Below are 288,358 nucleotides of genomic sequence, written 5' to 3'. Positions count from 1 at the left end.
GGAAGTGAATTTTCCCCATTCCCCCAAAAGCAGAAGATGCATAAAAGATATGAATAAAGAAAGGATTGGGCACTCAGGGAATGCTTATATATTGGGCCCTGAGTTCTGTGCTACAGCCCAATATCCACCTGTGGTGTTTCGTCCTTCCATTTCTGTATGGTTGGGAGTTTCTGGATTGGCAAGACAAGTGATTCCATCCTGAAGATCTGTTAAAAAGATAAACAATCAGTAGTTACTATTGTCCTGTGAAATACTACAGTAAAATATAATATTTGTAATTTAATTGAACACAGATTATTTACTTTATTTTATTGTGATAAAGTTTTAAAATTAGTTGTTAAACTATTTTCACTTAATTATTTGAATTTGCAAAAATCAAAACTTTGTGATCCTTCCCTACACAAACCATCTACTGATAAAGATTATGTTAAAAGGTTGTGAAGAAGAAATTAGGATTTGAGTTTGTTTGTGATGACATCTTCAGCTTTTTGTACTTTTGTTAAATCAGGCTTTTAAAATTGTTTCAGCATGTGAACTTGGAAAATTATTTATTTATTTTTTTTGTGTTGAGTTTTGGAATAGGAGTCATGGGTTACTGTATCCAGTAAGCGTCCTTAGGCCTGACACCTGATCACCCCAGGGGAAGGGGTTACATGAATAGGATAAGGAGCCTATTGGAATCTTCGATATCCAGTATCAAGATTGACGGCGAAACAACTAGTAGCTCAGTGTTCCAAATTCAGAAGAAGGAACTGCTGTCACGGCTAGAGATTGATGAGGTACAACACAACGCCAGGATGGCAGGTCAGAGAGGTGATATCATCATCAACCCCACCAAGATTGGGTAGAAAACACCCAAGTGCAATGGAAGATGGAGCGTTGAGTGAGAGAATAACTGACCTGAAAGATGGCATCATGGTGAAGCTTAAAACCTGCAACCTCTGTAGCCAATTAATAAGATTATGTAAAGTGCCCTCTGAGGATCTACTAGATGTGATGTGAATGCAGCACTGGGTTGATTACCGAGACTAACTAGCTGACCATAGCAGCAGTGATCAGTGAGTGATCAGCCACAAGGAGCAGTACCCTCCATGGAGAAGGAGACTAGACTACAGAAAGGTGCAATGAAGAAGGTGCCTAACAAGTACAGGAAGCTGTGAAACTGCCGAGCAAAGAGGTATACCAGAAAAATAGAAGGCAGGAGAATAAACCAGTTGTTCTCCACAGAACATCTAAGGTGTACTTTATTTCACCATGTAATATGAGAAAAACGCCACCAAGGCTGGAGACATAGCAATACTGGAAGAGCGTATGTGATAAGTGCTCAACACATAACTGCAATGCTCATGAGCACTGCCGTTACTATACCCGAGCATGGTCCAGTAACCATCACATTGGTAGACATCCAAGAAAGGTTCTGCAGCATAAAGAACTGGACATCACTAGGCCTCAACATGATTCACACCTACTGGCTGAAGAATCTGACTGCACTTCATGAGTGTCTGGAATGGCTAACTGAAGGCCGGACAGTCTTGATCCCCAAGGATCCGCCAGAACCTGCCTCAGAACCACATGGAAGCTCTGTTCAGGCATCATAGCGGCTAAGATGAACAGGTACATTGCTCAAAAAGACCTTGTGTTTCTGCTTCCTACCTCAGGCAGCAGAAACACAAGAACGAAGAGGCACAAGGAGAAGAACCATCATGAAAGGACAGACCGCTGCATGGTATGGAACACCAGCAGATAGAAGAAGTCAAAGCAGCTTAAACTGATTAATATACCCTGCTGCTACTTAACTAACCAGATTAATAAGCCAGAGGTTTAATTAACTTGATGCTATACTCTAATTAAAAGTTTTTTGAGCAGTGTAAATTATTCTGAGTTTATCTTTTTAAACTGGAGGAAAAACAACAGCAATCTGAAAAATAATTTCTAAAACAGGGATGAAATGAACACACCATAACTAGCACATAGCAGTTGTGAAACTCATTTCTGACAGGTTTATATTAATTTATATCATGTTATCTTGTACTTTTAATGTACTGCATGCTCATTGGAAGTGGTGTATGCTGTGGTTCACTGTTGACCTATTTTCAACCTTGAACAAATAAAATGAAAAAAGACTTAAGCAGTTAGTGGTTAAAAATGAACAAAGCTTAAGCATTAATTCCTAAGAAAAGAAAAGAAAGACAAGTAACACTGAATATTAGAGATGAGAATTTACTCACTCAGGAGGATGAAGCAGATCAAAATGTGATAGACTTTCATCTTGAGCCACTGATGGGTTAATGTTGCTTCTTTTCTTTTTTACTTGTAAACCAGGAACTTCTCACTTCTCGTTCTTATGTCCCCTCCTCCTGACTCCTCCCTCTCCTTGGGGTTTTACCAACTGCACAGTCAAAGAATAACTATGTATGAATTCACGGTTTTCTGTTCAAGTTAGTTATCAAAATTTAAATATTCTTTGGTTTTCTTCATTTAGTCTCTACTGAAAACAGGCTGTTTGGGTTTTTATTACATTACAAAATATTAATTTATCATCTGGCAGTACTGTAGATTCAACTTATCAAACAGTGAAAACACTTCTTGTACATTTTCTGGCCAAAACAGCCGTGATTAAAAGATATAACAAGCTGTAGACAGGCACAAAAAGAAATATGAAAATGAAAATGAAAATGATATGAAAAGTGGCAGGTTAGCCTTCTTAGACTGTGAGATTTCCATCAGTAATGGAGGACATCTAAAAGCTGATGTGTACCGTAAACCTATGCATACGGATCAATATTTAAGGTTTGACTCTCATCAACCACTGAAGCATAAACTGAGTGTCATCAGGACGCTACAACATAGAGCGAACACCATCCCCACAGACACAGCGGCCAGGGAAGCAGAAGAACATCACATCGAGAAGGCCCTGAGTAAATGTGGTTATCCCAGCTGGATATTTGTCAAAGCTGGGAAGGCCCCAAAAGAAAGCTCCAGCCGATCCAGGAGAGAAGGACAACCGCTGCCCAAGCGAAAACCTGTAGTGATCCCATATGTGTCAGGAGTATCGGAAAAGTTGAGACACATTTTTTCGAAACACTGCGTCTCTGTGGCTTTTAAACCCCAAAACACGCTGCGCCAAAAATTGGTCCACCCCAAGGATCGGGTCCCCCAACACAAACAGAGTAACATAGTGTACACTGTTAAGTGCCAGGAGGGTTGCCAGGATTTATACATCGGGGAAACCAAACAACCTCTGGCAAAGTGGATGGCACAACACAGAAGAGCTACTTCGGCAGGCCAGGACTCTGCAGTCTATTTACACCTACAGGCCAGTGGACACTCTTTCAATGATGAGGATGTAACATCCTGGACAGGGAGGAACACTGGTGTGAGCGCGGAGTCAAGGAGGCCATTAACGTGAAAAGGGAAAGACCATCTCTGAATCGAGGAGGGGGCCTAAGGGTACATCTGTCACCATCTTACAATGCTGTGATTGCAGCCATTCCCCAACTCTCTGTGAATGGTACTCATGGCCATTGATCAGTGGCGTTTGATCAATGAGCCTTGAACAGTGTTTGTTGATCATTGGTCATGAGAATTTGCATATTAATGATCAAGAAACTGACCTCCCAGTCCATTGTTCCTTCAGTGGTGCTAGTTTTAGTCATTATGGAAATTAACTGTTTATAAGATTGGGGAAACCTGCAGTCAGCTGAGACTGATGAAGTCACTTGGATGAATGACGAAATGTTTCTCCCACTGAAAACGCTACGTCCAGATGAACAGAACCAACTTTTGTGGATCTACTTACCTTGATGATTGAGCATGCATCAAGAAATGTTTTGCACCATTGTTTCAAGTTTATAATAAGCCAAAAGCCAACTTTTGTGGGTTTCAGACTTGACAAGATGAGAACCTAGAAGGCTGAGGTGCAAGAGTGGAGTGTAAGGAACAACTTGTTCCTCAACACAAAGAAAATCATGGAGGTCATCACAGACTTCAAGAGAAACAAAATTGCCGCCAATCATATGGAACTGCACATGATTATTTGCAGCTAGCAGGTTGTTAATGCTATCCATCAAGTCTAAAAACCGCATGTTAATACGTGGAGATCCTGAAGGCTACTCCAAAAATGATCAAATTATCAGATAATTCTCATTATCAGTTCTCTTCCAAACCCCAGCTGTCTATTGTAAGTTTTGAGTATTTACTAAAATAAAAATAAAAGCGTTCTAATATCTCACTTGTTGTGATCACATTGTAGAATGATCACACTGCATTCTCGGGAAGTCCAGACTCCCGTGTGAACTTACGAAGACCGGACTAGTATGGACTCGCGTACTTGAGTATTTAGAAACGGCCTATCAGTCTGCAGTCTATGATCTATCCTCAGCTAAAGCCAGCTAACAATGTTAGCGTGGTGGCGAGTAGCCTACATTAATAGTAATAAAAATCACACATCAATAGGTACATCGAAGATAGTGAAGTTTCGCCCACCCCATTCTTCTTATGAAGTGGTGTTGGAATTTCCAAGTAAGAAATGCATTCCTGCGCATGCACTACTGGCTCTGTTTTGCTGGCTCTGGGTCTATTGTGTAAATGACACCACCAACATTAACAGGACACTTATATTAGAGCCTCATATTGTGTGTTCTGTTTGGGTTTCCAGCAATCAGAATCAGAGAAACTGTATTAATCCCATTTGAAAAAAAAAAAGACCACAGGTCAGACTCAAACCCAGCCCAGCCACTCTCAGCCAGCGCAATATGACTCCATGCTGAGTTGAGGGCTGAATATCATCTATTTAAATGGTAACTGTAACAGAATACAGTTACTCATATTTTGCATTTTAAATACGTAATGCTGGTACATGTATTCCGTTACTCCCCAACACTGCTGGTCAGAAAACTCAGTTGCAGTAGTGAGGAAGGCCCAACAGCATCTCCGCTTCCTGAGAGTTCTCAGGAAGAACAAACTGGAGCACTGTAAGAAGTAATCTATAGAATTTACCCTATAAATCTGAGGTAACAATTTGCATTGACTTTTTTCGGTAGATTTAATTCCATATATTGTGTATAAAATAGCTTCAATAAAAAGCTATGAAATACTTAATTAAATTGGGTACAATTTACCCCATATTAATGTATCTATTCAACAGCTACTTACTCATTGAAATTAGGTAAAATTATCTCTTGTTTGCTAGTTGGTAATAACTGATAATTACTAATAAAAATGTAATTATTATTAATTGATAAACATTACCTATTGGGGGGCGCTAGCAAGCACGATGGAGTGAACATGCTTTCTTATGAGCTGCTGTACATTCCAGCTTAAATTGCATCAAAAATAGGCAAGTAAGTTACCAATCTGCTCTGAAAGACAATTTTAAACTTTTAAACACGGATACAAATCCAAGAAAGTCGCTTTTATGGCTGCAAATCTGCGGAGATACAAATACGAGGCTTCGTCGACAGCTAAGACCAGTGCAGCCGCGGGTAAAAGTTGTGACAACACCGCTAGCCAAACACCAAAGTCGGCACCGATAGCTAAAATGGATGTGGCAGACCTCAAGACAGATATTCTTACCTCCTTGCGACAAGATATCGCTACCATCATCCAGCAGGAAGTCAAGACTGCTCTGGCTGACAGCTCTGACTCGTTTAAAAGGGATATCCAAGATGTGAAGGCAGAAATCAATAGCAACACTACCACTATTGGAGCCGAGCTGGACCAGGTGAAAGCTAACGTGAAATCTGTCAAAGCGGGTCTGTCGAATTGGTCTAACAAAATGGTGGCTGTACAAGAGATGATGGAGTCCCTCACAAAAGAGGTGAAAGCCCTTAAACACAAATGTGAAGACCTTGAGGGACGGATGAGAAGGGGAAACATCCGGATTATTGGTGTGACTGAAACCCAGGGATCCAGCTCTCCGGCGGCGGTCTCTGCGCTCCTCAAAGAGGTGTTTCAGCTTGACAGAGAAGTCCGCGTGGAAAGATCTCATTGTAGCCTGACTCAGCGGAGACCCGGGGACACGCTATCATTGCTAAATTAAACAGCGAACGAGACGTGGCGGACATCCTCAGGAGAGCGCACAGAGTAAAACTACACTTCAAAGGAAACCCAATCGCCATATTCCCCAACTACACGGCCAACGTAACGAAAGCCAGGGGGGCTTTCTCTGACGTGAGGAAGATACTCCACGATAGACCGGGAGTCTGCATTGGCATCCATTACCCTGCTAGATTCCGTGTCACTTACAACAACGTTGAAAAGGAGTTTGGATGCTGCCAAAGCCATGGATTATGTCAAGGAAAACATACTTTCTCCAGTAGATGGTGAACTATGACTGTCTTATCCTCTGATCCAAGGTGGAAGGTAACTCGGAGTTCTCTGTGTCAGTAAGCTTCATCACTGTGCCTGGTTGTAATTAAGTCGTGCAGGGCCTGAGTTCCAATATTGTTTTAGCAGACAGCACTGAGATTTGTTGGTTGCACTGAGACTGCTCGCCCAGCAATTTTCCCCGAACTTCAGTTCATCATTCCATATGAAGACATCTAAACTTGAGTTAGCTGCACTCGGGGTCCTTTTGACTTTCTGTCCTGCTGTTGCTATCCCTGTTCATGTCCCTTGTTCTCCCAGGGATCATTTGATGGGTAAAAAAGATGTACGAAGTGGTTTATATGTTAGTTTCTGGTTTGTTGGTTTGATGGTTCTTTTTGTATTGCCCTACGGTAAGCAAAACCTTGGGTCATTGTGGAGTTCAGAATTATTTGTGCCTCTCAGATATCTCTCAAACTTAACCCTAAACAGTCAAGATAGATTTAAAGTCACAAGTTATAATGTTCAAGGCCTCCACAGCCCTAGCAAAAGGAAAAAAATACTAGGCTAGCTAAAAAGTCTCAATTGTCATATAGCTTTTTTGCAGGAGACGCATTTATCTGATGTTGAGCATGACAAGCTAAAAAGGTCGTGGGCACAACAAGTGTTTTATTCATCCCACAAATCTGGCAGGAAAAGAGGTGTGGCTATCCTAGTACACAAACAGATAAATTTCACCCCACTCACTACATATAGAGACCCAGATGGCAAGGCATACATTAGAGGTCGCATAATATCATTTGCAAATGCCAGGAAAAAAAAAAAGAGAGGCCAGGTGGTGTGAATTGGAGGCCAAAATAAAACACCTAGAGCAACAACACAAAAAAGCACAAACAACCAATTTGCTTTCCGATCTTAAAGTGTTGCGTAGTGAGCTTAATAGTTTAATAAACAAAAAAATTAAGGGCAATTTAAGATTCATTAAACAAAAGTACTATGAACAGGGTAGTAGGGCTAGCAGATTGCTGGCAATAAGACTCAGAAAACAGCAATCTTATAATATGGATCAAAAGTTGACGTTGGATCAAACCCTAATTACTAAACCAAATCAAATTGCAAATTGCTTCGCCAATTTTTTCGAGTCACTATATAAAAACTCAGATACACGTAAAGATGACAATACACTATCTGATTTCTTAGAAAAGATCAATTTAAAAACACTGCCAGAATCTGGAGCAAAGGAGTTAGACGAACCAATTCGAGAACAAGAAATTTTACAGGTGATTTCAAACCTTAAAACATAAAAAAGTCCTGGCCCTGATGGTTTTATTAACAAATTTTTTAAAAAACTTTTTTTTTAAAAAGTCGCCCCCTTATTACTAAAAGCTTACCACTGCGCTCTGGAGACTGGGACTATGGCGCCCTCCTGGAATGATGCTACAATTGTCATAATCCATAAAGAGGGCAAGGACCCCACAAATTGTCAATCATACAGGCCAATCTCATTACTCAATACTGATTTGCGCATTCTCACCACGATCTTAGCCAAAAGTGTTAGTAAAATTATTACACAAGTTATAAATCCAGATCAAACGGGGTTCATTGCAGGAAGGCACTATGGGGACAATGTTCGTAGACTATTGAACTTAATGTCTTTGTACAAGACCAAACAAAAAGATGCAATGATTCTGTCTCTTGATGCGCAAAAAGCATTCGACAGAGTTTCCTGGCAGTACTTGGGCCATACACTTGAAACATTTAAATTTGGGCCAAACTTCATTAAATGGATACAGATTATTTACTCTAACCCAATGGCGGCTGTACAGGCAAATGGAACAATGTCAGCCAGATTATCACTAGAACGTGGGTGTAGACAGAGATGCCCACTGTCGCCCCTGCTGTTCGATATAAGTATTGAGCCTCTGGCACAGTTGATTAGAGATGAACATCAAATTAAGGGCCTTAATTAATGGAGAACAGCATAAATTGTCCATCTATGCAGATGACGTACTTATATACATTTCAAATCCTGCAGTTAGTGTACCTCATTTAAAAGAAATTATTAGCAAATATGGTTACCTCTCTGGTTACAAAGTTAATATTGACAAAACATTGGCAATGGATATAGGAGGAAACATTTCACAAACATTCAAGGAGCAATGTGGTTTTAAATGGCCAAACAAAGGTATCAAGTATTTAGGAATTCAAATTCCTCACTCATTATCAGACTTGTTTAAAGTAAATTATGAAGTTATAGTTGCAAAAATAAAAAAAAGACTTAGAGAGATGGACAGTCCTGCCTCTGTCTTTCTTGGGTCGGATCAAGAGTATAGGTATGAATGTATTACCAAGTCTTCTATACCTTTTTCAAATGCTGCCTATAAACGTTCCCAACTCTACATTTGATAATTTAGGCAAGGCAAGGCAAGGCAAGTTTATTTGTATAGCACAATTCAACAACAAGGTGATTCAAAGTGCTTTACAGAGACATTAGAAACAAAAACAAATAAAAAGCATGATTTAAAATTGATTAAAACAAGCAAACAAACAAACTAATTAACAAACAAACAAACAAAACAGTATATAAAATCAAAACAGATAAAATCAGAACAGTAGATAAAATCAGTAGTTAAATGTAAGTTTTGAAATTTAAGCTAAAAAGTGCGGATTTGGTGCTTTATTCAAATGCAGCTGAGAACAGGTGAGTCTTCAACCTGGATTTAAATAAACTGAGTGTTTCAGCTGACCTGAGGCTTTCTGGGAGCTTGTTCCAGATATAAGGAGCATAAAAGCTGAATGCAGCTTCTCCGTGTCTGGTTCTGACTCTGGGAACTGATAAAAGACCGGATCCAGATGACCTGAGGGATCTGGAAGGTTCATACTGGGTCAGGAGGTCACTGATGTATTTTGGTCCTAAACCATTCAGAGCTTTATAGACCAGCATCAGGACTTTAAAGTCTATCCTCTGACGGACAGGCAGCCAGTGTAAAGACCTCAGAGCTGGACTGATGTGGTCCACTTTTTTGGTCTTAGTGAGGACTCGAGCAGCAGAGTTCTGAATGAGCTGTAGTTGTCTGACTGATTTTTTAGGTAGACCTGTAAAGATGCTGTTACAGTAATCAAGCCTGCTAAAGATGAATGCATGGACTAGTTTTTCCAGGTCCTGTTGGGACATCAGATCTTTTATCCTTGAAATATTCTTGAGGTGATAGTAAGCTGATTTTGTTATTGTCTTAATGTGTTTTTCTAAGTTTAGGTCTGCATCCATCACTACACCCAAATTTCTTGCCTGGTTTGTGGTTTTTAGGTGTATAGATTGAAGTTCTCTGGTGACCTGTAATCGTTTTTCTTTGGCGCCAAAGACTATTACCTCAGTTTTGTTTTTGTTTAGCTGGAGAAAATTGTGGCACAACCAGTCATTAATTTCCTCAATGCATTTGCCAAGAGCCTGTACAGGGCCTTGGTCTCCTGGTGACATTGTGATATATATTTGTGTGTCATCTGCATAGCTGTGATAGTTTATTTTGTTGTTCTTTATAATCTGTGCCAGTGGGAGCATGTAAATGTTAAACAGAAAGGGTCCCAAGATGGAACCTTGGGGAACTCCACATGTGATACTTGTCTGCTCAGATGTGACGTTACCTATTGATACAAAGTATTTCCTGTTTTCTAAGTATGTTTTGAACCAGTTTAGCACAGTTCCTGAGAGACCTGCCCAGTTCTCCAGTCGTTTGAGTAATATGTTGTGGTCAACTGTATCAAATGCTGCACTGAGATCCAGTAAAACTAAGACTGACATTTTTCCACTGTCTGTATTCAGACATATGTCATTAAACACTTTGGTCAGAGCGGTTTCAGTGCTGTGGTTCTGTCTAAAACCTGACTGGAAGGCATCATAGCAGTTATTGTGTTTTAAGAAGTAATTGAGCTGTTGAGAAACTGCTTTTTCAATGATCTTACTTAAAAATGGGAGATTTGAGATCGGCCTGTAGTTGTTCATTTGTGTCTTGTCAAGATTGTCCTTTTCAGTATAAGTTTTATTACAGCAGTTTTTAGTGATTCTGGAAACACACCTGACATTAAAGAAAAGTTGACGATCTGTAACAGGTCTGACTCCAAAGTCTTTGAGACCTGTTGGCAGGACATCTAAACAGCAAGAGGAGGAGTTCAGTTGACCTAAGATGTCCTCCAGGTCTTTGCTGTTAATAGGGTGAAACTGTTTCTTGGTGTTTAAACAGTTTTTCGGTGGACACAGTACATATTCTGGATCTGCTGTTGATGTACCAATTGCTTGTCTAATCTTTTGGATTTTTTCTGTGAAGAATTTGGCAAAGTCATTGCAGGCCATGGTTGAATGAAGTTCAGCTGCCACTGACACAGGAGGGTTTGTTAGCCTGTCAACTGTAGAAAATAAGACCCGAGCATTATGGCTGTTTTTGGTGATGATGTCAGAGAAGTAGGACCTCCTTGCACTCCTCAGTTGTAAATTATAATTGTGAAGTTTCTCTTTATAGATGTCATAATGAACCTGGAGGTTTGTTTTTCTCCATCTGCGCTCAGCTTTCCTACACTCTCTTTTTTCATTTTTTACTAGTGTGGAGTTTCTCCATGGAGAATTTTTCCTTCCAGAGATAACCTTCACCTTAATGGGAGCAATAGTGTCCATTACATTTAACATGTTAGCATTGAAGCTATTGACGAGCTCATTGACTGAACCTCTGGACAGGTCAGGTGTTAATGGGAAGACCTGGTTAAAGATCTCACTACTGTGTTCAGTTATACACCGTTTTGTGATCACTGCTGTTGATATATTTGTGTGGGCTGAGATTTTACTTTCAAAGAAAACACAGTAATGATCAGACAGGCCCACATCAGACACAGTAACCTTTGAAATGCTCAGGCCCTTGGAGATCAGTAGGTCAAGAGTGTGTCCTCTATTATGTGTGGCCTCTGTTACATGCTGAGTCAGCCCAAAGTTGCCCAGAGTGTTACTCAGGTCTTTAGTCCCTTTGTCCTGAGGGTTGTCCACATGGATGTTAAAATCCCCAACAATAATTACACAGTCGAAATCAACACAGATCACAGACAGCAGTTCACTGAGGTCATTAAAAAAAGTCTGTGCAGTATTTGGGAGGCCTGTAAACATTAAGAAACACAACTTTGGATGGGGCCTTCAGCTGTAAAGCCACATATTCAAAAGACTGAAAACTTCCAGGAGATAGCTGCTTACATTGAAATGATTCATTAAATAAGACAGCAACCCCTCCTCCTCTCCTGCTCACCCTGGCCTCACTGATAAAACTGTAGTTAGGAGGGGTCGTCTCGATGAGAACAGCTCCACTGTTACTTTGGTCCAACCAAGTTTCAGTTAAAAACATAAAATCAAGGCTGTGCTCAGTGATTAAATCATTAATTAAAAATGTTTTCCCAGCTAAAGATCTAACGTTTAATGAAGCCAACTTAAGTGTTTTAGAGGTATTACTTGCCCCCTTGTGTTTGGGAGCAGTCTGTGGCACACAAGGTATGTTTACTATTTTTAAAGATCTTTTAGAATGCAGCTCTCTGTGTTTTGACCAGGCCACATGTCTCCTTCTGTCACCTAAAAGTACAGAAATTTTAAAACCTTCTAGTACACAGGGTCCCAGCTTCTCCTGGGAAAAGTCACCACTGCCATAATCGTCGCAGCCCGGACCCTCCACACATCACAGATCAGACTGCGGAGACAGGGCATGAAGGTGGTAAGGAGGAACTAAGGGGGACGAGGCTGGGCAATGTGACTTCAATTGCTCTGTTGAGGGTGGGGCTTGATGGCGAACCTTTGGCTGCTCTGGTGGGGGGTTTATGGGGGACAAAAAGGGATTGGGCCGGGGAGTAGATCTGAGCCCAGCATTGACCCGCTCCATCATCCCCTCAGTAGATAAACTTTTTTCCAAATTTATATGGCAAGGCAAACGCCCAAGGATCAAGTTTCAAACATTAATATTGTCAAAACTGCTGGGGGGATTGGCTGTTCCAAATCTGAAATATTATTTCTGGGCAGCTCAGATGAGACCTCTGACTCTATGGATGCGGGATCTGTCTGAAACTCAGTGGTTAAACATTGAGAAGACAATATGCGAAAGATCATTGGAATCCCTGCTTTTTTCTAACATTTCAATTAAAAATTTGCATATGGGGGAATGGACAATGGTCACACTAAAGATTTGGCGTAAAATCAAACAATCATTTGGTCTTCCAAAAGAAATTTCAATTTTATCAAGCTTCTCCTCCCTGCAGGGTATTTCTCCTATTGTGGAAGACTCTGGCTTCAAAACATGGTCAAATAATGGGCTTCAAAAACTTTGTCATGTTGTGAGGAATGGGCACCTGAGTTCATTTGAACAGTTGAGAGGTCAGTTTCAGCTTCCTTCCTCTGACTTTTTTTAGATTTCTGCAGCTAAGAAGTTTTTTGACAAAACATAAAGAATTGAGGAAATATTTCTAAAAATATGTCAAAGTAATTCCTCCCCAAAATTGATCAGCAATTTTTATAACGCATTTACAAGTTTCAATACAAGTGCAACTTTGAATATTAAGGCAAGGTGGGAAGCTGAGACTGACACTCAAATCAAACAATATGTGGATTGATAAAGTAAGAGAGATTTACCAGATGGAGGAAATAACATATGCTCTGCGGATTCAGAGAGAATTGTTCACTGAGCGTTGGCGACCCATACATGCTTTACTGTTTCAATAATTTAGCATAGGTTTTGTTTGTTTTGTTCATTTATGGCTACTAAGATTGTGACATCTTATTTAAAATTACATGAAGCTTTGTTGTGTGTGTGTGTGTGTGTGTGTGTGTGTGTTTGTTTTGTTTTGCTTCCTAGTATTGTTTTGTGTTTCCTTATTGCAGTTTTTATTTCAATCTGTATTTCTGCATTGCTGCTCCTGTAACTGTCCTGCTTGTGAACATTGACAAGTACAAGTTGCAATGTTGTAAATTATAATAAAAACTGAGTTTAAAAAAAAACATTACCTATTCATATAAGTTAAAATGTACCCCCCAAAAAAGATATGCAGATGGTTCATCATCTCAATGTTTTTATTCCATTAAAACACAGAATAAAGTGCAACACAACAGCTTCAAGCAAGATTTCAAGTAATGAACCTGTTTTATAACTTCTAAACTAACAACTTTAAAAGTTGTTTCAATAATGTTGGACAATAACACATCCCTTTTTTTCAAGATGGGCTTTGAGATCAGTGTAATCAAAGCAGAACTGGAAGACATCAAATGTGAAAATCAGTCTTTATATGATCAGCTGGAAAAGATGAGGAAGCAAATGGAACAGAGAAGCAAAAGAGGAGTTTCTCCTAATGCAGACAACACTTTCAAAGGCCACTTACTCTATTTTAAAAGCCAAAAGCACATACAGAAACTCTGCAAGGTTGTTTCTGTGCATGTATGTTATCAAATATCTGGATAGGTAGAACAGAACACTAACACCAACATTCTATAGTTTCTGTGCTTGCTGTCAGAAGAAATATTACAGCTCCATCAAGCTATGTCTGGACAAAAGATTCTCTTGGAACAAGAGGGGAAATGTGTGTGCATTGCATAAGCTTATTTTTGAGGCCATGGACCTTTTTCAGTAGCTTCACTCCGTCAAGTTCCAAAACAAGTTTTTGAAAAGTGCCAAATGTGTTCTTCAGCTCCTTCGGATATTCGAGTTGAGGGCATATATCAGTCCCATCAGCAGTACACATGCCTTTGTTCAGCTTCCACATCCTTCCATCACTTGGTTTCCCTCAATCACAATGAACACATGTGATGGATCCTCCTCAGCCATGATGTTGTGGATCACGATCACCTTCATCATATTGTCTGAGTAATCCTCACATTCCTACGTGTTTAAAAGAAAGAAAAAAAACGGGACAGGCAAAAAAAATAAAATAAAAAAATAAAGCAAAAAAAGCATACACATGTTTTATTTTATTTAAGATACTTTTTCAATATATTTCAGTTTATCTGAAGAGGGGAGTGGACAGAAGATGAATGGAGAAGGGGAGGAGAGGGGATAGGAGAGGACAGGAGAGAAGAACATTAGGATCCCTTGAGTTAATAAGTAATCTGTTATCAATATGACATACAGTGGCTTGCAAAAGTATTTGTGGCCTTTTCCACATTTTGTCAGATTACAGACACAAACATGAATCTATTTTATTGGAATTCCACGTGAAAGACCAACACAAAGTGGTGTACACGTGAGAAGTGGAACGAAAATCATTATGATTCCAAACATTTTTTACAAATAAATATCTGAAAAGTGGGGTGTGCGTAATTATTCAGCCCTCTGAGTCAATACTTTGTAGAACCACCTTTTGCTGCAATTACAACTGCCAGTCTTTTAGGGTCTGTCTCTACCAGCTTTGCACATCTACGGACTGAAATCTTTGCCCATTCTTCTTTGCAAAACAGCTCCAGCTCAGTCAGATTAGATGGACAGCGTTTGTGAACAACAGTTTTCAGATCTTGCCACAGATTCTCGATTGGATTTAGATCTGGACTTTGACTGGGCCATTCTAACACATGGATATGTTTTGTTTTAAACCATTCCATTGTTGCCCTGGCTTTATGTTTAGGGTCGTTGTCCTGCTGGAAGGTGAACCTCCGCCCCAGTCTCAAGTCTTTTGCAGACTCCAAGAGGTTTTCTTCCAAGATTGCCCTGTATTTGGCTCCATCCATCTTCCCATCAACTCTGACCAGCTTCCCTGTCCCTGCTGAAGAGAAGCACCCCCAGAGCATGATGCTGCCACCACCATATTTGACAGTGGGGATGGTGTGTTCAGAGTGATGTGCGGTGTTAGTTTTCCGCCACACATAGCGTTTTGCTTTGTGACCAAAAAGTTCCATTTTGGTCTCATCTGACCAGAGCACCTTCTTCCACATGTTTGCTGTGTCCCCCACATGGCTTGTGGCAAACTGCAAACAGGACTTCTTATGGTTTTCTGTTAACAATGGCTTTCTTCTTGCCACTCTTCCATAAAGGCCAACTTTGTTCAGTGCACGACTAATAGTTGTCCTATGTCACCATGGGCCTCTTGGCTGCATTTCTGATCAGCGCTCTCCTTGTTCGGCCTGTGAGTTTAGGAGGACGGCCTTGTCTTGGTAGGTTTACAGTTGTGCCATACTCCTTCCATTTCTGAATGATCGCTTGAACAGTGCTCCGTGGGATGTTCTAGGCTTGGGAAATCTTTTTGTAGCCTCAGCCTGCTTTAAATTTCTCAATAACTTTATCTCTGACCTGTCTGGTGTATTCTTTGGACTTCATGGTGTTGCTGCTCCCAATTTTCTCTTAGACAACCTCGAGGCCGTCACAGAGCAGCTGTATTTGTACTGACATTAGATTACACGCAGGTGCACTCTATTTAGTCATTAGCACTCATCAAGTAATGTCTATGGGCAACTGACTGCACTCAGACCAAAGGGGGCTGAATAATTACGCACATCCCACTTTTCAGTTATTTATTTGTAAAAACATGTTTGGAATCATGTATGATTTTCGTTCCACTTCTCACGTGTGCACCACTTTGTGTTGGTCTTTCACGTGGAATTCCAATAAAATTGATTCATGTTTGTGGCTGTACTGTGGCAAAATGTGGAAAAGTTCAAGGGGGCCGAATACTTTTGCAAGCCACCGTACCTGGCAGTCATGAAAAAGATCATCTTCTACAAAGAACTAGGTTTAATACACACCACCCCCCGAAGGGGCCCGAGCAAGCCCCAGGCTCCAGGCCCTGACAAGCAGCCACCAGGAGTGAGCCGGTGTGTACCTGGACGCCCATCCCCAGACGCAAAGAACCAACACACCGATGTCTGGGGGTGTCTGCCACTGGCAGGGGGAGTGGTGGGGGAGATAGTCCTCCATAACTTGGAGGGCCTGAGATTTCCCTAGAGAGGTGGCGTCTGATACCCGACCTGACATATAGACACAAACAAACAGGCACACACAGATACAAACATCCATTCCCACCCTCATGCTCTCATATGCAATTACTCAGCACTCACCCAACGTGGAGACAGACATAAAGAGACACTGTACACACAATCACACTCCCCAAGCATACTCTATACCCCAGGTCTGGGGTAGACTGCCCCAACTCTGCAGCAGCAGGGAGGCCCCACATTCCAGACCCCGATCGGACGGCCAACTCCTCCTCCCAGCCCCCCTGCTCCAACAGGCAACAGAGAACGGGGGGGTGTGAAGACTCCATAAAGTTTTAGCATGAATGTCTCCACCAAACTGTGGTGATGTGTCTGAACTCTTCAATGATCTAAGAAGTAAGGGGACAAAAAAAATGAAATTCTAAATGACAGACCAGATCTCATAGTTATAACATGAATGTTTTTTGGTGGGGAGGAAAAATTATCAGACATACTCACCTGAGCCTCAGTGAATAATGCTGGCCACCTTTCTTTTAACTCAACCACAGAGGGGCAGAGGCTGACCACTTCAACTCTTCGGATAGAGAACGTTTTATTCATTTTATCTGCAATTATCTTTGCATTGTTTTTCTTGTTATTTCATAAATTAATTCAAGCCTCTCTTTCTCCAGTGTCTCTTGGGTTTCTCCAGTAGGATGCGGAGGGAGATAATTAACCTCTGATGGCACTGCATCAGCTGGATGCTTTCTTTTTAAGGCGTTAATTTCAATTTCTGGGTAAGAAAATTTTCAAGATCTTAGCTTGGCATCGTAATTGTGCATCTTGTTTTTCATGCGCTGCTGCCAGCCATATAAGCTGGCAAATGATCCTAGCTCCTTAAGACACGGAAACTTTGAAACCAAGGCTTCTGTCAGGGGGCGGAGAAAGAGCGGACTCGGCAGCGGAGCTCCTTGCAGGTAAACAGTGTGGTTTATTTACAAAGTGGTGAAAACAGTGAACAGCTGATCCAGGTACAATGAAAGGTGAGTGGGTGGTTTTCACCTCTTCTTTTCATCCGTGCCCAAGTAGAGAATAAACACCCCGTCTTCTCCAATAACCCTCGTCCCAGGTGGTGATTAGCCCTCGAAATTCCTCTCCTCTCTCCTCGCGGTCCCTGGTGACAAACAAACAGAGCACAACGATGACGAGGCAGTTCCTGAAGGAGAGGCTTAATTCACACATCAGCAGCTACACTACCGAGCTTTGCTAATACTCCAGCGCTGACTGAAGGTCGATTGCTCTGTTAAATAGTCCAGCTAAGATGGCGGATGATTAGCAGCAGGTGCGAAGGCTTCAGTACAGGGACGCTCCCAGGAGCGTGCACTCCCAACGGACGTAAACAAACACAGAGAGAGGGGAGAGGGAGTGAGAACACAACATCACGGGCAGGCCGACCGGTGAGGACCGTCGGACCTTGACAGCTTCAGCCACTGAGAGGATCTGCTGATTGGTTGGGTAAGCAGTGTACGAAAAAAAATTTTACTTTTGCAAGGTCTTGCATTATTGCTGATTTAACACTGGCATCCATGAAAGGTCTTCCAGTGTCGTGATATGAGTTGTTTGCCTCAGCGAGGATTAGTTGTATGTTTCGGGAATACTTCGGTACTTGAAATGGCACTGGCCATGCAGCAGGGCAACATGAATCAGGGAGAATGATGGTGTCACTGGAACTTGCCGATGTGCAGTCGGACACCTGTGAGGATGCATCATGATCGGCAGGGCAAATGTCCGTTTCAGTAGTACTTGCAGGATGGGTGCTCACTGAAGTCGAAGAGCTCAATGTAGACAATGGTCCTGATTCACATACTGGTTGTAAGTCAAGGGTGATTATTGGCTCTTTAAGGATCACTTTAACAGTGGCCTTGTCATACAAGTCAGCAGTTGAGATGACACTGAAAAACTGATGTCAAAGTCTTTGTCTTGGTAATTATGGAAACAAGATCTTCCACTGTATTAGGAATTCCTGTTGGAAGTGTCAACTTTTGAATGCTGTGTTCTTCTAAAATGACTCTTAACTGGACTGCCATTGTTGTTTGGTTTGTGTTTCCTCAGCTGTAGAGACAGAGAAAGAAAAGAAATTGAGACAGGTTATTAATATTTGATAATAATTGATAAGCTTACTTGCATATATTTTCTTCATTATTCTTCTGCCAGAGAAATAAAAGCAGAGATTTAGTTCAGTAGAATTTTGAATAAATAATTTTTGATTGTCATTTTAAGAAGAGGTAGATAATGGAAGAAGAATAGAGGAGAGTTAAGTATGCATCACATGTTTTCATTTTCTTTTTCAATGTTATATGTATTGTGCCTGTTAAATAAACATTACAATAAACAAATAAGACAGGATGCCTGCCCATATAGTTGTTGGTAAAATAATAGTTTTTTTCAGTAATTTCAATAAGTGCACAAACATTTGATATAACAGAAATAATCAACCCATTACACTTACTCTGATGTGCAAATGAAGTGCTTAAGGGACACCATACAGCCATCTGCTGTATTGTATGCAGCCATGGGGTATGTTTCTTTCAGTTCAGAATGTTTAAGGATTTCTGTCTCTCCTGTGGGCACTACTTTGAAACTCCTCAGGTGTTCACAGTACCAGCCTCTAAGCAACTTCAGAACAAAGACAGGAGTTCTGTGCACAATGATTATTTGATGGATTTCTGCAAAGTCAGGTAGGCATCCTGTTGAGCCAAACGGCAGCATCATTCCTTGCAAAGAACTTCCTTGCAAAGGACTCCTTAATGCTGTCTTTTAGAACATTGACTGCCACTTGAGTCTTCTGGGACACTGACAGATTCTAAATATCTGTAACGGTGTTCTGAGATCTTACTTTGCATGTATCCTATTGTGTGATCTGTGTGGAGAGGAGCCATGACAAGCTCAACAACATCTTTCAGGGTCATCAAAACCTCCCAAGCAGGCTCATCTTCTGGTACTTTACTACCAATCATGATTGGTATCATTCTCAACAAACACCAGTTTTCGTGTGCGTTACCTCCTACACTTTTTTGTGCTGTGAAATTTGGGGCAATGGGTTGTGGACAGTTTGTTTTGTCACTCCGTTTGTAAGGAAAGCAATGGATGGAATGGTTGAGTTGCTCAAGAGATATGTATTTCTTCCTGATTAACACATCAAGGCAGAGTGATATTTCCACAGGTACAATCCCTTCAAGCAAATCATGCAAAGCGTCTGGGGGATAACCTGATGCATGAAAATGACCGAGTCTGTCTAAGTTTGGACACTGTCTTTTAACTCCACAGTGGTGAGCTTCTGCAGGATCAGACAGTGCTGCTTTGACATGCATGGCATAGTTGGACCTAGTCCATACAGGAAACAGTCCTTCTCCTACTTCATGCTCCTGGATCTGTGACCTTTCTCCAATGCAAAAGCAACAGAAATGTGAAGCTGAAAAGCTTTCAACAAACCCGCCTATTGAGTGAGCGCCAAGATTGTCAACGACTACAGCAAGTACAGTGCCCTTGACCACTTTGCCCAGACTTGAAACAAAAATACCATTATCTTCAAAGGACTTCAAATCTTTGAGCAGTGGGTCCAAAACTTTTGCATAGCCAAACTGGTTGACATCATTTGCCTTGAATAAAATGGTTAAGTAAATGGAAGTCAGTGTAGATCTCAATGTGGCAGGTATGTCTGCAAACACCTAATACACAGCTGAGACTTTATGCTTCTTGCGGGATGTTCCCAGAGGGTTGCATATCTCAAAGTCATCTATATAAAGGATGAGTGGGAGTTTAAGTTTGTCTTTACATAAACACCTGTTTTCTCTTAGTAAAGATCCATCATTAAATGATTTGTATTCAGAAGAGACATCGGATGGCTTTTGTTTTGTAATATTGTGTTTTGAATGGGTCTGTTGTTCACAAGTTGAGATAATGATGGGAGGATTAGTATATACTGAAATGTTTTATTATCTGTACTATCAAGTATATAATCAACAGGTTCAGTCAATGAGAGATGCTCCTTTCTAAATTCTTCTCTCCTGAATTGACTGCTTAAAGGCCCTTCCACTCTTAAAGCAGCATAGACGGGGCTTAGCCGGCAAAGGTCTTTGACCAGTTCTGAAATCACTGAGTCTTCCAATGTACAGCCATGTTTTCTCAAAGTGTTCAGAATTATCTCTTTAATGACAGGACCAGATGCAGATGCTGTAAAGAAATGAAGTTCTCTACTAGTTCATCAATGCATGAAATGGAGACATTGAAAATGCTCTCCATTTTCAGGAGGAGTAGCCCCACTTTCTTAGTAATAATTTTGTTTAAGTCCTCGTCCTCCTCAAGGACTAAGCCACATTCGTTTTCATCGTCAACAATATCATATTCTTCGTCCGGGTTCTTTTGGTATTGATGAAGAACATTAGTCTTGAAATCTTCCATGGAATGTGGGTTGTCTTTTGTTGGAATGTTGTATATTTGTTAACCTTATAATCACAATCCTCAAAAACACATGGCACAGTTTCAAACTTTTTTAGATGGCTACCAAGATGTTCAAAAAACGGCCTCTCATTGTCAAAAGAGCATGAATTACAGACAATGCATGTGAACGAAAGGCTGGGATGACTGTGAATGATGCCTTGACAAATGCAAGTGCAAGGGCAATCTGCATGAAGGCAGGGTATGGAGTGGACTCGACCAAAATGCCCATGTATTATCCTGATGTTTCAGCAGGTCTAATCTTTTTGTGGTTGTGAAGTTGCACAACTTGCATTTCCAGTTCATTTTCCCATAACTGAGGACTTTGGTTAAGATTAACCACATTTTTAAGGTCAATGTGATTTATTTCATTTGGAAACATGCATACCTGTAAAGGATACGCCGGGGGTGGGGACATGGGTGGGTGTGTCAGCCCTAGAACTGGTAACAGAGTCATCTATCAGTGAGTCTCTGCTTGTAAAGGACACACGTGAGGACCTGAAAAAGAAGGCAAATAGTGAGTGTCCACATACACAGATTCTTCCTGCAACAAAAATAAGAAAATACATTACACAAAAGAAATTATCAGACATGTACCTGGGAAAACAAATATATAAGGGATAATGTCTAGTTTAGAGGTTGTTATCTTCATGTTAACCTCATGAACAACCTCATAAACAAGAGTTATGCTTTACAGGGCTCAGACTCGCGGTGCCACAGACACAAGAGCTGTGACACCGGGTCCAAGGTTCTGATCATGCAGGTTTAGTTTTAAACCCTGCTGTGGAATCGAGCCTCCACTCCCCCTGTGAGAACTAACAAGTTACAAGTTATTTATCTAACCTCAGAATTTCTCTGTTCTCTCTTTAATGAAGGTAGAAATTAAACATAAGGTGAATATTCTTATGCAGTTTTTCTTCGCTCCTCTTATCTGAGCAGTCTGTCTGTCTGTTATACTTAACAAGGGTCTGTTATGCAGAAATAACAGATTGTGTACTTACCTCACTAAAATAAAGGCATTGCAATTGCACAGATTAATATTCATGGTTCATGGAATTAGCTTCATAGATCATATTCATAGATGTAATATGCTTCATAGAACATGCCGTATTTCCCCAAATTATATCCCAGGCATATAATATGCAAAATTAATTTGGACCCCAGGTGTTTAAAAGAACCAGGTGGCTATATGTGGCCTGCCGAATAATTGGGAAGTTCGATTATGAAAACAATTATTAAGCACTGACGTTCTAACACTATCCAATATAATATAAAATCAATTCAAAAATCTTTTTACTTGATCCCACAATTCCAAAAAAAAAACTTAGGTGCAGCAACAGTGGGTGTTTTCACACATACTAGTGGGATACAGTAGTACTTTGTTTTATTTTTTAACATCTGCCATTTCAATATTTTAGAAAAAGTTAGCATTGACTAGTTTTTAAACTTAAAACAAGCAGCCCCAAGGAACCATTTCTTGATGGTTCTTTGGGGCACCTTTAAAGGTTCTTCAATGTACCACTGAAAGAAATGGTTCTTCAAAGAACCATTGTTTGAAAGATTCTTTGTGGCACTAAAAAACGTTCTTCTATGGCATCAGTCTAAAAGAACCACTTTTGGTTCCAGTTGGCACCTTTATTTTTCTGAGTGTGTGTGTGTCTTTTTAAGTAGTTTTAAACCTTCTGAACCAGAAAAAGTAACGTAAAAGTTAAATAAAAGAAGAACATTTTTAACCATTAACAATCAAACTGGACAAAGCAAGCCTCACCAGACAGCTACAGTCGAAATCGGATGTACAAGATGGCGTTAGGCTCTGCAAGGACATTCGATTTCTAAGTTTGCAATGATTGGAATGATGTATTTGAATGCATCTTAATGATGTATTGTATAGGGAAAAATGTACAGTTACCGCTGCTCCCGCCCTGCGTTACAGTCCGGGGGGGCAGCAGCTATCTCCTGCTCTGACATCAGCTCGGGGTGACTGCTGCGTGAGAACTACCTGCTGCCTGTAAGTGTTTTTGCACGGGCAAGCTGCCCACGGCAGCACCCCCTGCTTTTTGACAGTAAGAGCGATACGTGCTTTCACGCAACAAAGTCGTCATAAGTCTCCAATAACACCAGAAAAAGTCGCCAGATTTGTCGCTAGTCGCTTTTTGGAAAAAAAAGTCGCTAACGGAGTCTGAAAACTCGCTAAAGTGGCAACACTGGTTCCCTGGATTAATCTGATGGGAGTTGCACGTTTCACAAGGTACTGAATTAAGTTATTTTTTGCTCTTTGAGTGAAGAACTTCCAGTTTGGAGATCTTATTGGATTTTATGTTTCTCGAGCGTCAATACAGGCCTGCAACGTAGGGTGTATTTCTGCCGGCTTAAGGTTTAGTTTTGGACAGTAATTCTTTCTGTAACTAATGGTTTACGCTGTATGTGGAAATTCCTGGTATAGCTGGTAAATTGCTGTGTGTTTTGTTTGGGTTTGCCTGAATATTGAAACCTGCCATTTTATTATTTTAGTGTTTTAATTTTTGGGGTAAATTAAAGAAGAGTTACCATGGTCTACTTTACATTGTGTATGGCATGATTTACTGCACTGTTAGACACTGGTGTTCATTTTAGCGTATAGTGCTACTTTTAAGAGGTAAGCTTCATTGATTCCAAATGATAGAAATTAATTTAAGAATATAGTACGAAAGTACACTGTGAAAAGAACCCAGAGTCAACTTATTTAAGAGTATTGTGTAAATAAGGGCTACATGAAGTTAAAATTTTCAATGTAGAAAAACGTTTTCTTCCCACGCAGAGCGTACAGCGGACGCTCATGTTTTTGTCACTCTTTATGGACTGAAAATTAAAGTAATGTGATTACGTCCTCACTTTAAACGCTGCATGGTCGTACGCTCTCCTGCACTCCATATTATCCATTGTTGATCAACACACGTCTGTTGCTGCCACGGGTATTGCACGTGCTCACGTCATTGTCATGAGACACTCTCACAAACAAAATCAGGATGGTTTAATAAAGCAGTAATGCAGCGTGCTTACGGGAAAGTAACAGTAATCTTATTACTTTTTTGCAATAGTAATCTCTTACATCACTCGTTACTTGAAAAAAGTAATCAGATTACAGTAATGCGTTACTTGTAACGCTTTACTGCCCACCTCTGGTCATCAGGCTACTCAATACCCACAATACACTCTAAGTACTCACATGCTGAACCTTGGTCCTTGTGCAATATATACCTTAAATGTAGATTAGATCATGGTCTCTGTGGCATTTAAATCAATCCTACATTTAAAGAGACTAAAGAGTTGTCATACAGGATTATCTGGGAAAACAAACTACCAGTGAGATGTTGTAAAAAGCTGATGACACAGTTGTCAGTAACAGAAGTTGAGTTTTGAAGTGATCGAAGTATATAGAGAGCATATATGCGTAAAAGGGAACTGTTTGGTTTTACAAGTATCTAGAGAAATTTTGTTTGCCATTTCTCATAAGAAATTTGTCACATTTGAGCCCATTGATCACACTATAGAGGACACATACTGATACGGGTACTATCAGTATCTGTGCCTTGAGGCGACTTTTGTTGTGATTTGGCGCTATATAAATAAAATTGAATTGAATTGAATTATTTCTGGCAATAATAATGATTAACATGAGGGGGGATCCCACTGGTGATGCAGAAGTCTGAAAAACACACAAAAACACACGTATCAAATATAATACACTAGGCCGGGGGTGTCCAGCCCCAGGCCTCAAGGGCCGGCGTTCTGTAGGTTTTACATGTGTATTTGATCCAACACAGCTGATTTAAATGGTTAAATTACCTCCTCAACATGTCTTGAACTTCTCCAGAGGCCTGGTAATGAACTAATCGTTTGATTCGGATGTGTTGACCCAGTGTGAGATCTAAAACCTGCAGGACACTGTCCCTTGAGGCCTGGAGTTGGACACCCCTGCACTAGGCATTAAGGCATTAAACTCTCCTCTTCTTTTATGCACCAGTGAAAAAAGTATTTTATATGAGATGAAATCGTCACTACTGGATTTCAAGCTGACCACAGCAGCCAGGTTCAGAGAAGCGCTGATTTACACAGAAACAGACAAACAATATCATCATTAATGCATTTCTTGTTCCTTTTTTTGTTTTTGCTTTCAGTTTAAACAACTACAGAAAAGTATCTGGCTCTTTGACTACTCAGTACTTTACTTTGAAATGTGTGGTGCGCTCTTTTATTATGATTTTATTTATTTATTTGTTATAACTGAAAACAATGTTGATGAAAGCATTGTGTTGGGGAATATTTAAAAAAAAACAAATGGAAATCTTAAAGGCACTAAAGCCTGCAAGGAACTTAAAGGGACAAAAAAAACAGATGATAATTCTTATAATGATAATGTGATGATAGTTATTATTACCAGTGTTTCAGGAGAGGAAACATTGCCCACTCTGTTGGACAAGAGGAAATGAATAACCTGAATAGACAAACACCAAATGCTAACAAAGTTGAGTTGTGAAAGAATCAAAACTCAAAATAATTTGTAATCTGAGCTCCCATAGATTTCCTTTGTGTACAAAGTTTTCAACAACTGAATTCAACAAAATGTCAGCAGATGTTTTCACAGGTATCTCAGAGTTCCATTTCCTACACTAACAGTATAATATGTATTGTCTTTATACTAGAGAATACAATAAAGATTGAATTGAGTGAATGAATCTAGGCATCATCCGCTCAAATGCAAATTCATCTCTGCTACACTTGATGTAACAAAACACTGACCATGAGCAGCACAGCCACTGTGCACCAGTCCAATACAATCCTGTATGTGAATCCTACTGTGAATTCACCACAGTACTGTAAGCTGACCTCTTTACCCTGCACAAAATTAGCATTTTCATGCAACGCCTTAACCACACAACATTAGTATACTTGGTTTGTTTTTACAATGCAATGTTTCAAAACATGAAAATACATAATTTATCAAAACACATCATATACAGATCCAATATGTGATTAAAAGCGATGATTTCGCATTTAACTAAATCTGCAATTTATCAAGTCTCATTGAGCAGCACTTATCTAAATATAACCTCTCTTCTTCCTCTCCTGCCTTTCTTGCATCTTTATCTCTGACTAAAGTTATCTGGTAATCAGTTATTTCCCCTGTGAAATACAGTAGCTATAACTCTAGCAAGCAACACACTGTGCAACAAATGCACACAAAAAGTTTATGTGTTTGCTGATGTTTGTTGAGCTATGTTGTATTTGAAAATATCCGACAGTTAAAAAAAATATTACTTCCTTTATGCTCACTCTTCTTCTGTTGCTGCATACAGAACTACAGCTGCTACAAGTTATGGAGATCTGCACTCGTTGCAGTGTTGTGCCAAGCCTTCCCACTTTAACCCCCTGAGTATAAAAGCTATTAATGATACCATTTAAGCTAAAATAACAAGTCTGTTTGAAAATGTAAGGAATAGAAAGTACAGAGTTTTCTTAAATATGTAAAGAGTAAAAGGAAAATAAATACTTCACAAAAGATACCTGTTACTGTGGGAACTGATGAAGTTCCCACAGTAACAGAAGTATGTACTTTGTTACTTCCTGCATGTATTCCTTTTTTATCATCGTGTCATATTTTCCCATGGGACCCAGCAGTAGTCAAAGTCATTCTAGAAGCAAGTATTGCAACTTGGCCGCTGCAGGTGCATGAAAAAGAAAAACAGTTTAGACTTTTGAGAAGGTCTGAGTTTGTTCTTACGTTGGATTCCTCTTTTTAAAAGCAGAATTATTATTCATTGAGGTATTGGGTCAGGTATAATTTCTAAATGCTAAAAAATATGTACTTTCAGGAAACGGGGATCAGTTTCTAGAATCAGGTACTTCACATGTGTCAGGTGAAGGCTCAGATCTTTCTGAACCATCTATGGAGGCAACATAAGGCACTAAAAGATCTTTCACAGGTTTTAGTCAGGCAACCTGAATGATACTTTTCAGTTAAAGGAACATTAGAGTCCAGTAGGTTGTACATACTGAACGTGTCTTGAACAACACCAGACTCTCCCATACAGTTCAGTTTCCACCAATCATCACTTAGTCTTCCTCTTTAAAGTCAGTGTGGTAATGCAGTGTTGAAAAATGTGGCTCAGACAAGAAGTGGCCTGATGCTTGACTGCATGTCTGAATTCCATTAACCAGTTCCTTTTTCACCAGAAAAACAACACTAAAGTTCATAGAAAATCCTCTGATTTAGAAGAACTACAGACCTCACTAGTTATAGTTGAAGTTGACTAAGTAAAAAATTTGTCCATCCAATTCCTCAGTCTACAAATGATTTAAACTGATCCAGTTTTAGATCATTTGAAAATGATCCAAAACACACGGCCAAGGCAACAAAGACTGGCCCAATGATTGGATCAAGAACAAGATCTTGGAGTAGCCTAGTCAGTCTCTAGACCTTAATCCCATAGAAAATCTGTGGAGGGAGCTGCAGGTTTGAGTCGCCAAACATCAGCCCCAAAACATTAATGACTTGGAGAGGATCTGCAAAGAGGAGTGGGACAAAATGCCCCCTGAGATGTGTGCAAAACGTGTGGCCAACTACAACACGTCTTGTAGTTGGCCACAGTAGTCTCTGTGATTCCCAACAAAGGTCTTGACACCAAGTACTAAAGCACGTTTTGAACAGGGATCAAATACTTATTTCATTCATGAAAATGCAATTCATAACTTTTTTGAAATACATTTTTTTGTTATGGTTTCATCTCTCACTCTTCAAATAAACCTACCATTGAAATTATAGACTGATCATTTCTTTGTTGGTGAGCAAACTTACAAAATCAGCAAAGGTTCAAATAATTTTTTTCCTGACTACCTGAGAAGGCAGATGAGCGAATACTTCTGATAATATAGTGTGCTTGCGGAGGTATGGAAATGCCTAGGAGAGAGGGCAATGGACTTGTTGACCAGACTGTCACTCTTCAGCATTTTTTAAACAGAGTGCCAGATGAGTGGTGGATTTTCTAAACAGAGTTCCGGAGGAATGGTGTCCTAACAAATGGAACCAGTTGTCACCATTGCTGATGATGTCCAAAGCTGTATGAGTTGTAGCATGAAGCTGATGTGGTAAAAGTCTTGACATCCAGCCTTGCCAAAAAGGTGTTGAAAATGATCAGTGCAAAAACAGAGCTTTTTCCTATTTGCTAGAAAGCAGATCATCTTTATTTTTGTGTAATAAAGACAAGATAGACAAATATTTCCAATCACGACTATCAAAGTGATCAAGCACACACTTTACATGAAACTGCAAAAACACCCACAAAAAACTTAACCAGTAATAGCTTAGTTCTCCAGATATTCTTGACATGTTGGCTTTAATATTGTGCTCTTAGAAGTGAATACTTGAGACACAGCATGCCCAAAATGGAAGCAGAGCATTAGCATTAACGATGAACTAGTTAGCTCATTGTTTAGTTACAGGATACAACACCATTATCAAAAATGTCCTTGGTTGTTCGAAGTGAACTCACCACCAATGGGATAAGTACGATTACAGATGTTTAACCTCACAAAAAAGATGGTTCACAAAATTCACAAAGCACTCAATATCCTCTCTCATGTTCTCCAACAACAACAGGGCCGAGTCTAGGCCACAGATTTCTTCGTCTGTCTGTGCTGTCTTTCTTTTTTGAAGCAAGTTGATGAACGTTCAGACACTAATCCAAACGTTAATACAGTGAGCTGAAAGACATTAAAGGCTAAGTGGACTAAAATAAAGTACATAAAAAGCATTCTTTACTAATATAAAACAGATTAGTGCAGATTTGAGAGAACAGGCATTGGGTGTTTGCGGCGGTGTGGGGTTGGTACGTGCCATGGGTCACATTTCAGTGTTTAATACTGAAGTGAAATATCGTTTTATTCTATTCCATTAGATGTGCTAAAATCTGCATTTTCAAACTTAAATTAATTGCTCACAGGTTTATAACTTCAGAGTTAATTTGCATTCTTAATGTTTATTAACAATGTATTAATGTATTTTTTGTATTGTATTGTTATCAAACTGCATGCTTGAGGGAATATTTCAAACTGAACGCAAGCACAAAACATCAAATCCATTAAACAAGTACCAAAGGGTAATGATTAGTATAGTAAAAAAAAATCCAATAACACTGAGAACTGAGAAATTGACAGAATTAAACAATTATTTATTCACTGAAGAAGATGATGAAGCACAAGGTGTGACAGATTTTCAAAGCGAGGCTCTGATGGGATAATGCTTTTGCTCTTCTTCACTTGCAAGCCAGAAACTTCTCACTTCTCTTAATGATGAGGTCCTCCCTTCATTACACGTTTACACGGCTCCCCTCTGCTTTAAGCTGTGTTTCCACTAACATACTGTACTGTAATTTTTATTGTCAGGCTTTTTGTTTAAATTTTGTCTAATAACGTATATTTTGGTTGTCAAAGCTGGACATTTAAGGTTTATTAAAACAAAATTCTTAATATATTGACTGGCAGTACTGCAGTTTTTTCAGTTCAAATAGAACATTACCATCTCTTTTTCTGCCTGTCCCATTTGGTTTTTTAGCCGTCAGAATTGATGTCTGAAAGCCAACAAAGATATTCTACGGATTTACTTTGCCAAGTGGCAAACGGCCTTGCCGTTTTGTTCCATTTGATTGACCTTTGTTGTTATTATTTATTTTATTTTATATTCAGTTGTTACAGACGGGACAGACATGGCTGGGGGATAGGAAAGGGAGAAAGAAAGATGAAGTAACAGAAAAACAGAGGGGAAGGGGGACAGTGAGAAAGGACACATAAAAAGAAATCTCCCGGATCACCTGTTGAGAAAAAAAAAAAGAACAACAAAGTGAGAACAAGCAAAAAAGGAGAGCAACATAATAAACATAGCACCATCACATTAATGTAGCTAACAGTAAATTACAGTAAAAACTAAATATTGAATGTTGTTGTGCAGCACGCAGGACCGACAGTGCATTGAGGTAGCAGCCAAGAAAGGTGTAAGCTGTGTCCCAAAACGTAGGCTGCATCCTTCGGAGGCCGCATTTGAAGGCCAATTACGTCACAGCCACGCGACGAAGGCTGTCCCAATTCGTCGACTCCTTAAAATGCGGCCGACAAATGCATTCTTCATTTCCCCGAATTTGAAGGATGGGTCAGGTGTGTCCTTCGTGGCACACCATATCCCAGAATTTATAGCGCGGCCCAGCCAATTCCAGTTTCCAAGAACGGTGGCCGCTGCCAAGTTTTAATATCACTCTTATTAATCTTTCTGGGTCACAAAATAAACTTTTAATATATTTTCAAGCGAGAAAGTAGCTGTGTAAACTTCAAATATCTGCTTGATTTATCAAGACATCACATATTTGCAAAAGTGCTCCGACATTTTCGGAGATGTCTGTTACCCACCCGCTCGATAGCTAGCCGGGGTGTTCAATGGTCACTCGAGCCAGCGAGAGCAGCGGACTCCCGGCTTCATCGTTTTCAGACCCCCGCTGTCTTTTGCTACTCAGGTTAAACATGATATATAAGTCACTCGGATATCTTAAAAATGTAATTGTTTGGCTTTTTTCTGTGTTTTATTTGTTCCGGAGTAAATCAGTTTTGCTGAGATCAAAGTTATTAGATTAGATTAGATTAAAAAAAAAAGTTCCATTTATTGTTTGTCTTTTGCACTGAATGGAACTGGAACCTCATTGTCTCGTCTTTCTATATACTGTTCTGCATATAGCAGAGATGACAATAAAGTTGGACTTTGACTATTAGATGGCACATACCACTGCAGCACAGCACCTATAACACCTTAACAATTGTTCTAATAGAATATTATGGTGAACAGTTTCGAAAGCTGCACTTAAGATCTAGCAGGACATGCACAGAGATGAGTCCACTGTCAGAGGCCACAGAAAGAACTTCACTAAAGCTGTTTGTGTACTGTGATGAGCTTTGAAATCTGACTGAAACTCTTCAAATAAGCCATTCTTCTACAGATGATCTGTTAGCTGTTTGACTAATACAATTCTCTGAGCTGGACAGAGCCATAGAAGTTCCTTAACCCATCCTGCTGATGGAGGAACAGGATGAGCAATGTCAGAGCCTTAAAAAATTAACTCCAACAGCCACTGGTGTGAATGTCTCTAATTAAACAATCAGAAATGGACTTCACGAGGGTGGTCTGAGGGTCCAGTGTCCTCTCGTGGGCCCTGTGTTCTGTGGAACCTGATTAGCATTTACAGTACTTGGAACGTCCATTAGTAACCTCCTGTGCTTTCTAACTATGAGAGCAGGTTCACCCTGGTCACATGTGACAAATGTAAAAGGATCTGAAGAAGGAATGGACATGTACCTGTAACATCATTCGAAATGACCTGTTTGGTGGTGGGTCAGTGATGGTCTGAGGAGGCCTATCCATGGAGGAAAGCACATAACACCACCCTGTCTGCCATTAGATATCAGGATGCTTTGGTCCACATCTGGGAGGACATTCTATAGGACAGCGGTCTCCAACCTTTTTTGCGCCACGGACCGGTTTATGCCGAAAATATTTTCATGGACCGGCCTTTAAGGTGTCGCGGATAAATACAACAAAATAAAACTAGTACCGGTACCGAAAAAAAGAAAATTTATTCATAACACACGTGAAAAGACCCAGGAAAACAGAGTTAACGATAAAAACGATAACAAAATAACGCTGAAAACCGATAAAAACCCTGAAAACTATACATTTCACACCTGAGCCTCAACTCTCGCGGCCCGGTACCAAACGACTCACGGACCGGTACCGGTCCGAGGCCCGGGGGTTGGGGACCGCTGCTATAGGACATCATTCATTGTCTCATTAAAAGCATGCCCTGACATACAGTTATGCATACGAGCCGATGGGGGCCATAAAAACTGCTACAATTTGTAATGCTGCAAAGAAATTTCAGCAGAATGGACTAACCTGCCAAATATTTTTTTTTATATATTCATTCAGTTTTGCTTTTTATTTCTGGGTTTCATTTCCATGAAATGGTGTGGCAACATTTTATTCCTAACACATTTCCCAATCCACAACAGTATAGATATTCAGCATTTTTTTTTCCCGTTGAGCTCTGGTGTGTGTATGTTCCAGTAAAGAACTACATTTCAGGAAATGAAAGAATTATGACTAGAAAAGAAAATGATACTTTGGCAGGTTGTGGTTTGCAGCTCAGCTGCAGGACAGAGGTGGAGCAGTGGGTTCCGGGTTTGGTGTCAGGGGAGTCTGACCCTGATCTGATGACTTAACTGTGTATGGCATGTAGCAGAGGCAGGCAGCTGAAAAGCTGCTGCAACTGTCAATAAAATATCAATAAAAAAAACAAACATTATAAAAAATACAATTAAATACAAAATGATAATCATAAGTTACAATCATTTACGTAAATCACATATTTACTAGATTAAATCATGTTAAAGTCCTAGAATATAATGTATGTTTTTCTGATAGGTCCCTGATAATTCAGTACTTCTATCTATTACTTACTATACTTTGACCTATTATGGATTTTACTTAAAAAGACATATTCATATATGTAGTTCTAGACCTTTCTTTCCCCTTATTCTTCTCTAAAAAATAAAAATCCTTCTTCAACAGATGTGCCATTCATGCCATTCATTCTGTGTTGTTGTTGTTGGTGAAGGTGTTGGTGGTAGTGATGTTGGTGTTGTTTATATTGTTGGTGGTGTTGCTGTTGTTGCTGGTGGTGTTGTCATGGTAATTTTTGTTGTGGAGGCCGATGAGAAAAATGTAAAAGTTGGCAAAGGTCGCACGGTGGATTTCAGTTTTGAACTCACTGAAGCTGCGAAGAATGACAGTCAGAGTCATAACACTACTACTAATAGTCATAACAATACTGTTCAAATCTGCATGTGACAAACAATTTGAGGTTTTGTGGTGTTTTGCTAAGAATGAAAGTTTTTTTTTTCTGTCTAAACCTAACAGGTAATCTACTTAAAAGATTGTCAGTGAGAAGCAAAGATTTCTTCACAGATTTATAGACATGAATACAATTCTTAACCTTTTAGAGTTCTGCTCAACCAATTGGTAGAGTACATTTTCAGGCCCTATATGTAACTGAGGCTTTCACTGAAATTGTTTTAATGACTTACTGTTCAGTGTAATCATTTACCGTCATTCCTTACTGTGAAGCACTTTGGTGTACCCCCTGGTTTTAAACGTGCTGTATAAATTGTATTGTATTGTATTGCATTGTATTGTATCTACAACCATTTATATGGTTACAAAAATCTACCACAAATTCCAATTCAGAATTCTTTCAGTGCCGTGTCTCTTTCTGCTATCAGGACCTAACATGGCAGTGATTGTTGGAAATCACAGTCTGTCATTCACCAGTACAACATAGCCCGCCTCTGCAAACCAGCCCAACTAGCACATGTTGCACAATAAACTCTGAACATCATGACATTATTATCTTTTAATTTGTTTTCAAAGACATTTCTCAGTTTGAAAGAAACCTTAATATAAAGCATGTGTGGTCAAGTTGAAAAGAATCTAAATTAATTCAGAGCAATACATTAAATTGCCAGAGCATCAAATGTCACTTGCTGAGCTTTTGTTACCTTTGACGATCTCTCATCTTCCCACCTGTGTGTCTTTTTTCTGATATATTTTGCCTTTAAGAGTAAAGTTATTACTTTTTTTGGACCTTTAGCTAGCACAAAGATGGTCTATGGTCCAAACCACACAGAAAGAAGTTGTGTGTGGTGTTTGTTAACCTATTGGAAACATTGCATTTGAAATCACCTGGCATATCAAAAAAAGTTAGTGAGCACCCTCTTGTGGTGCCATGCACACAAATAAATCATGATGACATTTGTTTCTTACTAAGTTTCTTCTGCCTGGAAGCATCTGGGTGCCTGCAGCTCAGGATGTAGAGCAATAATCAAATATCTAATAATTGGGAGTTTGGTGGTTCAATTCCCAGCTTCTTCAGTCATGCTGACTACATGCTGAAGTATCTTTGGGCAAGTTACTGAGCCTTAAGTTGCTCCTGATGCAGTCAGTGGAGTGTGAATGTTACATAGAGCACTAAGATGCAGACAAATGTGTTTTTAGTTACTTTTAGAATAAAACAAATTTTATTTCCTTTGTTGTTGACTTGATTTAGTTACATATTTTTTTATTTGGTCCTTCCTATAACTCCATAGATAAATTATAAGTTTATAATACAAGTTTATAAGTTCATTTCCTTTCCTTTGATTTTATTCAATTTTTTGAACATCATAGTCCCAAATAATAATTATATTACTATATTTTACATTAGCTGGTTCATTCGTGAGCAGTTATCACAACAACTTAACCATTTTAACTCATATTTTTCCTTTTAGCTTTATTCCTTAGTATATCTTTCCTATCCATCTCATTCATCATGTCATTAGAGTTGTTTTAAAGCATGCATGAGCTAGCACACACAGACAATATGTAATTTAGATTTGATATCTCTGTGACTGTAGCGTAGGTTTCGTTCCGGTCCCTGGATTGATGCTGTGGTACGTCAAATCTTCATTTGTGAACACGGCAGAGCACTTCGCGTAGAGTGCACCTAAGAAAAGAATACATATTTAAGAAGAAATGGTAGAATACATGAAACGCAGATCGGTAATGATAAGGCAAAGCAAAAGATGATGACATGGATCAGTCATTACACAACTGGATTCATTTCATTCCACTGGCTCCTCAACAATTGCAAAAACAGTCCAATTACTGCTCTGATCAAAAGATAGCATTTATGAAAAAAAAATTGTTATGATTAGCTGTACCTAATAAACTGGATCCAGAGTGTGTGTACATTACCAGCAAATATGAGTATCATAATTACCTGGGTGACAGAGATCCATCAGAAAAGCATAGCAACTAACAGAAAAGGGAAAGTTAACTTGGTATCACTCTACTGTGTTTATATAGAAAGGTTTGAATAGCTTGATTCTTTATATATATATATATATCAGTATCAACATGTATCAACATATATGCTTAGTCCTGAACCGTCCAACATATTATTGACATAAAATCTGAACAATCTTTGAAATCCTTAATCCCATAAATTAAAAATAGTTTTTTTTTATATAAATTTGAATCCAAATTTATTGTAAAATACAAATTTAAAAGACTTTTCCCTCTCCAATACACTTTTCTCCTCTACAGGCAGCTCCACAATTCTTTCATAGGGGCAGCCATATGGGGGCCACCAAATACAGAATTTCCAGTTGTATTATGCTGTTGTCAAATACAGGTAACTTGAAAAATATGGCAAAAATGAGAGAAAGAAAAGAATTATATAATAATAATGGATTGCATTTATATAGCACTTTTCAGGACCCCTCAAAGCACTTTACAATTCCACTATTCATTCACTCTCACATTCATATACTGGTGAAGGTAAGCTACAGTTGTAGCCACAGCTGCCCTGGGGCAGACTGACAGAGGCGAGGCTGCCATATCGCGCCATCGGCCCCTCTGGCCATCACCAGCAGGCGGTAGGTGAAGTGTCTTGCCCAAGGACACAATGACCGAGACTGTCTGAGCAGGGGCTCGAACCGGCAACCTTCCGATTACAAGACGGACTGCCAACTCTTGAGCCACGATCGCTGTCAACTTAATTTCCTGCTATTAAAGTCGATATCACTGAAAATGGGTAAATATGAAAACCAAATAAGATTTTGAAATCTATAATAATTTGCTTTAAATAACGATTTAATGTTTCAACTCATTGTAGGGTGTTTTTGTCTCTCCTGTGCTCATTTAACTTATTACCATCACAGGACAGTTTTGGCAGGAAGGCCAGCAAATTTTGAGGTGGTGGCCGGTGCCACCTTGGTGCACCCTGTTTACAGTTAAAGAAGAAACTTTTATAGCTTTAACCGTCAACAGTTTATTGGGAAAAATTATTTCACAACTTTCATCTTTGTGTCTGAGAACTGAAAAATTACTATTCCCATTTTTACCTGATTCACTATAAAGAACTGAACTGAAAGATCACGCCACTTACACTGTTTTAAGTTCTAAGTGGTGATGCTTTAGTCATCTGAGCTTTCAACTCCATCTGGCTGGGGACATGTGGCAGTGGTGTAAACTGAAGACATTTCCACAGGAGGTGGAAATGTCTCCTCTCTGATCTCTTCATACAGCTGGTTGTCCTGAAGGAGGAGAAGAAACCACCTGACTGATACAAACTAAGCAATAATGAAAGTCATGTCTCATACTTCCTAAAACTTACATCTATGATGCTGGAGTACACATTTTCTACTGGAGGTCCTGAAAACATAAAGTTCAGAAAATAAACATCTTGCATGAGGAAACCTTGCAGTAAGTAGAACCTGAGGAAGCAAACTCTGTAAAATATGAGGAACTAAATCTGAAGAACTAAAATAAGTTCAGGTCAGTGACATAAATATCTAAATGACTAGTAACTATTAACTATATAGTAACTACAAGTAATTACTGCTGTAACCAGTCACTGTTCTTAGTTATAAATGAACATCTGGTGCTTTGGTTACATACAGGGAAGAATACATTGAACTTTAAAGGTACATTTGGTGTGACTGATAAGCACCACCTGATTTAATTGATGCAAAACAGTCTATGTAACATCTGTGCAGATGTATATGTGTGTGTGTGTGTGTGTGTGTGTGTGTGTGTGTGTTATGGAAGACAAGTTTGACTTCTGTGTACACAATTAAAAAGAAAATTATAGCTTCATAGATGAATAGTATCTTTTTAAAAAGTGTTCTTTAAAGTCTTACACTAAACACTTGGTACATACAAATCTGTCCCACTGAAAGTTATTTTTGTAAACAGTCTCCATAAAGTATATTTCTAGATTTTACTGCAAAAACTAGGTTTTAGGTTGAGGATAGTCTCTAAAACAGGATAATGCATCAATAAAGTCCTTTAAAAATATTACAAAATGCTTTAAAATTCATTTTTTGTACGCTCACTTATGGGTTTAGTGGCTCTCCTCTTGCAGAAAATCAGCAAAGCTGCTGATAAGAAGGCGATCAGGACAATTACAACCAGACCCGTGTATAGCAGCAGATCTACATGAGTTGAACAGAACAGACTTAGTTTATTTAGTTTAAATACAGCATGTGGCCATGAGCCAGTTCATTTAGCCACAGTGTTATGTGAATTCATGTGCTTGCATGTTCACAGTAAGCAGGTATTTTCCTTATTCATTCAGCACCAACACATACAACAGCTCATTAGGTAGAGAAGTGTTCACTTAATATTACTTAAAGCATAGTTGCTCCTACATGTCCACCTTAAGATGAAAACTATAAAGATATGATTTTTTTGGTTTTAGGCATGATTATCTACTGCTGTGCTTCCTCATTTTAATTAAAGTATTCATTAATACCTACAGTTCAAATGAGGCTTTTTGCGTGCTATAACTGCTGTACTCACAATTGTAAAAATAGAAAGATTAGAAGATTAGAAGTACTGCACTTTTTCTACTTGTATGTTATTTCAATTTAATGTATTCTTACTTCTAACACAATTATTCCTTTGTGGGTATGTGACACATTCTAATAAACTCATGCATAATTTAAATAGACCCATCTACATACATGCAAATATAAATGTACCTGAACTTGCAGGTTGGGTGGGAAAGTGTTGGAAAGCTTCAGTGGAGGATGATGTAGCAGTGGAGTTTGAACTCTCTGGTGTCATCTTCATTGTTGGTGTGGAGGCTGATGGGACAAATATTTATGTTGAAAAAGGTTTCAGAATTAAATTTAGCGTTGAAACACTTGAAGCTATCAATAATGAATAATGCAGCTAGTTAACTGACAGGTTCACTGGAGGTTCATTAGTATTCTTTTAGTGAAACAAGTACAAGAAAGTAATAGTTTGGGCTTCACAGCAGAACTGATAAAACTGCATTTTTACAGTTGATATAATATACAAAGGTTATTTGAATAAGGTGTCAGTAAGTATTTGGACAGGTATGAACAAACATTTTCATGACATTCAGTAGAAACTCACCTTCTTTGACAGAAATCTGAAATTCATAGTTTGAATCAAAAAAATCTACACCCATTCTGCCCAAAGAGCACCTGTACACTCCCGAGTCAGACGCTTCCAGCTTTGTGATGCTCGCATACATAATTGTCTTAGTTCCTAGAAATCTTCCTTCTTTATATTCAATGCTGTATCTGCCTCGTTGAGCTGTGTCCTCTGTTGTTTCAATGAGAATTTTTCCTTGTTCACATTTTTCCTTACAGAAGAGCCTCAAGCTTCCAGACAAAGAAAATGAACAGCCAACTGTGATGTTTCCTCCCTCCCTTTCTGCATGGATGGGAATTTCTGGAGTAGCAAGATCAGCGTTTCCATCCTGAAGTGCTTCTGAAAATGCAAACAATCAGTAATTACTACATGCCCAAAATAATTTAAAACACCTTTATAAATTAAATTGAAGACCAAAAATTATTTAAGCAGATCGAACATTTTCAGTTTCAGTTAAATTCACTACATTTTTATTGATTTTGAATTTGCAAACACAACTCCATGATTCTTCCTGACATCAACACAAACCATCGGCTGATGAAAACTCAGAACCTTACTTAAAAAAAGCTTGAAAGCCGGACTTTTTTGTGTTTCTGATTAAATTTTCTTTTGCTTTCTTTGCATGTAAAATGGAGGTTGTGGATTTGTTGTTTAACATCTGAAGATTTCCGTTAACACATTCATGTTGTGCTTTTTAAAACAATGGAAACAACTCTAAGATTATTTTTTTAATATCCTGTGTATTTGCTAAAAGTAAGTCTGACGCAACACCAGTCTGCACTTCTAACTCTTTATACCAGAAAAGGCAACGAAAAATTTAAAAAAAAAGAAAAACATTTGGGTAATTCAACAAAGATGAAACTATGATTAGAAGGCCAATGTCTAATGAGAGATCTATTGTGAAACTAAAAATATATCTATAAAAAAATATTTTTGTGCTAAGAACTTATTTTCTCCATACATTTATATTTTTAAGCATTTAAATTGTGTTGTTGGTGAGCTATGTGTGGAAGTGACCTTTTCCCAACTCTTAACCACGTGTTTAACCACAGAAACCAATAACTTGTAAGCGAGAGGTGACAATAATGAGCAAAACAGAATACACCATTTAAACTGTTCAGCAAGTTGCAAAATGAATTCGTTAACACCACATAGAAATAAAATAAAAATAAAAGTGATAAAACAAGTTAAATAAGAAAATTTACTCACGAATGAAGATGAAACAGACCAAACTGTGACACAGTTTCATATCGAGGCTGTGATGAGTAACTGCTTCCTCTCTTCCTTCTTTACTTACAAAAAAGGAACATTCCACTTCCTGTTTTGCAAGAATGATTTAGTCCAATTTTATGAACAGGTTTCATTAACTACAGACAAAAATTAAATCCTTTGTTTTGAATGTAAAACAAACCAGAACTAGTGTAAGTAAAAGTGCATTTCAGTGCATGATTCAGCTGTTGCAATGTTTGTTCTGTCATTGCTCCTCATTGGTTTTGTTTCAGTCCTGATTTTAGCTGATATTTGTGCAAAATTGTGAGGTTAACCACAAACAGTGATGTTGTCTTTTGTAACAAAACCATGATAATTTACTACTCACACTGGGTTTTTACCGCTCAGAAATTTGACACCGGAAGAAACCTTAAGTTGAATCTAAAGGTTAACTATGTTGGCACATTAGAAAAAGTGTGTGTAGGTTTGGTGGCAGAGAAAGTCAACGAGGTTACACACAGATGAACAAGGAAGGAGAGGTGGCAGTTTAAACTGTCACATGAGAGATGACCTACAATACTGAGACACAGAGACTAGAATGATTTCAGAGTCTGCCAAGTTGTCCAGGTGAAGTTTAAGATGAGCATGTGCAGTTTCTAATGTCTCTAAACTAGGAACCATCTTAACAACTTCCCCAAACACTATTCAGCTGAATTACAGTCAAAATCTTGTCTTGTGTGTTCTTTTGCAAGAACATGAGATTGTACGCTGTGCTTAACACTCGCAGGTAAGTACTCATGACTGCATGCGCCTTTGTTCTGCTAGGAGATCTTACCTGTCATGAGCAAACCAGTCTTCCATACTTGCCTGTTTTTTTTTTAGCATGCTTTTCTTTTTGTACTTTCACTTCGTGTTGGACCAAGTCCCGTGTTCCTGCACACTGCACAAAAACATATATTAGTGTCACACATTGTGAATACCCACAGTGGCATTGAAGTCAAGCACTTGTGGTTGCAACATGCCTTAGGTTGTCCCAAGGTTGTGCAGGTGGATCTTACCTGTGATGGTTTCACCAGCTTCCATACTTGCCTCTGAATGAAAGGTATTTGAGTTCTCATCATGCACCTCCTCACTGCCAGTCAGAGCCAGCCTCTTGCCAACTTTAAAAATTTCCTTACTTTTAGGCCTTGAAAATGTAATAAGTGATTTATTCAGCTTTTTTGGTCTCAACTGTGCCAAACATGCTGCGTAGCAGGTTATGTTCCAGATTAGAAATCCACAGATATTAAATCGTCACGTACTGACTGATTAGATCATTGGAAAAAGCATCTCCATTCCTGGAAGATCCCTCAGGCCTCTGTGTGTGGACAGCAGGAGGGTGTAAAGTTTTCCGGTGGGAAAATATGGTTAGGAGTAAGGTGGAAATCATAGACATTAATGTCTAATAAGGGAAATGTGCTGGACAATAGACGCTAGTAGACAATTGTGTCTATTTTCTACCACTTTCCCATGATTATCAGTAAGAAATATATAGTCTTCGAGGAAACTTTATTTTTTCCTGTTGGTTCCAAATATTTTGTTTGTTCTCTAAGCACAAATACATGACACTAAAACAGAGCACTTGTTTGTACTTGCTAAACTTACATCCAGTTTGCATGTAGACAAATTTTTAATTTTGTTATTTATTCTTTACTTACTCTCAAACTATTAAACACCACCGAGGATTCAGATGAGAGAATAAAGTAGTGCTACATTTACATCTAGTCTACATCTAGTAGATCTTCAGAGAGTACTTCAAGTAATCTTGGTAACCTTGCAGTAGCTTGGTTTCAAGCTTCACCGTGATCCCATCTTGCAGGTCAGTTCCTCTCACACTCAAAGCTCCTTCTTCCATCACACTTGGGGCTTGTTACCCGATTTTGGGTGGGGGTGGTTATATTGTTAATGGACTGGTTCATATATAGCGCCTTTTTACTCTTCTGGAGCACTCAAAGCTCTTTATGCAACATGCCACATTCACCCATTCACACTCAGTCACACTTGCACTTTTTTAAGTGCTCACTAACTGTTCTTCTAAAAAATGTAGCTTGATCTCTGATCCTTTAAAGAAAGTTCAATTCACCTTCATTATTAGCTTCAAGGGTCTCTTTCCTTCCTATAATTTTATTCTGGCCTTTTAAAGTTCTGTCTCGCTTTCTCATTGTCTTCCATTAGATTTGCCTGAGTTTAAAAAGGAGGCCTTGTGGGTTTTGGTGTTGCCCGTATTTCTGTTTCTCGTTTGTAAAAAGAAGACAGACATCTCTGATCGTAAGTTACCTTCCAACCTTATCTGTGTGATTAAGATTACAGTATCTCACAAAAGTGAGTACACCCCATACATTTTTGTAAATATTTTATTATACCTTTTCATGGGACAACATTGAAGAAATGACACTTTGATACAATGTTAAGTAGTCAGTGTAGAGCTTGTGTAACAGTGTAAATTTGATGTCACCTTAAAATACCTCAACATACAGCCATTAATGTCTAAACTGCTGGCAACAAAAGTGAGTACACCCCCAAGTGAAAATGCTACTAGTTGGACCATCAGACTGGATGCTAGGTATTGAAGATTCCATAGGTCCCACTTCCTCTTCATTTAACCCCTTCTGCTGGGGTTACTTGATGGTAGCACTCCAACAGCGCCCTGTTCTCTTCTATTGGCGACTTGTGCCATCTTGTTCCAGTAGCCCACTTCTTATCGGTGTGTCCCAATTCCTCAATACCTGACCTGGACCTTGTTAATCTGGGCAACGTCTGAGTTGGAATGGCTTCAGTTTTCTGTCTCTTGCTCATATCCAAGACTTGGTTAGCATGGGGGGTCTAGCATGTTTTTCTGCCAATCTCTGGTTCAACCTAGTTCAAATTTCTCTGTTGGTGCTTTATTTTACAGTATTAATGCTGAAAATATGATATTTCAAGTTTCATGATAGACCCAAATACAATATTGCATTTTATATTTGATTTCAGTTAAATTTTAATGGTGTTTTAAAACTTTGAAATCCTTAAACTTACTACTATGCAGTTTATTATGTTGCCAGAGTCGCTGAAGACCAGTGTTGGGCAAGTTACTTTGAAAAAGTAATTAATTATAGTTACTAGTTACTTCTTCAAAAAAGTAACTGAGTTAGTAACTGAGTTACAATATTCTAAAAGTAATTAATTACTTGAAAAGTAACTATTGCGTTACTTTAAAAAAATGTTTAACCCTCTGGGGTCCAGGGTATAATTTGCCATTTTTAACTACTTTTGATTTTCCCTCCAATTTCACCTTTAAAAATTATTTATTTGCCTTGTTTGGTATCTTCCTTTTCAGCGCAACCTTGCGTGTCTGAATATACAGTTATGTTTTCATTTTGACATACTGTATTAACACAATTGATCTAAAATCAGACAAAAAAACATAAAATCAGAGTAGAAAAAGTTATATTTTTTACTGTAACAACCACAAACATGTTTATTGAATCATATTTCATAACTTTAAATGCAAATACAAATTGTCGATTTTAAAATCATATGCACAAGTTTTGCAAACAACAAAGTTATTTGCATCCATTTACCTTTTACCCTTTTTTTTAAATAACCATTTCAAACTATTTACAGAACAATCAGATGTTCTGCATTCAATAAGATGCCACACAAATTATTTGTGCCACTCCAAAAACATAATTTCTGTCCACTATAAAGGAGAACATCACAGCCTGATACCTACAGGTCTGACAGCAGCAGGTGTATCACTCCTGTTTCTACCTGGAGACAGCAGTCGCCTCATTGTTTTGACACACAACACAAAACTATCCACAACACTACACACTAACTACACAAGACAACACATTAACTACACACTCCAAACACGTTAAACGTCACAAATCTCTCACATCTCAAAACTTGCTCTCTCTCTTTTTCTGCTCTTTCTCTCTCTCTCTCTCTCTCACTCCTAAAACTTCGCAGGTTTTTTTTTTTTTTGGGGGGGAGGGTTTGCTCATAAGCAGAGAGTTCTTGCTAGCGCTGTCCTTAGACAGTAAACGTGACTAAACTATTCAGGAAAAAATGCCGCCTATATATTGTTTATCATGACTCTGGTTTTACGTGGCCTATCAACACAATTTAAAACTGGTATATATCACCTTGTTGCTTTGTCTTTAAGTGGTCATGTGATTGGCTTACCACGACTACTTTATTCTTCCTCAGTCATGCGATTGTTTTGACCCCTTAGCTCCAGGTGTCGTGCTAGAAAGTGACTGTGATTACTAAGGGTGCAACAATACTCGTATCGATATTGAACAGTTCAATACAGTGCTTTCGGTTCAGTACCCATATGTATCGAGCAATACACAATTTTTTATTTATTTTATCAACTTTTCTTCTGACGATGCTGTCTGTGTTGAGCGCTCAGTGGATCTGCGTTCGACTACTCCGCCTAGGCTGCACTGTCGAGTGCAGATCCACTGAGCGCAGCACAAGCTAGCAAGACAGAAGTTAAGCTCGTTGCAACATGGCAACTGCCTCAACGCTACCCGAAATGGAACCTCCCCCACCCTCATTCAGATCTGGCGTTTGGAACTATCTTGGTTTTCATGTGAAGCATGACCCTGATGGTAAGCGGGTCATGGACAAAAGTAAAACAGTATGTTGGATGGGCCACGCAATGCTCAATTGGTGGGAACTAGTGCGTTAGCGCAGTTAGCTCGTTAACGTGTTGACACCGTCCAGCCCCACGCACGGAGCGAGGTAACTTGTTAACGGAGATTTTCCGCGTTATGGCGTTAACGTCATTTTAACAAGATTAACGCTGACAGCACTAGTGGGAACACAACGAATATGACTGCACATTTACTCCGACATCATGCTAGTGCGAAGACAAGTGGAAGCAGACAAAAACAACAAGCACGCATGCTACAAACTTTACCCGAGTCATTTAGACAGCTGTTAGCACATGATTCTCTTTATGGGGACCTGATATGTTTAATATGCTGCTGAGAATATAGCCCAGAAGAAGCGTATAGTATAGCTTTTATTTTGGAAAGAGCCATTTCTCTGTAATAAACTCTCTTTCCCAAAGATGAGTGATTTCTTGATCAGATAGATTTATTTATTTATTTTTATTATTTTGTTGTTTCAGCAACATTAAATTTAAAAACTGTACTTTTGAATTAAAATATATATTTATAATTTTAATAGATGACAAAATTAAAAGGCATGAACATTTTTTGTATCGAAAAAATATTGAACCGTGACACCAAAGTATCGAACCGAACCAAACCGTGAATTTTGTGTATCGTTGCACCCCTAGTGATTACCGTCCGCGGGAGCGTGCACAGCTGCTTAAAGCTGTAGTGTCCAGATTACTGCTGAAGACAAACAAATTGCTGTTCATCAATACTTTGAAACATAAGAGTTCAGTTTGAAAGCATACAATACAATATTTGTGAGTACTGTTGTATCACCACCAGGTGGTGCTTTTAGGTTAACTGAGGATTTTGTACATTACAAGAAAAAAAAAGAAACTCACTGGCACATTCAAATCTTTATATTTTTTTTCATTAAAGGAAAGAAAAAGGATGAGTTTGAAGTCACAATCCATAGTATGAGTTTTTGTCTCTCTGGTTGCAAAGTCAACCTATATGGTATAAAATCCATATTCAGATGTGGACAGTATCATTTGTGTTGTTGTATATGTATGAGTGAAGAGTAAATTTGATCCAGGTCCCTGCTGGCTGGATCAAGGCTCTGATAGATCGGATCGTCTGGTGTCGGGACTGGAGAACAATTCTCATAAAGTGTAACCTAGGGGAAAAATATACAGATTTGATAAAACTGTGACACATTAAAACAGAAACTGATGACATGCCTTAGCTTTAAGTAATTGAGGAAAATTGCAGAATTCACCACCATCCTCCCAGACATTTTCACCAGCACGATGCATCCGGACCTCACCACCATCATCTGCATGTTGGTAAAATACTTAGCTAACTAGACATAGAGAGTTAGACTCCATCCCCGATTTTTTCCATGTCACTCTGCACCACTGCTCCTCGAAACCGAGCCCACTGCCTTACTTCCTGTAGAAACCAAACAGCCAGCCCATAAATGCACGGCACAACAAAGACAAGCCACCTCGACAGGACAAGACTCAGCTGTACATCTGCATCTAAAGACAAACGGTCTGATTTTCAAGGATGACAATGTTCACATTTTGGTCCAAGAAGACAGATGGTTTGAAAGAGCAGTGAAAGAGACCATTTATGTCCATCATCACTGATCACAGATGAACCATTATTAAACAGAGGGGGTGGCTTACGACATCAATTGTCAGTCTTGAGATCCCTTCCCAGGCACCTCAACCTCTACTCACATCTCGCATCACCTCAATAAATCCCATGATAAGCTGAGGCAACATCACACAGTGGTTTCACCCCAAACCTCTGGTGGTATTGACCCATGCTTTTTTCACACAGGCAAAAAACACCCTACATGGTGACATCCGATCTGCTGCAAAGATCATTGGCTTCTCACTACCCACAAAGGATGACATTACCACATCCCACTCCCTCAGTAGAGCCAGGAACATCATAAAGAATCCCTCACACACTAGCCATAATCAGTCCTAGCTGCTGGCATCAGGCAGGCACAACAGGACTGCTAAAAAATCCGCATCCAGACTCAGAGATACTTTATTCTCAGTTCCAAAATCATAAACTCTTGTATGCAGTAACAGTCACTGAGTCACAGAGACAATACAATCAATCTTGATTTAAAAAGAAATGTGATTTGTGATTCCTTTCATCTATAACATATTGCCGCTGTTGTAGTTTGCAAAGAAGACCCGGATTTGTCTGTAACAAGTAGTGAAACCTGAAATATGTGTGATGCACACTGGAAACTGAGATCTTCACATTCAAAGCACAAGTTTCACCTTACAGCTACTCCCAGCATGTTTCAAAAGGCACATCAGCAAACAAACAAAAAGAAAAATGAAATTGTATTAAAAGATTCATAATTGTTAACACAACACAAAGCTATCTGATACACCATTAATTTAAAAAAATCTGATTACTGCAACTTTAATTAAAGGTGAAGTAGGGATTTGATACCAAATCAGAAATAAAGCTCTTCTAAAAACAAAAGAAGAAGAAGAAGAAATGAAGATGGCTCGCCTCAGTCTGGTTGTGGTCGGGGTTTCTCCGTCTGTTCAGACCTATAGAAAAAACATCAGTTAAATATAACTTCACAGTCATGAGGACAGTAGAAAGAGCATCACTTCCTTTGAGGTGACAGTGCTGACCACTGCACTACTGGGCCACCTGACTATTTGAAGGAGTTACAGTATCTCACAAAAGTGAGTACAGCCCATACATTTTTGTAAATATTTTGTTATATCTTTTCATGGGACAACACTGAAGATATGACACTTTGATACAATGTAAAGTAGTCAGTCTACAGCTTGTATAACAGTGTAAATTTGAATTGTGCCCAAATAGCCCTTTTCCTTCCCTGATGTCATGTGACTCATTAGCGTTACAAGGTCTCAGGTTTAAATGGGGAACAGGTGTGTTGAATTTGGTGTTATTGCTCTCACACATTCTGATATCATCATGGCAAAGTATTCTCTAAGGATCTGAGGCTACTCTACATAAAGATGGCCTAGGCCAGCGGTCCCTGACCTTTTTTGATAAATACAACAAAATAAAATGATACGACCAAGATAATAACTGTGGTACTTTGTAAATATATATAATAAACACAAATTCACTGTGTAATTGTGTAACTTTATTAGCAGCGTCCTCTTGAAATGCACCAACAACTTAGTTATAGTTATAGTTGATTTATTTATATAGCACATTTAATTACAACAGGAGCGTTGACCAAAGTGCTGTACAAGAATACATTAATAAATAATAAAATAACTTAGAGTATTGATGGCAAAACACCAAATATGAATTAACAAATAACTCTCATGCTGTATTAAAGGCCAGTAAATAAAAATGCGTTTTAAGATAAGATTTAAAAAGATTGACAGTATGAGCCTGTCTGATGTGTAGGGGTAAATTATTCCACAGCTTAGGCGCTACGACTGCAAATGCTCGATCGCCTCTATGAACCAGCCTCGACCTTGGTAAAAGTAAAAGATCACTTGATCTAAGAGATCTAAGGGAGGTATAAGTTTGCAGGAGTTCAGATAAATACCCGGGAGCCTGTCCATTCAGGGCTTTGTAAGTCAACAATGAAATTTTAAAATTAACTCTGAAGTGGACAGGGAGCCAATGAAGAGAGGCAAGCACCGGGGAAATGTGTTCACATCTTTTAGTACGTGTCAGAAGATGAGCTGCAGCATTCTTGTCTAACTGCAGCCTTGCCAGGCAGGTCTGGCTAACTCCAGCATATAAGGAGTTACAATAGTCCAGCTGGGATATAATAAAAGCATGAATCGCCCGTTCAAATTTTTTAAATGATAAAAATGATCTCACCTTAGATAAAAGCCTCAGTTTGAAGAAAGACCGCTGTACGATTGAGCTAATCTGTTTTTCAAAGGTGAAATTGCTGTCAAATATAACCCCTAAATTTTTGGCATGCGATTTGACAGAAGGCTCAAGACTGTGCAGGTTAAAATTAGAGGTGCAGGGATTGCCGCTTGGTCCAAAAAGTATCACTTCGGTTTTGTTCTCATTGAAGTTAAGGAAGTTAGAGGCCATCCACATTGAGAGTAGCATCCTCCTCTCTGCCCCTTAAAGCAATCTGGTTACTATGGTAACACATAAATATTTCTTTCAAAATTAGACACACAACTACAACACGGGAAAAGACCCAGGGAAACCGAGTTAACAGTAAAAGCCCTGAAAAACATAAATTTCATACCCTAGCCTCAACTTTTGCGGCCCAGTACCGGTCCATGCTATATGTCCAATGCTATAAAAATATACCCAACACCCTAAAACTGAGCTGCAGCACAGAGGCCAAGACCATACAGCCGTTTAACAGGACAGGTTCCACTCGGAACAAACCTCGCCATGGTCGAATATGGTCTGATGAGACCAAGATAAACCTATTTGGTTCAGATGGTGTATAGGATGTGTGGTGGTAACCAGGTGAGGAGTACAAAGCCAGATGTGTCTTGCTTCCAGTCAAGCATGGTGGTGGGATGTCATTGCTGCATGAGTGCTGCTGACATTGGGGAGCTACAGTTAATTGAGGGAACCATGAATGCCAGTATGTACTCTGACATACTGAAGCAGAGCACAATCCCTCTCCCTTCAGAAACTGGGCCACAGGACAGTATTCCAACATGATAACGACCCCAAACACACCTTCAAAAAGACCAGTGCTTTGCTTAATAAACCGAGGGTAAAGGTACTTGACTGGCCAAGCATGTCTCCAGACTATTGAGCACCTGTGGGGCATCCTCAAATGGAAGGTGGAGGAGCGCAAGGTCTCTAACATCCACCTGCCCCATGATGTCATCATGGAGGAGTGGAAGAGCTCTAGTGAACTCCATACCCAACAGAGTTAAGACAGTGTTGGCAAATAGTGGCGGCCACACAAAATATTGAAACGTTGGGCACAGTTTGGACATTTTCCCTTAGGGCTGTACTCACTTTTGTTGCCAGCAGTTTAGAAATTAATGGCTGTATGTTGAGGTATTTTAAGGTGATATCAAATTTACACTGTTACACAAGCTCTACACTGACTACTTAACATTGTATCAAAGTGCCATGTCTTCAATGTTGTCCCATGAAAAGGTATAATAAAATATTTACAAAAATGTATGGGGTGTACTCACTTTTGTGAGATACTGTATTCTTAATCACACAGATAAGGTTGGAACGTAACTTACGATCAGAGATGTCTGTCTTCTTTTTACAAACGAGAAACAGAAATACGGGCAACACCAAAACCCACAAGGCCTCCTTTTTAAACTCAGGCAAATCTAATGGAAGACAATGAGAAAGCGAGACAGAACTTTAAAAGGCCAGAATAACATTATAGGAAGGAAAGAGACCCTTGAAGCTCAGACTACCATGTAGAATAATGAAGGTGAATTAAACTTTCTTTAAAGGATCAGAGAAATCAAGCTACATTTTTTAGACAAAACTCACCTGTGACGACAATATGAAAATTACAGCACGACTCCAGATTCCCCGATTTGTTCAAAGTGCAGTTGTACATGCCTGAGTCTGAGTTTTTCAGCTGTGTGATGCTCAGATACAGAAAATCTTCATTGTGAATGCTGTATCTCTCCCTCTGAGCCATGTCATTAGTTGTTTGAAAGAGAATAATTGTGTCACCATTTTTCTTGCAGAACAGTTTCTTTTGTCCAGGAGAAGAACATTTGCATCTGATTGTGATGGACCCTCCTTCTGTTGCCGTAAGAATGGGAAAACCAGTGTTTCCATCCTGCAGCGCTGTTGAAAAATCATTAGTTAAGATTTTCCTACAGGTTAAAGCAGCGCAAAGCTAATTCCTTCTTCATATTTACAGGTTTACAATTTGATTTGATTATTCAGATTCAGAAATTTATACAACATTATCTTCTTCTAATAAATGTATAAGACTTGTAAAAAAAAAAAATACCAGCTAAAAACTCTGAAGGTTCTCAGTCATCTAGGTCATCGTAGTCTAAGGAGCTTGGAAAGAAAAGCGTCTGGACTTATTCTCTCATCCGAGAAGCTTTTTCAGTTCTAGGATTAAATGGTGGAGGGTCCCAGATTTAAGCCCTATGGGAGTGTCCCCCCAACAGGGATAATGGACCCCCTTATGATCCTCTAATTAGTCACACAAGCCAAGGTGTGAAAAGAGGTGTAGGTCACAATCAGCCAAGGTTTCGGGTGAACGCATTGTGAAACCTAGCCGTACCCTATCATGTGAGTGGGCGTTAGGTGTCTGGGAAGGGATCTCAAAACTGGATTATAGATGGCAAACACTTGGTGTTGTAAACCACCGCCTATGTTCAAAAACGGTCGTTCACAGTGGAAATAGATAGCCCCAGTGGACATAAATGGAGTCACCACTCCCACCACCCTCTGGAACACAAACTTGGAGTAATCAAGACCCTACAACACTATCCAGGAAATGTTCCCTCTGAACCTGATGGGAAAAAGAAGGAACACACACATGTGAAGGAGGCTCTTAAAACATGTGGTTATCCTAATTGGGCCTTCATCAAGTCAACAAAGAGACTGAAAAAAAGATCAAACAACTGGGGAGGGGAGGATCAGAAAGAGAAACGCAATATTATTATCCTGTATGTAGCAGGTTTATCAGAAAAACTCAGGAGAGTCTTCTACAAACACTACATCCCAGTGTACTTCAGACCCAGCAACAGACTCAGACAAAAACTGGTTCATCCCAAGAACAGAACTCCTAAACACAAACTTAACAACGTAGTATATGCTGTACAGTGTAGCCAGTATTGAGGAGTAACTGTAACGGAATACAGTTACTCATATGTATTCCGTTACAGTTACCGTTCAAAAAGGTGGTATTCAGAATACAGATACTTTGTAGAAATAAAAGGATTACACAGTGGTCTTTTCCTGTTTCATATGTTAGGCTATGCTCTCTCTATTTCTGGTAATTCCACAGTAGTGGGAACCCCCCCAAAAACACACATTAAGAGGCTCTAATGCCTGTGTCTCAATCTTGCGGCCCATGTCACCCCTAGTTGCGGCCCACATGATGAAGTGAAGAAATATTTTAAAAAATTATTATTCAAAAATTTATTTAACATGAAGGCAATAGGCAGAGTGTTTGTAGAGGCATAGCCCTAAGGAATGTAGCTTCATGGGCAACGTAGCCCATGCTGCACGGAGAATGGCGGGAAGGAGAAGGTCACTCCTTTGAGGACACCTATGTTCATATTTTGGACAGAGAAGACAGATGGTTTGAAAGATGTCATCTATGAACGACCATCTTTGAACAGAGGCGGTGGTTTACAACACCAACTGTCTTCCATCTATAATCCAGTTTTGAGATCCTTTCCAAGACGCCTTAATGCCCACTCACATCCTGGGCGTTTGACCTCAGGAAATCACATGATAGGGTATGGCTAGTTCTCACAGCGAATTCACCCGAAACCTTGGCTGATTGTGATCTACACCCGTTTTCACACCTTGGCTTGTGTGATTAGGTAGAGGATCATTAGGTGGTCTATTTTCCCTCTTGGGGGGACACTCGCATAGGTTTTAAATCTGGGACTCTCCACCATTTGACCTTGGAACTGAAGAAGCTTCTCGGATGAGAGGTGAAATATCTTAAAGCAACTTAAAGAAGTCCAGACCCTTTTCTTTCCAAGCTGTGCTAATAAAATAAAATAGCATGTTTTAGACCAGTGGTCCCCAACCCCCAGGCCAAGGACCGGTCTGTGAGTCGTTTGGCACCAGCTGGGGTGTGAAATTTATGGCTTTCGGGGGTTTTAACTCAGTTTCCCTGGCTCTTTTCCCGTATTGTAGTTGTGTGTCTGATTTTGAAAGAAATATTTACATGTTACCATTGCGACCAGATAGCATTAAGAGGCACAGAGAGGAGGATTTTACTCTCAATGTTGTCAATATCTTAAAGGCAGGTCAGTGAAAATATTGTCTGACATTAAAACGGTCTGTGGGCAAAAAAGGTTTGGGGACCGCTGTTTTAGAACATAAGGAAGCCTCTAAATTTAGTGAACTTGTCATTTGCAAAGGGGTTTTCCTAGCTGCAGTCTAATAAAAGCAAAATCCACCCACTCTTGTTTTGGTTGAGTGAGCTTCCTGTTTTATCTGTTTTAGTATCTCAGCTAGAGCTAGGCTAAAGCAACATGAATAAAACCTAAAAATGTGTTAAATCTTTAAAACAATATATTTTTTACGGCTTGGACAGTCTCGGTCGTTGTGTCCTTGGGCAAGACACTTCACCCGTTGCCTACTGGTGGTGGTCAGAGGGCCCGGTGGCACCAGTGTTCGGCAGCCTCGCCTCTGTCAGTGCGCCCCAGGGTGGCTGTGGCTACAATGTAGCTTGCCATCACCAGTGTGTGAATGTGTGTGAATGGGTGGATGACTGAACGTGTAAAGCGCTTTGGGGTCCTTAGGGACTAAGTAAAGTGCTATACAAATACAAGCCATTTACCATAGTTAGAAATATACTGTAGTATAATATATAATAAGCTCAAGTTATTTGTGTCCAGTTATTTACAAATCAATACCCATTATCGATTATCCTAGTGCTACACAATGTTTGTGTAGTCAAAGTAAACAGCTGTCATGTGAATATATCAGATTTTTACGGCACTACAAACTCCTTAAAGTACATTCAAAAAGACCAAAGGAAACAAAATGAATATATATACAAAATATATTATATCATGATTCAGCCCAGAAAGTGAGCTCCCTTGGCGGAGGTTTGCTCTCACAGTGCTTCGTGTGTGTCTGTTCTTATCCTAAGTATAAATTGCTATTGAACTGTGCTTTAAAAAGTGCTAGACACTTATTATATAAGTTATTATTATTATTGCTGTTACTGTTATTATTAGTAGTATTGTTATTATTATATTATTATTATATTATTGTTATTAAAATTCGAGCCTAAATTAAAATTGATAATTGATAATGTGCACAAACTTACTGGTCAACTCTAAATATGTTAGTATGTAAATAAAGAATAACATATTACAAAGATGTACTCACAGATGAAGACGAGGAAGATCAAAGTTTGGTATACAGTCATGTTGAGAATCTGGTTTCATCTGACGTCTCGTTTTTCGCTTGCGAACCAGGAACTCCTTACTTCGATTAGTAATGAAACTGTATTTTTCTTTGAAAGACAGCTTTTGTTTGATTTGTCAGCAAACCAGACTTCACATAATAATGAGCTATAACATGCTGAGAGAGCGAAAGATCATTCACCAAAATAACTCTGTAGAATTCATATGATAAGAAAAAGTCCAGTTTAATCCCTTAAGAAATGTCTTCATGTATTTCAGGAGCTGATGCATTGGTCAAATCTTAATCACCTCTGCAGAAAACAGAAGGCTCAACTTGTAGATTCATGAGAAGGCTACTTTAATGATTCGAGTCATTGTTATAGAAATAACTCCACAGGAAAAACATCATAGTGGTGTCATTTAATGTTTGAGACAATTTTAACTTTTCTAAGAACCATTTTCTTAAACTCCCTTCAATACTGTCACTTCCTTTTTTCAAACCTCTGTATGCAATTGTTCTTATATCTTATAAAGCGCTGATTAATTTTAAATACCTTCAAACTTTTACAAATATGATTAGGGGAAGTGAAAAAGTTCCTAGTAAGGCAAGAGTAAATAAACATGTTGTTGGTGAGTCATATTCCAAAAACAAACAAACCAAAAGTCACTTCTGAAGTTCTTTATTGTTAGTAAAAGGAAAGTTAATCACAAAATCACCACTGAAAATGATCAATAATAACATTAACTAAGCCTAAACCACATATAACAAGTTAAACGTTCTAAGTCAAAACAATTGCATTATAATGAACTTTAATGAGTTTCTTAGATCAGTGATTCCCAAAACGTAGGCCATGTCCCACAGGAGTATCATGAATGTAATGCTCGTGAAAGCGAGAGGTCATTTAAGGAAGTGTTTGCTCACAGGGGGTCGTTTGACGGTTGGGGTTTTCTCTGTACCACCTTAAAATATAAAGTGTTTTCAGGTGACTTGGGGCTTTATAAATGAATTTCAATTGAATTTATTAACAATAAATATACACTAAATAATCACGTTATTATGTCCACATTGCTAGGCTGGGCCCCATTTTACCTTAACTGCAATAATTTCAGTCCATATTGACGTGATAGCATCACACATTGCTGCAGATTTGTTGGCTTAACATCAACAATGCGACTCTGATTCCAAAACAAAAGTTGCTTTACTTCCTAATTAAGCTTCAAATTCGAAGTTACATTTTCCTTGCACCGCTCCATCAAAGCTTGCTTTGTAAAAACACATGCTACCAATGATGCCTGAAGCAGTAACTGCTTCGGCCCTCTGTTTGAATCGCATGACTGGTCCAAATTAATGGAACTGGTAAGCAACGCAAAATGCTTCGTAACAGCTCATCAGTGCTGGAGAAAGAAAAACTGCAGAAAAGATGTTGTTGCTCAATTACAGTCTTTGAATTCCCATACCATGTACATAACTACACCCTGTCCTAGTTATACAAGCACAGCTTACCATCGCATCGCATCCCCTGTTTCTCCAAGCACATCGTCTTCCAGCTACTAAGTTACATAAGTTTACAGAATCAATTGGCTAGTCAATCCATCTTTACAAAATTGTATTTACATCATTCACACAAACCTTAGTTACACTCAGCTCATGATTACTGAGACATTGTTTTGGTGTCTCCTGTTTCGCCACTGTCACTTAAACAAAGCTTTGAATGAATGAACCCACTTTCAAAACAACTGATGAAGTGGTTCAATACTGATTGATTGCTTTATTTGCACATCACTACTAGCAAATAAGAAAGAAGCAAAACAACCTCACAACTTCTCATCTAGTTTTGTCATGCATCATGGGGCTGAAGAATGACAACAGTTTTGGGTAGGAACAGACTGACAGGGGCTCAGAAAACAGAACAGCAGGAGAGGCAGACAATATACAGTGGCTTGCAAAAGTATTCGGCCCCCTTGAACTTTTCCACATTTTGCCACAGTACAGCCAGAAACATGAATCAATTTTATTGGAATTCCACGTGAAAGACCAACACAAAGTGGTGTACACGTGAGAAATGGAACGAAAATCATACATGATTCCAAACATTTTTTACAAATAAATAACTGAAAAGTTGGGTGTGCGTAATTATTCAGCCCCCTTTGGTCTGAGTGCAGTCAGTTGCCCATAGACATTGCCTGATGAGTGCTAATGACTAAATAGAGTGCACCTGTGTGTAATGTAATGTCAGTACAAATACAGCTGCTCTGTGATGGCCTCAGAGGTTGTCTAAGAGAAAGTTGGGAGTAACAACACCATGAAGTCCAAAGAACACACCAGACAGGTCAGAGATAAAGTTATTGAGAAATTTAAAGCAGGCTTAGGCTACAAAAAGATTTCCCAAGCCTTGAACATCCCACGGAGCACTGTTCAAGCCATCATTCAGAAATGGAAGGAGTCTGGCACAACTGTAAACCTACCAAGACAAGGCCGTCCACCTAAACTCACAGGCCGAACAAGGAGAGCGCTGATCAGAAATGCAGCCAAGAGGCCCACGGTGACTCTGGACGAGCTGCAGAGATCTACAGCTCAGGTGGGGGAATCTGTCCATAGGACAACTATTAGTCGTGCACTGCACAAAGTTGGCCTTTATGGAAGAGTGGCAAGAAGAAAGCCATTGTTAACAGAAAACCATAAGAAGTCCCGTTTGCAGTTTGCCACAAGCCATGGAAGAAGGTGCTCTGGTCAGATGAGACCAAAATGGAACTTTGTGGTCACAGAGCAAAACGCTATGTGTGGCGGAAAACTAACACTGCACCTCACTCTGAACACACCATCCCCACTGTCAAATATGGTGGTGGCAGCATCATGCTCTGGGGGTGCTTCTCTTCAGCAGGGACAGGGAAGCTGGTCAGAGTTGATGGGAAGATGGATGGAGCCAATTACTTGGAATCTTGGAAGAAAACCTTTTGGAGTCTGCAAAAGACTTGAGACTGGGGCAGAGGTTCATCTTCCAGCAGGACGATGAACCTCACATGTACACCACTTTGTGTTGGTCTTTCACGTGGAATTCCAATAAAAATGATTCATGTTTGTGGCTGTAATGTGACAAAATGTGGAAAAGTTCAAGGGGGCGAATACTTTTGCAAGCCACTGTATGTACAGGAGCAGATTAGGGCAGAGTGTACACACCCGAGAGCACAGCTGAACAGCATCAGACTAACTAGACAGGGGAAGCACAACTGAATCTAACACAGGAACCAGAAATAAACAGACATGGAGACATGAGTTACTGGGGGCACAAAAGGACAGAACACAGAGAGATGATAAAGGGATAAACACAGGGACCAGGAGATAGAGTGACCAGACAGACACAGGGGTATGACCGGGGAGACAGAAGGAATGACAAAACACAGAGACAAGACTGACTTCCACAAGGTCGCTGATGACAAGACAAGAGACGAGATTGGGACAGACTGGGCTGGAAAAGGGAACTAACATAATTAAACAAGAACCAAGAACTAGAAATATCTCTAGAAGTAGAAGAAGTATCTCATAATATTTGCAAAGAAATAAATCATAAGAACAGAACAGGCTCAGTGATCCATCACCGTTGGCTTGTGTGTCAACATTAAACAACTCATTAAAAGTCAGGGTCCATCTGCAGACAGGATCGTGTGTGTTATTGTGCCTCCATGAGTGTGGAAAAGGTTCCGTCCTTGTCCTTGAGGTTGCACCAAGAGTAAGGTAAGTTCAGCCTTCACATTTGGAGGTTGGAGAAGTGTCCTCATAAAGAACCATCTGAGGGGAAAATAAATAAGTTAGCAGAGTTTCACTTCAAGTTGTTTTGTTCATATTTTTGATCTATCTATATCTATATATAGTTTTATATTGTATATATATATATATTGATTCTTTTTTCTGTGAAAGCTTTCAAAGTTTATGTAGGTTATGTGGGTATTGGTGAGAGTCCATATCATAGCTGGTATGCTCTTTGCAGGGCCGATATTTAAACTGCCACAGATTTAAGTAGAAATATTTGATTTACAAAACCAGTGGTTCTTCATCATTGTCATTTTTATGTTTTTTTTTTTATTTAGTTTGCATTTCTATTTGAAATTCAATTTAGTTTTAATTTCCAGGGTGACTCAGTTCAAGTGTGAATAAAAATTTGTTTTAGTTATACGTAACTGTGGTTGCCAGTGACAACACTGTATACAGATATTCTAAAACATTATATTATAAAACAACTTCAGAAGAGCATTCAGCTTTTTAACAGGTTAATTCTTTTATTCAACAGAAAATCACTGACTGTGTCTGTCTGTGCATTGTACTGGGGGTTTCACTGAGTTTTGCTCTTTTTTGTACTCAAAAGGCTTAACAAAAGCACAGACTCTAAACCAAAACAAACACCAACATCATGAACAATAAAACCAAAAGACTGCAATCACAGAACTGAACAATTATGAGGTGTAAAAATTCTGATATTACTGTTTTTAACATTACGTAAAGATATTTGATTGACTGTTAATATAATTGCAGATTAGTGAAATTTTCAGTGAAAAGAAAACTTTAAATAGAAACAAATGAATGATTGCTCTTGGACTGAAATAATTTTCTCATGAACATTAACCACAAAGATGACCATGAAGTTAATCACTGCCCTTAAAACACGGCTCTGAATTGGTAGCATAATGATTATTTAACTTTATAGTGTTTGTGTTTTTGAATGTAAAATCCTTGACTGCAGTTTTAGTGGATTGAGCAAACCGTGAAATCACTCCTTGTTTCCTTCTTTTTATTAAGTAGTACTTAATACTAAAGTACTTAAACTTACAGAGAGAATAAACAAAGATAAGTCACCTCAGTCTGGTTGTGGTCTGAGCTTCTCCTGTTTAAATCTGTAGAAAACACATTACCATTGTCAAATCAGTCATGGGACTATTGAACCACTGAACTACTGTCCCACCTTTTAATAAATTTAATTTGAATAAATTGCTCTTAAAGGCGCAGAAAGAATCGTTCGGACTCACCATTAGAATGAACTGCCATTTTTTTATAGATGAGCAGCAGAACAACAGGCAGAAGAAACACAGCCAATGCCACTATTATAACCACAGGCAAGAGGATACCTGTAGGAAAGAAGATGCAATTAAAGAAGCCAGAATAACCTCCACTATATGCACTGCAGAGTAGTTAGGAAAGGAACTCTGTTCATGTCCGTTGGCTGAGAGAAAATCTTATAAAATGTAGAATAATGAACCTGAACTTGCAGGTGATGTTTTAGGCTGTTTGGTGCTTTCACTGAAGGCTGATAAAGGTAAGGTGCTTCCTGAAGTAAAACTCCATGTTAGTGGTCGTGGTGATGAAGGGAGATGTGCTGACGATGAAATAGGTTTCACATGGGATTTAGTCTTGAAAGTTGAAGCTGAGAACAAAGAAACAATCAGAACAACACTTACTGCTCAAAGCAGCGTGTAACCAAAGAAAGTTCACTAATATTCTAACAACACAGTTGTTCTCAATCTACGATAAACTAAATACACTTATAATCCTCAGAGACATGAAGGTTTTCATGACTTTCTGTAGAAACTCACCTTCTGTGACAACAACTTCAAAATCCCAGTTTAAAGATAAGTGATCTGAAGGTGTTCTGTCCAAAGAGCACCTGTACCGCCCTGAGTCAGACTTTTCCAGCTCAGTGATGCTCACATAGACAACTGTATGAATGAGAAAAAATCCTTCTATATATTGAATGCTATATCTGCCACTCTGGGCTGAATCATCTGTTGTTTCAATGAGAATATTTCCTTTTTCACATTTTTCTTTACAGAAGAGCTTCCTGCTTCCAGACAGAGTAAATGAGCATCCAACTGTGATGGTTCCTCCTTCCATTCCAGTGCGGATGGGAATGACTGCACCGACAACACCAGTGTTTCCATCCTGCAGAGCTGCTGAAAACACGAAAAATCATTATTAACTGTCTTCATGTAAGACAAGACTGCTTTATATTTAAAGATACACATGTTGCTTTGATTTTAAACAATTTAAAACATTCTAATCAATTCTGTTTACAGATACTCTACATAAAAACGTGAATCATGATCGCAAAGATCTAGATTGCTGAGAATTGTTTTAAAAAAAACGACACTAAAAGTCATACAACGATTTTTGATACATTAGTTCTGAATTTAAAATTTACCAGTAGCCCAAAGTAAAACTCCATACTGTGTTGCAGTTGTCTTAGAGAATTACTACAACTTACACATATGAAAAAGAACATTTTCACATGACCCTGTGTACTTCTGTGATTGAGTAGCTTGCTGAACCACCATAGCAGTGTTACCCTGAAGTCATTGCTTCTAACATAAAAAGTGTTTGTTTTTGGGGTTTTTGGGGCAGCAGCCTAAACAGAGAACCCAGACCTCCCTCTCCCCAGCCACCTCCTCCAGCTTGTCCGGGGGGACACTAAGGTGTTCCCAGGCCAGTCAGGAGATATAATTTCTCCAGCGTGTCCTTCGTCTGCCCCGTGGCCTCCTCCCAGTGGGACATGCTTGTAACACTTCACCCAGGAGGCACCAAGCAGGCATCCTTATCAGATGCCCACACCACCTCAACTGGCTCCTTTCGATGTGGAGGAGTAGCAGCTCCATTGAACTCCTCACCGTATCTCTAAGGAAGAGTCCAGCCACCATTTGGAGGAAGCCCACTTCTGCCACTTGTATCTGCGATCCTTGTATCTTTCTTTCAGTCACTACCCACAGCTCATGACCATAGGTGAGGGTTGGCACGTAGATCGAGCGGTAAGCTTCGCTTTTACACTCAGCTCTGTCTTCACCACAGTGGACTGATAGAGTGTCCGCATCACTGCAGCAACAGCACAAATCTGTCTGTTGATCTCCGGCTCCCTTCTCCCGTCACTTGTGACCAAGACCCCGAGGTACTTGAACTCCTCCACTTTGGGCATGAATTCGTTCCTGACCTGGAGTGGGCACTCCACCCTTTTCTTGCTGAGGACCATGGCCTCAGAGTTGGAGTGGCTGATTCTCATTCCTACTGCTTCACTCTTGGTTGCGAGTGCTAGTTAGAAATCTATCCTTCAAATTCTTATCATATTCTTAAGATTTTGATTCTTAAGATATCATGTTTTGTGTGAAGGCAGACAACAACAACAACAACTCAAGCTGATTTAATTTTGGTGAAAATCGGGTCAAGGTCAAGGTCACACCGTTTTGGGGGAGTCTTATTTTTAGGCTTCTGTTGTGATTTAGGTTTTGAGTGCTCAGATGAGTAGAAAAGCGCTATATAAGAACCAGTCCATTTACCATCAGCTCATCACAGCGGTTGATAGGGGGGATAAGGTAATAGCTAAAGCTGATGCTAAAGAGGATGATGAGACAGACAAAGGGTTATTTAACCTCACATTTCAGAATATACATTTTAGTAGCTGTACTTACATGTGTGCCTATCAATCTCAGGTTATGTTGGCTGATTAGTTTTGTCCTAATCATAAAGTGAAGCATCTGATCCACTGATGTCATTTCAGTTGCTGTGTAGAAGATGCTTAAAAAAGATTGTTCTAACTTATTCACAACAATAAAAGGAGACATTGAAGAGAAGCCTGGAGCCTGTGAAACTGCATCAGTATCAGACAAGCTGCCCACTGTTCATGTCTTTGAGCGTGAAATTAGATTTTTGATGTGTTGCTCAATAAGCACAGTTTACTGCAGCACTGCTGTTCCTCTTTAACGTTAGTCTAAAAAACAAACAAACATGTTTTTCGTCACCAGCTTTCCAAGGCATGTAAAACTATTTACAACACACTTTATGTAGAATGAAAGGTACACTCTGTGAGTGGGTGGGGATGTTTCAGGCTATTTGTTGATTATAGGTGAATAACCCACAGATCACCTATAAATAAATGAATAAAGCAACAGGAAACAAAGAGGTGGATGCACTTACTGAGGAAGATAAAGGCGATAAAAGTGTGGCAGACTTTCATTTTGATGCTTTGATCGTTTGTCGCTACCTCCTCGTCCTTCTTCACTGGCAAACCCGAAGCGTCTCGTTCTTTTTATGTTTGGGTTCTTCTTCTAAACACAGGACACACTCAGCCCTACTCTCCTCCCCATCTCTCTTTACTCCCTGCATTTGATCGTATTAACTGATATAATACAATGGAAGGATAAAAAATTAAAGCCCCATCTAAATGTTCAAATGTGTAGAATTCATGTGGTGACAAATGATCCAGTATAATTCCTGGAGCAATTTCTTCACAAATTTCAGAACTGGAGTTTTTGGTGTAAATTCGGATCTTCTACTCAGTAAAATCAGGTTTTTTTTAGTAGTAATGAAAGACTTACAAGAGCTTAAAACCATTAACAACAACCAATTAACTAAAGAAGAAGTTAAACATAAAGAAAAAGAAAATAGTGTTTAAATACAGTTTTTGTCATGGATCCTATGTGTTAGCACATGATACAGAATATAGCGGTGCTTCAAAAACAGATTTCAAGTCATGATTCTGTCTAAATCTTTTTATGGAGTTTTGTCTTCTGCTGGGAGTCATTCCACAGCAACATCAGACATATTTACTTTATTAAAAAGTCAGACCAGATTTTGGAGCAATTTTATACTTCCCTTTTCGACCCATTATCACAGATCAAAAATAAATAAATAAACATAAATAAAAATCCCCCCTCCATGAATCGGGGTTTGTGTCTCCCACGGATTCCGGGGTGTGTGTTGTCAGTTAGCTTTTGTTGTCTGGTAGGGTCTCCCATGGCAAATTGGTCTGGGTGAAGGACCCGACAAAGGCACTTATGAGTGTAAGCTCAAGGGAACAGTTCACCCTGCCTGGGATAGGGTTACCAGGGCCCTGCCCAGGAGCCAGGCCTGGAAGGGGGGGCCAAGGGAGAGGTCTTGGTGGCCAGGTTGGACCGGAAAAAAATGGGTGGATGACAAAAAAAAATCCCCCCAAATAAATAAATGAAATTGCAATTATTTTTTCTTTTTCTGTTGTAACCATCTCCAAGTAGGTTATGTTTTTGGTAGCTTTAACATGCATATGTGTCATTCTTTCTGTGTGTAAACACAATAACTCAAAAAGGTTTGTGTGAATTCTAATAAAACTTTGGTGGATGTTTGCACTCTCAGAGTGCTTCGTGGTTTTTGGGGGGAGAGGGTTTGTTTTCCCCTCTGGTTCTCAGATGTTCTCAGAGTTTGGAAAACCTGTTTGGAAAGAAGACATACCAATATACCAATGTTTATTATTGCTTTGCAACTTTACAGATCAGTTTGATGAGCTGTTATTTAATCCTGATATTTGTCACTACTCCTGCAGCACCCCCAGGTGGTGCCTTTGAATATAAGATGAGCTCTGATTTTGCACCAGAATGAGAAGAGAAGTTATTTTAAACCAAAATATTATAATGATCATAATGCTCAATCTGTAAAATCTTTATCTTTTAGTAAAGTGAAGAATAAAGAAGTGTTTAAAGATGTTGTCTGTTGTATCAATCTGTGTCTGTTGTGACACATAAATTCAGGCCTGAATGCTGGATTATTTGTGCTTTCATGTCTGTTTAAGTGTAAGGTACACTTGGTCTTCATCCCTGCTGGCTGGATCCAGGCTCTGGTATACTGACTCTTCAGGTGGCAACGTCAGAGGATTGTCATAGAGAACAATCTGGAAAAGACAGAATGATGAAAGTAACCCTGTTAAATCAGAAGCTCTTGAGGTTTGAGGTAAGCACAAGTGGCACATTTAGGTGGGGGAACTCCAGGCCACAAGGGCTGATGTCCTGCAGGTGTCCTACCTCCTCAACATGTCTTGAAGTTCTCCAGAGGCCTGGTAATGAACTAATAATTCGATTCAGGTGTGTTAACTCAGGGTGATATCTAACACCTGCAGGACACCGGCCCTTGAGGCCTGGAGTTGCCCATCCCTGATATATAGTGATAATAAGGACTACAATATCCAGAATGGCTCCAGGCATTCTGGGTAATGTAGTGCATAGAATGAGGCAGTAGGAATAGTGCCATCATTGTCGTTGTTCTGGCTGAGTATAAAACTTTTGGGCCAAGTCAGTGTACTATAAGCGCTGCTCTATGCTGTTTATAAAAGATGCAAAACAAGATTCCTCCCCTTGCCTTCATTGGTATTCGTCATGTTGACATCATAAACAATAGATTCTGTTCAAATTACCTCGCTCTTTTTATAATTCAGAATTTTCTGTTTGTTCAAACCTGAAAACGGTAAAACACAGAAAAGTATTAGACAAACATGAAATATTCTTAGATGTAAGGCTGGTTGGAGACTATACACTCTGTGCGCTCCACAAATGTCAGCAGTCAGTCACAGGGTTAAAAATCCACACATTAGAATCACTAATCAGCTTATCATAAAGGTGCCAAAGAGGTGAAACATAACTCACAAGAGTCCGTAGTCTTCTTTTTGCAGATGAGCTGCACAACAACAAACAGCACCAAAACCACCATGACTACAGCTATAACCACAGGCCAGAGAAAACCTGCAGAGAGAAAAGAGAAGACCAAAATAGGGGAGAATATAATCTTTGTATAAAAACTACTGTTCTTATATATGTATGTATGTATGTATTTATGTATAGAAAAACTACCCCTTCATGTTTCTGGATTGAGAGAAATAACTTGTGAAATATATTTCACTGCACCTGAATTTCCAAATGTTATTTCAGGCTGTTTAGTGATTGTTGTGGAAGTTGAAAAAGATTGCGGGCCCAATGTTGGCGTTGAAGCTGTTGATGCTGCAAACAGGGACACAATCAGAAACATTACTGATGTAAAGAAGTTATCAGTGAGCAATGAAAATATTATCCTTTTTTTTTTAGAGTAAGGTTGTGGAGCATGTTAATGATGACTAGTAAAAACTCACCTTCTGTCACCGTGAGCTGAAAGCTATCAAACAAATATGGATCCAAGTCTCTGTCCAAATAGCACCGGTACAGCCCTGAGTCAGATTTTTCCAGCTGTGTGATGCTGACATAAAAAACTGCATGACGTGTTGGAAACTCTTCTTCTTTGTATTTAATAAAGTATCTGCCGCTTTGAGCTACAAGGTCGGCTGTTTCAATGAGAATGTTTCCCCTTTCACATTGGTCCTTACATAAGAGCTTCCACTTTCCAAAGATATAAAATGAACATTTAACTGTGATGTTTCCTCCTTCCACTCCTGTATGCATGGCAATCTTTGCATTGTAAGGAACAGTATTTCCATCCTGCAGTGCTATGGAAAAGATTAGTAAATCATTACTATCACCCAAATAGATATTCGGGTCTGATGATAATTTGAAGATCAACAAATTGATTCAACAATAATTCTCTGTACAAATATCCACATTTCCTAACACCTGAAATACTATATTAACGTTTTATCAGCTGTAATTAATATTTAGAATCTCTCTATGTTCACCTAGGTTGATTTTCTTGCTTAATTTTATCCTTTAACCATTAACTAAATGCTGATGTTCTTTCAGTGGATACTGAAGCTGAAGAAGTAGTTACTTGTGAAAGTCTGCTTTGTTTTCACAAGTATTTAAGCCTCAGCTCCACCAAGAGACTCATTCTGCATTTATGAACTTTATAAAGTGCATTGGCAAAATTCAAGTGGCACTGTGGGAGTGTTGAGGGTGCCACAGCACCCCCTGTGTAAAGCTAAGATCACTGCATTCCCAGTCAAGTGCAAAAATAAATAAATAAATAAATGCACAATGTAATAATTTAATAAAATAAACAAAGGTGTTAAAACACTTAAAATATTATTTATCTAAGAAATACAAGAGTTGGACAGCTGTGATAAATAAATCAGTAAGGATTTTTCAAACATATGGTCTTATGGTTTTACACATAGCCTCTTCATCACCATTAACAAGAAATCATGCAAAATGAGCTGACAGATCATTTTGCATAATTTCCGGCTGGTTCAAATGGGCTGGTATCTGATAATTACCACAGCTGTGGTAACGAGCTTGCAGTTGCTGCTGTGTTTACCCATGTCAGTGGCCTCATCCAAGTGAGCATTATTGACAGACCACCATAATGCAAAAGTGACTCACGCACTGTTGTTTTATTAATGTCTTCACAGACATTTTGAACACATCAGTGTCCGTCATGAAGAAATTTATCACCAAGTCACATTATAAGTCACAATATCATAACTGTGCACCCAAATCAAGGTAAGTCTTTGGCTAATTATGAGCAGCACAAGACCCGTTTAACATTAAGCAGTAGTTCACCACCGCTGCGAAAGGGTGTTTGATTATGTTGTAATATGTTGATTATGTAACTCAACCTCACGACTATTCCTGAGGCTCTGAATGCAAGTTAACAAAAAAAAATTTGGTTTAGAAAATGCTAATATAGTTGGAAAGGGCTCTTTGGTTAACCAGAATAAATGTGTTCCTGATGTTATGATCTCCTATGAAAAAGAACCATGTATAGGAGAATATTTTTTATGTGATAAAACACATAGGAAGTAAAAAATGATTTCAGACTAACATTCATAGAAGGCACAACATTTATAAACTATTCTGAGAAATACATGAAATGCAAGAAAGAGACAAGTGCTGTCAGAGTGATGAAGGTAAATTCTACATAGTGACTAATGAATCTTAAAAATTAAATCAAATAACAAAAAACATTAGAAATAATACAGGTAAATGTACTTACTGAGGAAGATGAAGCAGATAACAATGTGACAGACTTTCATGTTGAGACTTTATCACTCAAATCCTCGAATTTCACTGTCATATCAGAAACTCCTTATTTATAAATGAAGAAGTTGTTCTGCTAAACAAACACTCAGCCCTACTCTCCACCCAAATTTTTGCATCATTTCTCTTAATACAGTCACAGCAGGACACTTGATTTAGCTAAGTCACGGTCAGATGACTTTGAAAGAAAGCTGTTATTGGTATTTTTTCTTATAAAGATATGAAATAAGAAAGTTTTTTTGTTTAGTTTTTTTTTAATTATAAGATTAACTGTATGCTCTTTCATGAACCCTCACTGACCTTTAAGGTGTTGTAATTACTTTAAGATTTCACAAGAGAAATTGCAGGAAAACAGCTGCTATGAGGAAGCAAGCTCAATGAGTATATCATTTTGAAATTTCTAAAAATGCAAGAACATAAACATGCTGGTGGCAGAACTGCATTTTTCTTTTTCAAAAAAAGAGGGGAAAAGGACATATTTTTCTCTTCCGGGCACTGATTGTTTTTTCATTTGTTTGTTTTGAAATAGAAATGAGAACCTAAATTTAAAAATGTGCATTCTGAAACTAGATGAAAAAGTAGCTGATATAAACGCATCTGAAGGGCTATTATTTTGAAATCCAAAATTCCATAAAGTAACGCTGAGTGTGTGCCCTGTCATCTGCTCTTCCACTGGTCTGTGGAAACAAAAACTTTCCTTGCAATAGATTCTGAATTCACACACAAACAAGATCATGGTAGCGATTTCCAAAATCAGACTGACGTGTGATATTGACTAAGTAACAATATGAGGGCGTATTCTGTTTTTCTACATATAAACTGGTCTGTGGAAACAGGAAGTTTCCTTATAACAGCCTTCTAGTTTCAGAGAAAAACTGCTCATATAAGACATTTCTGAGGGCTTTCACTTTGAAATTAAAATTCATGTTTCTTTTTTATAAACAAAATATGATATTGGCACAATAAAGGATTTTCTTTTTACCACACAAATACAAAATTAATTGGTATTTAAAATCATATATTATATATCACCTTCTGTAGTTGCAACACTGATCAGCATAGACGTAATGAAATCCAAATTCAACTGTAGACAGGATCATTTGTGTTATTGTGTCTGTGTGTGTTAAAACAGAATGATAATGATATTTAGTATGACACTGATGTTTACACTCTATGAAACAAAATAAGCATAAACAGACCGGTGGAAGTTTGGAAAGTTTCCTTAAACGTTTTTCCTCCACTTTCTCTTTGAGAAACCTGTCACGCTGTCACTTTTTTTAATGTGTAAATGACTTTGAGACTATGGGGTAAAAAGAAAAGTGTCTGAATAGTTTAATTTTATCAGAAGCATAATGACCATGCTGAGGCAAAAGCAGGATTGAAAACTGTAACAAACTCTAATCAATAAAGATGTGCCTACCCTCACCTATGGTCACAAGCTGTGGGTAGTGACCAAAAGATCAAGATCGCAGATACAAGCAGCAGAAATGAGCTTCCACCGAAGGGTGGCTAGCCTCTCCCTTATATAGATAGACAGGGTGAGACAGGGTGATAGGGTGAGGAGTTCAGCCATCCGGGAAGCCCCAGGGCAGACCCAGGACACCCTGGCTGGCCTGAGAAAGCCTTGGTGTTCCCCCAGACAAGCAGGGGAGGTGGAGGTCTGAGCTTCTCCGCTTAGACTGCTGCCCCTGCAACCCGGCCCCGGATAAGCAGAAGAAGATGGATGGATGGAAAGATGTACTAAAAAGCCTAAACAGACTACAATACTCACTGAGGAAGAACATAAATGGTTATGGCAATCAGACTGTAGGGTCAAAGCGTGGGTAAAAGCAGTGTGATAGTGTGGGTGGCATCTCCCTTGTCATCATTGAAGTCAATCTTAATGCAGAGAGATATCAAGATGAGATTCTCCAACAGTCTGGGACCAAACTCTATCCTTCAAGATGACAAGGCTTGCTCCCACAGAGCGAGGTTTATCAGAGACTACCTCTAAAATCTGGAAATGGAGAGGATGGGATGGCCTGTCTGCAGTCCTGACCTCAACCCTGTTGAACACTAGGATCAGCTGGGCATGATGTTCGTGACCAACACACTTGCAAGGATACACACATTGAATGAACAAGTAGTGGGTGTAGCTGCACACAGATTACAAATAGCAGACGCATCACGTATCAGTGTCCAACTGAGCAGCTGCAGCTTCTTTTCCAGCAACCCACACTGGAAGCACAAAAGAAGCAGAGAAGTGTCTTCTGTCCATTAGGATTAAATTCAGAATGAACTGCCTCCATGTTCTGTTCTTCTGCTTCTCTGCAGGTGAGGACTTTCTTGACTCATTACTTCCTCATTTTAAAATGCACTAAACGTACAAATAATTGTTTTCTATATTTATCTATATTGTTTTGGGTTTCAGACATTTTTAAGACATGTACCACAGCTATTTAAATGCAAAGTATATCCTTTATAATATTACTGACTGCATCTCATTTTCACTGTATTTTATTTCGTTTTTAAAGCTCAGTATCCAGAGAAAAGCACAGAGCTGCCTGAGGTGTCAACACCTGAAGACACAAGCGATCCAATTTCAGGTAAAACACACCTAACAAAGTAAGTCTCCCACTTCTATGGGAGTTTCCCTGTGTGAGATTCAGGGAGTGTAAGTGTGAACATGTTAAGGCAACACTGAGTCAGTTCAGTTCGACTTTCTATGACTATTTCATACAGTTTCATCTCCTTTGTTTAATAAAACAAAATTAAGAAAAAACTAAAGTGACTGTGGAAAATTACAGTATGTAATTTTCACTGTCCACAGCTTCAACCACGTTCCCTACAACCACCAAACTCTATGAACGGGAGCTGACTGAGAAATCAACTACAGGTAATAATCCACCTTCTTGACTTGTCATTTCACTCATTAATTCACAATCAAACAGCAAGTAATTTTAATAATTCCTTTGTTGTTGCACCAGGAGGGCAACAATTCAATTCAGGGTTATTCGGGGCTGTGTTGCCTTCTCTCTACTACTCTCTACTACTTTAATTAATATTAGCTACTAAGCTATAATAAGCTGCTATGGTACAGTTAGCTACTCTGTCAGTAGTTTAAGCTAATACTATGTGATTTAAGTTCATAAGTACAAGAGACAAAGCCCTAAATATAACTTGGGGGAGGGTTTTAATTACCTTGCAGTCCTACAGCAGTAGCAGAAATGTGGATTTGATTCCAAATATGAGTGTTATAATCGACGGTGTTATGCAAGCATAGATCTATGAGGCAAGGCAAAAAGGAGGCAAAAAGTGACCAAAGTTAGCAGGTGGTGCTCCACTTCTTCTTTATCTTTAGCCAGGGATAAAAGAGAAAGTGCAGACTCCCAGTAGCCAGCAGTCTGCCACCTACTGTCAGACGTGCTTTCTAACAGTGCTTTGTGTTGAAGGGGACAATTTAAAGTGATGAATGCTCACTATGTTTTTACTGTCCAGTTACATGAATTTTAGTGTAATATTACTCAGCTGTATCACTGTTGCTACCATGATGTTACTTGGATATTAACTGGTTATTACCTCGGTAATTCCATGGTAACTACTTAGAAATGACCACATTATTACATTCTTGTTGGGTCTTGTTACCCTATTATTACCACTTCATTACCGAGCTGTAATAGAAAGTACTACCAAAATCTCTTGCTTTCCCTTTAAACAGAGGTCATTAGTCAAACCAGTTAAACTAAAAATAATTAAATACATTGACTCAAGTCAGATAGTTGCTGTTTTAGTCATTTAGTAAGTCATTTTTTGTTTTGCACATCCCTGAAATTGTTTTTAATTTGTAAGACATTTTACCACAGAGGTTTAAATGTGAATGATCACCTTCATAATATTACTGGCTGCATCTCATTTTCACTGTTTTTCACAGCTCAGTATCCAGGGAAAAACACAGAGCTGCCTGAGGTGTCAACACCTGAGGACACAGGAGATCCAGTTTCAGGTAAAAAAAAAAAAAAAAAAAAAAAAAAAACACCTTACAGACCTCACATTTAAAGTAACTCTCCCACTTCTATGGGAGTTTCCCTGTGTGAGATTCAGGGATTTTAAGTATGAATATGTTAAGGCAACATTGAGTCAGTTCAGTTCCACTTTCTATGACTGTTTCACACAGTTTCATCTCCTGTGTTTAACAAAACAAAGTTAGGAAAAAAAACTTAATTGACTGGAAAATTACAGTATGTCATTTTCACTGTTCACAGTTTCAGCCACGTTCCCTACAACCACCAAACTGTATGAACGGGAGCTGACTGAGAAATCAAATTCAGGTTAAAATCCACCTTCTTGGTTTGTCATTTCACTCATCAATTAAAAACAGCAACAACTTAAAGAGCTCTCATTTAGAGTAGGTTTGTGTTTTTACATTTTCACTGGCATTTCATCCTCTCTGTGCAAGTCTCAGTGTGTTTAAATCCGATAATGTTAGGGCAACACCGAGTCACCTCAGTTCTACTTTGGCCATGAAAAAAATGTAATACACATTTGATGAGTCAGTAGTCGCTGCTATATGATTGGCTATTTCATGCTGTGTCCTTTCGTGATAAACAAAATAAATTCAAAATTATTAACAAACAAAAGTGGATAAGGAGAATTACCATATCTCATTTTCACTGTTTACAGCTTCAGCCTTGTTTCCTACAACCACCAAGCTGTCTGAACAGGAGCCGACTGAGTTCAAGTTCAAAATCAAGTTCAAATTTTATTCGCCACATGCAGGTTGCCCTGCAGTGGAATGGACAATGTTTACAGTGACGCAATCTGTTTACCACAAACTCAATTTACCAACTCAAATCATCTCCAGGTTATTCTCCTGCTTGTCTTTTTAGTAGACCACATATTGTAGTTGTGGCTACAATATGTAATAATACATATGATATATGCACTACATATTGTTGTATGTAGTACATAAATCAGTTGACACCAAATACTGTACTCAGACCACTTAACCACCTGCAGTATTTAAGTGTTCATGTCATAGGATGATCTTTTCAACTTTTTAGCGTCCATCAGCAGAGTCTGAACAAAACAAAAACGATCAGTAGCAACTTGGATACTTTAATTGGATTGCGAGAGAAAGCATTGCATTATGCTTAAACAGCACAGCTGCTTTGAAACTCTCTACAGTATTTAATGAAAATTATTACCACAAGGGGGCAGTGTTTTCATCAGGTTTTAGTCAGGCAGCCGCAGTGGATTCAGTTCTGTTCTTCTGTACTGTTATTTTCATGAATGACTTTCCAATGATTCTAGTGTTTCTGTGCTCTTCTAGCTACCAAAATAAGTACAACTGCGAAATTATTTCTGATCGAAAGTTGAGCTAAAAGTAGCTTTAGGGATTGTAGAACAGCTCATGTTGGGCAGATTTTATGTGGTATTAGTTTACTTTTTTAAAATAAATAAATAAATAAATCATCCAAAACCTACATTAAATGAATAAAATGAAGAGATAAGGTGCTATGTGGAATGACAGAGCTTGGTCACTGTCTTAAATAGACACTACCTGTATGAAGAAAAGTGTATTTATCATGTTTATTCAACACCAAATCTTGCAGGTATTCGTTAAAATGCAAACCACACCTGATCAACTTCCTAATTTCTTGCTTTGTCTCTTATAGTTTACACACTCTTTGTCATATTTACTGTGGTTTGTGCTACGATGGTTGTCATTGTGGTGCTGGTGGTTTTACTACTGCTGTTTTATAAATGGAAGTCAAAGGTGGAAACTGCTGGTGAGTTTTAGTTTATTTAAATATACACACTGGGGATGGGAATTGATGAGATAAGTTCTCATTGGCTCATTGTCACCTTGATCTCTAATCAGCATACCAAAGACATTACATTCATGCAAATGAATTACATGCTACTTAGTCAAATGTTTGTGAATGTTGGAGGTATTGGCCGTCTTTGTTGTGATTGGTGTTGAATTCATTGCTCAAAAAAAGTAAAAGTAAAAAAAGTTATTACACATATTGCACACAACACTTTTCTTAAAAGTAATGGAGTACTTTATATAATTACACCCAGGAGAAAGACATTCATTATACTACTTGTTACATTACTTTCATGTCAACAATACAACCCTACAGGCTACAGCCCTGCACACCAACACACACCAGCACAAAGAGACTTTAAAGCGATCGTCACAGTGATTCTACTGCAGAAACATAAACAGGTAGAAACGGAGGCAGCAGCATAACTGCTCATCAGTTTGTTACCTGTTAAAGGTGGCTTCTTGACTAGCTTATTGTTAGCATACTGTCTGTGCAGGTGCTTGCTAAGAGCCGAAGTTGCGTTAACAGTATAATGCAGTTGTTTCTGTCTTGGAGCATTGTCCGCTTTACCATTTGTGCAACAAAAATAAACGTAATGTCCATAGTAGGGTTGCCAACTGTCCGGCTTAGTCCCTTATAAAATGTCCCGCATATTGACCGGTACCTGCAATGTCCCTTTCTGACCAACAGATGGCACTGTGATAAATACCAAATCTGATTTGATCGTGATTATATCAGATAAGCACTTGTGTCCAGTCAGTGATGGCCCATCACGCACACCAGATGTAAGGTGTTATACGTGATTCGTAAAAATATGGCGAGGTTTGGTCTGCGTAGCATAATAACATGGGTCATTAAAGCCTCTATTTACAGTATTTAAATTTTTTTGTCTTTCTTGCTTATTTTTCAAAGGAAATGCCCATGTGATTTCTGTCAATTCAGGGTTATTCGGGAGAAATTACTGTATTTACTGTATTTTTCTTTATTGTTTTTAGATGAGGTATCAATTACACTGAATACCAACATTTTACTGCATTTATACTGTAAGAATATGAACAGTGCATATTTACACTTTGCCCAGTTGGCTGTGCATTGTGCTTCTGGCACACCAGATTGTTCTTTGATAGAAGGCTGAAAGTTGGCAACCCTAGTCCACATCCATGCTGTAAATGCGCCCACAAACTGAAATCAGCTGATCGTTGCGAGTGTCCATAACCGATAAGTGGGATCTTTAGGCAGGCAGTCTAACAATTCCAAGGAATTGAACTACAGGAAACTCGTTCTGTACAAGGACTGGTTCTCAATTCCCATCCCTAATACACACTCGGACTATAATGGCATCCAGTGCTAAATAAGATAAGATACACTTTATATATCTCAGATTTGGGAAATTCTTTCATTCTTGACCATTTCTGAAGTTAAAAAATCTTAACTGAGGCCTGTCTTAAAGTATTGCTTGGTTATCCTGTACTCTTTTCAACAGGTTTGAACACGAGGCAAATCACCACAGACATAAAGGTGAATATAAATCTTTGTGCCCCATTAACCACTAAACTACAACAACAACAATAACAACAACAACAATAATAATAGTGTCCTGATTGGGGGCTGTTACAAACTACTGTACTCCTGCCCCGAGCATGGATAACTAGCTGTGTCAGAAAGCATATCCCATATAGAATCTATGTAAAATCAAACATGTGGATCCACCCACTGTGGCAAACCCTGTGCACTGCAAAATCTCCAGTTTTAAATTGACACTAGAAAGTGTCTATATGTGTCCATATTGACACTAGCATTTTTTGTTATTTTCCGATGTTAGAAAATCAACACTGCTCAGTGTTAGTTCATTGTCTTTAAAACTGACTAGGTTACTCTCAAAAATATAAAACTGTCAAACGTGTTCATTTAACACTCAAAAGAGTGGACACATATCAACATTTTCTAGTGTCAATTTAACACTGGAGATTTTGCAGTGTGGAAACAGGAATGGCTGAAAGTCCCTTTATACACTAGTCACATTCGCTGTCTGTTAATCTATCGTTAGGGTAGCAGTTAGCAGCTATCAGTAATAATAAACCATAAAGCTAATCTTTATATTAAAAAAAAATACTTTTTTTGTATAATTACTCTTAATATAAATATAAATGATTAATTTATATATTTATAGAACTTTTTAAACATGCCAAACATTGAAAGGCAGCTCTCTTTGGGGAAATAGCCCAGCACCACGAGCCCCCCCTAATTAAAAGTTGTGCCATATTCACAGTCAAGCAGCAGGAACATCTTATTGCCACTGTGCTAAAACAGTCCTACTGAATAGGAAAAAGTTATTGATTTGTTTCTTTATGTGTTAAAAAAAATATATAATTCTAGTTCGACAACTAAAGAGTCACTTTCTAAAACAGTATACAAGCAGATTTATTACTAGACCTGTTATTCTGTGCAGTGGGTTCAACAATTAAGCATCAGTTGTCTTTATCATCGTTAATCATGGCTCTACTTTACTGTATGCTTAATAATTGCTCGAATAATTTTCTGCATTTCTTTCAACAGCTTTTCACCTACGAAAATCAAGCCTCGGTCTTCAGACGTGAAGACACCTACCAAAGTCTCAATCCAGTCAGCAGGGATCATAACCAACTCTATTCTACACTTGTGCCCAATTAGGATGTGCAGTTGTTGAATTTTTTAAAGTGTGCACAGTGTAATTGTTTTTTTTGGAGTTAATCTTGGAAGAATTAAGCTTTATGGAGCCTGATGAAGCACAACAACCTCTATTCTTTTTGGTGCTGTTTGTTTTGGCTGCATGGAGGCCTACCTAACTCATTTTTGACCGTGCAAATAACTCCATGGTGTTTCCTTTTGTGGACAGTAAATGTGGCAAATGGTAGATGAAATTCAGAAGTTAGAAGAGTGAAATTATCTTTGGCAGCAGCACTATTTGACAAAACCCTCACCTGGATACAAAGAATTTACATTTGAGGTAAAATTTTAAATACCCACAGAAAGCAGAAAATATCAGATAATTGTCAGATATGATGCAAATAACAAGAAACTGCATGCAGTCATGACGCAGTCTGACCCAAGACAGTACAAATTTCCTCCGAGTAATTCTTCCTCCCTGTGTTTATTTCAGGAGTTAGAGCTCGATATAAGGGTTGAGATGTTTTTTCACATTTTTACACCGGTAATTTTCTGTTCAATAAACGAATGTTTTGATCTCATATGGCTGGAATTTGCTCACTTGGGAAAAAATATAAACTGATTAAAAATAAAAACCACATCCTAAAATTGTTGCACTTTAAATGTTTTTATTTGAACACATTCTTCAATCTAAATGAAGCAGCCATCTGATGCTAATAAGAAAAAGAATACAGCAATAAATGTGAAATATGCTGTCACAGCTTCATAAGTTAAATTACACACAAATAAAAAACAATTTTATGGGCAAAATGTGATTATTATTCTTACTACTCATCTGAATCACCTAATTAATCTAGTTACTAATTGATCTAGTTACTTGTCCTCTGAAAAGTGCCAGGCCAAAATGTATAGAAGTAGTACAAAATAAGCTACAGCCAGATTTCCAACCACTTGATTGGTCTGTTTTTAATAAATCAGCATGGACTAACAATGTCATATGTGAAAAATAATCAGATAAACTGAATGTCCAATGCATCTCACCTGTTAACCAGTACCACTGCAAAGAGATCAAAAGGCCTCATTTATTAAGTTTGTGTATGAAAAATGTTTGCACCTGAATTTGTTTGTACTTTATGAACAAATAGGCCAGTAGCATATTTACTGAAAACAAGTAAGAAAAATTCTGTATCTGATACAACTAGACAAATGTTTACAGAAGTTTTTTTCCTTTAAGACACTTTGCCAACAGAAATTCTGTATTTTAACTAGCATCATTAAAAGAAGATAATCCCTGTTAGCTAAAATCACAGGTTTCAAACTCCTCTGTCTCTGGTTTAAACAGTTCTCTCTACGAGGCTCCTTAAGGGGTCAAAGGAACTAGAGATCCTTCATATGGTCTTCCCACCAACCAACTGTTCCAAACATCTGTTTACAAGAGATAGCCAATTAGGAAAAAAAAATAGCTTAAAAGAGGTTAGCTTTAATGCTACAGAAGCTGATTTCAAAAAGAAGATTAACTACAGGGCTGCACCAAGAACCAGTATAAGATAAAGGAGGATTACCTTGCTAACTGAGGTTAGCGAAACGAGATTAGCATAGCAGATTCAGGTGGGGGATTCAAAACATTATTTGATTAAAAAAATGTCATTGTCATTAAATTCATTTTCAATGTGAGATCTTTATATTTAGAATTTTAACACTTTCTTTAACAGTATATTACTTGAGCTAATTCATACTCTTTGAACCCTCAAATATACAATATAATCAAAATTGTTCCATTTTTTCCTGCTAGATACATGTTAAGAAATTTCTGTTTAATTCTATTCTTTTTTTGATAATCACTTCCACTTTCATTTATATCAATTTAAGAAATCAGCATTACCGCAGGCTTTCGGACCCCTGAGGAGAAAGGGACTCTTGAGATGCAGATGTCTCTAAATATCACAACCTGTTATGTACGGAAATAGACACAATATATTATCTAGACTCAATGTGACTCCACAAAATACTGATCAATTCTGATCATTTTTATTTTTTACAGAAAATCTAATCGGTCTTTCTCACATCTGTCTCCACCACAATAAGGAAGTGACTACTTCCTTATTGTGGCACCTGGCATCTATTTGTATTATGTTTAAATTATGCTGCATACCTTCTATGAGTAACAGCCAGTCGAATTCAACTGAAATTTGTCAGATGTCCTAAAAAATAGAAATTGTATGTTTGGAGGTTAAACTGAGACATGTGTTCATGCAAAAAGAGAAATTTCAGGGTGGCACATTTTTCTCAGTTTAGAATCTAAAGTGAAACTTGAAATAAGTTTTTTTCTTTTTCTTTGTCATATATAATCCCTGTAAATACAATTCAGAGGGACCAGGGGCTTTAGAGACTCATAAGACTATATCATTGCATTGACTAAACAAGTCAAATTTATATAGCTCAGTTTAAACCACCAATATACAAATAATTTCAAAATTATTTAATAAACAGACTTCAGTTTGAATTAAGTTCTGGAGGTGGAAGTTTAAAATAGACTTTGGTAAAAGAACGTTAAATCCTAAAAACAAGTGTGCAAAAATACTGAGGATGCAAGAGTGAGTGGGTGCAGGAAAATATGTTGTAATGAAAACTTTTAAGAAAAAGGAACTAGAAAAAGAATGTATGTGTCACACAGGCAGAAACAGTAAGTGTTTTTTCCATTATACTTAAAAGAAATGTCCAATCTGTCTCATGTGCTGAATGCTGGGTGGGGACTTATAACCTTAATTTATCTTAAATGCTTTTCTTTGTGTAACATTTGTTCTTTAGTTGTGCTCGTATGGAAAGTTCTGACTACTCTAATTATTATCACCATAGTCTTCCTGAACATGCTCTTCATATAAATCCTTAATTTATAAAACCTGGAGTGTTTCTGTGGACATAACATCTAGGCGTAACCAGGTGGTGGAGTGTGTCCACTTTGGTGGCCTCAGGATTTCATATTTGCTTTTGACAGACAGATTGAGGTGATGTCCGCAGTGATGTGGAAGCTTTACTAATATGTTGTGTTAGAGAGAGACCTGAGCATAAAAGTGAAGCTGTCGATTTATCAGTCAGTCTATCTTCCTACCCTCACCTATGGTCACAAGCTCTGAGTAGTACCCGAAAGAATGAAGTCGTGGATACAAGCAGCAGAAATTAGTTTCCTCTAAGGAAGAGTGGCTGGGCTGTCCCTTAGAGATAGGACAAGGAGCTGGGTCATTCAAGAGGGACTCAAAATAAAGCCACTGCTCCTCCACATCGAAAGAAGCCAGCTGAGGTGGTTTGGGCACCTGACAAGGATTCTTCCTGGGCGCCTTCACGGTGAGGAAGTCCAGGCATGTTGTACCGGGAGTTGCCCCGGAGCAGATCCAGGAGTTGCCTTGGAGATTATGTCTCCCGGCTGGCTGTCTCAGTGTCCCCCTGGATGAGCTGGAAGAGGATGCTGAGGTGAGGGAAGACTGTGTTTCTCTGCTCAGACTGTTACCCCCGTGACCTGAACCCTGTTAGGCACAAAATCACACAGAAGTGTAAGAATCAGTCTCAGCACTTAAAAATGATGCTGCAGTTTTTTTGACACATCTGCCAGTTTGACCTTTTTCAAGAAAAGAATATGTTTAAATATCTAAGGTGTTTGTTTAGTCAGTTTGTAGAGAATCATCCTTGTCAGTTGTATTCAACCGGGAGAAACATCTGACAACACCTGACACGTAAATGTCAAATAGATACCAGTGAGGAAGAGTGAAGTGGTTTAACTGGAGGGAAGGGGTGACAGGCATCATCTAAAAATGTTCAACATTTATCTCGGGTTATTATTTCCAAATGAGGTCACAGTCAAAACAAAAATAAGGAAGACTGAGTGGGAAATTGAGTAAGAGCTCAGTTTTGGAGAAGGCGGCAGGGGGGTGATATAACAGTTTAGTGGAGTAACTTAACTCAGGAAGTTGGTAAAGGTTAAACTGAGAAGTTGCAAGGATTTATTTAAACACCAGACAGAGGCAGTTCTCCAGCCATTTGTTGATTGTCTGACTGTCAAACCAACAGGCTTGAGATTCAGAATGAATATCCACCATGTTCTGTTCTTCTGCGTCTTATCAGGTAAATATCTGTCACCAAAATGACTCTTCAATACAGCAGCTCACATTTTGTGAAGTTTTCATTATCATTATTACCAGTTTCTGGGCAAAAAAAAGTTAAATACATACTAATTTATCTCTGAGACTATGAATTTGCAAATTTTGATATTTTTTTTTTTATTATTGATATTGATATAATTGTTCATCAATAAAATAGTCCAAAATATTTCTTACTGTCCAGGGTTTAAATCCAAAACCCAGAAATGTCAAATTTGGATGACAAAAGCAAAAAAAAAAGAAACCTGCAAATTTCATAAATTAGAGAAATTGACATATTTGTTTTTAAAATAATCAAAATACAAGAAGGTATTAAATTAGCTAAATACTCACAACTCTTGAGTTGAGTCACAAACAAGAGTTTTATATTGAGGGTGTTGTTCTTTATATCACAGCAGGATTATTTGACAAAAATACTCATCTCATCAACGCACAAACAAACCTTTATACAAAGGTGGAAGGCGAAGACTTCAGAATTGAACTTGACCATGAAGTGCCTGCAGGAAGCAGAAAATATATCTGCAGGAATGACACTGAAAAGGAAGACATCCTCATTGAAACTACTGAAAACAGAGCTGAGAGTGGCAGATACATAATACGATATGACATAAGTGACAAGAAAGTGCACGCAGTCATCAAAGAGCTGACCCAGTCGGACTCTGGACGGTACAAAATTGGTGTGAGCAATTCTTCGTCCCAGAATTTATTTCAGGAAGTAGAGCTCAAAGTTAGAGGTGAGTTTCTTCCAAAGTCAAGGATTTTATATTGATTGCTTCAGGTAGTTCTCTATGTCAATCTATATTTTTATATCTCAACAGAACTCTGTGAAGAAGATATCACCAATGGTAAACCCAAAGTCTACAGTGCTACTGTGGGAGGGGAGGTTACAATCAGATGCCTCTTGCCTTTACATTCACGAAACATAAAGTTCCTCTGTAAAGATGAATGTAAAACAACGATCATCAACACAAATAATCTCACAATTATGAATGGCAGATATGAAATTGAGTATTGGAGTAACACAGCCTTTAATGTGACCATCACAAACCTAACCAAGTCGGACTCTGGGTGGTACAAGTGTGGCGTGCGAAAAAAAGATGCAAAAAATGCATGCCTGGAATTTGAGATCTCAGTAACAGATGGTGAGTTTCTACTGGAAAATGTACCTGCATGTCTCCGGGTCTGATGAACGACTTTACTGATTTTACTGATTTAACTTATTTTAATGTGCATAAAAGTGTTTTATCCTCAGTCGTTTAGTCCTCTTCTTTCAGCTGCAGTCCCAGGAGTGTTAAAACTGAGCTCATGCAATGAACAAGTATGAAAACAAGAATTAAAACCAGCAGGAATGAAGTTTGTAAGAGTCAGTGTTTATACAACTACTACTTTGGATCTTATTAAGCAGACTCCAATCCTGCTTCATCGTACAGACCTTGAAGGTGTACTATATGAGAGAAAATTACAAGCTAATTTGCCCGAGATCATCTGCAATTCTCATGTGCAAATGGTTTAATTTGTTCAATTGTTCCCACTCTCCCCCGCCTCTCAATCAGGTAACATCCTGCTGCTGGCTGTATGCGTGACTGTGGTTGTGGTGCTACTCGCTGTTTTTGTTCTGCTCTTCTACAAACTGAAGATAAAGCATAAGCGTGTTCAGTGTAAGTTACTTTTATTGTTTATTAAGTTTCTATTAAAAGGAAAGAAAAAAACAAGTTTCTGCTATATTTTACAGATGTGAACACGAGAGGTAATGGAAGAAATATGGAGGTATTTCTCTCTGAAATCAGTTATTTCAGCTATCACTCCTTGTCACCCCACTAATTTGTTTGTGGGTCTGTCTGTTTGCTTGATCGATTGTTTGTTTGTTTTAGGTTGCTGTCTATGATGATGTTGCTGAAGTCCACCAAAGTGCCACTGATGAGTCAACATACCAGGAGCTCAGCAGCAGGGAAGAACCTCTGTACTCTTTATTTGAGCCTCCACCAAATGCAAATCTGCACTGATAATCAATAGATTATGTTCGGGGGGGTTTCTTTCGAGTAGAATGTGTCTTTTCCTTTTCCTCACATTGTTTATAAATTTAGTTAGAAAAGAAGAAGAAAGGCAAAAGGTGTGGATTTACTTTGGTAAATCTTTTATTCAGTTAAAAGTAAGTGTTACCTGGTTAGTTACGGAGTATTCAGTAAAGATGTAGTAGTTTCTCGTGGTATTTTTGCTGCATGTGACAATAAAGCTTAAACAGTACGAACAATTTGGAGAGTTTTACTTTTTTTCGTGTCTACATAATGAAATAAAGAGAAAAAACATAAAATCAACATTAGCCTTCACTGGTTTATTGCTAGGCAAGGAATGTCTCAAGTCAATGAGCGTGAAGTTAAATTTCAAATTTTAAATGATATCTAATCCCCTTAAATGCGGCCCTGTGAATGTAATTTATTGATAATGTTACATAAATCATAATTATTCTTTTGTCTGCTAGATACATGTCAAGAACTTCCGTTTGTTTCTATTCTTTTTCATGATGACTTCCACTTTCATTACTATTATTATAAGAAATCTGCATTGCTGTAATTTTTACGGCCCTGAGGAGGAACTCAGGTTATCTCAGGTTATATCTCAATATATATATATATATCTCAATATATATATATATATCTCAATATATATATATATATATATATATATATATATATATATATATATACAAACACAATATGCTATCCAGCCTCAATCTGACTCCACAGAACACTGATCACTTCTGACAGGAGATGTAGATGATCTATTTTTTCTTACATCTGTCTTCACCACAATAAGGAAGCGACTACTTGTCAGAGAGGCACCTGGTGTCTATTTTTAATCTCTTTGAAATTATGCTGCAGAGTTTTCAGGAGTAGCTTATCAAATGTAACTAACTTTGATGTTCATATATTTACTCTTTGTAGAGTAAATATGTATATTTTAGAGACATTATCACGTAAACAGACAGTAAATAGACATTAATGAGAGGATATGACTTACAAAATATATCCACTTCGTGTTGTAGGCACATGGCAACTTAGAACAAGACAAAAAGAGCATTTACCTTCTGCTGCCTTCATCAAAAATGGGCACTGATGTACATGAAATATATAAACTGTAAATAATTAAACAATGTGGTCAGACATACTGTGACCATTAAATTTCAGACAGTCAACATCCCATGGGTAAAAAATACTCAGGTTGAAAAAGTTATTGTAGGAAGGAAGATGTGGCGTGAAAGTTCACTCCAGGTGAACCTCAGCGGGGGTTCAATTAAAGTGTTTTTGTTTTTAAGATTTTATTTTCTGCAGCGTTAGCGGGGAGGGTAACCTTTGTGCTTTCAAAACAAAGAAAACAATCTTTAAATCCTATATTTTACTGGTAACCAGTGAAGATAGGCCTTTACTGGGCCAGTATTACTGGTGAATTCTGAACCAGCTGCAGGTCGATAGGACTGACTGATTCCTAACACAATCAAATGGTGGGTGTGGAAGAAAAAGTTCAAAGCAAAATGAGGAAGCGAGACACTGAAGTGTGTAGCTTCAGCTTCCCGACTGTTCAGATATTTAGAGACTAGAAGCAGTGAAGTGAACTCCTGCAGTTTTTTCTCCTACTGAATTAACTTCAGAATGAACATCCACTGTCTCCTCTTCGACTGGTCCTTCTTCTTCTCAGGTGAGAACTCATTCTCATCATATTGATTCAAGCAGTTTAAAGCAGCTATAGGTTCACTCAGGCGCTTTACTTTATTGTGCATTCCAGTATTAATCATATGCATCTGTTTTACTATATTTCTGTAACCTAATTTAGTAAGAACTAAAAGGAGTGTAAAAAAACAAAACCCTATCTAAACCTAACTGGCCCAATGCTAAAAGAAAGGAAACCACGCAAATACTTAATAATAATTAATAATGATTAATACTTATTTCTTTTTATTTTCTGTCATAGTGCTATTTAATTTATGTTTTTATTTATAAACATTATTTTGACAATTTTCCAGCCAAAAATTAAAATTTATTTATATTTGGTTTCCTTTGACGAAGTAGATAAAAACCTTGTGCAAAGAAAGAAGGGAAACTGTCAATAGAAAATTGTATTTAGTAGTCAGTATAATCTTTTAATAATATAAGTTTACATATGGTAGTGATAGGATGTGCTATCCTTAATAGTCTGCAAAAGCTTTGCGTGCATTCCAGAGTGCTCTGGCATTCACACCCACATCCTGGGAGCATGGGAAAGGTCATACCTTGTCTTATTGTTTTACGGTAGGATTAACGTAGCTATGTCAGTTTTAGTCTAAGTGCCCTTTTTTACATATAGATGAACTGTTGGATTTTCCAGACCAGCAGGTTAAGGGAAGTCGTTTATGGGGTCACACTCTGACACACACACGCACACACACACATACATATACACCTCCACATTCCAATGTAAGGGACAAACGCCCACTGAAGTATAAATAAAGACCAGGGCAGTCTCAGAGTTGCAAGTCTCTGAGCCTCACTCTTGTGCGTGCGCTCTGGTGACTGCCCTTGCTAGCAAGAAAACTGTGTGTTTCTCCTCTCTGATTCTCAGCTGAAGAAGTGTTTTAGAATATATCTCTTAACAGAAACATTTTTAATGAGAATGACATAAGCTTAAAAAGAAAAAAAGTTTTAAAATTTTAACTTAACAGGTAACTGACTGGACCTTTTAACCCAGAGTTAAATTTCCACACTGTAAGATTTAACAAATATAGAGTTAATTATATGAAAGAGAGACGAATGCAGACGTAAATCTTGATTGTCGGTAATAAACTAGGTTAATTAAACAGAATCAGAGATATGCTGAACGTTCTCAGCCTGATGCTGGATTCTGTTCAACAATTAACGTTTAACAGAAAACAGTAATCACTATCATTATGTATGTTTTCCACAGCGCTGTGTAGCAGTGGGCTCATCAGTGCAAAAACAATCATCCACACAGAAGGAGGCAGTATCACAGTGGAGTGCTCCTTCTCCTTATCTGGAAGAAAAAAGTTTCTCTGTAAGGACAAATGCGAAGAAGGAGACGTGCTCATTGAAACTGAAGGCGATGCAGCTCAAAGGGGCCGATATAGCATCCAGTATGAAGAGGGATCCTTTCCAGTATCGTCTACAGTTCTGTATGTGAGCTTCACAGAGCTCACAAAGTCCGACTCTGGACGATACTCGTGTGGTTTGGAACGGCCTCTCTTACCAGACTCATATCAGGAGTTTGAAGTCAGAGTTATAGATGGTGAGTTTCTTCGTCATTTATAAACAAGGACAAATCAAAATCCTCAGTCATAATCCTCGAAATGCACTGCATTTTTATGGATCAGCCATAAAGTTTTCACCATTTCGTTTCATCTGTTTTGTGTAATACAAGTGCCGCACCTGCAGATTTACCTGCAAGAACAGTCAAGACATGTTTTACTTTACAATCCGATATTGAGCCAGTATTGATAATATTAAAACTTTACAATTTTAACATGAGGTTAAAAAAAACTAAACAAAAAAAAAAAAAACGTTTTACTGTTAAAGTCTGATGTGAGCCTTTGTTTCAGACATGAAGGTCAGAAATAAGAAAAATGACCTCACATGGACATTGAACAATCCCACTTAATTCTTAAGTCATGCCTTAAACCAAGTAATGGGAATGTTATGAAATCAATGGTTCTACTTTTTATTATCAAGATTTCTGCAAATGTTAGCTTATTGTGTTCCCAGGTAACATGTATAAAAAATACTCTGGTCCAAAAATACAGTAATTGGTGGCGACGGTCGATGTTGCCAAAACCCTCGTTTCATTTTTTTTATAGATTACAGACAGCTGCTGATCTTTTAAAGTTCATATTACATTTAAATCAATAAACTTAGTTGTTGGTCATAAAGTATTGCATGCATCATGCATCTACATTAATTAACTGGTTTATTTTGTTATTCACAGCCTTGAAGACTTTCCCTGAGACACTGAGGCAGCTTGAACAGCAGCAGACTGACGAAACAGCTCAGGCTCTTAGTTTCAAAGGTACGAGTGTGCACAGCTACCTCGCTCATATCTACAGAATATTTTGTTATTTATAACAAAATGTAAAGACTACTTCAAGTTTTTAAAACCTTATTTTAGGAGTCAGTCAGAAAGCTTGACTTGTGACTCTCTGGAGTGTTTTTATTGTCTGGTACTGAGTGAAATTAAAGTTGATGCCTTGGACTTGGGAGCTGAGAAAGCACAAATAAGCATGTTGAGAACAAAACACAAAAATAACTCCCTGTATTTTTCTTGTCCTTGAAAATATTTTTCATCTGACTGCTCTTGTATATACAGATTCATGACTATATACACAAAATGCAAATTCTTCACTTTTAAGCTGTTAAAAGTACATTTTTGAAGGCAGACGTGGTTGGAAGTAGCATAAATAAACTTTATATACTGTCTATATATTCTACATCAAAAGGTATTTAAGTGGGTAAAGTATTCACTTAAATAATGATTTAATTATTATTCATTTAATTTTTCTGATGTTTTCTTTTACTCCTCTGTCTCTTCTTACCCACCCAGCTCATGTCCTGCCTCTGGTCACATGTGTCACTGTGCTGTTTGCTGCTGTGTTGCTCTTCTACAAATGGATCAGAATAAGGGAGACTGATGGTGAGTGTCCCTCTAGCTCAATATTAATAATCTTTTAACTAAACAGAAAAAGAAAAGAAAAGAAAAGCTTTTGTATTTGTGCTCCACAGGTTTGACCACCAGGAGGCAGTCAGACACAAAGAACAACACAAGCAGAAACCTGGAGGTGAATCATCTCTGTTTATGTCTAAATTCAGAGGCTGGATCACCGAGTATATGAATGTAGAACTAATACTTTACACTGTATTGTCAGTTTTCCACATGCAGGAAGTGCTCTCCAGTCTCTAGATGTGCAGACTTCACCCCCCCAGTGGATGAAACCTGCAGCAGTCATAATAAAATCTACTGTAACCTCTGAACCTTTGTTTCACCTTCTCACCATCAGAACGAATGCAACTAAAATGATCTAATCACTCACCAAACAATTTATTAGGAACAGCTTGCTTTTACCAGGTTGGGGCCACTTGTCCCATGCTGGAAGCACCTGCCGTGTGGTCATAAAGTGTTGTACATGTTTAGCAACAATACTCATGAAGGCTGTGGCACTTAAACAATGCACAGTTGGCACTAAAGCCCCTTTTCCATTAGTACCTATTCGACTCGCCACAACTCTACTTGTATGTGTGTGTTTGTCGTCAAACTCATCTGCGCGTCCCACCACATAATTAATATGCGACACAAACGCTACAATAAAGGTGGACCTGCTGCTCCAGCTGTGGCATTTCATCACAGCGAACATGGCGTTTTTTTGTAGCCATTTCCTCCATTGCTGGGTTTCAAAAATGGTGGTTCTTCTGCGAACGAGATGCTCTTATGACTCGAGTGATGCTCATAAAGGGAGCAGCTTAAAGAAAAAGAACATTAAGATCAGAAAAACATCTTGAATCTCCAAAAGACTGTTTATATGCGATATAGTGTTTGTTCAGTTTGCTTATAAATGTTATAATTGTGCCAAAAGGACCTAAACTCGCAAGGTGTATAACCTAATAAACAAACCAGTCTTTATTTAGGTGAAAAACTGAAGTCCATAAAAATCCACAAAGAAAACTCAGAAAAGACTCCAAAATCTTCCTGAGCTCCAGAAGCACACATGAATAGGCAAAATAAGCAAACTACAGAATAAGGAGAACAGTACACAGGGTTGAAACTCAGGCCAAAGACACAGATGATCTGACTAAGGAGAAAGGGGAGACAATTAATTTATATACACACAGTAGGCAATAAGGAAAGACTGACAATACCTAAAGTGTCAGGCTGTGTGGCAGGCAGGACGAAGGAGCAGGACTCGAGACAGAGGATTAAAATCAAAACGGCAGCTTTTATTGCTGGAAAAAACTAACATCAAATGCAAAACTAAACTAGAAACAGGAAACAAGAAACTTCAACAAGAAAACAAACCAAAATCTGTCAACTTGGCATAATGAGGGTACAACACAACAAAGAACAAGGAAAACCCAGGGCTTATATAAACAGTGGGATAACAAGGGAATGAGACACAGGAGGAGAACACAGCTGGGAGTAATCAGACTTAATAAGACAAAAAAAAATCAAAGCAGACTCCAATGACTAAAAACAGACTGTCACAGTAAAAGAGGAAGTATAAAACAGAGAAGCGGACTCTACACTGAGGCAGAGAATTGAACCGTGGGATGGGAAAAAAGCACAGAGTAGATATAACATGGACACAGGGAAGGCACACTGACTGAAACTACAGGGAGTGCAGAATTATTAGGCAAATGAGTATTTTGTCCACATCATCCTCTTCATGCATGTTGTCTTACTCCAAGCTGTATAGGCTCGAAAGCCTACTACCAATTAAGCATATTAGGTGATGTGCATCTCTATCCCTATATCAGGTGTGCATAATTATTAGGCAACGTCCTTTCCTTTGGCAAAAAGGGTCAAAAGAAGGACTTGACAGGCTCAGAAAAGTCAAAAATAGTGAGATATCTTGCAGAGGGATGCAGCAGTCTCAAAATTGCAAAGCTTCTGAAGCGTGATCATCGAACAATCAAGCGTTTCATTCAAAATAGTCAACAGGGTCGCAAGAAGCGTGTGGAAAAACCAAGCCGCAAAATAACTGCCCATGAACTGAGAAAAGTCAAGCGTGCAGCTGCCAAGATGCCACTTACCACCAGTTTGGCCATATTTCAGAGCTGCAACATCACTGGAGTGCCCAAAAGCACAAAGTGTGCAATACTCAGAGACATGGCCAAGGTAAGAAAGGCTGAAAGACGACCACCACTGAACAAGACACACAAGCTGAAACGTCAAGACTGGGCCAAGAAATATCTCAAGACTGATTTTTCTAAGGTTTTATGGACTGATGAAATGAGAGTGAGTCTTGATGGGCCAGATGGATGGGCCCGTGGCTGGATTGGTAAAGGGCAGAGAGCTCCAGTCTGACTCAGACGCCAGCAAGGTGGAGGTGGAGTACTGGTTTGGGCTGGTATCATCAAAGATGAGCTTGTGGGGCCTTTTCGGGTTGAGGATGGAGTCAAGCTCAACTCCCAGTCCTACTGCCAGTTTCTGGAAGACACCTTCTTCAAGCAGTGGTACAGGAAGAAGTCTGCATCCTTCAAGAAAAACATGATTTTCATGCAGGACAATGCTCCATCACACGCGTCCAAGTACTCCACAGCGTGGCTGGCAAGAAAGGGTATAAAAGAAGAAAAACTAATGACATGGCCTCCTTGTTCACCTGATCTGGACCCCATTGAGAACCTGTGGTCCATCATCAAATGTGAGATTTACAAGGAGGGAAAACAGTACACCTCTCTGAACAGTGTCTGGGAGGCTGTGGTTGCTGCTGCACACAATGTTGATGGTGAACAGATCAAAACACTGACAGAATCCATGGATGGCAGGCTTTTGAGTGTCCTTGCAAAGAAAGGTGGCTATATTGGTCGCTGATTTGTTTTTGTTTTGTTTTTGAATGTCAGAAATGTATATTTGTGAATGTGGAGATGTTATATTGGTTTCACTGGTAAAAATAAATAATTGAAATGGGTATATATTTGTTTTTTGTTAAGTTGCCTAATAATTATGCACAGTAATAGTCACCTGCGCACACAGATATCCCCCTAAAATAGCTAAAACTAAAAACAAACTAAAAACTACTTCCAAAAACATTCAGCTTTGATATTAATGAGTTTTTTGGGTTCATTGAGAACATGGTTGTTGTTCAATAATAACATTATTCCTCAAAAATACAACTTGCCTAATAATTCTGCACTCCCTGTATAAGCTAGAGCAACAAAATATGACCTCAAAACAACTAAAACCATGAATAACAAATAATCAAGAAATATTAATTAAACACAAAACACTGGGTCACACCCAGGACCATGACATTGAGAATTATACACAGCTGAACAAGATCAGATAATGAGATTTGAGAAAGTAAAATAAAAACAAGGCACAAAAGACAAAGACTGTCAACTTAAAACAGAAAGTAAACATGACAGAGAAACAAGAAACAAAGTATACAAGGGAAGCTTAAATAAACTTAAAGACAAATCATTACAACAACATGATGTTACAGCCCTGGGCCTCGGAGGGAGTGAGACCCCCTTTTGCTTCAAGCAAATCCAAGAGTGCAAGGACTCGTTGACAATTGGTTAATTGGAGTCCTGTGCCTCACTCTCGTATGCAGATTGAAGTGTGACAGCCCACGCAGATGATTGGCTGCCTGGGGATCCCATGGTAATCCAAGAGGCAATGAGTGGCTGATTGTGTGCACCTGCGGTTATAAAAGGCTGAAGCGCCTTCACTCTATTCACTTCTTTCTAATCAATGATTTTAGATTCCTGTTGGTTTTTTTCTCTTTTTATATAAGCAAATATGTGTTTTTGTGTTTGAGTAAATTAAAGCCCAATTTAAAAAATATAAGATATACTATGTTTCTTATAATCATGATGATTTTCTTTTGCGTGTATGCCAAAAATCCTGTCAAGTGGAATCAAAACATTCTTGTATGCATAAAAAATTCCTGCAACACATTTTGGAAAACTTTATATATGTAATATGAGACAGAAAATGGCATCATATTTTTATTTGAAAATCTTGTTTTCTGTAACATGCTTTGCTGACTTTTGAGTTGTCTAGTTTAGAGTTAATAAAATCATACATACAGTAGAAATCAGAGTAGAATCAGTCTTCATCTGTATAAGTGCACCCTATTTACTACTGTCTTTCAGCCACTCATGGCAAATACTTGCTCCAGTTTGGGGTAATAGACTAAACTTCTGGCCACCCGGTCTGCCACATTCTCATCTGGCCAAAGACCTTTGTCTCTCATCACAGCCATCGCACACTGTACAACATGTTTGTACTCCAGAGGCAGGAATGGGATGAAAACATCAAGCAGACAACTGTCAATCAAAGTTGACTTTGAAAAACTGCATACAAAGAGAGATTTTCAGTAAGAAAGATGATCATCGTAAGTGGTGAATGATAAAGACATAAGGATACACTCACTTTGATCACTGTTGAAAACTATAGGAGAAATGAAATTTTCAAAATCTTTGAGCATCATCTCTTCTCGATCTTTTCCATTTTTCCAGAAATCTACAGCTGTTTTTGTAATTTGATCTGCTCCTGTATTGCTGTGAGAAAGAAAAAAGAAATAGTAAAAACATAAGTAGTGTCATAACGTGAATGAGCAACTGGTCTGTTTTCAAATATTTTGTAAGATCATTTTTATTATAGGTAATAACGAATATAACTATCCCTTAAGAACCCAGACCTATTTCTACTTTCATGAAAATTACGGGGGTTGTAAGTTATATCAAATGAATCATATATAACACATTTCTGAAGTTTTTTTTGTAATAGCTCCACCCACTGCCCCAGATCTGAAATGTCACATATGCATCACATTGGGCATACAAGGTACATTTGTTCCATATTTAGAAAGTAATTCTGTAAACACTTTCTTGCTTTTAAAAACAGAATTTCCTTTTTATTTTCAAATTCTTAACATGGATAATGATGGTAACACTTCTTGGTTTACTTCAACAAGCTTCTTGGAAAAAAAAGAAAATAAATCAGCCCAATGTTGGAGGTACAACTCGAACTCTCTTGGGTGGTGGAGGTGGTGATGAGATGTTCTGTGATGGGCGCCCCCTGTGTGATTTCCAAAGGATCAGGCTTGTGGCAACTTCTGCCTGGAAGCTTCTTTGTTTCAGTGGCTTTTGGACACCAAGTAGCTTGCAGTCACGACGGTAAATCAACCATGCGTTGACAACACCGAGCATGATGGTTTGCCAGAACAGGTAGAGATACCACCTCCGTGACTTCATGTGGTACTTGTACCTTGCAATGCAGGCGTCAAGCAGGTCAATACCCCCCATGAATGTGTTGTACTCCTTCACAATGTGTGGCCTTTTGACCTCAACAAATGCCTTGCCCGATTTGCTCCAGCGACGGACTGTATCTTGAGGCTCAGTTGCACAATAGGATGAGATGAGGGTAACAGATTTGTTGTCATACCACTTCACAATAACCATGCTCTACTCCTTATTCACCCTGGCATCAACAGATCCTCTGCCTCTCTGGGCAAGACTTTTTTCATCTTCAAGCTGACAACCTGCTAAGCGATTTCCACGAAGTGTTCCTACAAAGTAGATCTGTCGCTGAAGAAGTGTGAGCACAAGTGGGGCTGAGGAGAAGAAGTTATCAGCAAAAACTTTGTAGTTTTGCTCAGCTGGCAGTTTCACACAACTTCACCACAACATCTCCTCCAATCCCAAGTAAAGTCTTCTGCCCAGTACCACCTTGATAAACAACAAAATCATGGAGCATACCAGAGGATGAGCACCGGGCCCAGGTTTTCAATCCCCAGGGGTGGGGCTTTCCCTTCACATACTGCCTTATTGGGCTGTGTGTCCCCTTGAAGGGTACCATTTGCTCATCAACAGAGTTGTACTCCTCTGGGACGATTCCAGACGGATCTTCCAGCACTTGTCTTCTGCATCTCTGTGTAATAAATCTGTATTGTCAGTGAAATGTAGAGATCCCAACAGGGTTTGAAATCGGTTGCGGGACATGTTATCTGCTACCATAGGACACCTGGTGTCATTTTCCCAGTATGCTCGATTTCCAGGCATTTGGCATAGACCCATCCTCAGATAGAGACCAATGAGTATTTCTAGTTCTTTAACAGTGGTATTTACATTTCTCAGATGGTTGGATTTTTGTACACTGTATACATTTGTTTGTTCCATTAACAACAGCAGCATATCATCTGTGATGAAGTTTTTGAAGTACTCCAGTGGAGTGTGGATCTCATCTGGAGGTTTGGCACAGGGTCCCTTGAATGTGGTCTCAGGGGTTTTGAACGTTTTCTTTCTCCAGGAGAATTTTTGTCCTTTGATAGCTGCCTTGGGCTGCCCAGTGTCCATATGGCTTGAATGTGGCTCTGTCTCTAAATCACTTGAATCACAACTGTCTGAATCACTGGATTCACTTGATTCATCACTCTCCACGTCTTTGTGGGGGATGTAATTAGGGTCTTCAGAATCTTCATCTGAGCTACTTTCACATCCCTCATACTCACTGTTCTCTGCAGTGATAAACTCCAGCGCATCTTGAACACTATATTTTTTCTTTTTAGTTTAGTTAAATATGACTGAGAATTAACAACAAAGAATACATTTACTTAAAATAACTGAATGAGCTAAACTGACTAAGCAAATGGTCAGTTTTTGTCTTTTTGTGACAAATATGTCACATCAGTTTTTTTAAGAAAATTTGGAGTTTAATGCCCGATGTGACATATTTGTCACAGCGATATTTAACAAACTGATTCTAGATCAAATTGTTTCAGAAATATTACCAAACTAGGTTACAAGTGACCTATGACATCTTATCTAAAGTTTAGAATTGCTGAATGAGTAAAAGCTTACCTTTGCAAAAAGAAAAGAAAGTTTTTAAAATTAGCATAGTGGTCTCATTAGCTAACCAGGTGGACCAAGACTTTGAAAATGGTGCCTTGAACACCCAGAGTGCCTCACTTGTCACATGACTGAACTAGTTTGTGCAGTAGACGTCACTTAGGGACTTTATTAGTTAAAAGTCAAAGTTAAACCATTTTAAATAGTTTTTCTCTAAGTGTAAAGGGGTGGTGACACCAGTGTCACTCTGTTCCCCTGTTTTCCTCAGTTGTGTTTGATCACTTTGAGCCTTTTTCAGTGAGCACTCTGCCCGAAATAGTCTCCCAACTTAAACCCTCTATGTGTCACCTTGACATTATCCCCTCTCGCCTTTTCTTTTTTTTTTTTCTTTCTCACCAAATAGACCATCCCAGCCTTGCCGTATTGGTCTATTTGATTCACCTTTGCTTTAATTGATTATTTTATTTTATTTTCACTTGCTAAACACGGGACAGACTTGACTGGGGAAAAGAAAAGGGAGAAAGAAAGAGGGAAAGAAAAATAGCGGGGAAGAGGAACGGTGATAAAGGGCAAAAAACAAAAACCAACAAAACAAACAGACAAAAAATACATATATCAATCACCAGTTGAGAAAGAAAAAAGAGAAAACAAGCAAAAAAAGAGCAATATAATAAACAACATCATTGCGATGATCTATGCGAATATAACAGTAAATACTAAATATTGAATGTTGTTGTGCAGTATGCAGGACCGACAGCGCACAGTGTGCTTTGAGGTAGGAGCCAAAAAGGGTGTAGTTTGTGTGTGTGAGCACCCGTGTGTACACCTGTGAGCATGAGCGCGCTTGTATTTAAAAGGTTCCTTCATGTAATGATCTGCTAGAGGGTGTGGGGGAGCCACAGCCCCGTCCTCCTGGGCATGAAGCAGGTATGGGGGAGATCCAAGCTCCAGACATCCAGAGGCCCTCAGAGCACAAGAGACCAAGGAAGACCAACAGAGGGGCAACCGTGCCACTATCCCAGAAAGAGCTGAGGAGAGTCCCAGATGAGGGGTCACTCAGCAGCCGCGGAGCAGAAGCCAGAGGGGGTTGCAGTGACGTGCCCATGAGCTCCGCCGGCAGCCAGCTGTGCCAGAGTGACCGAGCCCCAGGCCGAGAGGCCGAGGGCACCCCACCCCCGAAGTGGCCCGAGTGAGCCCCAGGCTCCAGGCCCTGACAAGCAGCCACCAGGAGTGAGCCGGTGCGTACCTGGACGCCCATCCCCGAACACAAAGAACCACCAACGCACCGATATCTGAGGGCGTCTGCCACTGGCAGGGGGATTGGTGGGGGGAGATAGGCCTCCATACCTTGGATGGCCTGAGATGTCCCTAGAGAGGTGGCGTCTGATACCCGACCTGACATATATTGTAACAAATTAAGTTATTTTACCAGTCCCTAACAAAGTGGAAGCATTAAACTTACCCTCTGGAAAGGCTTCCAGATTTTTACCTGAGAAAGATGATGATCGATTTTTGAAAAAAAAAAACTCCTTCCACTTTTCCATAGTGCAGATATGGCTTTATGCTGTCAATCACACCAGGAGGAATTTTGTCCATCTCATCAAATATGAACATTGAGCGTTCACAGTTTTTAGCGCTGTTTTTGAGCCACTCCTGTAACTGAGACTGAGGAGAGAGCAGCAAATAGAATTAATACAGACAGAACAGACAAACCAATTAGAACAAATAAACTGAGTTTCACTTGAAAATGAAACACATGATACTCCATACTTTATAGGTAACAAATTCACTTCGATGGGGGAAGTGAAGTGTAGCTGAGAGCACGTGAACAAACTTGCTGTGATATCCCTTCTTGTAAACATTGTCTGCAATCAGCTCGCTAACAAAGTTCTTCCCTGTGCCAGTTGGTCCGTGCAGAGAGAGCACCAGAGGCTTCTTCGGGTTATTATCTTTCATAAATCCACTCACAGATTTAAAAATGATATTTGAAGCAATGTGTTGTCCAAAGACTTTGTTTCTCAGGTCAGCCTTCAGACCTATAGAGTGGAAGAGTACAGAAAGTCACCAAGATCCGTTGCTAAAAAGTGACTGAAATTACACTAATCCAGTAAAATTCTACTTCCTGTGGTAACCTGACATGGCAAAACAAAGTTAGACCAGTTTTACATAATGGCCATATAACAAGCCATTTAACACTATGAGCAAATGTCACCTTTGCTGCTTCAAAAGGTAAACTAGTAAACAGCCATATCAGTTCAACTGTTGCCGGAGAAGTACTGCAGCAGAAAATGTCTCCAAACGTAGTGTTTAAATTGTTCAAACAACCCAGTAAACAACCCAGACTCTGAAATCTTGTCTCACAAGAATTCAGAGTGTACTCGGGCGGGATTATCGCTCATGAAGTCAAGCTTTCAGGTCCAGCGAAGTCTTGTTAATTCACTTTTTAATTACGTTTTCCTTAATGCCCAAGAGAATTACCTCAGTCGTTTTGATACTGGGAATTATTGTCATTGAGCACATAATTTTTTAATTTAAAAATTTCATGACAAAGATCAATTTTTAATCTTTTGTAAGGCAGACTGAAAGGATCAGTGTTTGTGGAAGCAATGCTAGTGCCTGTCCATATGGTGCCATTTTTGCTGTAACCAGTTTTGACTGATTGACAATATCATGATGTTTACAGCTGCCCAAACCAAACATGGCAGGTAAAAACCCATCCTGCTGCTTGTTAGGTTTTGGCTGTGAGAGTTGAAAACCAGAAGTCATGGATTTTTAATGTCTAGACTGTGCAGTAATTTAGATAATTAAGGTTACAGCCAATTACCTATAGTAACAGTTAAACATACCATTATGATATTGCAAATATCTTTACACGGTTCATCATTTCCATAACCACTTATCCAATTCCATGAGGAGTTGGAGTCTATCCCAGTTAACTCTGAAGAGGCAGGATACACCCTGGACAAGTCACCAGTTTAATTAGCCAGTGTGCACCACCGGGTTCTTAATTGTGTCCTTGATGCCACCAGTCCCTTTACCATACAATAATAATAATAATAAATTATTATTAACCATTATTAACCTATTTATATCTCAGTTTACAGCCTGCTTTGGGGGATGGAGAAACATAAGAACATTAAAACGGTATGTTTAAACAGAAGAACACCAAAGTCACAAATGAAACAATGAAGGAAAAGATAAGAAAAAAAAAGAGGGCAACTGATATCGAGTCTCTTACATTATAACACTACCCACCTGCTGCATTGAAGCCCGTCCCTTCATTATCACGCCGAGTGCGGTGCTCTGTTTTTGGAATGAAATACTTGAACAATACCCCTATCCCAGTCCCAAGTAAAACACTGAGAGGCTCTATTGCTTGGTTCGAGCCCGAGCAGAGTAGTATCCCCAGCAGCAGGATGTGTTGCTTCCTTGTGTTCATTTCGCACGTCTTCATCAAACTGAAAGACAAACTGCAAAAGTAGACTTAGTCAACATCATGGGTGTTCCCTGAGGGCATGCATAAGTGCTGAGTGAAGTCCATTAAAGTACAGGGCGGGCCATTTATATGGATACACCGTAATAAAATGGGAATGGTTGTTGATATTAAAGTCCTGTTTGTGGCACATTAGTATATGTGAGGGGGCAAACTCCTCAAGATGGGTGGTGACCATGGTGGCCATTTAGAAGTCGGCTATCTTGGATACAACTGTTGTTTTTTCAATAGGAAGAGGGCCATGTGACACATCAAACTTATTGGTAATGTCACAAGAAAAACAATGGTGTGCTTGGTTTCAACGTAACTTTATTCTTTCATGAGTTATTTAAAAGTTTCTCTTTGTTCACAGCCATTGACATGTCGAAGAGGTTAACACGTGAGGAGCGGATTGAAATCGTGTTGATAACTGGTGAACGCAGTAACCGGGTCATTGCAGAAGATTTCAATGCAAGACACCCTACGAGACCACCTATCTCCCATGCTACAGTTAGCAAACTGCTTGCTAAGTTTCGTGAAACTGGTTCAGTGTTGCCAAAATGTGGACGCAAGAAAATTGTCATTAATGAAGAAACATCAGTGGCTGTCCTAGCTTCATTCAGCAAGAGCCCACAGCGTAGCACTCGCCGCATGTCACTGGAGAGTGGCATTAGTCGAACATCCCTTCGGCGGACGCAGAAGATTTTGTTCAGTGATGAGGCAAACTTTTATGTGAATGGTGAAGTTAACAAACAAAAGTGATGGCTTGGTGTGGTATATGGGGTACAACGATAGTGGGTCCATTCTTCATCAATGGAAACCTCAAGGCCACTGGATATTTGAAATTGCTACATGATGATGTGTTTCCCTCATCGCCACGGTGGTCTACATCCCACCCCAAGCGGACACAGGTATGGCTTTGTCCGAACTACATGATGTGCTGAGTTCGCTTCAAAACCAGGACCCGGGCGCAGCCCTCATTGTAGCAGGAGACTTTAATAAAGCGAACCTTGGACAAGTCATGCCAAATTTCTACCAGCATGTCTCGTGTCTGACGAGGGGGGAATCGAATTTTGGACCACTGCTATACGCCATACAAGCAGGGCTACAAAGCTGTCTCACACCCGGCTTTTGGGAAGTCTGACCACAACACCATCTTCCTCATTTCCCAGTATAAACAAAACATACGTAGGGAAGAAGTAACCACGAGGGACGTGAAACGTTGGTCTGCCCAATCAGAAGCTACACTACAGGACGCACTCAACGACGTAGACTGGAACATGTTCAGAGCATGCGCAGTCGACATCAACGAGTTTACGGAAGTAGCAGTATGCTTCGGCAATATGCTAGCGGAGGAGATTATCCCCACTGCGAGAGTCACCACATTCCCGAACCAAAAACCGTGGGTGGACAGATCGATCGACACTGCAGTGAATGTCAGGACCGCCACCTACAACGCGGGTCTCGCCACTGGCGATATGAGCGCCTACAAAGCGGCCTCATACGGCGGTGAGAGATGCCAAATGCCGGTACCGGGAGCTACGCACCATTATGGACTACAAAGCAAGGGACACTGCACTGATCAACGCCGACTCTGCATTCACCAACAAGCTGAACCAGTTCTACGCCCGTTTCGAGGTTAGCCAGGCAGCTAATGCTAACTGTCGCCTGACTACCGAGGACAGTGACGTCATCAGCGAGAGACCGGCGATCAGCATCGCGGAGCACGACGTCCGAGCGGCACTGAGGAGAGTGAACACAAGGAAAGTGGCGGGGCCAGACGGCATCACCGGCCATCTGCTGCGCTGCTGTGCTGACCAGCTAGCAGGTGTGTTCACTTCCATCTTCAACGAGTCCCTGGCGAATTCTCTGGTCCCCACATGCTTCAAAAGATCCACCGTCATCCTTGTGCCCAAGAACAGCAAATCCTCATCCCTGAACGATTACCTGCCAGTTGCACTGACCTCGGTAGCAATGAAGGTGTTCGAGAGGCTGCTGAAAAACATCATCTCCTCCTCCATCCCACACACCATAGATCCGCTCCAGTTCGCCTACCGACCCAACAGATCCACAGAGGACACCATCGCCTACGTCCTGCACACCACCCTTAGCCACGTGGACAAGAAACAGGGTAACTATGTGAGAATGCTGTTTGTTGATTACAGTTCAGCGTTTAACACAATAGTGCCCAGCAGACTGTTCACAAAGCTGACGGATCTGGGACTCAGCAGCCGTTTGTGTGTATGGGTGTTGGACTTCCTCACTGGCAGAACTCAGGTGGTGAGGGTGGGTAGATGTGTCTCTGACAGCATCACCATCAACACAGGAGCACCACAGGGATGTGTCCTCTCGCCACTGCTCTACTCTACACTTCAGACTGTGTGGCCACCCACGGCTCCAACACCATTGTGAAGTTTGCTGACGACACAGTGGTGTTGGGCGCCATCTCCAACAACGATGAGATGGCCTACATGGATGAAGTGAAGAATCTGGCATCATGTTGCCAGGACAACCATCTCCAGCTGAACATTGGCAAGACCAAGGAGCTGGTGATGGACTTCAGAAGGAGTTAGTACAGTGACTACAAGCCCATTATCATCAATGGAGCTCCAGTGGAGAGGGTGCACTCCTTCAAGTATCTCGGTATCCACATCTCCTCAGACCTGACATAGTCTGCCCACATTCAGGTCCAGACCAAAAAGGCCAGGCAGCGCCTGTACCACCTACGACAACTGAGGAAGTTCAGGGTCTCTCCAGAGATCCTCAGGATTTTCTATACAGGCGCTGTGGAGAGCATCGTCACACAGAATTCTGGTTTGGGAACAGCTGTGTTAAGGACCAAAAAAAGCTCTTCAGAGAGTGATCCGTACAGCAGAACGCTGCTGCAGGATTGCTCTCCCCCCGCTTCAGGACATCTACACTAGGAGATGCCAGACTAGATCAGCGCAGATACTGAAGGACCCGTCCCATCCTGGCAACAAACTGTTCCAACTTCTGCAATCCGGTAGAAGGTTCCGCATCATCCGGGCAAGGACAAAGAGACTCAAGAGGAGCTTCTATCCCGCCCCACCCCACCCTTTTTGCACAAGTCGAGGAGCATGTCAGGTTACATTTCACTGTGTGTTATACCTGTATAACTATGCATGTGACGAATAAAGTACCTTGAATCTTGAACCTTGAAGCCAGAACACTGAGGATGGGTCACAAATGGGTCCAAATCATAACACCAATGCAGCAAAAAGAATGGCTAAAAAAGAAGCACATTAGGGTAATGAAGTGGCCTAGCCTAGCCTGCTGCAAAAACAGACAAAACCCATCATTTCCATGGTGAACAGAAACCTCTTCGCAACAGTCAACCAAGTGAACAACACTCTCCAAGAGGTAGGCACATCGATATCCAAGTCTACCATAAAGAGAAGACTGCACGACAGTAAATACAGATGCCACTGCCATTTTCGTTCATAGCCTTGTTACCTCTCGGATCTACTGTAATTTACTCTTATTTGGCCTTACACAATAATCCTTTAATAAGCTTCAACGTGTCCAGAACTCAGCCACCCGTATTGTCACTAGGACTCCCTCTACCCACCACATCACCCCTATTCTGAAGCAGCTTCACTGGCTCCTGGTCAAATCTCACATTATATACATTATATAAGGCTATTCATTCTCTCTCCCCACCATACCTTTCTGACTGGGTTCAGATCGCCATCCCATCCCAGTGCCTCAGATCATCCTCTTCCCTTTCTCTTTCTGTTCCTTCCTCTCCTCTTGTTTCTATGGTGTGGCAGGGCTTTTAGTCACTCTGCCTCTCGACCTTTGGAATTCCCTACCCCCGTACCTCAGAAACATCACTTCATTCCCTCTTTCGAAGTCCAACCAGAAAACCCACCTTTTTAAAACTGCCTACTCCATATAAATTATCCATGATCTTAAACTTTCTATTTGCTACTCTTATTATTGTGTATATTTCATGTTTTTATCCCTTTTTTATTTGCTGTACAGTGTCCTTGGGTGTTTTGAAAGGCACTTTTAAAAATATGTATTATTATTATTATTATTATCGTTAATATTATAGAGGGTTCACTGCAAATGCAAGCCACTATAAGCTTCAAGGATAGAAAGGCTAGATTGGACTAGATTGACACTAAGACACTCCCAAACCAAGTGAACTCAAGCTTCAGGAGATGAACAGATTGCCAGACATTCTCCTTTGGGATTTTTGGTAAGGGGAGAATTCATAGCTCCATCAAGTACGGTAAGTCGTCCAGGTCCTGAAGCAGCAAAGCATCCCCAGACCAGAGACACACTACCACCACAAGGTTTGACTGTTGGTATGATATTCTGTGTTGTTTTTACAGCAGACATAACGAGACTTCAGGACGAAAAAAAAACAGCAGCAGTTTTTACCTTGAAACTCTCCCGTGATTCCATTTTCACCCAGTCTCTTTCTTATGGTTGAATTACAAACTCTGATCTTAACTGAGGCAAGTAAGGCCTGCAGTTCTTGCAGATGTTGTTCTAAGTTGTTTTGTGATCTCCTGCATGATTATTGTCAGTGTGCACTTGGTTGGTCGTCCCAAAGTCATAGAAATGGATTTGCAACCCTTGTCACACCAAATTTGTTGACATCTGTCAGTTGCATAGTTATCTGTCAAAATCATCTGAAGAAGTCATCTGACAAAGTAATCTGTCAACAATGCCATCAACTTTGTTTTTGATCTTGAGTTTCTTTAGATTGTGGCATAACGTGTTGCTTTTTTAAAGATCTGTTAGCCTGATTGTTCAGACAGGTTCTATTTAAGCAATTTCTCAATTCAACATGGAAGTAATCAGGGTGTTGTAAATTAAATCAACTCAGATGATCCTATTTCATTATCACTGTGTGCAGTGATACAGTTTGTTTTAAGTTCGTCCTTCCTGATGCTTGCAGAGTTCAGTAAATTCTGTGACTTTTACAATGTTCCTGTCTGATATTTGTCATCAGTTCTTAAGCACTGCATCACTGTGAAAACTGTACCTCCAAAAACAAAAGTTTTTGTCTGTGCAAACTGATGCAAATCAAAAGATGCAAAAAACCCAACCTATCTCATAGATATTAGATGACTTTAGTTTCATTTGGAATCACAAGATTTTAGTATGTTAAACAGAAAACAATTAAAATAATTGTTTTTCTTCTAATGGTCTTCTATTATGCACTTATCATAGTATTTGAAAAAAGCGGAAGCTTTTTTTCTTAACAGTTTTTAAGATTTTTAAGTTTTGAAAGACTTTGATAAACTTATTCATACATTTATCACCACTAGACTGGACTACTGCAACTCTCTACCTCTGCCTCCAGTACTCTTCTCTCCATCGTTTGCAGTTAGTTCAAAATCCTGCTGCACGCCTTTTAACTGGTACTAGAATGTATGATCACATCAATCCAGTTTTAGCTAACTTGCACTGGCTCCCTGTCAAATATCACATTGATTTTAAAATTCTCTTGCTTACTTTAAAAATTTTAAACAACTTGGCACCTAGCTATCTATCTGAACTCCTACTCCCCCAAAAAAGAACTAAGATCTTCTAGTCAGATGCTCTTATTTCAACCAAGGTCTCGGCTGAAGTCCAGAGGTGATCGTGCGTTTGCAACTGCAGCAACTAGACTCTGGAGTAAACTTCCTGTTGATATTCGTACTTCCGAGTCTATTCAGTCTTTTAAATCACTTCTAAAATTCACTTTTTTACTTTGGCTTTTAAATCAAAGTAGTTTGACTATCATTCGGCTTGCTTTTTATGTTTGTCATCTGTGTTGTTTGTTGGTCTGTTTTGTTTGTTGATGTTTTGTATTTAATTTTTTATTCTGTTTTTGGCTGATTGTGAAACACTTTGGTCAACACTGTTGTTTTTAAAATGTGCTATAGAAATACATTTTGATTAGATTTAATTTGATTTAAAGAATCACCTTCATTGCAAAAATCAGTGGCTATGTATTATTAGTATTATTATTATAAATAATAATAATAATAATGATAATAATAATAATAATAATAATAATAATAATGATAATAAGAATAAACATTGACTTACCCTTAGCATCTGGATTTGAAGGAAAGAAAAAATGTTATTTAGACAAGATTTTTAGTCCTTTTTTAAAATCAGATCAAACTTGTTGAACTCAAAATTACTTTTTTACTTTTTTTCTAGTCATGTTTACTCCATTCGAGATGGAAGCAAATGAAAAAACATACATATCAGAAACTTTTAAGGTTTACGAAAAGGTGATAGCGTTGGTTAAAATATATTTCTTATATTTCTGTACAGTAAACAGGAAAATATGTTTGTTTGCATACCAGGCATCTTCACATGATTTTTAGTCTCTCTTTACTCTGAAATGAAATGTTAACCCATGATTAAATTATTAGACTAGTAAATTAGTAAATTATAGATTATATAATATTAAATATTGAATCCAGAGAAAATGATTTCTGTATGAATGTTCAACAAGTATTTAAAATAAATTTTAAAAGTCACAAATAGCTGATTCACAGTCCTCTGCAAGTCAGCTTTAAAAGCAATAGTTACATCATCCCATGATTACTTCCTTAGAGAAGTTGCTCAGATTATAGGAAATGGTCTTGTGCTGGATGCACCGAGGGCGAGTGGAACAAATACCAGACCAAAAATAGAAGAGCCCTCCCACCCAGTGTGTGTGTGTGTGTGTGTGTGTGTGTGTGTGTGCGTGCGTGTGTGTGTGTGTCTGAGAGTTTGACAGTAATATAGTGGACGTAAGAAAGAAAATAAGAAGAGACTAATACAATTAATAAAATATGGTAAAGGGCTTATACAGTGTTGTGTATAAGCCCTGACCATCTTTATGCTTTACTTATCTGACAAAATAGTATTGAAATAAGTTGAAAGAAAAAAATTAAAAATTTCAGAAAACAGATTAATTTAAGCAGACAAAAGACAGATTTAGCTAATTTCTGCTATTAGTAGGTAGAAGACTGACCATTCTAAATTAAATACCGCACGTGTTTATTATTCATCATTCTATTATTCTTCATTTCTCTCATAAGTCTTTATTATTCTTATTTTACCATTTCACACATCAAGGCCAGTGAAACTGCTATATAACTTACCATATGGTTAGGGTTAGGGTCTTAGAGGGTTAGATGCCTTGATATCGCGCTCTGTGACTTTGCACTTGTGCTGGATGCACAAGGGCGACCGTGCTGTACAAACTCTAGCACCAAAGCTGTGGAACAGTTTACCTTCCCCTCTACATACCATTAACTCTGTGGCTTCTTTTAAAAGCTGGTTTTTATATTCCCCGTAAAGCACTTTGTAATAGAATCCTGTTGTTAAAAGTGCTATATAAATCAGTTTTACTTACATACTTAGCCTGATTCTCTGACCTCACCTGCAGCTCAAGTGTTATGTAACCCTCCATGGCGTCAAGGCTTTTATGCTAACATCAGCATGTGTAGTAGGCTATCCACAGAAACCTTAGAATCTCAGCTAAATTCTCATACAAACCTTTTGTACAACCACCACATGTAAACGGCTAAAGAAAGGCTAGTTAGCTTCTAGAGCTATCACCAATTCCAAACACCAAGTTTCACCATGCTCCAACCAAAATTCAGTGAACGAGCCGCAAAAGAAGACCACACAAACGCGTAGTGGCACAAATGAAACTGAGTTTGTAATTGCAGAGAAATGTTCCATTGATTTTGGGCATTTCATTTTCAAGCAGGAAGCTCAGAAAACCCCTAGGGGCTTAACAGTGACCAAATATATGGGTCCATCTCTCTGTTAGCACTGCGTCAGACTGACCAGGGTGTTCCCTGCCTCTCGCCCTGTGCAAGTTGGCTCCTCTTTTCCAGATATTTGCTCAGTAGGTACAAATGAACAACTTAATAATAAATCTTAGGATGTCCCATTTTTTTCATGACATGTTTACTTTTGTGCTATATCAGTATTTGGTTTTTTTTGTGTGTCTGAGCCTGCTTGCACATCTTATAAGGCTGAAAACTAAAGCAGACAGAGCTTTCACCACAGCGGCCTCCAGACTCTTTTTTTGGCTTGCATTTGGTAAACTTTTATTTTCTTCTTTTTAATGATCTGGTATTTTTGTTGTGAAGTACTTTGTGACTCAAAAGGCGGTATATAAAAACTTACTTACTTGTTTATTTGGTGTCAAAACCAAAAGGATGAGAGAAAAAACAAAGACTACTGTATGATACACAGTCAGTCTTAAACCTTGTGAAGTAGTATTGACCTCCAGCTCCAGTCCATCATTTACATAACCAGGAGGCACCTCTCAGCCAAACAATGGACTGCTACCCAACTTCCCTTCTGGAAAAGGTGCAGCAGCCTGTTTTCCTAAACCAGCTTCTGTCTCCAAAAGTCTTCATAAGTACTCTTCACATGTGTATATTACGTACATGCATGCACGTAATAGATACATATTGATATAGATATAGGTAGATGTAGATTGGTGTGTATATACTGAAACCACGCTGGAGGGTTCCTGTTTTCTTCCTGTTAAAGGGATGTGGTGGAGTGTGGTCTGTGACTCAGCTGCAGGGGAGGGGTAGTGCATTGGGTTTAGGGGGCAGTGCCAGGGGAGGCTGGCCAACGCAGCTGGCAATGACCATCTAATCATGCCTTTCCTATTTCAGTGGCACGTGGAGACCTGGAAGGGAGAGGAGAGAAGCGGGAAGTGGACAGCAGCAGAGAGCAAAAAACTCTATGAGCTATAACATGACATCATCCTGAGCCATCCTGTAAATCAAAGACTGTAGAGCACTGAAACGGTTGTCCTGGTCAGGAATAACACCGAATCATGTTTCAATCCCTGTGGGATGGAGTTTTTCCAATCCCACATTAGCAAAGAGCTTGCTCATGGGGGTCATTTGATTGTTGGCATTTTCTCTGTATTATATTGCGTAGTCTTTACATTATAATAAAAAGTGCCTTAAATGAAGCAAAGCAAATCAGTTCTGTCAGTTTGACAGCTTTATACTCCATAAAATGTTACCATTGTTTCATTTAACTCTGTAAATCATGACAGAATATTGAAATTGTCAAAATCTTTGAAACAAGTATTTTAAAATGTATTTATCACGGTTCAGCATAACAGAATAAAAAAAAAACAGTCAGTTAAGGCCACGTGTTTTTTGAGCAATGATAATTACTAATTTGGTAATTTTGGATAGGTATACCATTACAGCACGTTTTAAGCAAACAGCTGAGATGAGATTAAAGTGCAGAGTTTCAGCTTTAATTCAAGGGCTTGAACAAAAAATGCATTAACAGTGGATTAACTGTTAAGGAATTAGAGCCAGTTTATATACGGTTCCCCGTCCATTCTCTTCTGCCTATCCAATTCAGAGTTGAAGGGTGGTGACCTTTAACAGAGTGTAGACTGAAAATGAAACTGTCAGTCGGGTTAAGGATAAAAAACTTTCTAAACAGAATCTATCAACAGGAAATACACTGTGTATTTACCACATTTTACTTTCTATTTGAACCAGTCAACTTTTCACTGCTGCTGTCAGTGTATAAGTTTGTGTGTGTTTTGGTGGATTGCCTCTAAAACTACCTAACTGTTCTTTACGGCTTTTGTCTTGTCTTTCACTTTTTCTTTCTGTTTACTTCAAGAATATCCAGTGCTTTATGGTACCTTAATCATGTTTATACAAATCATATCGTATAGAGTATAGAGTATACTAATACATCTTGTCGCATAGCTTTACTCTGTGACAAGATGTTTCTAATTTAAAAGATGTTGCAGAAATGCAAGAAAGCAGTCCTAGATATTTGTTAAACATGGAGATTAAAGTACATAACCTGGTCAAAAGGGATTCTAAGATTCTTCACAACCAGGGTAATAACATCCAGAGTAAGTCTGGTTAGACAGCTCGACTTACCAGAATTATAACCATTAAAATTTCACTATTTATTTGAGTGCTATGAAGCTTTAATAAGGACAGCTATTTTTTTAACTTTATTAATAAAAATGTATTGATCAGGAAAAAACAAACAAACTGCACCTTCCATCTACTAAACCAATTCAAACCATTTAAATAAAAAGACGGCTGCCTAACATGAAGTAAAAAAACACCTTCAGCTGCACGATGTTGTTAATTCTCACCTACTGTACAGATGTCTCAAAAAACATTTCTAATTTCCTTTTCTTGCTTTCTGTTTGATCGGCTTGTCACTCAAAATTTAAATGAAAGCCTTCTAACTACCCCTAGCTCAAATTAATGACACCCCCTTTTCCTGTCAGTTGTCCTTTTACCTTTTTCACATCTTGTAGCTATTTTTGGCTGCTAAGACACACACACAGACAGAGGGTGGACTTTTGATCTAGTATTTAGTCCTCTTCCCCACAGTGGACACACCATAAGAGCATTTCTTATAACCCAAGCAACTTCAAGTAATTGAAGTAAGTAATCATGAGATTTTTTACATATGCGATTTTTTTCCTTCTAAAGTGTATACATTAATTGTCAGTGTGCGCATTTTGAGTGTCTTTTGTATTTTTGATTTCTTTTTGCTGTTTAGGGAAAATGTTTTAGTTCTAGTGTTTACAGTTAGAACCTAACCAAGACTAAACTCCATACCAAGTGTAGTTAAGTGTAGTTAGTCTTATGCTCTCTGTTTTCTCGTTGATGTGTCTTTCCCTGTTTCCTGTATGAGCCTGTATGTCTCTTAAATTATGCCCGTGTCTCCCTCTGTCTAAAAACTATGTAAACTCTTTCGGTTTACATATTCCCCTCATGATATTACTCTGTGTCTCCCCAGCATGTCTCCTCCCATCGTTGTGTGAAATAGTCTGCGTCTTATTGTTTCCTGTTTTACTTTGACAGTGTCGTGTCCTGTGTTCAGTGTGTATAGTTTTGCTTCCTCTGTGTTGTCAGTCCAACTTGCTCCAGTTTTGTTCCCTGTGTGTTTCCACTCTCCCCAATTACCCTTGTGCACTTATATTGTGTCTTTTTTCCTCTTTCCTTTGTCAGATTGTCTCTATTTCCTCTGTGTCCTTTGTGTTATGGTCCAGTTCCCTCATTCGATTTTCCCTGTGTTTTACTTTTGCTTTTATTTTTCAAGTTTAGTCAGTTAGTCTGGTCTCGGTTTCATGTTTTGCCTTTTATGTTAACATTGCAGCTTCAATAAACGGCTCGCTTTATGTTCAGCTTTATTAATTTAAAATGTCTGTAGAACATTAATCAATAATGAATAAATTGTTTAAAAAACAAAACTTGTGTCAGAGTGGAAATACATATGGGCCTGACTGTATTTACATATAAATTTGTTGGGATTATTTGAAGTTAAATAAGACCGAGCGTGAATCTGACAAGCATTTTTGCAATTTTGAAAAAATAATACTTAAGCTAATGAAATTTCTCTTGTTTTTTTCAGATATGGAGGCTGGGGGTAAGTGATGTAATGTGGCAGTCCTACAGTCATTTTCAGAATGTCTTTTAAAACTAAAATAGTGGTAAGGTGTGCGGTGAGATGAGAGAAAATGGGAGTAGAGAGATACGAGAAGAAAACACAAAGTAAGGAAGCTGTTTGAGAGGAGTAGAAGTTACATGTATAACATGTACAAGTACAGTGGGATGCAAAAGTTTGGGCAACCTTGTTAACAGTCATTATTTTCCTGTATAAATCGTTGGTTGTTACAATAAAAAATAAAATGTCAGTTAAATATATCATATAGGAGACACACACAGTGATATTTGAGAAGTGAAATGAAGTTTATTGGATGTACAGAAAGTGTGCAATAATTGTTAAACAAAATCAGGCAGGTGCATAAATTTGGGCACAACAAAAAAAAGAAAGAAAATCAATATTTAGTAGATCCACCTTTTGCAGAAATTACAGCCTCTAAACGCTTCCTGTAGGTTCCAATGAGAGTCTAGATTGTGGTTGAAGGTATTTTGGACCATTCCTCTTTACAAAACATCTCTAGTTCATTCAGGTTTGATGGCTTCTGAGCATGGACAGCTCTCTTTAACTCACACCACAGGTTTTCAATAATATTCAGGTCTGGGGACTGAGATGGCCGTTCCAGAACGTTGTACTTGTTCCTCTGCATGAATGCCTTAGTGGATTTTGAGCAGTGTTTCAGGTCGTTGAAAGATCCAGCCCCGGCGCAGCTTCAGCTTTGTCACTGATTCCTGGACATTGGTCTCCAGAATCTGCTGATACTGAGTAGAATCCATGTGTCCCTTTGACAAGACTTTGACAAGATTCCCAGTCCCTGCACTGGCCACACAGCCCCACAGCATGATGGAACCACCACCATATTTTACTGTAGGTAGCAGGTGTTTTTCTTGGAATGCTGTGTTCTTTTTCCTCCATGCATAATGCCCCTTGTTATGCCCAAATAACTCAATTTTAGTTTCATCAGTCCACAGCACCTTATTCCAGAATGAAGCTGGCTTGTCCAAATGTGCCTTAGCAAACCTCAAGTGGCTCTGTTTGTGCTGTGGGCGGAGAAAAGGCTTCCTCTGCATCACTCTCGCATACAGCATCTCCTTGTGTAAAGTGCGCCAAATGGTTGAACGATGCACAGTGACTCCATCTGCTGCAAGTGTAGCCGGTCTGGCCTTAAACTCTGATTGCCGTTAGTTCTCTGCATTGTGTTGTGCAAATGACCAGAGGAGTCAGCTCTCACTTTGCCAGCTGGGCGGATTTTTTCTCCCAGAACTGTTTAAAATAAAAACAAAACAGTACAGCGACTTCACTTTACTGGACTTCTGCACTAACACCTCTCCTCAGCGGGGCCTCTAGGCGACTGAGGTGCAACATCACAACAAATCTAATTAACAAATAAAACTGCTAAAATACTGCTAAAATGTATTTATAAACATATATAACAAATGAAAATGCACTGCATCGTGACCATATAGTGACAATTACCTCATCAACAAAATTATACTTTAGGGAGACTTCATTTACCAGTGGCAATTTTACATATTTTTTATTTTTTAAGTTGAAACAGTGAACATGAATCACAAACAAAAGATATAACCTGTACACATGACACAAAAATAAAAGAGGGAGCTCACATACCGGTTTAAAATAAAAACAAAACAGTACAGCGACTTCACTTTACTGGACTTCTGCATGAACACCTTCAAGGGAGAGAGAAGGATAGCGGACCACATGAGAAGCCACCTGCATGCTCCTATGCTCTCATCTGAGAATGGCTAACTAGCATGTTACAATAAAGTGCTGTACTCGACAGAGAAATAATAATTCACACTAAAACATCGAACAGAACTGCGAGACAAAATGCACAAATGGAACGAGCAGTGTTTGAATTACTTTTAGTTACTTTAACTGTGTTTATTTGCTCTGTAACTGAGAACACTAGCATACGCTCACCTCTCCTCAGTGGGGCCTCTAGACACAGGAAGTGACTTCGTGGGAAGTCAAAGGTCACACAAACAAAATAAAAGCTCCCAAAATATAAGTACAGAAAATAAACATATATAAATAAACACATATACATAACCAATACTGACAAAGCAAAATAACACTGCAGGATGGATCTTTGGTGAAATATAAATAATTTTTTAATACACCCATGACACAAGATTATGTTGTAGGTCTTTGGTGCTGGTCTGTTTGTTGACTCTGACTGTTCTCACCATTCGTCGCTTCTGTCTATCCGAGATTTTTCTTGGCCTGACACTTCGAGCCTTAACTTGAACTGAGCCTGTGGTCTTCCATTTTCTCAATATGTTCCTAACTGTGGAGACAGACAGCTTAAATCTCTGAGACAGCTTTCTGTATCCTTCCCCTAAATCATGATGGTGAACAATCTTTGTCTTCAGGTCATTTGACAGTTGTTTTCAGACCCTCATGTTCTCTTCTTCTTTGTGTTTAACGGCGGTTGGCAACCAACGTAAAGGAGCATTACCGCCTCCTACTGTTCCGGAGTATGGGTCAGACAGTGAGTTTACAAGCTGTATCAAAAAAAAAAAAAAAAAAAAACGACACTCTTTCACAAACACCTATAGCCTTCAGAAACCCCACCAGTTCCCTCACCTGCGCCCTACTACCCTCCAACACACTCTTCAGATTAAATTCCCCAATTCCCCGCTCTTTCAACCTATTCTGCAGAACTGTCCTCTCCACATCATAACCCTTGCACCACAGTATTACATGCTCTGTCTCCACCTCCTCCTGGCACACTCCACAAAGCCCCGTCTCATGTTCTCCTATCATCTGTAGAGTTTTATTTAATGCACAATGTGCCAGTCTAATCCTGGTAATGACCACCTCATCTCTCCTATTACCCCTATACAACCTACACACTGCCACCTCCTTCTTAAGATGATACAATTGCCTGCCCGTACTCCCTGAATCCCACCGCTTCTGCCACTCCTGAACAACCTGCCTCCAAACAATACCTTTCGTTTCAGATCCACTGCTTGTAATTTCCATCTCAGTCCTATTTTTAGTCAACGCTCTTTTCGCCAACCTATCCACCTTTTCATTTCCACTGATCCCTACATGAGCTGGCACCCAAAGAAAGTGAATATTGCCACCACAACACCTTATTCTGCTGATAGTCTCCAGAATAGCATTAAGCATGCCCTGCCTTGTCTTCGAACAAAATGATTGTAGACTTGAAAGAACAGCTGCCGAGTCAGAACACACTACCACCCGCCTGATTTTCGAACACTCTACCCATTTCAATGCTACCAAAATTGCTACCATTTCAACCGTGTATACTGCCAGTCCATCCGAAGTGCGTCTGTGTATTCCAATATTTTTTGATGGAACTGCTATTCCAAACCCTGTACTTCTAGTAACTGGACTTTTAGCACCATCCGTGAACACATAAATACACTCAGGATATTCAGTCAAGCTGTGAAAATGAAATGCTGAAACAAGATCGACTCTGCCTTTCAATTTTCTCTTCAGATCCAGCAAGTACCAGTCCACAGGAGGGGTCTCCAATAACCATGGGGGAACCACAGAGAACACTACTGCAGGACATATTTTAAGTTCATACACCGACACTCCTTAGCCCACTGATTCCCCACCTTTCCAAAATGATCCTTCTGACTTCTTCCATACTCCCAGCATTCCAAAAGTACCTCCTTTGTGGGATGTGCGTCACCATGACCACCAAGATGAACCCAGTAATTCACCGACACTTGCTTCCTCCTAAGATCTAGGGGCATTTCTCCCATCTCCACCTGTAGGGCACCGACTGGAGACGTCTTAAAAGCTCCACAGCACACTCTAAGGGCTTCCGATTGCAGAACATCCAAACATCTCAACACAGAAGGAGCTGCTGAACCATATGCCACACACCCATAATCAAAGACCGACCTAATTAATGCCTGGTAAAGTCTTTTCAAAGCAGAAGAGCTCGCTCCCCAACCCCTCCCAGCTACACACCTCATAACATTAATAACTTTTTTGCATTTGGTTTCAATCCGGTCAATATGCTCCCGCCATGTCAGTCTCGAATCAAACACAACACCTAAGTACTTAAAAGAGCTCACTTTCCCAATTACCTTGTCATACAGTGTCAATGTCAAAGTCTCACTCACTTTTCCAGACCCTCATGTTGCTACTTCAGGGAAAATAAAAAGAGGAGGGAAGCTTATAATTGACCCCCTTAAATACTCTTTCTCATTATTGGATTCACCTGTGTATGTAGGTCAGGGGTCACTGAGCGACCCAAGCCAATTTCCGTTCCAATAATTAGTTCCAAAGCTTTTGGAATCAATAAAATGACAACAGTGCCCAAATTTATGCACCTGCCTGATTTTGTTTAAACAATTCTTGCACACTTTCTGTAAATCCAATTAACTTCATTTCACTTCTCAAATATCACCGTGTGTGTCTCCTATATGATATATTTAACTGACATTTTTTATTGTAACAACCAACGATTTATACAGGAAAATAATGACTATTAACAAGGTTGCCCAAACTTTTGCATCCCACTGTATAAGCACACAGGGATAAACACGGGACATGGTGAGCAGAGAAACGTAGGTAACACAGATGGACCAACAGCCTGTTTGGTGCCCTGGGCGAACATTTTCGCGTATATGTGTGTGATAGAATTTAGAAAACACATCGGTGCAAATTATAAGTCTATATCATAATGTCTTCAGTTTTTGTGTTTGTTGTAGGGCTGTCAATGTTAATGCGTTAACGCTGTCATCATGATTATCGCGAATAAAATTTTTAATGCAATCAACCCATCTGGAGCGCAGAATGGACAAACTTTGGACAAACAGCCTGAAATGCGTTGACAGAAACATTTCAGGGATTTTGAGTAATTCTGCGCCCCAGATGGATTAATTGCGTTAAAATTTTTAATCGCGTTAATTGTGATGACAGCGTAAAACGTTGGTTTTATGTGCAATACCACTGATTTCCTTTACTATCCGATACCAAGTAAAATTCAGGGTGGTATCGACGATACTGATCCGATACCGATACTCTGTACAAAAACGTAATGTTTCATTGTATTTCATAATACAATATATAATTGCATTGTGTAATTGTAGTAATAATAGAAGGATATAGCTTCGTAATGATTACAGGACATCAGACTACTTGTTCTTATTGCTTAATAATGCAGAATAATCATATAGAAATAAAAAAAAACCCGTGAAGTTGTGCGCTATTTGAACACGTTGCCTGCCTGCAGCACTAAGGGACTCTGCGAGAGACGTCTGTCTTGCCCTAGCAGCACGTGTCCCGCTCCTCCTCTTCACTTCGCCTCAACATACGCTCGTCATATTCTGTGATAAGATTTACTCTGAGGTGTTTGACGAGGTTAGTGGTGTTGCCACAACACCTCACTGTCTTGCCACATGCATCGCAAACTGCGTCTTGACTGTTTGTGGAGGTAAAATACATCCACACATGACTCCATTTACGCTCAGCCATTGTTGTGAGTGCGCATGCCAGGGGCTGCGACACATTTATTCAGCCGTATTTCGCACATGACTATGAAAGGCGTAAGAGAAAGTAGTTCCTTACAATCCAGACGATCCAAATGATATAGTTTCTTTCCACTGTGTTCCTGTTAATGATAAACTACAAATTTACCCCAAAGTACTAAAATATTGATATTTTAATATGAGAATCAATTCTAGAACATAAATTACTGGTATCAGAAGAATCGATACTTCAGTATCGATCCGCACACCACTACCAGTCGCCCATCTCAAAAACCACTACTGACTGGAGAACACACATTAATATACACAAAGGGAAATGAGGAAACTGCACACAGGAGGGAGACACAGCTGAACCTAATAAGCAAGACGAGACAGGCAAAACTGAACACACTGACATAAGACAAAGACCTTCACAATAAAACAGGAAACTCAAAAAACACATGCAAAGACACAGACTAAGAGACACGGGCTTTACACAAAGACCTGACTGAACTGGAACAGAGGGAGCATGGGAACCAAAACCTAGGAACGAGAAATCATAACAAAAGACATAACCAGAATAACCTAAAGCATAAGATAATAATAATTAAAACAAAACACTGGGTCAAATGACCCAGGACCATGACATTTAGTGAGGTTAGGTTAAATGGTCATTCTAAATTAGGTGTGAGTCCGTAGGTGTGAATGTGAGTACAAATGGTTGTCTGTCTCTAAGTGTTAGCCCACAGGTGACCTGTCCAGGATGTAGCCTGCCTCTTACGCTACAGGCTCCAGCTTATTAATACTTATCATTAAGTACTTCTAATAGTGTAGTGATGAATACATTCACAACTGAAAGGCTGCACGTTTAATTCCAGCTGGAGATATTAGCTTTTAATAGTAATAAAATTCTGGAACTTACCACCATCACATTGTTATTATCCATCTTTAAGATGGTATATTTCCTTCTGTGTAGCCCATGCAGATATTTGAGGACCTTATGTTGGGTTATTTGGCAGACTGGAGGTGATCGACACCTTTCTCTTTTCTCTTTATATCTCTGTATTTGCAGCACATGCAGTTCTGGAAGGAGGTGCAGAAATTGCTGTTAATATGGCCGGGATAGTGGAGATGATCGATACGTTTGATCGGCCCGCTAAGGCATTTGCTGTTGGTCCCTATGCAGGAGCAGATGCATATGCGGATGGATTTGAGGACAAACCTGGAAAGCGTGTTCCAAAGGCAGGAGTGTATGCTGCTGCAGGAGTGGGCTACGCTCGTGCTGAATGGAGCGTTTTTGACGCGGAAGCCAAAGGTCCAAATGCCAGTGCAGGAGCCGGAGCTTCTCTATCTTCTCTCAGTGCACGAGCCTTTGCCAGAGCAGAAGTAGCCAGTGCACAAGCCTCTGCCGGTCCATTCAAAGCTAAAGTCGGCCTGGCAGTAGATACAGGAGTTGGAATTGGTGCCAGTGGTCTAGAAGCACAAGTTCTAGGAACTGGTTTCACTATTGGCCCTAGAGTGAAGATTTCCCTGTTAGGCAATGGTTTTGAACTTAACCTTGTATAGATGCCGGCTTTATACCAAGAAACCATCATCTATTCATGGCTTCTTGGTGAAACTGATTACTAACTAATAAATAAATAAAATAACTAATTATTTATTAGTTCTTTTAGTTATTTTAAACAATCTGTTGGGTAATGAACTTACAATGAAATTCAGAATCCACTTTAAAACTCTGTTATTAACATATAAAATTGTACATTACAGGTCCCTGCTTATATATCACAGCTTCTGAGACCTTATCAATGAAGCTGGCATCTCCAGTTCTCTAACCAGGGTTTTCTAACGTTGCCTCGCACTGATTTTAAAAGCAGAGATGATGGTGCTTTTGAGGTTGGTGCGCCCAAGCTGCTTACTGCTGAAAACACATTTTTATTTATTACCTTTTCTTTAATGTTCACCTTACAGCCATAGTTGGCAACTATTTGCAGGTATGTGTGTTTGTTGGAATGAATGTCTGAATGCTATGGTTGATTATGTGTCTGTAAATTTGAACATGTTTACATAGCTTCAGTCTGTGGCTTTTGTTTTAATTCAATCTTTTGCTTCAATCTGTTTTGAAAAGTGCTATACAAGAGTATACAAATAAAGGTATTATTGTTACTACTACTATTATTGTTATTATTATTATTATTATTGTTGTTGTTGTTGTTGTTGTTATGGCAAAAATTATAATCATGACTACTTTAGTCAGTATTGTAAATATTTTTCCTAATTATTCAGAAAATAAAAATAATGCCATTGCTGGAGTTGTGTTTTTGCAGGAAGTTGCTGTTGTTGAAAAACATGCAAAAAAAAAAATTAGAACAAAAAAGAGAAAAAAATAAATAAATGATGAGGTGGTGCAGGATGCAAGTTCATCCACTAGGTGCAGTTTGGCACTTTTTCACCTGTAAATCTTGTGAATAGGATGAGCCATGGCCACGCCCATGGCTCAAAATTTCAACCAACTTGAACCGCCTTTCAACCGCCTGAAACCTGTAGCCACACTATCATTATTGCCTGGAAGACCAAATCTAAGTTAAAACAAACTTCACAATTGCAAACAACTGTAGATCATAGGAGTAATAAAGTATTCAGCATCACAGAGACAAGTGTCAATGCAGTTTATTTCCAAATCATTAAGCCCACTCCCATATCCGGATCTGGCCCACACATGGGCCAGCACAAGGCCAGTTGCAGACACACTGGTGGTCCTGTCCTGGCGCATGTGTGGATTACCTCTGGCAAACCTGATCTGGGCCACCAAAGGGCCATCATTCTTTGCGGTATGTGGGCCATGTGTAAGTTGTGTGCAGCCACGGACCAGGTGCAGACACACTGCTGGCCCAGAACAGTTTCAGCTCTGGCCCCAGATGTCAGCCTAATGTGTACCTTAATCAAGCCATGTAATAACAACATGTGCATAATAGTGCAAACGTAACATGACAAAACTCTGTTCAGACAGTGAATTAACTTATTCTTATATAGGGCTTTTGTACTCTCCCATATTACTCAATATGCTCTATACAACATTCAGCCAATTTCTCTACACTGAATGCTCCCTAACTACATTCATACACACTCACACTTGACATGTAGACTGGTGGAGCCAGGGATTGAACCACTAACCTTCCGATCCATAGGTGACCTGCTCTACCTCCTGAGACACAGCCCCCCAGTGGTAAACGTGAGTAAGCCCTCACTAGGTTTTCGATAAAGTGTACACGCACAAACCTGTCAAACCTGCATTTGAAACGTTGGTTACCATAGCAGTATAGTGTTGCAACATGGCATTTGGGTCTTCTAACTAAAGTAGGAAAATAGGAACCTAAAAAGTCCCACATCTGGTTGACATACACCCTGCCATGACACCAATCAGTCAGAAGTGCCAGCTTGACACCAGATCCGGGCCAGACCTGCTTGCTATGTGCGCTACTGTTGCCATAATTTGCCCCAAATCATGGATCGTCCCATGAATGCATTTTTCTGTTTGTGTGTGTGATTTTGTGTACCTTTCTCTTTGCAGTGCTTCAGACACCTTCTCAATTTTCCCAATTAATAAAGCAGTCATTTTTTTTCCTCAGATTCACTAACCCAAATTTGATTTCACAGTGTTTGTGATTTCACAGTGTTTCTTCTCAACTGGCTGACGAACAGACCAGAGGTATAGAGTGATATTGTGGAGGTATGTAATAACGACAGGAGAGGTCTCAGTGTCTCACTCCAACTTTATTCACTGACTCTCAGAACCTCACATAAAGTAAGCGCCAAAATCTCCACCCCAGCACTTCCCTTCAACTTGGGTGTGAGTGGAGCCACCTGGTGGTCCGCCACACATACCCCCCCCTGAACACACAGTTAGGTCTCTATTCAGTCCAGGACCCTGGGCCTAAGCAAACGACCCGAACGACTGAACCTGGGAGGGAGAGAACAGGCAGAGGAAGGTCCATCCTGTGAACGAGGCTGGTGAAGGCGAGCAGGAAGGGCAGGAGGAGGCTCAAACGCTGGTGGTCCGGGGGTAGTCCTGGGGGGAAAACCAGAGTCTGTCAACCCCATTGAAGGAGGGCGGCCACGGCGAGGGGCCTGGGCCGGCACTACATTACTGTCCGGAAGAACATGTGCAGGTTTAAGTCTGTCAACACACACAGTCTCCCTTCGACCCCCAAAATCCAAAACAAAATGTTTCTGGCCCGGTTCGATAACCCTGAATGGGCCGTCATACAGCGGCCGCAGCGGTGTCCTGTGGGCATCGTGCCTGACAAAAACAAACTTAGCAGTCTCTAAAGTCTTTGGAACAAAAGTGTCAGGCACGCAATGGTGCACCGGACCAGGAACCCGAAGCGAGTGCAAAAGCGGGTTGAGAGATAGCACCGATGGATCGAAGCAGGGAGGAGGATTTTCGGGCAAGAATTCTCCAGGCACGCGGAGGGGCTGACCAAACACTAGCTCAGCTGGGGAAGCGCCGAGATCCTCCTTAACCGCAGAGCGCAGCCAAAGCAAAACCCACGGGAGGCGGTCAACCCAATTGCCATCCTTTAAGGAGGCGCAAAAAGCAGCCTTAAGCGACCGGTGGAACCGTTCACACATCCCATTAGCTTGCGGGTTGTATGCGGTTGTGCGGTGGACTTTAGCCCCCAGTCCATCAGCCATGGCCGACCAAAGCTCGGAAATGAACTGGGGGCCTCTGTCTGATGTAATGTCCGCGGGTGGGCCGAAACGCGAGACCCAGGTTGACAAAAACGCCTTGGCCACCACTGCTGCGGTAGTGGACGCCAGGGGGATCGCCTCCGGCCACCTGGTGGTCCGGTCAACAACAGTCAAAAGCTGCGTAAAACCTTGTGACTGCGGCAGAGGACCCACCAGATCGACATGCACATGATCGAAACGTTTGCCGGGTATGAAGAACGGCTCCAGGGGCGCTTTGGTGTGTTTATGAACCTTCGCACGCTGGCAGGGAATGCACGCCGACGCCCATTCCTTAACAGATTTGCGAAGGCCTGGCCAAACAAATTTAGAGCTGACCAGTTTAACAGAGGCCCGGACCCCCGGATGAGAGAGAGCATGTACCTGGCATGGACGCCAGGAAACGGGAACCACTGGGCGAGGGCGGCCGGTGGAAACGAGGAGGAGGGGGACCACCGTCCTGCACGGGTTTGTCCTCCAATATGAGGCCCGTCTGGGTGGATTTAAGCGCGAGGATGTCCGGGTCACCGCTCTGATCGGCAGCCATGGCGGAGTAGTCTATGCCGAGAAAGACGGGAGAAACCAGCGCACGGGACAAACAGTCAGCCACATGATTGGATTTACCAGCCACGTGCCGAATGTCCGTGGTAAACTCAGAAATGGCTGCCAACTGGCGCTGCTGGCGTGCACTCCATGGATCAGAAACCTTGGACATGGCAAACGTCAAGGGTTTGTGGTCCACGTATGCGGTAAAGTGACGACCCTCGAGAAAAAAACGGAAATGACGAGTCGCCAGGTGGAGCGCCAGTAGCTCCCTGTCAAAAACGCTGTAATTGCGTTCGCTGTCACGCAGCGTACGGCTGAAAAAGGCGAGCGGTTGCCAGACACCCGAGATTCGCTGTTCCAGCACCGCACCCACCGCTATGTCCGACGCATCGGTGGTCAACGCAATCGGCGCTGAGGGGGATGGGTGGGCCAGAAGGGCAGCATTAGCTAACGCTGACTTAGCATCAGAAAACGCTTGGATGCTTTCTGGAAACCAGTCAACGGAGTCATTAGCTTTCTTACCTTTTAACGCCCCATAAAGGGGCTTCAGCAGATGTGCCGCTCTGGGGAGAAAACGGTTGTAAAAATTCACCATCCCCAAAAATTCCTGCAGTGCCTTAACATTCGTGGGACGCGGAAATTCCGAAACAGCTCGGACTTTGTCAGGCAACGGAACCGCGCCCTCGGCGGAAATACGGTGCCCAAGGAAATCGAGAACCGGCAACCCAAACTGGCATTTAGACGGATTAATAATCAGTCCATGCTCCGCCAAACGCTGAAAAACCTGACACAAATGGAACTTGTGCTGCTCCTTCGAGCTGCTGGCCACCAGTATATCATCAAGATATACAAAAACAAAGGGCAGCCCGCGCAAGACCGAGTCCATCAACCGCTGGAAGGTTTGGGCGGCACCTTTCAGGCCAAACGGCATGCGCAGAAACTCGAAAAGGCCGAAAGGTGTAATTACGGCAGTTTTGGGGACATCCTCCGCGCGCACGGGAACCTGGTGATATCCCCGTACCAAATCAATCTTCGAAAAAACCGAGGTCCCCGCAAGATGGGCGGAAAAATCTTGGATGTGGGGAATGGGATAACGATCGTTCTCCGTGACATTATTAAGACGGCGGAAATCCCCACAAGGTCGCCACCGACCATCAGATTTAGGCACCATGTGTAACGGGGAAGCCCAGGCACTATTCGAACGCTGCACGATGCCCAGACGCTCCATGGTGGCAAATTCTTCCCGAGCGACAGCCAGTTTGGCAGGGTCGAGGCGGCGCGCGCGCGCGCGAACACCGGGGGCCCTACTGTAGTTATGTAATGCTCCACCCCATGCTTCGTCACCGTGCTCGAGAAAGTGGGGACAGTGAGTGAGGGAAACTCAGAAAGCAAACACTGAAAAACGTCACCCGAATCTACTGAGTTAGCATGCACCACGGGCTGAGCACCCCGAGTCAAACAGGGTAATGAGGAAAATGACACAGCATCAATTAAACGTCTGTTAGCAACATCAACCAGCAGTCCGTGAGCACAAAGAAAATCAGCGCCTATTATAGGCACAGAGCTAGCAGCAACAACAAAGTTCCACTGAAAGTCACGGTCATGAAAGCAAACAGTCACCAACCTTTCACCGAAGGTTTTGATGGGAGAGCCATTAGCCGCTGTTAGCAATGGCCCGCAGCCCTCAGCTAGCATGTCCGAGCCAGCCGGGGGAAGAAGGCTCTTCTGTGAGCCGGAGTCCACCAGGAAACGCCTCCCCGAGCGTGAGTCCTCTAAGAAAAGCAGCCTTTCCTTGTTGCCAGCGGTCGTGGCTGCTACAGAGCGCTGACATGCCCGTTTCCCTGGGTCTGGAAACTGCAAGGCGGGAGACAGCGCCGTGCCTTCGCTCCAAAACGCTGGTGATAAAAGCAAAGCCCTTTTCCACGGTGCCGCCGTGCAGCGATTCCGGCCACCGTGGACGAGTCGGAGGGCCCCTGGAGCATCGGTGACGGGGCGGGGGAAAACGCTGGTGAGTCCTGAACAATCGCCTGGACGCCGAAACTCCTGGTAGCCAGGAGGATGCGATCCGCCTCTTCCGCAAGGGAGCGGTAATCCTTCGTGGCCAATAGCGGGGAGTTGGCAAGGCCAGCGCGCACTGGAGCCGGCAGCTGTCGGAGAAAGAGGTGGGTGAATAGAAATCCTCCGTCATCCGCGCCCAGCAAGGACAGCATGCTCTCCATGAGCTCGAGAGCGGTGCCGTCGCCCAGGCCCGCGAAGGAAAGGAGTTTCTCGGCCCGCTCAGCATCAGAGAGAGAGTAACGCCGCAGCAGCAGCGCCTTGAGGGCGGCGTACTTGCCTTGGGCTGGGGGGTCCCGGAGGAGAGTCATCACGCAGCGGGTTGACAGCGGGTCAAGTGAGGCTACCACATGGTGGTATTTAGTATCGTCGGCTGAAACTCCACGAAGAGCAAACTGAGCTTCTACGTGCACGAACCATGAAGGAGGATCGTGAAGCCAAAAATCCGGCAATTTAAGTGCCACAGCAAACGCAGCCATCGGCGGAGGTGAAAGTCCGGCGGCAGCCGATGCTTCCAGGCCGGAGCTGGCTTTGTCGTCGAGCCTTAGCATGTTCGCTTTTGGGGTCACCAATGTGGAGGTATGTAATAACGACAGGAGAGGTCTCAGTGTCTCACTCCAACTTTATTCACTGACTCTCAGAACCTCACATAAAGTAAGCGCCAAAATCTCCACCCCAGCACTTCCCTTCAACTTGGGTGTGAGTGGAGCCACCTGGTGGTCCGCCACAATATATAAATATTTACAGGACATTAATGTACAGTGAAATAATTTATTTTATCTAAATCTGCTAAGTTTGTGCCTACCTCTCTTTCACTTTCTTTTTTGTCTTCCCACTCACACACACACACACACACACACACACACACATAAATAGGGTGTGCAAGTGTGTGCTGTCTGGTATTCATCTTTGTCTCCCTCGGTGCGCGCAGCATCCCATCAAGAAAGCAACCAAATTCAAGTAAGTAGTCATTTAAGTCAATGTCATTTGGCAACATCTATGTATTTATTTCATATTTCATATCAAATTATGATATTGGTACATTATATTTTTATAGACTGATTTGTCGCATCTTTTTTCATATTAGACCGCTTTTCCTGAAGATGGCAGGTAAGAACATTTAATCTAAATGTGTAATTTTGTCTGTCCTTTAAGGATATTTAGGAAAAACCTTTAATTTCATTTTATCTCAACTGAAAATGAAACTAGATCTCTTTAACTGGGGGTAAGAAAATGGATTGGCTGGACAGTAGAGAGACTAATATGCTACAATAACTGTATTTTGTACGTAAGACTAAGGTCCAGATGGACGAAAAAATGTATGATGATTTTTAATTATTTTTCTGTCAAAAAGTTATAAGAGCAATATGAAAAATATGAGATTCAATTTATGGGATTTCTGTTAAATCAGAATATTTGATCAGAAACATATGCCTAAAACTCATGGCCAGTGTTGTCTATGATGCACTAATGCATTATATTACTAGTACTGTACTGTATATCACTTGAAAATGTTACAGCTGAAGAATAATTTAATTACTTATTTACAGTTGGGGAAGTGTAGTAATAAGACATTGGTGTATTATTGTTGTACCAGCATAATATCTACACGATGTATTCAAAGATAAAAATAAAAATAAAAATTTAAGCTTTAAAATAAACTATATGTCCAACATAGTGGAACAAGGAACCATGACATTGAAATACTAAAGCATCCAACATTTTAAATGTACTTAAGCAAGAGTAATCCTCCTCCTCATTGCAGCCCAAGCAGTCCAGTTAACACGTAAAGAGCTTGTGGGACCTGGACTACTGGGGTGTGTCAAAAACGTGAATCGGTCCGGTAATGCTTTTGCTGCTGGTACCTACGCGGTAGCTGACGCATTTGCAGATGGATTGGACAAAGCAGGATTGGATGCTACTGCAGGAGCATATGCTGCTGCAGGACTGAGCTGCGCACGTGCTGAATGGAGCGTTTTTGATGCCGAAGTCAAAGGCCCTAATGCCAGTGTAGGAGCAGGAGCTTCTCTGTCACCTGTGAGTGCCAAAGCCTTCGCCAGAGCAGAATTAGCCAGTGCTTCAGCCTCTGCTGGTCCAGTGAAAGCTAAACTCGGTCTGGCAGTAGACACAGGACTTCCCTCAGTGACGTAGACACAGATCAGTCCCTCTGGAGTAGAGGCACAGGTGCTGGGAACTGGCTTGTCTGTAGGTTCTGGTAAAATTGGTGTTTCTCTCTTTGGCTCTGGGTTTGAAGTCAGTTTCTGGTAGATTGTACAAAATACAGATTTTCTAAACTATATTCTGCCCTTCATTACAATATTGAAGCCACTTTTTTAGCATTTAATATCTGTCATATGCATAAAATGTTCTAACATTTCAAATCATCCGTTAGAAATGTTTTTATGTAGTTTACGTTAATCTTTTTTAATGTTTTATTTTATTGAGTGTGCATGATCAGATTTAATGATATGAGATGAGTGAGGTTTTTTCACTGTTTTTTTTTATTTGTTTATTTTTATTGGTGTGATGATTGGTTCATTGTTGTAACAAACTACTCAGCTGCCTTTCTGCTATCCTGTCTGATTTCAGTTTACTTTATATGTAATGTGCATCAGTATATGTCAGTGTAGAGAATAAATGACTATTCAAGCCCATCCTCCATTACTGTTGGTTCTTGTTGTGGTGGAAAACGATTCTGGAATTTACCATATTTTTCTGATTATATAAGACAATTATAAGATTATAAGGCGCATTAAACGAAACAAAACAGTCAAGTAAGTCAAACTTTATTCAACTCAGTCACAATAACGTTCAACATTGTTTAGTTGTAACACATAAATTACAGAACAATACACTCTCAGTTCATTCCTCTTTCACAATTCCATCAAATTCTTCATCTTCAGTGTCTGAGTTTAACAGTTGGGCGTTTTTTGGCATCAAGTATGCCCGGATCCCTCTCATCACTATCTGAGTCAGTCTTGTTCCTGTTACTTAGCTGTTCAGTAATGATTCCAGCCTTTCCGAAAACAAGGACGACACTTGAGGCTGATACCTTAGCGCAGGCATCCATGATCCATTGGCAGATAGTGGTGTAACTCACCCGCTTCATAAGCATGTCTCTTAACAGGTGCCATTTTGGGGTCCTTCTACACACATCATAATATTATGTTGAAGCACAGTACATATTACTCCGTGAGGCTCCTGACTACAGTAGCCATAATGCTCCAACAATCCATCAAGCAGTGTGGTTTCTTAGCTTACCAAAGTCATACTAAAACATTTTGACAGATTTTAAGGATTTTAAGTGCGCCTTATATCTGAAAAATACAGTAGCCTACTAAAAAAAATAGCGGAAAACAGTAACCAGTAAGACATGAAATCCAATCAACATGTCATCTACTGTAAAGATATCTGAAGAAAGTAAAAAACAAAAAAATGGAAATACACTCGGCATTCACACCTACAGGCAATTTAGAGTTTTCAATTAAACTATCCCTACTAAATGCATGTCTTTGGGAGGAAGCCAGAGGACCCACACAAACACAGGGAGAACATGCAAATTCCACACAGAAAGACCCCGGCCTGATGGTGGAATTGAACACAGAACCTCTTTGCTGTAAAGCAGCAGTGCTAAGCACCACACCACAATGCTACAGCGTTTGCAGCACATTAACTTTATATTTAAACCAGGTAATTTATTTTTGTTTTATTAATTCTGTATTAATACCACGTGGAAAGCATGTGATATACTGCAGCTTTATTTCTGACAATGAAAATGATCCCAAAACATTTTGCCAGCCCAGTAAATTCATACCCACATAGAAAAAAAGCACAGTGGCCATGTATTGGCCTCTTCACAGCCCGGACCTCAAGCTTGCCGATAAGATAAGTCAGACGATGTTGAAAAATCAAGGTGGATATACCAAATATTGACTTTCACTCTTGGCAGAAGTGTACTGATTCGGTTTTTGCCTTATATACTGTATTTTCATGCATGTTTACGCAAGTTTCAATAAATCACTTCACCTATGTCACATTTTCCTGGAAAATCCAAGTGAACCAAAATGTGTCACTACAAACCATGTGAGAATATTCAGTCTTCTTACTGGTAAGATAAGTCTGGGCCTGAGCAAAAAAGTAAATACAAGAAGAAGGTACTGTGTTCTGGACTATCAGAAAAGATAGAGAATTTACATTCTTTGAGTTGGCCATACCAAACACGTCAGGTGCGAAAACACCCTTAAAATATTTAAAGTACATTAATATACAGTGATATAATTTGTTATCTTATTCATCTAAATGTATTAGTAGCAATAGTCTTTGTTTTAGGCAAGGTGATCCACTTTGTTACCACTTTTGATTTGTTCTGTTTTTTTAGCTGAAGAAAACACAGTAATTGTAATTTCATACCCAGAGAAATTTACTTTCACTTTTCATGTATGAGTTTGTGTGTGTTTTGGGGATTACCTCTAAAACCACCTAACGGTTCTTTATGGCTTTTGTTTGTTTTAGTTTTCACTTTTTCTTTCTGTTTACTTTGTGTTTTACTTGGCTTCAAGAATATCCAGTGCTTTATGGTACCTTAATCAAGTTTATAGAAATCACATAGTGTGGTGTAGTATACTAATACAGTTACAGTCACAGAGGTTTACTTCACATTGACTGAATTGTTGCATGAATAATGAAGATCCCAGAATAAAAAAGCTTTTTGTTACTTTAAAATGCCTGTAGAACATTAATGAATCAATCGTTTTGTCTGGGTTCAATATTTAACTGGATATATAATTTCCTACACCAGTTTAACCAGCTGTTGACATTTTCTTTCAGAGTAAAATACCTGAAAATGGGAGGTAAGCAAACATAATCTAAAAGAGTAATTCTCAATCTGTCAGTCTAATTTTTTAAAGCTATATTGACTGATAGTTTAACTATATGTCTCTCATTTTTTATATACTGTATATAAAGCATTTTATGTTTTTGCTGAAATATAATTTAGGGACAGATTTGCTAAACCAGGCAATATAATGTGTGACCACAATAGCACTGATAGGTTTGGTTATTTTTGCAAATGATTTATAAAAGGTGTGATGTTTTCAGGTCATACATGTGTACGTTAAATACAGGCCTACGGTGGCAATCAGGCAAATAATGGACACAGGCTTAAGTAATTGACAGGCTCCAATGTAGGACTTTAAACTGTGCAACAATATACAAAGACAACTTCAATGGATAAAACGATCTAGAAATGTCTGACTGAAAAAAAGTTTATTTCTGTGCTGGCAGTGTGATTGGTGATGCTAACTGTCCACCACAATGTTTTTGCTTAGTTACAAAAATAAAGTTGCTTTGACCAAGGATGTTATAAAGCACATTCCAGGCTCCTTCTATGCCAAAAATGATTTAGCTAGGTGGCTGACATGTACAGTTAGGTCCATAAATATTTGGACAGAGACAACTTTTCTGTGCATTACCACAATGAATTTTAAATGAAACAACTCAGATGAAGTTAAAGTGCAGACTTTCAGCTTTAATTCAGTGGGTTGAATAAAAAGATTGCTTAAAAATTAGAGGAACTAAAGCATTTTTAACACACTCCCCTCATTTCAGGGAAGTAAAAGTAATTGGACAAATTAAATAACTGAAAATATAGTGTTCATTTAGAATACTTGCTTGAAATCCCTTTGCTGGCAATGACAGCCTGAAGTCTTGAAATCACGGAAATCACCATGTGCTGGGTTTCCCCCTTTTTCATGTTGTGGCAGGTTTTTACTGCAGCAGCTTTCAGTTATTGTTTGTTTGTGGGACTTTCTGTCCAAAGTTAAGTCTTCAATAAGGTAAATGCATCCTCATTTGCATTAAGATCAGGTTACTGACTTGGCCAATCAAGAATACTCAACTTCCTTGCTTTAATAAAGTCCTGGCTTACTTTGGCCATATGTTTTGGGTCATTGTCCATCTGTATTATGAAATGCCACCCAATTAATCTGACTGCACCTCAGAGTTCATTCAGCTGCTTCTGCCCTGTGTCACATCAATAAACACGAGTGTCCCAGTGTCACTGGCATCCATGGACGCCCAAGCCATCACACTGCCAATGTGTTTAACAGATAATGTGGTATGGTCTGGATCTTGAAAATAAACATACACTTTAGGACTAGGGGTAAAGGGATCAATAACAAATTAAAATGTATAATTTACAGTTTGATGATTTAAAGTCTCACACACAACCTGTCGAAAGGGGAGGGGGGCCGGCTGCTTCCAAATAAAGCACATTTCATTCATAATGATGTAAATCTAAGTCCATTATGTATTCATGATTTGTTCCTGGGCTGTGCAAAATTCCAGAAATAAACCCTAGACCAGGGGTCAGCAACCTTTAACACCCAAAGAGCCATTTGGATGCAATTTCCACGCAAAAGAAAACACTGGGAGCTGCAAATACTTTTATTTATTTATTTATTACATTTATGTAATTAACACATTTTGAACTCTTAAAGAAATATAACAAAAGGAAAGACACCCAGCTGAACTAAAATGATCCATGTAGCAAACAAAAACTGTTGTGAGCCGCCACCCTTATATCGCCTTTGTGCTTTTGGAGCCTTGACCTGACTTTAAAAAAAAATAATTGGAAAAAAAGCACTATGCTAGTAAAAAAATGAAAAAGAAATATTTGCAAAATTCTGCATAAATATGTATTTTACCAGGGTAATGTTTGTGGCGGGGCGTGGTCTGCAGCGCCGCTGTTTGTTTTTAACATAGTTCACGGTGGAGAATAGCTGCTGACATAATGTGGATCCGAAAATGCATAATTGACTTACCTGGGGTTGAAAGTCTCGATAAAGGTACGGCGTTTCGGCGGGTATATTGGCTTTCGCAAGTGTGACGCTTATTTTGAGCGATCAAAAAATAATAGAATCTAATTTTATATTTATATTTCAATATCACAATAATCTTCCAATTTAGAACTACAAGTTAAAAAAGAACTAACATAAATAAAATACACTTCAGCTAATTACTTGAAAAAAATAATTTATTTTCCCAAACCACGCAGAGCTGCACTAGAAGGACTAAAGAGCCGCATGCGGCTCCGGAGCCGCAGGTTGCCGACCTCTGCCCTAGACAAAGCGAATTGGTTAACTAAGATGTAGGTGTCACGTTCCTGGGTCCGTTGACCCAGCGTTTTAGTTTATTTTGATGTTGGTTAGGTTCATGCTGTGTGTCTTATGTTATCAAGTTTGTATTGTCATGTCTGCGTCTCATGTTTCCTGTTTTATTTTGAAGGTCTGTGTCCTACGTCAGTGTAGTCAGCTTTGCTTCCTTTGACTCGTTATGTCAGATTTGTTTCAGCTGTTTCCCCATGTGTTTCTACTTCCCCTAATCACCCTTGTGTGTATTTAGTCTGTGTGTTTCTGTTCATTCTTTGTCAGGTTGTCTGTTGTACACATCATGTTCTCCACACTGTGTTTCTAAGTTTAATGTCCAGGTTTTTTTCATGTTGTTTAGTTCACCCAGTTTAGGTTAATGTTAGTTTTCCTTCAGTTTGCCTTGCCCTTTGTTTGTACCTTTTTTTTTTTTTTTTTTTACAGGCCTCGTTAAACGTCTCACTTTTTGTTAACATTCAAGTTTTGTTCCCTGTTCCTTGGAGTCTGTTTTGGTTCCTTTTCGTCAATCCTACAGTCTGCCTCTGCCAGACTGTGACAGAACGTCCTGACCACGCTTTTATGGTAACCCTCTATAACTCTTCCTTACTTTGCTTCCTTTCCTATGAAGGTGGGGGTTAGCTGTTTTCCTGCACCATGCCATAGTTCTTCATACATATTCTAACAGTACTTTCTATTTCTGCTCTACGCCCTAGAAACTGCCATATCATAATATTGCAAGCAATCACAAACTATAGTCTCCTTAAATAATGTACAGGGTGGGCCATTTATATGGATACACCGTAATAACATGGGAATGGTTGGTGATATTAAAGTCCTATCAGAAGAAATGCCAGCACAGGCATCCAGTATCCATAGTTTCAGGTGCTGCACCTCTCGTATCTTCACACCATAGACAATTGCCTTCAGATGACCCCAAAGATAAAAGTCTAAGGGGGTCAAATCGGGAGACCTTGGGGGCCATTGAACTGGCCCACGACGACCAATCCACTTTCCAGGAAACTGTTCATCTAGGAATGCTCATGACCTGGCACCCATAATGTGGTGGTGCACCATCTTGCTGGAAAAACTCAGGGAACGTGCCAGCTTCAGTGCATAAAGAGGGAAACACATCATCATGTAGCAATTTCAAATATCCAGTGGCCTTGAGGTTTCCATTGATGAAGAATGGACCCACTATCGTTGTACCCCATATACCACACCAAACCATCACTTTTGTTTGTTAACTTCACCATTCACATAAAAGTTTGCCTCATCACTGAACAAAATCTTCTGCGTGAACTGAGGGTCCTGTTCCAATTTTTGTTTTTGCTTATTCTGCAAATTCTGGGTCATCCTCGTTGAGATGCTGCAGTAGCTGGAGTTTGTAAGGGTGCCATTTGTGAGTAGCTAATATCCACCAAAGGGATGTTCGACTAATGCCACTCTCCAGTGACATGCGGCGAGTGCTACGCTGTGGGCTCTTGCTGAATGAAGCTAGGACAGCCACTGATGTTTCTTCATTAGTGACAGTTTTCTTGCGTCCACATTTTGGCAAATCCAACACTGAACCAGTTTCATGAAACTTAGCAAGCAGTTTGCTAACTGTAGCATGGGAGATGGGTGGTCTCGTAGGGTGTCTTGCATTGAAATCTGCTGCAATGACCCGGTTACTGCGTTCACCAGATATCAACACAATTTCAATCCGCTCCTCACGTGTTAACCTCTTTGACATGTCAATGGCTGTGGACAAAGAGAAACTTGTAAATAACTCATGAAAGAATAAAGTTACGTTGAAACCAAGCACACCATTTTTTTTCTTGTGACATTACCAATAAGTTTGATGTGTCACATGGCCCTCTTCCTATTGAAAAAAAACAAAAATTGTATCCAAGATGGCCGACTTCTAAATGGCCACCATGGTCACCACCCATCTTGAGGAGTTTGCCCCCTCACATATACTAATGTGCCACAAACAGGACTTTAATATCAACAACCATTCCCATTTTATTACGGTGTATCCATATAAATGGCCCACCCTGTATATTAAGGAATTAAATTTTTAAAAAAATATAAACGTCGATTCTTGTCTACTGTGCAGATATCTAAAAACAATCAAGTTATTTCAACTTGAAGCCAAACAGCAACACTGTAAAATCTAGAGCAGATTTTCATTACTTGAATATTCTCACTTTTACAACTTTAGCTTATCGTACAGTACAGATATCTGGGGTGGTTTTGATCCCTCCCTGTTCATATTTCCTGCCTTGACAGTGCACGCTGGAACAAGTGCTCCCCCACAATAACAGTCTATGCTGCTTTTAGTTTCACTTCTGCATTCCTTTTAACAGAATCTTGTTAGTCACTTGTAAACCCCCCCCCCCCCCCCCCCCCCCAAGGCCTCCACCCTCCTGCTCTGCTATTTATTCCTCTCACCCTCAGTGCTTAGAGCAAATGCGTGCAAACATTTCCTGTAACCCAAGCAAATTTATTCGAGTAAGTAATCATGGGATAATATGGATTATTATCTGATTCTTACATTCTACAGTCCATATCAAATGTTGTAGTATATATTAATCTATGATATTTTAATTGACCTGTTCTTGCAAGTTATTGTTTTAATGAGAAAACTTAACCCTTTCTCACAGATGATGACACATAATCTATTATCAGTGAGTAACTGATAATTTTCTATATTAATTTTTTACAGCAGCTCTCCCAGTTTTCTTAACAATAACTGACCAAAAGATGCCACGCAGGCAAACTTTTTTTTCCAGGCTTTTCCAAGAAACAGATTAACTTATTAACTTACTCGTACTTTGTTCTGAAAAACAAATCAAAACAATAAAAAAAAATACTTCATGTTTAAGCACCTTTGTGTTTAAATGTTTATATATTCAAGTATTTCAGAAGTAACTTTTTTTTCTTCCAGGACATATCCAAACAAGAAGCAGCTCAACAGCAGCAAATATGGGAGGTAGGTTCCACCCACAGGCTTCTAACATAATTTTAAGGGTGTAATAATTTCTCCCAACAATGAAAAAGTACGTGTGATGCAGTGTTGCCAAATTAGCGACTTTTCCGCTATGTTTAGCCAGTTTCCAGACCCCCTGAGATCATTTGCAAGTCCCAAGCCCGAGTAAAGGAGGAGGGTTGGAATTCAAACATTGAGAGGGAAAAAAACCAATAATTGCTAAAAGAAATTTAATTTGTAGTTCTAAATATATTCTAAATACATTTAGGGTGTTTTTTACTGACTTTATGTCTCTTCCACGATGTTATTTCTCTCTCCTACAGCGTGGGTTACAATTACATAAGCATGACCAATTATGCAAATTAGGCGATTATGTCATGTAGCGACTTTTAGGACAGCCAATAGCGATTTCCCTTACTGAGGAATTGGCAACACTGGTGTGATGGTTTGTAATAAAACTGTGACAGATGTCTAGCAGGAAAAACTTGAAGTAAAACATAAAATACGATAATGTGGGTTTGTAGAGTACTCTGCTTTCTTCTTGAATGGAGTGCACTTACTATCAGCTGCACACAGTGATAAGGTATTTTGAGTTAATCAAGACTGATGTGATTTAGACAAAACATGTCTACATAACATTTTTTTTCTCTTTCAAATGCAGATGCTGGTAAGTTTTGTGTGTGTCAAAATACATGTGCATGCGCTATTTTTCATGTTACATTAAGTTATGTATTATATTTTCTTATATGTGTTAAAATAATTGAATGTAGAAATTAAAAGTACTTCATATGTGTTATATCAGTTGTATTATTTTATAATTTTGAGTATGAAAACAGAATACAGTGAAAATAACGAATTTTGTATATCATTCCTATAAAGTTTATGACCCCCTTAAAACAACATCAATATTTTCATGTAATGGATGGATTTGCCTTTCATATTTGTGAGGTTTAACACCTTTGCATTAACAACGTTTTAGTCCATCATTTAGCATAATTCTTGTTTTAGTACCTTTTTTTTTTTTAAATCCCATTTCTATAATATTGTAGGAATATCCACTGCTATAACATTGTCTTCTATGTATCTCGGTTTACATTTCTCCTTACTTACAACCCATGCAGTTATACAACCAGTTGGAGCACTTGAGATGATCGATACCTTTGATCGGCCTGGCAGAGCTTTTACTGAGGAAACCTTTGCTCGGGCTGGAACATTTGCAGATGCATTTGAGGACAAACCAGGGAAGCGTCTTCCCAAAGCCGGAGCGTATGCTGAAGCGGGAGTGGGGCACGCCCGTGCTGAATGGAGTGTTTTTCATGCAGAGGCCAAAGGACCCAATGCCAGCGCAGGAGCTGAAGCCTCTGTGGCCTCTGGTGCCCAAGCCTTTGCCAGAGCAGAAATAGCCAGTGTTTCAGCCTCTGCTGGTCCAGTCAAAGCTACATTTGGTCTGGGATTAGACACAGGAGTGGGAGTTAGTCCCACAGGTTTCGAAGCCAAGGTGCTAGGAACCGGTATCTCCTTTGGTTATAAAATGGGCATTTCTCTGTTAGGCACTGGTTTTGAATTCAATCTGTGGTGAACTGTGCCCAGTACAGATCTTTCTAAACCATGCAGTGACATGTATCAAAAACAACAAGGCCTCAAATTTGCACATAATTAATAAAGTATCATGACATCTATAATCACCTCTGAAAGATTCTTCAAAATATGTATTGTTGCTGCTGATAAGTAAATTGATGACTGATTTTGTGTTTATTTTTATTGCTTTCAGATTTAATGTCCTTAAGTGAAAGTTTAAAAGTTTTACCGCTTCACTTATTTTATCATCTTACTTTATCGCTTTATGACACTGAGATTAAAGAAAAGGAAAATTCATTGTAGCTGATTTAAAAACAAGTTTCTCTAAAATGTAAAAACAACTTTTCCTTTTAGTTATTCAAATCCAGAGGCTGAGGGTGAACTAATGTTTTATTATGGCAGAGCCATATTAGGTGTGCTCATGAATCATATTATAAATAGGAAGTTAATTTTGTTATGATATAAGAACAGTAAAATAAATACTTTAACTTTGATGTAACCCTACAGTTAGATATGATATACTACTGTTCAGGAATTCAGGCAAACTGTCAGGGTTCCTGGGTCGTTGACCCAGTGTTTTCAGTTTTGTCATGTTCCATTTATTTTCCACATTCATGTTTTCACTTCCTGTTTCCTGTTTGAATGTGGATTGTTTGAAATCTAATCATGAAGCTATAGTTCAGTCCATTAATTCAGCACCCACAAGTATTTAAGGGACAGAGTACTAGGATAGTTTTTTGACATTAGTTATACATCAATAATGGACTACACTGGTGGCCAATGACATTCTAAACCACCCCAACTTTGTCAAGTTTATGACAATCTTAAGTCATAAAGATTGTCATAAAGGTTTATGTGGCAGATAGCTGTTCTTACTTTCTTACTTGTCCTGTATTTTATCACAAACAGCTGTACAAAGTACTAGACATGGACCGATCCGATATATCGGTATGAGTCCGATACTGACCTAGATTACTGGATCGGATATCGGAGAGAAATAAGAAATGTAATCCAATCCATTAAATATCACAAAAGCACCTCACAAAACTTGCAACATAGCTTACAACCTTAGCACGTCGGAGCAGTATGCGTCACGTGCTGGAGCAGCAGCCTGTGGCTTGCGACATGTCAGCGGTCTGTTTGAGCATTTGGAGACTCGCTACCAAACCGGCATTTCATCTCCGAGAAAGCTATCCCAGAGAAGTTCTTTTCTGAATGTTTGTAAAGCATTCCCACGTTAAGCTTAACAACCAATATATGGAGCGACTGCCTCGTCTTCTCTCCCCCTCCCTCTCCTGTTGCTACTTCAGTCATGAAACTGATCAATGATCAGCTGATCGGCTTTTCTGTCGCGAGTCCCGCCTCTCGTTTGTTTATCGCCCACTTTGTGCCAGAAAGAGGAAACCAGCGGATAAACAACAGCAGAACGTTTAAGCTTAAAAGGCTGTAGTTAGAATTTATTTAATATTACTTTCTACACCAGGATCCTTTTCTACGTCGCTGGCAGCTGGTAACGGTGCAGGGGCGGGTTCAGCAAAGTTTTGCCTGGGGGCCAGGTAGGGCATTAACAGGAAAAGGGGGTCACAAAGAAATACTTTTATTTCTTATTCTCATGTCTAGCTTTTAATAAATAATTACCTGAATCTTACAACCAAAGTTTTCATCTGATGTAAAATGTATAGAAATCCATTATTGTATATAGTCAGTGTTGGGAAGGTTACTTTTAAAACGTATTCCACTACAGATTACAGATTACATGCCCCAAAATGTATTTTGTAACGTATTCTGTTACCTTACTCAATGACAGTAACGTATTCTGAATACTTTGGATTACTTAATATATTATCATGCTTTTTACAACTACATGAATGTACTATTGCTGTGTGATTTATTACTATTACTGAAGGTTACTCGCCATACCAATACCAACTAGAGTTTCAAATCTTAATATAAATGAGTAACAGTAGGGTGGACATTAGGTAAGGCTGCACTTCTTGCAGCGATCTCGTATAGAAAACTATTCCGTGCATATATAAAACAGGTCCGCGGCTCCGAACCGTAGTAAAGGGACCTCTGGCTAATACATCGGGTTCGTGTTGGGCTCGTAGCCGAAAACTAGCTTTAGTTTGTTGTCTGGGTCTACTTTGCTAGCGAGAGACAGAGAGAGGCGTTGAAAGACTGCTTCAACCGAACTTATTGTTTCAGAGGAAAACATGAACACAGTGTACAGTCGTGTCTTAATAGCTTACTTACAACTGGGCTCGTCAGGCAATCTGTTTGGCTGCAGTGGTTATTATTATATTTACATGCTTCCAGCTCCCGTTTCTGCTCGGTGACAGCTCGTACTTTTCCTTTTTCTCCCTCCCTCGCTCACAGACACATCATGGATATGGCAGTCCATTCTCCCTGCAGCACGGACTACACTGCCCATGAGGCTACATTGTTTAGGGCGATGCCTGTAACATTCTGCCTATTGCCTTCATATTGAATCGTTTTAAAAAAACATTTCTTCACATCATTATGAGACGCGAGATTGAGTCACGGGCATTTGAGCCTCTTGATGCGTGTTTTGTTTGGGTTTCCACCGGCGTGGAATTACCAAAAATAGAGAGGGCATATGAAACAGGAAAAGATGGCCATGTAATCCATTTATTTCAACAAAGTAACTGTATTCTGAATACGACCTTTTTAAACGGTAACTGTAACAGAATACAGTTACTCATATTTTGTATTTTAAATACGTAACGGCGGTACATGTATTCCGTTACTCCCCAACACTGTATATAGTAACTATTAAGTCTAATATATACCCTAGTAAGCTATAGTACTTTTTCCTCTGGGAAGGTAACATCTGTGCAGTCTGCAATTCTGTTGAAGAAAGATGTTGAATCTATTTAAATATTGTAGCAAAATTATTGATTTCTGTGCATTTGTTTTACATGTGCATTAAATTAAAGTCGATTACATCGATTAAGCATCATGGGGCAGAGGGTGGGGGGTGGTTCACTATTGTTTTTGCAACACTATCAGTTAGGTTGTTTAATATGTCTGCTAAGTACTCTTTAAAATACCAGAATAGGAACGACAGTGTAGGTTTGAGTTTATTAGATTGATCAGTATTGCTGAACTATGAAATATTTTGGGTGCAGTGTATTTTTTCAATACAGGTATAACAGAATAGCGTTAGCGTTTTGTTTTTTAAAACTTGAGTATGAACTTGTCACGGCCAGGAGGATCAACTGGACGCTGTTCAGCCGTCTCTAACTTTCTCTCTCGCTCTCACTCTCTCTCTTCTCCTCTCTGTCGCCGGGGCAGAACTCATTGTGGGTTCACGCCCTTGGCCCACACCCTTGGAGAGAGGAAACAGCTGAACCTTATCAAGGTGATCAGCGTTTAAGCCAGGAGGTGACTGCTGTTCTTCGCTGGATCGTTGTCTGCCACGCGTTAGTGAGAGTCAAGCCACAGCAACCTAAGTCAAGTGTTTTCTTTGAGTTTTGTACTTACCCTTGTCTCCCTGTTTACAGACCTCCTGGATTCTTCCCCGTGTGATTCCCAAGTGGCGAGTGTTGGAGAGAGAGAGAGCCTGCTGTCGTGTGTGGATTGTTTGGGGAGTGTGTGCCTTCCCCCTGGATTTCCCTGGAGCCCCGTCCCTCACCTTGTTGTAAATAGCACTTCCCCCGCACCTTTTTGTATATACACCTGGTGGATTTGTAATAAAATTCTTGTGTGCATCTGATCCTGGAGTCCTGCGATTAAGTCCTCTACGTCAAACTGTAACATAACAATCCAGCCATACCATGGACTCCGCGGACTGAGCCCCCACTCAGTAGCACATCCTCACCACTGAAGAAGTTCTGGAACGCCATGAACAAGTGCTGCAGCTCATTAATCAACAGCTGGCCACACTAACCCAAGCCCTCGCTCAGCACATACCTCTGGTAAGCCCAGCAGCGTCTCCCCCGTCTGTCTCTCCACAGTTACCGGTTCCCAAAGACACAGCTCAGGACTCCCCGATTCTTCCCCCCTCGTGTGTTATTGGGGCCCTGACCTGGGAGATCGCATCAGCGATTAGAGAGGCTCAGCTGACGGAACCGGACCCAGGAACGGGCCCTCCAGGTCTGCTCTTATCCCCTCCACAGTAAGGTCACGAATGCTGCATTAGGCATATACAGCCAAATTCACTTGTCACCTGGGGTTCCACCGCACCATCAACTTTCTTCAATGCCTCGCCTGGTGGCCCCCTCTCGCTAAGGATTTCCGTGAATACATTGCCACTTGCCCAACCTGCGCTCAAAACAAAATCATCCATCAACCGTCTTCCGGCCTCCTCCAACCTCTACCAACTCCAAGTCGCCACATCGCTATCGACTTCATCACTGGTCTGCCCGCCTCATCAGGTAACTCAGTCATTCTCACCATTATCAATCGCTTCTCCAAAGCTGCTCATTTTGTCGCCCTCCCTAAGATCCCCACTGCTCTAGAGACCGCTCGGCTCCTGACTAACCACGTTTTCGCCTCCATGGAATCCCCGCGGACGTCATTTCGACAGGGGGCCGCAGTTTACGTCATGTGTTTGGAAGGAATTCTGCAACGCCCTCGGAGCTCAGGTCAGTCTCTCCTCTGGTTTCCACCCGCAGACAAACGGCCAAATGGAGCGGGCCAACCAAGAGCTCGAGGCAGCAGTCCAATGCTTGGTGTCCACCAATCAGAATACTTGGAGCGAGCAACTCTCATCGATCGAGTACGCTCACAACAGCCTCACCTCCTCTGCCACTGGTGTGTCCCCCTTCGAGGCATCCTTGGGCAACCAACCGCCACTGTTCCCTGACGTCGAAGGTGAGCACTTTGTACCCTCTGTCCAGCAGCATCTTCGAAGGTGTCGGCGCGCCTGGAGAGCCACCCGAGCCGCCCTTCTCTGCACAGCTGAACGCAATAAGTCTGAATCCAAGAAACTGTCTCCCACCTTCATCGGCCCGTTTGAAATTGACTCTCTGCTTAACCCTGTCTCTGTCCATCTAAAACTGCCCCAGAACATGCAAATCCATAACGTTTTCCATGTGTCACAAGTGAAACCTTGTCTCTCCCCGTCCCTCACCTTGTTGCACTTCCCCCGCATCTTTTTGTATATACACCTGGTGGATTTGTAATAAAATTATTGTGTGCATCTGATCCTGGAGTCCTGCGATTGAGTCCTCTACGTCAAACCGTAACAGTTCTTCAGGTTTTAGATATCTAGGAGTACATATTACCAGTTCATTTAAAGCTTTGCGAACAGCAAATCTTAACCCTTTGCTGACCTATGTAAGGTTGGCTTTTCAAAGGTGGGCAAATCTTCCTGTATCACTTCTTGGCAGGATTAATATTATAAAAATGAATATTCTACCTAAATTCCTATACCTTTTTCAGTGTATCCCATTGTTTCTACCTAAGTCCTTTTTCAAATCTGTGAATCGAATGATTTCATCATTTATATGGGCAAATAAGACCCCCAGGATTAGTATGACCTCACTACAACAGGGTAAGCTCAGTGGGGGTCTTGCTCTGCCCAACTTGATGTTTTATTATTGGGCAGCCAACATTCAGAAGTATACCTATTGGCTGACTGATCCTCAGACTTCTTGGTGTTGCCTTGAGGCTCAATCATGTTTCTCTTCCTCACTCCCAGCACTATTATTTTCATCCCTTCCTGTTTCCCTGTTACGATTCACAGACAACCCTGTTCTAATTGGCTCTCTAAAAATATGGTATCAATTCCGGCGTCACTTCAATTCTGTCTCTGCTTCTGCTCTGACCCCAATCTGTAACAACCACCTCTTCCCCCCATCCCTGGTGGACTCCTCTTTCAGTATATGGGCAAGAAAAGGTATCAAATGTTTTTATGACTTCTTCAAAGATAACATTTTTCTCAGCTTTAGTGAACTTTGTTCTTTGTATGATTTGCCCTTGTATCATTTGTTCCGCTACTTTCAAATAAGACACTGTGCATCTTCTATCTTGCCAGAGTTTCCAAGTCAGCCTCTCAAGCCTTGGTGGGAAGACTTATTCCAGTTGAAGCCTCACAGTAAGGCTCTAATATCACAAATCTATACTTTAATTATGGCATCGGGCAATTACTCAACCAAGAAAATTAGCTCGAGTTGGGAACAGGAACTGGGTCTTCAGTTTGTTGAAGGTTACTGGGACAAAGTAATTGACAGAATTCATTCTTCAGCCTCATGTGCAAGACTCTCCCTTATTCAGTTTAAGACGGTATACAGATTACACTTCTCAACATCTAGATTATCTAAAATATACCCCAGCATTCCTGACCTGTGCAACAGATGCAACACCTCCCCCTGTGATTTAACTCATATGTTTTTTGCCTGCCCGTCACTTCAATTATACTGGACTTTTTACTCTGAAGTGCTCTCTCATGTTTTGAGCGTTACTCTCAAACCATGTCCACTAGTTGCCATTTTTGGTGTTTCTGAGGACGCCACCCTGAACCTTAGTCGTAAGCAACTGGATATTATCGCTTTCACATCACTGCTGGCACGGCGTCGAATTTTGCTGTCTTGGAAAGCTCCTCACCCTCCAGCCCGATCACGTTGGCTGGAAGATGTTATGTTCTTTTTAAAAATGGAGAAAATAAAATTTAGACTCAGAGGAAATGTTAATAAGTTCTCACAGATGTGGCAGCCTTTTATCATTTACTTTAACTCATTGAAAACACTTACAATAGACTAAACTTTTGTACCACAGGGTTCCCTTTTGTTATGGTTTTGGGAGGGAGTTGATTTTTTAAATTATTTATTTATTTTTTGTTTGTTTGTTTGTTTGTTTTTTGTTTGTTTTTTGTTGTTTTCTGTGCGTGGGTTGTTGTTTTCTTGTTTTTCTTCCTTTTTTTTCTTTTTTTTTCTGTTTTATTGTTATCATCCGAATTTTAATGGCCTAATTTGTTTTGATATATGTCTTTATATCGGTTGGTACTTGCTGTATTGGGCCTGATATGTTAAATTACATGTGCAAAACTTTATAAATAAAGAGGGAAAAAAAAAAAAAAAAACGCAACAGAACTTATACAAAATGCAGCAAGATTTTTTTTTAAACTGTTTTATTGATTATAAAATACACTATATCGGATTCATATCAGTATCGGCAGATATCCAAATTTATGATATCGGTATCGGACATAAAAAAGTGGTATCGTGCCATCTCTACAAAGTACATGCACACTGAAAAAACGAGACTGGCCATCTCTTCGTTTTATGTAAACATCTTGCATGTGTTCAACACAATTGCCTGATGTTTTCAAGTTAAGATTCAGGATTCAAGAGCTTTATTGTCAATACAACAGTATACACTCCAAAAAGTAATTCATCAGGCCTTTTACCACCACTTGATTAAATCCATGGCTGCAAGATAAAAATTCTAATTTACTGATTAAGATAGACCTTCTAAGTTGCAAACTTTTTTGGGGTTGTGTTGAATTAATAATGTTGGTAATTACATTAAATTAATTTTGTTATTTTCTAATTTCGATTATGATTATTTCATTTTACCAAAATTAGAAGCCTTTATGCTGTAAATAGTTTTGTCAGAGGGATAACCGTAGAGGCTTCTTTTAAACACCTATTTTATGTCTTTATAAAACTTGCCTGACCTATACCATAATATTACATTGAAAATGACTTTGGTTACTATTGTGATACAGCTTAAAGTAAGTATTGTTCTTGATCTTAAGAGCTGTAGCTATCTTTGCTTCGTTTTTTTTTGTTTTTTTTTAACCCATCAGGTTGGTGTGAAATATTGTTAATGTCTCCAAAAGTTGATTCTGTTCATCTGAACATAGTGTTTTCAGTGGGAGACACGGCCGTGCGGACACACCTGCACTGCATCCGCAGTCACGCCCGCCGTGTTAAAACACAGGTACTCAGGGGTTGGGGTGGTTGGGGTGGTGTGATGCAAATGTTAAATAAAGATGGCTCAAATCGCAGATCTGTGGTCCCGTCGTGCCTTATTCACACCACACTGGTGCCGAAACCCAGGACGCAGCACGGCAGGCCTACAACCAAGCCAGAGGGAGGAGCTGGCCCAGAGGTGGCCCAGCGAGAGCAGGTGGCGGAGGTGCACCGCCAGCGGGAAGAGCTGCGGGTCAGACCGAGTAAGGATCTTGTTAGCCACAGTGTTTACAAGATTTTTACGCCCCGTTACAATAACCTCAGTTTTATCTGAACTTAGAAGCAGAAAATTAAAGCTCATTATGTGTCTAAGACATCCCGGCAGTTTAACCAATAAAAGTGGGTATCATATGCATAGCAGTGAAAATGTATGCTATGTCTTCTAAAGCACGTATAATGTAAATAGAACTGATCTTTGCACAGAAGCCTGTGGAGCTTCATAATTAACCTCAGTGTGTGAAGAGGACTCTCCATTTAATAATAGCTGTAATAAAATGTTATGGCCAACGGTGTTAAACGCTGCACTTTGGTCTAGCAGGGAAGATTTCAACATTTCAATATGAATGAAGGCTGAAAACTGATTAGATTAATGTCTGATGATCTTTTCTGTGCTTCTTCAAGTTTGTAACACCGAACATATTAAAGGATGATATAAGGTTCACAGGAAGAGGTTAATTAGACACACTTACTATTTTTCTTTATACTCTTTCTTTCTTGACATGTTTAATATGATTACTATCAGAGGAGAAAATGAACCTTGTGTAGTTTAAAAACTTTTTATTTAATCAAACTGTAATGTTTTTGAACTCTGACGGACGTGTCTTTTAATCTTGTCAACAAATCCTTAATCACCCAAATCTGCCATTTATCATCTTGTAAAATGTTCCCTCTGCTTATGTTGTACATCTCCCCGGACACTCTCTGCTTCACCTGTCCTGTGCAGGTGGTCCAACCGCTGCGTCCTTAAACTGGGGTGTTTAAATCTCTTTACCTCTGTTGTGAACTTCACACAAAGTTTGTGGTAACAAAATCAAACTGACGAGGATCTCGTCTGAAAAACACACACTCACGAGACAAAATAAAAACAGACTGCTCAAAGCAAAAGCAGAGCCCTCACAGCTGGTAGTACAAAACACAGTGACAACGAGTGTATTAGATACCCTCAGTGCCAAAAGCATAAATATGAAAAAAGGTGGGATCACCAAGAATATCCTAAAAATGGCATTGAGGTGGGTGTTACAGTGAAAAAAAAAAAAGCAGCCAAATTTTCATCTGAAAATGTTGAATTTTAGTAAAAACAATGCTCTGTAGTTTGATACCGTCGTTACAGACAAAGCGGATGTTTAAAGCCTTTGGACGCACATTTGAAATGCACTCATTCTCCTTATCAGCTGGAAACATTAAAGCCGTAAAATGACTTTTTCGAACGGATAAAAACTATTGAACAACAGCAATGTTGAGCCTGTTCCAAAATTTGAATGTACATGTGTTGAAGGTGCGGGTCTTGTTGAATTATTAAACATACTTTCTTTAATTTTTCGAGCCACAAAAACAACAACTTTTAATTTTCTTCTGCTTGAGTCTCGGCCTCGGGTAGCTCTACTTATCATTGCTGAGTCAGTTGTCTGTTTGTGCTACTTTTTTCAAGAAGCAGTGGATTATTGGTAAGGGTGACTTTATGTGTTTAGTTACTTAAGTGGAAGTACTGTGGAAAGTTTTACCTTACATACATAGGGCTGACAGTACAGCTTCTGAGGTAACTGTTTACAAAATGTTATATTCTATCCACAAGTTCTTTGCAATTTTACATTGATAAACATTATCCTTAACACATTTGGCCCACATAAAGCACCATGACCATCACACTGTCATTTAGAATTGTTTAAATAACTTGTCTTAAGTCCTTCCATCAAACAGAAAATTAAAAAAAAGTCGTATGGTTCACTTTTATATCACAAAATGTTAGAAATATAAGCCGTTCATAACAACCTAAAAGGTTGGGAGTTTAAAATTCAAACCAATGGAAGCAGATGTAGAAGACTATACAGGGAGTGCAGAATTATTAGGCAAGTTGTATTTTTGAGGAATAATGTTATTATTGAACAACAACAACCATGTTCTCAATGAACCCAAAAAACTCATTAATATCAAAGCTGAATGTTTTTGGAAGTAGTTTTTAGTTTGTTTTTAGTTTTAGCTATTTTAGGGGGATATCTGTGTGCGCAGGTGACTATTACTGTGCATAATTATTAGGCAACTTAACAAAAAACAAATATATACCCATTTCAATTATTTATTTTTACCAGTGAAACCAATATAACATCTCCACATTCACAAATATACATTTCTGACATTCAAAAACAAAACAAAAACAAATCAGCGACCAATATAGCCACCTTTCTTTGCAAGGACACTCAAAAGCCTGACATCCATGGATTCTGTCAGTGTTTTGATCTGTTCACCATCAACATTGCGTGCAGCAGCAACCACAGCCTCCCAGACACTGTTCAGAGAGGTGTACTGTTTTCCCTCCTTGTAAATCTCACATTTGATGATGGACCACAGGTTCTCAATGGGGTTCAGATCAGGTGAACAAGGAGGCCATGTCATTAGTTTTTCTTCTTTTATACCCTTTCTTGCCAGCCACGCTGTGGAGTACTTGGACGCGTGTGATGGAGCATTGTCCTGCATGAAAATCATGTTTTTCTTGAAGGATGCAGACTTCTTCCTGTACCACTGCTTGAAGAAGGTGTCTTCCAGAAACTGGCAGTAGGACTGGGAGTTGAGCTTGACTCCATCCTCAACCCGAAAAGGCCCCACAAGCTCATCTTTGATGATACCAGCCCAAACCAGTACTCCACCTCCACCTTGCTGGCGTCTGAGTCGGACTGGAGCTCTCTGCCCTTTACCAATCCAGCCACGGGCCCATCCATCTGGCCCATCAAGACTCACTCTCATTTCATCAGTCCATAAAACCTTAGAAAAACCAGTCTTGAGATATTTCTTGGCCCAGTCTTGACGTTTCAGCTTGTGTGTCTTGTTCAGTGGTGGTCGTCTTTCAGCCTTTCTTACCTTGGCCATGTCTCTGAGTATTGCACACCTTGTGCTTTTGGGCACTCCAGTGATGTTGCAGCTCTGAAATATGGCCAAACTGGTGGCAAGTGGCATCTTGGCAGCTGCACGCTTGACTTTTCTCAGTTCATGGGCAGTTATTTGGCGCCTTGGTTTTTCCACACGCTTCTTGCGACCCTGTTGACCATTTTGAATGAAACGCTTGATTGTTCGATGATCACGCTTCAGAAGCTTTGCAATTTTGAGACTGCTGCATCCCTCAGCAAGATATCTCACTATTTTTGACTTTTCTGAGCCTGTCAAGTCCTTCTTTTGACCCATTTTGCCAAAGGAAAGGACGTTGCCTAATAATTATGCACACCTGATATAGGGTGTTGATGTCATTAGACCACACCCCTTCTCATTGCAGAGATGCACATCACCTAATATGCTTAATTGGTAGTAGGCTTTCGAGCCTATACAGCTTGGAGTAAGACTACATGCATGCAGAGGATGATGTGGACAAAATACTCATTTGCCTAATAATTCTGCACTCCCTGTAATGTCACAGAGCACACGGTGTCTATTATTGTGTAGACGTGTATAAATAAGAGCTTAATTTCTTAAGAAATAAACAGGTGGAGTGATCTTTATCAAAAGTGGATGTTGCATCTGTGGCTAAACCACTGTACCCAAAAAACTTTAAAAATCTACTGTGTGTGAGTAAAGCTTGCCCTTCACACCCGTGTGTAACAAACCATTTGTTGGGGGTTGTGGATTTGACACCTCAGCATTGTGAAAGTGGGCATAAGATTTCTGCTTACAACTTAGAATTTCAGTTCTAAATGAAATTCAGATGATTTTTTTGTTTTTTTTTAAAGTGTGGCTAATGTATTATTTGACTTCAAAGGCACGCACACACTCACACACACACACACACACACACAGAGAGAGAGAGACACAGCAACAACACAGAAGAAGAAGAGGGGTAGTTTTACTACGCATCATAAAAACGCAATCATTCATCTTCCAACTGTATCTTTCTGTTCTGGCTTTAGAATCATTGGTTGTTTACTGATCTGTACTTTGGGAGTCATACTGTTGTGATACTGGGGAGAAAAGGGTAAGGTTTGATAGACTAAACCCTTACACACAAAACTTCAAAAACCTAGAGAGTGAGTGAGACTGCTAACTGTATCGTTCAGCAATAAACTTATCTACAAATGTGTTAGTAAAGAAACTGCAAACTATAAAAGGAATCTGGATTTAAATAGAACATAGTAGTGTTGGAATAAGTGCAGGAAACACTAGTATTAGGTGTCTATGGAACAAATCTCCTTCAACGTTCAAATGACCAAAGTGAGGACTACAGGCGTTTCTCTCAGTTGGTTGTGTTCAGGGAAAAAGCAGCTAAATACGCTGAGACTGCTCCACATTTGTTAGTGAGTTAACTCTGGATATCTGTAGTTTTGTCAAACTTGGAGTGAACAAAAGCAGAAAAACAGTAAAAGATGCAGACAGTGAAAGTCTGGTTTATTTTATGAACACAATGAAACATTTTACAGTCCACAGAGCAAAGTAGCATACATGATAAATAGATACACATAACACGGTCAGTGAGAAGTAAAACTCATCGTCTTACCACATGTTATATTCTGTAAACTTAAAATAAACCACAGAAATTAGTGTTTAGTGTTTTAAAGTCATTATTAAAAAACATGAGTCAACATTACTGAAGTGACACTTTAACGATGCTTCATATCACAGTCTTTATGATGATAAAACATATTCTCTCGTTAGCACATGTCTGCGCTGACACTTGTCATGAAAATGTCCTGAGCCAGGGTTCAAGCTTCCTCTTCAATTACCATTGATCATTAATAGGACGCACAAAAGATTTGTCGCATTATCCCCATAAACAACATGCTTTTATAGAAATCATTGTGACACAAATATTTAGATTCTTGTTTCACAATGTGCCTGAACTCAAAATCTTCAGAGTTTCATATTTATAAAGTATCGCAAAGAATACATTTATACCATTGTATGAGCTACACTTCTTGTAAAAAATAAACTGATTGGTAATGCGTTTGAGAAAACCTCCTGCTGTGACCTTCCTTCTGTGAGGGCACACACACTCACACAGAGAGAGAGGGAGAGAGAGGGGGAGATCATTAATACAACAGCTTGGAACCGGTTTTTGGATTTTCACTTGTTGTTGGCTTTAATATGAACAGTCACATAAAATTCATTCCAATTTTTTGCTTTTGCTTCAATTAAGATGTTTCTTTAAATCTACAACAGCTTCCTTTTCAAAAAGTTTACTAACATAGTAAGGAAGTAGCTAGGGAACTCAGTAAGTATGAGCAACAATAGCTTAGAGACAGTTTCTACAATAAAGAGGATTTCATCATCTGCAGTTCGTCAACAAGTGTCGTAATAAAAACAATTCAGCAGACCCTCAGAGTGCGGATACAAACTGTTTTCAGCTGTAGAGGTAGAGATACACTTCATGTACTTATCAACATACAGTTTAGAGGCTTGCATTAGAGTGCTTTGGTGCTTGGGCCTCTTTTATTTAGCATGGTTATACCATTGTGAATTTAGCCATCATATGTTTGACATGCAACTAAAAATTCGAAAATATATTTTTTTTAAATCAGTAACTTTGCAAATTTAGAGGAAATGTTTTCGGACAACATATGTGTCACATTTTTTATTTATTTATTTATTAACCTTTATTTAACCAGGAAAATCCCATTGAGATTAAAAACCTCTTTTTCAAGGGAGACCTGGCCAAGATAGGCAGCAGCAGGTGTCTCACAGTTACAGAAATTACTCAAACACAGGCAGCAACAACACACATGCAACAATAAGTGAAAGAATACAAATAAAATAAAATAAAATTCAAAAAATAAATAAATAAATAAATTTAAAAAATCAGTTAAAATGACAATCAATCTAATTGAAACAGTTGCATGTTATGGACTTGGCCTCAAGGATTCGTAGTTTAGATTTAAAAGCACTTAATGAAATAAATTCAGTCATTTTCCATTCGTCCTGCAGTTTGTTCCAAGCCAAGGGTGCTAAATGGACAAAAGCTCTTTTACCAAGTTCAGTTCGGGTAAATGGAACAGAAAGTAACAAGTAACCATGCGGACGAAGAGAATACCGACCAGCATGTTTCATTACAAGCAGGGAACATAGATAAGAAGGCAGCAACCCAAGTATCGCCTTATATATAAAACTGTATAAATGAGAGTTCCTCCGACTTACCAAAGCAGGCCATCCTACCTGAGAGTATAACTCACAGTGGTGAGTCTGAAATTTACGGTTAGTGATGAACCTCAGAGAAGCATGATACACAGAATCAACCATTCAAAGACATTGAGCAGAAGCATTCATATATAGAATATCACCATAATCCAGCACAGGCAAGAATGTTGCAGCAACAAGCCGCTTCTTTGTATTAAAAGAGAAACACAACTTATTTTGAAAATAAAATCTCAGTTTTAACTTCAGGTTTTTCACAAGATTCTCTACATGTGGTTTGAAGGTAAGCGAGTCATCAATTAAGATTCCCAGATATTTATAGGTGTGAACCAACTCTATTTTATTACCTTCAAGAGTGGTTACTGATGGGATTGTTTGGGCTCGTCTCCTTGATTTGGAAAACAGCATGAGCTTTGTTTTGTCTGCGTTGAGAACAAGTTTAAGCTGAAGTAATGAGTGCTGGACAGCAAAAAAGGCTTTCTGCAAGGAGTCAATGGCTTGGACAAGAGTTGAACCACAGCTGTAAATAACTGTATCATCAGCATAGAAGTGCAAGTTTGCATCTGGCACATGTAGACTAAGATTGTTTACGTAAATGATAAATAGAAGGGGACCTAATACAGAACCCTGTGGCACTCCGTTGTGCACTGTAACAAAGTCAGAACATAGACCGTCAGATTTAATGCACTGAGTCCTGTTACTGAGGTAGTTTGAGAACCATGCCACTGCTCTCTCAGAGAGTCCTGACTGGAAGAGTCTAAGTTTTAAAATACAATGATCAACAGTGTCAAATGCTTTTGACAAATCAATAAAAAGGGATGCACAGTGTTGTTTTTTATCAAGTGCAATAGTAATGTCATTTACCACTCTCATTGCAGCTGTGATAGTACTGTGATTCTTCCTAAAGCCTGATTGATATTCAGATAAAATGGCATTGGTGTGTAAAAACTCCTTTAACTGCTCACACACAAGAGCTTCAAGAACTTTGGCCAGCACAGATAGATTAGATATTGGTCTGTAATTAGTTAACACTGCTGGGTCGCCCCCTTTTAATAGTGGAATAAGAAAAGCTGATTTCCATACTGAGGGAATTTTATTCATATCCAGTGTGAGGTTGAAAAGTGTTGTGAGAGGCTCTGCCACAAAATCAGCTGCCAGTTTCAAGGAGTAAGGATCTAGTAAGTCTGGCCCTGGAGATTTTCTAGGATCTAACAGTTTAAGAGCTTTACAGACCTCCTGCACAGAGAAAGGAACAAAGTTAAATGGCTGACCAGTGTACACCGGAAGGTTTGTGCCAGATTTTACAGAGACTGGGTTCAGAGAGTCAAACAAAGAGCCAGAAGATATAAAGTGCTTGTTAAAGCAATTCATAATCTCCTTCCTATCATAAACAGGAACAGAATCCTTAAAAACATAGGTGGGTAGAGCGTGGGAGCTTTTACTCACTGAAAGAGACTTAATGATTTTCCAGAACTTCTGTGGATTATTTAGGTTCTCAGTGGTGACAGACAGATAATATTCTGTTTTAGCTTTCTTAATAGAGGAAGTACATTTGTTTCTTAGTTGTCTGAAAAGAAGCCAATCACTGGGGTAGCCTGTTTTCCTCGCTTTGGCCCAAGCCAGGTTGCGCTCATGAATGATATCTGCCAGCTCTGGGGAGAATTTTAAACAGGGTTTGAATAATCAGCGCTGACATACAGACATTTATGCGCTGGGTATAACAGACATGCTTACCTTGTGAAAGGCCCTCAGATTTCTTGGAGCAGAGAAACACACTGTATTGTTGCTTTTCTCTATTGTATAAGCAGCGCCCGACTGTCCAAAACGCTCTGTGCGGGTAGCAAAGTCGGCTCCAACGCACATCCAGGAATCCGTGTGAAAGAAAGGTGTCGCTGCAGCTAGGCTCTCAGGATAGTGAGGCTTTTATTTATATTTGCATTCTGGTGTGTTAAAACTAGCAGCCTCTGTGTCCCACTTGGATCCTCATTCCGAAAATTCAGATATTTAAATAAAATGGTGAATTGGCTAGTGATGAGGAGCCACTTAGATCCGTAGATCTTAGAACAGCTATGAATTCTACCTCTCTGCTGATGTGTTCCAAACAATCGATGTTTTTTACATGGCCAAATTGTGTGCTAACTACCTCCCACCGCTGTGTCTGCGATCTGAAAAAATAAAAAGTTAAAACGATATACCTTGCGGCAGTTGTGAAGTGCTGAGGAAAATACTGTGTGTCTGATGGGGTGTTTTTATATAGGTGGACTTGGTTTCAGTTGGGCTCTGAGATGCAGATATAAAGAGCAGGGGCAAAAAAAAGTACCATTATATTACTACTCTTTTGTGTTGTTAACATGTTTAATGTTATGTATTTTCTTCTATTTAATCTCAAAAAGCTCCTAAAACAGTCAGTGATCACTGTTGACCTCCCTCGGCTTTTATTACCGCTAATCATTTATTTAAGCTCAGTTTTTAAAACCTTAGGATGTAACTACAGCCCAGCCCATGCAGCAGTATATGAATGACTAACCTCGTATTGTGGATGGATTATCTCAGTTGTTCTCCTGGCTGAAGTTTGGTCCTTTTACAGCATCCTGCCATGCGATTACATTTGTTCCTGACCACCGAGAACACTCACGTTAACTTTTATCAAGTGGAAAAAAAGTTAGCTTGTTTATATTATGCTAACATAGCTGTGTCGCTAGCGGTCATGTAGCACATCATTAAATACCAGCTAGCCAAACTTCAGTAGCCCTACAAACGTCACTGCTGTTTCGCTTTCTGTCATTTATGTTGGAAGTGATAACAGAGCTGTACGTTTTAATTTGTTTCCAAAACCCCGCAGTCAGGACATGCTATATTGTATTTAGATAGAAGCTAGCGAGCTAACTTCCTGCTAACTTCTAACTCCGTTAAATGTCATAAATTCTGTTTTCATGGATGCCTGGATGTTAAACTCAATTGTTACACCTGGTAGAGCAGAACGCTGATCATTTTATTAAAGATGAAAGACTTTAGACAGTTTTCAACTCTCAGTAATGCCATAGTGATCGTTTGATATATGGACCTGCAGCGGAGTTTAGGTCCAGACACGGCTAGTGACATCAGACTTTACGACTGGATACATCTTGTCACAGAGCTTTACTCTATTTCACTATTTATTTGAGTGCTATGAAACTTTAATAAGGACAAAGCTGTTTTGTAAATTTATTAATAAAAATGTATTGATCACAAAAAACAAACAAACTGTACCTTCCATCTACTAAACCAATTCAAACTATTTAAATAAAAAGACGACTGCTAAACATGGAGTAAAAAACACCTTCAGCTGCACAACGTTGTTAATTCTCACCTACTGTACTAATTTCCTTTTCTTGCTTTCTCTTTGATAGGTTTGTGTCTCAAAATTTAACTGAAAGCCTTCTAACTGCCACTAGCTCAAATTACTGACACACCCTTTTCCTGTTGGGTGTCTTATTATTTGTTTCACATCTTCTAGCTAGCTTTCAGTCCTTATTTGGTCCTTCTGATCATTATTCCTCTTAGCCACAGTGGACACACCATAGGAGCATTTCTTATAACCCAAGCAAATTCAAGTAATTGAAGTAAGTAAACATGGGATTATTTAAATATGGGATTTTGGTGTATGCATTAATTGTCAGGGTGCTGAGATGTTGACCAAGCATTTTGAGTGTTTTTTTTTTGTTTTTTTTGTATTTTTTATTTCTTTTTGCTGTTTGGGGTAAATTTTTAAGATCTAGTGTTTACAGTTAGTATGGAGTTCAGTCCTGGTTAGATTTTAAGTGTAGTTAGTCTTATGATCTGTGTTTTCTTGTTGATGTCTCATTCCCCATTTCCTGTATGAATCTTTCATGTCCTCTGCTTATGTCTCCTAAGTTATGCCTGTCTCCCTCTGTCTAAAAAATACAATATGTAAACTCTGTCGGTTTATATATTCCCCTCATGTTATTACTCCGAGTCTCCCCTGTCAGTATTTTGTTTTGTGTATGTTCTACCGAGTCCGCCATGTGTGTCTCCTCCGTTGTTGTGTGACTTAGCCTGTGCCTTAATATTTCCTGTTTTAATTTGATTTTGTGGTTGTGTGCTTATATTGTGTCTGTCCTTTGTCAGGTTCTCTGGGTCTCTCGTTTTGTGGTCCAGTTCCCTCATCCCAGTTTGACTGTGCTTTGTGTTTTAGTTTTTCTTTCGTTTTCCCAGTTTAGTCCATAAGTCTGGTCTCGGTTTCATGTTTTTCCTTTTATGTTAACATACCAGCCTCAATAATTGGCTCGCTTTCTGTTCAACCTCACTCAAGCCTCAAGTGTCTGCATTTGGTTTCTCCTCCTTTCCCCAGAAAATGTGCCATTGCAGATCGTGGCATTAATGTTACAATAGATATTTAATAGTGTGTTAGGTTTTAGTACATCATGTTGACTGAATTGTTGCATGAATAATGAAGAGCCCAGAATAATAAAGCTTTTTATTACTTAAAAATGCCTGTAAAAAATTTATGAATTAATTATTTAATATTTAACTGAATATTTAATTTCCTACACCAGTTTAACCAGCTTTTGGCATTTTCTTTCAGAGTAAAACACCTGAAAGTTAAAGGTAAGCAAGCATCATCTAAAAGAGTAATTCTCAATCTGTCAGTCTAATTTTTTTAAAGCTACATTGATCTCTTTTTTTATATACTGTATATAAAGCATTTTATGTATTTGTTGAAATATAATTTAAAGACAGATTTACTAAACCAGGCAATATAGTTTTTGACCACAATAGCAATTATAGGTGTGGTTATTTTTGCAAATGATTTTAAAAAGTTGCGATGTTTTCAGGTCATACATGTGTACGTTAAATACAGGCCTATGGTGGCAATGAGGCAAAGAGACTCATTATAATGGAAACGGGCTTGAGTAACTGACAGGCTCCAATGTAGGACTTTAAACTGTGCAACAATATATGAAGAAAACTTCAATGGATACAACTAACTAGAAATGTCTCATTGAAAAGGGTTTCTTTTTTGTGCTGGCAGTGTGATTGGTGATGTTAACTGTCCACCACTTTTTTTTTTTTTGGCTTAGTTACAAAAGGAAAAGTTGCTGGTGACCCAGGATGTTATAAAGCACATTCCAGGCTCCTTCTATGCCAAAAATGATTTAGCTAGGTGGCTGACATGTACAGTTAGGTCCATAAATATCTAGACAGAGACAACTTTTCTGTGCATTACCACAATGAATTTAAATGAAACAACTCAGATGAAGTTAAAGTGCAGACTTTCAGCTTTAATTCAGTGGGTTGATTGAAAAGATTGCTTAACAATTAGATGAACTAAAGCATTTTTAACACACTCCCTTAATTTTGGGGGTTTAAAAGTAATTGGACAAATTAAATAACTGAAAATATAGTGTTCATTTAAATACTTGCTTGAAATCCCTTTGCTGCAATGACAGCCTGAAGTCTTGAGCTCATGGAAATCACCACATGCTGGGTTTCCCCCTTTTTCATGCTCTAGCAGGTTTTTACTGCAGCAGCTTTCAGTTACTGTTTGCTTGTGGGACTGTCTGTCCAAACTTAACACTTCAACAAGGTAAATGTATTCTCATTTGCATTAAGATCAGGTTACTGACTCGGCCAATCAAGAATACTCAACTTCTTTGCTTTAATAAAGTCCTGGCTTACTTTGGCTGTATGTTTTGGGTCATTGTTCAGCTATATTATGAAATGCCACCCTAATAATTTGACTGCTGTATTTGAGCAGACAGTATGTTTCTGGACACCTCAGAGTTCATTCAGCTGTTTCTGTCCTGTGTCACATCATCAATAAACACAAGTGTCCCAGTTTCACTGGCAGCCATGCACGAGCAAGCCATCACACTGCCTCCACTGATTTACTGATAATGTGGTATGTTCCGCTCTTCAGCTGTTTCATGCGTTCTCTATACTTTTTTCTTGCCATCATTCTGGTAGAGATTGATGTTGGTTTCATTTGTTCAAATAATATTTTTCAAGAACTGTGCTGGCCTTTTTATCTGCTTGGTGTTTTCTAGCAGAGTCCAATCTAGCATTTCTGTTCTTGAGGCTTATAAGTAGCTTGCACTTTGCAGTGAAACCTCTGCATTTACTTTCATAGAGTCTTCTCTTTATGGAAGACATGACTATCAATACACCTACCTCCTGAAGACTGTTGTTTTCATTTCTCTTCACCATGATTCTGCGATCATCCACCAGCGTTAGCTACGGTGGACGTCCAGGTCTTTTTGCATTCCTGAGTTCATCAGTGTTTTCTTTCTTTCTTAGGATGAACCAAACTGTAGATTTTGCCACTCCTACTACTGTAGCAGTATCTCGAATGGGTTTGTTCTGTTTTCACATCTTAAAGATGGCTAGTTTCACCTGCATGACCACATGTTGCCTGTTCACAGCAAAATCTTCCAAATGGAAGCACCATAACTCAAATGAACTCCAGGCTTTTTATTTGCTTAACTGATAATGACATAATGCCCACACTGCCCCTGAAATAGCCTTTTAGTCAATTGTCCAATTTCTTTTAGTCCCTTTAAAAGGAGGGTTGCACATGTTAAGGAGCTGAAACTACTAAACCTTGAGAGTCTTCACATTCTGTCCCTGTCCAACTATATTTGCAATATGTTTCAGTAAACAGGTAAGAAAACTAAATTTGTGTCAGAGTGGATATATATATATATATATATATATATATATATATATATATATATATATATGTATGGAACGCCAGGACTGCCATAATATATATATGGACCTGACCGTATTTACATATAAATTTGTTGGGATTGTTTGAAGTTAAATCAGGCAAAGCATGAATCTGACAAGCTTTTGTAATTTTGAAAATAAAATATTTAAGCTAATGAAATTTCTCTTTTTTTCAGATATGGATGTTGAGGGTAAGTAATGTAATGTGGCAGTGCAACAGCATTTTGAGAATATCTTTTAAAACTAAAATAGTGATAAGGTTGAGGGTGAGGAGGAAGAGAAGAGAGAAAATAGGACAGGAGAGACACAAGAAGAAAACACAAAGTACAGAAGCTGTTTCAGAGGAGTACAAGTTAACGTATAACGTGTACAAGGTATAATTACATTAATTATACCCATACAAGAATAGTACTTCAATGAAATACTTAAGTAAATAACCTACTAGAGTACTTATTTTTTTATTATTATTATTATTATTTAATTAATATTAATATGGGTTAGCACAGTGGCACTGTTGCCTCACAGCAAGAAGGTCGTGAGTTCGACTCCACCAACGGGGTCTTTCTGTGTGGAGTTTTCATGTTTACCTAGCATTTGTGTGGGTTCTCACTGGGTACTCCAGTTTCCTCCCACAGTCCAAAGACATGGAGTTAGTGGGGTTAGGTTAGACAGGCGCAGGGCCATGCAAAGATGTTTGAAGGGGCGGGGTCTCAAAGTTAAAAAAGGGGCACATAGAACCAGGCTGAATAACAACAACCGATGACACGAAGTACCATCATGTGGTGGCCTTGCTGGATCCGCTGTTCACTCGTCGTGTGATGACCCTCATCCGGGATCCCCCCACCCAAGGGAACAACCAATCAATGAGTCGGTGGCCCCCGGGAGATTTGGTGGGGACGCGGGAGATGCCATCGGATGCCGAAGCTCCAAGTAGCCGGGAGAATGTGATCCGGTTCTTCTACGAGTGAGTGGTAATCCTTCGCGGCCAGCAGCAGGAAGTTGGCAAGGCCAGCTGGCATTGGAGCCAGCAACTGTCGAAGGAAGAGGTGAGTGAAGAGGAATCCGCCGTTATCCATTCCTGGCAAGGACAGCATGCTCTCCATGAACTCGAGAGCGGTACCATCACCCAGGCCTGAGAGAGAGAGGAGTTTCTCGGCCCGCTCTGCATCAGAGAGGGAGTAGCGCCGCAGCAGTGCCTTCAGAGCGGTGTATTTACCTTGGGTGGGGGTATCCCGGAGTAGGGTCATCACACGGCAGGTGGACAGCAGATCCAGCAAGGCCACCACATGATGGTATTTTGTGTCATCGGCTGAAACACCCCAAAGAGCAAACTGAGCTTCGACTTGCACAAACCGCGAAGGAGGGTCGTGAAGCCAAAAATCTGGCCACTTAACCGCCACAGCAAAAATGAAAACGTACAGCTCTGCTATCACTTCCAGCATAAATGAAGACAGAAAACTAAACCGCAGTGACGTATGTAGGGTTACTGAAGTTGGGCTAGGTGGTATATAATGATGTGCTATGTGGTGGCTAGCTACACAGCTATGGTTAGCATAACATAAACACAGTGCTGCCAGTGTCCGGCAGCCTCGCCTCTATCAGTTGGGTTATTTGGCAGACTGGAGGTGATCGACACCTTTCTCTTTTCTCTTTATTTGCAGAACATGCAGTTCTGCAAGCAGGTGGAGAAATTACTACTGATTTGGCTGGGTTAGTGGGGATGATCGACACCTTTGATCGGCCCGGTAAAGCTTTTGCTGCTGGTACCTACGCAGGAGCAGATGCATTTGCAGATGGATTTGAGGACAAACCTGGAAAGCGTGTTCCAAAGGCAGGAGTGTATGCTGCTGCAGGAGTGGGCTACGCTCGTGCTGAATGGAGCGTTTTTGACGCGGAAGCCAAAGGTCCAAATGCCAGTGCAGGAGCCGGAGCTTCTCTATCTTCTCTCAGTGCACGAGCTTTTGCCAGAGCAGAAGTAGCCAGTGCTTCAGCCTCTGCTGGTCCATTGAAAGCTAAAGTCGGCCTGGCAGTAGATACAGGAGTTGGAATTGGTGCCAGGGGTCTAGAAGCACAAGTTCTAGGAACTGGTTTCACTATTGGTCCTACACTGAGGATTTCCCTGTTAGGCAATGGTTTTGAACTTAACCTTGTATAGATGTCGGCTTTATACTAAGAAACTGTCGTGTTTTTATGGTTTCTTGGTGACACTGATTACAAACTAATAAATAAATACAATAACTATTTATTCATTGATTGAGTGATTGATTAAGTGATGACACTGTGCAAGAGAGAAACATTATTTTGTGTAATTAATTGTCCTCCTTTCCTCACTGTTTTGCATATTCAACCTGTATGCCTCTTTTATATGTTGAAATCACTTCTAACAGATACACCTGTGTGTCATCTGACAGGAGTCTCTTCGCCACATACAACCTGATCGGAAGGTTGGTGGATTGATCCCTTGCTGCTCTAGTCTCCATGCAACTTGGGCAATATACTAACCCCAAGTTGCTCTCCATGCATACATTTGAGTATGAATTTCTGTGATTAGTAGCTAGTAAGCCCTTAAGTATAGAAGAAAGTGCTTGGATGAATGGGTGTGAATGAAAGAGGTATACATGTATAAAGTGCTTTGAGTGCTCTGGGAGAGAAGAAAAGTGCTACGTATGAATCAATCCATTTACCCCCTTCCCCCTCTCCTCTTCATTTGTCTTTGACCAAGAGTTAACAATAATCCTGGACCAAGATTATTGTTACCCTAGACCCAGATCAATCCAGTATGGAAATCTTATTTTTGATGATCTGCATGTTTGATTTGGTGAATGCTGTTTTAATGCTGGACACCGTTCCTCGTGAGACCGTCTACATATATACAGGCTTGTGACCTTAAAACTCATTACAGTTGAAGAAACTTTTGTCGCGGGGTCCTGAAGAAATGCAGGCGTAGTCAGGAAGCGTTCAGTGTGGATAGTTTATTCTGCCGGCATCCCAGGTGCACAAAAGATTATTTACAAAGAAAATAAACAACTAACTTAATTCAAAACAAAACAAACATCTATATACAAAACACAAGCAGCTGAGCCAGTCTTCAAGTTACCCTCACTGTAACATCTCACAGAAAGCCCAGGTAGGCCCTGACGGCCTCCCTTTATATCCCATTGCCCCTCCCACTAGGCATAATAGTCATCCCTTTATCATTTCTTTCCCCAAAACACTCATTTTTCCTCAGCTTATTTCCAGCTGTATTCCTACAATACATATATGTATACACAAATTTATGGCCACTTCCAGACAGCCTAAAGTGTTTCACAGTAACAAAAAAAACACAAACAAACATAATGCAGTTCACGTGACCTTTCCAAGTGCGTGCGAACCCACTATTTGAACCCCAGAGCACCATACCATTATGGCATTATTTTTGTGCCACTATTCTGAGCGCACGTAAAAAAAATTGAGCGCACGTAAAAAAAAAAATTGCAGGTGCAAGTGTTGCATTTTGAGGAGAAATTTATTTTGAGCGAAGAAAAGCTAAATTTGAGTGAACAAAATTCATTGCTGCGTGCAAAAGATGTATTTCAGTGTTTGCTATTACCCACACACACACACACACACACACACACACACACACACACACTAGCAGGCCCTCTCGCTCAGGTTTTGCATTTGTGCTTGCTCGCAATGTGTTGCTTGCGCTCTCAACATTTCTGCCCGTCTGCGTCAACTCTTTCTGTATATTTGTGCCACAAAACCAGCCAATCACAGACTTGGATGCAAAAAAATCTGATTGGCTGTTTTGATCTCCAATCAGCTCGAAATGACGAAATGCAATATCCCAGAATCCATTTCGTCCAAAACTCAAACGAGGCAGTGGCGGAGGAACACAGAGTGGCGGAGTTTGAAATATTACTCTTTCTGGGTCAAAAAATAAACTTTTAAGATATTTTCATGCAAGAATGGTGCTGTGTAAACTTCAAATACCTGCTCGATTCATCAAGACATCACATATTTGCATAAGTGCTCTAATGTTTTCGGAGATGCCTGTTACCCACCAGCTGACCGGGTGGTCACTCGGGTTAAACATAATATATAAGGCTGAACTGACAAAAAATCACCGACTACACCACCAGGTATTATAGGAAAAACCATAAAGCCTTTGAACTAAAACAAGCTGACCACCAGCTGACCGGGAGGTCAAGGCTCGATAGAGCGGGCGAGCACAGCTAACTCCTGGCGTATGGTTTTCAACCCCCCTGCGGTATTTTGCTACTCAGGTTAGTTAGTTATGGCTACGATTGAAAATACCCCCCACACCCCACCCCTAATGGTTGCACCTCCCGAAACTTTTGTCTGGGCTCTTATCTCATTTTTTTATTTGAAACAATCAACAGAGAATTTCACACATTTCACATATTTTTATAAGGTTTTTAAGGCTGTGGTGTTAATTTTTAAGTAACATGAGCCCAGCAGCAGCAGCAGCAACGCTAGGCTAACACTAACTAGCTAGCCATATTATAAACCTGGTGCTAAACTAAGAGAAGCCACAAAATCAGTTTAAATAAGAGTAAACATTTACTCACCAAGTCAGTGTATCAGGTAAAGATCCACAGCAATGACAACAATAATCTCTTGAGCTGAAGCTTCTCCAGGTTTGCTCAACATATTCCAGAAAAAAAAAGCTGGCACCGCAAACATACGGACTGATCTGTGTGAGGGAGGAGGACGGTAGTGACGTGGCATTTTCAAAACACATCTTTCATCCTTCCGCACTGACGAGCAACATTTCCAGTTTACTTCGTTTTTCTAAGTTAAGAAAACTCAAATAAATTGAGCTGATCAGCATTTTTGCATAAAAAGTATTGGTAACTTACTTAAATTGAGTTCTAATAACAAATTGATAAAGATTGAGTTCAGCCTACTTAATATTTTTAATTAAACACAATATTACATTTTACAGTGTAGGTTAATTGGTAATTCTAAATTACCTGAATGCTAATGGTTGTTTGTCTCTATGTGATAGGCTGGTAAGCTGACCAGGGTGTACCCTGCTGCTTACCCTATCACTTCTGGGTTATGCCCTTGCAACCCATATAAAGATAGGAGGACGGTAGTCATTGTAGATCCATTCAATTCTTATGTCAAACCAGACTCTAGACTTTGTTGAACATTATGTAATATGAAGACAACATGTAGTATTTAAGTGACCAAGTAGTATTGGGGTAAACGTTATTGAATAGTGTTGAAATAAAATGAAACTTGTTTTATTAGTTTTAATCTTTTAACTTTACGCATGAGGCAAAAATTAAATTATATGCACCATTCTCTGACTGGAAGAAATTTGTTTAACATTTAAACCTATTTTCTGCATATTCCAGCACATAAAATAAAATTTTTTTTGTGTTTACACTCACTCTTTCAAACAAATGCAAGTAACACACAGCAGAAAATAAATAAAATCAAAGGCTCAGCGGTCCTATTGCTCTATTTTCACCTGTATAGCAGGAGTGGGGCAGGCAGAGGTTTGCCGTGGTGCAGGTGTGTCATAGCGGTCAGTGGAAGGATCTGGGAGTTTCACATTCCCGTGGCAGCGTCCTGTGGGTGCTTGCTCGGAAGTTTAGGGAGTTTTTTCGCTGTAAAAAGAAGTTTTCTTCCCACGCACATCTTTTTACACACATGACTTAAAATAATTGAATGTATTTTTTATAGTTATGTTGCATATTTGCATTTACAGTCATGAAGTATAACACCTTTGCATTCAAGACAATCTTACTATAACATCATAACATCATTCTTGTATAATTACAGAATTTTCCATCCTGTTTAAATGATACTCTATGAATAACTCACACTGTAACATTGTCTTCTATATCCAGTTTTGGTCAGAAGTTTACGTACACTCATCATGGGCATTAATGACAGGGCAATTTGAGGGTTTTGGTGATAAACAACAGTTCAAATAACACATCTTTAATGATTACAAAAACAAACAAAAAAATGATTAAAAGCCCAAAATTGCCACAACATTGATTCTGCTGATGAATGTATGTGTCTTCTGGCCATAACTATATCTCAAATATGATATTTCTCCTTACTTACAGCACATGCAGTTGTGTGAGCAGGTGGAGGAGTTACTGCTAGTGTTAGTGGAGATGATTGATACCTTTGATCGGCCTGGCAGAGCTTTTACTGAGGATACTTTTGCTCGGGCTGGAACATTTGCAGATGTTTGCAGTTTAAAGACAAACCTGAGAGGCATCTTCCCAAAGCCAGAGTATATGCTAAGGCAGGAGTAGGGCACGCCCGTGCTGAATGGAGCGTTTTTGATGCAGAGGACAAAGGACCCAATGCCAGCGCAGGAGCTGAAGCCTCTGTGGCATCTCTTGGTGCAAAAGCCTATGCAAAAACAGAAATAGCCAGTGCTTCAGCCCCTGCTGGTCCAGTCAAAGCTTCAGTTGGTGGGAATCGGTGTAGCAGGAGTGGAGGCCATAGTGCTGGGAACCAGTATCTCCTTTGGTCGAAACTAACAGTCTATGCCACTGTTAGTTTCACTTTTGCATTCTGTTTAAAAGAATCTTGTGAGTCACTTGTAAACCCCCCCAAGGCCTCCACCCTCCTGGTCTGCTATTTATTCCTCTGTCCCTCAGTGCTTGCAGCAAAGGCGTGCAAACATTTCCTGTAACCCAAGAAACATTATTCGAGTAAGTAATCATGGGATAATAATCTGATTATCTGATTCTTACATTCTACAGTCCATATCAAATGGTGTAGTATATATTAGTATACGATATTTTAATTGACTTGTTCTTGCAAGTTACTGTTTCAGTGAGTAAACTTAAAACTTATTCACGGATGATGACAAATCATCTTTTATCTGTGTGTAACTGATATTTTTCTATATTAATTTTTTACAACAGTTCTCCCAGTTTTTTAAACAATAACTGACCAATAACAATGAAGAAAGTACTGGATGTTTAAGCGCCTTATAGTGTTTAAATGTTTATATGTGCAAGTATTTCAAAAGTGACTTTTTTTTTCCAGGACATATCCAAAAAAGAAGCAGCTCAGGCTGGGAGAAAGAAAGTGGAAACAAAGGCACAATAACAGAGAATATGGAAGGTAGGTTTCACCTGTGTGTGTGTGTGTGTGTGTGTGTGTGTGTGTGTGTGTGTGTGTGTGTGTGTGTGTGTGTGAATACAATATTGATACTTATTGATACAAAAACAATATTGATATTTTCATGTGATAGGACATATTTGCCTTTCATATTTGTGAGGTTTAACACCTTTGCATTAACAACAGTGTTTGTTGGTCCATCATTTAGCATAATTCTTGTTTTAGTACCTTTTTAAATCCCGTTTCTATAATATTGTAGGAATATCCACTGCTATAACATTGTCTTCTATGTAGCTCAGATTACATTTCTCCTTACTTACAGCCCATGCAGTTATGCGAGCAGGTGGAGGCATCACTACTAATGCAGCTGGAGCACTTGAGATGATCGATACCTTTGATCGGCCTGGCAGAGCTTTTACTGAGGAAACCTTTGCTCGGGCTGGAACATTTGCAGATGCGTTTGAGGACAAACCAGGGAAGCGTCTTCCCAAAGCCGGAGCGTATGCTGAAGCGGGAGTGGGGCACGCTCGTGCTGAATGGAGTGTTTTTGACGCAGAGGCCAAAGGACCCAATGCCAGCGCAGGAGCTGGAGCCTCTGTGGCCTCTGGTGCCCAAGCCTTTGCCAGAGCAGAAATAGCCAGTGTTTCAGCCTCTGCTGGTCCAGTCAAAGCTACAGTTGGTCTGGGATTAGACACAGGAGTGGGAATTAGTCCCACAGGTGTCGAAGCCAAGGTGCTGGGAACCGGTATTTCCATTGGTCGCAAAATGGGCATTTCTCTGTTTGGCACTGGTTTTGAATTCAATCTGTGGTAAACTGTGCCCAGTACAGATCTTTCTAAACCGTGCAGTGCCTTGTATTAAAACAACAAGCCCTCGAATTTGCGTATAATTAATAAATTATCATGACATCTCCAATCACTCCTGAAAGATTTTTCTTAATATGTGTTGTCGCTGGTGATAAAAACATTAAAATTTATAAATGATATTGTGTGTGTTTATTTTTTATTGCTTTCAGATTTAATATTCTTATATGAGCACAAAGTTTTACCACTTCGCTTATTTTATCATCTTACTTTATCACTTTATGACACTGAGATTAAAGAACACACACCATCCCGCAGGTGGTGACAAGGAAAAGGAAAATTCATTGTAGCTTATTAGAGTTGGATGTCTCGAGACTGGTCTTGGTTGTAACACGTAGCAACTAAACTTTCCACACTGTGTCACGCTGAACATGATATAAAACTTTAAGTGATAATGACACAAAACACCAGACACTGAAACGGGTCACTCAGCAAACACTGGGCCCATAAATCGATTTATTCCTACCTACAAAACAAAATTCAGAAAAATAGCAAAATGTTATCTGAACTTTTTGATTTCTCTTTAACGTGCAGGGCTCGAAAGGATGCCTTCACTTCCTCAACTAAGAATAAACTACCTTGAGGATTCGGTATGACGCTTGTTCTACTTTTCTTAATATGACCTCAATATCATAAAACACTCAATAAAAGCACTGAAGAGAATGTGAAATCTAGTGAGTCATGAAGCTGCAGAAAATCCAAAAAAAGCACTCAACAACAAAGGACTGGGAAAAAAATAATCAATTAAGTCTAATGTGGCTATGAATTTTCTTTATATAGTGAGGAACTTTGTTTCTTTCTTTCTTGTCTTCTGTATCACCACAATACTGTCATAACATACAATGTCTCCCAGAGGCTCCAGGAAACTGCAGCTCTAAACTGATGTTGGCATTTGTTCATTCAGAGTAAAACACCTGAAGATGGAATAATGGCAAAAACTGTTTATTGATCCCTCTCTTTCAAGCAAAAGCTAAATAAATTCTCATCTACTGTGCAGATATCTAAAAACAAACAACTTATTTCAACTTGGTTTTGCTTTCTGTTTCAGGCTGGAGGCTTGTGACTCAAAGTGAAACTAAAAGCCTTCTAACTGCCACTAGCTCACATATTAAATTATGACACTCTTTTTCCTGCAGTTTGTCTTAATTTGTTTTTTTTACATCTGGAAGCAAACCAGTGAACCTTTGGTGTCAGAATCAGCTGGTACAGACTTAAAACCTGTTTTTTTGTTTGTTTTCTCTTTTGAAGCTACATAGTTTTTAGGTTTTGATACATTCAAGTGCAGATTTGATGGAAGAATTTAGGGGTGGGCGATATAAACGATATACGATAGAAACGATATAAATTTGGCCAACGATAGAGATGACTATATCGCTCTATCGCGATAGCGCATGTTGATGATGTCATCCAGCTGCGCCTGTTTTGGTCGAAAGCATCGCAGCGGCTACAACCATTATCATCTGCAAATTATGCTGGGCGACAGTCATAGCAAAGAGATGAAGCACTTTTGAAATATGGGGAAAGCCAAAAACTGCGCTTCCTCCACTTCCATAACATTGATTCATTAATGTTGAATTCTCTCGCAGCTGCTCTATTCCCATGTTGTTGCAGTATATTAGTAACTAACCTCGTATTGTGGATGAATAATCTCAGTTGTTCTCCTGACTGAAGTTTGCCCAGTGTACAGCATCCTGCTATGCGATTGCATTTGTCCCTAACCACCAGAATCCCTCACGTTAACTTTTATCGAGTGGAAAAAAAGTTGGCGTTCATCCTCCAGCTTCACTGTGCTAATGTTATGCTAACATAGTTGTGTCGCTAGCAATCACATAGCACATTATATACCAGGTAGTCCAACTTCAATAACCCTGCAAACGCCACTGTTGTTTAGTTTTCTGTCTTCATTTATGTTGGAAGTGGTAGCAGAGCTGTACGTTTGAATTAGTTTCAAATATCGTGATATATCTCTCAGTCAGAACACAGTATGAAATGTTTAGGTGTAAACTAGCGAGCTAACTTCCTGTTAACTTCTAACTCCATTAAATGTAATAAATTCTGTTTTCATGGATGCCTGGATGTTAAACTTAACTGTTACACCCGATAAAGCAGCAACGCTGATGATTTAATTAAAGATGAAAGAATTTAGACCGTTTTTAACTCTCAGTGTTCGTTTGACTTTGGGATCTGAAATGGACGGAGTTTTGGACCCAGATTACTCCGCGAAGCTCCTCACTACGGCAGCCGTAATGCTCTGACAATCCATCAAGCAGTGCAGCTTACCAAAGTTGTACTAGAACATTTTTTAACAGATTTCTGCACGCCAAAATCGGTTCGAGGTCAGTAAGCACAATCAGAATTCATACATAAGGCACGCTGTCGATTTTTGAGAAAATTAAAGGATTTTAAGTGTGCCTTATAGTGTGGAAAATATGTTATACAGAAGAAAATAATATATCGTGATATATATCGTTGCCGCACATGCTTCAAATTATATCGCGATATGAATTTTAGGCCATATCGCCCAGCCCTAGAAGAACTTTCAGTTTCCATGTAGCACTACAGTTAAGTGATGTTCAAGAACTGAAGACAAACAGGAACACTGTAAAATCTCCAGCAGATTTGTATTACTTGAATATACTCACTTTAACAATTTTACCTGTATCATACAGTACAGATATCTGGGGTGGTAGAAGTTGAACTTTTGAACCCTCAAGTACTGTTTATATATATCCTGCCTTCACAGTGCAGCCTGGAACAAACTAACAGTCTATGCCACTGTTAGTTTCACTTTTGCATTCTGTTTAAAAGAATCTTGTGAGTCACTTGTAAACCCCCCCAAGGCCTCCACCCTCCTGGTCTGCTATTTATTCCTCTGTCCCTCAGTGCTTGCAGCAAAGGCGTGCAAACATTTCCTGTAACCCAAGCAACATTATTCGAGTAAGTAATCATGGGATAATAATCTGATTATCTGATTCTTACATTCTACAGTCCATATCAAATGGTGTAGTATATATTAGTATACGATATTTTAGTTGACTTGTTCTTGCAAGTTACTGTTTCAGTGAGTAAACTTAAAACTTATTCACGGATGATGACAAATCATCTTTTATCTGTGTGTAACTGATATTTTTCTATATTAATTTTTTACAACAGTTCTCCCAGTTTTTTAAACAATAACTGACCAATAACAATGAAGAAAGTACTGGATGTTTAAGCGCCTTATAGTGTTTAAATGTTTATATGTGCAAGTATTTCAAAAGTGACTTTTTTTTTCCAGGACATATCCAAAAAAGAAGCAGCTCAGGCTGGGAGAAAGAAAGTGGAAACAAAGGCACAATAACAGAGAATATGGAAGGTAGGTTTCACCTGTGTGTGTGTGTGTGTGTGTGTGTGTGTGTGTGTGTGTGTGTGTGTGTGTGAATACAATATTGATACTTATTGATACAAAAACAATATTGATATTTTCATGTGATAGGACATATTTGCCTTTCATATTTGTGAGGTTTAACACCTTTGCATTAACAACAGTGTTTGTTGGTCCATCATTTAGCATAATTCTTGTTTTAGTACCTTTTTAAATCCCGTTTCTATAATATTGTAGGAATATCCACTGCTATAACATTGTCTTCTATGTAGCTCAGATTACATTTCTCCTTACGTACAGCCCATGCAGTTATGCGAGCAGGTGGAGGCATCACTACTAATGCAGCTGGAGCACTTGAGATGATCGATACCTTTGATCGGCCTGGCAGAGCTTTTACTGAGGAAACCTTTGCTCGGGCTGGAACATTTGCAGATGCGTTTGAGGACAAACCAGGGAAGCGTCTTCCCAAAGCCGGAGCGTATGCTGAAGCGGGAGTGGGGCACGCCCGTGCTGAATGGAGTGTTTTTGACGCAGAGGCCAAAGGACCCAATGCCAGCGCAGGAGCTGGAGCCTCTGTGGCCTCTGGTGCCCAAGCCTTTGCCAGAGCAGAAATAGCCAGTGCTTCAGCCTCTGCTGGTCCAGTCAAAGCTACAGTTGGTCTGGGATTAGACACAGGAGTGGGAATTAGTCCCACAGGTGTCGAAGCCAAGGTGCTGGGAACCGGTATTTCCATTGGTCGCAAAATGGGCATTTCTCTGTTTGGCACTGGCTTTGAATTCAATCTGTGGTAAACTGTGCCCAGTACAGATCTTTCTAAACCGTGCAGTGCCTTGTATTAAAACAACAAGCCCTCGAATTTGCGTATAATTAATAAATTATCATGACATCTCCAATCACTCCTGAAAGATTTTTCTTAATATGTGTTGTCGCTGGTGATAAAAACATTAAAATTGATAAATGATATTGTGTGTGTTTATTTTTTATTGCTTTCAGATTTAATATTCTTATATGAGCACAAAGTTTTACCACTTCGCTTATTTTATCATCTTACTTTATCACTTTATGACACTGAGATTAAAGAACACACACCATCCCGCAGGTGGTGACAAGGAAAAGGAAAATTCATTGTAGCTTATTAGAGTTGGATGTCTCGAGACTGGTCTTGGTTGTAACACGTAGCAACTAAACTTTCCACACTGTGTCACGCTGAACATGATATAAAACTTTAAGTGATAATGACACAAAACACCAGACACTGAAACGGGTCACTCAGCAAACACTGGGCCCATAAATCGATTTATTCCTACCTACAAAACAAAATTCAGAAAAATAGCAAAATGTTATCTGAACTTTTTGATTTCTCTTTAACGTGCAGGGCTCGAAAGGATGCCTTCACTTCCTCAACTAAGAATAAACTACCTTGAGGATTCGGTATGACGCTTGTTCTACTTTTCTTAATATGACCTCAATATCATAAAACACTCAATAAAAGCACTGAAGAGAATGTGAAATCTAGTGAGTCATGAAGCTGCAGAAAATCCAAAAAAAGCACTCAACAACAAAGGACTGGGAAAAAAATAATCAATTAAGTCTAGTGTGGCTATGAATTTTCTTTATATAGTGAGGAACTTTGTTTCTTTCTTTCTTGTCTTCTGTATCACCACAATACTGTGATAACATACAATGTCTCCCAGAGGCTCCAGGAAACTGCAGCTCTAAACTGATGTTGGCATTTGTTCATTCAGAGTAAAACACCTGAAGATGGAATAATGGCAAAAACTGTTTATTGATCCCTCTCTTTCAAGCAAAAGCTAAATAAATTCTCATCTACTGTGCAGATATCTAAAAACAAACAACTTATTTCAACTTGGTTTTGCTTTCTGTTTCAGGCTGGAGGCTTGTGACTCAAAGTGAAACTAAAAGCCTTCTAACTGCCACTAGCTCACATATTAAATTATGACACTCTTTTTCCTGCAGTTTGTCTTAATTTGTTTTTTTTACATCTGGAAGCAAACCAGTGAACCTTTGGTGTCAGAATCAGCTGGTACAGACTTAAAACCTGTTTTTTTGTTTGTTTTCTCTTTTGAAGCTACATAGTTTTTAGGTTTTGATACATTCAAGTGCAGATTTGATGGAAGAATTTAGGGGTGGGCGATATAAACGATATACGATAGAAACGATATAAATTTGGCCAACGACAGAGATGACTATATCGCTCTATCGCGATAGCGCATGTTGATGATGTCATCCAGCTGCGCCTGTTTTGGTCGAAAGCATCGCAGCAGCTACAACCATTATCATCTGCAAATTATGCTGGGCGACAGTCATAGCAAAGAGATGAAGCACTTTTGAAATATGGGGAAAGCCAAAAACTGCGCTTCCTCCACTTCCATAACATTGATTCATTAATGTTGAATTCTCTCGCAGCTGCTCTATTCCCATGTTGTTGCAGTATATTAGTAACTAACCTCGTATTGTGGATGAATAATCTCAGTTGTTCTCCTGACTGAAGTTTGCCCCGTGTACAGCATCCTGCTATGCGATTGCATTTGTCCCTAACCACCAGAATCCCTCACGTTAACTTTCATCGAGTGGAAAAAAAGTTGGCGTTCATCCTCCAGCTTCACTGTGCTAATGTTATGCTAACATAGTTGTGTCGCTAGCAATCACATAGCACATTATATACCAGGTAGTCCAACTTCAATAACCCTGCAAACGCCACTGTTGTTTAGTTTTCTGTCTTCATTTATGTTGGAAGTGGTAGCAGAGCTGTACGTTTGAATTAGTTTCAAATATCGTGATATATCTCTCAGTCAGAACACAGTATGAAATGTTTAGGTGTAAACTAGCGAGCTAACTTCCTGTTAACTTCTAACTCCATTAAATTTAATAAATTCTGTTTTCATGGATGCCTGAATGTTAAACTTAACTGTTACACCCGATAAAGCAGCAACGCTGATGATTTAATTAAAGATGAAAGAATTTAGACCGTTTTTAACTCTCAGTGTTCGTTTGACTTTGGGACCTGAAATGGACGGAGTTTTGGACCCAGATTACTCCGCGAAGCTCCTCACTACGGCAGCCGTAATGCTCTGACAATCCATCAAGCAGTGCAGCTTACCAAAGTTGTACTAGAACATTTTTTAACAGATTTCTGCACGCCAAAATCGGTTCGAGGTCAGTAAGCACAATCAGAATTCATACATAAGGCACGCTGTCGATTTTTGAGAAAATTAAAGGATTTTAAGTGTGCCTTATAGTGTGGAAAATATGTTATACAGAAGAAAATAATATATCGTGATATATATCGTTGCCGCACATGCTTCAAATTATATCGCGATATGAATTTTAGGCCATATCGCCCAGCCCTAGAAGAACTTTCAGTTTCCATGTAGCACTACAGTTAAGTGATGTTCAAGAACTGAAGACAAACAGGAACACTGTAAAATCTCCAGCAGATTTGTATTACTTGAATATACTCACTTTAACAATTTTACCTGTATCATACAGTACAGATATCTGGGGTGGTAGAAGTTGAACTTTTGAACCCTCAAGTACTGTTTATATATATCCTGCCTTCACAGTGCAGCCTGGAACAAACTAACAGTCTATGCCACTGTTAGTTTCACTTTTGCATTCTGTTTAAAAGAATCTTGTGAGTCACTTGTAAACCCCCCCAAGGCCTCCACCCTCCTGGTCTGCTATTTATTCCTCTGTCTCTCAGTGCTTGCAGCAAAGGCGTGCAAACATTTCCTGTAACCCAAGCAACATTATTCGAGTAAGTAATCATGGGATAATAATCTGATTATCTGATTCTTACATTCTACAGTCCATATCAAATGGTGTAGTATATATTAGTATACGATATTTTAGTTGACTTGTTCTTGCAAGTTACTGTTTCAGTGAGTAAACTTAAAACTTATTCACGGATGATGACAAATCATCTTTTATCTGTGTGTAACTGATATTTTTCTATATTAATTTTTTACAACAGTTCTCCCAGTTTTTTAAACAATAACTGACCAATAACAATGAAGAAAGTACTGGATGTTTAAGCGCCTTATAGTGTTTAAATGTTTATATGTGCAAGTATTTCAAAAGTGACTTTTTTTTTCCAGGACATATCCAAAAAAGAAGCAGCTCAGGCTGGGAGAAAGAAAGTGGAAACAAAGGCACAATAACAGAGAATATGGAAGGTAGGTTTCACCTGTGTGTGTGTGTGTGTGTGTGAATACAATATTGATACTTATTGATACAAAAACAATATTGATATTTTCATGTGATAGGACATATTTGCCTTTCATATTTGTGAGGTTTAACACCTTTGCATTAACAACAGTGTTTGTTGGTCCATCATTTAGCATAATTCTTGTTTTAGTACCTTTTTAAATCCCGTTTCTATAATATTGTAGGAATATCCACTGCTATAACATTGTCTTCTATGTAGCTCAGATTACATTTCTCCTTACTTACAGCCCATGCAGTTATGCGAGCAGGTGGAGGCATCACTACTAATGCAGCTGGAGCACTTGAGATGATCGATACCTTTGATCGGCCTGGCAGAGCTTTTACTGAGGAAACCTTTGCTCGGGCTGGAACATTTGCAGATGCGTTTGAGGACAAACCAGGGAAGCGTCTTCCCAAAGCCGGAGCGTATGCTGAAGCGGGAGTGGGGCACGCCCGTGCTGAATGGAGTGTTTTTGACGCAGAGGCCAAAGGACCCAATGCCAGCGCAGGAGCTGGAGCCTCTGTGGCCTCTGGTGCCCAAGCCTTTGCCAGAGCAGAAATAGCCAGTGCTTCAGCCTCTGCTGGTCCAGTCAAAGCTACAGTTGGTCTGGGATTAGACACAGGAGTGGGAATTAGTCCCACAGGTGTCGAAGCCAAGGTGCTGGGAACCGGTATTTCCATTGGTCGCAAAATGGGCATTTCTCTGTTTGGCACTGGTTTTGAATTCAATCTGTGGTAAACTGTGCCCAGTACAGATCTTTCTAAACCGTGCAGTGCCTTGTATTAAAACAACAAGCCCTCGAATTTGCGTATAATTAATAAATTATCATGACATCTCCAATCACTCCTGAAAGATTTTTCTTAATATGTGTTGTCGCTGGTGATAAAAACATTAAAATTTATAAATGATATTGTGTGTGTTTATTTTTTATTGCTTTCAGATTTAATATTCTTATATGAGCACAAAGTTTTACCACTTCGCTTATTTTATCATCTTACTTTATCACTTTATGACACTGAGATTAAAGAACACACACCATCCCGCAGGTGGTGACAAGGAAAAGGAAAATTCATTGTAGCTTATTAGAGTTGGATGTCTCGAGACTGGTCTTGGTTGTAACACGTAGCAACTAAACTTTCCACACTGTGTCACGCTGAACATGATATAAAACTTTAAGTGATAATGACACAAAACACCAGACACTGAAACGGGTCACTCAGCAAACACTGGGCCCATAAATCGATTTATTCCTACCTACAAAACAAAATTCAGAAAAATAGCAAAATGTTATCTGAACTTTTTGATTTCTCTTTAACGTGCAGGGCTCGAAAGGATGCCTTCACTTCCTCAACTAAGAATAAACTACCTTGAGGATTCGGTATGACGCTTGTTCTACTTTTCTTAATATGACCTCAATATCATAAAACACTCAATAAAAGCACTGAAGAAAATGTGAAATCTAGTGAGTCATGAAGCTGCAGAAAATCCAAAAAAAGCACTCAACAACAAAGGACTGGGAAAAAAATAATCAATTAAGTCTAATGTGGCTATGAATTTTCTTTATATAGTGAGGAACTTTGTTTCTTTCTTTCTTGTCTTCTGTATCACCACAATACTGTGATAACATACAATGTCTCCCAGAGGCTCCAGGAAACTGCAGCTCTAAACTGATGTTGGCATTTGTTCATTCAGAGTAAAACACCTGAAGATGGAATAATGGCAAAAACTGTTTATTGATCCCTCTCTTTCAAGCAAAAGCTAAATAAATTCTCATCTACTGTGCAGATATCTAAAAACAAACAACTTATTTCAACTTGGTTTTGCTTTCTGTTTCAGGCTGGAGGCTTGTGACTCAAAGTGAAACTAAAAGCCTTCTAACTGCCACTAGCTCACATATTAAATTATGACACTCTTTTTCCTGCAGTTTGTCTTAATTTGTTTTTTTTTACATCTGGAAGCAAACCAGTGAACCTTTGGTGTCAGAATCAGCTGGTACAGACTTAAAACCTGTTTTTTTGTTTGTTTTCTCTTTTGAAGCTACATAGTTTTTAGGTTTTGATACATTCAAGTGCAGATTTGATGGAAGAATTTAGGGGTGGGCGATATAAACGATATACGATAGAAACGATATAAATTTGGCCAACGACAGAGATGACTATATCGCTCTATCGCGATAGCGCATGTTGATGATGTCATCCAGCTGCGCCTGTTTTGGTCGAAAGCATCGCAGCGGCTACAACCATTATCATCTGCAAATTATGCTGGGCGACAGTCATAGCAAAGAGATGAAGCACTTTTGAAATATGGGGAAAGCCAAAAACTGCGCTTCCTCCACTTCCATAACATTGATTCATTAATGTTGAATTCTCTCGCAGCTGCTCTATTCCCATGTTGTTGCAGTATATTAGTAACTAACCTCGTATTGTGGATGAATAATCTCAGTTGTTCTCCTGATTGAAGTTTGCCCCGTGTACAGCATCCTGCTATGCGATTGCATTTGTCCCTAACCACCAGAATCCCTCACGTTAACTTTTATCGAGTGGAAAAAAAGTTGGCGTTCATCCTCCAGCTTCACTGTGCTAATGTTATGCTAACATAGTTGTGTCGCTAGCAATCACATAGCACATTATATACCAGGTAGTCCAACTTCAATAACCCTGCAAACGCCACTGTTGTTTAGTTTTCTGTCTTCATTTATGTTGGAAGTGGTAGCAGAGCTGTACGTTTGAATTAGTTTCAAATATCGTGATATATCTCTCAGTCAGAACACAGTATGAAATGTTTAGGTGTAAACTAGCGAGCTAACTTCCTGTTAACTTCTAACTCCATTAAATTTAATAAATTCTGTTTTCATGGATGCCTGGATGTTAAACTTAACTGTTACACCCGATAAAGCAGCAACGCTGATGATTTAATTAAAGATGAAAGAATTTAGACCGTTTTTAACTCTCAGTGTTCGTTTGACTTTGGGATCTGAAATGGACGGAGTTTTGGACCCAGATTACTCCGCGAAGCTCCTCACTACGGCAGCCGTAATGCTCTGACAATCCATCAAGCAGTGCAGCTTACCAAAGTTGTACTAGAACATTTTTTAACAGATTTCTGCACGCCAAAATCGGTTCGAGGTCAGTAAGCACAATCAGAATTCATACATAAGGCACGCTGTCGATTTTTGAGAAAATTAAAGGATTTTAAGTGTGCCTTATAGTGTGGAAAATATGTTATACAGAAGAAAATAATATATCGTGATATATATCGTTGCCGCACATGCTTCAAATTATATCGCGATATGAATTTTAGGCCATATCGCCCAGCCCTAGAAGAACTTTCAGTTTCCATGTAGCACTACAGTTAAGTGATGTTCAAGAACTGAAGACAAACAGGAACACTGTAAAATCTCCAGCAGATTTGTATTACTTGAATATACTCACTTTAACAATTTTACCTGTATCATACAGTACAGATATCTGGGGTGGTAGAAGTTGAACTTTTGAACCCTCAAGTACTGTTTATATATATCCTGCCTTCACAGTGCAGCCTGGAACAAACTAACAGTCTATGCCACTGTTAGTTTCACTTTTGCATTCTGTTTAAAAGAATCTTGTGAGTCACTTGTAAACCCCCCCAAGGCCTCCACCCTCCTGGTCTGCTATTTATTCCTCTGTCCCTCAGTGCTTGCAGCAAAGGCGTGCAAACATTTCCTGTAACCCAAGCAACATTATTCGAGTAAGTAATCATGGGATAATAATCTGATTATCTGATTCTTACATTCTACAGTCCATATCAAATGGTGTAGTATATATTAGTATACGATATTTTAGTTGACTTGTTCTTGCAAGTTACTGTTTCAGTGAGTAAACTTAAAACTTATTCACGGATGATGACAAATCATCTTTTATCTGTGTGTAACTGATATTTTTCTATATTAATTTTTTACAACAGTTCTCCCAGTTTTTTAAACAATAACTGACCAATAACAATGAAGAAAGTACTGGATGTTTAAGCGCCTTATAGTGTTTAAATGTTTATATGTGCAAGTATTTCAAAAGTGACTTTTTTTTCCCAGGACATATCCAAAAAAGAAGCAGCTCAGGCTGGGAGAAAGAAAGTGGAAACAAAGGCACAATAACAGAGAATATGGAAGGTAGGTTTCACCTGTGTGTGTGTGTGTGTGTGTGTGTGTGTGTGTGTGTGTGTGTGTGTGAATACAATATTGATACTTATTGATACAAAAACAATATTGATATTTTCATGTGATAGGACATATTTGCCTTTCATATTTGTGAGGTTTAACACCTTTGCATTAACAACAGTGTTTGTTGGTCCATCATTTAGCATAATTCTTGTTTTAGTACCTTTTTAAATCCCGTTTCTATAATATTGTAGGAATATCCACTGCTATAACATTGTCTTCTATGTAGCTCAGATTACATTTCTCCTTACTTACAGCCCATGCAGTTATGCGAGCAGGTGGAGGCATCACTACTAATGCAGCTGGAGCACTTGAGATGATCGATACCTTTGATCGGCCTGGCAGAGCTTTTACTGAGGAAACCTTTGCTCGGGCTGGAACATTTGCAGATGCGTTTGAGGACAAACCAGGGAAGCGTCTTCCCAAAGCCGGAGCGTATGCTGAAGCGGGAGTGGGGCACGCCCGTGCTGAATGGAGTGTTTTTGACGCAGAGGCCAAAGGACCCAATGCCAGCGCAGGAGCTGGAGCCTCTGTGGCCTCTGGTGCCCAAGCCTTTGCCAGAGCAGAAATAGCCAGTGTTTCAGCCTCTGCTGGTCCAGTCAAAGCTACAGTTGGTCTGGGATTAGACACAGGAGTGGGAATTAGTCCCACAGGTGTCGAAGCCAAGGTGCTGGGAACCGGTATTTCCATTGGTCGCAAAATGGGCATTTCTCTGTTTGGCACTGGCTTTGAATTCAATCTGTGGTAAACTGTGCCCAGTACAGATCTTTCTAAACCGTGCAGTGCCTTGTATTAAAACAACAAGCCCTCAGATCTCCAGTCACCGTGAGAGACTTTTCTTAATATGCTGACAAAAACATTAAAGTTTAACACCATTAGTGCCACCAGAGCAGACACCAGGTTTGTTCTAGAGATTTCACTCAATCTTTAAGTCACAGGAAGCACAGGTCATCCCTCCGATCTTTATGTATGTATGTGTACATACATACATACGCATGTGACACCAAGCTGCATGTCAGGTAAACATCCCGGGGAGATTGTAATAATTATAATAATAATTACAGTAAATGGACAGGAGCGCACTGAGATTTTAGACTTTTCTCTTTCCATGGATTAAAAGGAGATTTATTAAGAAGTATATTTGTCTAGACGATAAAGGCTCTTAACACAGAGCAAAGAATGCTCATGTTTTTCTTCCGAACCGACATAATGACTCAGTGATGTGTCCCACAAACAGACTGTATGTCAAGACAAATAAAAATTTATAATAGAAATTGAAGGTAAAAAAAAGTTCATGACAATGAAAAAACTGTCAGTTTCTATTTAAGAAAGCTGGAAGTAACTTTATTGAGAATATTATTTTCTGATTAGAGAGGTTTGAGATTTTTGCTGAGGATTTTTTTCCCTTCTACTTGTTCTGGAAAACCAATGTGCCAGTAATTAAAATAATTTATCCTCCAGCTTTCACGAGGCCGGAAAGTTCATGTCCTAAAGCAAAAATAAGATTTGTGTCATATCTTTGTTTTGGTTTTTTGCTACAGATTAAAAAGGAGAACATCAATCACGTGAGGTTATTTTCCTTTCACTCACAGATTAGTCAAACTTGTGATGTTTATTGTACTGTAGTCAGTTTTTACATTCACATAAAATTTTGATAAAACAGTCAGTGATTCCTGACAGACATATTTACAGTGTGCAGATTTTTACAACGTAAATACAGCCACAAAGACAAACATACAAGACTTGTTCTATGATTAAACTCAGCAGCCTGTTCTCACACTGTAGATGCTGTCAGATATGCACAATGTTACGTATGATTCATAGAGTCGGACCCGTTCAGGACTACCTGGCGTCACATTTAAAGGCACTCGGGCACTTTTTTTCTCTGCGTATGGATTTCTGTGTATTTTAGCTCCAAACCTAAACGAGCAGCTAGAAGTTATCAGTGAGTGAACACAAAATTTAAAGTGGAAAATGCTAAACTACCATACGAGAAACAAACCGCAGCCCTCCTGCTTTCTCAAACTCCTCACATCGAACTACATCTTTCATGTATCTTTGTGATGCCGGCAGATTCTGATAAAACACTGAGATGAGAACGGCTCAGGGCTGCATGCGAATGGCTCCGTCCAGTCTAATGACCTCCCCGTTGATCATGGGATTCTCAACCAGGCATGTGACCAGGTGAGCAAACTCAGCGGGGTCACCCAGGCGCGAGGGGAAGGGCACCTGGCGCGCGAGGAATGAGCGCACCTTCTCTGGAAGACTGGCGAGAAGAGGAGTGGAGAAGAGCCCTGAAGGAAAAAAACAGTTTTGTTGATTTTTGGATTTTTGTGTCAATTTTTGATAAAATAATCAGAAAATCTAATTTCTCCACATAGTTTTCGGTTTAGTTTAAGTTAACTATAACGGGCTAAGTAGGAACACTAACCGGGTGCTATGGTGATGACTCTGATGCCCACGGGTGCCAGGTCTCGTGCGATGGGAAGAGTCATCCCAACGATGCCGCCTTTAGAAGCGGAGTAAGCCGCTTGTCCAACCTGAAGAATAAATAAATACAAAATCACTAATTTATTTTATCACTCACTTAAAAAAATACTATATATAGTATTTTTTTTAACCTTACCTGTCCATCGAAAGCTGCCACGCTGGCGGTGTTAATGATGCAGCCTCGGTGTCCGTCTGCGTCGGGTTCGTTCTTCCCCATCTCGCCTGCAGCCAGGCGAATCACATTAAAAGATCCTGTAATGTTCACCTGCAGGTTAAAAATAAATAAATAAATAAAAGCCACATGTGATTACTTCTTCTTCTGTCCGTCTGATCATCTGTCCGGCCGTCTTACATTGATGACGCGCTGGAAGTCCTCCAGGCTGTGAGGGAGGTCTTTCTTAAAGTTATATGTTTTCACAGCCACAGCAATGCCAGCGCAGTTAACCGCCAAGTCCAACTTCCCAAACTTCTCTTTGGCCAGGGAAACAGCTGACCGCACCTCTGCCTCTGATGTCACCTGGAAAACGACGAGGACAAGAAGCCCTTTTGCTCACATCAAATTATAAAGCATTCCAGCCAATAACAACCCCAGTAGAAGAACTCGAAATGCACCAAAGATTCTTTATATTCCCTGTTTGCAGGAAAATAGAGGACAAATAAGAATAATTATGGCCAAAATATACAACATGAATGCACTGGGGCTGGTGCTCAGCATCTACTGTGTGTGAGCGCCATCTACTGAGCTGACAGGGTATTACATTTCCAGTGGCACATGCAGAATCTACGCAATGGTGAGAATTTCACACCCAACCGCTGAACAGACAAAGATTGTATCCACATGATGGCTATAAAGGAGCTGTTGTAATTTTGCCTTTGTGTCAATGCTGGTGTGAACCCCGTTCATGCTGTATTGATCCCTTTCCGAAGGTTTTCACTTTCTTTCAACAAATCTCAGAAATCTGTTTGGTTTTGATGCTCAAATTATTTTTCCACAACTCACCCCACTATATATTTATCTGTCTGTCAATCAATCTAGTGGTCTCTGGCTCAGGTTTTAGCTGCCTTTATGTCAAAATGTATGCCACATTCTTTTTTATGGGGTCAGAATGGCGTCCTCGATGGTTCTAGGTTGAAGTTGTTGCACTTTTTTTTTTTCTTATTAATCCCACACACCCCAAAAATCCACTAAAATAAACCCTTTTTAGGAAAAGTCATGAAATATGAGATGATTGTGTTTTAATTCAACAGAGTTACTTGATTTTTAAAATGCTAAGGATGTCAAAATGACCGCTTTTGTGGTTCTAGTGCTAAAGGACAATCAGTATTCATTTCACACATGGCTTAAGAAGCATTTTGGTCCATTTTGTTCTATTCGATTCATGTAAACTCTATGCCCCGCACAGCTCACACAGATAGGAGTTTTTACAAATGTGACTTTCTCTGTTAATGTTTCCAAAATATGGAGTCTCGCGTCGGTTGAATTTTGGACTCACATCTGCAGGAGCAAAGGCACAGCGGTTTCCCAGACTGGCTGCCACAGCCTGTCCGTCAGAGGAGGGCAGGTCCAGGATCACAGCAGACGCTCCGCTCTGCACCAGACGCTCCACGGTGGCCCGCCCCAAACCGGAGGCACCGCCTGTTACCAGGCCGACCATACCCTGCTCAAAGCACACGTAAAGAGGGACACCCACCGGGACAAGAGGAGGGGGCAGAAGAAAAGGGGAAAGAAAGTCGCAGGTCAATATGAAAGATGAGTGAAAGGACAGATCAGAACATCACTGGGTTCCTTTCAAAAAGACACTGCATGTTTTATCTGTTGAACGTTAATTCCTCAGTAATGGATTATATTAGGTACACTTCATGAAATTGTGATGGGATTTGTTTTTGGTTAGTCAAACATATTTGATGTTAAAGCTGCTTCATTGAATTTAAAATACTTTTAAAATCTTGTCCAGTGTCTTTAAGGTGACTACCAATGAATCCTATTCAATATCTCTCTGCTGTGGTTTTCAATGATCGAAATTCAATAGTAATCAGATCAATACTCCACTAAAGGCCTTTCAGAAATAGTATAATACTGCAACATCCACACTGTATTGAAAGAAAGCTTTAATTCAAAATAATTGCATGCCACAATTTCCCTAAAGATACTGTTGGAGTGGAAAAAACTGCTAGTTGAATGAACTAGACCAGGGGTGCCCAATCCTAGTCCTCGAGAGCTACTGTCCTGCAGTTTTTAGATGCATCCCTAATGGTTTGATTACCTCTTCAGCATGCCATCAAGTTTGGCAAAGGCCTGATAACAAGCCATTCATTTGATTCAGGTGTGTCAAAACAAGGATGCATCTAAAACCTGCAGGACGGTAGCTCTCGAGGACTGGGATTGGACACCCCTGAACTAGACGAACTTTGGCACCATTCCTTCGTAACACTGCACCTTGAACTTTGACCTTCCCGCCGTATGTGTAGCTGCTGCTGTGGAATGAGGAGCATTTTAACCCAAAACATAATCTTTACCAACATCTAACCAAATGGCATTGTTACTTAAATTTAACAAAACGGTGACTGAAAACATGTTAAAGGAATGAAACCTTTATGGCAGAAACATTGAATATAAAGTGGCCAGTCGCCATAAAGAACACAAATAACATACATAACTTCTGACTGTCTGATCACAGACATTTCATAGGAAATTTAGCTGTCATTCAAATGTTTTAATTAAAGAAAAACGAGACATGAATTAAGGTCTTTGCTGCAATAATATGAACTACATTCCTTCCTTTGTATAGGAGGCATATGAACCATTATTCTACATGTAAACGTCTGGACCGTGTCTTTATATGGGAGATGCAGTCAGTGTTTCCTCAGCGTTTGCTGGGATCATTCGTTCAGTGTTTGCAGTCTACATCAGGAGACCCATTACATCAAAATGCCACAGGTTTCCCTGCATATGAACATTTTGTCACCCACCAAAGAGGTTTTTATTTCCCCCATGAAAGAAAATCACAGCGATCACCTGTGATAAAACACTTTTAATAGGATGTTTATCCAGGGTTTTATACACTCCAGCATAACATAGACTTTTTGTATCAAATATCCGGAGATTATAAGAAACATCCCAGGCTTCCGTGAAGTAAGGTGACACAGACTCATTGTGCTTTTGTTGGCAGACAGTCTCCAGAGACCAGACTTGAGCCTGAAAAAACCTGATGCATAAAATACTGGAGGAAAAAAGTTTTAAACACCTTCTTCTAAATGATCTTATTTGTTTTGATGGTGCAAAGTTAACAAAAAAGGGGCTAAGCACACATGCGCGCACCTTCATTTACTCTTCAGATTTATCTCAATGACCGGTTTTTAGGTTTTTATTAACTGAAATATAAATACAGCATTATTAATTTAATTAATTAATTTAAGCTGCCATGTTTAAAAGCCCTCGTGTGTCCTGTGTCCATCTAACTGACAGCCGGAGGTCAGCCGGGAGGGCTGAAGGGGGAGCTATCAGCATATTTGCTAACCTGCAAATATGCTAGCCGAGCACGCAAACTTATGGACTACAAAGAGAGCGTGCACGCCGGAAGAACCAGAAAAACTCGCACAAATCGAAACCGAAGCAAGGTGAAAGTCTAACGCATCATATTTCCTCCGAGGAAAAGAAAACATCGAGGCAGCGCGGAGGTGTTTCATGTTTATTCTGCTGCTCACCTTCACACACCGAATGTTCGCCATCGTAGATCCGACTCGGCTGACGTCATACCAAAGATCGTGTGTGCATGAGAGAGGCTGTGATGGATGAAGACGAGCTGAGCTCTTTACTGTTACATTACTGATTTACTGTGACCGACACGTTCTTTACGTCCTCACAGACTGATAATAATAATGTGAGCAGCTATTTACAGTTTGCACTTTATGCACTTTAATCTGCGCTTGTAATATGAAATGTTTGTAACATAACAGCTACAAACACTTGGTAGAGCCTACATTAAGACAGACAGACAGACACACACACACACACACACACACACACACACACACACACACAGAGAGAGACAGGGTTCACACACACGGTTTGTGTACCCGAAAAACCATCAAAGTGAGAGCTCTTGTACTTATCTTTGCTCAGTACCCCGCCCACTAAGTTCTGATCTGACCAATCCGGTCTTTAAGTCTGACATCGTAGGGTCGCTGAACTACTGTAATTCATTATTATCAAGATGTCCTAAAAATTCCCTGAAAAGCTTTCAGCTACTCGAAAATGCTGCAGCTAGAGTACTGACAGTACTGCATATTTCTCCTATATTGGCTTCCCTTCATTGGTTCCTTGTTAAATTCAAATCAAAATCCTGCCCCTCACATAAAGGTCTTAAATAATCAGTTCCTAGCTTATCTTAATGACATAGTATCATATCACCCCATTAGAGCACTTCACTCTTGCACTGCAGGCTTACTTGTTGCTCCTAGAGTATTTAAAAGTAGAATGGGAGGAGGGGCCTTCAGTTTTCAGGCCCCTCTTCTGTGGAACCAGCTTCCAGTTTGGATTCGGGAGACTGACACTATCTCTACTTTTAAGATTAAGCTTAAAATCTTCCCTTTTGCTAAAGCATATAGGGCTGGATCAGGTGACCCTGAATCCTCCCTTAGTTATGCTGCAGTAGGCGTAGGCTGCTGGGGGGTTTCCATGATGGATTGAGTATTTCTTCTTCAGTCACCTTTCTCACTCACTATGTGTTAATAGACTTCTCTGCATTGAATCATTCTTGTTCCTAATCTCTGGCTCTCTTCCACAGCATGTTTTTTGTATCCCTTTTATCCCCTCCCTGAGCCTGGTTCTGCCGGAGGTTTCTTCCTGTTAAAAGAGTGTTTTTCCTTCCCGCTATTGCCAAAGTGCTTGCTCCTAGGGTGTCATATGATTCTTGGGTTTTTCCTCTGTATGTGTTATTGCAGGGTCTAGTATAAAGTGCCTATTTAAAAAAAAGGAATTGAACTGAAAATTGTTCCCTTCCTGGTTCCCTGGGAAAGCAAAAACCCGTGCCTCCACCGTGACAGAGCTGGAAACAGCTTGAGGTTATTGGTGCTCATCTCCTTATCAAGAGCATTCTCAGTCCATGTGGCGAAGTCAGCCAGGGTGAGACTCCCTTCAAGGCTGTTGTCATCTTAAACTTTTCACAATATTAAGCACTAAATGCCTAGACTTACTTTATCATTTTAATCACTGGTGGTTCAAGAAATGAAGTGTAATCTCACAGACTCAGATTCATGGAGTCACGGGTGTTTGAAAGATTTTATTGCATGTGTTGTAAAAAAAGTTGTGTTTAACTGCAGTAACATCATAACTTACAGGGCTAAGAGTGACTTAATAATAATAATATGGATATTATAACAACAACAACAACAATAATAATAATAATAATAATAATAATAATAATAATAATAATAATGATAATAATAATACAACAGTGTATTTGCTAAAAACATCAGTCATAATCAGGACATTCTCAAGCCCACCAAGGGAGGGCTCCAGCAAAGCTCCAGCAAAGTAAAATCTATGGCCAAGATTTCATTTAGCCTAGATGCCTACAAGTGGCCCATATAGCTATGCGATACCATCCCTGAATCTTTTGTAGTTTGACAACGCTCACAACCCTGGACCCACTGCTTGATGTCAGAGGACATCCCTGGCCAGTAACAGTGCTGTCTGACCAGTTCGGTGGTATGCTCATGGTCCTGGTGCAGCTGTCTCAGCTGAAGTCCCAGAGACTTTAGAGCCTCTGGGAGGACAAGTTGGAGCACTTCCTCACCTCCATCAGGACGTGAAGTCTGCCGATAGAGTATGCCATCCTTCTCTACCAAACGGTCCCACTGACGTAGCAGAACCATAACTGGCTTGGGAACCTCGCTACTCTCCCTTGGAGATGGCGGAGACTACCTTTTCCAAAACACCAAGAAATCCCTCAGGTGTGGATCAGCCTGGTGTCCTCTGGCAAATGCTAAACGTCCTGCATGGTGTTGGGCTGTAAGCACAACCCCCACCTGTGGACGTTGGGCCCTCATGCCACCCTCATGGAGTCTGTTTCTGACTGTTTGAGTAGACACATGCACATTTCTGGCCTGCTGGAGGTCATTTTGCAGGGCTCCTGTTCCTCCTTGCACAAAGGTGGAGGTATTGGTCCTGCTGCTGGGTTGTTGCCCTCCTACAGCCTCCTCCACGTCTCCTGGTAGTGCCTCCATGCTCTGGACACTACGCTGACAGACAGAGCAAACCTTCTTGCCACAGATCACATTGATGTGCCATCCTAGATGAGCTGCACTACCTGAGCCACTTGTGTGGGTTGTAGACTCTGTCTCATGCTACCACTAGAGTGAAATCACCACTAGCATTCAAAAGTGACCAAAACATCAGCCAGAAAGCTTATGTACTAAGAAGTGGTCTGTGGTCACCACCTTGCTAATTGCCTATAATTTCCACCTATTGTCTATTCCATTTGCACAACAGCATGTGAAATTGATTGTCAATTAGTGGACAGTTTGATTTCACATAAGTGTGACTGACTTGGAGTTACATTGTGTTGTTTAAGTGTTCCCTTTATTTTTGAGCAGTGTATATACATCCCAAAAGGCTCACACAAGCTAGGTCCCTTAACTTTTGGTAGCTGTTGAAAGGATTAAGTTGTGGCATACCAATGGCCAGAAATGCCATTATTACATCATTATTACTTTATCACAAAGTCAGGGGTGATCTGAGACGAGTGCTGCAAGGTACACTGTGCTGCAGAAGTGCTGTTGCTTTCCTCCATCTTCAAAATGCATCACCCTCCAGGACCTGAAGATCAGTAAAGCACCAGCCAAACCAATCTTAATATTGGAACAATATTATAGTTTGATGTTGATTTTCCACCACCTTTGCACCAGTGGTTAATGTTGAAACAATAATAAAATCATGATTAAAAATCAACAGGACTTCACAGATATTTCAATCAATACTAAACCACAGCAAATTACCATCAGTCTTTTTCAGAGGTTTATCATCTAAAAAAAAAAAAAAAAAAAGGATACAATTTAACATGTCCAAAATAATATCTCTATAACATTGAGTGCCAGACCTGATCTAATAAAAAAAGAGAGACATCTTTGCATCAATTAGGAAAACAGTTTATTTTATGAAAACATTTTTTTGTTAAATCTATTATTTACACAGTGTTTTCAGTTTACTCTGTGATGGGGCTGGACCCCCCAGGACCGTGACTCAGATGTTGCAGGACACTAAAAGCTGTAAGGCTTGCAAAGAAACAACAGAGAAGCACCTAGAAACACTGTGAGACTAATTAACAGCACCCAGTGCAGGAGGAGTTTCAAGTGAAACCATTGTGAGACCTTCTCTCTTTAAATGCCCTCTTTTGCTTAGTCAGGCCCTTATTTTTTCTCCCAGCCCAGTTAGGTCCAGAGGCCAGCTCATTTGTAATGGCATAGGCCAGCATGCGACAGACTTGCACCTCCTGTGTGGTCCCTCCAATCAAAGAAAAGCCTTCCAGGTTTTGAATTAGTTTTCTTCTCTCTTCCTGATAATTTTGACAATGGAACAAAACATGTTTAATAGTTTACTACTACATTTCCCCATTTGATTTTTCCCTATAATGAACAGTGAACTGTCCGAATCTGAATCAAGATATTGTCTCTTCTCTCCTGGTTCTCCTACTTTCCTTTGAATAGAATAAAACCATCTCCCTGTCCTCTCCTCCTCCCACCGCTTTTGCCATCTTTCCCTTGTTTTCTGTTTTACCATGCTCTTCATTTCAGCTTTGCTAATACTGACATTTAAATCAACTTGATCTCCTTTAGCAGCCTGCTTTGCAATTTTATCTGCCACCTCATTGCCAATAACACCATAATGTGCTGGTATCCATACGAATTTAACTATCAGTCCCATCATATTTATTCTGTAGATTGTTTGTAAAATCTCAATTAAAATGTCTGGTCTGGCATCTGAATGACTTATCCAAGCTGGTCAATGATGAACGAGAGGGAACAGATTATAGTCATAATGGCTTGTTATCCTCCACCCACTGAACAGCTAACAACAATGCCAACATTTCCCCTGTGCACACTGAAAGTCCATTATTGAGCCTTTTTCCAACCTTTATCTTCAATTCTGGAAAATTGAATGCCACACCCACTTGATTGCCTATATATTTTGCTGCATCTGTATAGATTTGTTCAAAATCATAAAATTGATTAATATAATCCTGCACTATATAGGAATTCAAAATAAATTCCTTGTCTTTGAAAACATGCGACACTGAAACCACCACGTGTGCTGCAGGCACTTTGGAAAATCTGATCACATTTCCACAGATAACCTAAACAAGGATCTATAATCCAAAATAATAGAAGAATGATTAAATATTTTTTAAAAAAGACCAGTAGAAAGCTACAACACTGGAACAAATTTATGACCAAAAACCTGAGGAGGTAAGACGATGGAGGGGATGGTTTTGGTTGCCGTGAGAAAGACAGTAGGCTGTATAGTTATCTCCCAGATCTGGTGTGATCCTAAAACTATACAAACTACTACCTCATTCCACAGCTCCCACTTTCTCCCTCAGTCCACCCCGGTCATATATTAACTTTATATGAGCATAATAAACATGGCCCTGCACTCTTGGAAACAGGACAGATGACCGGTCTTCAGAAAATCCTGCAGCCTTCTTCCCAGAAGCTCTTTGTTCTTGAGGATAGGTAGGCATCTCCCAGGACAAACCTAGGAGAAAAAAAAAAACAAAAAAAAACAGTAGTAATAATAATAATACATCTTTAAATGATCACAACCAACAAAACCTGAACAAAACAAAAAGCATCAAAGAAGAGTCGAATAAGATGTGGGAGATGGTATGACGCATCATTTGAAGGCCAGCAGAAGGTGACATTAGATGTGCTGCTAATAAAACGCGTGAATTAAGGTGTTTGTTTGCGGTACCTTTTAAACTCATCTTTGCTGATACTGTGTTTGAATATTATCACATGTATCTGCACTACATAGGCTCAGGATTTAAGGGCATTTCCTGTTCTACATGCAATATATTTTTACAAAGCAAGAAAATTCTTCCTGACAGTGAGATACGAGAACAATGAGAGCGAGCAGATGTGGGGAAAAAACAAACCCCAAAACAGTCAAACAGGGTTTTTAACATTACTTCTCTGATTGTTTAGTGAACTTCTGTCATTGTCACTGAACCCTGGTAGATATACAAGATATTAAATGGTGGATGGCTCAGAAATTCCTGCAGCTAAAAAGGAGATCATTACCTGCCCTCACAACCATGTCAGAAATGACGCTTTCCAGTTGTGTTTTATTCAACAACTCAGTATGATTAACTCAATTTTATAAAAAACAAAATCTAGGGACAGCCATGCATGCATTAATCTCCTCAAGGTTAGATAATTGCACTTCATGACACACTTTCACACAATATAACATGAGGTTGCTCTGCTGACCATCCCACAGTCTTGGCTAAGAACCAAAGTGATTGGGCTTTTTCTATCAGGACACCCATCCTCTCCCTGAGGAGATCAGTTTGACGAGCACACTGTTATCTTTTATATCCGTCTTAAAGACATTTTTAAAGCAGGTTTTTATCTCTTTAGTGTCCATAATTGTTTTACCACCTCCTCTACATTTTTTATTTGTGCTTTTAAAATACCTGCATTTCATTTTTAACTGTCCTTATTTCCCCTTTTAACTCCTTCCTCTGCCATTATTCCCCCACCTCATGATGTTCACTTTTTCCTCGTCATACATTTTTTTATTTCCTCTGTCACATTATTCTTTACACATCAAAATCAACAGACATTGTGACGGTCCATCTGGATTTAAATGATAGATTCACACAGTTAACAGCGTGGAATAGTGGTCAAACATTAAGTTTTAGTCATTCTTGATGGGTCACATCACACTGGCCACTAATGAGTGGCATGACGGGAATCTGCAGTGTCTCTGGATGCAGCTGCTTTTTGAATTGAAAAATGAAGAATGTGATACAACACCACAAACCTACAGCTGAACCAAATCCAACATGCAAGCTTTTCCCCGTAACAAAAGCCTTTACGTTTTGCTATTTCTCTGTGGGCGCTATCCAAACACAGCCATTTCTAAACATCAATTTGTGTTATTATATTAATAAAACGCAAATGAAACCCTCAGCTTTCTGCCTGTGTGGTGATACTAAAGGTTTGGGTGGGCCCCCTGCAGATTTTCACACTTCAAACTGGTTAGTCTGATGTTTGGAATGACTGCAGTAAACGATGTGGAGTCACTATTTTAAACATGTACGCATAAAGTGTGTGCGGCAGAGAGTTAAACTAAAGCAAGGATCCCGTATCATTCTACATTATTAGGTGGCGCTAACATGCTAACCCGAGCACAGTCTCAGCCTCTGGAAACATCGGCTGCTTGGTTTACAGTAACCCTGTCCCCGTCAGAATCACAGCAGTATCTGTTAAAGGAGGATGGAAAGCAGCCACTGTCACCGTGTGTGGAATATTTATCTGCGCCTGCCTCAGAAGTAGCTATCCCCTGTTAGCTGACAAAGCTAGCTGACAGCTAGCTCGAATTGGCGGTTCTCGACCTGCTGTCATATCCGCACCGCACGCGACAACACACACCTGCCTGTAGGCTCGGTACTTCCCCCCGTAACTAGTCGAGTGTTTGGGTGCCGACCTACAGCAGTGGTTTACCTCAGAAGCCTCCCTGTAGCCTGGGTGGCCCCCCATATCATCGTCGCCATCTTTCCGAGCGGAGCGGTTTGCAGCCAGCTGCTGATACGCACAAATATCGCGAGATTCATGTGTCGTGCCGGGATTTTTTATTTTTATTTTTTTAACGTGTATATAATCACCGAGCTTATAAAATATCAAGATTTCCCACTTTCAGGACTTCTTACTTCATAGTGGGCGCCAATAATATGAAAATTTGGGGGGTAAACTTCATGATAGATTTAGGCGATAGATTTAGTGGAGTCGTTTTTTTTTTTTATGAAGTTCCCGTCTGAAAGTCACTGTTAAGCATAAATTAGCAGAATGCTAGAAAATTAAATTAAAATTTTATGTCTAGAAGACAGTGTAAATAATAATTTTAAGCGCTTAGTTCTATCATGAGCGCCCTCTGCCGCTCTCCAACGTGAATTGCAGCCAATTTCTACACAATGGGATTTAAAGGAAGTGGAGTCACTCTCGATAGATTGGCTCCGATTTTACATACATCTTCAGCAGAGGTGCTTTTTACTTCTTTATTTAAAGAATTTACACCTGGGTCATTTCTTATAAAATCATTGGGAAGAGACTGAAGTAGTAACACACCAAGAAGAGCGCATCTACTGATGGTGAAGATTTTGAAACTTAAATTTCAAAGCCGTAACACACATCTGCGAGTACTGAGAAAATTATTTTAACACAGAAGGAATTACCTCTAGAAATTCGTTTTCTCAAATATAAATATGGATAAAAAGGATAAGGTTGAACTTTTTTTTTTTTGACCAACCAAAACAATATGACAGGACCCTTAAAGCAGGGGTGGGGAACTCTAGGCCTCAAAGGCCGGTGTCCTGCAGGTTTTAGATGTGTCAGTGATTCAACACAGCTGATTCAGATGGCTACATTACCCTACTCACCATATCTTGAAGTACTCCAGAGGGCTGGGAATGAACTAATCATTTGATTCTGGTATGTTGACCCTGGATGATATCTAAAACTGCAGAACACCGGACCTTGAGGCCTGGAGTTCCCCACCCCTGCTTTACAGGTTATCCAAAGTGGACTTTTGGAAGTTTCCTCCAGTGAATCATCAGCGGGTTTTTTTTCTTTTTAAAATCCCTCTACATCACAGACATTACATTGGTGCAAGTTTTGCTAATAAAAGCCCTCAAAAATTCAATGAATGAAGACACAGGACACAGGAAATACTTTTTTTTACTAAAAGAATAAATTTTATTTCAGCACTGTAAGTCATTTCCCAACCAGTACAAACATGACTGCCATCTTTGTCTCTTTCTGAACCATTCCTCCCCTGCCTCTGTGAGATCAGACCACCAACAGCCAGACAAATTAAAAACAAAAGAACAAAAAAAACTTTCTCTCACCTTTCCACAAACCGTCTGGTGCTTCCATAATGCTAACAATGATGACAAATTATACCAACCATAATTATAACAGCAATAATGATGATGATAATATTTCTATAACAATAATATTATGGATAAATTTTAACCCTTTTTTCGCTGCACAGGTAGCTTTTGGGTGGTTCTGGGTACTGATGCATTGACCGATGTGATGTGAAACGGCCCCCAACTTGATGGGGACTCGGCCACGAAGGGAGGGAGGTGGAAGGGGGGGACAGGTTATTCTGAACCTTCTGGGGGGCTGTTGAGGGGGGGGAGAGTGGCAGTGTAGAGAGAGACAGAAATTAGGGACCCTTATTCAAACCGGACAAAAATGCTGTGAGATTTCCTGGACAGATACAACCCAACCGATGACTCCTTTCTGTATGACAGAAGATAATACTGTTTCATTTCTACAATAATACACGCACACACTCCTGTTCTGGGGCTTTTGCTTCTCTTCAGAGGATGCTCCCGTTTTCGTAGGCAGAGAGGTGGGGGTTACTTTTAACCAGCTTTATGACACAAATACTATCATTTCAGTCAGAGAGCAAGAATTTTCCTCACAGCGCTTCAGCTGAGATGGTTTAAACCTCCTGATTTAAATCAGAAACTGGAAATAAAATTTTATGATGATCAAAGCGAGATGTAAGCCATGGATTGGAATTTGTTAACTAGGACTGCAGCTAAGGCTTGCTTTATTGATTCCTTCAAAATAAAACAGCTTTTAGCAGAGAAAATGTCTTAAAATTTCTTCTTTTTATTTGAACAAAAGCCTCTAAACCAATAAATGCCCTAACTAAGATGGAAAATAATTTTTATTCACTATAAAAACAGGATGTTGACCATGGACTGGGATTAACTAACAAGGTCTGCAACTTGCAATGATTTTCACTACTTATGTCAAAAGTAACAGACAGCATCTTAAAATCTCTCAACTGTCTAAAATTTATATATTTAGCCTAAATCATATCCGATCATGAAGTGAACGATGCAGCTAACAATTCCTTTAAATATGACTTAATGATTGCACTAAAATGTGCCAGGAAGTAGCTGTATTTTCTGCAGCTCGATGAGACTAACGTCAATTAGCTTGTTATGGTTTAAACATACAAATGTCAGAATAAAACACTAATTTCCACCAAGAGATCGGCCCTACAACTACCAAATATGCATTCTGATTAGTAAGTTTTGTAGTAAGTGACAGAAAACTGCTCATCTTGCAGCAGCAAAACGGCATAATTAAAATTGCAAGTTCAAGTCCACAAAACTATGAGATTCTATCAATTTTTTTTGTATGAGAAGCCCGAAAGCTCTGAAAGCAGATCCTCATGGCTAAAATGTTTATTTCCTTGATGTGAATAAACCTCCTGGATGGTCGATCAATCTCAGATTCGCACTGTGAGGAAAACAGTCTCTCTTTCCTCCGCCTCAGTGCCCACGTACAGCATGAAAAGACCCGTTCAGCTCAAGTCCTGGGAGCTAAAAGACAAAGTTTTGAAGAAGAAGAAAAAAAAAAAAGCAAAAGAGGGTGCCAAGAAGCTCGGCGTGACAGAGAACATATTTGTCAGGTGTCGTTCCTTCTTCCCGTGTGTGTGGTTACTTGTAATAATTTGATGTGATGGGAGCAAGTGGAGCAGTTCACATCGCCTAAAACTTCACCGTGAGGAGCGAGCGGGAGATTTTGATGAGACGCTCACTCGCCGCCCGGTCCGTCTGCATCTCCACGAAAACCACAGTATGAAAAACAACAAAAATAAAAATGAAACACCACACCGTTACCTCACAGATCTGTCGGATAAATCACACGTGCTGTAATGTCATTATACATATAATCATCAGAAACTTATTACTCAGGGTGTTGGGGCGGGGAGCTGTCAATGTTGGGCAGGGGGAGGGGCTATAGAGGAGCTTGTTTTTGGGGGGCGGAGGGATAGACGGGGATACTAGGTGTACTTTGGTTCTCAGGTGTTCACAAGAGATATTTCGCTGCTTTGTGCAAGGGCGCAGAGTTGAGCTTTGATTAACGACGAAGAGCGAAAACTCGTTATCGGGGATAATATGAGAATCGAACATAGTGCAGACGACGATTTTCAATCCGAAAAAACGGGCAATATTTACTTACGTACAATAATAAAACGGTGAAGTGGTCTACAGATGCCATATAAAATACAGGTAAGGAAAATGGCGATCGTTACAGTTCAAATCTCTAGGTTGGCTAAGCGTATTTCAGTACTAACTGAAGCGATGGTAGAAGGATTAGATTAGAAGATGTAATAACATTAAAAATAGTAAGAAAAAACACATTTTGCACAATTGAATAAAACAGTTTTGATTTTTTTTTCAGATTTTTTTTAAATCCACTCTGGCTAGATACATACAGAAACTGATTATCAACGTTAATATAACCTTTACTGTTAGTTGGGTTGATTAAGGGGGCGGGGCAGCCCGAAGAGAAAAAGAGAAAAAATAAAAACGGCCAATAGAAACGGTCCTAAAGGGGCTAACGGAGCGGCAGAGGAGGAGGTGAAAGGAAACTGAGATACAGTGGGAGGAGGACAGGGGTGGGATTAACCTGTGTGGAGGATATCTGTGTGCGTGTCTGCAGTGGGCTTGATTTATGTGTCTGTGTGTGTTTTCATGGATGTAAGTACTCTACAAGGAGGCCGAGGAAAAATTTGAGGGTGGGAGAAAAGAATAAATGGATGAACAGCGAGAAGAAGTGTCATAGCAGGGGCGGGTTAGAGGATAACAAGCATAAAAATCACTGATCAAATACCTATCAAACTAAAACAGACGAGGACAAAAGAGGGACACTACATCATGTGTTGTGTTGACTTTTTTTTTCTTTTTTTTTTCCAAACTACCTACTGTGTAACTCAGGATTTAACATCTATATATCCGTGTGTTTATTATGTGCGTGTATTCTAAAAATGTGTCAGTGTGCGCGTGTGTTTCTCCAATCTGTGTCCATGCAGCAAAAACTTGAACGTGAATGTGGGATTTATTTTTTTTTTCTTCCTCCTCGCGGTCAGTAGAAAGTGTTACCAAAAAAGATCTCCGATGAACTGACGACCACTCCACTGGGAACTGAAACTGCACGAAAAGAAATCACTTCAGCACGAAAGCAGAGAGAATGCCGCTGGTAACAAATCAACTGATTCCTCTGTGTGTGTGTGTGTGTTTATGTATTGTGAACATGTGTGTATGTGTGTGTGTAACTGTTATCTGGCGAGCGAATCGAGAGAGGGCATCAAATACCAGGTCACACTCTGGATCGCCGCAGAAAAGCCATCTTCTAACAATGTACTGCTGCAATACACGTATTTGTAGTAATGTCAAAAGTTGAAAGCAGTTAAGTATATGACTCCTAGTAATTCTAGACTTAGTATTTCGGCCAGTGGAGCTATATTCTCTAGCCTAGTCTTGGTGTCTGTTTTACAGTCCTGTGTTAAGCCCCGACACTGTTTACCTACTCTTAACCTAAGAACACCTAAAGTGCTCGTAGATCCCTACCCATTAACGGCTAACTAGTCCGAACCTTTTTTTGATTTCATTTGGTGTTGGTGTAAGAGGCGGCGGCGTGGCCTCGGCGGGCCTACGCTCACGGCTGGGTCGACTGTCAGCGTGTCACTGTAAATGGCTGAGTTCATAACAGAGGGGATGTCTGACGCGACTACATTAACACTTACTTATATATATTTATATATATAGTCAGGGTCTTCTGTTTCCTTCAAAAAACAAAAAAGAAACGAAAAAAGAAAAAAAAAAAAAAAGCATTTCATAGGAGCTTTTTTCTTCCGTGTCAAATTTTGTGGCACACGATGAAGCGCAAGTCATCAATGTAGTAAGAAAATAAGGTGCTTCTTTGCTGACTTGCCCTTTTTTCCATGTGACGAGTTTATTTCAGCCTCTCTATGTACGTTTTAGAGAGATTACAACGACCATGGCCAGCATCTCTCAGGCAGTATCTGTCGCTCTACTGCTTTGACGTTTGCAGTTGTGCTACAGCTAATCGTTAAGAAGGTACATGCTTGTATTTTGTCAGATGAGACGTTACTGTGTGTGTGTGGAGGTGGGGGACACATTTCATTCTCTACAAACATAAATGCTCTAATAAAACATTTCCTAGAAGTCTCAGATTGTGAGCGGCACGCTCGGGGGTCCGCCACGAGGCCTCCCTCTCCCCTGTCAAGTGACGATGCGGTCCAGCCCGTGAAGGCTCGCGCCACGCTCGGCTGAGGCGCTTCAGGGGCAGGGAAGTGCTTCCTGCTGGTCTAAAGTGACACACCGGAGCTTCGCCGAGCAGCGGCTCTCAGTGTCGGGCATTCGTAATGACAACAGCTGCTCAATCTTTTGAGGCTTTGCTGCCACGCCCCTTTTATATCACATATGTCTTATGAAAATACACTTTGGAAATAGTTTTTAAGAAATCTGAAATGATTCCCAGGATCTCCTCGACGTGGACGATCAAGACTCCTTTTAGCTTCATAGCAAAGTGAATGTATGAGGGCAGTCTGAGGGGAACTCTGCCTGGCAGCAGTCGCCCAAAAACCTCACCGCTCATTTCCATCTTTTACTGGACAGTTTCCATTTCTACGTTTTTGGCCTTTAACTGAAGAAGGTGCCTCAGAGAGGTTGTCATTTCTATATCAACTGTTAGAGGACTGTCCAGTGTGGTTTAACATTTTTTAAAACAAAGTGCTTCTTTGTCTGAAACCACTCTGTTCACATTCTGACGTCTCTCAAATAGATCTCTACCTTTAAATGTAGATCTATGTGTCATAATGATTTACTCGGGCGCGGGGAACGCCCCTCACCGACTGTCAATTCAACTGTCTAGGGGCTTGTTGAAATCCATTATATTTAAATAGAACATTAAGTGCTTCTGCTGGGGTAGTACAATCAAAGCTTTGGGAGGAGGGGAAGGGGGCGGGTGAGGGGTGGGACAATAACATAATAATGCACTTTTTTTTTTCTTTTTTGGAGGGTCGGGGGAAAATCTTGCATACTGTAGGGCTTAAGGTGCATAAATTCATGGGATCTCTTAGCACAGCTAAGTACTAGGCTATGCTACACTGGGCAAAGTAAGATATCACACTAATGCCGTGGTGGTGCAGAAGTGCTTCAGTGACTGATTAACCAATCAAATCAATCAAAGAAAAAAACTAAAACAAAACAAAAAATAACGGGGTTTGATGCGAGTGCTACCGCTGCATGTTTAGCAGCGCTGCCCGCCGACCTGGTTGCAGAATGGAGTTTGGCGAGGGTCGCTGCACAGAAGAGTCAGACTCTGAACATCTCTGACCTCTCGTGAGGTGGCTATGGCAACAAACCACATCAACATACAACGACTGCCTGTCACCGTTGCTGCATGCTTAACGTTTGTGTGCAGACAGTCGAACAACGGGACGACTGAAAAAACGAAATAATCAAACTGTACAGACAGCCCTAATAAACGGGGGCAGGATTGATTAAAGATGTGGTGGTGATGGGGCGGGGTTTTAAGCTTATTTCACTCTGAGTGCGGATAGGGGAGGATTTTTTCTTTTGACAGGTGGGGCGCTTACGGACTCATGGAAAAACGTCTCTTTAGAAACAATGTAAAACCATATGAGAAAACTTATAGGGGGGAGGGGGGAACGGCTAACTGGTTTAGCTAATCACACGTCGCAGCAGAGGAGGCGAGGACGGGCCTCCCGTCGCCTCCTGCGCCGTGTGATGATGTGCACAGCTAGCAGACAGGGCTACAAAAACAGGGAAAGGCAGTCGAACACAGATAACTCTCTTAGAGCAGCACATCCTGATAAGGATGCCATCACTCCTCCTTCTGTAGTGCTCCGTCTGACGGGCAGTCGTCAAGGCAACAGGGGGCCTCCACTTCCACCCCCTCTGATTGGTTGTCTCTGCTGGCTAAGGCACACGGGGTTGGCTGGGCCAGGGGAGTCAGCTCCAAGGGCTGGCCGATGGCGGAGGCTGCTGAGCTGCCATTCAGCTGCTGAGAGGCAACCTCTGGCGTGGAGCCCACCTCCTCGGAGGGCTTTGGGGGACTGCTGGATGGGGGGGGGGACGTCTGGGGAAGGAGAGACAGAAATGTTGGAGTGCAACAAAGTTGACGTCCACGCCTGATTTCAGTGTTCACCTGAGAGTACAGAGGCTTGTCTGCGTTTGTCTGCTGTCACACCTGTGTTCTGTTGGCAGTTGTCTTCTTCCCTCCCCTTAGTTTTGCTGGAGTCTCTTTACCCCTCCTGTGGTGCACAAAGAGAAAGGCTTTTTAAAAAGGTCTCCACTGGGTTAACATTACAGTTCTTTTAGGTCGGCTCCAGTGCATGTAGTGGCTAGTATAACCTTTAGGCCTTTGACTAGAGATGAACTAATTGGTTGGTGACCAGAGCCAGCTGATCAGCCTCAAATATATCCAGTTCTGTAGCTTTACATTCAGTCTTTATAGAATGATTTTACATAATGTAAACAGGAGGGAGGGAAAAAAATACTACACACTAGTCTAAAAGCAGGAAAACACAGGAAAACGGTCAAAACAACTCAATATTCAGGATGAAACTAAATGCTGTTCTACTTATCATGTAGTTGAAACCTTTATTTAGATTCTTCAAAAAATAACCAACTCATATTGCACATTTGGGATGGTGACTTCACGGCGGTCATCTTTTGTACAGGCTATGATTGGCACAGGATTTGTTTCATTAAGTAGTGATCTCTTTTTACAACTGTCTGTCCTTGAAGTCCGAACAGTAAGAGCTGACTTTACAAACTTGATCCAAGAAAGAGGAGATTGATGGTTTTCAGAGGCTGAAGAAGACTCGTCACTATAAGAAAGATGAATTTTGAGAAGAATTTGTTTCCCTGTCAATGTAGATTTTTATTACTTTGATATATTAATTATATACCAGAGCTGTTAATAAATGGAAAGAAGCCCAGAGACTATGGCTCAAACGACGTCATGACTTTTTAAACTCAAGCCGTTACAGCCTTGGCAGCCCTGAAGCGCTTATTCAATGTGTTCATTTTAATTGAAAAAAATTATAGCAGTACTCACCCTTTCCCGGCTCCCACTGACACCACCTGCATGTTCAAGCCCCCTCTCCCACGGACTGGTTTGTTGCCAGCCCACTGACCAACCACCATGCCAGCGATCTCCAGTTTCCCTCCCTGAGGGGGGATGGACTGAATACCTGAAAGAAAAGATTGCAAAGTCACTACACACTAACTCCCTGTGTTCCTGTTTTATATTCCATATTATCTTAATAGAACATAAACTGCGTATTTATCTATATTCTACCATGTTTTGTCACCTAGTAGATAACCAAGCACACAGTTTTATACCAACAAGAAACTGTACAACATTAGTCTGGAGTCAGAAACATTTTCTTGTATCAATTAAATGTAACTGCATTACATACAGGACAACTTTCTGTTCAATCTGTAAATGGAAATCTATTCTGCTTTATACTGAGGTCAGTGTATATTCAACGACTACTTGAGTCATACAAATCTCAGTTTTCCGACTGCTCCAAATGCTCAAGAAGTATTTTCCTGCTTTGTAACTCACAGAGTGGATATTTATAATATGGTCATCTCAGAGCTCAAGTGTTTTGTTTGCAACGTGTACAATCAGAAAAAAACTTGCTTAAAAGAAGTGGGAAAAGAGCTAAAACTACTTGTTTCAAACAGTGGATGAACTGTGGCATACCTGGGAAGCCTCGGGGTCTGTGCTGGGCTGGGTGGTGTGGATGATGTGGGTGATGCGGGGGCATGCCGCCCATGGGACGGGGTGGGTAGAGAGGAGGCATGGGGTAGAAAGGGGGCATCATGGCAGGGGGAAGGAAGGCAGGAGGTGGAAGAGGTGGTGGTGGAGGAGGAGGGCGAGACAGGTTAATGCCCTCGAGGATCGCCTGGCGCATCTTCTCGACCTTGGACACCAGCTCTTCCTGCAGAGAAGAAAGAATTACGGCTGTTAATACGCGACAGATACAGAGTAGATCCCACTTTCTCTTTAACTGTCACTTTTATTATCCATAAAACTGGAGTGGGCATATTGATGTATGAAAAAGAAAAAAAAAAAAGAAAGAAAGAAGAAGAATTGAGTCTCAGATCAGTTGGAGATCAAACCTGCCAGAAACGACCACAACAACAAGCAGAATACTGGGTAAAATACTTTTTAAATGAATAATAATAATAATAAAAAATAATAATAAAAATAAGTGTTTCTCTCTGATGGCGACTCAGTGCTACGTTTTTCCTCCCACGCCAATAGTGTAACTCCATACATATAGATATCTATTAACTTATCTTCCTCCAATCTCTTATGTATGCATCTATGTGGGTCAGGACGTAGTTAGTTGTACTCTCACAGTTCTGGATGTAGCATGCACCACACTCATTAAACTCCCCCCCCCCCCCAAAATCTATCCTGCTTATTTTACCGTGTCCTGTTTCCGAGGCTGCACATCTGCATTCTGTCTTATTGAAGTTCTATTTTTGCAAAAAGTTAAATATAAATATATTCTTGCCATATGGTAAGTCACTTTATTAAAAAGGTTTAATAACATATGAAACACAGCACAAGCCCATTTTAGCCCATGTGATACCGTCACAATGATTTCAAACACAATTTTTATTCATTTTCCATCTGCTGTCATTTCAGCTGTGAGGATGAATAAAGCTTTTTTCTGAAGCTCTTTATCACAGGTCTGTGTGCTTCCTCCTGTACTCATTTTTCATTCTGTTCTTTTAATGTCTACTTTAAAATTTGGCCATGGGATAACAGCTGGAAACTTTGTTAACACACACATCCAGAGGGATGGTGACTCATTTGCACTTCTCCTGATAAAGTGAACTGAGCAGCCAGCCTCCACCATGGTCACTGATTAGGGCTTCAACCAAAAAAGCAAAACAAGTCTTTAATTCCTTCAATAATTCAGTTTTGTATTCGTGTTAATTCTTATAGTACTTTCTATTTTTTTATTAATTTAGCTGTTTTAGCATGCTGAAACATCGCTGCCCTAGCAAGCCAGCAACAGAAATATAAGCAAGTTAAACCGATCAGTGATATTCTATTAATGTAAATTTACAGTACCCTACAGGAACTAATGCGTTAATAAGGCAAGTTTTGTATCACGGCTGGGTAAGCTGATACTGTGTGTTTATTTTGGAGGTTTTAAAGGCTTCGTTTGACTGGAACAGCACAGTAACACTGGAATGGACCTGAGCTCAGAGCGCTGCAGTAAGCATCAGGCCCATGGGTTGCCAGATGAGCTACATGGGTGTCCTATATGAAGTGTTACACTAAGGTTCTTAAATAAAGTAATATTTGTACGACCACAGTCATTAAAATGGTCTCAATTTTGACTTGTCTCAATGTCTTATTTGTTTCTATCCCAATGAAAGTCGCCAAGAAAATTTGTGGTTTATATTTTTTGAATGTTTTTTTGGTTCAAAGGCAGTGTAGAGCAGATGGACTGAGGGTGGAGTTGATCGACCATCCCAGTACATGCAGCGTGCTCCAATCATTTACAATTGTTACGTTTTTGTGTTATTGTTGGGGGGGGGGGGGGGGGGGGAATAGGACAATTACAATATGTAACAAATTTAAAAAAATATATTTTGAAGGCAGCTGACTTAATCTTTTTTTGACTCCTAGTTTTTCTTGTCCAACATCCCATTTTATTCACCTCTGTGCACTCCCATTTTCTATAGTTATTGGTTTGTGCCCTGTATTTATTTCAAACAGCTGTTATCTTGTGTTTTTATAAACTGTATTGGTGTGTCCAACTTGAATGGGCAGAGTAACTGTAAATCATTTTGAATCAATATTACACTTCAAGTCTTAAAACAAAAGAAAATATGGACTTCCCCATCCTGCTCTTTAAAATAACCTTTACAAATTTCTTAAATTGTGGGGGAAGGTGGAAAAAGTACATTTTAAAAGCCATTTACACACAGAGCTGTATAATGACTGGACTACAATTCACCCTCCAACAGGGATTTTGGACATGAAAGACAAACGATGGTCACACTCAGCCCTGCGATGCTCTGCTTCGTACCTGCCCCTCACACATGTCCAGCAGGGCGGCTCGGTCGCGGGCGGCTCGGGCCAGTTTGCTCTGGAACAGTTTGCCGTCGAAGAAGCCCCAGGGGCAGCAGTGTTCCCACGGCAATGGCTGACCGCAGACATCGTTGATAAACAGCGCCGTATCGACGCCGGCCATAAAGAGAGCAGCCAGCTGCACGCCGCGAGCATCCACCTTCTCCACCTGACAGCCAACACACAAATGAAAAATGACAGCATTTAAGAGGTGGGAACAAAAACGAGAGCAGAGAGGTGACGGCGCTGAAGAGCTGCGAGGTCTCTGCGACACGCACGGAGGAGACTCTTCTCAGAGACTTTAGCTTATCGGGGATTTTACTGACTCTACAGAGTTTCATAAAGGCGCCTACACACTGCGCTCTCCGGAGGTTCACTGCCACCCACATCACAGCTGATGCATGTATGATGATAATCAATACCTACTCAGGGCCAAGAAGCACATCGCTACTATTCATTTTCACGCTACTTCCTCCTTGGCTCAGTCGATGATACATCATTCAAACAAAGCTTCTGTTAAAACTGAACTAAATTTTCCTTCCACAGTTGAATCTTAACTTTTTTCGAGGTTTTTTACCGCCACCTTTTCTGTTTGGGTTTATTTTGTTGTTTTCACATTTAATGGTGCATGATTGTGCATTTTGGCTTCTTGTGGATCTCCTGTTTTTTTATAACCTGCTTCACATAGTACAACCAGGATTTCAAAAGAAAACTTGAAAAACGTGGCAATGACTTCACTGAGTGAGTTCTGATGTTTTTGTAGTTTTCTGGAATTAACTTCTGGAGTTGTGACACATATCCTTAAGGAGAAACATGGAGCATGTCGAGGATGCATCAACCATGACCATGGCATGAAAACCTACGCAAAAGCGAGAGTGTTTGCAGTCAGCTGGCAGTTTGGGTACGTCGCGTCTACCTGCGGTGAGCTCCTTTGCCGATGGAAGCGGAGTATAAAGTATGTGATACAACCAGTCAGTGGGATACTCTTGATTCGTTGGTCCGAGCCAGCCGTGGAGAAGGGCGAAGTTATAACAAGTGTCCATTAGAGCCACAGCCTGTTCTTTTCATGCTGTATTTTTCATTTTTGGTATTTTTTTATTTTTTTTTGCAGTTCTCCTATTTCTAGTGAACTCTGCCGTCACTCCCTCCCTTATTTCAGTCCACTTGTCAACCGGTAAGCATTCAGCAAACGCATTCCCCACCCAATTCCAGCGACATGGAGTTGGCATCTGAGGTGTGTGAAAACCCATCTCCACTCACCATTCAAATGGAAACATATACGAAGACAATAAATTACACTTTAACATGCCATTACATTCTTCCCTTATTAACCAAACTGCCTTCGATTGAAAGGATGTTTTATTTTTCAGCACTTCAGTTTTCTCAAACAGCACCAAGACATAATTTACACCACAAAGCAAGAAAAATAAGTGCAGGAACAACACTTATTAATGATTATTCCCTGAAAGGAGGGGACTCTCACCTTCAGCTCCTGTAGCTGGTCAGGCTCATAGAGCTGGCTGGAAACAGCTTGGGCCAGGAAGGCATCGAGCTCATGTCTCTGGAGGATCCTTCCTCCAGGCCACTGCATCATATACCTGATAGAACAATAATTAATTCAAACAGTGCCCTGGAATTTTTCAGTTTTAATAAGCAACAACAGAAGCAAAAACTGTAGTTTTCTTTCATTCTTCAGGGAATATGACATAACAGTTCTCAGAGACACACACTTATATTTAAATCAAAAGGATGACAAGAGTGCAGATTTCGGTGAAAAAAAGAACAACAATAAAAAAGATTAACTTTAGCATCACTCTTACACTCTTCTTACATGACTGGAGTGGAAAATCTTTAAATCAGTTTTTATTACTTATTGTATGAACGAAAATGATTTCTTGCAACACAAATTGTGACAAACAAAAGCAATTATATTTATTTTAGGGGATATCGAACAGTCGAACGCTGATGTGTTTTTTTCAACATGTATGCAATCAGGAAGTGAAACTGGGAGTCTTGGGCTAACACAGGCAGCATTAACCTGCATGTTTCTGAGAAACCGGAGCTCCCAGGCAAAAGCCAGAACAAGCCCAGAGACATCCTGCACCATTACATAAATCAATCCTAGGCAAGGCATACATTCAGTGCCAGTAAGCTGTTCCAGTTCATGTCTGAAATGCAAAAGTGAATTTTCATCTCGTTATTTGTTAATTTCTCAAGTGTGCCTGTTGTAAATGTTCCTTCCTGCTGTCACTTTGTCTGCATCAACAAGGCTGAAGCTTCCCTTCATGTTTCACTCGTGAAAAACAAGGCAGCAACTATTACCTCTCTGATGAATTAAAATGTAGTTACATTTAACTGTGAAGCATATAAATACCCACACAAATCAAAAATAATCAGCACATTATTTCGTTTGTCTCCAGAAAAAGAAAGCAGGGCAATCTTGTGTAGGATTTATGCTGCAAAGGCTGAGTTACTGGCTCCATTGTATGAACAGACATGTCATTTTCTGTCAACCTACTGATGAGCCTTTTTCACAGAAGACATCCTGACATGTCACAGTAAGAAAAGCACTGCTATAAATAATAACGCGACTGTTGAACTGCAATTAGAGTCCTGGTGTTGGGAGTGCTGGCTCACTACAGCGCTGATGGGGTTTAATGGGAGAGCAGACAAAGTGTTTGTTAATGTTATTACACGTGTCTTTCCTACTGTAGTTAGTGGAAATATCGGTCTTTTTAATTTTTAACTATTTGTTATAATCTACTTTAATAACAAGCAGACAGGAGGATACTTCTGAGGCTGTAATCCGCGTCTCCAGCTGGTTTATCAACAAGTGAAACCAGATTCAAGCAGTGTGTATTTATTTTATTCTTGTAACGCGTGATCCTGAGCAAAGGTTGCTCTGACCTGAGTTTTTGGGCAGAATTGCTCCGTAAATACAGCCACGAATGAGGACTGAGAGGAGACAGGAGATCGGCAATAAGAGAACATGACAAGAACAAGACACGTGCTGGAGCGCCACAGTTCACGGCCTTGTTTGCAGAAGACATTCTGGCTTTAACAGGTATAATTATGACATCAAACTGAGTGACATTTATCTTTGTGAGCTTCCTGTTCTGTGGTAGCCTGTATGCTGACTCACTGTTTGACAGGAGCAGAGCCATCGTTATCATAACGGACATCACGTGTGACAAAACTACTACAAACAGTAAGGTGACGAGGGCTCATTTGTCAGTTTAAACTGAGTAAATTTAGCATTTGATGAACTGGATAGACATAAATACTACAAACAAATATAAATGGCATATAGCTCCTCCTGCTCAAGTCTAGGATATTACTGTTATTACTGAACAATGGCCAAAAAGAGTAAATCTTAAGGAAACCAGTAGGGGTTTTTAAGCTTGAAGAGAAAGGTTTTCTTAAGGCAGGGCCATGGGCGCACCAGTGAGAATGAAACAGAAAAACATGAAGGAGATTTTTCTGGTCTGGCTTTTTATAGCAGATAACCTTAAAAATATTCTGCAATATTGCATAATTTTAAAAAGTTTAAATTTCTTCAGTATTGAACAGCAGAAATTAGGCTTTCTTGTCCGAGGTCATTTAAGTGGGGAAAAAAAAAGAAAGAAAAGAAAGAAAAGAAAAAGACAGCGGCCGACAGCGCTGTAAACAACGGTAGACTGGTGGGTAATAAGCAAATGAATAATGCAGAAAACAGATTTGAGACGGGAAACTGTTCTTGAAGTACAGAGAGAGAAAGAGCGAGCTGTGCATGAAGTGTGATTTTTATCGTGGTGGAAGCAAAACAGCAAAAGTCAGAGGGAATTCATGACGACATTTATCAAATGTGAAGCGCAGTTTGCTGCTTCTTTTGCTGCTGGCTCGGTGAATTTTGGTTGGAGAGAGACAAAACCTGCAGCTCAGAATCAGCGCAAAAAGACGTAAACACAGAGCGGACCCGACGCATCAGATTCGCTGAGCTCTGACAGCGTGTCCGTCTGCAGGCCGTCGGGTAAGAAAGCCGAGAAAGACAAAGCTGATCCTGATGCGTCGGGTCCGCTCTGTGTTTACGTCTTCGTGTGGAATCCGTGTACCTGCTCTCATTTGGTGTTTGGTGATTGTTGAAATAGTTTTGTGAGCTTTAATCTGAGAATCTGGCATTTCTGGCAAAACACAGTTATATTTAAAAGTCGATTCAGGATTTAATGAATCAATATCGCTTTATTCAAGCTACTCACCTCCCTCCTTCCACCTGCACTTTCAACTGGACCACAGCCAATCAGAGAGGTCCCGCTCCTGACTATCTCCGATTGGTTTAGTCCACGATTTTATTTTTTTTTTAGTCGCACCACTGAAAAATTTGGTCGCACTCTAGAGCCCTGTAAGGTATAATTAGCTTTTGAGTTTACTGACCATTTCGCAAGAGTTAAGTCTTGCGAAATGTGTTTTATGTATCACCATTATCACTGAACAATAGTGCCTCTGGGAAAATTCAGGAGAAAAATGTAAATACTTTGGCCGTCTATGACATCAGCTTAAAAAAACTGTTTCATTGTAACAAAGGCAGAAGTAACATTGGATCAATTCTCAAGCAGGGAAAGGAAAAAAGAAAAAATAAAGACACAAGGTCTGTTTTTATTTTCTTTTTTTTAACTATTTGACCAGATTCCTTGACATGTTTTAAAGTAACTACCTACAGGAATTGTCAAGATGCCTGCTGAGTGCCAAAACTTGCTTCTGAAAGGATTGGCTGTTTGGTTATACCCAATAATGCACATATTTTGCTCTGTCACCTTTATACATGGCAGTATTTGCAACAGAAAAGATATTTGGATATTCCACCCTCCAAAAAAACCCTATTCGTCAAATTTAGATTTGCACCCAACAAAGCGTTTTAAAATCCCTATAACTGATGATACCTGAGCACGCAGCACATGAGCAGCAGATGCTGTGGGACCTGTGCTGGGTTGAGGAGGGCTGGGCAGTCTGAGCGTAGGCAGGCCAGGAAGGCCCTGGTTCTCCTGGAGCGGTCCTCGCTGGCACGACCTAACCAGAGCCGCCGGAGGTTGGGGCAGGTCCACTCACGGAAACACAAGGCGGGAACCAGCTCTGGTGTTAGGGCCGACTTGGCCTTACCGCTGCTCCACTCTTTGATAATCACTGGAGGAACTGCAACACAGAAACAAGTGTTGGAATAATAAGATACATACGGTGGCGTTGCTTATGATGCAGATGCTTCAGGTTTGGAGATTTCCGAAGCTGCTAAAGATGAGAGCATGTAGAGGTTTGAGTTGTTTCACACATATAGATTCTGCCAGTGCTGTGAAATTGGAATATTTAGTGAAGAGACCTTGAGCTGTAACGACCAGCTGGGTACACAACTCCTGCCTTTGTTTGCCACACATGACAGTCGAGTGAATCCTTTGTAAAACAAAAATTCGAGGATGTCCAAGATGTCACTGTGGTCATCATTATTTAATGTTTACAAGCCTGAAGGCTCGTCTGACCTATAATGACAATAAACTACAACTTTAAGTTAGTTAATGTATCTCGAACATCTATGGCTGCCTAAGGCATAACGACTCAAATCAGGTAATGGCAGCATACATACAAGCCTGATTGGCATACTGACCCAGGTAACAGCAATGTATGAGGAACAGGACGTTTTAAGCCTGTATATTCCTTGACTTTAATAGTACATCTCCCTACAACACAGGTGTTGAACTCCAGGCGTTGAAGGCCGGTGTCCTGCAGGTTTTAGGTGTGTCCTTGATCCAACACAGCTGATTTAAATGGCTAAATGACCTCCTCAACATGTCTTGAAGTTCTCCAGAAGCCTGGTAATGAACTAATCATTTCATTCAGGTGTGTTGACCCACGGTGATATCTAAAATCTGCAGGACATCTCAGACCAAGACCTACCTTCCAGGGGAGCCCTCTTGCGGAGAGCGAGCCTCTCCAGGCGGCGGTGTGTTTCAGCCAGGCTGAAGAGGACGCCGTAGGCATACTGTCTGGCAGCACGGAACAGCAGAGAGGCAGGAGGCAGCTCAGAGTTACACTCATCCTCTATACACACTGGCATCTTCATCTCTCCCTGAGGGATGCAGGGGCATAAGGAATAGTTGAGGACAAAATGAATAAGAGAGCAGGATCGAGAGCTCTAAAGAGTCTCATACGCTTTCTCTTAACAAGACAATATCATTTAGACATGGACAAAATGCATAGATACTGCTTTTGAATGAAAACAATAACTATTTAACAGTCTTCTGCAGACTGGTGCCAGCTTAAGGTGTTTTCAAATTTGTTTATGTTGAGTCTTTCAGTCAGCCTTGAATGTATTTCGTTAGTCCAGTTTAACCTGCAGGAGTATCTGAACACTTACGTAATGCATTTTTCTACCGCGCAAGTTATCAAGTCATGACTAAAGGAATCTCACTGCCAGAAATTACACACACACACACACACACACACACACACACACACACACACACACACACACACACACACACACACACACACACACACACACACACACGAGGGATGAGGATTAGCACCTACAACATTGAGGCCATACTTCTCAGCCCCAAAAGTGTAGCATGCCAGCTGGAAGTTGGAAATTAATTTCTTCGTCAAGTTGTGGCATTGCAGTAACACGGGGATACCGCGGATCGGGGTATAGACAGACGGATTGGTGCAGCATCTGCAGTGTTGCGGATGTTGTAACGGACTGTTGTGGTAAAAAGACAGAGTATAAAGCCAAGGCTGTCGGTTTCACTGCTCAACATACGTTTCTGCCCTCACCTGTGGACACAAAGTTTAGGTACTAACTGAAAGAATGAGCTCATGGATACAAGGGGCATAAATGAGGCTCCTCCAAAGGGTTGTCTGTGCTGTCTGTGGGCTGAAGCTCCTTTTATCTGATGGGAATGCCTCCTGGCCACCCTCTTGGTGAGGTGACCCTGGAGCAAACCTAAGACTTGGTGGAGAGATAACGTCTCTTGGCTGGCTTGGGAACAACGCAATGTTCTCTCAGAGAAGCTGATGGAGGTGGTTGGAAAGACGGCGGTCTCGGCATCTCTGCTGAGACTACTTTCCTGCATGTATCCAGGGTTGGTACACATGGCTGAACTTTGATGGATAGATAGGTAGGTGTATGTAAGCATACGATGGCCATTTTTCAGCAACCATAACTTCAGTGTTCAAAAGACACACTGCGCACCTAAGACATGCCTATGAGGTTAAAATAACTTTTTTTCCTCATAACATTTTTCAAACTTACATTAGTACAAAAAAAACTTTTCTGCTGATTAAAAAGGAACACATTTTGTTAGTTGAGTGTGCGGCTCATGAGTCTCTGTGGGTTTGATTACAGCCTCTAAACTTCAAACTTTCAGAAACCTGAAAGTGTTTTTGTTCCAGGAAATGAAGGGTATTCCATGTGGCACAGTGTTTCATACAGGGGTGTGCACTACTCTCTTCACAAAATAACACCAAAAGGCTCCAACCAGAGAAAGAAGTCGGAAATCCCAGTACAAATCTGAGCAAAAACACCAGTACACAAAGGGTTTTTCCTGCATAGAAGCATTTTTTGACAACCCGCAGAGACTTATTAAAGAATTGTAATAAAGTGCCAGAAATATAATGTTTATATAAAGATTACATGTCTTGTTCATGTTTATGGTAAATGGCCTGTATTTGTATAGCGCTTTACTAGTCCCTAAGGACCTCAAAGCGCTTTACACATCCAGTCATCCACCCATTCACACTCACACACTGGTGATGGCAAGCTACATTGTAGCCACAGCCACCCTGAGGCGCACTGACATATGCATAATCAACCAACAAAGGCTCACTGTAAGCCAGGAAAAACCTTAAGAAACAGGTGCCCTCACAGGTCCATTAATGGTAGTTTGTGTCAGGTTGTGAAGGGAGTAGTACACACAGCTGTAAAGTTTTTGGGCATTTGAAGACTAAAATCAAAACTACAAAGGACAGTCCTTCAGAAATTTAACCAACCCAATGCTCTTCTTCAATGAGCAGATTTTCTGCTTTCTAGTTGTGCTGTTAACATTAAAACTCGTATTACATAACACAATGTCTGTGCTGGAGCAAAGGATTGATGATCTCAGGTTCAAGTTTCCTCTCAAAAACAGATTTCGAAAAGGAAATTAAAACCTTAACGAACTGTTAAGTAACTAAGAACTGTTTCACCTTGGTCAATATGTGGTAAATCTGGGGGTACATCAGCCCTCTTCTGTGTCTGTGTTCGGCTACACGAAGAACCTCAGCGCTGACCTAAAATTAAAAACAGAAACACGGTGACAGACTTTCCCCGGAAACACCCCACAACTGTGCTGTGAACTCTGGAGTTTGTGTCTGACCTGAGGCAGAGGGGGTGTGGTTATGTCCATGTGACTCCGCGTCGCCATAGATAACAGTGACGGAATGTTTGACCCGCTCCCGTTGCCTTGGGAACCGTCTCCAGAGCCGGAGCCCCCTCTTCCAGTGGGATCCTCCCACCGAGAGGACTTGTCTGTCAAATGGCTAAGGAGAGAGGGATTATGAGAATTTTTAAGTTATCCAGAAACTGGCATTCAGGGTCAACACGTGTGTATTGTGGCTAGTTGAGGTGTAACAATTAGATTGACAAGGACAAACCAATAGTAAAGTTTAAAATAATGTTTAGAGTAATTTGACTAATAGCCACTTCTGACTATTGTCTCTGCATTTATCAGCACTGGATGTTACACCGGTCATCATTATGACATAGATGTTAAAATACAGAACAAACGGATGCTGTCTGTGACTTTTCAGTAGGTTTGCATGAACATTATTGGCCACCAAGAAAGCAGTGGAGGGTGAACCTGTATTAACAAGGTGTTAATAAGGCAAGGCAAGGCAAGTTTATTTGTATAGCACAATTCAACAACAAGGTGATTCAAAGTGCTTTACAGAGACATTGGAAACAAAAACAAATAAAAAGCATGATTTAAAATTGATTAAAACAAGCAAACAAACTAATTAACAAACAAACAAACAAAACAGTATATAAAATCAAAACAGATAAAATCAGAACAATAGATAAAATCAGTAGTTAAAATGTTAGTTTTGAAATTTAAGCTTAAAAGTGTGGATTTGGTGCTTTATTCAAATGCAGCTGAGAACAGGTGAGTCTTCAACCTGGATTTAAATAAACTGAGTGTTTCAGCTGACCTGAGGCTTTCTGGGAGTTTGTTCCAGATATAAGGAGCATAAAAGCTGAATGCAGCTTCTCCGTGTCTGGTTCTGACTCTGGGAACTGATAAAAGACCAGATCCAGATGACCTGAGGGATCTGGAAGGTTCATACTGGGTCAGGAGGTCACTGATGTATTTTGGTCCTAAACCATTCAGAGCTTTATAGACCAGCATCAGAACTTTAAAGTCTATCCTCTGACGGACAGGCAGCCAGTGTAAAGACCTCAGAGCTGGACTGATGTGGTCCACTTTTTTGGTCTTAGTGAGGACTCGAGCAGCAGAGTTCTGAATGAGCTGTAGTTGTCTGACTGATTTTTTAGGTAGACCTGTAAAGATGCTGTTACAGTAATCAAGCCTGCTAAAGATGAATGCATGGACTAGTTTTTCCAGGTCCTGTTGGGACATCAGATCTTTTATCCTTGATATATTCTTGAGGTGATAGTAAGCTGATTTGGTTATTGTCTTGATGTGTTTTTCCAAGTTTAGGTCTGCATCCATCACTACACCCACATTTCTCGCCTGGTTTGTGGTTTTTAGGTGTATAGATTGAAGTTCTCTGGTGACCTGTAATCGTTTTTCTTTGGCGCCAAAGACTATTACCTCAGTTTTGTTTTTGTTTAGCTGGAGAAAATTGTGGCACAACCAGTCATTAATTTCCTCAATGCATTTACCAAGAGCCTGTCCAGGGCCTCGGGCTCCTGGTGACATTGTGATATATATTTGTGTGTCATCTGCATAGCTGTGGTAGTTTATTTTGTTGTTCTTTATAATCTGTGCCAGTAGGAGCAAACATTTCCTGTTTTCTAAGTATGTTTTGAACCAGTTTAGTACAGTTCCTGAAAGACCTGCCCAGTTCTCCAGTCGTTTGAGTAATATGTTGTGGTCAACTGTCGTGGTCAACTAATAAGGTTTAAAACTACAACAGCACAACCATTAATATTCTAAAACTAATTATGGCTGTGTGGTTTTATTAAATAATTTCATTAATTTTTGTTATTTATTATATGACATTTTATATTCTACCTGCAACGGGTGTGTTAATGGTCGCTCATATCAAGGATCACCCCTGGTCACCGATCATTTTCACCAAGAAATTTCCCCACAGATGCATTAAATTATTAACAGACTCATAGTAAACTAAATCAGCCTCAATATAATATCATGTTGCATCTCCACATGTGAAAGAGACATTTCTGGATGTGCACTTTAACATTCATTGCTATGTGTGATCAATCAACCATCTTTAAAAGAGAAAACAGGAGGCCAATTCTGGCTGCTAGTTGAATTAATTTCACAATGCACCTGATGAGACACTCATTTATCACGTTCTTCACTTAATTTTTCTCCCACCCCTTCCCGTGGTATGTGTGATTTTTGGTTTAAAAAACAAAAAACAAACTCCACTGTGTGTGGAGGGCACAGGTGAGACACGCACACACAAGAACAAACTTCAGTTGTGTGTTTATTCATAAACTAACTAAATAAAAACAACAAAAATACACAGTTTTAGCAGTTCAAATATGTGTTCTCTCATGTTAACCGGCTACTTTAAAATTAGATCATTTGTAGCTGTGTGTCGACGTCTCCTCTAGAAGTGAGATATGGGCCCCACATTGCGCATCATAGAGAAAGGGTGGATAGCACAACCATAATGTTTGCACATTCACCTCCTGTGCCAGCCTGCCATGGCTGCACTGGTATGAGTCATAGGTGATGTCACAGGGGAACAACCGGATGATGGAGCAAATCACCCAGCCCTACTACCTATTCCTAGTAGGAGTATGAATCACTGAAATCCTATATAAAAGCCTACTTATGAAAAATAAGATTAGTAATTAAACATTAAATACTCTGACATCGTGTGAAGCTGTAATTATTTTATATGTGGTGTCAGTGTCCACTACATGTCAGATTTATGAGCCATGGCTGCCTGGGCTTGCTCAGTCTTGTCTTGATGAAAAAGTGCCCTAACAGGTTGGTATGACATGCATATGTCTTCATCCAGAAATGCAAAGCTCTTTGAATTTACTTTTCAGACACATGGTACCAGGGTTGTTTTATACTCCCGAGTAGGGCTGCCACAAACAATTATTTTGATAGTCGACTAGTCACCAATTATTTGTGCGATTAGTCGACTAATCAGATCATGCATCCATTGGACGGAAAACTTACAGCTTATTGCACCAGCAGCATCTGCTCTTATAGAACTGTTATTAGCTTACAGCTTTAAGTGTTTAAGGTCTGTGCTAACTAAAAATAAAGACAAGATGATAGTTTATTAAATTTTAATGAAATTTGCAGATCCTTTCGGTGAAGTTTAATAAACTCAGCCGTCTGCTCCTTGCTATCTAAAATATAACAGGACACCGGAGTATATTCTCGAGCATCTCACACTTCTGATAATCAGTTGTCTCCTTGATGTTTATTCAGCTGTGTAAAAACTATAACTTTAATCTCAGCCAAACCAATTTACTCAGGAACAAATCAAACACTGAAAAAAGCCAAACAATAACATTTTTAAGTTATCTAAGTGACTTATAAATCATGTTTAACCTGAGTAGCGAAAGACGGCGGTGGGTTTGAAAACGATTTGCCGGGAGTCCGGTGTTCTCACGGGCTCTAGTGAGCCTTGAACCCCGGCTAGCTATCGAGCTGGTGGGTAACAGACGTCTCCGAAAACGTCGGAGCGCTTCTGAAAATATGTGATGTCTTGATAAACTGAGCAGATATTTGAGGTTTACGCAGCTACATTCTCGCCTGAAAATATGTTAAACGTTTATTTTGTGACCCAGAAAGAATAATAAGAGTAATATTAAAACTAAGTAGCTGCCGCCATTGTTGGAAACTGAGCAGGGCCGCGCTATGAATTCTGGGATAGGTTGGGCCACGAAGTATGCACCCGACCCATCCTTCAAATCTGGGGAAATGAAGGCCGCATTTGTCGGAGTCTTCGAATTTGGACAGTCTTCGTCGTGTCGCTGTAACGTAATCGGTCTACAAATGCGGGCACAGGAGGATGCGGTTCCTGAATTTGGACACAGCTACGATACCGGACACTACGTCGTCTTCCTCGGGGTTTAACGGCAGCTGGCATCCTTGTACATGCAGTGCTGCCATCTTCTGTTTCAGTCCGTTATTACACTCTTAAATCCTACTACTTATTCTTGCGTCTTTTGGGATCTTACAAAGCTTCAAACGACGCGTCGACTATTAAATTAGTCGTCGACGATTTTGATAGTCGACGTAATCGTGACTAGTCGACTATTCGTGGCAGCCCTAATCCCGTGTTAGGAACCCACAGAACCACTTCAAACTGCGCAAAAGGAACCTTACATGCTCGAAAAGTGTCTTACTTGGCGTTGCTGTCATTGGGTTCATCTCCATCAGACGATGAGGAAGGAGACGGAGAGGGGCCAGACAGAGCGCCGGTGTGATGATTGGGTAGTCGATTTCCCCCCTGAGTGGAATCATATGGAGCTGACCAGTCAGTGAAGCCCATCTTGCCCGTCAGTGAGTCATTGCAGTCTTGGGATGGTGGCTGTGGGGTCTGGAACAGAGGGGCGGAGCCAGGTCCATATGGAGCATTTTGATAGTGTGGCTTTAACCCCGGGACCTGGGGGGGAGGGAACTGGGAAAGGGGGGATAAAGAAGGAAAATTGGGTTGGTGGAGGAAGAAGCATGGGAAATTGAGTACAAAAGAGGAAGAGTAGGGAAGAGAAGACATCTCAGGGGTGGGAACTGATACTGTCCTATTTTATATCAGATCAAACTGGAAGCATATCATCAAGGCTGGTGGGAGGATACAAGATGGGAAGAAGTGCACCCTCCTCCATCAGTCACTAAACGAGCACATGCCTCAAAGGGATTTCAAAGAGCAAAGGGAAATAAAGCCTAATCCACTATTCTACATGTAGACTCATGTAGACAGAACACAATTACACATCAAAGAGACTTAAGGATTAGCGAGAAAAGGAATCTACCTGATTCTTTCCAGGCTGCATCGGTCCCATGTGACCAGGTGGTCCCCCAAATGGAGCAGGTCCAAACCCAGGTACTGTGCACAGCGAGAAAAAAAAACAGGGATTAAAAACAAATAGACAAATGTGTTTTATTCACAGTGAATAAAAGTACATCGAGCAAGCCAAGAAGATTACATAACAGCAATCCTGTTTTCTGAACTTGCGTCCTGAGCAGCTTGCTACTCACAGATGAAAGAGGAGGGCCCCATGTTAGGTGAGCGGGGTTTGGAGGCAGCTGAGAAATACTCCACAGCTTTCTTGAATCGCTCCACCTTGTCCTCCATACGAGACTGCAAAGGGGGGGCAAAAGCATTATGAAGACTACTGAACCTGCTGGTATTACAGATGGCAGTGAGGATGCTCTAACTGAGGGATCTGCTGGAGAGATTTCCTGCATTACGCACCCAAGAAGGAAAAAACAAGAACAAAAAAAACCTTTGGCCTGTTCTCTGTCCGTGGACCAGTGTTTGATGTTTTGGTTTTACAGAGCAGATGCTGGGGAGGTTGTCACAGCAACATAGCCATAAAGTCAAACCTACTTGGTCACTGGTTTATCCAGTGTAAACAAGATTAAATAACATGCCTAAGGCCTGATTTAGACCTCTGCGGGGACTCTTTGTAGAGCCTACAACCTATAACCTTTGCAAGTGGCCAACATCTTTGCCTGCATTCACGCTCATGTGTGGCACATATGCATTAATTACCGTATGGTTGTGTCCCACTGATTTACATGCTGTGCTATCCAAAAGAAAGAAAATACAGGGACGTTTGTCACTACCACATCCCTGCTCTCTGTTTTGGTCAGTTTATTTTCCAGGGGCACATGGCTGTGTCCCTCATTTTTTTCTACTTTTTTGTACATCTCCCCACGTCCACTCTAACAGTTTCAAAAATCTTCCAGCAGGAATTTGACGACATTTGTCAGTTCTTATATTGATGCTATGATTATCATTCGTTATAGTGACACGATATCTCACTGAAAAATTTAAAAACTGTTCGAAAAAGTCAGAACTACATGGGAGAAACTGACTGTGCTAAACATGCCAATCACAATGGTTGCGGGCTGTGTAGGTCTTTCTAGGGACGTGCACATCAGGTTACGGCATATAGTTCAAAGCCATGCTCAACTTTCTGAAAACGAGTTGCAACTCAGAGAAAGAAGTGGTTGCTTTAAGTATGACTGGTGCTGCAGAGGATTAGCTTTAAATAGAATAATAAATTACATTTCACCTTTACTGTGAATTAATATAGCCCTCAAACAAAAACTTGTTAAGATTAATACTTCATCTTTTTTTCAGTATAAATGTATACTGTATTGCTTCTAGTTAAAGACCACAAGAGTATGTGATCATCTCATTAGATTGGATTAGATTGGATTCAATTATCTTGTGGCTTTGAAAACAGAAGAAACTGGCTCAGGTTACCAGATTTATTTAAAATAGGATCTCTGAGCTAGGGCTGTGCGATATGACCAAAATCTTATATCGTCATCCGATATATATCATTATATCGAACAGCCCTACTCTGAGCTGAACTTCCAACTTCCAGGAAAAAAAAGCCCCTGGTCTCCCGACTCTCTTACTTCAACGAAGCATGGGTTAGAGGCAACTCAGCGCCAGTGTTTTGTTTTGTTTTTTTTAAAAAGAGCCGTAAAGGTTCACGGATTCTCAAATTCTGGATCAATTTCAAAGTTTAAAATAATGTGGCTGACAAAACTTCACTGCATATGTTTTGAGATACAATACTGACACAATACTCACTTGTGTCAGTATTGTGCCTCAAATGCCTAGACAGTTTCAAAGTCCTTCAGTCCAGCATTACACAAAAGGTTGGAATATTAATAACACAACAGATGAATGTGCCTAAACCTCCTAAGACCCGAACTCTTCCATGGCATGCATTTTTAATTTCTCTTTGATATTTGGGCTGATTGGGACCCGATGAATGTAAAAACAAAGAATCACCTTTTTTTTTTTTTTTTTTTAACACGATTTTTGTTCCTAAGATAAATGAGAGCCACGTATGAGGATTTTCATTTTAAATTTTGATGAAACAGAGGCAGTAGAGCAAAATTTTGTATTTTGGTCTAGACAACCCAAAATGTAATGTCCACATATGTGGACACCAGGTCCTAGGAGGTTAATATTTACTGATATGTTAACACGAGTCAATATGGCTGAAGTATTGGTCCTTTTCTGTTTAACGCAGGTGTCATTCATTACTACAGGAACAACTGGTTTGGTTTCTGACACCTGGTTAGATGTTTGCCGCTCTGGTTCCAGATCACTAAGTCCTTGTAGCTGGAAGAGAGTCGCCATGTTTACTATAAACTGACCCCATGCAAAGGTTTATCTTTCAATCTCCCCGTCCTCTCTGTGACACTTTGGTTATAACTGAAGACACAAATCTGCTTTCGAAGAAGAAAAAAGGCCCCACATGTACTGTTTAATATCAAACAGGAGAATATACTGCATTTAGAAACCTATACTTTGGTGTGGATTAAACCACATTAATGCTAGAGTGAGCACATGTATAGACTCAGAGTTTAATGTGAGATTTGTTCAAATTAAAGAGTGAGCAATAAGTTATACGTACATCGTTATCAGAATCTAGTTTGCTGCTGGATTCAAGAAAAATACAAATAAAGTCGCTTCTTACTGAACTCAGTGATTATTCCAGCACAAGAAAAATGTTCAGCTTTACATACTTTAACTGCAAAGATAAACTGAACATGTTATAACAAGGATGGCAAACTCTGTTTTACCAAAGGGTATGTGGTTTATTGATAAGTTGCTTAATATGAGATGGGATGGACGCGGTTTTTCCAATAACCCAGTTTGGGCCATGGTGTAATGGCAAGAATTTAGACATAAGCCACACAGTAAGTAACAGCAGCACCTGCTGTGGTCATGGCAGGTCAAAGTAACTTTTTTCTAAAGGTTTATAACTTTTTTTTTTAACCTTTATTAATGGCTGAATCCAGCGTGTCGCTTTCCATCAAATGGCTGAATAATTACCATTTAACATTGTATTATGGACACAGGAGAAGATAAGAACAATTACCTATACTTTTACATCTTCCCCCAGAAAATTACATTTAGTGTAACCCTCAGTTTACTTAAAGGAAATTTATACTTCCATGTTCCACTCTACAGTAAAATGGCTGTTGATTGGCTCCTAGTTACAGGGGGGACCAACTGTCATCTCTACTCTACATAATTATCCCATAGATGCCATTTTATTTTTTTGGTCCCTCATAAGATTCCTATAGCCTTGTAGGTACTTTCCTGTCCCATTTAGTAATTACAACTGTAATAACAACTTCACTCAATCACAACATGGTTTTTCCAACGTATCAGTTTATTTGGCAGCCCTAAACCATTTTGACGTCACATTTCATCAAAGTCAGAAGCCTTAAGTACTTGAGTTTAACATGCATCTTTGCTTCACAGATGGACAAAAACAACAAAGATGCACTGGTTTATTTTGGGTATTTTAGGTTTGCCTTAACTTTGTGCGAGTCACTCACCCTCACAAAACCTTGAAGGCCTGTTTTGGGCCATGAAAACAATAATAATAATAATAATAATAATAATAATGGATTGGATTTATATAGCGCTTTTCAAGGCACCCAAAGCGCTTTACAATTCCAGTATTCATTCACTCTCACATTCACACACTGGTGGAGGCAGCCACAGCTGCCCTGGGGCAGACTGACAGAAGCGAGGCTGCCATATCGCGCCATCGGCCCCTCTGGCCAACACCAGTAGGCAAGTAGGGTAAAGTGTCTTGCCCAAGGACACAACAACCAGGACAGAGAGCCCAGGGATCGAACCGGCGACCTTCCGGTTACAGATGCAATTTCCAACCCCCTGAGCCACGGTCGCCCCCACAATGTACAGAATGGCTTCTTGTATGTGTTGTCAAGTTAATGTACCATCTTCACCGTTCAGCTTTTTTCTCGCTGTGTGAAACAGTGGAAAAACACATGCACTCTAGCAGCGCAGCTCAACTGATCATCTAATCTAACCACAGTGGAAAAACCCTATTAGTCAAAGAGCCTTGACATGACATATAGTTTATAAACATGTTCAGTAAACTACGACTTAACTCCTACCATAACTTTCCTTTTACAGAAGACATCAATCTCAACACGCCACCCAATTATAGATTTAAATGTTTATGTCCTTTAGACATGAACAACATAGCAGAAACCACTTCCGGAGGCGACACCGGGGACTCGCTAACCCCGTGCAGCACAGATTTATATCAGATAAGCAGAAGGCTACAGTTTAGCACAGATGTGTGAGGAAGTACAGTTGCTGACTCAGGCCTTGTGTCAACAGTAATAACCTATTTAACTGTCAGCAAAAATCTGATATGTAAAGTCAAACCTCGGCTAAAAGCATGTTCACATTGTTCTTTTCTTTTCATGTAAATCTTATCCAAAGACATTTTAATTCACCCGGCAGGATGTCGGTCTCCGAGCAGTCGGTAAAAAAACATCAGTGACACACATGACCTACCTGTGACTGTTTGAAGACATCTCTGGCAATGGCGTCGAGGTTTCCCAGGTCTTTGATGGAGGCGACGTACTCTGAGACGGCTTTGATCACCACCTCACAGGGCGGCAGCACCAACTGATGGGCTCGCACCTGACAGCAAGAGAACAAAGGCTCTCATGTACTTATATCGAGCTACGAGGACAGCGGCACTGTGAAACAGCCGCATGACAGACAGGTCGATTTTTTAAGAAGCATTGCACAGAAGCAGCATTCATATTTCTAACTTTTTTATTAGATATTTATTATACACTTTTTTCTAAGCAACTTTGGTTATATATAAACACCAAATACTGCAATGTTCACCAATAAAAAAATGACACTTTTGACAAAAGAATGATTCTAATAACAGAATGATCGCGTTACAGATATGTGGCTTTTGGCATGTGCCCATAGGAGTGTTAAATTAATAACCCGTGTTCCTCGCTCTGAGGGAGAGGCTGGTTAGGTTTATCAGTTTGTTTGCAGGGTAACTAAAACTTTATGGAGAGCTTTGCATGAAATTTGTGCCACTGGTGGGGCTTGGCCACACTTGAAGATGAAAGAAATGATTAACCAATACCATTTCGTGGCAGGTAGTGAATATCAGAAACTCTAAACTATTGATCGACTTCTGGATAGGAATTTTCCACTTTAACTATCATCTGACCCATTTCAAAGGTAGTCATTTGTGTCCATGTACACGAAAGTGTATTTTCCTTTTTTTTAAAGAGTGAAAATGTCAACGTTCGAGTCTCATAGGTCACAGATTGTTATCTACATTTTTTTAATATGTTATTAATTTTATGATTAATTTGCATGGAAAACCACTTTGTTAGAGCCAGGCATTCAAAATGACTGAGATTTAGGTATGGAAAAACAACTTAGGTTTAGTCATAAAGACTCACTGTGAAGTTTAGAAGCTAAACTATGTGATTAGGGTCAGACATCATAAACAACTTGGTTAGGTCTAGTCTTTAAAAGATCATGGATAGTGGGAAACAACGCAGTTGCCACTTTCTTTGGTTAGCATACTGACAGATTCCACACGCAAGTCTTTGGACTGTGGGAAGAAGCCAGAGTATCTGGAGAGAAAGATCCCAAAACCTTCTTGCCACAGTGCTAATAACAGTCCCACCTTCTACTGAAACACTTTACTTACAAAGTCATGTTGACTGTCACAAAAAACCAAAAGAAAACAACAACAACAAAACATGACAATTCATGATCATGAGCACGATCTATGTTCACAAGTATTTCACAAGTTATTTACCTTGTGAAATACTTGTGAACATAGATTTTTGGATTAACCTACATATGTAGATTAACCTCTGAAGTCAATCTACATATGTGTACAAGAATTACCATTCCTGCAAAGGAATGGTAAGATAAGGAACCAATAAATGGAAATCAATAAATGTTAAAAATGAAAAAACAAATTCAACTGGGAGATCTGCTTTCCAGTTCCAATACGATACCAGTGGTGTTGCTTCAGGTATTTGCTGATAACAAGTACTCATCCAATACCAGCGCTAAATTAATAAGCCTTATCCCTCAATGCTATGAAAGGACTTGTAATCATCATTTTATGTGTCAGGAAACATACAATATACAAAAGTAATGGACTGATATTTGCTGATAAATTAATGCATATCAAAGGAAAAAGCGTAAAAGAAAGATAACTGTATTTATGTAAGGGAACTAATTCATTAAAATATGTTGTTTACCGGTCATACCGGCTTCTTCTTTCCCTGCTCTCAGTTTCAATGTGGGTACACCTCTTCATATACGAGAAACAAAACAGATGAGAGGAAGACGAAGTGAAGATAAGAAGCGAGTAGAAAACAACTTACGTCACCCTTAAAACAGAAAATCTTCCAAACAAGTGTTAAACTTATCGGAACTATATAAAAGAGGGTGAAAAGTCAACAAGGATAGCGTAGTCATCTGAGCCTTTCAATCATCGTCAGCAAAACTTGTTAGTGCAGGTATTCCATACCTGCTGCAAACTGCTAACCCTTATGTTAGCACTATTTCTAGCAACTGGTGCACTGCTGCTGAGGCATGGCGAAGTAAACACAGACCAATGTAGAATTAAAAATATTGACTGCTTGCCACCAGTACACAACTTCTTGAGTCAGTATCAGAATAATGTTTTTTAAGGTTCATCTGCCTCTGCATTTGTCTGGCTAGCAAAGATAAACACTACCTGCATTTTGGGGGTTTCAGCCATAGCTGACTGTGTGCTTTAAAGGGATGGATGGAATTCACAGTATTCACATAATCATATCAAAAGAAGAAGTACATTTCATTTGGATGTTAACCTTTGACAATATCACTGAGGGGCAAGGCCTCTCTCGTTTAACTTTATCTGATCCCTGATCACTTATATCCACTGAAGCAGAACTGACTGTAAAATATTTATAAGAATCCAGGTTGTCTGCTTTTTACAGGATAATGGGAACTAGGCTATACTGTTATATCTTGGCACAAAGTAAAATTAAATTTTAACGCAGCACCAGGAGCCCCGACCTATGACAACACTTACCACACACTGTGTGATGGGAAATTATAAGCAAGCTAGATGGAAAATAAGACAAGACTGGCAAGTGAACCAGCAGCGTACTGCATTACTTCAAGCTTGAAAACACAATCATATAAATGCTATGTCAGCGTAAACCACATCAACCACATTGTGCAGCGTGTGGACGAAGGCTGCAAATGCTAGCAGTGCTACACACCACACTCGGCACTCTGTAAGCCATTAATTGTAATACAACGTCGGTCTGCCACTGTTGCGGGCACAACATCAAAGTTCAAAACAGCCAGTGGAGGAAACGTTGACAGCATGTGACTTAAGCACTGCACCCGGACCACAGGACCAAAGGCCTTTCTTGGAAACAGGTTCCATCCGGTGATACACTTCAGGTGTATTTTAACAGTCAGCTTGTTGGAACACGTCAATACATTTATTTATTATCATTTGCTACAAACGTTTCACAATAAAAGCCTTCTAAAGATCAACAGTTGGATCTTATTGTAAAAGGGGAAAAAAAAAAACGTAGTGAGAAAAATAAGACACCCCTCTCTAAAATGTGTCATATATAAATTATGTGAACGTCTAGTTCTGTTTAAAAATGAGGTAAGGGTTCATGTGACATTACATACTGTTACAGCTAATATTTTCTTTTATTCGCAGAGAACTATGGACAAAGAAGCAATCGTTACCTTGAGGGAGGCTAGTGGGTGTTCTGGTCCCAGCAGACTCCAGTGGAAGGCAGCCAGGTCTTCATCAGGCAAAATATGATTTCCTGAAAGAAAGAAGTTCTTAACTTTTTGTTGCATCAGTGAACAAAAACAACAGACAAAGGCAGCTGTCAATTATAACCCACATACAGGGGTGTGTCCTTCAAAAGTAAGAAGTGTGGTATATAGTTTGGATTTTGAGGCGTGTGCCATTGTATCGCTCCTCACCCAGCAGAGCAGCAAAGCAGGGCAGGTGCTGTGTCTTGAGCCCGAGCTGCCTGGCGGCCTCGGACAGCAGATACTGGTGTGTGGTCAGGTTCTTTCCGTTCCAGCTCAGTTTGAGCGCATGCGAGGAAAAGTAGGCGGGGACGTTGCAGAGGGCAAACTCTGAATCCTGAGCGATCAGGCCTGCAAATCCATAGTCCCTGTAGAGAGAGAGCACTTCCTGGTGGTGGTCCTCCAAAGTCTGTACAACCTGTAGATACAGAGAAGACAAATTTGTTAGCTCTATGAAATTTCGCACCACCTCTTTCATATTTAAAAGTATAAATGGATTAAGAAAAAGTTATTTATTGCTTATCTGATCACTGTTTAAGTTGCTTTTTTTAAGAATAAGAGACAAGTTTTACTCAAACTTAGCTTCTCTAATTTGTGGCTTTTTGATATCAGCGTTTCCCCACACAGAGCCTGGAGGTTTATTTTATTAGCTTTCTATACAAGTTTACAAGTGGAGAGCCTGCACACTCTTATTTTGAAAGTTGAGCTGCTGCTAAAGTCTGTATACAAGTGACGGAGCTAGCCATTGGGATGTTCCGCCTCAACCTGAGACTTTTTGCTTGAATAGCTATCTGTCTGAGAAAACAAGGAACGCTGCTCAACCATAGGCTAGCACAGCTGTCAATCACACAGCACGCCTTACCCTGCTTTACCCCAACTGGTTTTTGTTGTTTTACACCAATGGGGACCATAATTTACAAAATAAACTTTCTGCTGCATTCATTAAAACTTGAAGCCAGTGGTTGAGACTATAAATGGTCTAATAAGATCACAGAGTAAGAGAGCTGAAGGTAGGTTTAGATAGACTGGACTGTAGAATTTGGTCACCCACACCACTGTAGTACAAGACAGCTGGTTGGTGAATCACGATGGGCATTTTTCAGTACTCCCCAATGTTTTATAGACCAGATGACATTTCAGAGGAATTGAAATTATTATTTTTTTTAAAGTGGACTGCCAATGGAGAAAATGACAGTCTCTCATGCAAGCTGTCACTACAACATACTTCGTTTATGATGAATGTAGATGACAGACTAAAACTGGCAGTGACACATTTTATGCCAACACAATACTTCTGCTCCACGGTCCATGACAACGTTTCATAAAACACTGTTTGCTCGCAAAATTACATCTGAGGCAAAACTGTGCTGTACCGGTTACTTTCAGTGTCCTGGTGATGCATCTTTCTCAACATATGGCCGCGTAATATTCTTCATAGTTTGTGGATGAGGGGCCATATTTTTGTCAGATAGAGGGAGAGCACTACGGCCTCAGGATTATGTGGAATCTTTTTAATCGATGTCAGCGTTGATCAATGTGAAAACTAAATAATTAGACAAAGCTTCGTTATTAAAATTCCATTTAATGAGCTGGTAATCAAATATCTTTTTTTCAAATGAATGCAATATGGGACAAAGATGGCAAGGATGATTGAGACTTGTTTAAACTATTTCATCTCTCTGCATCACTAAAACCAAGCAAACATTAAGAATCAATCCATTTTAAGATCTTAAATAAAACTGAAGAATGAACAATGTCAAAACGATACAAGACATTTATTATCATTGGGAAATACTAATTAGTTAAATAACTATTCAACAGTGCTAGAACCACTACAACACAATGATGCTTTTAAATCAACTAACAGTGAAGCACACTTTAAAAGTCTAGCAGCGATATAACAATGATGTTCAGCGACTGGTAGCAACAACAGTTAGCGACAGGGAAAGTGGGCGTGTACAAGGTGAAACTTATAAATTTTGAGGTGGATAATTGAAGTGACTACCAATGGGAGCAAAGAAAACCACTGATTGATGTATAAAAAAAATTAGGGTGACAATTACAGTGTTAAAAAAAATGCTGTAAGCTCAATTATATAACGCAGTTTAGTTTACTTAACTAAAAAAAAAAAAAAAAATCTTTAAGTCTTTTTTTTCCCCATCAACTACATATACTGTATACCTAATTCAATGCACAAATCAGTGGGTTAAAGACGTGAAAGTGGTGGAGGATGCAGATGCAAATATATTTGACTATAAAGCCCAGCGATTCTAAGAAAAAGGCTGCGCTAACTGTGATGATCCTTCCACCTTCGTTTGTTGGACCCTTTTATGACTTTTACTGTTTTGAGATAGCTTGTAAACCAAGGACACTCTTTAAGCCCACTCAACTCGAGCTGAACAAAATGATGACTGCGTTTGTGCTTTAAAGGAGGGGGCGAATGCACGATGCTATGAATAAAAGGTCTGCAACCCAAGACAAAATGAGTGACATATTTGTAATGGCCTGTGGCTAAATCCAAAGTAAAATGTTAATTAAAATTTCAATAATCAGCATGCAGTAAACACTAGAGACGTGCATAACTAGTTGGCCAGATATTTAAACGTTGCCACTCTCACTAGTCAGCATTAGAAACTAGTTGGTTACACATTGATGTGTAGCAGTTGGTTGTCAGATGTTATTATAGCCATGGCAATAGACTGTATTTCGTCCCAAATATTTTGAGTGTTTTTGGGGGGGATTAGTCAGTCTTATTTTTTCCCCCTGCATATTTAAACATTCAATAAATTAGTTGCCAGGGACATCCTCAGTAAATACCTGACTATTACAAATATTCAAATTTATTTAATTTTATTAAGACTAAGAGTAGGTTATTAATTGTTTTGGTTGTATGGTCTTTGTTTTATTTAAGTTAACGTTTATAACAATGTTAAAACGTTAAACGATCGTGGCTCAAGAGTTGGGAGCTCGCCTTGTAATCAGTCTCGGTCGTTGTGTCTTTGGGCAAGACACTTCACCCGTTGCCTACTGGTGGTGGTCAGAGGGCCCGGTGGCGCCAGTGTCCGGCAGCCTCGCCTCTGTCAGTGCGCCCCAGGGTGGCTGTGGCTACAATATAGCTTGCCATCACCAGTATGTGAATGTGTGTGTGAATGGGTGAATGACTGAATGTAGTGTAAAGCGCTTTGGGGTCCTTAGGGACTAAGTAAAGCGCTATACAAATACAGGCCATTTACAAATTTGTTTCTGACAGAGGAATGAATGCCCACTTAAATAGAAATTATACATCAATAATGGCATAATATACAATAAAACAGCTAGAATCTTAAAAAAATATTGTGATGTGGATTTTTAGCCACAGAGTCCAGTGCTAAAAGTAAACAATTAGTTTCAGCTTTAAGTCTGTATATCTAGAATTAATACCAGAGTTTAATGACCAGAAAAATGCACGTGTAGCAACTCCAAACACACTAAACTGGCACCCAGTACACATAGAAGTAAGCAGAGACTCAAAGCTGCACAGATAAGAACAACAGTAACTAAAGTGAAGGTGCAATGCAAGCAGAGGTGAAATACTTGGAGCTGCAGAAGCAACACAGTTTCTCAGAATACAGGTAGGGCAAAACAAGCGTGCACACATGGGAACTGTGAGTAACAATGCTGTACGAGCACATGAAGCATCAGAGTGTGTTGTGTTGTAATGTAGGTGGGATTTTTCTATTCTAACAAGTATCCTCTCAGGATACGATATGGCACTGTGTTTTTGTTATACTAGCTATGGGAATGTAGATCAAAGGCAAAACATGACAGCAGGCTACATAAAGCTGACAAGAGGGGACTGCTAGAGGCACATTTATGGCTCTCTAGGATGCATTATATATTTCACATTACTGTATGATAACAGCAGAGTGGTTCAGTGCATTTATAAAGCACATTACTGATGTTTCAAAAGGTCAGATGCACAAAAGTATTTTATTTCTAGTATTCTGAAATAGGGCTGTGCGATATGACCAAAATCTCATATCCCGATATAAGAATTCTATCGTCCGATAATGATATAAATCACAAAAATTTAACATTTTCTGTAAATTCTGTGAATCTCGGGCAGCTCGACTTGCGTGAAGTGTTTCCAGCTGCGCGTCCTTTACCCGGAGTCCAGTGTTTTACCGATGCATGAAACGATACATTTTTAGACATAAGTTGTAAAGGCCACCGTTTTCTTTGTGAGTATTTATTACACGGCGTGCTGCGGGGAAAAGCCTGTTCTAACGTTTGAGTCTAAGGTTTATTTTTTAGCACCTGGCGGCTCTTTTTTACTTCTCATCCGTAAATAATCTGCTCTTTCACGTGATTCAGTTTATTTTGAAAAGTCTCAACAGGATTTTGAGCTTTATTGTGAAAGGTTTATGTGGAACATAAACAGGCGGACACGCGATGGCGTTACCGTCGTTGTTGCTAACGACAATGCATAAAAACAGGCGCTTGTCCGTCTGTAGTGTGGTTATATAAAATATAAGAGAAAGAGAGAACTTTAAGAAATTAATATAGCCACTACAGTGACCATCAGAACGATGAAAAAATATTGCCGTAAACAGTTTATTTTGCGACACCACGAAACAAACGATAGCGTAAAATGAAACAGACGTTTTTATATCGTCATCTGATATATATCCTTATATCAAACAGCCCTATTCTGAAACACCAACTAACTCAAATGTACAAATTAATTCAAAGTATACCACTGTAAGTCACCTGGGAACTATAAATAGTGTCCCAACTCAGCAGCTGCTCAACAATGTATAAAAAAGTTCACAGAGTTCATGTTATGTAATATATAGGCTAGAGAGGTCATGCCTTAAAGTACATGTTTCCAATCTCCACTTTGGAATGAGGATGGACAGACAAATTCTTTTAGACCAAGCATTTATCACTATATCTGAATTTATCTTGGACAGACTTCACCTCCTTCCAGACCGTTACAAACACGGGGCACCAGCTGCAAGGACCAGCTAGAAATACCAATTGCTAAATTCTTTAAAATCATGACAGTTGTGTGAGACATATTTTAAATCTACAGAAATCTTGCTGAAACACATCTAAGCTATTAAAATCCAGGCGTTTAGAAATTCATTTTGGACAGGTATTTTAGGCACCTCTGAGCAGGTGACTTCTTCAAACAAAAGACAATAAAGTAGCCTGTTATCAGGCAGAATTATCAGCCGTTTACACTGACTTTCATGTTTAAACACGGGGAAAAACAAAAGAGGACTGACAAGAACTGAATCACATCTATGGGAAGGGAAAATAAATGAGAATAATTATTTGAAAGTAATGCAGAATTCCCCAAGAGATTTGCTGAATTATACCCCAGATATTAATAGCATAAAGTGAAAGGTGAAAATTGGCCTAAAAATTCACCATGAATAAGTGCAACTAAATGCCTTGTGCTTAAACCTGCATCCATGATTGACAAGTACTAGGGGCTCAAGGAACAACTGGAGCAGATGTGGAAGGTGAGGACGGTCCCAGCAGATCCCGAACGCATGTGAGTGCAAAGAAGAGCAGCTACACACAACAGCCAGAAGCAAATATGTAGCTCAACCGGGTAGAAAAAGCCTGTGCAAATTTTCATAAATATCATCACTGGTGTATATGGAAAGTGTAGAATTTCTTTTCTTAAATAGGCAGAAATCCTACTGAAAAGATATTAAAATCCAGGGACTTATAAATATATTTTTGGACAAGTGTAATGCAAAAGCAGGCAAAAAAAAAAAAAAAAAAAAAAAAAAAATCACAGAAGTAGCTCACTAGCTCACTTTCAGACAGAATTATCAAGTATTTACACTCTGATTCTCATGTTTGGTCCACAAGCACAAAAGAGACCAGAAATGAAATCATGAAAGCAATACAGAATGCATGAAAGAGACTATACACTACATCCCAGATATATGCAGCATAAAATGATGCCGAAAAGATGGGAGGGGGGGGAGAATCACAAAGAGTGCACTAGAATAAGTGCCTGGTGCTCCAGATCTAGTGGGTTGGAAAAAAACCTATGCTCAGGATTTTGGGACTACCGGCAACCAGTAACCCCACAAAGCATATGACAGCAAAGAGCAGCAGCCACATGCAACAGCTAGAAACTGACATCTGGCTTTGCTGGGTGGAAAGAGCTAGTCCAAAAAAACACTGATTTAACAGAAAGTGATTGCATTTGTGCAAAAAAAAAAACAAAACAAAACGAAAAAATAAGCATAATAATAATAAGACTCAGGTTCACTCATTTCTGTGGTTAGAGCTGCTTCTTGCACTTGCCACAAACCAGGGAAGGCGTTAAAACGGTTGTGAATGATGCAAACAGCTAAATGGGCCTGCTGCACCTAACAAGTGTAAAATGAGCGGCACGCCGTATGACACGACCACAATAAAACAACTTTCACACAGCCATGATTGATCTGCTTACCCGCACTCGGAAGCGGAACATGGCGAGGCGGACACAGTGGCTGAGGCAGGCCGGGGGCAGGAACCATGCCCGGGGAGGCGGGGTGGCCTTGCTGCCGACGTGGTTGACTATCAGCTGCGCCGTCTGTCGCTGGCTCTGAGCTCGCCGCGCCCACTCGGGCCAGCGCTCCTTCCCCAGGGTGCCGTTGAAAACCACGACCAACTCCAGGCCACCCTGGTACAAGCAGGCCTGCGACAGGGCGGCCAGGTATCCCAGCATGGCGTTCCACTCGCCTCCGCACACCCAGTCCGTCTGGTAGCCGCCGTACAGGCGCTGCAGGCCGGAATCAGCGTCGATTAGGATCCTGGCAGGCGGGGGCGGGGGAGGCATGGGCCCGGGGTGATGTGGGTGGTGGTGTGGGTGATGATGGTGAGGGGGCTGGCGGGCCGCGGTCCGGGCAAGCTTGAGGAGGTCCACGGGGACCGTGGCCCCGGGACACCGCTTCTCTAAATACTCCTGAAAGCCCTGCACTCCCATGACGGTGTTATTGAGCCGGTGCGTCTGACCGGGAGCGGGCTCTGAATACGTTCTGTACGCCGTGTTTGTAACGTGTTGTGGGGCGAGACTTGCAGCTAGCTGTGCACTCCGTTGCAAAGCTAACTGGTCTCCGATGTAGTGACAAAACTGTAGTTTAGTTAACCCAGCAAACCAACTTGGCTGTCACGCTGACTAGCAAAACGAGTCACCATGCACCGCCGCACGACTGTTTCTGGTAGTTATCCCAAGATATCTAAATGCCAATTTGTTTGTTTTTTTCTTTACTTTAGTTTTGGTCGAGGGTGCTCAGTTTAGTGTCCATCCCTGTGGATTTTTGGTGAGATGCCAGAAAAGGCCAGTGTAGCTACCTACCTACCAGAAAAAGTTTAACACGTTTCCTGCTCCCATAATTTGGCTTTAACAAGACCAGCTTCCAAAATGCAGTCGGTAGCGAGTAACAGAAATGCAGCGAGATGGTGGACCGAGAAATGTCTGCAAAATAAAAAAAAATCCCGCTGTTTTGTGCACATGAAACAGATGCAATACTGCGCTTTTTTTAGTTAGCAAACCCACAGGCTGGATGGCCAGTTCGCGGACATGATGGTGAACCGAGCAGCTTGAAAACCGTTGTTTTTTTTTTTTAAACCTGACAGATGAAAATGTTCACATTTATTCGCCACTGGCTCTGGGAAATTCCAGCACATGTGCTACACCAGCGTGCAGGATAACAGGTGTCAGAATATTAATTTAACACAAACTAATGAGCAGCGTGCCTGGCTGCACTAATATTTGCTAACTGTGGCTAAGCTGCTAGCTGCTGCTGGCAGGGTCCCCGGCGTGATTTGACGCGTCAACTCCCGAAGACAAGTCCGGGGCGGACACGACGCGGAATGAGATGGATGTTTGACGAAAGAAAAGAAAAGTAACTAAAAGAAAATAAAAATAAAAGCCCGATGGTGCCTCCCTCGCTTTCTTCCACGCTCACGGCTTCATGTTGCAGAGGGGAACGTTACTTCCAAGCGACGTCAGCCATCTTGCGACTTCCTCGCGGCCCAGTGGAGTGGGAGGGAAGGCGGAGGGAGGCGAGGAAGGAGGCGCGGCAGAGCGCGCGGAGCGACGGGAGCAGTAGTCTGACTATGGCAGAGCGTCCGTCCAGAACACGAGCGTCGGCAACGAGAAAAAACTACAACTGCCAGCGACGGTTTGTACGAGGATAAAAAAGCTGGAGAGCAGCAGTTCTCCAAGTGAACCCAGTAAATACGTGATTATTTGACAGTTCAACGTGCAGACCGTTATTTTTTCTTTAAAATAAAAGCATAAAAGCAAGCAAAATGTATCGAAATATAGCTGGTGTTTTATATTTCTGATATTGGCGCACCAATCTCTATCGTGTTGAGATTTTTTAGGCATTTTATTCAAGGAATCAAAGTAGTATAAAGTGGCCAACTACAAAATAGATATAAATTGGTGGTAGTTTAAAATGAATCAGTTACTTAAGCAGTGTAACAGGTAGAATGGCGCTGTCCCACCTGTGCCGAAAGTCTTTGAGTTTGTCGCCTCCTTGTGGCAGCATATATCAAATGTGCTGTTGAGAAAAATCAACGTACTGTGTTAAAAAAAATCATCTTAATAAATCTTTATACAAGCTATATGAAAAGAAAGAGGAAATGAAGAATGAAATGAAACCAGGTGGCGTGGTCTGAGGGGAAATCAGAATAGCTCTGGACTCCACCTGTGGGAACACTGTGCAAGATTTTCAAGCTGATTTCTGGATATGACTAGAAGAGTAACTGAGCCTGTGGTGATTTAGGAGGGATGTATTAAATGAGAAATTCTGAAAGCCTAACATTGCTAACGTCTGCCCAACAGAGACTCACCTGCTCTGTCACGTTAATGGTTTATTTCACTTTAGACTCTGTACGTTGAGCCACAGTAATTCTATTTAAATGTATACTTTATTGGATTTATTTTGGTTTGATTTTTTTTATTCAGATGTTGTCTTCCATTATATTTATCAAGCGTCATACAATTTTATTTATGTAAACAGTTTTGTTGCAGTAACATTTTTAGCTGCTGCAATAACACAATTGTACAACTTCTGGGATAAATAAAGTACATTTAAACCATAAATAAAGTGGTCTAAATGCCCTTGGGCCTAAAAATTTGCCCAAATACAGGAAATTAAGCCTGTAATGTTCAGAAACTCCACAATGTGACCCCCCCCAGCAGGTGTGTAGCTAAAGGTGGGGCCTGGTGTCCTTGGAACATGAACCACGACCCTATGCCTACCATTCTTCAACTCTTTTACTTTACAAACTGTGAAAAAGGATATTTGAGACACTGTTATTTACTTCTACCATTCAGTAACATTAAGCATGTTTAGTATTGTATCCAGACTACTGAAGTTTTGCAAACATTTGACTGCTGGATGGAGGATTGTGTGAATAAGGCCCTGGTCAAGCTTAGAGACTGCTCTGGTCATCTGGCAACCACCATTTATGAAAGAAAAATGATTATTCCCTGACTGGTTGGAAGGTTGCTGGGAGAATGAATACCAAAGCCCCAGTCATGTTGGCTAGAGATCAATCAGTAGGCCATATTTTTCCTTAGAGACCCACCTGTTGCCAGGGAAAAACTTTGTTGCACGTAATTTGCATGGAAGTGATTTTTCTCCTAACATTGCAGCTACGCACTTGAAATTGTGAAAAGTGTGATAGAAACCAGAAACGGGGACCATTCCCCTTTGAACTCAGTGTTACACCTTTTGAAACATGTTGGCGGCTCCGAGGCACAGCTTTTACTTCAAAGGCGAACATTAAAGGCTCATCTATTCACATTTTACTACCATTGGAGTAGTTAGCGAGTGTTTGCAGAAAAAATAACAAACTAAAGGCGACTGTGTAAATCAAAGCAGTCACTGGCATGTTTTTGGTGCTACACTTTATTTACTGCTGATTTTAATACCAACAAGTCATACGTGCATTTCCGTAGCAACCGGTGATCATATTATTTCCAGCGTTACTGAGGAGGACTTCACGTTAAATTGTTACAACAAATTTTCAATATGTTTCAGGTGCTTTTGGTTGGTTTTTATTCTCATTTCTGAGGTTGTTTGTTTTGTTTTTTTATTTCCCATGAGCCTCCGCCCTCCACACCCTGATTCTTGTAATCCCTGTGGCACCCCATTTAAAACTCCTGGAACCGCCCCTGGCTGTAGGGCTCAAATAAAACCTACGCCCATTACAGACAGATTAACGTGATCGCGCAGCTCGTCCCCGTCTCTTCCTGTCTTCAGAGGGAAGAGTAGACATGACGACCCGCTCTATGCGCGCTCTGTCCGGAACCCTGAAACCGCTCTTCAGCCCCCGGTCACCGCAGGTAGGAGCCGCCCGGTGCGGTTACCTGTTGAACACACCGCGTTTTGGATGGTGCAGCAGGTGGTTAGTTAGCTGCCGCTGTCCGTTCAGCACCACGGGTCAGCGTCCGGTTCGAGTCAGCGTTTTACGTAATTCTGCAGTTTGAGGATGTTTCCTGCTGCCAACTGTAAGCCTACACCCTTCCCTGCAAAGTCATGCATTATTCAGAGACTACACCTCTGCGCCGAGTAAAGACAGACTGGTTCACTTCTCCGGCGGAAAAGCTGTCTGTTGTCCACGAGTCCGTGTTTTGCTTGTGTTGTTACTCAGATGCAGTTTTAAGAAGTTTCGAGCAGGTATAACTACACAAACATGCGCCTCGCTGTTGTGTAGACATGCCAGTCTGCACAAAACAAATGCAACAAGCCTCATCAGGCTCGCTCTTATGTTTAAGCTGCCAATCCGGAATGCATTTCCTGTTTTGTTTTTCATTGTATTTGAGCTCAAAGAAAAACCTCAGTTTTCCACGCTCGTCGACTCTGCCGTGCTTACATGTTCATTAAAGTCTGCAGGTCACGGTGGAAATGCATGTTTTTATTTATTTATGATTCAAACAGCCTGTCGAGACTCATAATTACGTTTGTTTTCACTCCTGTGTGGTAATACTAGCATCACAACATAGAAAACATCGACTAATTATTACTTTATTGCACTTGTAATACTTCCACCAACCTTCCTAAAAATATCCAAACAACTGAAATGTTTCTTTTTTTCATCTGCATGTGGACGAGTAGTGTCAAATATATGGGCCGGGGTCCAGAACAGGTCCATCAAACACGTCCAGATCAGCCGTCTTTATCTAAATAACAGCGTAACAGTGAAGCTGCTAGGAGTAGGCAGCCAGCCTCCAACATGTCTGTGACCTGGTTTTATAGCTAAAAATAAATAAATAAAATGAAATAAATAATTTTTTTAAAAGTCAAAAACTACATATATGTAGATATAGTTTTTTGGGTTTTTTTTTTAGAACATTTTAAAATTAGAATACTATTTATTATGAAGGTAATTTGGTAATTTTAAGAGGACTTGTCTGCGTGTAACCTCTGTTTTTTCTCTGCATCTTTAGGGTTATGTTGTGGCAGCCTGTCATCAGACTCACAAGTCAACTTACACTGTAAGTTGTGTTATATATGAGGATTTATTTTATAGCTTCTATAATTTCTGTAAGCTCGGTCTTTAGGAGACCTTCTGACTCCCCACCCCTCACCATGATTCACATTTAGAGTCGATTCTCCAAGAAAATGTGGTCTCAGCCTCTCCTTTGTCCTATTTTCTCTCCCCTGTCTGCTCTGAATCCTTCCACCCTCCACCCACCCACCCGCCCAAGACTATAGTGAGTATGGATGCTTATAAGTGCTTATAAGATTCAGTGTAACAGCTAAAAGAGTGACAGTTCTCTGTAGTTTGTTTAGGGTTGTATCTAAAATGTGTGTGTTTGTGCATTACAGGCTCCACCTGCTCGGTACGGAGGCAGACACACCGTGACTCTCATTCCTGGAGATGGCATCGGACCGGAGCTAGCCAAACACGTGTGTGAGCTATTCCGGTGAGAATTCCCTCATGCACTCACGAATTTCACTGAAACATTCACCACCAGCGTGTTGGCGTGTTGAAAATTCAAAACTTTTTACAATTTTTAGCACTTCATAAATTTCGTCCAGAGGCTTTTTGCCTGGCTGCCATTGTAAAGGATGTCTGGATAAATAAAGGTTACCCTGACTTCCTGAACCATCCTCGGCTAATGTTTCCTTCTCACAGTGTGTGTACATTTTAGACAGAAAGCCGTTCATAGTAACAGCTTTTAAAGTATTTTTTAAAACACAGAAATGTATAAGCAATGAATTTAAGACTTCAGTAGATTTTAGAGGGGACACAGGGAACATGTGCCCATAATAGATACAAAACATAATTTTAGGACTAAATGACCATCTGTCCAGGGTATACCCTGATTTGCACCTCATGTCAACTGGGATAAGCTCAAGCCTACATCCATCCATCCATGCATTCCCATGTCAGATGAGATGTATAACATCTCCGGTTGATTCTGTGTCTTCAAAGGGAGGAGCTCAGACAATTGAACCATGTCAACAAGCTCCTTTTGACGAGTAATACCAGCAACTCAACTCTGAGTTTCATCTGGATGTCTGACTTCCTCACTATATCTCTGAGGTTGACTCCAGCCAGCACACAGAGGAAACTCTGATGATGCCACACAAATCCGGTCATCCTCACGCTCCCTCTTTCTTTCACTTCTCAGTAAGATTGTGAGGTCCTGCTCGGAGCAGCCACTCTCCCCAGTCCAGAGGGAGCAGTTTTAGAAAAAGAAGAAGCTTAAGTTGGATAAGCGGTTAAAAACAAATGGGTGACTGATTAGTTCCTTTTGGCTCTTGCTAAAAACATAAACTGATGCAGAAAGGGCACATACTGGTGCATTAACATTCAACAGAATGCCAGGATTTAAGTCGCTGATGCTCAGAATTTCCCGTGGGATGCCCTGAGACACACTCCATAATGTTGACTACACACACACACATAGATGCAGTGCTAATATTAGGCCACTAAATGGTTCAGCTCTCTCATTCATAAGTGCTCTCTTTGTCTGTGTTCACTATCAGATTCTGCTGTGTGCCTGTAGACTTCGAAGTCGTCAATGTGGACTCGACTAAGACCTCAGAAGATGATATCAATAACGCCATAATGGCTATCAGACGCAATGGAGTTGCACTGAAAGGTAATTGTGGAAAATATACCATAAATGAAGTTATAAGGCAGGTAATATGCAAAAGAAACACAAAAATTGTAAAGTTTTTTATTTTTTGTGTCTCATAAACAGTAAACATCATGTTCCTAAAAAAGGAAAAAAAACACTAAATTATATTATTAGAGATGTAAGTGAGACAAACGGACATAAATCATTCCCAGAGGCGATAACACTGAACCAATCATATACAATAAACACAATTGAACTTCTTTTTCCTCTTCTGTTCCGATTTATTTTACTGAGTTTGATTCTTGTGCTCTACTTATAATCACTTCCCAACAAGTACAAGATGATTTTCAGATCAAAAGAGGCAGACAAATGAAGATCAGCATGTGAATTACCTCTGATTAGTCTTTATACTTTTTTCATGGTAAGTATTTGAATGTAAATTTTTAAGTGGCCCAACAGTGAGGTGTGACTGGTACAAGAGATTTTTAATGTTCTTAGGAAGCTTTATTGATTTCTTTTTCGTATACATGTAAACATTTTATTTATGTTTACAATTCATAATAAAAATAAATAAACGGAAACTCTGAAATGAAATATTTGGATGTGCATGTTGAGAAAATCACATAGTCAATGTTGTGCCTAATGATGTAGAGGGCACAGAGGAGGAGGAGAATCCAATCACAGGACATGGGAGGAAGACGTAAGAAGCTCAAAGCTGAAGTATTTTACTATCCAGGCTGAGGTCATACAGGAGTAGACAGTCAGTGAGGCAGACACCAAAGGTAACAGGTGTGCAAACATGTCATAACCATAAATAAAGAACCAATAATAAGAGAAACAAACTGAACTTTAAACAGGAAAAACTTATGCAAGGAAATTAGTAGAAAACTTAACTAGTGCAGAAAAAATCTGTTGGAAAGATGGATTTTTTAAATTTTGGATTGCCACAGTTCAATTTTTTTTCTCTTTTAAACATAAATATGTTTGTTTATTTAGGAAATATTGAGACCAACCACAACCTGCCACCTTCCTATAAGTCCCGAAATAGCCTCCTCCGGTGAGTCGACAACTCTTTGGTTTTCAGCTCAGATTTTTTGCTGATGTAAAGTCACAGAATTTGAGCTCTCTGTTTGTGCTCATCTTCCTCGCTGCAGTACCACTCTGGATCTGTACGCCAGTGTGATGCACAGCCAGTCCCTGCCAGGAGTGAGGACGCACCACAGAAACATCGACATCATAACAATCAGGGAAAACACGGAGGGCGAGTACAGCAGCCTGGAGCATGAGGTGTGTCTCTGTGTGTGTGGATCCCATCTCGTGTCTGTGTGTGTGGTTCCCATCTCTTTGAGTGCATCTCTAACTAATCAGTCTCTGTTTTATCTCCACTGCACCTCTGCAGAATGTACCAGGCGTCGTCGAATGTCTGAAGATCATCACCAGGACCAAATCTTTACGCATCGCCGACTACGCCTTCAGGACAGCTCGAGAGAAAGGACGCAGAAGAGTCACCGCCATCCACAAAGCTAACATCATGTCCGTTTCTGTTCCTGTGTTTTATCTCTTTTCTTAAATGTGTTCCACTCATCTTTCTCCTGTTTCTCGGAGCAGGAAGTTGGGTGACGGCCTCTTCCTGGAGTGCTGTAAAGAGGTGGCCAGTGGTTACCCTGAAATCACCTTCGACAGCATGATTGTGGATAACACAACCATGCAGGCATGTCCATGTGAGACCATTTCATTGTGTGGTGTCTGTGTCATCATGTCCCTCACATTCTTACTGGGGTATTTAATCAGAAAATGTGAGCGTTTTCAAGCCAAGACTCTTGAGAGTTAGGACAGAAGGCGGTTACTCATTGAAACCTCCTTCTGTATTCAAAAAAACTTGTGTGTGCTGGCTTCTCCAGCTTGTAAACATGTCCTAAAATGAGCTTTTCTGTGTGTGTTTTAGCTGGTTTCCAGGCCTCAGCAGTTTGATGTGATGGTCATGCCTAACCTCTATGGCAACGTTGTGAGCAACGTGTGTGCCGGCCTGGTGGGTGGACCCGGCCTGGTGCCTGGAGCCAACTATGGAGAAAACTACGCTGTGTTTGAGACGGTGAGACAGGGTTAATGAGATCTCTACATGTCTTGTGGGTTCTTTGTTTTTCTAGCGGCTCTCTGGGGTTAGCTGCAGTTTTTCTAGAGTCCACTTGAGGCTCTCTCCAAAAGCGAGTCATCTTTGTGGACTGCCCTGTTAAAATCCCACCGTTAAAGCATCAATAATCATGTTAACAGCCTCGTACAACAAAGGTTTTGGTCTCTATCAATATTTATAACTCACCAGCTAAAAGTAGAAAAAGTCACCATCATGTTGGAGTTGACTGGCTAAGCTTCCTGTATCGCCAGTGATTTGTCTGCTAGCCTCGCCTCCACTAACTGGAATCACTGAACTGGTCCGGTTTTCAGACAAGTTTTTTGTGGGTGTGTATGATGTTCATCATCTCCTAATGAACAGACATCCATGGCTGGGTGGTCTGAGTGCTCCTCACCTCACCCTCGGCAGCTGAATCCCAGTCCTGCTTTAGGTCGTCTGGTTCTTTCCTTCTTTTCTATTTCACCTCTTTCATGTGAACGTGCAGCTTTAACTTCCCTCTTTTGAATTTTTTCCCTATTGTGTAATCTAAGCACTTTAATTTTTAACGAAACCATAATTGTTGTTTTTCTAATCAAGCTCTATACGCACATGTGAGTGTACACTCACTCAAGCCTCCCCTGATGTAACATCTCATTTTTGTAAGGATGTATAAAAGGATGTATCACTTTTCTAAATGTGCTCTTCTCTGTACAGGGCACCAGGAATACTGGGAAGAGCATCGCTAACAGGAACACGGCAAACCCCACGGCCATGCTGCTGGCCTCCTGCCTCCTGCTGGATCACCTTAAGCTCCACGGCTACGCCAGCATGATCCGCAAAGCCATCCTCTCTACAATCACCGATTCCCAGGTACGATTTGACCAATGCTACATGCAATTTGTTGGTGGCATTCAACTTTTATTGTTACGTCCTGCTTTGTATTTCGACATTACTCTAAATATGTTACCTCCTTTGTGTTCCAGCTGCACACTGCTGATCTGGGAGGTAAGGGCTCCACATCTGAAATGGTCCAGTCCATCATGGATGCAATCCAGAGCAGTGGACCTCGCACACAGAGACACTAGAAACCAGATGATTGTACGATTGCACCTTTGATTGTAAGACTGGACTGAAGCTGTAATGTATGGACAGCTTTTATTTCCTATGTGGGTTCAGTGGTTTAAAAAGCCCTCTGTGTAAAGCAGAAATATATAATAGTACTATGATAGATATTATATTTAAGATTTCCTAATTATTGTATGAATAATTTGTGAAACTGCAAAAAATAAAGCACCTGTTTGAGATCCAACTAATGCTTTCTATGTATCTTATTCTGGATTGATTTCTTATTATTATGGGAAAACTGTTATAAACCATGCACTAAACATCAAAACAGTAACCAAACTGTTGTCACCTACTGAAATATAGCTATTCCAGCTATGCATTTCACATCATATTGTGCAACCACAACATTTTGATGCATGGGTGGATGGATGGCTGGAGGGATAAATTACTGTGCCTATTCGCACCCCCCATATTTGCATTCTTGGACACCTACAGAGCAGCTTTGCACAATTCAAAGATAGAAAAAGTAATCACGTAAAATAAGCTGGAGCCCTTCAGTTCCTCCACTGTCTCTTTAATCAGTGTTTAGAGCCTGAGCTTTTGGCTTACAGGGATTACTTGCACTTACACCTTAATGTTTGAAACTTTGGTCATTTTCTTATGAACCACTGTGATAATGAAAATGGGCATGTTTTAAATGGGAGGGGCCAAGGCTACAGGTGTTGCAACATGGTGTTAATAACAGTAATTATGTAATGTGGCAGCCCTCTGGTCACATTTCCTTCCGTCTCGTCTGTGTTGTTGTGCAGTTTTCAGAGTGGGCGGGGTTATTTAGCGCTAATGGGCGCACCTGTTCAGTCTCTGCAGAGCATTTAAGAGCTGGCTGCGTCGTTCTCTCCCCGTCCACCCAGCATCACAGTGTTTGTTTGGGTCCCTTCAGCCTCATTATTTTATGTTTTGCACTACACAACACCAGACGTTTCAATACTCCTCCAGCTGCTGATGCGCTGATAACACTAACAAACCCCATCAATTTAATTATCGTTTTGCTTCTTATAAATACAATTAAAGATCAATCCTATTCACAGAATTACACACCCACCATGGTGGTATTTCCATTGCCCTCCATTTAAAGGTAAAAATACAGCATCAAATGTAACACAATAAACATTCAAGTGACTGTGAAATATCCCTTTATAATCAGTGACAATCAGTTAATTGAAGGCTTAACCAGAGTGTTTTTAACTTAGAGGTTTCTGTTTGTTCACAGTCTGATGGTTAGAAGGTAAAAGACCCACCGTTTTAAAAGGGTGGAGTTACATAGACTCACACATGTGTCCTACAGATTGACATATGCTGGGTGTGTGCGGTAATTTATTAAGTTACTGTGAATTCTTTCGGCCTTGAGACAGTTTCTCCATCAACCATCACAACCAGCTACATGAAAGTATCTGTTGCAGTTTAACTACACTTCTGATGACTAGTTATGGAGAGTAAAGAGGCAGAGAGTCTCACCCTGACGTAAATCCAGATTCAATTTAATTTGGTTCAACTTTATTTATATCACACCAACAGTCTTCTCGAAGCACTTTATATTTTAAGGTAAACACCCCACATTAATAGAGAGAAAACCTCAACAATCAGCACTTGGCAAGAGTAGGAAGGAAAAGTCCCTTTTAACAGGAAGAAACCTCTGGCAGATCCAGGATCAGAGAGGGGCACCTGTGACTGGATGGGGGGAGGGGAGGAAGAGAAGAAAAGGACATGCTGTGGAAGAGAGCCAGAGATTAATAAGAACTAATAATTACATGCAGAGAGGTGTATGAACACATAGTGAGCATCATGGGAATCCCCCAGCATAACGTATTGCAGCATAACTAAGGGAGGATTAAGGGCCTCCTGATCCAGCTCCAATTATATGCTTTAGCAAAAAGGAAAGTTTTAAGCCTAACCTTAAAAGTAGAGACATCTTTTAAGTTCAAACTAGAAGCTGGTTCCACATAAAAGGGGCCAAAAGGCTGAAGGCTCTGCCTCCCATTCTACTTTTAAATCCTCTAGGAACAAAAAGTAAGCCTGCGGTCTGAGAGTGAAGTGCTCTAATGGGATAATATGGTACTATAAGGTAATTAAGATAAGATGGGGCCTGATTATTCAAGACCTTGTATGTGAGGAGCAGGGTTTTGAATTTGATTCTGGACTGAAGAGAAGCCAATAGTGAGAAATATGTTCTCTCTTTCTAGTCCCTGTCAGTACTCTCACGGCAGCATTTTGGATCGATGGAAGGCTTTCAGGGAGTTTTTAGGACAATTAAAATGGATCAGTAGCCATTTTTGGATAAAATCAACATTCAACTACCTGTGTGGCTTTTTTTTTCTAGAACCAGGTGTCAATAGTGGTTTCCAGTTAACTGGAAATAAAAGACAGGAAGCAAAATATCTCTCACCCGTAGCTGGAAGTTGCAGATCTATGAAAGGGTAGACTTTACAAACAAGTAAAAGGACTTTACAGTCTTTTCTAAAAGGCGCAGGAAGCCAGTACACTGACACAAGCTGCGAGACATCAGTATGCATGACCTGCCTTAAAAGGATAAGTTTCTTCAGTAGGAACAGAGCACAGCGGGTAATGAAGGGATTTGCTGACAAAAACAAAAGTCTTTTTTTTGACTGCCGTGCAGCTAAAAAAACCAACAATTCACGCTTAAATTAAAACTAATTAAAGCTCTGGTGTTCATGCTTAATACTTAACAGACATAAGAAAGTCGTTTATACACAAATGGCGGAGCAGCAATGAGCCTCGCGCTCGACTGTTTCTGTGTGTATGTTTAAGGTTGCTCTGCGGGCCCCTTGATAATTAGAGGCCTCTCCAAATGAGGGAGCAATCGAGGGGAAGCAAGCAGATTACCGCCCCGTCAGAGGGAGAAGGAATGAGAGCGGGAGAGGAAACTGGAATGCAGGACAGCGAGATGCAGAAGAAGGGAAAACAGTGGAGCAGGGGTGAGAGTGAAAAAGGTTGCCGAGAAAGACAAGTCTCCTTCTGTTGCTGCTGCCGTCTCATTTCTCTCCAAAAACCTGAGCTCCCATCTGTCACAACATCTGACACTCTCTCTGCCCGCCTGTTCACACCCCTCTCGACCACCCGCTGCTGCAAACTCACACGTACGCATATTAGTTTGCGCATATGAAGGGTCTTTGATCATTTCTGGAAGCCTAATAGAGAAAATCTCATTTCATCTGCTGGTGTATGTTCCCCATGATCTGCTCTGAAGGGTGGATCAAAAGCAGGGCCAACAGCCACATGTTTAATATCAATAATCAACAGAAAATCACATTAATTCGCAAACACTGCCCGGGCACTGCGTCCTTTCATCACCCTCTCTCTCACTCCTCCTCTTCTTCTTCCACTTTCATAAAATCCAGAAAGGCGAGAGAGAGAGAGAGGGATGTGCTAAAGAGGAGAGAGAGGAGAAACAGCAGAGCGAGTTGGCAGAGGTCTCCATCAGTGTAATAAGCACACAAACGCACACAGACACATGCAGCAGACACAGCATGGATGCAGCTAGTGTGTGCAACAGCAGATCAGGTTGTCCTGGCTCCTACAGATGCTTCACGGGACGCTGAGGAGGAGGTGAGTCGGCTCCGTCTCCTCGTATTTCCCTATGATCTTCCTGTTTTTCATGAAAATGGGAAATTAAAATCTGTACAGATAGATGTTAATTTTAGTCAGGCACTTTAAACCTCCTGTTTCATGCTCTTTAGGGTTTTTTTTAATCAAGAACGGTAGAGGATTGCAAAAAACTAGTAAACTGGATTGATTTTTAGGTTTACGGCTTCTGCAAAGAAAAATATGTGTAAAGCAGCAGGTGTCCAGCTTTCTAATAGGATTAAAAGAGCTGAAAGGTGTCAACAAACTCAGCTCCGTGGGCTGGAGGGAATTCTCTGTTCACCTCTAGTGCTTCCAACCTGACACCTCCGGCTGACTGGAAAATATTTTCTCCTCTTCCGACTGAAATTCATGATGTTCAAACTGAAGCTTAAAAATAAAACAGAAAAGACTAAAGAAAACTGATGATTTTAGCTTTAGCGTTGCCATTTTTGCAAAGCAATAGGCAAATAACCTTCAATATAAAGCAGGCGTCTAGCCTTCGTCATCAGTCTCGGCTGTTCAGTTTATTTAAGCAGATACTGGAGTGACTCCTGTATTTAGCTCCTGCGCAGTCACCTCTGGCTGAATGAACAATACTTTCTCACCTGCAGACTCTAACATTTACATCCTAAAGTGTTTCTTTCTGTCAGACTTGGCAATAATTTCAACAGAAACATAGAAAAGGAGGAAACACAAAAGAGATCTGATGACTTTTCTTTAGTTTTGACATTTAATTTTGTGAATTTTGTGAATGAGTTTTAACTGCTGCAGTTTTTTTATTATATAACTACTGGAGGATGAAGTTAAAAAATCTGTTAAAGTATATATCATATAATAAAGTATTAATATTACTGTATCCATGCAAGGTTTTACTGTTAGAGTTCATTTAAATCATAATTTATTTTTAAATCAATAATTTATCTGCTGATTCTTTTATTGTAAAAATTTGGGATTAAATCAGAAACTCGGCCATGATCACCTCAAATGATTTTTAAAGCAGCTGCCAGTTCAGATGATTCACTGGCAAATCCCTTTAGCTGTTTTTGTACAAACTGAATTTAAAAAAGATGATGTTTAAAATGTAAAGAAAAATGGACTGCAATGATGTGCAAATGTCACAAACCCGCATTTTATTCACAATAGAGCACAGAAAACATATCAAATGTTTAATCTGAGAAAGCGGACAGCATTTTTAAAAAAATCTTTTTTAAATTTGGTGACATTAACACATCTCAAAAATGTTGAGGCAGGTGTTTAAAAGGCTGGAAAAGTGGTACTTTTAACAACTGGAGAATCACTTTTCAAGTAATTAGGTAAAATGGCAACAACTAACATTGATTGTTTGATGTGAAAATAGCATCTTGGAGAGACAGAGTTTCCCCAATTTCCCCCAAAAACTGCATCCAAAAATTGTGGATCTATTTCTGAATAATGTTCATCAATGTAATATTGTGAAAACTCTGAATACTCATCATCTACAGTATGTGATATCATCAAAAAAATCGGAGAATCTCGAGAAATCTCTGTGCACAAAGGACGAGGTTGACAGATATGCCTGTGATGGCCGGGTCCTCCGACAGCACTGCATTAAAACCAGACGTTATCACTGCATGGACTCTTGCAGGAATCATTGTGAACAGTTCACGGTGCCATCGACAAACGCAGTTATAAGCTCTAGCATGCAAACGACAATGAAGGTTTGACTGGATTTATATTTGATGACAGCTTGATTAAAGGCATTTAAAACGTGTGACATCCTCCTGTGACAAGCTGCTTTTTAGTAAGCAATCAAAAGCATGTTGCATTGTTATCCGCATACCGAAGTGTTTGACTCCAAACGTGGATGAACTTAGGACGACCTCATTAGGAGCTCAGATCATCAAAGTATGCGAGCAGTTTGCTGCGTTTAATCCAAATCCTGACTTAATCCAGTTTTGCCAACACAAACAAACGCATCAGTTGACGAGCTCTGTGTAGACCAGGGGTGTCAAACTCCGGTCCTCGAGGGCCAGTGTCCTGCAACTTTTCCATGTGTCCCTGTTCCAACATACCTGAATACAATTAGTAGGCCATTAGCAAGACTCTTCTTTCCAAACACTTACATTTACTTAAATTTACTTGAGTAGGGTTAGGGGTTGCCACTTCAGCATGCAGTCAAGTTCTATACTCTTGCTAATGACCTACTAATTTTATTCAGGTGACACATGGAAAAGTTGCAGGACACTGGCCCTCGAGGACTGGAGTTTGAGCCCCTGGTGTACGCTGTGAACGTCCTTGGATGTTCCAGCATCAGTGTGCACTTCACGGGCAGTTTGATGCCTCCTCAAACTTGGACTTGGATCTGATTTCATGACCAAGCAGGACATCTGTCTGATTTTGAATGCCATGTGTGGAGTTGCACCGGGAACTGAATTAGGACATATAGACTTTCAAAAATGGATTAACAGTTCAAGATAAAACAGAACACTGGAGGCATATGGATGACATGACTCATGACCCAGGTGTGAGGTCATCATTATCCATGGTAACTTCCAGCGAGTCAGTGGGTAGACCATGCTATAACCTCAACCAAGAGGAAGCTTTCTTTTTCTACTGCCCAAAGAAATTTGTTGTCTGAGACTAAGAAGTGTTTTCATGTCTGCAAATGCTGCATGCATCTACTGATGTCTGTCACACTCACCTGACTACAGAAGCACTTAAAACAATGAAAACTATGCAGAAATGGGCCTGTAAAAATCAGACTTGGCCAGAGGTTCTTAGGACACTTGAACAGCTCTTTGCACACTTGGATTTTGCAGGTCCAACTTTGCTTCGGGTTTGCTGGGAAGCTGCTTAAGTCTACCTTTACCAGCCACTTCCGTTTAACGATAGTTCAGGAGAGGGGATTTATTCACATACAGAATAAATTAGACTGCCCCGGTGCTCAGAATCTACATGATACGTGCTGGTGGTGATGAAGATGGCAAAGGAGGCTTGGATAAGGAGGAAGCAAGTCAGAAAGGCAAATAACAGAAGAGAACAGAGCTTTAAACCGCAAAGAAGAGAGGCTGATTGGGTAAAAGGAGGAAAAGAAAATGATTGGCCTACAGTAATGATGTCGATACTGAGTTTGACAGCATGGGAAAGAGGAAGTGATGTAAAGAATAGAGTAGCAGCCTGAACACCAAGGAAAATCAAACAGATTAGCTCTTTGTTGAATAAACGCATAAACTTCATAAATGATTTTTAAAAAAACCTGTTTTGGACGTTATTTAGATGAGTGATTATTTCAAATAAATACTCAAAGAATTTGGGGAAAATGGATGTAATGAGTACAATAACTGAAAGAATGGAAAAGAAGGAAAAAGAAAAAGGAAACAAACAAACAGTGCATCTGACAGAAAAAGAAAGGGAACATTTTCAAATGTTTTTATAGGATCTTATACAACAGTGCTATTTGTCTGGCCCATTTGGGATCAAATTGGTCTTTTTGTGTCCCGTGAACTAAAAAGAGATCAACACTTCTTCCCTAAACAAACAAATAAAAGGGGCGGAGGGCTTCAAGAATCACAAACAAAGACACTCGGCAGTTTTTACAGTTCAGTGCACGCACGCAGACACAATCATAGAGCCCACAGGGCTCATCAGACCAAATGTGAAGGCAGTAATGAAGTCCTGTTGTTTGGCCAGTCTCCAGTGAACATCATTACAAACTAACTGGCAGTTAGGGATTTCCCCCAAAGCTGCACCTGATTCGAAGAATTTAACAATAAACTTTTTATAATCACTGACAATACATCAAATTAAGAAAAAATTGAATAAATAAATAGACTGAATGAACAGCATTTTAAATGAACTTGAGTGCTGTACTTTAACCCACTTTTGAGGTGCTTGTATTAAACTTTCTAAAACGTAATAATAATCACCTGTATACAAAAGATGGACCAGGAAAGCTTAACGTTTGTTTCACAGTCTATCAAATTCATCGTCTTGTCTTTCTGTGGTGTTCCTCTCCTGTCCCAGCCAGCATGTCCGTTTCTGTGATAACAGACACGTATACGTCCATCGACCGGCCGGTGTTCCCTGAGACCCCCACCGGCGCTAATGCTACAGAGCGGGAACGAGACGCCCTGCTGGCCGTGGCCGAGGTGGTGGTGCTGGCGGTCATCTTAGTGATGGCGTTACTTGGCAACGGGCTGGTCCTGGTGGTGTTGCTAAGACGAAGGCGACACCACAACCCCCTGCACCAGTTCATGCTGAACCTTTGTGTGGCTGACCTGGTGGTGGCGCTGTTCCAGGTAGCACACACTCATTCACGTTGTGGGTTATATGTGTGTTATACGTCACTACAGGTGTGTAATTGTACTATTATCTGAAAATATGTGCAGAGTTATGAAATACAATAATCTGGAAATGTGATCTTTTTTTTACAGTTTGTAAACAAATACATAAATCTGGAAAAAGACATAAACACACTGAAGTCAGCAAATGTCTTCACAGGTTTCCAAATATGCACACCTATATGTAAATGTGAACTAAACTGGGGTAAAAGTGCACATGAATCTATTATGTGCACAAATATTTGTAATTTTTCATTGATTTTTTTGTTTTTGGTGTTTTTTGTATTTTGTACACAAATTTGAGATTTTAAATGTACATGCAAATTCAGAAAAGTGCACAGAAGTCTTTCAGTTTTTGCATTAATCTGTAAATTTGAACTGAAATATGTAAATGTGCAAAAAATCTGTAAATGTGCTCTGGGATTTATGAATGAGCACACTAATCTGTACCTCGAGATTTTTAATATGCACAAACGTCTGTGTGTGTTTGTGTGCACGTGTGTGTGCATAAAATTTGTGCATCACAACTCCCCACAGAGAAAATCTATTGTTACATGTTACTGCAAAAGCATATATCCTTCCTCCCTCTCCTCTTCCTCTCTGAGGTGTTGCCCCAGCTTGTGTGGGACGCTAAGGGACGCTTTCCTGGTCCTGACTTCTTATGTCGCCTGGTGAAGTACCTTCAGGTTCTTGGAATGTTTGCCTCCTCCTACATGATCGTGGCCATGACAGTGGATCGCCACTATGCTATCTGCTGCCCCCTGCAGGCACATCGCAGCGGGGCCACGAAGCGCTGGAACAGCTTCATCGTGCTGGCCTGGGTACTGTCGCTGCTGCTCAGCCTGCCACAGGTAGGCCAAAGCAAAGAGGCTGGCCACAGATCTGCTCCTGAGATTCATAACTTAGGTTCTGATTACCGTTAGGCTCTTAAAATTAACATTAAAAAGAGAAGAAAACAAGGTGATAGCCAAAGAAAGGACAGGGGCATCATTGTGGTCCTAAGCTGTTACTTTAAAGGCCTATCATCAAATTCACATATGTTTACCTTTAACTTTGAAGATAAGAACACATAAACAGAGGTAGTGTCCCATTTTGACACATGTCCAACCAACACTTTTATCACGTTAAAACACGAAGTCGTAAATAAGCACCGTGCCAATTAAAATCTTATAGAAGAGAGCACAAACACAAAATCAGACTGTTTGCTGTTACCATCACCTCCACTCATCTCTTTGCTGGTTTGCAGGTCTTTATCTTTTCCCGTTCTGAGTTGGCCCCAGGTGTGTATGAATGTTGGGGCAACTTTGCCGAGTCCTGGGGCCTCAAAGCCTACGTGACGTGGATGACGCTGGCCATCTTCATCCTCCCCGTTCTGATCATCACTATCTGCCAGGTAGAACAGAGAGAACCAGAAGACAAGATGCTTCTGGAAACAAAAATTGACCCTCTCTCGTCTTTCTTCCTTTAGGTGCGAATCTTCAAGGAGATTCATAACAATCTGTACCTGAAATCAGACTGCCGCCTGTCCCCCGCTGCTCTCCCTCAATTAAGAAAAGAAACCCAGAGAGGAAAAAGAGGAGGAGGAGAAGGAAAGTCTAATGTCCCCTTCTATGTTTCCCCCCTCGTGTACAACAACCCTGGGAATGACAGCAGTTTGGACCCTGTGTCCACCTATCAGCACCTCCCAATGGGTGATCATTCTTGGACAGTAGCTTTGCATGATTCAATAATGATAATAATGCTTATTTATCCTACACTGAGCCTTGAGATGGACGTATCTATAAGCCTTAAACCTGCAATAGTTTATAATGGCCAGCAGGGGTCGACTGCTGTAGTTGGTAAAGGACGACAGTCTGTAAAGAAGCTTATGGAGAAACAACCCTCATGCTAACTCATGTTTCCTGATTAGTTTAGGCTCTCAGTCACAGCTCTGCAGTCCTGTTGAAATCAACATGATGTTCATTTGGTAAATTATGGTCCTCATTGGTCTGCAGACAGTTAATTATGTATATGAATTATGGAGTGTTTTACCACATGACTGGTAAGTCACCACCTAAGAGTGTGCACTGTTCTTCAGTTTCTCAGTCAGCAGTTATGGTTGACATGTTGGTGCTGCTCAGGTAAACTAAACTTTCCATAAAAACTCTTCACCCATTTCTGATCATGCTTCAGGCACTTGACTTATTGCAGTCTTACTCCTCAAGCAATGTGGTGGTAGAAGGTGACTAAGATATGGAGTATGCTCCTCATCTCATGCCTGAAATGAGCTAATATGTGCTTTTACTACAATCAAAAAGTTATATATAAAAAATTAATAAATAAAAATTGAACCATATTTATGGTCTTAACTCATGAAATGAGGAAATTCAGGAAATTCAGGGAGAGTGAGGTCACAGGAATGTTTTTGTCTTCCCCGTCAGCTCAGCTGCAGGCCAGCGTCCCACCAGATCCAACAACGCCCTCTGCTGCCTGCTCACCACACCCCACCAAACTGCCTCCTGTCAGAGGTGGAGAGGTAACAGCAGCCATGTCAAAGACGGTGAGGATGACGCTGGTCATTGTGCTTGTGTACTCGCTCTGCTGGGCCCCGTTCTTCAGCGTCCAGCTCTGGGCCGCCTGGGACCCTGACCCACCTCAGAACGGTACACACACACACACACAGTCCTGCCAGACCAACTTGATGTAATTTTAAGGATTTTTTTGTTCTCTACATCCCTAAAAAAAATTAAATAACTTTACATAAATACCTTTAACCCAATTTAAATAGAGCAGTAATCTGTCAGGGTGTTTCTCTGCCTCTCATCCTGTGACAGCTGGTGCAGGGTCCAAACTGTACAACACAAAGATGCCTTTGACATGAAGTCATTGTGTTAACTTTAAAACTCTCTAATAAACTTTTATATACAAGACTACGTACCCTAAGTACCTTTAGGGCTACCAAAGATACCACCCTGAAGCAGGGTTTGACTTGATGGCCTGATTTGCAGTCCCCTGTGCCATTTACGGACCTCCTCCTCCTCCTGTGTGTGTACACAGGTGTAGCGTTTACCCTGCTGATGCTGTTGGCCAGTCTAAACTCCTGCACCAACCCCTGGATCTACTCCGCCTTCTCCAGCAGCGTCTCCCCGGAGCTTCGTCTGCTGCTTCACTGTCGGCCGCACACTCGGCGCCGAGCTTCCGAAACAAACGACTCCACCATCACTCACACCTCCAACTGAACACTGGACACGATGAAGGGCAACTCCCTCTCAGTGGCACAGCTGAGTCAGCTGATGTTTAAGGAAATATTAGTTGAACTTTTAAAATGAGACCCGAGTGAACCTATGTGAAGGGGCGCTGAAAATAGCTGAAAATGAACAGGGGTGAGTGGAGCGAGGATTTTTATTACAATAGAAATATGTGAAAAAAAATTTTTTTAAAAATGTGACTGTGTGTATTGCCTTAGCCATGAAAAACACAATAACTACATTATTGGGCTTCGGCACTACAGAGCTCCATCACTCACACACCCTCCATGACACCATGGAAACCACGAGTCTCTCCAAAGACTACAAAAATCCATCTTCCAGCACCTGTGAGGCTCATTTCTGGGTCGTGTTTGTTAAATCTGAATGTTAGAGCTATGCACTCATTCCATTTCATTAGGTACACCAGTGCAAATTTTTAAATCCGCCAATCAAATAACTTTGTCTACACGACTGAAAGCACCATGTTGAGACAACCAGCTGAAGTTCAAACCGAGAATCACAACAAGGCAGAAAAGTAATTTTGGAAAAGGTGTGATTGTTGGTGCCAGACAGGCTGGTCTTTCAGAAACTGTTGATCTGCTGGGATTTTCACACACACACACACACACACACACACACACACACAACCATCTCTGGAGTTTACAGAGGTGTGAAGAAAGAGAACATATCCAGTGAGCAGTGATTCTCTGGGTGGAAAAAAGCCAAACTACTTCAAGCTGATAGAAAAGCAACAATAACTCATAACTCCTGGCTACAACCAAAGTATGTAAAAGTAAAAGAGGCAAAAGAGCATCTTTAATGCACAACATGTTAAGCCTTAAAGCAGATGGGCTGCAGCAGCAGCAGATAAGCACGCAGGGTGCCCCTCCTCTCAGCTAAGAACAGGAAACAGACTAATTTACACATGCTCTCCAAAATTGGATAATGGAAAATTAGAAAAACATTCACATGGTAGGGGCCAGAATTTGGAGTGAACGAGCATGAATCCATCCCACCTTACACCAGCAGGCCGAGCTGCTGGTGGTGTGGAGGATATATTTTGGCATGCCTTTTGCCTCTTGGCACCAAATAAGCGTTGTTTAAACACCGCAGCATACACACAGATTGGTGCTGTCCAACCCTTCTATGTCTGATGGTTGCATCCAGCAGGATAACATCATAGAACTCAAATCATCTGAAACTGGTTTCTTGGATTTGTATGGACTCTAATGTCGTCCAGAGTCCCCTTGATCTCAAGCCAACAGATAACAGATGTGCCATGAAGAATCAAGGAAGTCTAACCCTGTACTAGCAAGGTGTACCTAATGAAATGTCCAGTGAGTGTGAATTTGGGAGTCATTGAGTTTCACGTTTCTCTCTCGTCAAGTTTCTGTAAGTACTTGCTTGCTGTGGTAGCTTCAGGTATATAGAGATGCCTCCTTTTCAGGATTTGAGTGCAAGAATTTAAGTTTTATATAAAAATGTTAGACATGTGTAATGACTGTAAATGTACAGTTTTTCTGCTAATTTTGAAAAAAGCTTTATTTTTAATTTACAGAATCAATACAACAGGTTTCATTTTAAAAACGGTTTATTCTCAACACTCAAAATAATAAGAACACACATAAAAAAATCCACAGCAACTAAAAGAAAAAATATTACAGAAACTAAAAAGTTTTGTCCGCATTATAAAAACACTAAAAAAGGCGACTATTATAATACCGTTTTAAAACCCAGTTTAAATGAAACAGTATCGCCTCCTTTCAGTGTGTCACTTCACAAAACACTCATCCTGAAAGTAGAACAACTTTCAATTTGAAATGACCATAATTCAGAAAATAAAACCTTGAATAACAGTTTATCGATTACCAACAAGTTCATGAAGGTCAGTTTTTTGTTTTTATTTATTTTTTAACGGAAAAGAAATCAGGGTTTGGAGCAGTTGAATGTGGACGTACCGATGCAGCAGATACTCTTTCCCCTGAAATAGGAACCTGTTGAACAGGTGGATACTTCAGCGAGGAGAGAGACCAGTTTCCCCATTGGTACCAGTAATACCTTTACAAAAATACACATGAAGAAACAAATTCACATTTTGTAATTAATCACTTTGAATACTAACATTTGGTCATATTTAGTCACCAAAATACATAATAACATAATAAGTATCCATTCCTACTGAAAGGGAAACGTAAAATCTGTTGCCCAATCAGAAGCTTTCCTCTGTGAGGAAGGAAATGCTCGAGCGACCGTGGAAACGTTTCACGTGGACAGGGACTTTATCCGATTCTAAAGCCGGTCATGTGCAAATATTTCTGTTACTCTCAACGTGATGAAAACAAAGATGATAACCGTGTTAGTCCCTCTCCCAACAGGGTTCTTTAAACGTTCTCAGCTTTCAGCCCCGTTAATTCACCTGGTTAAATCTGTCCTTCTGATATGAGTAATTCTGTACACTTCACAAACTGACTGAACTTACAATGAATGAAATTACAAAATCCTCCTAAACTTTAAAACTACCTGCTGGAAGACAAACACACCTCACTCACTCATGTCGCCACTGATCCAAATACATTAAACTCTATAAAAAGGACCTCGTTAGATTGTCGTTTCCAGAAAGCTAAAATATTTTACTTTTTTTGTAGGGATTTGTAGAAACTGAACTAAACCGTTTTCACTATTCAAATACCACAAATGTGCTGTTCTGCGCCCCCAAAATTACATTAAAAAAACAACATTTTTGTAGCAATGTTCAGAGCACACAGAAGCCACCCAACCATCCATCTACTCCCCACAGCTTCACCCCCTCACACGCACCAACGTGTGGTGCCGTTTATTACCCAACCCAGCCTGCAGCTCACATGGTGGATGCATCAGCTCGGTTGGAGCCTGCCTGTGTGACCTGTTCCGATGATGTTCATAATCTTCATCAGTTCAATAAAAGATCAGAGCTGCTCTGAAATTCCACATTTCTGCCTCCATACCTGCATCCTGACCTAGTTTTATACTGCTCAGAAGATTCCTACATTACAGCTTCCTGATTTTCCACAAACAGGAAAACTGATGTTTGTTATTCTACATTCCTAAAATGTTAAAAACATGAACCTTAACTTTTCCCTGTGTTGTAGTGAACTACTTTTTACCCCATATTTTTTTAATTAATTAAAAATCCTAACTAATATTATGATTAACAATGTGGATGCGAGCGCTTACATCCAGCCCTTGAGCAGTGAAGTGATTGTGCAGAACACGAGGGAGAACTTTCTGTATTGTAACATGTATGGTGACTTATTTAAAAAAAAAAAAAAAAAAAAAAGTTAAAAAGTGTGCGCACGAGGCCCTGAACCTTTGTGACAGCTTGAGACCCTGAGACAAAGTCCTCGTTGCTTTCCGGGATGGTTACAGTCACTCCGTCTGCTGTGCGTCTATCTGGTGTTAATGAAGCAGCACCGCCTGGAACGCTCTCAGTTCACCAAAAAGGCACATCAAAGACCAAAAACCGAAGGTCTGAATGAGGCCGAGCGCAGATTCACATCAGCGTCACCGCAGCAGGCCTCTGGTTTTAATCATGGAGCGGTTTCTATGGCTTCAGGGTGGTGTAAAAAGGGATTATTCTCTATAAAGATGCTGTGTGGTTGTAACTGCAGCTCTCATGTGTGTTCATTTCTTCCCAAGTTTGTCCGTTTACACTGTGTCCTCATCCATCCTGGAGACTTCGTCCATTGTGACAGCTGCTGGTATGCCATCCTCGCTCGATTTTGCCGGAGAAGAAGGCGCCAGCATGGCAGCACGCTCCTCTTTGGGCTCCTCCCTCTCTTTTCGCTCCTCCGCTTTCTTTTCTCGGTCTAACATGTGGTAGTTGATGCCCATTCCCACAAAGAGGAAGATGCTTCCTATAATGAGGACGGTGCCGGAGGTGATGTAGGTGAAGTCATAGTGGTGGTAGTAGTTATAGAAGCTGCCTGGAGGTGGGCAAAAGAAAGGAGATTCAGATTTTATGATCTGTGTCAACATTTTAACAATTATTACACCGATAATCTTTGACGTCAAGTTTTATAACCAGCCCAAATCTCCACCCTCCCTCTCCCTGGGATGTCTTACCTGTCAGTGGTGGGCCCAACAGCACTGGCCCACACTCCACGATGGTGACCAAACCCACAGCTGAAGAAAACCTCTGAGCACCCACCAGGTCCATCAGCGTCTCAAACAGCACAGAACTCAGCCAGCCAAAACCAAAGCCAAAGAAGATCGCGTAGACCACAAATCCCGAGTAGTCTTTTGAAATCGGCGCCAGCACGTGACACACACCGTTGTACAGGACGGATGCAGCAAAGTAGTACTGGATCCTGGGCCGGACCCATTTGGTGTTCGCCAGAAAGCCCATTGAGGGCCGAGCAAACATGTCGATGAACGCCAGCACTGACAGAAGGAAGGCTGCCTTTTCTTTGCTGATGTCCTTACTCTTTGCGTAATTGGAGAGGAAGACGAGTGGAGAAAAGAGACCAAAGAACATGACGAAGTTGCCCAGCAGGTAGAGCAGGAAGCCACGGTGCTTGAAGAGCGTCAAGTCGATGAAGGAGTTGATTTTCTGCAGCACCGTCCTCTTGGGCTGAGGCTGCCCTGCTTCCACCGCCTCCACTTTGGGCGGCTGAGGTTTGGGGCCGATGGGACGCATTAGCGAGCCGGCCACGCAGCAGTTGAGCAGGAGTCCACCGAGGATGAGGAAGCTGCCTCTCCACCCAAACTCATCGTACAGCCAGGAGTTGAGAGGAGCCAAGGTCGACAGAAACACGGGGCTGCCCGCCATGGCGAGGCCGTTGGCGATGGGCCGGCGCTTGTAGAAGTATTTACCAATCATAGTAAGCGCCGGATTCAAGTTGAAGGCCAGTCCCAAACCTGGAAATGAGGGCACAGAAACAACATTAACAAGAAAACAAAACTCAGCCATCAAAAGAAAGTGTCCAGATTTCCCTCATTTTGAGGATTTACTCAGGAAAACTGATGAAAAACAAACCTCCAATTACTCCAATGAAGAAGTACAGCTGCTGCACCGTGTTGCAAAAAGAAGCTGCAACCAGACCAGACCCTGACAGACAACCGCCGAGGATGATGATCGGTCGGCTGCCGAATTTATTCACGAGGATGCTGCTGATTGGACCTGGAGAGGAACAAGAGAACGGTAAGAAAGAGAACCATCAAGCACAAAGTAGAGTGATAGAAGAACAGAGTTAAATATTTAAAGTACATCTGTGGCCAATATTTTGCAGCCAGCACAGCAGGTAGGACTAACAAGCTGGTTCAGCAATTTCCCATTTTTCACCAAAGAAGAAGAATATACACTTTTTGATCCGTGCCAGTTTAATTCCACCCAGCTTTTGAGCTTAAGTACAGATTTTCTTTTCTTCTACCATGTCAGAACTAACTACAGTATTTTCCTTCTTTTATTTATTTACACATACATGAGATTTAATCTTTGGTTTAAATAAAATGAGGTACTTAAGATGTCTCCTTGAGTTGCTATTAGGATTATTAGGAATTCCACCTTTTTATGCTGCACTGAAAACAACTTGAAACCATTTCATGATAAAAACCAGCAGGAAACTGAAAATCTGTTTACTGATATTTTAACTCATGTTTAATACAATTAAATCCCCTTTAAATCAATTAGAATGACCAGAAGCCAGATAATTGGCAGAAGTTAATCTAATTTATATTTGTTCAGCTGCTGACATGAAATACTACTTTTAATAACTGCGTGACGGACTGCCTCTGCTAACACCACCCACTCAAACACGTGTCTCAAGTTTATGCCACATCTACACCAAAGAGTAAATACTCAAAAAAAAAAAAAAGTGTAAATTAAATTTAGGGCATCTTACAGACATGGGTTCAATGCTTTTAAGACCTTAAGACTTACAGACAGACTGGAGAGCAGATTCACCAACAGGTGGTGCTATGACAGCACAAATGAAAAACTGGGCCAATGCTTGCGTAACAGCACCAGTTATAAGATGTTCACTAGAGAAAGAGGGGAGGAAGGAGTGAGACGGGAAAGAAATGGGTGAGGAGGAGGAGAAGGGAGCCAGGCAGAGGAGGCCCACGTGTCTCTGCCTGCCTGCCAGGCTCGCTATGAATGGGCCTTCACATGGATCCAGGCTGACAGTGAACACTGGCTCTGCTGGATACGAATCCAAACTGAAAGCCTGCACATGAGCCTACAGTTACTGTTCGTACAGCATTTTGTTTTCTATAATGTAAACCAAATATCTTTGGTGTTTACACCAGTCAGGAGAAAGATAAGATTAATGGTGACCAATTACAAATTAGAAACATTTCCAAGTTTCCACTCACATCTGGTCTGACTCCCAGTGAAGACTAAAGTGCAGTTTCACCACTTGTGCGTTTTCCCTTGAGTTCATTTCATTATTAAAGGTGTGAGAGGTGCATTTAAGTCGACCCTTATGTACCAACAATGACTCAGTTGTTTCCCCTCACACTTCAGGTACAGCATTAGTTAACTTAATTCTGGTATTAGCTCCCTGAAGTTAAGATAAGACATTTCTGAAAGCTGCATGGTGAAAGTGGTGCATCTTGGTTTCAAAACCAGCACATCCTTTACATCTGTGAGGCTGACTAACAAGGACAGTGAGCTTTTTCAACCCCAAAGGAGCTGGTTGGCTCCTCCTTCCTAAGGAGGGACGGACACTGAAAGACAGCAGTCACGGCTGATTAGGGATAAACATCAGGCTAGTCATGGCTCATCAATAGGGAACCTAAGGTGACTCCACAGCTTCCCAACCAGACATTTATCACAACGTGTTCCACAGCAATATTTTTGAAATCCTGCAGTCATCAATAAATAATTTGTAATCATGTCCAACAATAAGCTCCAAGAGGACAGAGAGAGGAGGACAAAAATAGAGTCTTTAAATATTCATGATTTTAGAAGACTCAAAGACACAAGTGCACTTAGCCAGCAGCCATTTCCATTTCACTCGGCCTGGGTCCTTCACGTAGACCACAGTGGCTTTGCCCTTCAAACTGGGCTGAAGGCCACAAAGACCGAGGGCACTCTGGCTGCACGAGCACTTACTCATGCACCGTCCAAATACCTCTGTCTCAGACAGCTCGCTTCTGTGTTGTGTCTGTCCCCTACTGAGGGTCTGACCGGCTGGCACAAAGCCCGAGCTGGGCAGGCTGCCATGTTCAGGGTGGTGGGTTTCCACGTTCGAGTCAAACGGGTAAAGTCGTGCTGTGCTTAAAACAAAGACTTGTGCCTGCTGTCAGAGCTTGTTGGAGCTTCACGGTAAACTGAAGTGAAACTGCACAAAGACAGGAATAACTACAAACCCTCAGCACACAGGCTGCACATAAACAACTCCTGACAGTGTTTGCTGGCAAAGCACAGAGAGCACAGAGAGCAGTGTTCTCAGATATTATATAAATGATCCCTTCTCCCCCTCCTTCATTTGCTCCCTTTCTCCCTGTGACACCACAAAGACTTGTCCTCATCTCCACTCTGACACAGCATCCACAAGCAGAGAGCAGTCAGGTGTGCAAGCATCTAATTTTAGCACTGACCCTTCTGCTTCAGTCCAGGACTAGATTTATTTAAATAAAAGCATCCCAATAACAGAGCGCTAGCATGTTTATTTATTTATTTATTTATTTTATTTATTTAGGACAGTGCATGTTAATGAACATAAATGTATAAAAAAAAAAATTTACATGAATGTAAACATACCAGATTATAGCCAAGGGCTAATTTCCATCTGTTGTCCTTAAGCATAAAAAAATAGACATAATAATTCATAAAAATTCATCATTCATTCATAATAAAAACTCCATCACCAAACTTACACATACACACCATTCTGTTCCCAAATAAAACATTATAAATGTCTTAATTTCATTTATTTCATTAAACAATGACTGATCAGACTTCGTGGCAAAAAGAAAACTGCAGAAGAAACAGCTGATTGGATTTGCCCCAACAGTTCTACTGCATCACATTCCTCCACCAGCGACATTACTCACAGATCAACATCCCTCCATCTGGCCTGCATTAAACGCATCCTTTTTTTAAAAAAAAAAAAAATTGGTTTAAAGCTCAGTACGACCATCACATTCAAAACATCTACTCTGTTTACACTGAGGGGCAGCCAATCACAAAAGGGGTGTCTTTAAGAGAGAAGAATGCCAACAATCGGTCTTATTTATGACTCTGATTCATGCAAAACTACTCTAGGCCAAAGCTAAAAATATACAGACAAGCTGGCAATGAAACTGCACAGTTTCAGTGCATATTATATCACTCTTTGTTCAATGCTCATCCGAAGCCAAAGCACAGCAGGGTTTGTAACAGAAAAACACTCATATTCTAACACTGGAAGCCAATATGAATGAATGCAAGAGAAAAACAAAACAAATTGCCAGCAGTGTCAACAGGAATAAAAATGGACAATAAAACATTGTTCGTGTTTGGTGACCAAAAGTGAACTTCAAACTCTCTTTTTTTGCTCTAAAACATCAAGACACTAAAGAGCCTCTGCTCTTAGTGCAGCACAATATGCACCCATGCACCAATTCCCACTCATCCCTTCTTCAGACACAGGCTCTTTTTCCTCCTACTGACTCAGAAAAGTCCTTAGATCACAAGATAAGTCAGAAAGAGACGTCCTGTATCCGTGCGCCTACTCATCATGAGGTTTGTGACCGGAATTATGCACAGGCCACATAAAAAGCCCCCTTTCCCCACTCCGCAACGTAAAATCCTGGAATTCCTGACTACAAAGTTAACGAACGTGTTTTTGTTTGCAGCTCCGCTACACGTCTAAAGCTGTAAGGATTACAAAAATCAGGATCAATAATCCTCTTGCCTGGGTTTCCCAAACTGCTTCTGCCAAAAAGTGCAGGAATAACATGTTCAGGGTACAAAGCCATTTAAATTGGGGCTGGAACAACGCCAGGCGTTAGTGTTTGTACTTTCTGTATGCATGTACGTCTTTGTGTCAGTGAGGGAACGTGTACTGTGGCTATCTATAGGATTACTGTGACCAAAGTCTTAAGTCATGGAATGATAATTGGAAACAGCTTTTTTTCCCAGTGGAAAAGAGGGTGAAGATCAGACAGACATATCCATCTTCCCAATGCTGTGGAGGCCGCCGATTCAAGACAGCCTGCTGCATAAGCGACATCACTTCCACTGAATGTGTATCGTGGATGTCATTCTTTTATTTATCAATTACAAATCTATAACTCAAAAATATAGCATTTTTTAAACAATTATATGCAAACTTTTCCTGTATTAATATATGCATTTTTTGTTTTTATAAAAATCAGATGGCTTTCTTTAAAGGGACCCAATTCTACAGCTCTACAAAGAGCACTTCTTCATAGAAACAGATGCTTCTGCGTGAACCTCACAGTATTCTTTTATGAGAGAATACTGATACACAGAATGAGAACACAAAAACTAAGGCTCTGTAAGCATCGTGTTTGATTTCCCTTTATCCTCTCAAATTTTCATTTGCATCACTCATTTTGTGCAGAGTTTTATCTGAAGCCTTTCATATCGTTTAATACATGAGGTCTGTAACCTCATTAACAGTTCCAGTTGAAAAACAACTTTACAACAAGAACTCATCGTGCACATCGCCACTTATAACAGTTCCTCCCAGAAAGACAACTTTTCTGCTTTCTTAACTACCCTTTAATTTCATGCTCTACTTTCTTTAAAGCAGCAGACAAAACAAATCATGTATGAGAAAGTACAAACCTTGGGAAAGATGTGGTTGAACTTTTAAACATTTAACAAAAGAACAGGATCCCATTTAGACTGAGTCAATCAGACATAAAGAGCTGGTGTACACAGGGCTATTGACATTGCTCAAACAGCCAAATCTCCCAAAGCTACAGCTAAATCAATGCAAATCTGTTTACTGCATTTACAAAGAGGGTACTTCGTGTGGTTTCTGGGAAGAAAAAACCTCAAAACAAACCCCCACACACATTAGTGGGGTTCAATGTCAGGAAAGATTATTTCACAGCTATGATTAAAGATGTTTTGACTAAGTCTATCTGACCTTCACACTAAAAATGCCCTCAAAGCATCACATAGCGAGTGTGAACACCAGGAAGAGCGGGGGTTATTAGAAATGTTTTCATGAGTAAAACTAATCATGGCCATCTGAAATCTTTATTCCTGACAAGGGAAATATGGAAAGTTTTACAAAAGATTTAAAAACAAAACAAACAAAAAAACCTCTTCACTCACGACCGAGAAAGTCACATTCATCTCGTCTGGGACCTTCTATCACGGCTCCTTTCGGCTGTAGGAACAAAACTGAGTTTGGGTAAAAACTGACCCTTTTAAAACAAACTGAGATGGATCAGATTTCAGTGTGAGCAGGGTGCCAAGTTCAACCCACTTATTTTACATGCTCTTGTTTATATAACTGCTAGAGACAAGTTTCAATTAAAATTATACCCCAATAAGAGGTTTAATGAAAAACCTATAGTGCCATTCACTGAGAGAGGACAGTCCAGCTCAAGCTTCAAGCTCAGTGACCACATGACCTAACTTAAGTACACTACAGTGTAGAAGTCTGATAAATTAATCAGAGTGCGGTCTATGACCAAAAACAGCTGTACTGGTGTAACATACAAACTAGTGAGGAGTCAGGGGTTAAATGGCAGTTTCTGGGTCAAATAATGATCTTCATGAGAAGATTCTCAAAGATATGAAGTCATTTGTACTATTTTGTTGTTGGTATGTTTAAAATGCACCAATAGTACATCAAGTAAACCCAAAGATGTTTAACCAGAGCTGAAGAATGACCTGTAATTGCATTCAGAGTTTCCCGTCTCTGGATTAATTGCCCCTTGTTGTAAATGGACTGACTGTTTTTTTGCATGTGTAATTCCAAAAGGTCAAATCTAAGCCTGGAAAAAACACTACATAATTAAGTGTATGATACCCGTGTGTTAAGAAATATATTCTAAAACACTTCTTCAGTAGAGAATCAGAGAAGAGAAACACACGGAACTTCTTGCTAGCAAGGGCAGCCTCCAGAAACTGAGACTCGCACTGAGGACTGCCCTGGTCTTTATTTATATGCTTCAGTGAGCGTTTGTTCCATACATTGAAATGTGGAGGTGTACGTGTGTGTGTGTGTGTGTGTGTGTGTGTGTGTGTGTGTGTGTGTGAGTGAGTGAGTGAGAGAGACCCCATAAATTACTTCCCTACACCTGCTGGTCTCGAAGTCCAGCAGTTCATCAAACCTAACGGCACTTAGACTAAGACAGATATAGCTACGTTAATCCTACCGTAAAACAATAAGACAAGGTACGACCTCTCCCATGCTCCTAGGATGTGGGGGTGAACGCCAGAACACCCTGGAATGTACACAATGTTGTCACAGACCTCCTAGGATGAGACATTCTTTCAATATGCCACCAACTATATACTTCTAAACACAAATGATTACATGCAGTATTCTACCATATGCAAACTTATATCATTAAAAGATTATACTGACTACTAAGTACAATTTTCCTATTAACACCGTGGTTACATCAGACAAACAAACCTGTTTTAACCAGCGCCTGGCCTGGCCTTTTGCCTTCATTCTGTCAGCAGCTGTGACCTTTTTATGCACCACATGGTGTGACTTTGAAAGCAGTAGGGCAGAATGCAAATGAAACACCTGCATTATGCCTAATGCTTTAATACAGCTGCTCCTTTTACACCATGTTAAACCGATCTGCTGTGGAACACAGCAAAAAATGACTATTCTTTTGTTTTAATGCATCTGATCCTGAGTTATACACTTGCTGGTACACAAATTACATTACATACACTAATTCTTCTTTTTTCGTAAACACTAAGTCTTGGATCCTGTTCCCTGTTAAACACAAATATTCCAACAATTTTGGCTAAACTTGTGGCCGGCTGCTGAAATATTACTTTCTACTGCCAAATGACACAACTTTTAGGGAATCACTTAGAATATGTTGGTGGTTTTAATTTCAGTACGTGATCCTTGACTCGTCTTTGGTTTCTGGTTAAAAGGGAAGTTTGCGGGTGTTAAATAGTCTCCCTTTATGATTGTCTCACTCTTACATACGTACAAAACATCCTGCGCATTTATTTGTTCACACTGTTACTCAGCTTTCAGTGACGTTGTGCATGACTCGTGTGTGGTGTGGTTTTTTTTTTTCCCCTCCCCTCCTTTTGTGGAAGCCGGTGTGTGTACGTGCCTTGCCTCATGTGTAAACCAGTCGGTGAGTAAATTGGTTGCGGTAACCTAAACCTACAGTCTTTCAGCTCCTCTCATTTAGTACAACGACTCCAGGAACTGGTGATCTGTGAATTGTGAAGCAAGAAAGTAGGAACATTTCAATATTTGGGCGAATACATTTCACCAGCTGGCTCCTGTTGTGCAATTTCACTCCTCCCATCATTTCCTCCCTCTGTAGTTATAAAAGTTATAAAAGTCTTAACCTGCAGAAAGAGAGTACAGACTGTGTGTGTGTGTGTGTGTGTGTTTTAAATGAGGGCTGTGCTGACTGAATACACTTAAGGTCCTTCTTTATCTGTCTCTCCGACTTTGTCTTTAGAAGAAAAGCAAAGAATCTGAAAATCCAGCCCAACCTGAAAATCAACCACTTCTGTCTTTTTGTAAATATGTCTTAACAATCTCATGTATATGTAATTAAGCCCAAGGAGAGGCTGCTTTCCAATGAGCAGACTCATAGTTTAGTTGTGTTTGTACAAGAACTTTAAGGGAATTGGGTCAGGATATTTTTCACAGGATAGCAGGAAATAGCCCATTAAAGATGCATTTACTGGAAATACTCTGAGTGCTTTAAATGATGAAGATGCCTGGACAGAACATGCAGCAGGACTTGCTAGTAGTAAACCTGGACCTAGTAGGTTAAAGATCAGACAATCTGATCACATCTGACAATCGTGCGTGACAGTCGAGGAAGTCCTAGAAAGCAGCTCTGCAGATTTCCCTTTCTGCCAGGCCTGATGGGACATTGTTCTTACCCTACCCTCTAGTCCTGACAACTTCAGGATACCTAAATTTAAAGCTCTATTCCCAGCAGTGACAGAGGTGCCTAACTAGAAGAGACAGAAGACACTACCAGAAATAACACTGCTGTACCGCCCATCTTTTCTGATTTACAAAGACTTGTAAAGTTCAAGGTGATTCCTCTGCAGCCAAGAACAAATCTCGAACTGCTCAGCAGTATGGGTGGCACATTCATTTCAAACACACATCTATCTAAAACATGCAATTAGCAAAATCTCTCCAAGCAGCACTGAGCTATAAGAATGCACAGCTTAGAGGCAGCTAGAGACGACTATTCTGATGACCAGATTTGGTCCGCGATTATTCAACAAGCACAAACTTGATTTTTGTACAAAGTGTTGAGTTTAGCAAGCAACGGGCCACCAAGACATCTAGCCAGTGTCGATGTTCAGTGCATGTTCATGTTAACATCAAGTAAAGCTGCGTTTCTGGGTTTATTTTAGAAGTTAGTTCTTTTCAGTTAAAGTAGTGAGTTTGTGCAGATGAGCCTCATACATGCCAACTGAACCTTTGTCAGCTTTAGGAAATGCAGCTGAAGAGTTAAACATACTTTTCATATCACTAGTTAGCGTCACTGATGGCCTTAAGACATCTCAGCCAGAATTAGACCCCTAATAAGATAAACAAACACCACATTACATCTGGGCAATCTAGTGGAGAGCGCCAACTCCAGCGATTGTCATCAACACGTACTTATAACCCAAATGAGGTCACGTGATGCATGGGGTGCTTCCGTTTGCATGTTACTGCTTTTTCCAGCTTAAGTGGAAGTTTCACCAATACACAGCCCACAGAAGATTTTTATTTATGTTGGAGTCAAGTGTTAAAATCGATGGTATTATCCTGATTTTTAAAAAGCTATACGTGTCACCTTTGAAACTCCCATTTCCAAAGTGCACTTTCACAGCCTCATGAAAGAGTCAGTTAAAAATTTGCAATGAAAAATTTCAGATATGTTGAAATACACGTAGATTTCTTTTGTATTACGAGCTGTTCAGTTCATTTTATTTACACTAAGCTTATGTATCGCCCATTGTAATCCCTATGTTTACCCAGCAAACCACAGCATGAACCCTTATGAGAGAGGTGAATTCAGTCATTAATACAATGTGTTCTTTTTCCATTAGGTTTTGAATGGGTTACAGTAGAACAAACATCTTCTTGATTTCCTTTTTCTTTTAAATGCAAAGGCACCCATTGAGTGTTCAGTGAGGGCTATTCAAGCTGTGAAAGACTCAGCGTTTGAGTGGTGACGGATGGAGAGCATGTTTACTTTGGGCGAAAGACAGAGGCAGAACCGAGAAAGCTCCAATAAATGTTTAAACCAACAATGACAGATTAAATAAAAATAAAGTGCTCCAATAATTCTGTTTCACTGCCAGCATTCCTTGCTCTGCCTCAAAGCCAGGACACTACAGGGTCATCCAGATGAAGCCCCATTAGAGCCAAGTTATATAGGTCTATCTTAATAAACTATGTAATTAAATGTTGACTGCAAATTGTAGTCAACTTGACGTATTGGTTTGACTATCTCAGTCTGCCTGCCATCAGATATGAAGTCTTTCAGGAAACTAAAAACTCAGCTGCAGTTTTGTTCTTCTGTCAGGTAGTGACAGACTTTTCCTGGTAGCTGAAATGAGTGACTTGTTCCAGCTGTGGAATGGCATAAAAAGGGAGAAAGGGGAAGCCCCATTTTTGAGGCCATCCTGCATGCATATTAGGTTAATGGCTCAAAATTAAAGGATAATAGGAAGTACATCAAATGTTTAAAATGATAAACTCTAAACTAGAATGAAAGATTTAACTGTGTGTGTTGTATATTAGTGTAGCATCCTAGAGTAACACTTCAGGAAGCTACAGCTGAACATAACTAAAGCATACAGGAAGACTTTTTCCTTGCAGCAAGTTATTAAAAGTAAGCTCTCAGTGTTTCGGAAGCTGTGCAGTAAGTTTGGCTGACTGGGTTTATCACAGAAGTCATTCCTCTAACGTCTTTGACCACGACCACTATATTAGGAGTGGTTCTGTAAGGAAGGAATGTCCAAAATGTGGATTTAATACTCATGACTATCAATTAAGGTGATAATTGATTGAACAATAATCAATTTAGTAGTTTTTGATTCTAAAATTTAAATTACAACCTTAGTTTCAGCTTCTTATCTTAAAGCGTTAACGACACTTTTCTGCTTAATTCTGGTTTAGTGGCCACAATAAAATGGTCTAAAAACAAACATCTTTGTGCATTTGTATAACACCTGACAACAAACCAATTAAAAAAAAAATAAAATAAAATTCTTAAGGACACTTCAAGGTTTTAGTTGTTGATGTTGACGGCTGATCACTCACCTCCTGCATACATGACAGCCAGCATGATGGAGGAGATCCAGGACACTTGACTTGGTGTGGCATCAAAGATGACCTCGATGTCTTTGAAGAACACGGTGATGGATTTGGGGAAGGCGTAGGAGAAGCCAATGGAGATGAAGGCCCCCAACACCACCGCCCAACCCCAGCCACCCTCAGGAGGGGTGTACCCTACTGGCCCGCCCACTGCTGCAGGCATATCTGCTCACGACAACTGGGATGACGATGGAAATGGTGTTTAAGGCTGTTCCTGGAGGACAGCGGAGCGTCACAGGATTAGAGGATGCAGCACAAACTGGAAGTAGAAGCTGTACCTGTGAAGGAAGCGAAGAGCAGGGAGTGTGTTAAAATCCAGAAAGAATGTGCAACAAGGTGATTGCGATACAGAAAATTCCTCAGAATTTATCTAAATTACTCCCACTTACAAGGCATCAAATCAAAGTACAGTCTTCATAATACTAGACCTGTCATACTAATACAAAGACATTTACTATTTTTAAAACTTTTAATATTCTGACAAATCTCAGGTGATCTGGTCTTCCTCAAAAGGAATTAAAAGTCACCAAGGATGCTGCAACCACACAGGGTCGTCCCCCAAAGGCGGATTTCTCAGCCAGGAAAAACCCTGCTCGTCATAGCAGGAAGACTGCTGGTGTGACTAACAACACATCTTAGCTGAGTTGTGCCAGTAAGACACAAAAGTGCAGCAGGGGTGTATAATGCTAGAAACCTGCAACTGAAGCTTCAGAATGAAAATTAATACTCTAAGACCAAGGGACTCGCAAGCCAGTCGACTGACAGCCTAATGGACAGATGGATAGATCAGGGGACATCATGCCAAAGCCACCACCTTTTTGAAGCTCCGATATATGACATTCTCAATTCCCAAAGAACACCTGCCAACATTTTATTCTTTCTCAGCCATCGTTTTAATTGGGTACAAAGGTAAATGCCAAATGTCTTCATACATGTTGCCATTTGGTGACCTTGTGAATTACTTTATCAATATAAAATTCCACAGCATTATAAACGTTGGCACCATTGGGTCTGATGAAATGCCAACAGCTCAGCTGGCAATCATTAGTCATGTCGAAATTCAAGACCTGAAGGACCGTTGATCAACTGGTGAAAACCAAGTTTTAAAAAACCAATGAACAAGGCCAGGGTGTGGCGTACTCTGTTTTAATGTCATCTAAGATAAGACGGCGTAAGTAGTTAAATGTGGAACTTTAGCTTTGGCCTGTTCTTTGTTGGTCTCCCTACAGTCCTAGTTTATGTTTTGCACAGAAATTAAGAAGAGAGGTTCAATCTATTCCCTGCTCCATGATGTAAATTAGCCTTTCTACGTGAAGTGCTTAATGTCCACTTGCACAGACAGCAAGCAGGAATTATGAAGCTCTTATCTTATTTCTCTTCTGATAAAACTCAATTGCCCGGTAACTGTGCCATTTAAAACATTCCTGTTCGTGTTCAGTTCTTGAGAAACACTCCTCCCTTTGAAATGGAAGAAATCGGAAACGTAACAACCTTTATTTAAAAATTTAAAAAATAAAAATAAAAAAAAAAATTGTTGCATCAGACTTGTTCATTTCATGGCAGAGAAAGCTAAACACAGAAGCTATTTAGTGAACTGAGTGTCAAAAAAATAACCAGCAGCCCCCAAAAGAATTACTGTTAGCTTCAATCACATCTCAAAACCTGCTCGTCCAAAGCAGCTTGCAACCCAGATAGCTGTCATGTTTCCTGTTAAACTCACTGTAAGGTTTTCATTAAGTGTTTGACACATTTACAGCTGGAAATTCCTGATCTGCTTCTATGAATGCAACCATCTAAATGTCCCCTTTCCAATTTAGGTCACACACACAACTGAGCTATTTATAGCTGGCTCTGACATCATCTCTGCTACTGTTTGGGTTTGCTTTACCTTAAATGGACTTGAGAACACACCTTTATTAACCAAAAATAGACTGAATGGACCCTATAGCTCTATACTGATGCTATTTAAAGCAGAGTCATAGAGAAGCTCCCACGCAAATCACTTAAACCAATTTTTAGTGCACTGAATAAGAGGACTGTGTTCTGGGAAACTTCAAGAGCATCCAGCCAGTCTTTCAGTAAGAAATGAACAGCCAGGAGTGAAGTTCTCCAACACAGCATTTAGCCTTGATCATGTTGTAAACAACCATGCTCTACCAATCATTACAGATGTAGAGTGACTGGTTAACCCAGCCCCATGCTCACAGCACATCCCCACAGCTCTCACTGTTCACTCTTCTCTCACATGCTGAAACTAAGAAACCTAAGATTACATAAAAAAAAAAAATAGTCAAGTACCAATCTATGAAGTTCTTTGCAGCTTTTATTTCCAACATGAAGCATGAAGAGAAGGTCACACAGGTTAGACTCAAGATTGAACTCAGGCTACGTTCACACTGCAGGCGAAAGCGCATCAAATCTGATTTTCTTGACCCAATGCGACCCATATCCGATCATGGTATGACAGTGTGAACGGCACAAATCTGATATTTTCAAATCCGATCTGGGTCACTTTCGTATGTGGTACTGAATCCGATACATATATCCGATGTTTTAGAAAGCGGCTGCTGTTTGAACAGTCATGTCGCATTAAATCCGTCTTCTACGTCACTGACAGAAGACAGACGTCAATTATCAGTGCCGGAGAAGCGCCCGAGAAGACATCGCGAACGCTTCTTCCTAGATTTTAACTTGGTATTTTTTTTATAAAAGTCGGGTTTTGTCATTTTGGAGCTTATGATCATTTCCATAAAATCGGGCTGGGATTCACAAAAGGCCCTGGGTAAAGATGCATCAATTTATGGGTAAATCTACTCACTTCAGTGTTCACGTTGCCATTAGTTTCCTCTAACCTAATTACAATGTACCAAGACCTGCTGCTGTCATATGGGAAAGTGGCAGCTAGTGGCAATTCACCCTCACTACTCCAACTAGTACAACCTGTGGTTAAGGGAGTTGATAAAATTGAAAGGAGCAGACGTACGACAATTCCCATCAAGAGAGAAAGCCGGTGAGAACCTTGTTCACATTCAGCACACAGAGTGAATAAAAGACAATTATCAGCCTGCATCATAAGAATGTGACTCAGTCTTTGTTCTTCAAAATTCAACTGCTTTAGAGCCACTTTAACGACTGACAACATTTAACAGCAATAGGCTAGTAATTAGCCAACTACGCAAATGTAACAGAGCTCTGCAGTACAAGATTTCTTCCCGTTTATAAAAAAAAAAAAAAAAAAAAAAAGGTTTTCCTTCCCACTGTCACCAAGTGCTGGCTCAAAACACGTTTAATTGTTTGGGTTTTCTCTGTATTATTGTAAGGTCCATCTTACCATATAAATCACCTTGAATCAGAATACTTCATTAATTCCCAAGGAAATTAGGAAGAGACTGCTATTGTGTAAATAAAGTTGATTTTGTTTTGCTACCTATGAAGTGCACTTATGACAGATAATTGGGCCCACTGCCTTTGAAATACAGCAGGCCTTATATGCAAAGTCATCGCTTATAGGAAAAGATTTTGCTGCAGGTATTCAAGTTCCAGATGGGCTTCAAATCCACTGGCGAAAACCCAGCGCTTATGAATAAACACGCGAGCTGGTTGCCGATACACGTGTATAGCAAGTATGCTTCAGCACCATTTCAAGTATTCAAGCACCCAGGAGGAAGACCAGTAGGTAGGTTGAGATAGAGCTTACCACATCCCAGTTGGTCTGCACTTTGCAGAGTGCCAACACACGGCGTATTTCATCGTATGGGCTTAACAGACCTATTATGTTACTACTCATACTAAAAGTGGTCTGTGCAATGAGCATGTGTCACCATTCCTGAAAAGGAAGGGATGACACTGAGGTCATCTCCATCCAGTTTTACCTGCATAAAAATAATGTGACCTTTTGAGATATTATATGGCTAGACATGACCTCCACATGCGCCATTATGCAGACACATGGGAGTTTCTGAAACTCAGTGGGACTCTAGACTGAGTCATGATGTACCAAGACAGTTCAGTTCTCTCAATATTTAGGCCACAAGGGTTGAAGCAATGTTGCAAAAACATCAGTGGATTTACAGCTAATTATGGGAAGTTTCTGACAATTTTAAAAGCAAGTACTGAGACAGGCTTGTTAAACGGTGAAGAGCAAACAAGGCAGTTCTTCCTCTTTACATGCCTGTTCTGACGGTTTCAGACTCCTCATATTAACAACTACAGAGCTGCCAAACACACAGCTGAGACCTCAACATGAACCCTAATGGCCATTAAATAACTTTTACTCCGAGCTGGCTGGTCTACACTGCATGCCTGGTCGGATCTTCTGTCGTAGACTTTGGTTCGCACACACACACTTGAAAACACAATACCATCATAGGAATAATTTCAGAGTATCTCTGTGTATTTGTATTTATTCATTAGAAAACATTCCTCTCTGTCATCAAGTCACCAATCTTCACTCACTCAGCACTCAGCCCAGTGGCTTAATGTCACCTAACAAACGATCTTACCACTGGTGCAATTTTGAAGGAGGTCCAGATTAGGCCAACTAAATGTCAGATACTTTTGCTCTGGCCTTTAATGTATCATGACCTTCAAGAAAGCCAACTGTATGTAGAGAAAAGTCATCCAGGGGCCACAAAGTAAGCCTGGCAACAGCAGTCAGGTCTTCATGTTGCTCAAGGAGTTGTTACCCAAGTCCACTTTCAGTGACCTCACCATGGAGAGTTCTCACATGCTTGTGCAAACACTTGCACTGTACCTCAAGTCAAAGTCAACCTTTAATGTGCTGCACTTACGTGCAATTTCATAAGGGAAAAAAGCCTAAACTTAATGTTCCACTCACCATAACAAAAACAAAAAGAAAAAAAAAAAAGGGGGGGGGGCATAAAAGTCCCATCAATTGTTACTGAGCCAGCGATAAGCTAAGCAGTGGGGTCCTGACATGAGTTGCACCACTGCCTTCCTGTGCTGAGGAGGAATGTGATGACACTGCACCCAATCTTCCTTTATTACTGACAAATCAAACTGCACTGTGTGCATTTTAAGTGTCCCCCACCACCCAGAGTTTCCTCTTCACTCCAACTTGTGGATGTTTCTATTTGAGGCTGATGAAATAGTCCCATCAGGCTCATTTATGATCCTCATCATTTACAGGAAAATGTGACACTAACTGCTAGACCGAGAGCAAACATCACAAAGGAAGCTAAAATGAAAGGGTCAGCAGTTGGATGCATGTTTGCAATGGACTTAACCACCAACTGTGGTCAAGATGACATCTGATGAAAAGCTCCACAGACGCCGCGCTTCCTTTCTGCCGCTCACTCACCATGTTCCTTTACACTTGTTGGGAAGGTTTTACTACACTTAAACATAATGAGTTCTTGGAAGACTAGCCTCTTTTTAAGTACATATTTCCTTCCCTCTTGCTTATAAATTAAAATCCAGTAGAGTTCATTTAACGCTGAAATGTCATTAAAACACTGACAGATGCCAAAAGTCAGGGTCTTAAAACTGATCGGGATCTGTGGATCTTTATTATACCTATGAGTAAATCAATACTTACACAATGCGTTGATTTTTCTATTCACGGAAACAAAGTGAAATAGTTGCACAGCTGCAATTTGATAACTGGAAAAACAGCTCAAAGCACATGATGTCACAATAAGCCATGTTCCCTTTTTTAATGCCTTCAAGCATGAGTGAAAGATGTCGCAGATCAGGAGAGTAATATCTGCAATTCAGTCTTTGGTAACTGAAGCTAATAAAAAGAAGCCTTTTAAAGCAAGTTAATCTGTATTTTGTTCTTTGTACTGTACATAGCCTTGCGTGACCGTGGGTTACCTTATGTACTTGGGACAGAAAGGTCATCAGAGGCCAGATCTGGCTTGAACACGCCAGCTTCTCAATTACACTTGGAAAGGGAACAGCTTATAACAACATATAATGTTTCTTTCTGCATACTGGATCCCATTTTAGCACCATACTAACCATACCACGATACTAAGACACATTACTTTCAATTTCTCCAGGAAATGTGACATTTTCTGAACAGTGATGCTCTGTAGACCAACAGCAAGCTAAGCAAACTTTGAATAATTTGGTCCATGCAAAACAGTTGCCCCATTACAAACTTTGTTCGTATCATATACAAATAGTCTTGACTGTTACTAGCCTTAATTGTAGTAATCAACCTCATTACTGCTCTGTGTCTTCAGAGTGCTTTGATATGGGTGTAAACTTCCTGACAGGAAACTAAAAAGAACGTGTTTTTTAAACTACCCCTTCTTCATTAGTAGTATAGTATAGTATAGTATATAGTTCAGGCATCAAGACAACTTTCATTCTATGTTTGTAAACAAGAATAAACAAGAATACTGTCCCTTTCATTTCCTGACACAAGTGACCACACCACATTTTTTAAACACAAGAGGCCAGTTCATGGAGCAACTGTTGCCTTGGGTATCTCGCTCATAAACGCATATTTTAGGCAACAAATATGTTGGTTGGTTAGCAGGGGGTCAGGATGATGCCTCACCTGTGAGCCAAAGAATTATATTCACAAGTCCAAAAGTCTATTTATGTCGACAGCCTTCCAAAGCAAAAACCATGTGGAGCACGAGTGCCACCACAAGCATTTAGGCAGCTGTATCAGCTAATAGCATGATAGTAGAGTTAGCTTTTCAAGTTGGCTCTACTAGCAGGAGAAGGTTAGACGCCGAGTCGACACTCAAATAAAATAATCGCTATCCCGCAGCCAGAACCAGACTTAGCTGCTCACTATACATGAATCAAAAAAAGCTGCTCTTATCGAAAGATTCCCAGATAACAAGTCCACTGTACCGTGGGATGTTCTGTCAACCAAACAGTACTACACACAAAAATCAGTTAGCAAAAAGAAAAAGCTACTACATAGTAGTGCACATCAAAGGCCTTGAGTAAAAAAAGACCTAAAGCTGCCTGGAGAAGTTACTGTGAGAGCTACCCATCTTAGGGATGGCTCCAAGTTTGTTTAAGGGTACCTGGAAACCAAAAATCCCTTCAGAAAGAAGAGATTTCTCTTTTTTTCAGTTTTATCCACTTCAAAAGATTCCTGGACCTGAATTGGAGGACACAAGATTGTTTGTTGGATTGTGTAGAATTATCTGACAATGACATGGATGAAGGTTATGCCAGTGGATCTTATTCCTAAGCAAAACTGGGTTTGTTTGTTTGTTTGTTTGTTTTTGTAGGCATTCCAGACTTGTTTCTGCAGATATGAATACAGGTGGGCATTGAAACGTTTGGTTTGCACTTCTGTGTACCTCTGCTGCCCTACAGCACAAGTGCAAATGTGCAGTGTGCGAATAAGCGGCTTTCTACAAAAACAAAACAGAGCTTTTTTAAATTCTCACTTCATGTATTGAAAAAACCCAACTACATGTGCAGCACTGGTTAGAAACATTCGTTTTATACGTCACAGACCAAACCAGCATCAGATATCATGTCACCCAGACAGAAAGAAGTGAGATGTGAAGTTTACTGACTGCTGTTAATGTGAAACAGGCTTCACCAGTGGGAACGGAATAATGCTACCTTTTCCCCTGAGGTCCTACTGATCTGTGCTGAAGCCCAGTTAGGTGTTTGTGTGCGCCAGTAAAGCAGGACAGGTCCTGAAGGAACCATCAATGAGGCCATTCATCCCCACTAACAACACTTCTCTCATAGTGTAGAGGGGATGGGGTTACCTGAAATCCAACTGACTGAGAATAAATAAGTGGGTACAGCAGGCGAAAGGTTACAAAAGTCTGACAATAAATCAAACTGAGGCTGGATTTATACAATGTGCCCTTGTACTGAGATTAATGACCAACCTTTAGAGGGTTCGACTGCAGGACAAACACTATCAGCACTGAGATTAAAAATACCAGGCCTACTTAATTTCCCAAATGAAAGACAAGATACTGCAGCCACTCACTGAAAACTGGTGACAGGAAGCAAGGGAAGGAAGAGAGAGAGAGAAGAGGGTTAACCAGGGTGCTTAAGGGAGGAGTGAGTGTGCAATTTTACAGCATCATGATGACTCAGGACTTCCTTAACCCCATGACTGAACATAAGACAACATAAGTTTTGAACTCTCACTTTTGAATGGATTTTAATATCTTGGAACAGCAGAAAAATTACTTTAGATGACACAAGATGATCTTTTCAGTTAAGACTTGTTTTTATATAAACCAACTGAACCCATTTTTTCTGATCATTACACCAAACAATATTACTAGTCAAAATAACTGCAGTGTGATGTTTACCAGCTTGCAGTGATTAGCACTTAAACCCCACTGCTGTTAATGTGGCCCCATTGTGCATTTCAGAAACTCACGTACACATAAATCCTTATACTCTTGCATGCAAAGCCTGTGCATGTACACACGCACGTAGGCCTGATCGAGGACAATCAGCTGCCACACGCAAATGTTCTACCCTGGAGTCCAGCGATGCTCACGTAAAGCTCGTGCAGGTGTAAATGCACGTACTCAAACCATGTTCAGTGTCAAATACTACTATAGCATTCAGATACTCGCATTACAGGATTCCTCTTTGTTGTGGAGTATCTGTTTAACTGACCCATTTATTGGAGAAAATAAAATATGGATTTTTTCTAAGGCCAAGTTTTAAATATTTAAACAGGACTTTTTATTTCTTCAAACACGCTAAAAGGCCAAAATTACAGATTTGGATTATTAGATGGAGGGAAAATGTTTTCCCTCCCATCTGATCACTTAATCGCTTATCATTAATTGGGGTGAATTAATAATTCATCCATTTGGATAAGGGAATTACGGGTGTGGCTGCTGTGACTGACAGGTTACCTGACCTGCAGTCACTAAACCGCACCTTTCCACTGCATTTATGTAGTCACTGTGACAGCTTTTTAAAATATTATCCCACTTGCTTTACATAAGCCATTTGCACGCATGAACTATGTCCATGTCAGGAGAATCACTTGAGGACATTGCCAAACTTGTGGTTTCTAACATGTGGAGAACTTGTCACGTGCAGGCGGGTAGAATTGCCTTTCACCACATGAAAACAGTTTGTCCCCTCCATCATGTGGTGCTGCTTGGGTTAAGGGAACAGGAAGATGAACAGGTGTGAATTCCCTATACAATTACCTGCTCAACGTTCATATGGACTAATTTCACAGACTCTGTATCTCATTGTACAACTGTATAGTGACAATAAAGGCATTCTATTCTATTCTACGGGGGAGATGACATGGTCAAGACTATTTAAAGTCCAACTTGACAAATTAAGAGATTTCTGTTCTCACATCCTGCTGCTCTGGTTAATGTCTATAAGGTTGAGAGCTGTGGTGCCAGTGTAAAATAGCTTAAAGCTATAAATGAGAGTAGCACACTACATTTACAATCCATTTCTCCAAAAGATCCGCCTAAAACAACCCAGGTTGATTCAGGTGATAGATACTGGGCGTCTTCTCCAACCAAAACAATGCAGTCTGTAACCAACAACTTCTGGTATTAACACACTGGATACCTGCCAACAATCACAAAGACAAAGATGCACTTGGGTCTAGCAGTTTTTGAAATTTGGCTGGCATATCCTCAGAATTGATCAGTCCTAACAATAAAGATTACCTGCAACAAAGATTTAATAATGAAGTACTGCTGACTAGGTGCTCCCCTTACAGGCAATACCTGAGTGCTAGAACATGTCTGTAACACAAAAACCACACTGGGAAGACCTGGTAATCTTCCAATAAATGCAATGTATGTTTTTAAAAAGGAATACAATCAAGAAAGAAAGTGAACAAGTGAACTTGTTTTAATAAGGTGTTCAGTGGGAAGATATATTTGAGCCCCGGGTCCACAAAGTCAAATTTAGTATCATTTTTGGCCCCCCACAGATAACAGAACTCACAGCTGGAGCAAAGTGTTAGTTTAATATTTAGTGCAAATGATTAACTTTGGGCTTATGAAATGTCCAGTTAAAGCTGTGGGCTTGCGTACATAGTTGAAGAGGGGAATCTGTGACACCCATGGTGCATTTTGGCAACAAACTTTTAACCACATTAATTTGGTTTCAAATGTACCTACTAGGGGTGGGGGAAAAAATCGATACTGTGTAGTATCGTGATATTTTGTTTGCTAATAATGTATCGATACAGGGACAGCAGAAATCGATATTTTGTTACAAAAAAAGTTTTTGTGGAATGGAACATGCTCTGACTTCAGAGCATGTTGATCCTTTTTCTGAGCAAGAATCCTGACATTCCTTCACTGTCCAAATGTGTTTAACTTTTTTTATGGCAGCAATAAACATGACAGTTTACTTATTTTAATTTAAGACATGTTTTATTTTAATTAAGTTTAAAACTTTTTTATTTAATGTAAAATTATATTTTGTTTTAATTTACTTTCAAATTCTTCAGTTGCTGAAGGGGCTGCATAGTTTTCATAAATTGCATAGTTCAGAATAGCTATAATTGTACCAGATGGTTGCATTCAGTTAAGTTGGACTAGACTGTAATACAAACCGTTCAGTTTGTCAACAATAAAACTGACTGAAATGAGAGAAAGACTGAGTGTGAGACTTTGTTATTAGATAAAATGAATATGGATAAAGTTTACCTTTATGTACAGAATCTGAATATCGCAAAATATTTTAAAAAATTGCAATAATATCGTATCGTGCGTTAAGTATTGTGATAATATCGTATCATGGGATGTATGGTGATTCCCACCTCTAGTACCTACTGGGCTCATTTCCAGTTGCACAAGGAGAACAGTATGTCACTATTATTAAGTCTAATCTACAAACAAGTTTAAGCAGGACCTGTTCTTCTGGTTTCAAGCTCCATATTTTTATTCTTGTGCCTCTATTAAAAATAACTGCACAATTCAAAGTAATCCTCATTTATCTTAAACTGTGCCTTGGTGCAGCCACTCAGTCTGAAAGTAGCCATTTTAGCTCGTAGGCTTTGTATAAATGGTAATATTGGTTAGTGAACTCCCGTTGTGAAACCTCAAGCCGAGGCCCTTCACAATGGGATGTTAACACCTTGGTGTTTTGAAACTGGAAGTAACAAAAGTGCACAATTGTAGAGTAACAACTTTGCTAGCCCCGCCCTAAAGCGTATCCATGTTCTTGATTTCCATTGAAATAGGGACTGTTGTTTACAAAATAAACCTGGAATGTACATCCATTTACAGACCTTCTTAAGGCCACTCTCCCTTTCAGCTGAAACAAAACATACGAACAGCAGGTAGGTACCCGGTAAATGTGCTTAAAAAAAATAAAATAAAGAAAAGCAAAAAAAAAGAAAAAGTCTATGTAGTATCTACACTTTCTCCTCCAATGGTGGATTTATTTCTGTGAGAAATTTTAATCTAGTACTGTGACAATTATTCACAGTAAATAATCATTCTGACTAGTGTGGATAGTGCTTACAGGAAGTTTAAATGTTAAATATGAGCAGCCACTCAGATTTAAACTTTAAGACATCTTCCTTTCAAAATACAGAAGGGGCTTAAAAAAAACAAAAACAAAACAAAAAAAACTGTTTCAATAACTTCTGTCAGCTACAAATTGTGTTTTCCTGAAACCCAGGGGGAGATGTTCAGCTGTTTAACTGTCAGTCCACTAGGGAGGCCAGAGTTCAGACGACAGCCACCAGCACTCAGTAGCTACAAAGAAACATTAATCCAGTGCAGTGTTTGTCCTTGTAGGGGTCACCTTGTCACCGCAAGTGGAAAATGACACAGCAATCACTCATTTTATGCACCACAGCTTGAGAACATGCCCTGGTTACACACCTATTAATAAACAGTGCTGGCTGTTTGGGGACAATAAGGGTTGCATGGGATCCCTGTGCGTGTGGCTGTCATGCGATCTTTCCATTCACCCGTGACCCTCAGAGGGTCAGCATGTGAAACTCATTGAGTGAGATAACGCGTTCGCCTGCAGTCAGATGCAACATACTGGAAATCACAACTAAGATGCAATTTCTATGTTGCCATTAGACCTTTTTAAACAACAGGGATGATTTGATTCTTTTTCTCCCCTCTGCTCACATATTTCAAGCTGTTGCATCATTGCTTTCTGTGTAATCTGAGAACTGGACTGAGCTTTTTGAAATGCAGAAACAAACTAACACGACACCAAAAACAAAGACTTTATCATATTTGGATGCTTGGAAACAGTGTTATCAGCCAGTAATAGCAAATCTAGTAACTAATAATCCAATTCTTATTACACTGGGCCAGATGAAGCCATTGGCCACAAAAGCTCGACGTAGCTTTCGGTTGAAAATGTGAAGAAAATAGGGAAATTTCTCAAACCTGACTTCTGTTTAATTGCTAGCATGGAGCAACACTTGTGACTGCTAGAAGACTATTGTTATACATAAGAACTTTTATGAGCTCTTTTAATCTGACTTCTGAACTCTTTACTGGTCATTTTATGGACTCGGTCGCAAGTTTCAGGTCATACAGAATAAAACATTAAGCCATTAAGAGTTAGAAACTAGGATTATCCAGACTATGTTCACTGGTTTAGATTTGTCCATCACTGGCTGTTAGCCAACAAATGTACTGGTCCCAGACAGACTCTCTTGCTCATCACATCCAGTTTCAAAACACTAAGATGTGGATGGCGAAAAAAAAAAAAGAAAAAAAAAAAGCTTGGGTCCTTGCTATATAACATGACTTCAGAAACCATTTTTGTGATGGCACATCATCTGTATCCAGGTTTTATACCACCTACGAGCACTACACAGAAAGTTTAAGAGTAGTTTTCCATGGGGAAACGACCACAGTGGTCAGGATATGCAGGCTGAATCTGGGAATCATTTCTGAATTTCTTGCAGCGGTGACTTTTAATAGTCACTGACATGGGTGGTATGATGGTGCTGACATTTTCGAATAAGAGGCAGTGGAAGAAGTTTCAGACTTGGCATTGGCATGGCATCTCTGGAAATTGTGGCATCTCCCCCCCCCCCAAACAGACAACAGTCAAGAGATTTTGTTCACTTTCTGAGCTCTTCACTCACTTTCCAAAGTAATAAAATACATTTTGCTTATCAAATGACTGGCATGATAACAAAAACTCATTTCCTTAAAACAATACAGACTAATCATGCCTAGTCAAGCTTTCAAGAGCTCCATTTTAAGCCAGGAAAAACACTTTGTGGGGACGTGCCAACCGAATTAAGTGAACTGGACCTGTGGGTGGATGGGGGCACGCTAGGGACCCAAAGGTCCCTGGGGGAGGGTGTGAAATCACTAGAAGACTGAAACGTCCGTGGAAAACCACAATAGGACACGAGGGAGAGGACTCTCAGTCAACACAATGAGATGGAAAATGACAAAATTTACATCACACTGACTTTCTGTTTGACTGTTCTGGTAAAGTCACAGAAACCACTAAAATTCCTTTTTTATGCGGCCTCGACAAACCTCTCCAGCAGATGAGATGTGAGGCCCTTCACGTGTTTGTGCCACAAAACTTTTTTTTTTTTTTTTTTTTTTTTTACATCCACATTGCCTTCACATGTGGATGTAAAAATAGCGGCAGGTCAGCATCACGCCACGGTGAATGAAACCACGTCGCTTCAGAGCGTCCTATAAGGCCACTTAGCTTCAATCATGTGCGCCTTGTCGTAGTAAACGGACTAAACAACGACAGCGGAACTGGGTGGGATGAAAGTGGCTCACACATGAGGCGGCTAACCGAGAAGCAGAGCAAGCTAATTTAATGCAGCTTTAGCCGTTGAGCCCAAATTGTGATTTAAAACTATAAAAAGCGGATCTTTTGCCTCCACACGCCACGTTGGGATTCTCGGTCCCGCTCACTCACCGCGGAAGGTTCTTCGGCTGCGTCCGCTGGAAGCTCGGTTGAGCTCGAGTGGCCCCCGGCGTCCCTTTTGTTGTGGAGTACAGCGACACGTTGCTACGGTACCACCTCCGGGTACCACAGCCCTCAGACTGAGAGGAGTTACGGGATGGTGATGGCGTTATAACCGTAGCGCATGCGCATGTGAAAGAATCTCTGAGTCGCAGTAAGGGGAAGCTGAAAACGTGCACGTGCGACTATGAGGCGGGGCCTAGCGGGAACCATATGTGACTTCAACGGAGAACGGACGTTGCTTTGTAAAGATGAAGTCTAACACGTCACACTACGTGCTTTATCCGCCTAATTTTACAGAAGAAATGAATGGAAACCAAATGGAGTCACTCTACTGAGCCTCTATTTACTTACAGTTTTATTTGGTTTAGGTTTGAAATATTGAGAGATGCTTGAGATCTTTGTCTCGAGTAGCAGCCTAAATACTTTTTATATCCATCACCTCATATCCTAAAACCATATTGATTAGCTGATCCCGGAGAAACACTGCAATATCCAGCAGGCTGTCTCTAACAGTACAATTTATATTACTCAGACATGCCAGTATCTACCTATGCTTCAACCCCAAGTCAAAATTAAATCAAGCTTAAATTCAATAGAGCAGGAATGTCAAACTGACTTTACGTAATGGGCCACACTTTGATCTTAACTGGACTGGACTGGTGAAACTTGTCGTTTGTGTCAGTGTAAAGAAGTGTAACTGCGCATTTAACCCTCATAATTAGAAAAAGTGGTGCGATTTCAAGAGTACGTCTCAGTTTTCCTGTATGATAAAGAAATGCTGCTGCAGTTAATGAAAGAAATCTGTCAACACAACTCTTCGGGCTTAAATGCTAAAAAGTAAAATTATTGAAAAGCTTCTAGCAGCTCATTGCCCAGACTGTCCTGTAATTATACAGCAGAATTCACAGAAAATGTGTTTAATTTACTGTTTACATTGTAAATAAATAAATACATTTCTGTTCTAGACAGTAAAAAACTGAAAAAAACTGAGACTTTTCTCCAATTTAATTGTTTTTCTGTTACTTCATTGCTTTAGTGTAGTGTGAATGGCTGTGGTGAAAGTCTTTATCAGTAGGACAAGCTGTAAAATTTATGAAAATACAGTTAAATGTAAGTACTCCTTCTCATTTATCGAGAAGGGCTGGATTGGAGTCTTTGCTAGGCTGGTTCTTGTCCTTATTTTTGCAATAGAGGGTCTTTAGGGACTTTAATCCAGTAAAAGACAGTAAATTATCATTTTTCAGGAAACATAAACCAAAGACAAAGGAAGAGAGGAAAGGGGGAAGACATGTTAGGAGGTCTGAGAGAGAAGGGAAAAGAAAGGACCACAGAAAAGATTAGTGTATGTATTAATGGAGGACATACAAAGGGTTGGTGTGACAGAAGAGGATGCTACTAATAGGATGAGATGGGGGCAGATGAGCGGCTACTGTGAATCTTAAAGCAAGAAGCCAAAAAAAGAAGATATGTAATGAGACTCTCTGGCATGTTCTGTAGTGGTCTCAAATAACTGAGTTTAGATTTCACTCAAAGTCCTTCTATTAGCCAAGCCAATCTGATTGTAAAAATTCAAGGAGCATTTGCTGACTCTTTGCTCATACATGACTGTATTTACTTAATAGTTGCTATTAATCTTAGGCTCTCTTCCACAGTGTTTTTGTCCTGTCTTCCTCCCCTCACTCCAACTGGTCTCGGCAGATGTCTGTGCCGAAGGTTTCTTCTTATTAAAAGGGAGTTTTTCCTTCTCACTGTTGCCAAAGCGGTTGCTCATAGAGGGTCATATGTGTTTTTGGGTTTTCTCTGTGTTATTTGTATTATTGTAGAGTCTTTACCTTACAATATAAAGTGGCTTGAGGCAACTGTTGTTGTGATTTGGTGCTATATAAATACAATTAAAGTGAACTGAATTGACTGGTCCATAAAATAAGATTTTTAAATGCTATAAGTTACACTTATAGCATTATGATAACCTTCTTTACTCCTGTGTAGTTCTCCAGTAGATTTTAATTCTGGCTTCATCATGTGCACGTGTCTCTCTTACAGTATGTCTGTATTATCCAAACTGAGTCAACACTGTCACAGCCTGGGGCAGTGCACAAGGTGGCAACTAGAAAAAACAAACATATTACAATGACAATAAAGGGCTGTTCTATTCTATTCTATTCTATTCTAGAGCATGTGTTTATCAGCAAGTCAGTAGCATGAAGCATGTATGAATGAACAGGTGGCACCAAAGAGCATGCTGTTCACTCCAGGCTCAGGTAGCTCGCACGGCCTCTGATCAGGTCAAAACAGGCCACAATACAACAGAGGCACGTAGGACACCCTGAATTACTGATCTGAAATACATACTCAGCACTTAGTGTTAAAAGCTTGCCATATATGCTTCAGCTGCTACACACACAGATGCACACACAGTCATTAGCTGTTTATCATTAATATATATTTTAACATTTTTATGATTTAGAATAAAATAAATGAGAGGTAAAGCCACAGGTAAAAATGACAGAATTACATAATATTATAATGCATGTATTGCATTACCTAATTATATTACAGATGCTGTAATAAAATATCTATTTCTCTTTGCTGAAAAAAAGAAGAGTTCGCGTAAACCTGTTGGTATGAGCCGTCTCTCTAGGACCAAATAGTAGAGGTGCATTTTAGTGTTTCAGGAGGTACTAACAAATATACAGTATATACATATTCATAGTACTTTTCTGTGTTTGGATAAAATGTCATTATATACAATGACACACATACAGCCTCAAAAACTGCTGACTGAGCACTCCTCTGGCACTGACCGCTTCTTGGAAAATTTCATATTTCATAAGCTTCAAAAGACGTGTGTGTGTGTGCGCGCGCGTGCGGGTGCGTGTGTTTCATTTGACATTTTATTCTAATGCATTATACAATATCATATTTTTATTGCATACACACAATTAAAATATCATGTGTTGCAATCATGCTCCCTCCCATCCTTCTCCACTCTGCTACCAGACGATTGTTGCACAAACTGAGAACCCCTGAAATGACCTGAGGACATGACTGTGTGTGTTGTTCAAAGACACAGCGCTTAGTAATCAAATCAGATTTGAAGGTATTACAGCTGCAGTAAGATAAGCAGGAGGCAAACTCCTTTGCAATGTGTACTCTGTTCCCTTTCTGTATTATTACTGATAGATATTAATGTAATCACAAGAAGATCAAAGGCACAAAGGATGTGATGTTTGATAGTGATACACTCAGTACTGCAATCCAGGAATTTCTAAATAGGAAGTTTCTGTCACATTTCTTTAAGTGCTCATTTATTTATCGAACCTGTACCTTTCCTCTGCAGCTCCTGCTTTACATTCCCACAGTGAAGCTAATGTACAGTTCATTGGATTAACATTCCTTCCTCATCCTCCACTGAAAAAAGAGATCACATGCCCACTGACCCTGCAACAGTGAATGCAACTGTATGTACCCCTACTACACTCTGTTCTCCAGCGCTCTCATGAAAGCACTGCGCTGGGGAAGAGATGAGATTGTCACTCATGTACAATGGGCATTTGTTTAGTTACCACGGCCATCACCGTCCTCTGTCAAATGCTTCCAGCTGACTGCATGTGAGGATGCGTTTGGCACCATAATATGACAGCCCTTAATTGGAATATTCATCATATTCATTCAGCTTCTGCTAATGAGGAAGAAAAAGAGAAAGAGTCCGACTGTGGCAAAGCTGAGTTTGGAAGCGCGAGAGATGGAGAAGAGGAAGGAGTTTAAAGTAAAGTATTTATCAGGTCCAGTCCAGTACAATGAATATGGCTATGACTGCTTGCCTAGCTGCCTGTGATCCAAATCCTTAATCCGAAGCTTAAGTCATAAACGTGGAGGCAGTCGTATAGGTGAACAAACCAGTGAGGAGGAGCCTGGTCCAGCAAAGGATCACACAAGGTTAGAACTAAACTAAAAACAAGGAACACAAATTAACTGAGAGAAAAAAACATGAACTAAGAAAATACACAATGAAAACGTTAAATAAAAGAAAAAATAGAAATACACTGCAAGCAAATAAACACAGATATGTACTTGAAGAAAGACTTGTGTTAAATAACAAGCTCATACTGCAAGTGGGAGGTGGACTGATTGGCTGATTGAACCCACTTATGATACAAAAAAAGGAAAAGAAAAAAAGGCACTGGCAATAACGAATGGCTCCAAAAGCTTACAAAAATAATCATCCTTCCATTTAAAAAAAATCCAATTCAGGGTCACCAGCAGGGCGTTGGAACCAGCTGACACATGGTGAGAAGCAAGGTAAGTGTAAACTACATGTCCTGGCACAGTGGGAGGATACCAGAGTATCTCCAGGCATGGATAAAACATGTAAATGCCACACAAATGCCTTCTTGCTGTGAGGCACCAGTGCTAACCACTCCACCACTGTGCCAGTCCAAAGGAAACAACTTCAGCAATGAACACAACACAAATGCCCAAACACTAAAAGATCTTACTAAGGTCATGTCTATCCATTTATTCATCGTCTAAAAAGCCCAATACTCTGATGTTTTTCAATCCCTAAAATCAAGAATCAGTTTTAGATTGAAAACTCCTGGAGCGTTTTTAGTTTGGACAGATAGAAACTTCTGCAAATTATGACACAGGCTCAGATTGAGAACTGCAGAATGACTCCTGTCCAAACTCATAAACAAATGTTTTTGGGTTACATACCTCCAGCATCTCCCCATTAAGAGCAAGGTGTCCTTTGGTGCCAGTGTTCCGACTGATGGCCACAACCAGCAGAGATGTAAGAGGCTTACAAAAACCACATTAGAAGTTTAGAGGACAGATTTCTCTAAACTTCAGTTTCAGGTTTGCCAAACTGGTTTGCATCCCAATGGGATCTTTGTGTTTCTGAACTTTGGCTGTTTTTGGTAACTTGATGTTTAGGTTTAGGTAAAGATTGTGGTAAAATGGGTTACTACACAATAGCCCCGAACTTGCAGCCTGAATCAACATGGTATCACAAAACAGTGATTTTCTAATAAGCAGGACACTGTATCTGTAGCTACAGGATAAAGACCAGATTTCTAATAAGGTGAAAAAGCTGGTGATGTGCATTCATTCACTACCCTGCTAATTTCTAGTTTCTGTTTCTTTGCAGCAGCTTATTTAAATACCATTTACTTCTTATTCATTCCATCAGCACTCATGGAGTAGTTATGATGGTAATTCAAATTGTTGTGGAAATCTTTCTTGGTAAAGGAATATCTGAAATAAGAACCTGTAATGTACCATGTTGAATCAGGGGTTAACTAAACAACAGGAGAGAGGCAAAGCTTGTGACAAAAGTCCACAATAACAGTTCAAATTAACTGTGTGGGGTCACAGAGAGAAGGAGCCCCATAGCTAACAAGGTGACAAAAGGGGGCAGACGGGAGTCCAAACAGTCCAAAATCCACAGGGATTTGATAAAAAGCAGTAGGACACGGGCAGTAGGTCAGCCAAAAAAGATTCAAAGTATTAGCAGGAAACTGTTGGTACAAAAAGGATCACGGCTGTTTACTAGGTGAGTAATAATGTTCTGTTCCAGAAGTCAGAATTTCCCAGTCAAAATTTTCAACTTCCTTAAGTTCAACTTCTGCTCTGAAAAGTGAAGTCAGCCCCACCAACCCTAACTTTGCAATCCAAGATGGAGGTGGCAGATGTTTGACCAGGTTCTATCCATGAACGTGCTGCAGCAATGTTTCTAAGAGCAGAAAAACAAGCATCGTGCTGTATTTTTGGCAATGCATGAATTGGTCTACCTTGCCAAGGAGAGAAACATAACCTGTTTTTCTTTTCTTTTCCAACTTTACCACTGAAATGTGCCCAAGTGTTGTCACCTCCAGCTCTGACGTCATGTGAGGTAAATGTAATTGATGTGACAAAGTTGTTGGTGGGAAACAGCAACAAAGGCAGGAAGAACAACCAAAAATAAAGCAATTCATTTAAAATGTAAGAGAAGAGGAAATAATTATTTGGAGACAGTCTGGGTCTGTCCCACCGCTAACAGAGACTCGACTGATTCATCATTCCCTGAACTCTTGACTGTTTTCTGGAAGAAACCAAAGGCCTTCATCCTTGTGCAAGCATGGATAATGAAGGACAGGTACTGCAGGACATCTAAGGCTAAAATGTGCAGGAGTTAAACAACCGATTGCACAGGAGTGGTAAGCAGTGACAAAGCCTTCTGAATGTGTGCTAAAATGCTCATCTGAAGAACTCATTCGTACGGATGCAGCCAAACACAATAGCCAGTTCAAGGAAGACACATGCTACTGTGTAAACACTAACCGAGATGAGGGGGAAGAGAGTAAAACAAAGACACGGGGGCAGGCAGTAAAAACAAAAACGGTAACAGTGAGGGGGATGGTATCTGTGAAACAAAAAAAGACTGAAGGAGTCCTTTGAACAGTTCAGTTTCGGATGTTAGGAATTCATGCTGCAAAAACAGTTTGTGCGCACGAGGATTTCCTTCTGTTTACATACGTTTTTCTGCTCATGTGAGCCAACAATTTCTTCATAATTCATCATTCTCCAGCAGACAAACCTTGAATCTGTGAAAGCGGTCAAAGTACAGAGCTCACTACTTCTGTTAAAGTAAGCCGCTGATAAAATTCTTCTGTTGAGCATGTCTTTATCTGTGCCCAGACCTTCGTCTGAGGTCTGATGTCTTCATACTTTTATTGTATCCATTATCTAATTTACAACCTTTACAGGTACAGTGTAATTATTTACTTAGGTGAGATAATTTTTTGTCTCATGCTTTTGCATCAAATCACAATAACAGTGGGTTCAAGGGGGTAAATCCCCTGTCATAATACAGAGGAACCCCCAACAATCAGAGAACCCCCTATGAGCAAAGATTCCCTTTTAATGGGAAGAAACTTCCAGCAGAATCAAGCTCAGGGGGGGAGGGGAAGAAACACTATGCATCATGGGAACCCTCCAGCAACTTACGCCTCTTGCACCGTCACTCATGTGTGAATTATGTTTCTGCTGGAAATCTACTTCATAAGAAATGTAACTACAAGTTAGGTTGACCCACTGCACAATGAGAAAATGAGTTTCTGGTTATGATGTAAGTTAGGATTAAGATGTCCCGCAGTAATCTAAATCAAGCTTCAGAGAGGATTCACGGTCGCCTGATCCAGCCTTAGCTATATGCTTTATCAAAAAGTGACGTTTTGAGCATGCTCTTAAAAGCAGAGAGGGTGTCTGTCACCTGAACCCAAACTTGGAGTTTATTCCATAACAGAGGGGCCTGAAAGGGGCCTGAAAGCTACTGATAGTGAAGTACTCTATTCAGGTGATATGGTACTGTAACATCTTTAAGATAAGATGGGGCCTGATTATTCAGGACGTTGTAAAATTCTATTCTGGATTTAACAGGCAGCCAATGAAGAGAAGCCAGTGTGCGAAAAATACACACTTTCTCTTAGTCCCTGTCAGTGATGTTGCTGCAGCATTTAGGATCAACTGAAGGCTTTTCAAGGAGTTTTTAGGACAGCTTGAATTCTTCTAGTCCAGCCTAGAAGTAATAAATGAATGAACTAGTTTTTCAGCATCACTCTGAGGCAGGATGTTTCTAATTTAGAGATATTGCACAAATGCAAGAAAGCAGTCCTACATATGTGTTTAATATGCAAAACTCCAACATTCCAACATTCGTGTTACTGGAGAACAAGGTGATGCCAGCCATCTGGTTAGATATCCTGTTTTATGGATCCTAACATTTGTGAGTATGGCACATTTAACCCGAGCAGCACAACCTGTTGTCAAGGGCAACAAGACAGCATATAAAAGGTATTAAAACAAACAAAAAAAAGTTACATTTCACTTCAAGCTACGGTATAAGCTAAATCTGCCACCATGTTTTCACTCACAGCTCGTCACATACTGACACGTGGTCAGGAGCCCCATTTTAAGACGAAGTGTAGCCACTTAAGCATCAGCTTTTCCCCCACTTATGGGGTCAGCCATTAAATTAGGTGTTAAATTTCATGGTTATGTTTAAGTATTAAAACGGCTTTTTTAGACTTTCCTCAACATTTTGAATGCTGAGGGAAGTTGATGGGATAGGAGGTGAGGAGCTGAGAGTGAGAATGGGTTGGATCTGTGTGACATTTGGACAGACATCACCTTGAAACTTTAAACCGACCTCAAAACGTGGACATCTTAGCCTGAGCATACACAAAATGTGATCGATCGGGTGTTTATGCTTGATTTGATTTCATCATTTCTCTTACAAACAGTACACCAAGTGCGTCATTGTCAATAAAAACTATGTGTTCTGTTCTGTTTGTGTCTGTTTCTCATATCAAGCATGCGTTGAACCAACAAGTAGTGACGTTTTTGTGTTTTTAGATTATTTAACCCCTTCCGCCCTGGAGGCCTCTGTCCTGGGTTCAGGCTATAGCTGTTAAATGTGCCATGACGACAGACTTAAATGGATAAATCATGTTGTGTTTCACTTATATTTCATCAAAGATCTTGCAGGTGCAGTAACATCAATGTCCATTCACTCAGAGTTGTAAAGAGGATAGATGTAAAACTGTCAATATCTGCTTTTCAGATTCTACCCTGGACTGGTGAACAGGATTTCACGTCTCTGCTCCAGAAGTTGCCGTTAAAATATGAGAAAGTTTCTTTGGTGGGAATGTCAAAACAATAGCCTTGGACTTTAAGAGTTACACTGGAGTTTGGGTCTGTCATCTCACCCACACTAGTGCTGGACTCCCGCACCTTTGTCCCATAGATAGTGTTAATTTTTAAAGACCCTCTTACCTTTGTCACACTAACCTTCATCCCAGTTTTGCCTCCCACTGTTTTATCTTCTTTTTTTTGGCTATAGGAAAAAAAAACCCTGTGATGGATTGGTGACCTGTTCAGGGTGCACGTCACCTCTCACCCAGTGGGATGGGCTCCAGCTCTGTTTAACAATTATTGGTAAGGGCACAGGCAGAGCAGCTGATTTTACAAAGAAATATAAAACTATACTGAAGGAGAATATTAAGATGTTAGGTGAACAATACAGAGTAAAAAGCGACACTGATGCAACACAGCTGCAGACTACAGACAAATCAGGTGAGGTCAGTGTGTGCTGATTTTACACCCACTGAACTCTGATCTAGAACATTAGCTGGTCTGGAGCAGGTTAGCTCTGAACCATAAATTACTGACTTATTGCATTACAACTGCATTCACAGTAGAAAACACAAACACAGAAAAGTATAATGAACAGGTGAAACTAATGAACATGAGAAAACCATCAGGAAATCTCAGTAGTGAGAAGACGAAGGCAGAAACTCAAAAAAAGGAAGCTGGACAAAGAGAAGCAAAACCCAAAATAAAACTGTCAGAATTAATGCTTCATTTGGACACATTGCAAAAGAAGATATACAGTAAAACAAGAGATTCTGCTGAGGCAGGTAAACCAAAGCTAAACTCTTTAATCAATAACTTGAGATTAGAGTGTCATTGTGCAAATGTTGGGTCATCTGCAGAGATTTCTGGGGAAGACTTCAAGGAGTGGATATCTGTATCCAATAGCAACTACAATATTTGTTTTATCTTTACCATGATTTAAATCTTAATTTCCAAGGACATTTATTAGAAAACCTAATTTTAAGGTATCATTCTAGCTAGCTTGCAGGCTATGAAGTTCACAAGAGAAACAGAGTGTGGAAAAAAAAAAACAACTAAAGAAAACAGTGGATGTGATCCTGTCTGCTTTTATCACAGAAGTTTAGTTGATTATCTGACGAGGACTGAATGAACGGGCTATGTGGTGCAGATGGTGTACTAAATGATGACCCAGAGGTTTGCAAGTGTGCTGAAGCTGGAGAGGGTCATGTCTTCGGGGATCTACACACAAACAAAGGCAAGTAAACACAGAGAGGGAGCTGGGTAAAAAGACTCACAAAGCACAGCTGGGCCACAGTGTAGGCATGCATGAGGCAGATAAGGAAACAATATGAAGCGTCATTATCTCAAAAACTACCCCAGCTCTTTATAAATACCTTAAAAGCTGCTGTTATCAGTATGGATCCCCAATAAACCATAGCCCTGTGTACTCATAATGCCTCCAATATTAAGCGTAACTCCTTGTGATAGAATTCTAAAGCGTTCCCAGAAATATGATGTTTTCTAGGAATTTCCCCATAAAGTTACGACTAGATCTTGGCAAAGATGTTATTTATGAAAGTCCTTTAGCCTTAAAAGATATCCTAAGGAAAAAACACAATGTTGGGAGCACAGAGGAGGACTTTTATGAGGTACTGAAACTCACCAGTATGATGCTCTGCCACATTTTCTCTCCAAATGAGGAAATAGAAAATACATATTCTGCATAATTCAGTTAATTCTTCTTGTTTAGTGAGACAATGAAAGTGCATCACCATGAAAAAAGTCTGTCAGTTGCCTTTGTATAGCACAGTGAGTCTGTTTAACTATTTTCTTCTAAAGTCTGTGGCTGATAAACTCGTGTAAAGTGGACTTACTGACCTATTATTTGATCGTGTGGTTTAGAGGCGGGCCGATTGATACAAATATTGAACAGCATTGGTATTCGTATCGGATCAATACTAGTGTGATATGATAGATACTTTATTTCTATCCTATAACTTCAGCCCGCTGAATTGTATTGAATAAATTATTATTTTTTAGAAATGAGAAACTAAAACGGTTAAGGTTCAAAATTCTGCTTTGGTGATTATTACTACCATCTTTTTATCCAAATTAAATGTGCACAGGAAGCCGTCTGGTAATAATCATTTAAAGACATTTAACGATATGGAGCAATTTGATATAATTTTCTAGAAGCCTCAAATTGCGGAAGCTTTTACCTAACCACAAAGAACAACTAACAAAGGCAAAACGAAAATTAGGAGGAAATAGTAAATATTTAAAAACAGAGGAGGGTTGTGAAGTTGGAGAGTCTCTGTGCGCTCTGCTGGACCTCAGCCCTGAAATCAAAGGCTGTTTGACAAACTAGCAAAATGACATTTCTCCGGAATGGTGCTGCATACATACTTGGATGAGGCGCTCAGAGATTTACTACTTCCATAACGTGTTTAATCTTGATCAGGATGACCGACGCTTTTCTGTTCAAGGTCACTGCTAAGCTCCTTTTTACAGCGCCCCCTGCTGTGTGGATGCCAGTGTCAACAATTCATTTACCAAATGTGACTTTTTTATTCGCTTCAGAAATGTTTTCACCAAAATAATGTTTTTGTGTTTGTTTTTATTACTTTGAGTGAAATCTTGCTGAACAGAGCTTCATCCACAGATGATATTCCTTCATGTTTTGCTTTGTTTAATTTGTGTGCCTCATTATTGTTATTATTATTATTGCCTGCATGCTATAACACTCCCCTATACGTGTAAGAATGCTACATTTGATGCTCTGACATCCGCGTCCTTCCACATTCCCAAACATTTTTCCTCTTGTCTATTTGCAGCTATATCCCAGCTGCAACTAGAACATAGCTTTGTCTGTGAGGTGAAACGATTCGCTGCTCAGAGAACCTCAGTTATTTTAAATTAGAGACAAGATTCAAGAGATGAAGAAGAGATTTGAGAACATGAGGACTTTTGTCCTTACTGGACCGTGCAGACAGGAAGAAATGATCTGGAGCAGACTCAGACTCAGGCTACTGCAATCTTCAGTATGTGGCCTAACAACAGCAGTTCAGAGGCTACAGTGAATTTGAAGGCAAAGATAAGACTCGCCATTAGTCAGCTTCAAAGACACATCAGCAGCCAGCAATGGGACAAATATGGATGTCAACAAATGGTGAAACTGAACAGTCATCTGGAAAATCCCCGGAGATGTTCTTAGATCTAAATTCTACCTTAAATCCAGTCACAAGAAGACAAGAAAGAGATGTACTATAAACTGAAGATGAAGAAGTAAGGATCAGTAGTGATCAGAAACTTAGCTTCCTTGTTTTAGTGTTTTTATTCCACCCATGACTTTTTTTTTCTTCTTTTTTTCTTCTTTTATGACAAACAAAAAATTATTTTGTTCATAAATAGGCTGTAACACCAGTAAATGTCAAATATTAACCATATATGACGTCAGTAGTTCTTGGAATTGGGATAAACATCTGCTAAAGATTTCCAAATACATTTTTTGGCTTCACTGATTAAAAAAAAACAAAAAACACCAGACCCTCGTCACTGGCTGACACCCAAATATGAACACCACATGAGTGTTACACATTCACATGCAACAGCTGGTAACTCTAAGTGCTCTGCAGCTAAAGAGGCAGCTGAAGCAACAGAGGTTTTTAAACCTTATCTTACAATATCTGATGTTTACAAGAGGAGTTATGATTCATTAAATAAATAATAAGATATAAAACTAAGCTAAACAACTAAAAATGGGTTCAAAAAGGGGTCAAAACACACAAGGTGAGTCACATGTCTGCCACATACAGTGTCCAGACTAATGGGGAGGCTAAAGGTAAACGTTTAACAAGAAGAAAGTATCTAACAAGGGCAAGTGTGTGGTCATTTCATCTCAACAAATGAGCGAAAAACAAATAAAACCTAATCCAAACCCAATGTCGAGACCAAAACTTCAAATTAAAGCCATATGTAGATTCCACCCATGATTCCCTCCAATCACAGCCAAGGTGGAGCTACAACCCAACCCCCGCCGACGAGGTCATCAGCGACAAATGACTCAACTTTCTTTTCTTCCTCATTCACATGTTGATGGGGGCTGGATGTCTGTCCTTCATTTCTTGTGATGGAAACACTGTTCTGTACTTGAATGTTTAATAAAATGAGACGTCCTTGTTTCAGAGATGTAATTTTAAAGCGATATCAGCTAAAGATGAAGTGTGACACAGCAACATCACCTATCCATTGTTTGCTGCTCATTTTCTGTGGACGTCTGCCTCTCCTTCACTACATCCATAAATCTTCTCTGTGGTTTTCCTCTTTTCCTCCTGCCTGGCAGCTCCATATTAAACATCCTTTGTCTAATATGTCCACTCTGAAGGGGTTTGTTTACCCGTACTCATTAACATTGTGACTGGGATGTATTTACCCAGTGTTTTTGTCACTGTGGCGGGGCGTGATTGCGGATGCCGTGCAGAGGAGGCGGACGCACCTGCCACAGTCACATCATAGATTCATCATCCTGCTGTCCTCATTCCTACCAGGGTGCCAGACAGGGAAAGGTGAGCCACACCATACTGACAATATATGGCATTTAAACGGGTAGGGAGGAAGGGAGGGGGGGTGATGAAAATAAAGGGATGATGGGATCAAAGGATCAGGCACAACAGGTGGTAAGACACCGCCTCTAGAAATTACTTCATTAGCAAAAGCACACATTCATTTAAGCCTTCAGAGAAACGGCTCCAGGAGTTGTACTCAGGCTTCAGATGTGGTTTAAGTGCCAAAGTAGCAACAGGAAGTCTTTTCTTTATCAAAGAATAGCAAGTCTACATTAACATTCCTGATCAGTTTTTCACACGAAGAAAGGCCAAGGTGTTGCTGACACCATTCAAAGTGGCCAAGTGAGAGCCATGAGCTGAAGTAGGGCTCTTCAGGCACAAACTCAACTTCTTTAGAGTTAGAGAGAAAGATCCTTATAACCAACTTAGTTTATTTTAATTTTTTTGACATAGTGTTGTTTGTTTGTTGACATCCTCTAACAGCTCACAGTTCCCAACACTGAGAACCCCACACGTCTCCTTCCAACACAAATAGAACACAAAGAGTCCCTAAAAGACCCATTTGATCTGGTTCTTAACTTATTTGCAGCTAATTGTGCTGATTGTTTTTATTGCATCGTGTGGAGATTAGTAGTAAAACTTTCTGATTAAAAATAGTTGGATTTCCATTTATAATTGGCCAG

General features: G+C 40.2%; 17 protein-coding genes, 3 long non-coding RNA genes and 1 pseudogene across 22 annotated transcripts in view; 11 read left to right on the top strand and 10 right to left on the bottom strand.

Moving 5' to 3' along the window:
- The window catches only part of LOC146364931 (scavenger receptor cysteine-rich domain-containing protein DMBT1-like), a 14,390-nt gene extending 12,121 nt beyond the window's left edge, over window positions 1–2,269 (bottom strand). The window contains exons 1-2 of the mRNA XM_084916409.1: window positions 2,229–2,269; window positions 129–206 (exon numbers count right to left, since the gene is read on the bottom strand). Of these exons, the coding sequence (XP_084772535.1) occupies window positions 129–206; window positions 2,229–2,268 (118 nt within the window). The 5' untranslated portion in view covers window position 2,269. The remainder of the gene's footprint in view (window positions 1–128; window positions 207–2,228) is intronic.
- A 31,618-nt stretch (window positions 2,270–33,887) lies between these two features.
- On the bottom strand, window positions 33,888–39,051 carry LOC146364930 (uncharacterized). The gene is made up of 7 exons (XM_084916411.1): window positions 38,997–39,051; window positions 37,767–38,126; window positions 37,367–37,471; window positions 36,719–36,817; window positions 35,998–36,035; window positions 35,770–35,917; window positions 33,888–34,323 (listed from the first exon to the last, which is right to left on the bottom strand). Exons 1-6 carry the CDS (start codon window positions 39,034–39,036, stop codon window positions 35,798–35,800), a joined length of 762 nt encoding a protein of 253 aa, XP_084772537.1. The 5' UTR covers window positions 39,037–39,051; the 3' UTR covers window positions 33,888–34,323; window positions 35,770–35,797.
- Window positions 39,052–46,184: 7,133 nt separating this feature from the next.
- LOC146364929 (uncharacterized) lies at window positions 46,185–49,278 on the bottom strand. The gene is made up of 3 exons (XR_014798866.1): window positions 49,130–49,278; window positions 48,868–48,960; window positions 46,185–46,233 (listed from the first exon to the last, which is right to left on the bottom strand). It is a non-coding gene; the product is annotated as an uncharacterized LOC146364929 (long non-coding RNA).
- A 7,165-nt stretch (window positions 49,279–56,443) lies between these two features.
- LOC146364928 (uncharacterized) lies at window positions 56,444–60,692 on the bottom strand. Its single transcript, XM_084916407.1, has 6 exons — window positions 60,653–60,692; window positions 58,288–58,644; window positions 57,954–58,118; window positions 57,724–57,822; window positions 57,554–57,591; window positions 56,444–56,491 (listed from the first exon to the last, which is right to left on the bottom strand). Exons 1-6 carry the CDS (start codon window positions 60,690–60,692, stop codon window positions 56,444–56,446), a joined length of 747 nt encoding a protein of 248 aa, XP_084772533.1.
- A 1,277-nt stretch (window positions 60,693–61,969) lies between these two features.
- On the bottom strand, window positions 61,970–65,479 carry LOC146364927 (uncharacterized). Its single transcript, XM_084916406.1, has 6 exons — window positions 65,399–65,479; window positions 63,606–63,956; window positions 63,385–63,477; window positions 63,127–63,222; window positions 62,898–62,938; window positions 61,970–62,378 (listed from the first exon to the last, which is right to left on the bottom strand). The coding sequence occupies exons 1-6, from the start codon at window positions 65,436–65,438 to the stop codon at window positions 62,265–62,267; spliced, it is 735 nt and encodes a 244-aa protein (XP_084772532.1). The 5' UTR covers window positions 65,439–65,479; the 3' UTR covers window positions 61,970–62,264.
- A 12,495-nt stretch (window positions 65,480–77,974) lies between these two features.
- LOC146364926 (polymeric immunoglobulin receptor-like) lies at window positions 77,975–80,247 on the top strand. Its single transcript, XM_084916060.1, has 6 exons — window positions 77,975–78,014; window positions 78,445–78,783; window positions 78,868–79,191; window positions 79,603–79,707; window positions 79,782–79,816; window positions 79,921–80,247. Exons 1-6 carry the CDS (start codon window positions 77,975–77,977, stop codon window positions 80,050–80,052), a joined length of 975 nt encoding a protein of 324 aa, XP_084772186.1. The 3' UTR covers window positions 80,053–80,247.
- Window positions 80,248–81,651: 1,404 nt separating this feature from the next.
- Window positions 81,652–85,056, top strand: LOC146364925 (uncharacterized). The gene is made up of 6 exons (XM_084918419.1): window positions 81,652–81,742; window positions 82,985–83,323; window positions 84,017–84,097; window positions 84,629–84,718; window positions 84,808–84,863; window positions 84,951–85,056. Exons 1-6 carry the CDS (start codon window positions 81,697–81,699, stop codon window positions 85,053–85,055), a joined length of 717 nt encoding a protein of 238 aa, XP_084774545.1. The 5' UTR covers window positions 81,652–81,696; the 3' UTR covers window position 85,056.
- Window positions 85,057–88,856: 3,800 nt separating this feature from the next.
- On the bottom strand, window positions 88,857–93,648 carry LOC146364924 (torsin-1A-like; annotated as a pseudogene).
- Window positions 93,649–96,616: 2,968 nt separating this feature from the next.
- Window positions 96,617–113,553, top strand: LOC146364923 (uncharacterized). The gene is made up of 3 exons (XM_084917739.1): window positions 96,617–96,817; window positions 97,573–97,633; window positions 113,060–113,553. The coding sequence occupies exons 1-3, from the start codon at window positions 96,617–96,619 to the stop codon at window positions 113,551–113,553; spliced, it is 756 nt and encodes a 251-aa protein (XP_084773865.1).
- A 13,355-nt stretch (window positions 113,554–126,908) lies between these two features.
- Window positions 126,909–131,097, top strand: LOC146364922 (uncharacterized). The gene is made up of 3 exons (XR_014798843.1): window positions 126,909–127,040; window positions 129,388–129,432; window positions 130,551–131,097. It is a non-coding gene; the product is annotated as an uncharacterized LOC146364922 (long non-coding RNA).
- A 17,641-nt stretch (window positions 131,098–148,738) lies between these two features.
- LOC146364921 (uncharacterized) lies at window positions 148,739–154,245 on the top strand. Of its 2 annotated transcripts, XM_084918349.1 has the most exons (4): window positions 148,739–148,873; window positions 149,857–149,879; window positions 152,177–152,191; window positions 153,662–154,245. In XM_084918349.1, the coding sequence occupies exons 3-4, from the start codon at window positions 152,179–152,181 to the stop codon at window positions 154,153–154,155; spliced, it is 507 nt and encodes a 168-aa protein (XP_084774475.1). In that variant the 5' UTR covers window positions 148,739–148,873; window positions 149,857–149,879; window positions 152,177–152,178; the 3' UTR covers window positions 154,156–154,245. The 2 variants fall into 2 exon arrangements, with proteins under 2 accessions (XP_084774475.1, XP_084774474.1); XM_084918348.1 differs by lacking the exons at window positions 148,739–148,873; window positions 149,857–149,879 and having other exon boundaries at window positions 152,029–152,191.
- A 4,419-nt stretch (window positions 154,246–158,664) lies between these two features.
- On the top strand, window positions 158,665–160,072 carry LOC146364920 (uncharacterized). Its single transcript, XM_084918031.1, has 3 exons — window positions 158,665–158,695; window positions 159,036–159,113; window positions 159,433–160,072. Exons 2-3 carry the CDS (start codon window positions 159,107–159,109, stop codon window positions 159,921–159,923), a joined length of 498 nt encoding a protein of 165 aa, XP_084774157.1. The 5' UTR covers window positions 158,665–158,695; window positions 159,036–159,106; the 3' UTR covers window positions 159,924–160,072.
- A 2,747-nt stretch (window positions 160,073–162,819) lies between these two features.
- LOC146364919 (uncharacterized) lies at window positions 162,820–164,290 on the top strand. Its single transcript, XM_084918056.1, has 3 exons — window positions 162,820–162,910; window positions 163,251–163,328; window positions 163,638–164,290. The coding sequence occupies exons 2-3, from the start codon at window positions 163,322–163,324 to the stop codon at window positions 164,126–164,128; spliced, it is 498 nt and encodes a 165-aa protein (XP_084774182.1). The 5' UTR covers window positions 162,820–162,910; window positions 163,251–163,321; the 3' UTR covers window positions 164,129–164,290.
- A 2,753-nt stretch (window positions 164,291–167,043) lies between these two features.
- Window positions 167,044–168,452, top strand: LOC146364918 (uncharacterized). Its single transcript, XM_084918060.1, has 3 exons — window positions 167,044–167,115; window positions 167,456–167,533; window positions 167,813–168,452. Exons 2-3 carry the CDS (start codon window positions 167,527–167,529, stop codon window positions 168,301–168,303), a joined length of 498 nt encoding a protein of 165 aa, XP_084774186.1. The 5' UTR covers window positions 167,044–167,115; window positions 167,456–167,526; the 3' UTR covers window positions 168,304–168,452.
- A 2,748-nt stretch (window positions 168,453–171,200) lies between these two features.
- On the top strand, window positions 171,201–173,312 carry LOC146364917 (uncharacterized). Its single transcript, XM_084917659.1, has 3 exons — window positions 171,201–171,291; window positions 171,632–171,709; window positions 172,015–173,312. The coding sequence occupies exons 2-3, from the start codon at window positions 171,703–171,705 to the stop codon at window positions 172,503–172,505; spliced, it is 498 nt and encodes a 165-aa protein (XP_084773785.1). The 5' UTR covers window positions 171,201–171,291; window positions 171,632–171,702; the 3' UTR covers window positions 172,506–173,312.
- A 38-nt stretch (window positions 173,313–173,350) lies between these two features.
- hsd17b10 (hydroxysteroid (17-beta) dehydrogenase 10) lies at window positions 173,351–178,058 on the bottom strand. Its single transcript, XM_084917658.1, has 6 exons — window positions 177,953–178,058; window positions 175,741–175,905; window positions 174,600–174,764; window positions 174,384–174,512; window positions 174,189–174,297; window positions 173,351–174,051 (listed from the first exon to the last, which is right to left on the bottom strand). The coding sequence occupies exons 1-6, from the start codon at window positions 177,974–177,976 to the stop codon at window positions 173,861–173,863; spliced, it is 783 nt and encodes a 260-aa protein (XP_084773784.1). The 5' UTR covers window positions 177,977–178,058; the 3' UTR covers window positions 173,351–173,860.
- Window positions 178,059–181,374: 3,316 nt separating this feature from the next.
- On the bottom strand, window positions 181,375–185,059 carry LOC146364915 (uncharacterized). Its single transcript, XR_014798956.1, has 2 exons — window positions 184,976–185,059; window positions 181,375–183,002 (listed from the first exon to the last, which is right to left on the bottom strand). It is a non-coding gene; the product is annotated as an uncharacterized LOC146364915 (long non-coding RNA).
- A 1,137-nt stretch (window positions 185,060–186,196) lies between these two features.
- On the bottom strand, window positions 186,197–225,672 carry fam120c (family with sequence similarity 120 member C). Its single transcript, XM_084916226.1, has 17 exons — window positions 224,055–225,672; window positions 217,766–218,012; window positions 217,520–217,602; window positions 214,277–214,405; window positions 209,938–210,040; window positions 209,712–209,785; window positions 209,085–209,359; window positions 204,877–205,039; window positions 204,707–204,790; window positions 202,418–202,589; window positions 201,415–201,664; window positions 197,982–198,096; window positions 196,458–196,667; window positions 194,105–194,342; window positions 193,451–193,586; window positions 192,578–192,641; window positions 186,197–192,466 (listed from the first exon to the last, which is right to left on the bottom strand). The coding sequence occupies exons 1-17, from the start codon at window positions 224,568–224,570 to the stop codon at window positions 192,212–192,214; spliced, it is 3,114 nt and encodes a 1,037-aa protein (XP_084772352.1). The 5' UTR covers window positions 224,571–225,672; the 3' UTR covers window positions 186,197–192,211.
- Window positions 225,673–227,834: 2,162 nt separating this feature from the next.
- Window positions 227,835–234,115, top strand: LOC146364913 (isocitrate dehydrogenase [NAD] subunit gamma, mitochondrial-like). Its single transcript, XM_084916227.1, has 11 exons — window positions 227,835–227,948; window positions 229,053–229,100; window positions 229,435–229,532; window positions 230,602–230,717; window positions 231,693–231,753; window positions 231,851–231,983; window positions 232,096–232,229; window positions 232,305–232,407; window positions 232,642–232,788; window positions 233,521–233,676; window positions 233,790–234,115. The coding sequence occupies exons 1-11, from the start codon at window positions 227,880–227,882 to the stop codon at window positions 233,889–233,891; spliced, it is 1,167 nt and encodes a 388-aa protein (XP_084772353.1). The 5' UTR covers window positions 227,835–227,879; the 3' UTR covers window positions 233,892–234,115.
- A 3,289-nt stretch (window positions 234,116–237,404) lies between these two features.
- On the top strand, window positions 237,405–248,169 carry LOC146364912 (vasopressin V2 receptor-like). Of its 2 annotated transcripts, none has more exons than XM_084916292.1 (7): window positions 237,405–237,495; window positions 241,516–241,790; window positions 242,438–242,683; window positions 243,079–243,225; window positions 243,301–243,523; window positions 244,253–244,474; window positions 244,869–248,169. In XM_084916292.1, exons 2-7 carry the CDS (start codon window positions 241,521–241,523, stop codon window positions 245,048–245,050), a joined length of 1,290 nt encoding a protein of 429 aa, XP_084772418.1. In that variant the 5' UTR covers window positions 237,405–237,495; window positions 241,516–241,520; the 3' UTR covers window positions 245,051–248,169. The 2 variants fall into 2 exon arrangements, with proteins under 2 accessions (XP_084772418.1, XP_084772419.1); XM_084916293.1 differs by having other exon boundaries at window positions 244,258–244,474; window positions 244,869–244,959.
- Window positions 248,170–248,364: 195 nt separating this feature from the next.
- Window positions 248,365–274,649, bottom strand: LOC146364911 (monocarboxylate transporter 1-like). Its single transcript, XM_084916291.1, has 5 exons — window positions 274,405–274,649; window positions 260,506–260,837; window positions 250,074–250,217; window positions 249,161–249,955; window positions 248,365–249,021 (listed from the first exon to the last, which is right to left on the bottom strand). The coding sequence occupies exons 2-5, from the start codon at window positions 260,720–260,722 to the stop codon at window positions 248,744–248,746; spliced, it is 1,434 nt and encodes a 477-aa protein (XP_084772417.1). The 5' UTR covers window positions 260,723–260,837; window positions 274,405–274,649; the 3' UTR covers window positions 248,365–248,743.
- Window positions 274,650–288,358: the final 13,709 nt, after the last annotated feature.

Source organism: Perissodus microlepis, chromosome 20 (genome assembly GCF_051167445.1).
Source record: "Perissodus microlepis isolate ML-2025 ecotype Zambia chromosome 20, ASM5116744v1, whole genome shotgun sequence".
NCBI classification, from domain to species: domain Eukaryota; kingdom Metazoa; phylum Chordata; class Actinopteri; order Cichliformes; family Cichlidae; genus Perissodus; species Perissodus microlepis.
Note: the sequence above shows the minus strand (reverse complement) of the source record. Positions and strands in the feature narration are given on the sequence as shown.

What these genes read in the sequence shown, in the direction of transcription:
- LOC146364927 (XM_084916406.1), bottom strand. Translation starts at nt 65,438, where the DNA reads ATGAAAGTCTGTCACATTGTTATCTGCTTCATCTTCCTCA. An exon ending in TCAGCTCACGGTGACAGAAG is followed by an intron (nt 63,478 to 63,605) that starts GTGAGTTTTTAC and finishes CCCTGTTTGCAG; the next exon opens with CATCAACAGCTTCAACGCCA. An exon ending in AAAGAAGACTACGGACTCTT is followed by an intron (nt 62,939 to 63,126) that starts GTGAGTTATGTT and finishes TACCGTTTTCAG; the next exon opens with GTTTGAACAAACAGAAAATT.
- LOC146364912 (XM_084916292.1), top strand. Translation starts at nt 241,521, where the DNA reads ATGTCCGTTTCTGTGATAACAGACACGTATACGTCCATCGACCGGCCG. An exon ending in TGCTGCTCAGCCTGCCACAG is followed by an intron (nt 242,684 to 243,078) that starts GTAGGCCAAAGC and finishes GCTGGTTTGCAG; the next exon opens with GTCTTTATCTTTTCCCGTTC. An exon ending in TGATCATCACTATCTGCCAG is followed by an intron (nt 243,226 to 243,300) that starts GTAGAACAGAGA and finishes TTCTTCCTTTAG; the next exon opens with GTGCGAATCTTCAAGGAGAT.
- LOC146364925 (XM_084918419.1), top strand. Translation starts at nt 81,697, where the DNA reads ATGAACATCCACTGTCTCCTCTTCGACTGGTCCTTCTTCTTCTCAG. An exon ending in CTGGTCCTTCTTCTTCTCAG is followed by an intron (nt 81,743 to 82,984) that starts GTGAGAACTCAT and finishes TGTTTTCCACAG; the next exon opens with CGCTGTGTAGCAGTGGGCTC. An exon ending in TCAGGCTCTTAGTTTCAAAG is followed by an intron (nt 84,098 to 84,628) that starts GTACGAGTGTGC and finishes TTACCCACCCAG; the next exon opens with CTCATGTCCTGCCTCTGGTC.
- LOC146364930 (XM_084916411.1), bottom strand. Translation starts at nt 39,036, where the DNA reads ATGAAACTGTGTCACAGTTTGGTCTGTTTCATCTTCATTC. An exon ending in GGTCTGTTTCATCTTCATTC is followed by an intron (nt 38,127 to 38,996) that starts GTGAGTAAATTT and finishes TTGCATTTTCAG; the next exon opens with AAGCACTTCAGGATGGAAAC. An exon ending in TCAGATTTCTGTCAAAGAAG is followed by an intron (nt 37,472 to 37,766) that starts GTGAGTTTCTAC and finishes TTGTCCCATCAG; the next exon opens with CCTCCACACCAACAATGAAG.
- LOC146364911 (XM_084916291.1), bottom strand. Translation starts at nt 260,722, where the DNA reads ATGCCTGCAGCAGTGGGCGGGCCAGTAGGGTACACCCCTCCTGAGGGT. An exon ending in GGCTGTCATGTATGCAGGAG is followed by an intron (nt 250,218 to 260,505) that starts GTGAGTGATCAG and finishes GTTCCTCTCCAG; the next exon opens with GTCCAATCAGCAGCATCCTC. An exon ending in GTTGGGCCCACCACTGACAG is followed by an intron (nt 249,022 to 249,160) that starts GTAAGACATCCC and finishes GCCCACCTCCAG; the next exon opens with GCAGCTTCTATAACTACTAC.
- LOC146364921 (XM_084918348.1), top strand. Translation starts at nt 152,107, where the DNA reads ATGAATCTGACAAGCTTTTGTAATTTTGAAAATAAAATATTTAAGCTA. An exon ending in TTCAGATATGGATGTTGAGG is followed by an intron (nt 152,192 to 153,661) that starts GTAAGTAATGTA and finishes CTTTATTTGCAG; the next exon opens with AACATGCAGTTCTGCAAGCA.
- fam120c (XM_084916226.1), bottom strand. Translation starts at nt 224,570, where the DNA reads ATGGGAGTGCAGGGCTTTCAGGAGTATTTAGAGAAGCGGTGTCCCGGG. An exon ending in ATGTCTTCAAACAGTCACAG is followed by an intron (nt 210,041 to 214,276) that starts GTAGGTCATGTG and finishes CCCCCTTTGCAG; the next exon opens with TCTCGTATGGAGGACAAGGT. An exon ending in TTTACCACATATTGACCAAG is followed by an intron (nt 202,590 to 204,706) that starts GTGAAACAGTTC and finishes TGCATCCCTCAG; the next exon opens with GGAGAGATGAAGATGCCAGT.
- LOC146364926 (XM_084916060.1), top strand. Translation starts at nt 77,975, where the DNA reads ATGAATATCCACCATGTTCTGTTCTTCTGCGTCTTATCAG. An exon ending in AAAGCATAAGCGTGTTCAGT is followed by an intron (nt 79,708 to 79,781) that starts GTAAGTTACTTT and finishes TATATTTTACAG; the next exon opens with ATGTGAACACGAGAGGTAAT. An exon ending in GTAATGGAAGAAATATGGAG is followed by an intron (nt 79,817 to 79,920) that starts GTATTTCTCTCT and finishes TGTTTGTTTTAG; the next exon opens with GTTGCTGTCTATGATGATGT.
- LOC146364923 (XM_084917739.1), top strand. Translation starts at nt 96,617, where the DNA reads ATGGACTACAAAGCAAGGGACACTGCACTGATCAACGCCGACTCTGCA. An exon ending in TCCGAGCGGCACTGAGGAGA is followed by an intron (nt 96,818 to 97,572) that starts GTGAACACAAGG and finishes TCATGTTGCCAG; the next exon opens with GACAACCATCTCCAGCTGAA. An exon ending in GGTGATGGACTTCAGAAGGA is followed by an intron (nt 97,634 to 113,059) that starts GTTAGTACAGTG and finishes CTGTATTTGCAG; the next exon opens with CACATGCAGTTCTGGAAGGA.
- LOC146364913 (XM_084916227.1), top strand. Translation starts at nt 227,880, where the DNA reads ATGACGACCCGCTCTATGCGCGCTCTGTCCGGAACCCTGAAACCGCTC. An exon ending in TCAGCCCCCGGTCACCGCAG is followed by an intron (nt 227,949 to 229,052) that starts GTAGGAGCCGCC and finishes CTGCATCTTTAG; the next exon opens with GGTTATGTTGTGGCAGCCTG. An exon ending in ACAGCAGCCTGGAGCATGAG is followed by an intron (nt 231,984 to 232,095) that starts GTGTGTCTCTGT and finishes GCACCTCTGCAG; the next exon opens with AATGTACCAGGCGTCGTCGA.
- hsd17b10 (XM_084917658.1), bottom strand. Translation starts at nt 177,976, where the DNA reads ATGGCGAACATTCGGTGTGTGAAG. An exon ending in GTGCCTTTGCTCCTGCAGAT is followed by an intron (nt 174,765 to 175,740) that starts GTGAGTCCAAAA and finishes GTCGTTTTCCAG; the next exon opens with GTGACATCAGAGGCAGAGGT. An exon ending in TGGCAGCTTTCGATGGACAG is followed by an intron (nt 174,298 to 174,383) that starts GTAAGGTTAAAA and finishes TTTATTCTTCAG; the next exon opens with GTTGGACAAGCGGCTTACTC.
- LOC146364928 (XM_084916407.1), bottom strand. Translation starts at nt 60,692, where the DNA reads ATGAAAGTCTGCCACACTTTTATCGCCTTTATCTTCCTCA. An exon ending in AACATCACCTGCAAGTTCAG is followed by an intron (nt 57,823 to 57,953) that starts GTTCATTATTCT and finishes TCTTTCCTACAG; the next exon opens with GTATCCTCTTGCCTGTGGTT. An exon ending in AATGGCAGTTCATTCTAATG is followed by an intron (nt 57,592 to 57,723) that starts GTGAGTCCGAAC and finishes TGTTTTCTACAG; the next exon opens with ATTTAAACAGGAGAAGCTCA.